At 52.5% G+C, this 245,293-nt stretch overlaps 10 protein-coding genes, 2 long non-coding RNA genes and 2 pseudogenes across 44 annotated transcripts; 9 read left to right on the forward strand and 5 right to left on the reverse strand.

The window, feature by feature from the left end:
- Positions 1–2,480: 2,480 nt before the first annotated feature.
- EME1 (essential meiotic structure-specific endonuclease 1) lies at positions 2,481–19,242 on the forward strand. 4 transcript variants are annotated; one of them, XM_064367521.1, is made up of 14 exons: positions 2,481–2,793; positions 3,380–3,492; positions 4,231–4,317; positions 5,059–7,422; positions 8,025–9,010; positions 11,180–11,602; positions 13,492–14,290; positions 14,373–14,503; positions 16,316–16,402; positions 16,495–16,616; positions 16,811–16,928; positions 17,158–17,273; positions 18,003–18,192; positions 18,453–19,242. In XM_064367521.1, exons 7-14 carry the CDS (start codon positions 13,516–13,518, stop codon positions 18,627–18,629), a joined length of 1,716 nt encoding a protein of 571 aa, XP_064223591.1. In that variant the 5' UTR covers positions 2,481–2,793; positions 3,380–3,492; positions 4,231–4,317; positions 5,059–7,422; positions 8,025–9,010; positions 11,180–11,602; positions 13,492–13,515; the 3' UTR covers positions 18,630–19,242. The 4 variants fall into 4 exon arrangements, with proteins under 4 accessions (XP_064223591.1, XP_012318931.2, XP_064223593.1 ...); XM_012463508.3 differs by having other exon boundaries at positions 14,373–14,500; XM_064367523.1 differs by having other exon boundaries at positions 13,492–13,816.
- MRPL27 (mitochondrial ribosomal protein L27) lies at positions 6,239–11,547 on the reverse strand. The gene is made up of 4 exons (XM_012463511.3): positions 11,456–11,547; positions 8,803–8,934; positions 8,379–8,446; positions 6,239–6,650 (listed from the first exon to the last, which is right to left on the reverse strand). The coding sequence occupies exons 1-4, from the start codon at positions 11,493–11,495 to the stop codon at positions 6,444–6,446; spliced, it is 447 nt and encodes a 148-aa protein (XP_012318934.1). The 5' UTR covers positions 11,496–11,547; the 3' UTR covers positions 6,239–6,443.
- LRRC59 (leucine rich repeat containing 59) lies at positions 18,895–34,831 on the reverse strand. The gene is made up of 7 exons (XM_012463510.2): positions 34,495–34,831; positions 32,531–32,590; positions 30,386–30,544; positions 30,044–30,148; positions 25,500–25,572; positions 22,456–22,629; positions 18,895–20,893 (listed from the first exon to the last, which is right to left on the reverse strand). The coding sequence occupies exons 1-7, from the start codon at positions 34,597–34,599 to the stop codon at positions 20,646–20,648; spliced, it is 924 nt and encodes a 307-aa protein (XP_012318933.1). The 5' UTR covers positions 34,600–34,831; the 3' UTR covers positions 18,895–20,645.
- A 14,075-nt stretch (positions 34,832–48,906) lies between these two features.
- On the forward strand, positions 48,907–87,258 carry ACSF2 (acyl-CoA synthetase family member 2). Of its 2 annotated transcripts, XM_012463513.2 has the most exons (16): positions 48,907–49,059; positions 73,893–74,088; positions 74,457–74,585; positions 74,849–74,902; positions 75,252–75,370; positions 75,487–75,652; positions 76,235–76,330; positions 76,472–76,629; positions 76,887–76,978; positions 77,288–77,364; positions 83,693–83,800; positions 85,065–85,216; positions 86,269–86,410; positions 86,498–86,608; positions 86,803–86,871; positions 87,105–87,258. In XM_012463513.2, the coding sequence occupies exons 1-16, from the start codon at positions 48,932–48,934 to the stop codon at positions 87,153–87,155; spliced, it is 1,848 nt and encodes a 615-aa protein (XP_012318936.1). In that variant the 5' UTR covers positions 48,907–48,931; the 3' UTR covers positions 87,156–87,258. The 2 variants fall into 2 exon arrangements, with proteins under 2 accessions (XP_012318936.1, XP_021522477.1); XM_021666802.2 differs by lacking the exon at positions 76,235–76,330.
- Positions 49,074–50,876, forward strand: LOC135270965 (uncharacterized). Its single transcript, XR_010339120.1, has 2 exons — positions 49,074–49,641; positions 50,664–50,876. It is a non-coding gene; the product is annotated as an uncharacterized LOC135270965 (long non-coding RNA).
- LOC135270964 (glycine cleavage system H protein, mitochondrial-like) lies at positions 58,204–64,673 on the forward strand (annotated as a pseudogene).
- On the reverse strand, positions 77,561–81,558 carry CHAD (chondroadherin). The gene is made up of 4 exons (XM_012463514.2): positions 80,718–81,558; positions 78,756–78,919; positions 78,348–78,493; positions 77,561–78,101 (listed from the first exon to the last, which is right to left on the reverse strand). Exons 1-3 carry the CDS (start codon positions 81,489–81,491, stop codon positions 78,352–78,354), a joined length of 1,080 nt encoding a protein of 359 aa, XP_012318937.1. The 5' UTR covers positions 81,492–81,558; the 3' UTR covers positions 77,561–78,101; positions 78,348–78,351.
- A 3,971-nt stretch (positions 87,259–91,229) lies between the features above and the next one.
- Positions 91,230–98,633, forward strand: RSAD1 (radical S-adenosyl methionine domain containing 1). Of its 2 annotated transcripts, XM_012463523.3 has the most exons (10): positions 91,230–91,387; positions 92,092–92,225; positions 92,334–92,538; positions 94,784–95,149; positions 95,346–95,409; positions 96,004–96,151; positions 96,368–96,422; positions 97,115–97,218; positions 97,411–97,560; positions 97,842–97,923. In XM_012463523.3, exons 1-9 carry the CDS (start codon positions 91,253–91,255, stop codon positions 97,526–97,528), a joined length of 1,329 nt encoding a protein of 442 aa, XP_012318946.1. In that variant the 5' UTR covers positions 91,230–91,252; the 3' UTR covers positions 97,529–97,560; positions 97,842–97,923. The 2 variants fall into 2 exon arrangements, with proteins under 2 accessions (XP_012318946.1, XP_012318948.1); XM_012463525.3 differs by lacking the exon at positions 97,411–97,560 and having other exon boundaries at positions 91,253–91,387; positions 97,842–98,633.
- A 16,594-nt stretch (positions 98,634–115,227) lies between these two features.
- Positions 115,228–142,073, forward strand: MYCBPAP (MYCBP associated protein). 6 transcript variants are annotated; one of them, XM_012463519.2, is made up of 20 exons: positions 119,365–119,421; positions 119,990–120,021; positions 126,699–126,826; positions 127,439–127,598; positions 127,728–127,831; positions 128,694–128,877; positions 129,127–129,242; positions 129,732–129,879; positions 131,184–131,299; positions 131,390–131,508; positions 132,035–132,143; positions 132,961–133,150; positions 133,609–133,796; positions 134,893–135,039; positions 136,144–136,530; positions 137,522–137,643; positions 138,388–138,503; positions 138,904–139,043; positions 139,379–139,552; positions 141,916–142,073. In XM_012463519.2, exons 2-20 carry the CDS (start codon positions 119,994–119,996, stop codon positions 142,015–142,017), a joined length of 2,778 nt encoding a protein of 925 aa, XP_012318942.2. In that variant the 5' UTR covers positions 119,365–119,421; positions 119,990–119,993; the 3' UTR covers positions 142,018–142,073. The 6 variants fall into 6 exon arrangements, with proteins under 6 accessions (XP_021522469.2, XP_021522468.2, XP_012318939.2 ...); XM_021666794.2 differs by lacking the exons at positions 119,365–119,421; positions 119,990–120,021 and adding an exon at positions 115,228–115,288 and having other exon boundaries at positions 126,699–127,406; positions 127,521–127,598; XM_012463516.2 differs by lacking the exon at positions 119,990–120,021 and having other exon boundaries at positions 119,090–119,421; positions 139,382–139,552.
- Positions 142,074–143,408: 1,335 nt separating this feature from the next.
- EPN3 (epsin 3) lies at positions 143,409–152,567 on the forward strand. 2 transcript variants are annotated; one of them, XM_012463526.2, is made up of 10 exons: positions 143,409–143,525; positions 146,872–147,572; positions 148,519–148,637; positions 149,292–149,372; positions 149,593–149,721; positions 150,638–150,725; positions 151,174–151,443; positions 151,619–151,729; positions 151,860–152,090; positions 152,236–152,567. In XM_012463526.2, exons 2-10 carry the CDS (start codon positions 147,011–147,013, stop codon positions 152,565–152,567), a joined length of 1,923 nt encoding a protein of 640 aa, XP_012318949.1. In that variant the 5' UTR covers positions 143,409–143,525; positions 146,872–147,010. The 2 variants fall into 2 exon arrangements, with proteins under 2 accessions (XP_012318949.1, XP_012318954.1); XM_012463531.2 differs by lacking the exon at positions 149,292–149,372.
- Positions 147,836–152,241, reverse strand: LOC105724737 (uncharacterized). Its single transcript, XR_001109099.3, has 3 exons — positions 150,844–152,241; positions 150,434–150,529; positions 147,836–149,673 (listed from the first exon to the last, which is right to left on the reverse strand). It is a non-coding gene; the product is annotated as an uncharacterized LOC105724737 (long non-coding RNA).
- A 5,358-nt stretch (positions 152,568–157,925) lies between the features above and the next one.
- SPATA20 (spermatogenesis associated 20) lies at positions 157,926–167,541 on the forward strand. 4 transcript variants are annotated; one of them, XM_064367527.1, is made up of 17 exons: positions 157,961–158,037; positions 158,480–158,527; positions 159,043–159,213; positions 159,314–159,378; positions 159,593–159,747; positions 159,826–159,969; positions 160,071–160,272; positions 160,758–160,888; positions 160,987–161,091; positions 161,312–161,386; positions 161,484–161,693; positions 161,774–161,966; positions 162,301–162,469; positions 162,731–162,942; positions 165,219–165,418; positions 166,193–166,273; positions 166,453–167,541. In XM_064367527.1, exons 1-17 carry the CDS (start codon positions 157,961–157,963, stop codon positions 166,621–166,623), a joined length of 2,409 nt encoding a protein of 802 aa, XP_064223597.1. In that variant the 3' UTR covers positions 166,624–167,541. The 4 variants fall into 4 exon arrangements, with proteins under 4 accessions (XP_064223595.1, XP_064223597.1, XP_012318956.1 ...); XM_012463533.2 differs by lacking the exon at positions 157,961–158,037 and adding an exon at positions 158,803–158,921 and having other exon boundaries at positions 158,208–158,527; XM_064367525.1 differs by lacking the exon at positions 158,480–158,527 and having other exon boundaries at positions 157,926–158,037.
- LOC110567422 (nudC domain-containing protein 2-like) lies at positions 163,232–164,278 on the reverse strand (annotated as a pseudogene).
- A 4,870-nt stretch (positions 167,542–172,411) lies between the features above and the next one.
- CACNA1G (calcium voltage-gated channel subunit alpha1 G) lies at positions 172,412–238,916 on the forward strand. 19 transcript variants are annotated; one of them, XM_012463538.2, is made up of 38 exons: positions 172,412–172,653; positions 179,771–179,882; positions 180,065–180,198; positions 180,578–180,675; positions 182,786–182,945; positions 183,769–184,069; positions 184,237–184,329; positions 186,675–187,458; positions 189,364–189,740; positions 201,935–202,086; positions 202,904–203,089; positions 203,207–203,321; positions 203,404–203,559; positions 206,471–206,539; positions 208,032–208,116; positions 208,199–208,392; positions 211,344–211,775; positions 212,593–212,693; positions 212,934–213,057; positions 214,711–214,779; positions 214,924–215,108; positions 216,061–216,187; positions 217,762–217,887; positions 219,073–219,162; positions 219,996–220,188; positions 221,984–222,037; positions 227,145–227,296; positions 228,044–228,153; positions 229,169–229,302; positions 229,599–229,669; positions 229,788–229,866; positions 229,954–230,075; positions 230,401–230,754; positions 231,416–231,559; positions 233,402–233,536; positions 235,602–235,770; positions 236,042–236,211; positions 237,467–238,916. In XM_012463538.2, the coding sequence occupies exons 1-38, from the start codon at positions 172,412–172,414 to the stop codon at positions 238,199–238,201; spliced, it is 7,134 nt and encodes a 2,377-aa protein (XP_012318961.2). In that variant the 3' UTR covers positions 238,202–238,916. The 19 variants fall into 19 exon arrangements, with proteins under 19 accessions (XP_012318961.2, XP_012318962.2, XP_012318964.2 ...); XM_012463539.2 differs by lacking the exon at positions 221,984–222,037 and having other exon boundaries at positions 219,996–220,209; XM_012463541.2 differs by lacking the exon at positions 233,402–233,536.
- The last annotated feature ends 6,377 nt before the right edge of the window (positions 238,917–245,293 follow it).

Genomic DNA, 245,293 nt, shown 5'->3' on the forward strand with positions numbered 1-245,293 from the left:
AGCGCACACCTGTAGTCCCGGCTACTCAGGAGGTTGAAGCTGCAGTGAGCCAAGATTGCACCACTGCACTGGGTGACACAGTGAGACCCTATGTTAAAAAAAAAAAAGAATCCAGTTCTTTCTTTTTCTGAGGGATAAACAGGCCCAGAGGCTTGAAGACTTCCTCATTGCCACCCAGCAGGCTAGGGGACTAGCAGAACTTGAGCTTAGTTTGAGAGCCCTGACCCAGCACTCCCACCCCCACCACTGGGCCAGGCTGCAGCAGATGCTGGCTTTTCTCTCCCTGGCATTACCAGGGCCCATCCTAGAAGCCCGGCCCTGCCACATGGGGCACCTTCAACAGAGGCGATCCAGCCATGGCCTGGTGGTTATGATTGGAGCGTTTTACTTTAGGGGCAGGAGCAGCAGCAGCCTAGGTCCCTGGTCACTGTCCTAGGACCCATGTTGAAAAGGGTCGTCTGTCCTCCCTCCCTTTTCCAAGCCTCCTCTCCCCCTCCCACTCTCCTACCATTGTCAGCCAGGGCTCGGTATCAGTCCTTCACACCTTAATGTAGGAGTAATAGTGAAGGTTTCTAGACCTTTAAAGTCACCCTATCAGTCAGCCACCCTGACCTCAGCTCAACTTGGGGAACAAATTCCTGCCCAGGCTGCCACGTCAAGTTCTCCTAGTTGCCAGGAGGGGGCACTCCTGACAACCGATAACAGCATTGGGGTTTTTGTCAGCTGCCATGGTGCGGGCCACACCTGCAGTATCTCAACCTTACAACTCGTGGAGGGAGGCATTTTTATTATTGTCATTTAGCAGATCAAAAAACTGAGGCTTAGAGCTGAAATGACGAGCCCAAAGTCACAGCTATTAGATGGTGGCAGCAGGTCAGAAAGAGGCAGGAAGCCTCCAGAGCCACTCAGTCCCTACACTCTCCTGCTCGCAAAACAGCCTGGCTGGGCAGGTAAGCAGGAAGGAGCTAACGGCAAGAATCCGAAGGAAAGGGTGCTTAGGTTCAGAGGCTAAGATGATTCGTTTTTTCTGGCTCCTATGTTAGTGAACATCTGAAGCTATACCCTGGTTCTCTAGAATTGGGGTTTTTGTTTCCCAATATCAACTCTCGGGTCAATAAAGAGAAAAATTAACAACTAGATTTAGCATATTAGGCACAGGCAGTAAATACTAGAACATTTAGACTCTGCTGCCCAAGAGCTCACAAACTAGCCTGTGGGTTTAACCTGGGCTATGGCTGTGCTGTGTTAGACCAGAACAAAAGTTTTCGAAGTATTATGATCACTTTTTGTTTTAGAGACAGGGTCTGACTCTGTTGTCCAGGCACAATCAAGATCATAGCTCACTGCAGCCTTGACCTCCTGGCTCAAGCGATCCTCCTAAGTAGCTAAAACCACAGGCGTGCGCCACCATGCCTGGCCTTTTTTTTTTTTTGGTAGAACCAGGGGTTTCTCCACGTTGCCCAGGCTGGTCTCAAACTCCTGGCCTCAAGCAATCCTCTTGCTCCAACCTCCAAAGCATTGGGATTACAGGCATCAGCCACTACGCCTAGCCTCAAAATACCATAAAAAAAAAAAAAAAACTTATGTAGATCACTTCTCAGCCTTTTATCTAAGATCAAGTGTAAAAAACCTTAGGTAAGACACGCACTTGCTGCATCCTCGTCCTTCTCCATCATATTAGATCAGGTCTTAGTTACCATTATTGTCACCTGCTGTAAACATTTTGAGTTTACATTCAACTCAGTGAGTCACAATCCTGAAAGAGGATTCTGATTTAATGGGTCTCAGGTGGTAACCCACTATGGTATGCTTTTAAAGCTCCTAGGCCTTTCTAAGGAGCAGGCAGGCAGAACTAGGGAAGCGTAGCCCCACCCTCGCTGTTCTGGCAGGCCTGTCTTGGCTCCACTGAGTTTGAAGCACTGCAGGACCCAGGACCAGGCTCCAGGACTCCTCCTGACAGGTTCAGAGGGCAGGTTTGCGGGTGGAGGTGCTCATCTCCCATTCTCTCCCGTTCAGGTCACTGAGGCGAGCTTCACTGCCTGAGTTCCTGCCAGAGTGTTCTCTACACACCACCTTTCTGTAGGGTGAGCTCACCCTGGAGGTTTGGGTTTTTTGAGGTTTCTTTGAAATCCTCTCCTGGCTGGGCCCCTGGGGTCAAGATCAGGATTTGGGCCAGGCAGGACACGGAGTGGGGGTGGGGAACAGGCAGGCTGGGCCCTCAGAGCTGCACAATAACTGCTTTGGAGGGAGGAGGAGAGCCTGGGCAGAGAGGCTTTTGTATTTCGTGGCCTGGCGTACCCGGTTTCCAGGGCAACCATGGACACCAAGGTTCTGTTAGAGGTGGAAGCCAAGACCAGAGGACAGCCAATTGACATCCAGAGCCCAGCTACCTGGGCCAATGGGAAGTGGAGGTGGGCAGTGGGGCTGGGAGGGATCTGAGACAGAAGTGCAGAGATCTGGGCGAGTTGGAGTCCCACTGGCTGTCAGGTTCAGCAGAAGCAGGGCCTGTTCCCTGCAACTCCTGCTCAGAAGGTTGTAGCAGGACCCTCATAGCTGCCAGGTCTGCAGAGGCAGGAGAGCCTGGAAAGCTGATCACAGATGCCCCTGCTCTGAATGGAGTTCCTCCGGACCAGGGTTCCCAGGGAGGGGTGTGGCACCTTGGAGAGGGTCAGCCCTGTGGCCCTGCTGGCTGCCCTCCAGGCCAATGCCCTTTCTTGGCATCCCCTGTCACTGCTTCTCCGTGTGCAGAAATCACCATGGACAACAGCCTCCTAGCCATAGTCGTGGCCACCGGTGAGTACCTGCTGCCATTCCAAGTCCTAAGGGTGGGGCAGAGGCACCCTTGACCCCTCACCATAGGCAAAGCCCAGCTTCTTCATCTATAGGGTCACCTCAAGCAACAGCCCTCCCCAGCCAAGACTTGAAATATGCTGTGCATGGCTGGTCCGGTCCCTTCCCTGTGCCAGGTCCTATGATGCCACAGTCTTTGATATGAGAGGGGCTGGGCACCAGGGGCTGTTGAGTTGGGCTCTTGGGTCCTCTCCTGCCTCCTCAGATCCACTGTTTCTCAGGGTATTTGCTCCATCCCCTCCCTTTATCTCTCTGTAAATGTTCCCTTACACACATCACCCCCTGGGCTGAAGACAGGGAAGGGACAGGGCTACTCTGCTCCCCCTCACAAATCTGCCCCAAGGACTTGATGCTATAGCAAACAGGGAGCTGCCTGCACCACAGTTTGCCTTACTTGTCAAGCTGGTATCAGTCCCAGACAGGTCATTCCTACACCAGCTCCTGGAGCAAATTCCAATCTGGTGAGGAGATGGGCCCATGTGTGCTGGGTCCAGGCTGCCCGCTGACGGTGCCTCTTGCGGGAGGGCAGCCTCATCCACAGTGTTCATCATGGCCATCCTGCTGCTGCTACTGCACCGGCATGAGCCCCAGTGCTGCCAGGTCCTCTGCACCTGCCACTTCTTCCGGAGTCCCAGCCAACACGTAAGCACCCTGACCCACCAACCCCTTGCCTTCGTGCCCCCCACCCCCGACCCAAATCCTGACAAAAGAGCACCTGTGCTCTGGCCAAGGAGAAACAATTATTCAGTATGGAAAGGGCCTTTGGAATCCCTTCTCTGCAGCATCCAGTCTGAGTTCCCTTTGAGTCAGGGGAGCAGTGTGGAAAGGGTTAATAAGATCCAGGCCCCTCCCTGACCATTGTTAACCGTGACTCAGTGCAAGGAGCTGTTCCCTGAGACAAGGTCTTTTCTCAGCTCCCAAGGGAAAGTGCAGAGCCACGGCTTCTGTGGGAGGGGGTAAGTGGCAACCACAGCACTGTCAGTCCTCTCCCCAGGGACAGGGTGCCATATGGCATCCTGTATAGAAAGCAAACAAAATCTTCTGAGCTGTAGCCCCCCCAGGCTCTGACACCATCCCCCCACTCTGGGCACCAGGCAGGAGGGGTAGGGACAGGAAGAGGTTTTTCTCTGACTCTCCTGCCAAAGGTCATCAGAGCTGGCTACAAGACAGTAACAGAATGAGCTAGTGCCCAGAACGGAGTGTAACCTCTACACCCCAGTGCATTTCAGAAATGCACAGGGTCTGAGCTTTGTGCCTTGGCCCAGGTGGACAGGATGAAGGGGATGGAGAAAGGGGCATGGAGGAAAAGAAAGGGTTTGGAATCTGCTGTCTTGCACACTGACCATGAGCTTCACCCTGAGTTGTGCTTCATGATCCCAGGACTGCCCACCTCCCTACTTCAGCACCATGGGACACCACACTGAGGTCCAGCCAGTGGAAAGGAGCCAAGAGTTCCAGGGGATACAGGTGAGGGAGGAGCCCCGGGCCTGTCACCCAGGACGGGGGAAGTGCGTGCTGGGGTTCTGAAGCCAGGCGAGGGACGTAGTGTGGTTGAGGGGACTAAGAACAATGCAGGGGAGGGAGGGATGGGATGAAGACTGGAGAGGCTTTTTGGAGAAGACGGAGGAATATAGTGCGCCTGAACTTGAGCTTGCTCTGGGGAAGAGGATCCAGACCGAAGCTGGGTAATACTAGCACATGCCTCCCTGGCTCCCTTGACTTTTCTTGGTCACAGGGCCACACCCACGGGGGTGAGGTATTCTGTGTGGGGCTGCTCAGGAGCCACCAGCTGCCCCTGTGGCAGCCAGCTCGTCTGCCCAGCTATGAGAGTGTTCGAAAGGACTGGCAGCAGCATATTCACCAGTTGATTGCACAGCGCTTCGGGCTCTGGGCCTGCAGAGAGGTGAATGTCCAGCCTTCTCAGCCCTGGAGTGCGCATTTTAACACACAATACCCAATTAGAGGCCCTGGGGTCAAGAAGAGGGCCACTAGTGGAGAACCCAAGGATATGGCTGGAGGCCCCAGTTCACCTTTGTGTAGATGGTACAGGCCCCAGCCCTGGGAGGCCTAACTAGAGGGGTTTCCATGGAGCCAACATCTCCAGCACCCACCGGGAGATGCAGAAAGCAACAGTCCAAAGAAAGGGTGTTGCTTATATGCGGGGAGGGCAAGCAAGTGGCTAATGCCTTTGCTCTCCCATCTCTCCAGCTGCCACCAAGCTATGAGGAAGCCATAAGGTCATGGCCTGCACCAGCGCCCAGCTGTGGCTCTACTTGGCCATCCCAGGAAGCATCCACCTGCTCTGCTCAGGGAAGCACCACAGTGTAGGAGGGAGCAACCACCTCTGTCCTGCCCTTGCCCTTTCTCCAGGGGACTGGAAGGGAGAGCACTGGGCCTGTGGACAGCCTCATCAACCTCCCTTACCTAAAGACTACCCCAGCTGGGCCTTGGTACATGATGTCCCCACACAGGGTGCCAAAGTAAACCCCACAAATCCCAGGTCTCCTCTGCCAAGGATCTACAGGAGGTGGGCAATCCAGGGTCATGTCCTGGGAAAACAAGATGACATGTTCAAGACAGAACTCCAGAACTGGGAGGCTTCTCTGACCTCCAGCCCTGGAGTGCCTGCCTTCAGGGCAGAGTCGAGTCCCTGAAAGGAAGCCACTGGATCCACAAGCCCCACTCTGGGGCTGTAGCCAATACCAACTACCTCCAACAGCCAGGAATGACCATCTAAAAATGAGATTTTATTCCTGGCCCCAGCCCACTCTAAGTCCTCACCAAGTATTCCTGAAGCCAGATTCTTTATCGTTTGAGATAAACCAAGAACTAGAAAAGAACGTGGGCTTGGTACACCTAGCTCTTCAAGTGAGCAGGAAGAAGCCATTTGTTACCTACTCTGTCCTGCCACTGGAAGGATGTTGGTAGTCCAGGGCAGATGGGGCCTGACGGGGCCTCTCAGAAGCATCTCCTGCCATCCCACAAGCTCTCTCTCTGCCCTGGACCTGGAGGGGCAGAGTCTTCCCTGTGGCCATCTCTGGGGTTGCAGCCCCAACTCCCTTTGCATGTGACTACAGGAGAAGAGCCCGACTGTGCAGCTTCCTTTACTGGCTGCCCCCACTCCTCTTCCCAGGGCCAGCCCCTGGTCTTTCCTGGGATCTAGGAGGGGACGCAGCAATGACACCCTCAAGCACAAGCTCCCCTCCTTCCCCTCTGGAGGACAGTGCCAAAGCAAGCCCCCTCCTGCAAAGTGCCCCCTTCTCATTTCCTCACTCAGATATGCGCTTTCCTGCTTTGAGGCTCCCCACTGGTGTGCACTAGAGAACCCGGGTAAAGACCAACAAATCACCAGGCAGTTCCATCCAGGTGTGTCCCTGAATAGCATACGTTCATGACTCTGGTTCACTTTATTTTTGGCCCCAGGTCAGGTCTCCCAAAGGGTTTCCCAGCAGTCACTTCAGAGTCTCCTGCAGTCACCATCAAGCAGACATCTTCCTCAGGAGGCCGTGTCATCGCCCCAATCCTTGACTTCTGGTATCACCATCTCCTGTCAGCTGGGCTCCAGTCTCTGTCCAATGACCTCAAACAGGACTTCAAAGCATAGCTACCAGTTTGAAGGTGCCTTCAGGCTTGGTAGGAACCACGTGGACAAAAGTCTTGTAGAGCACAGCACCCTTGGGCAGCCTGGTGATGAGATCCACAGCCTCCGTGTTTCTGGGATGAGGCACGTAGACATCCTTAGTGTAGTGGACTATCCCCTCTTCCAGGGCATATAGACATTTATTCTTCCCAAGACCCACCTGCAACACACAGAGCTGGTCAGCTGGTCAGCAAGGTGGTCTGTCCCAGGGTTTTGGGACATAGTTCTCACACAGAGTCAAGCCCTGGGGCCAAAGAGAGGGATCAGAGAGCTCCATCTCAGGTTCCCTTTCCCACTGGCTGGCACTTTCATACCTTCTGCTTCTTTACTGACTCATAACAAAGGAGGGAAAAGAAAGCTCCAACAGCCAACATGGGTCACTGCTCAGTCCCAGGAGGGCTGTTACCTGGAGCCATGTCTATGCAGCTGGTCAGAAGCCACACTGGACAGATCCTAAAACCCAGGAAGATACCCTAAATCTTCATTTAGACTTAAAAAACACTAGAACTGTCATATTAAAACACTAGTTTGATGTAAATTTTCATCTAGATAGTAATTTATCAAGTTTAGGCTCTATGGAAAATACAGACCAAAGCTATATATGGTTAATGCATATGCTAATAATCACACTATTGCATCAGCTAATAACCCATGCAATGAAGTCATTTAATTCTCACCTTGTGAAAGAGGTATTATTTCCAACATCATTTTGCAGATGAGAAATATGAAGCAGAGAGGTTAAACTGTGTTGTATATACAGTTTTTAACTATATCTTTTAGCTTTTTCTTTAGAACTTCAGGCTGGATGTGTAGCAAATTTTACCCAGGTAGTCCAGCACTATTGTCTGTCTCTCTGATTAAAAGAATGGGCTCTGGAGCCAGGATGGCTGGTTCAAATCCCAGCACTGCTACTTACTCCTGTGTGGTCTTAGGTAAGTTACTTCACTGTGCCTTTATTTTTTCATATGTCAAATGGGGATAATATTAATTACTTTACAGGGTCATTTTGAGGATTAATGGTCAACAATCATAAAGGGCTTAAAATAGTGTCTAGCTCAAAATATGTTAGCTTTGATTGTTGTTGACATAGCTACAAATCTAGTATCTTAAGTTTTAAAAGGCAAAGCTACTACATATATAATCAATTCACATATATAAATTAGCATCTCTGAAATAAATACAGGTTACTATCAGACTTTTTGTACCTACTAATATTATCCAAAAAGGAGCAGGAGAGGGGAAACTGTTTACAAAAGAAACTAATATTTAAAACAATGTGACAAGTTCAGTATTGTTCTGTCTCTGTAACAAAGAACTGTCCTGCCCCATAAAAATCATGCCAACTTGCTGAAACTGAAACCCCTACCTGGTATGGACCTAATTTCTGGCACACCAAATTCTATTTCATTAAATTTAAGCTATCTTTCAAACTTCTACAAGTAAGTTTATGCAAAGGAAGAATTCTTAGACATAATGAAAAAATAACAAATTGAAATTAGTTTCCCAAGACTAAAAAAATGTTTTAAATCACCAGGTATCTTGTCCTCCAAGAACTGAGGGTTAGAAAGGAGAACCAAGAATACCAGGCCAATGCGATACCAAGGCAAAACACAGAGATCTGGGAGTTAAGCAGACCTGGTGCAAATCCCAGCAGCCACTTGCTCCTCCCACCCCTGCTAAGTCTCTGGCATTTCACCTGTAAAATGGGGACAATACCTACCTCACAGGGATGTGGTAAGGAAGAAATGAGATCATGCAGGCATGGGAATCTGCACAATGCTTGCCATTTGGTAAGCATCCAGTATATTCAACTGTTATTACCATGCTTAGGGGCAAGAAGAGGTCATCCTCAAAAAAGAAAAAGGGGGGCAGCAACAGAGCAACTCACATGGGCACCTGGGTGCCAGCGGAAATGGCGCTGTGTTCCAAGGATGTTCCCAGCATGAACATAGTGTCCTAGAAGAGAAGCCCACAGTGATTGGGGCAGCGTAGCAAACTACCAAGAAAACATAATGGCCCAAAGGCTGCACACCAACCTCCAAGCCTGCCCCTGGACAAAAACAACTCCCAGACAGTCCAACACAGGCAGTGCAGGATCTGCCACCCAGCAGCTCTTATCTCTAATCACATGGCTGTGACTCACATCCACCCACCCAATGACCTTTCCTCAGATCTTATCTGTTCCTTTAATCTGCTGCCAATTATGATGGTGAAGAAGAACAGGGCCAGGCATGTTCAGGGTTTTTTCTGCTCTCCCAAGGAACACCAGGACAAGGTGCAGCTGGGAAGGGGAAGCCAAGGCACGTCCTCACCTTCCATTTTCTTAATGCCTAGGCGTCTGCCTGATGACTTTCCACCGAGGTTTTTGGAGCTACCACCCGTCTTCTTGGAAGCATATCTGACAGCAAGAGCTGTAGCCGGAGGAGGGCTCAGCAAGGATGTAACTGCAGAGAAAACAGAAACATTATTCAGACAGACAGGCTCAAACTCTTTCTGCCTCAATGGGCCACTTGCTGAGAGGTGAGAGGCAGTGGGGAGATGAGAAAGATGTGTCAGGGGAGCAGAAGTGTCACTGAGTGTGTTAAGGAATATAAGTCCTTGGCCTTCTCCTTTTGGGGGAGGTGGGGGGAGCAGTGAAACATAAATGGAAAAAAATAAACATCACGTGTTCTGGGTCCTGACACATTCAGTCTGAATGTGCTAAGGAGAAATGGACACCACAGAGCTGCCTGCTTCAGAAGCTCACTCACCCTCATGCACCCTGGGGGGGCCAGAACAGACCTGGGGAGCTCAGCACATCCAGAGAGACTTCTGCTTCAGCCTTACCGACGACTTTTTTTTTTTTAAGAGTTTCGCTCTTGTTGCCCAAGCTGGAGTGCAATGGCGCGATCTCAGCTCACTACAACCTCCGCCTCGTGGGTTCAAGCGAGTCTCCTGTCTCAGCCTCCCAAGCAGCTGTGATTATAGGCGCGTGCCAACACATCTGGCTAATTTTTTGTACTTTTAGTAGAAATGGGGTTTCACCATGTTAGTCAGGCTGGTTTCGAACTCCTGACCTCAGGTGATCCCAAAGTGCTGGGATTATAGGCATGAGCCACTATGCCCAGCCTCACACACGACTTTCTTAGCTACCCACTCATCCACTGCACATCAAATACTAGAAAACCAAAAGGGCAGCTGGTCTAAGGGTGGCTCCCACAGGGTCCTGGCCATTTCAGAAGGCTGGGCCCTTTCTTTCCAAAGTCCATCAAGTAGAGGTCCAACCATGACCCACACACTGCCCTTGTTAATCTGACCTCTTCATACTCATTCCAAAATGCTCAATGCCATTCATTTGAAAAAGTAAAATGAACTAAAATTCATATTAAGATTGTAGTCCCTTGCTGTATGACAAGCCTAGGGGTGGAAGTCCTAGCCTGCAGAGGTCTCCAGACACAGCCATGATTTAAGGTCCATGTCAGTGTCTTTAGAGAAGCCTTGTGGGTCTCTGGAGCCTGTAAGTTCAGAGGTTCCTGAAGCCTGGGTTTGTGACATTTCCATGACAAAGAGATTAGCTGGGGCAAAGGACCAGAGATAAGGATTTAGAAAGACAACAAGTTAAATGCCCAGGACCAGGATATACCTACCTCTAAACATCTATTCATTCATTCATGTACTTACTAAGCTCAGGAACTAGGTAGGCTTTTACTTTACTTATGTTATCTCATTCACAAATCTTTCATTCTACTCCCCATTCTCCTCCTCAAAGCAAATGGTGCCACCATCCAACCAGTTGCTTAGGCAGAAACCATAGTCACTGCAGATCCCTTCTCTTTGCTGACCTCACATATCCAGTTCACCAGCAAGCTCTGTGGATGCTAACTCCAAAACAGATCTCAAATTCATCCATTTTCCTCCCAGTTCACTACCACCACAAACACCTTGGCTAAATCATCTCTCCTCATAACTACTATTATAGCTTTCCATCTGATTTCCTCATTTCTACTCCTATCCCCTTTAAATTTACGTAAGAGCAATAGTTTGCTTCTCAAAACATAAAACTGGCTCAAGTCACTCTCCTGTCCCTCACTCTACACAGAGCTAACTGTCCTGTAATTCTTTTTTTTTTTTTTTTTTGAGACAAGGCTCCATTTTGTCACTCAGGCTGGAGTGCAGTGCTATGAACACAGCTCACTGCAGCCTTGACCTCCTGCCTCAGCCTCCTAAGTGTCTGAGACCACAGGCACGTGTCACCACACCCAGCTAATTTTTGTATTTTTTGTAGAGATGGGGTTTTGCCATGTTGCTCAGGCTGGTCTTGAACTCCTGGGCTCAAGCGATCCGCCCGCCTCGGCCTCCCAAAGTGCTGGAATTACAGGCATGAGCCACTGCGCGCCTTCTGTCATTCTTTAGGTCTTAAATGCTATCTCCTCAGAGGACCTTAGAGGACTTCCTTCACTTCTAAAAAAAGACACACACACACACACTTTCTTCACAGCACTTGCCAGTTTACAACTATTTTATGTGTTCATTTATTGGCTTATGCACCAGAGGGAACCGTTCGGGAGTTAAAAGGCCTACTGTCTTCACGTTTTGTGCATATTATCCGAACACCTACCTCTATATCTAGCACAAAGTAAGACCTCAATCTGTGGAATGATCAGACTTTTTCAGCCCCAGTGTGCCAATGTTACTAATGCTTCTACACAGAAAGGAACGATCCACCCAAACCCCCAACCGACAAGGAAGCCGTCCGTGCTCCTGAAGGAGGGGAAGGACAAGTGCTCCTCAAACTCCCCCACTCACGGCTTCACTCAGGATGTGTCACGTGACCAGCGACAGCCGGCCCTCAAACCTGGAGTGCCCCACAGACTTCCCCTTGCATTCGGGGTCCTCCGCAGAAATTAATGTCACCTCCTTCCCTCCCTGCTGGATCTCCACTCTGCCTCCCCTGCTCTCCCCGCTCTGACTACCACGTCCCATTACCTGCTGTCCGGATCCTCAGCGCCAGCACCGCCGACGCCATCTTTGTGTTCACCAACTTCCGGTCCCCAAAAGGTTTTACTTCCGCTATCAGCAGCTCTACTTCCGGGTCCTGCGTGGCAGTTGAAAGAGTGGCGGGAGAAGTTGCAGGTGAGTATCCCCGGTCGCGGGCCTGCAGGTTGGGCAAGGCTTTCCTCCTGAGTACCACTCTGCAGCGTCTTGGTGGCCAGGGCATCCAGGAGTCTCTGCAGCGGACCGCCAGCCTGAGAGGCGCAGAGCTTATCGGGCAGGGGCCCGCTTGTCCCACTCCCCTCATTTGCAGATGTCAGCGGAGCCCAAGCGAAGGGTCAGAGATGAGGCCCCCTCCTTAGTCATTCAACTTACTCAGCCAGCTGTGTGCCAGATACTGTACTAAGCGCGGTGGATGCATTATTTCACTTAATTCTCACCACCTTATAAAGTGGGTGCTGTTATCGTCCCTGTTTTACTAAGGAAGAAACTGAGACCTAGGCAGGTTACATGTCTCCTCCTGGGTCATACCTACAGTGTTAGTAAATGTTCAAGGAATGATTAGCTTTGCACATGACCCAGCAATTCTACTCCTAGGTATATACACGCAAGGGATTTGAAAACATACCCCCACTAAAACTTGTACATCAATGTTCATAGCAGCGTTATTCATAATAGCCAAAAAAAAAAAAAAAAATGGAAACAAATGTCTAAGTGATTAATGGATAAACAAAATAATGTAGCATATCCATACAATGGAATATTAGTCAGTGATAAAAAGCAATAAGTACTGATACAGGCTACATCATAAATAAACCTTGAAAACATTATGCTAAGTGAAAAAAGCCAGTCATGAAAGGCCACATATTGTGTGATTCTATTTATATGAAATATCCAGAATAGGCAAATGCATAGAGAGATTTATGGTTGCCAGGAGCTGGGGAGAGGGAGGAAATGGACAGTGACTGCTTAATGGGTGCAGGAATTCTTTTTGAGGTGATGAAAATAAATGATGATGGTTGCACAACATTATGAATATACTAAAAAACTTCTGAATGTACACTTTTCAAAGGACATTATGATGTGCGAATTATATGTCTTTTTATTTTATTTTTCTTTTGAAGCAGGGTCTCACTCTGTCACCCAAGCTGGAGTACAGTGGTACAATCACAGCTCACTGCAGGCTCCCACCTCATCCTGCTGAGTGTCTGAGACTGTAGATTTGAGCCACTACATCCAGCTAAGTTTTGTATTTTTTTTTTGTAGAGACGAGTTCTCACTATGTTGCCTAGGCTGATCTCCAACTCCTGGGCTCAAGTGATCCTTCTGCCTTGGCCTCCTAAAGTGCTGAGATTATAGGCATGAGCTACCATGCCCAGCCTTTATCTCAGTTTAAAAACAAAAAAACAGCTTATGACCAGGTGCGGTGGTTCACACCTGTAATCTCAGCACTTTGGGAGGTCAAGGCACGCAGATCACCTGAGGTCAGGAGTTCAAGACCAGCCTGGCCAACATGGTGAAACCCCGTCCCCACTAAAAATACAAAAATTATCCAGGCGTGGTGGCATATGCCTGTAATCCTAGCTACTCAGGAGACCGAGGCAGGAGAATCACTTGAACCTGGGAGGCAGAGGTTGCAGTGAGCTGAGATTATTCTACTGCACTCCAACCTGGGCAGCAGAGTGAGACTCCATTTCAAAAAAAAAAAAAGGTAACTTTTGACATCTCCATTTCAAATGTGGAGATCAACAAGGGGGTGGAGGTGTTAAATCTTGTTACTAGCCCCCATTAAAATTTTGTAATGGTAACTCTACTTTGTTTATACATCACCTGGAAAGAATTTGAGGAGGATTCCTGTTAGACTATCAGGAGTTAGAGTTCCAGATTGAATGTGTTGGGGCCATGTGGTATTTCTCTGTTGCTGTATTATCTATATCTTATATTTTTCTTCACAAAGCTTAGCTATGGAACACAGCTAGTGGACTGAATTGAATACTCCAGTCTGTGTTGTATGTCTCTTTTCCTTTTAGGGAATGATTTGATAGCACATACTGATGGCTCTGAAGAAGTCGTCACCCTCACTGGATTCTGGTGATAGTGACTCTGAGGAATTGCCAACATTTGCCTTTCTGAAGAAGGAACCTTCAACAAAGAGGAGACAGCCTGAAAGGGAAGAGAAGATTGTAGTGGTTGACATCTCAGATTCTGAGGCCTCCTGTCCTCCATCACCAGGCTTGAAAGATTCGCCACCTGTCCCAGACACAGCTGAAACTGTCACACAAACACAGCCAGTCAGTTTGCTAAGCAGTGGAAGTGAGGATGAAGAATCTGTTCCTCTAGCTCAGAGGCTTATATGTAAGTTTCTGACCCACAGGCAACTGAGCCCTGAGGACTCTAGCTCCCTAATTAAAAGTGTTTTGGATCATAAAAATAATGAAGGTGCGTCATGTGACTGGAAAAAGCAGCCCTTTTCAAAGATCCCCGAAGTTCCCCTCCATGATACTCCAGAGAGGAGTGCATTAGATAACAAAGACCCAATCTTAGATCCATGCCGTCAGCTTCCAGCCTCCCAGTCTACCTGCCCTGGCCAGAGCAGCAGCTTGGCAGTAACCAAAACAAATTCTGAAATCCTCCCACCCCAAAAGAAAACCAAGCAGAGTCAGAAGGTCCAGGGAAGAGGCTCACAGGGATGCCAGCAGCAGAGACAAGCAAGGCAGAAAGAAAGCACCCTGAGACGACAGGAAAGACAGAAGGCAGCACCGGTAACCAGGATGAAAGCCCAGAGGCCAGAGGAATGCTTAAAACACATCATTGTGGTGCTGGATCCAGGTCCTCGCATGTGTCTTTGTCCTTTGCTGAGTTTTCTGCTTTCTGGACCACCCACTGACAGTCCCTTTTCCATCTGTTGCAGTGCTTTTACAGATGGAAGGTGGGGGCCAGCTCCTGGGAGCACTGCAGTCCATGGAGTGCCGCTGTGTGATTGAGGCGCAGGCCGTGCCTTGCAGTGTCACTTGGAGGAGAAGGGCGGAGCCGTCTGAGGTAGCGGTTTTCCGGCTGACATTTCCTCCCCCTCCTCCCCTTACAGTTACAGGATAAATATGCTTTTATTTTAAATGATACTTATCAGTCAGGGCCCCAGCAGGAAAACAGATGGCACATTCAACTCAGGGTAATTGAAGAAAGATTGAATAAAGGGACTTTTTGCCCAAGGCATGGGCAGGGTACAAGGAAGCTACCAGGGACAGCATGGTACCTCAGGGTAACAGCACAACTCAGGGCTTTTCAACCTCAGTATTGTTGGCATTTTAGATTGGAGAACTCTTTGTTTTGGGGGCTGTCCTGTGATGTGCAAAATGTTGAGCAGCATCCCTGGCCACTGGCCACCAATATACGCCTCTCATTCATGACAATAACAAATTCTGCAGACATTGTGAGGGGTCGTTTGTGGGGAAAGATCACTCCTGGTTGAGAACCACTAGCACAGCTGTTAATATTCCTATGCCTGAAGGGATGAGGGGTGGGAGTGGTTAACAGAATCCAGGAGAGAGAAATGGAGAGAGGGCCACCTTGAGAGAAGCCATGAGCTGCCATAGAGGGGGACAGCAAACCTTAGGTGACCCCATTGGGAGGGAGCCAGGGAAAAATACCCTGACTTCACTTTCTTCCTTCCTACTAGTCCTCTTCTAGGGTTCCCCGCTGGTGACACCCAGCTGGGAGCCAGAAGACATGTGGGACCTGTGATTTTTGTAGAGATCACAGAGCAGAGTGGAGCTCGTATTTTTGGTAAAGATGGAGTTTTGCCATGTTGCCCAGGCTGTTCTTGAACTCCTGAGCTCAAGCGATCTGCCTGCCTCGGCCTCCCAAAGTGTTGGGATTACAGGTGTGAGCCACTGTGCCTGGTGCTAAGATTCTCTTTTATCTCACCAGAAGCATCTTGTATAAAAAAAGAAAATATTTTTTTTTCCTCTCTTTGATTTCTTTTTTGGATCTGATAACTTTTTCAGTAACATAGGACAGTTACCCACACTTTTTACTCTAGGGGTATTAGCAAGCCTTTATATTCATAGAGCAGCTTACCCTCTCAAGGCACTCCCACATTCTCTCTTGTGTTTCCGTCAGTCATCCTATAAGGTAGGACTTCTCCCCACATCACAGGTGGAGAAACTGGAGCTCAGAAAAGTTAAATGCCTTGTTGAGGACCACAATGGGAACGAGAACCCAGAGCTCCTCCCACCTACACTTTGCTGTAGTATGGGTCCTGCTTTTGCTTATAGGGACCCAATCAGGAAACTTTCTATAAAAGTCCTGCTCCCCAATTACCCTATAATACTATACTGCTAGAGGATTGTTGGCCTTAAGGCAGTCTTGACTTTGATTATGCCCTACCTGTGATAAAGAGGAATTGCTCTCATAGACTGATGTTTCCCTTATGATTCTTGTCTTTGTCACCAAAAAAAAAAAAAAAAAGCTATGTGATTATAAGGGCCACTCAGCTCATAGCATCGACCTTCAAAGCCAGAGTCATTTACTTGTGCTAAATCCTTTGGAAGAGTTTCCCTTCCCTCCATCCCCCTATTCAAAATGTACAGAACAAATTGGCAATTACTTCCCAGCCCCTTTCAACTTGCTATGTCCCTTTTTTACTCGCTGTCTCTGAGATGCAGGGCACCAGGACTGAACAATTGAGGGCTGGGAGGGACTGCATCATTGTTTCTTGCCACGGTGACTTCATTCCAGAAGAAAGGGATAATGCACAGGGGTGGGAGTTAGTTCATTCACCTGGAAGCCCTGGGCCACTCTCACAGGTGCTCAATACCTGCTGACCTCCCTCCCTGTGCTGTGCTTCTGGGGCAGGACGGAGAGGACTGGCTGGAGGAGCAAATAGTCCTGGTGTTGCTCCGGGCAGAGGCATTTGTGTCCATGATCTACAACGGAAAGCAGGTGGGCAGAGCCAGAGGGTGGGAGGACATGGAACAGAGGGCCGACTCCTATTAGGAAGCAAGAATTAATGCAGTTTCTGCCCCTTCATGCAGGGAAGCCTGGACAGCACTAGAAAAGAGAAGGAAACATTTCAGGGCTTTGTAACTGATATCACAGCAAGGACAGCAGGGAAAACTCTGTCACTGGTGATTGTGGATCAAGAGAAATGCTTCAGGTTTGAATTTGCCCTGATGATTTCATGTTCAAAGGGGCAGCTCTTGGGCCAAGAGGGGTGAGTTTATTCATCACAGATTCTGCAAGGTAGCCCATAGCTAACAAGCCCAGCAGGATGCTCTGGGCTAGTCTTCTTGCACATCTGCCCGAGCTCAGCCTGGAGCCGCTGTCCTTTGATTTCCTCCCCTGCACCAGTGCTCAGAATCCTCCGAGAAGAGGGAAACAGGGAACAAATAAACAGACGAAGGAGAAGCAGCAGAGACAACCAGAGGCCAGCACAGGGTCCATGGTATCCAGGGTAGAAGTGGAAGAGGTAAGAACATCCTGTTGCCTGAATCGGGCTGGGTACTCACTGGTCACCTAAGGAGATTTGCTACCGATAGAGAACAAAATGCCTGCTGCATACTGCTTTCTGCCCTGGCACTGAGTAGGAGAGAAGGTGCCAAACAGGGAGCCAAGGGGCTAGGGTATAGCTTCAGTGGATAATGACTTACAGCTAGTCCCTCCACCCTTCCAGTCCATCGTTGCTTTTGGGTTTCTAGGCATTGGTGGATCTGCAGCTACACATGGAAGTCCAGGCTCAAATTGTGCAGAGCTGGAAAGAGCTGGCTGACTTCGCATGTGCATTCACAAAGGCTGTGGCTGAGACACCCTTCAAGTGAGCACCCCCAGCAAGTCCAACCTCCATGCCGGGCCTTGTCTTTTACCATGGCTCTTGCAGTCAAAGCAAATGTCCCTTTCTCCTCATCTCTGCAGTCAGTCCATTTTCTCTCAAGCTTGAGGCAGAAGGAGCTGACCTCATGCTGGGGATTCTTGGGAAGAATCCTCAAGCCCAGCCCCTTTTCAGATATTCTCCTTTCACTTATGTGTAAGCGTTCTCTTCTGCAGTTTGATATCATAGGCCAGGTTACCATAGGCCAAGTAACCAGGATTAATTACAGGTCAGATCACAATGTTATAAGCACTAGGAAAGCAAATTTTTAGCCTACTTAGTTCAAGGAGTGTTCATTGTCTGAATTTAAAATGAGTAAATGACCTCAGAGACAATCCCATCCAAGTCCCTTATTTTATACTTGAGGGAACTGAGGCCTGAAAAGATTGACTTGTCTAAGCTCCTAGCAGTTAGAACCAGAAATAGTCTCCAGATTGCCAAATATTAAAAGAATCTGGTACCTCTTCTACTAAAATGGACTAGATATAGTTTTTTAAGGAAATCAGCAACTGGCACTATACCTGGGAACAAAGTGAGCAAATTGTCAAAGGCACAAATAGGCCAGCTGTAACATGGCGCCCACCTCTTCCAAGGTCAGTTTTTCAGTTCCTACTTGAGGGAACAGGTGTAGGAGAGTAATGAGCAACTTACAGCTCTCCAACTGTGCTGTTGCAGGAAGCTCCGAGATGAAACTACCTTCTCCTTCTGTGTGGAGAGTGACTGGGCTGGAGGGGTGAAGGTAGACCGTGCTGGCAGGGGACTCTCACTGGTCTGGAGGAGACAGATTCAGCAGCTGAACCGAGTCAGCCTGGAAATGGCCAGTGCAGTTGTGGATGCCTATCCCTCCCCGCAGCTTCTGGTACAGGTATGCCGCTCCAGGGCTCTGGGGTCACTGCCCATTGCTGGTGGGCTCCGTGGGCCCCCAGATTTCCTTGGACAACTGTTGAGGGCCCATGAAGGCCTCACAGGTCAGCAGCGCAGGTCTGCTAAGATCAGAGTTGTTAACACTGACTCAGGGAGGGAGGACAGGTTTCATGCCCCAAGCCAAGTGTAGCACCCTCCATGCTCGTGGAGAAGGGATCACCATGGACAGTATCATATTAAGAGGCCATCTACCACTTCCAGGCTTATCGGCAGTGTTTTTCGGAGCAAGAACGTCAGAATCTGCTTGCAGACATACAGGTGCGCCGTGGAGAAGGTGTGACATCCACCTCTCGCCGTGTTGGACCAGAGCTATCCAGGCGTATCTACCTTCAGATGACTGCTTTACAGCCAGATCTCTCTTTAGATAGTGCTGACTGATTCTAGCCTTCAGGGATGAGGATGAAAAGCTGGAGACTTCCACCTCCCCAACCTCAGAGCCTGACTGCAGTGAGGAGACTGGCAGCACCTGGAGCACAAGCCTAGGTGAGGCCCAGTCTCTCCGCCCATCAGCTGGGGCAGAGACTGAAATACTGCCACCTACCTTCGGCATTTAATGTTCCTCTCCTGGCAAAAATTAACTGCCACAGACAAACCACCCCCACTCCTACCCAGCCAGCCCTCAAAATACAAAGGAACAAAGACAGGCCACTCAGACACGTATTTAATAACTGTAGAAATCCAAAAGAATTAGCATCAAATCTCGAAGTCGTGAGTGAAGCTGCGGATTGGCTTGACTGGGCTCAGCCACTGAGCTGCCTCAACCGGCCAAGGAACAGGATATAACTATGCGGACTTCTATGTTGTCTTAATCTCATTGTATGTATTACATATTTAGTTTCAATAAAGCATTTGTACCAATGGCTCTGGAGCTCGAAGGAAGACTAAAGGAATGTGTAGTGATTCTGAGTATGGTGTAGACCTATGCAGCAGAGCTATGGGGGAGAAGATTAACAAAGTCCTTTCTTCCAGTACCAAGACGGTCATGAGTGGCAGTCCCATCCAAACAGGTCACTAGGGCTAGAAGGCTGGACCCTGCCCTCTCTGTCTCTGAACTATGACGGCTTCTTGCTCCCTCCAGGGAGTCGAGGAGCTCGCAACTGGGAGTTTTCAGTGAATGAGCACCATGACACAGTCATTGCTGATCCCTCCATCTAGCTGTTGTGAAAAGATGAAGCAAAGGAGGCAAGAAAATGCTTAATCTAGCAGACGAGAATGGACAGTGCGATCCTTGTTTGTGCTAGTCACTGGGTGATGCACCACGTTTCAGCTCCATGATGCTACTTGTTTCCCTTCATTTCCTCTGTTTCCATTTATTCCCTTCATTTATGGTCTAGAATCAAACAATCCTAAACCTCAGTGTCTTATGAAGCTGACACTTCAAAACCTGCAAAAGCAGGATGCCTTTGAGGTATTTAGTCACACCAAGTACAACTAGAGCTGTCATAGACAGTGTAGGTGTGCAGAGATCCACCTCCTTGCTTACTGGCAATTAGGGAGTTAATGCTCTAAAATTGAAGCAAGGAGCCTGGACTGTTGCCATTTTATGGAAACCACATATGTTAGGCAGGACTCCACAGGAGCTGCCCAAGACCTGATGATGGCAAGAGATTTCTATGTCTGAGTCATGAAATCTGTCTACTATGAAAGATGCTATGCTCCGCCTGAGAAATAATTCTGGTGTGAGTTCTAGTCTCTCAGGACATTACAAGGGAGGGAAAATTATGTAAAGGAAAGAAAGAATGTCAGAATGGGAATCCAGTTTTGCCTCAAACTAGCTGGGAGACTAGGCAAGTCATGGAAGGCCTCAGGTTTCTCTGCCTGCAAGTATGTTACATTGAACTGGATGCCCATGAAGTACCTTTCACAGCCAGAGATTTTGTATGGCTGCTAAAATGCTTACATCTCTGAGGTCCTAAAGAAAACAGGAATACCCCTCCCTACCATTTAGACTGGATTTACTGGGTGTGGTGTTCTAGTCCCCAAAAACTTCTGATCTGCCCTGATTGCCCAGGGAGGAATGAAAGAAAGGGTTTGTGACATACAAAAGTATAAATGTAGTGACAGCTGACCATTTAGTAGAAACGAGCCTTGCCTTTACACAGCTTTGTAAAACAACTAGAAAAGGCTATGTTTTCTCTCTCCCCACCCCCAAGCCTACTCCTTTAGGCATGCAGGTAACTGCCCCCCCCACACCTCCCATTTCTCCTCATTCCACCAGGGAACCCTGACTAAGGAATGAAGAAGTCCTACAAAGAGGAGGTCTCATGTACCAATCTGCAGCCATTTGATGATGGCAGGTAGGTCTGATGCTAAAAAGAGGTTGTGTCCAGCAGAACCCAATTCCATAGGAATCCAAGCTCCAAGGTTGGGAGGCAGCAGGTGCTGGGGACAAGCTCACTGCTGAGAGTCGGTCTGGAGGACCCACTGGAGGATCTCATGGCGGCGTAGACCCTGGACCGCATTGTCATAGATGGTGTTCACACTGGTGCAGAGGGGCTGCTGCTGCAGCTCTGTCACCCGACAAGCAACCAGCCCTCCCGCCACACAAAATAGCAACAGCAGCAGCAGCAGCTTCAGCACAGCCCAGGAACGAGTGTGCTTCCGGGGTGGTGGCTTGCGGGGACGGGAGCCGGACTTAGATTCTGGAGGAACAGTCACAGTAGACAAAACAAGTTCAGTCAGTTAGACCTGCTCTATGCCAATCTCTTAGTCTCCTCCATGCAGATCTACCTACACCTCTTTCGCAAGCAAAAACTCCCCAGGCCCTGAAGAGAAAAAATGTCTCCAGAGACCGAAACAGAAACACCTTTTCCCCTGGCTCTCGAGGGGGTACATTTGAAACTGGGACTCATTCGGCATGTCTCATGTCGCTCACAGCCCCCAGGGTCCTAAGTTCTTGGTAACACGGTGATCCATGCCCCTTGGGATCACAGAGGGAGGGGCTTATCAGGAGGCATCCAGCACTGACAGAGTGCTGTCCACTTGAGGAAACAGGGTCAGGATTTATCATTATTATGATATACTGTGTATATAAAAAGAAAGCCCAAAAGGTAATACACCATATTGTAAGCAGTGACGACTGCTAGGAATGGGGGAGTACAGGTGATTGCCATTTCTGATATACGTATCTATATAGATAACTTTTCTAAATTCTTTGCAATGAACATATATTACATTTTTAATTAGAAAAAAATTGGTTTTGAGATTTTTAGACGAAATTTTAAAAAACTCAACTGAACATCCACAATGCCAGGAACTGCATGATCCTGTTTCCTCATTTAATCCTTATTACTACCCTGTAAGTAGGTATGATCTTCATTTTCAACAAGGAAATTAAAAACCAGTTAGATCAGGAGGATGGAGGCCTGTGGCCCTGTCCTGCTCCAGACAAGGGTGAGCAGGGGCAGGGCCACAGGCCTCCACTCTCTGTGCAGAGCTCCTTCCCTCACCTGCCTCTCCCTTAGGGGTCCCTTTTCACCCAGAGGTCATCCGATCCTCCGCAGCACATGGAGCCATGTTACTAATGAAATTCAACTACACATATTCAGGTAAAACACAAAAATGTGTTTTCTGTACAATGTGGCTCCTTGAATGCAGGCCAAATGATTCCTTCAGTGTTCAAGCAGAGAGGGGTCTCACTCTTGCCCAGGCTGGTCTTGAATGGTCCTCCTGCTTTAACCTCCCAAGTAGCTGGAACCACAGCTGTGTGCCACTACACTTGGCTAATTTTTAAAAAATGTATGTAGAGACAGGGTCTCTCTATGTTGCCCAGGCTGGTCTTGAACTCTTGGGTGCAAGTGAGTTCACCTTAGCCTCCCAAAACACTGGGATTAAAGGCCTGAGCCATGGAACCTGGCTGTGAGGGACTTTTAAGAGTAAACTTAACCATTTGTGATCTTTGCATATCTCAATGATTTTAGAACCTCACCTCTACAAAAAGTAAGACTCTATTCCAGGAATGCTCCAAGACACATCTGACCAAAACAGAAGTATGTGGGCACTAGGGAAACAAACCAGCTGGACACTAGCTCCCTATAGGAGAGTCCCCCATTCCCTGTAACCAAACCCTCCCATCCACTCCCAGGCTTTAGTGTAATTTATCTGACTAAGGTGTGCAGGGCTGCTCACTCAGTCGTCTATGCCCGGAAACATGAGTGTCTCCACCGCACCCCTGCTGGAACCTTATGACAGGCAGCAAACTTACTTGGGGCCTGATTTGCTTCCTTCTTAGGTTTCTTCTCCTGCTCCCGCTTGGCTGCTTTGAGGGCGTCGTACTCCTTTCTCCGGCGCTCCTTCTCTTCCGCCTTCTCCCGCTTCCGCAGTTCCCGCTCCTGGGCTTCCTTAGCTCGCTGCTTGGCCTCGCGCTTCTTCTCTGCCTCTACAACAAAACACACCAACACTTGACTTCTCTACCACAAACACTCCAGCAGTTTGCTTTCCCAAGTGATTAAAAGTATAGATTCTGCCACCTTTACCCTGGTGCCATGGATCACATAAGAAATATTCAAAGGAAACAGCCATCTTTTTGCTCCTGGAAGTAGCCCTCCCTAAAAGAAGCTGCTCTCAGGGTTTGCTGAATGGATTCTGATTACGAGGTTCCTATCCTCAAGCAGCAGAGAAATTAGGGTAAAATAACAAGGAGGACCTAAGCAAGGCATGGAGGATAAGTGGTGCTCCTCTAGAATTAGGTACTAACTCAGAACTCAGATAGCAACTGATAGCCTTCTAGAACTCAGCTATGAAGAGGAAAAAACATGGCAGTTTTCTATGGGACTCCTATCTTCCCAAGCTTCAGAAATAAATGTGGCATGGGGGGACAGTGAGAAGAGAAAATGAACACTCAAGTTTAGGGTTAGAAACAATGAGGCCGGGAGCAGTAGCTCATGCCTATAACCCTAGCACTTTGGGAGGTGAAGTTGGGAGTATCACTTGAGGCCAGGAGTTCCAGACTAGCCTGGGCAACATAGCAAGACTGTCTCTACAGAAAATGAAAAAATTAGCCAGGTATGCTGGAACATGCCTGTAGTCCCAGCTACCTGGGAGGCTGAGGTGGGAGGACTGATTGAACTCAGGAGGTGGAAGTTGCAATGAATGGTAATTGTGCCATTGCACTCCAGCCTGGGTGACAGAGTGAGACTGCCTCAAAAAATAGAAAAGAAAAGAAACGAGCAACAATGGCAACGTTGTTCTAAAAAAGTGAGTCTACTTTCCTACTACTGCACAGACTGGTTTGTTTTGCTGTGTTTTTTTAAGGCTGGTCAACTGAAGGAGTCGGAGTGGAGAAGGAAGAAGGAAATCTAACTGGTTGTGATCAATTAGTTGTAAACATCACTGCACTCGGACCAGCCTGCACTTGACTATTCTTAAAAAACAAATAAGCCTAACAGTCTGTCAGAGTAGCCTCTAGACTTGAACTCATGAATCTGAGAACTGAACACAGGTACACATTTAGATTTACTCAGCAGTTCAAGCGTGTTTACAAACTTCCAAATTACAACCTCCAAATTATTGGGTTCTAAAAATGCATTTCCAAATTAGTTATTTGGAAGTCTGAAGTACATTTTTCTAAAGCCAGAATGCCACAAATGATGGTTAAATGTCCTTTTAGGGCTTAATAGCCTATCTGAGCCATAATGTTGCTGAATAGCAGTACTGTAAGACTGTAGCTTTCCACTGCTTCTCCACGTAGAAACAAGCTCCGAGATCCAGCTGGGCACCAGGAATGCCAAGAACACACACCACCCAGCCTCTAGGGAACATGGGCCACTGGGAGGTGAAGGCAGCAGGGGTCAGAGGAAACACAGCCATGTCTTGCCACAGTGGCCATGCCACATAAGGGATCTGGGCATTGTGACCTCAGGGACTGCCTGTAATCAGTACTGTACACATCTCTTCTTGAACCACAGTAGTCCTCCAGTGAGGGGCTCAGAAATCAGCCAGCCAGTCAATCGAGCACCTACTATGTGCCAGGGGTTATTCTAAGTGCTTGAGATGCAGCAGTGGAGAAAACAGGCCACATTCCAGTGTCTGTCTCTAGAGGAGACACACAATAAACAAGTGTCTGTTTCTAGAGACACACAATAAACAAGTGTCTGTTTCTAGAGGAGACACACAATAAACAAGTGAACGTAAAGATGACAGTGATCTGTGCCATAAAGAAATTAGCAGAGGGGCACCTGCAGTCCCAGCTACTCAGAAGGCTGAGGCAGGACAATGGCTTAAACGCAGGAGGTAGAGGTTGCAGTGACCTTAGACTGCACCACCGCACTCCAGCTTGGGCAATAGAGTGAGACTCCATCTCAAACAATAATAATAATTCAAAAAAAGAAAGAAAGAAACTAGCAAAGGGTATGAGAGTGACAGGTAGGATGGTTACTCTAGTCCGGTGGTCTAAAAGCGTCACAGTTAACCTAAGGCAACGCTTGAGCAGACATATAGGGTTATGAGGCCAGCAGGTAGGGACTGAGGGAAAAGGAAACCCAGCAAAGCCCCTAAGTGAGACTGCAGCTGGTGTATTCAAACTGAAGTTAACAGCACAGACTCACTTGTGTGTGCAACAAGGCTGGCGGAGAGCAGGCAAACAAGCTGGGGCCAAGGTGGGTTTTATTGGCCTTGTCAATGAGTATGATTTTATTCTAAGTTCAGTGGGATGCCACTTGTTTTAAGAAAGTAGCAGCATAATTATTTATGTTTTAAAAAGGTCTCCCAGACTATTGTGAAAACAATGAGTTTAAGGAGACAGCACTGTCATGGAGACATGTTGGAAGGCACTGTGGTGGTCCCAGAATGGTGGCTGGTTAGAGACGGCACTGGAGGTGGAGAAACAGTCCCATATGGGACTTGCTGATAGACTGGATATGGGAATTACAGAAAAAGAAGGAGTCTTAACATCTTTTCCTACTCAGGCTTGAATAACTACAGGAAAAGTGATCTCCTACTACAGGCAACACTGGGAAGGACTGAAGTGCAATCAGCAATCTGCTTTAGCAACATTTCACATGAATGCCTATCCGCCCTCCAAGCAGAGATGAAATATAAGCAGCTGACTGCCCTAGAGCTCAGCAGAGAAGCCAGGACTGGAGAGAGATTCATCATATAAAGACGATACCATCTACCACAATACTGTCCCCCCACCACCCACCAACTGTTCTTCATGACTCTTCTACTGGATTCCAGCTCTGGAAGCATGAGAATCCACTGGCTGGGATGAGGACCTGGAAGGTAACTACAAGAGGGACAGCCACCTACCACGTTCTACTTCTAGCCGCCGCTGCCTCTCCCGCTCCTGATCCGCCTGCACGGCCTTCATGTGCTGTAACACCTGCAAAGGGAAAGGAGGAAAGTAGTACTTTTCAGTCACATTTGCACAGGGAAGTCTCAAAAAATAGACTATTTTCAAGCTCCCAGATTATCATGGCAGCAATGTAGTTAGGCTGGACGTGGTGGCTCATGCCTGTTACTCCAGCACTTTGGGAGGCTAAGGTGGGAGGCCTGCTTGAGCCCAGGAATTCAAGACCAGCCTGGGCAATATAATGAAACCCCATCTCTACAGAAAAATATAAAAATTTTGCCAGGTGCAGTGGCACATGCCTGTAGCCTCAGCTACTTAGGAGGCTGAGGAGGGAGAACCCAGAAGATCAAGGCTGCAGTGAGCTGTGGTCATGTCATGGCACTCCAGCCTGGGTGAAGAATGAGACCCTGTCTCAAAACCACCACCACCACCAAACTACTGGAGTTAATTCTATCTTTGTATCCTAAAATTGCTGTGCCCACCTTAGTCGGAGAAGAGTGATATGAGCCCAGGTCATTAACTGTCAGAAAAAAGGGAAACAATGCCAGCTCGAATCTGTAAGAAGTTCTGCCATTTACACTCAGTCTCACATGCATGATTCCACATGATCCTCAGCAACAACGCAGGGTCAGCATTTCCTCCAACACACTTTCCTGACTGCCCGCCCCCACCAAATCCCCCTCCACCTACTCCTTTGGAATTCAACACAGGACACTGTAACCACTTGCTACCTATCTGTCTTGGTCATAAGATGGCAGATTCCTTAATGGCAGGAACCGCTGTCTGGTCTGTAGGTATCCCACAGGAGCGTGGCTAGCACAGAGTTTAGCTAATCGCAGGCATTCAACACATATATGATGAATGGCTGACTGGATTCCCATTTCAAAAGGAAGAAAACTAAGACTCATATGGTGATTTGTCCACTGCACATGGCCAGAAAGCAGCACAACTAAGACCTGAGCACAGTCCCCTGGATTCCTAGGGCAGAGCTTGTTCCAGGCACTCTCACCGCATGCAGAGGAAAGGTCCAAGAGAGAGAGGCCTACACACAGCACACTTGTGCTCAGCACTCTGAGCTCCCCAGATCCGCATCAACTTTTTCATGGATGACCTCTGACCATACAACCACAAAGATTCTCGCTATGGTGGGTGGAGGAGGTTAAGGACCTTTTTTATCTTTTTTTGAAGCTGGGATTCTTTGGCTGTAGGGGACAGAGTATAAGCTTGGGGTCCAATGCAATCCTGACTACCCTTTATTGTATAACCTTGGCAAGTGACTTAACCTTTCTGAGCCGATTTTCTGCTCTGGAAAACAGAGATAAGATATACTTCTAGCGAGTGCTGTGGAGAATAAATCACATAACTTGTACTGGCTTCCTTGTATAATCCCTGACACTGTATGTGCTCAATAAGTACTGCTGCTTATTTTACCACACAGTAAGAAAAAAGAAGAAAACCTAAACTATTAGCAAAAGGGCCTTGTTTCACTACTGCACTTAATAATTACATCTGAATATGCATGCCTGTGAGACAGACATGTATATTCAAATGTAATTCTTAATTCTAGGAAACTCCAGACACGCATACCCCCAGACAAGCACACACCCATCATAAGACGTGTTTAGGAGCAAACCAGCTAAAGGATCTTTCAAGAGCCTGGTTTGGGCCAGGCACAGTAGTTCATGCTGTAATCCCAGCACTTTGGGAGGCCAAGGAGGGCGGATCACTAGTTCGAGACTAGCCTGGCCAATATGGTGAAACCCCATCTTTACTAAAAAAATACAAAAATTAGCTGGGCATGGTGGTGTGCGCCTATAATCCCAGCTACTCAGGAGGCTGAGGCAGGAGAATCTCTTGAACCTGGGAGGTAGAGGTTGCAGTGAGCCAAGATTATGCCAATGCACTCCAGCCTGGACGATAGAGCGAGACTCTGTCTCGAAGAAAAAAAGAAAGAAAGAAATCAGGTCTGGAACGAGTATTAGGGCTCAGGGCACTCAGGAAGTGGGGAAGTCAAGGGTCCTGTTGCCATGATGCAAGGAGAGTGTGAAAAGTGAGAATCTAGCGTGTTGGCTGAGGAAGAGGAGTAAGGTGAGTGGATCACCTGAGGTCAGGAGTTTGAGACCAGCCTGACCAACATGGTGAAACCCTGTCTCTACTCAAAGTGCAAAAATTAGCCAAGCCTGATGGCACGCCCCTGCAATCCCAGCTACTTGGAAAGCTGAGGTGGGAGAATTGCTTGAACCCAGGAGGTGGAGGTTGCAGTGAGCTGAGATGGCACCATGCTCTCCAGCTTGGGCGACAGAGCGAGACCCCATCTCAAAAAAAAAGAAAAGAAAAGTTAATTATCTGAAAATACACGCAATGCAGAAATGGGACAGAGTCTCCTAGTCTAAAGTCTGTGAGCTCCTGGTGGGTAATTTTTGTCTAGCTAACCTGAGCTCACAGCATACAGTAGGCACTTGACGAATACATTGAACAAATCATTTTTAAAAGGTGCTTTAATATGTACCAAGCTGATTAAGACTAACCCATATACCCACCAGGGTTTAAGTCGTACCTGGTCAGTGCTGATAAGACCTAAACTAATTCCTGCAGACAAGTGACCCGATTCTGACTGACCCAGGCCATTTCCCTACAAAGCCTAAAGGTGTGCTGCAGCTCTAGGACAGCAGTGCCAGGGACCATGGCTTTAGTTACCACATCCACTACGTTGCCTGGAGCTTTGTGTGAACGACATATGCAAATATAGGAGGGCTTTGTACTCGATAAAAATGATTTTTGTATGTCAAACACTGTAGAATATCATCAATTTCCTATGGTTCCACATATTATCTACTGAATGCATGGATGGATGAAAGGTGTGTATATGCTGAGGGTTTCTTGTGTCACAGAAATGAAAGTAATGCCAACTCCTTGGGGCTCTGAGGATTGTGAGATGGTACATGGAAAGCATCCAGGACAAGGGAAGAGTCATCAATGGTAGCTGCTGTTGGCCTTCAGGGCGGACATCACTCCTACAACATCCAGCTTTTTTTCTTTCTTTTTTTTTTTTTTTTTTGAGATGGAGTCTTGCTCTGTCACTTAGGCTGAAGTATAACAGCACAGTCTCGGACAACTACAACCTGCACCTCCTGGGTTCAAGCGATTCTCCTGCCTCAGCCTCCCAAGTAGCTAGGATTACAGGTGCCCGCCAGCACGCCCAGCTAATTTTTGTATTTGTAGTAGAGACGGGGTTTCACCATGGTGGCCAGGCTAGTCTCAAACTCCTGACCTCGTGATCAGCCCTCCTTGGCCTCCCAGTGTTGGGATTACAGGCCTGAGCCACTGTGCCCAGCAAGCACCCAGCTTTCAAAAGGGGATTTCATCGCTCACTTACACTGTTCTCATCTAAGGGAAAACTCTTGCCTTAGCTACTTGGTTGTGTTAACTTTGTGATTTATTTCTTGTAGCAAGAGATGATACAGATGATGAGATTATATAAGAAGCCCTGAGCTAATGATAAGAAGTATCTTACTCTCTACTTGAAACAGTAGAGACTCATCATTCACACATGTAACTTACATTAATTCTAGTACTTAAAGTTAAGTCTTTTTTGTTCAATATGCACCTTAAATATAGCCAAGTCATTCATCTGGTGCTCAGCTGAAGCAGCAGCAATCTGTTCCAAAGCTGGAGGGAAAAAATGTCTATAGCTAGAGTTATTAAGAAATGGGTATAATGGTGTTTTTAATAGGCAGGGTCTGGCACCTTCACGGTTAGTGGCCACAGACAATGGCTGCCTTGCATGCTGCCTTCAGCTCCTCACTCCTATGTCAGATGACTCAACTGGAACCCAATACCAGGTCTGCCCAGGATGTGTCTGCTTACAGATATAAACTTCCAGCTGTAACACCTTTATTATCACTTTTATGATCAACATTCCTATGACTGTGCCTCAGAAAGGCCACAGCCCCTAACCCTCTGGTACTGTTAAAACAACTGTCCTGAGTACAATGATGTGGTTAAAAAAAAAAAACTAAACAAACAAACAAAACAACTGTCCACACAGTGTCATGTTGCATCATGCAAGGTCCTGGCTTCTTGAGAGAGCAAGTACTACAATAGAGCAGAAGGCAATCTTGTTCTGCTACTTGTAAAGTAAATGCAGGCTGGGCGTGGCTCACGCCTGTAATCCCAGCACTTTGGAAGGCCAAGGCAGACGGATCATTTGAGGTTGGGAGTTCGAGACCAGCCTAGCCAACATGGCGATATCTGTTGGATTGTGCCACTGCACTCCAACCGAGCAACAGAACAACTCTGTCTCAAAACAAATAAAAAACAAAAAAAATTAAAGTAAATGCAGAAACAAAAGTCTCTGCTTGACAGAATCATAGTGGACATATTTCACTGGGACCTGAGTGCTTAACTCCACACAAAGCTCCAGGTGCCCTAGGAGGGAAAAACAGGCAGAGGAGAAGTCCCAGGGGAGAGTGTGAGGAGCCCCCAGGAGCTTTGTGCTCACCTTGTTTGCACACTGCTTACACTGCTTCTCATCCAAGCAGTCACCTGCCACCTTGGCCAGGACAGGATCCAGGGGGTTATCCTTCAGGTCCAGCCACTTCAGGTTCTAGAGAGATGGGCAATGGGCAAAGAGGCTCATTAAGTCCAAGTTCACACACACAGTCCCTCAGGGTGGAACAAAATGAGCAGGAAGAATGCCCCTCTGTGTTCCACCTAAAGGAAGAGCCATCTGAGGCAGGACCAGCAAGCAGGTATTTCTGTCAGCCTTTCTCAGGGCCGTGCACCAGAGTCCCTGAGTTCTCTGCCACACCTGGCCATGAAACACTGGTTCATGAACTGTTACCTTGAGCCGAGCAAAGCTGACAGGCAAGGTGACCAGCCTGTTGTTGAGGAGATCCAGGTGCTGGAGGTTGACTAGGCGGCCGAAGTCTGCTGGCAGCTGCTGCAGCTTGTTCTTACTCAGGTCTAGCTTCACCAGGTGTGTGAGGCCACAGAAATCCGACTAGGATCCAAAGAGAGAACATCTAAGCTAAGCTTGTCCAACACGTGGGCCATGACAGCTTTGAATGTGGCCCAACACAAATTTATAACCTTTCTTAAAACATTATGTTTTTTTTCTTTTTTCAGCTCATCAGTGTATTTTATGTGTGGCCCAAGACAATGCTTCTTCTTCCCATGTAGCCCAGGGAAGCCACAACATTGGACACCCTCATCTAAGCTCTGGGCTCACACACTTTGGTCTAACAGTCTGGAAGCCTTCAAGTCGGAGGTATCCCTGAAAAAATCCTGATTCTACTGTTAGTAGCTGTTCTTCCTCAAATGAAAATAGGAGAGAACACCCGCCACTCCTGGTGATAATTGCCAAGAAGAGTATGGAAAAGGTTTAGCACAAAGTAGGCACAAAACACTATTCCTTCATCCTCAGTTCCTGCTCCAGCCCACCCTCCACACTGCTCCTGGAGTTGTGTGGGACCCCTTCTGTCCTTCCACAGCACCCTATGCTCACCTTTCAAAGGATCTGTCCAAACAGCGTGCCTGTCCATTTTCTTAAAAAGATTAGGCACTCCTGGAGTACTCAGTCTGATTCTTGTTATTTGCAGCGCCTAGCACAGTACTCAACATAGGTGCTCAATGGACATTCTGTGACTAACTGAACTGGCTGGGGCCCATCCTACCTATGTCCTGGCTCTTTCTCAGCACAGGTCAAAACATCCCCCTGATGTTAAACCTTTGCTAAGCACCCATTTGAAACTGATGGTACAACCTCAGCTAATGAGGCACTATTCATGCTCTCTAGGGACTTGGAAATGCCAGTGGATCTGCAATGCAGGGTGAAATGCAAGTGGTCAGTACAGACAACAGAACAAACTCAGACTGCAAAGTGCACTTGGCTGAATGACCATCTGGCAAAGTGTACAGAAGGAGTGGGGCTGCAAGGAATTGCCGCCCTGCTGGTCTCGAACTCCTGAGCTAAGTGATTCTCCACCTCAGCCTCCAGAGTTGCCGAGGTTGTAGACATGAACCACAGCTCCCAACATATTCTTTCATTCAACACAAAATACTTCCTGGAAGTATGGGGATCTTCCACTGGAAGAAGTGGGATCTCAGATGTTTTTTGATTGTTAGAAACAGTTTTTGATGAGCTGTGGGAAGATACTATAGACAATGAGCAAGGCCTAGCACAATACTAAGAGGTGAATGGACTAATGATCCAATGAAGGCATTACCAACTTCTGAACTTAATCCCTGAGCCAGAGCCAGGGCCAAACAGAAAGTTACCCTGGAGTACAGCAAGGAGTGGCACGGCCAGCGTGATGGGTGGAAGAGGTAACAATGGCACACTGAGGCCTGACCGTGCAGGAGCAATGCTAAGAGGAGAGGCTGAGGGACTGAATGAATCCACTGTCTACAGGTGAAGCAGAAGGAGAACTAGCAGACACTGTGCAAGAAGAATCAAAAGGATTTGCCCATCGATTGAATGTGCTGGCCAGACTGAGCAAATCTCGAGTAATTCAAGTCCTCTGGGAGAATAATGATAAGGTAGTCCCGTAAGATCACATTCTTTCTTGCTCCCCATCAAAAGACGCACAAGGAAGCTGTTCACAGCCTTCTCCCTGGAATGCAGAGCAAGTTACCAAACGGTCTCTAGCATCCTCTATGCAGTAGGGAGGTAAACTATTTTTTGGAGGAATAAAATAATGTAGAAAAAAGATGAGCCCAGTAAGTTACTCAGCATCCTGTTGACTTTAGTTTTCTGTGGTCTGACTTTACCACTGTTTGGAAGAGTGAGGCCTCCACCTCAATTCCGTTCCCACTGAGACTAACCACTCCACCTCACTGTGCCTCCCCTACACACTCAGATTTAGCTATAGCCTGCCTATCCTGAAATTATGCCTGATGACACCCTCACACCCCCCATCCACCCCCGAAACAGGAAGGAGATGCATCCAAGATACCAGAAGAAGTCATGGCTGCTTGCCAATCTTACCGGTAGAGTAGTCAGTTTATTACAAGACAGATCCAGGATGGTGGCCTTTGGAAGGGCAGCCTAGGAAAAAGAGAATGAGAAAAACCTGTCAGACCAACACCTGGAACGATTCAGTGACATCTGTTAATGAAGCATTTTCCAGACAAAGTTCCCACAATTAGGAAACGCCTTTTTAAAACGGCAGTAAAGAATAACGTTCCTGGGCATAAGAGGAAAAATGAGCCAGTCAACTCTGATCTAAGGAAGAATACAAAGAGAAGGGATGTGGCTGTAGAACATCCAAGAAAGGAAACCTCAGGCGAGGCAGAGGGACTCACACCTGTAGTTTCATAGTCTCAGCTACTCAGAAAGCTGAGACAGAAGGATCGTTTGAGCCCAGGAGTTTGAGGCCAGCCTGGGCAACACACTGAGACCCTGTCTCAAAAATAAAAAAAATAAAGAGAAGAAAGACAAAGAAAAACAAAAAGAAAGAAAAAGAAAGAAAGAAAGAAAAGCAAAATTTAGATTCTTAGACATTATTCCTAGCATTTTAAAAATAAATATTACCCAGTGTCCCTCTTATTAGGTTTCAGGGCAGGGAATGTGTCTAATAAAGCTTCTCAACTTCCATATTCCCCAGTTCAGGGCCTTCCCCAGAGCAGGTACTCAATACCCATAATGTTCCCTGAATCATGATTGATCGAGTAAGTAGTGAATAATGAAGTTAAAAAAACAAGGCCCTCACAGCCCATCTTTATTTTCCCATGGTGTCCAGGCTGGACAGGCTGAGCAAAACTTTCTCCCTGAGGTTAATGCTGCGCTGTTCAGACGCCTGGAGTAAATGGTTTCAGAGAGCAGGCCAAGGGCAGGGTGAAATAAGGATGGGTATCTTCCTGGGGTAGAAAAGGAGGCAAATATTCACTTAAGGGTCCTCTGGCAACCTGCACTTTCTGTCACAAAGTCCCAAGAGTCAAGTGTGACCACCTACAAAAGTTCTGAATACTACAGTGGGAAAAACAACACAGTAACAGCTACAAGTATCAGTATTTGCTACGTTCCAAGCATTTTTTATTACAGTGGTATTTAACCTCGCAATAAGCATGAGATAGAAACTATTATCACCATTGTATAAATAAGGAGATCTAGGTATAAAGGCTAACTCGCTTGCCAAGGGCACTTAGCTATTAAGCAATGGAGCTGGGAGGGGCTGGGAACCCGGTTCTAACCACCATAATACCAGTCCACAGTGGAAGAAAGACTGGGCCCAGCGCCCAAGGCAAATGTAATATATCAACGGCAGAAAGCAAAGTGTGGGTCACCCAAAGAGAGGCTAGCAGGGCGTTGGCGGGAGTAGGAAAAGCAGGGATGTGGGAACCAGCTCCACGTTGACAAAACTAGATGCCTAATCTCCCTGGGGCCTTAAGCCTCAGTTTACAGGGGAAAGATGTAGGAGGGGAGCGATGCGGACTCCCGCCAGTTTCAGCGGAATTGGGATGAGACTTTACCAGCCAAGCAGGGAGAGTTCACTTTCTTCGAGGTAGGCAGCCTCAGGGCTCGGGCAGCCAGCTTTCTAGAAAAGCCAGGTTCTGGGCCACACCCAGGTCTACCAGAAGGCCTACTCTCTCGGAACGAGTCACTCATTCATTCTCGAATCTAACCAGTAACTGCTCTGTGGGGTCCTACTCTGGGTCGGGCATGAGTTGGGCTCTGTGAAAGCCCCCACAAGGTGACAGATTAGCTTCTTGGCCTGTAAAAAGCCTAGGGCCAGAGAAGCAGATCTTCCCTATCTTCTGGAACTGCGCCAAAGTGACACGTGTACATCCCGGGAAGAACCTTGGGTTGGACGCGGCCTCCCAGGGGACTTAGTCCCACCACCCCGCTTCTTTTTAAAGAAGAGGAAACTGATGCTTGGGAAAGCAGGCGGCCCACGTAGGGGCCAGCGCCCGGCGAAGGTGGGCGCTTAGGCCTCGCGGGACGATACTAACCAGCTCCTTCACCGGGACTTCATTCAGGTCGCTGAGGCTCAGGTCCAGTTCGTTACCGTCTAGCTTGTCGCGGAGGTTCCCGCCCTTGCTACCGGCCTTGGTCATGGTGATGCCGGCTGAGCGGGCCCCGGCTCCGGGGTTCCGACTGGCGGGGGAAAGGAGCTGAAATGCCGCTTGTCAGTTCAGCGGGCCCCCACCCAAACGACAACGCCTGAGCCCTCCGTCGCCGCCGGTGCGAGACAGCCTCTGCGAGACCGCCTCCGCCTGTCCGCCCAACGACCGCACTCCGAGCCCCGCGCCTGGCTCCCACCGGTGCCGCGACGACGACCACTTCCGTGTCCACGTCACCTTCCGCGACCACTGAGATGGGCTGGGCCAGAGCGCCCCGAGCCTGTGCGGGAACGTCCCCTGGTGTCCAGGGTGGTGCACTGCACGTCGCCGCCGCCGGAGGGGTGGGGTTGGAGGCTGTGTGCTCAGTTCCCCGGTGACCCGCGGGCGTCATGGCTGCAGCGCCAGAGGCAAAAGGGCACGGACTAGGTGCCAGAAGACTGAGTTGGCATCCAAAACTGACCTCATCAGATCACCCCAGCCCCCCTGATTAGGAGCAGAAGCTAGGTGTCCTCTAAAATTGCTCCCTGTCCTCTACTTAACCCTCGAATAACCATCATCGGGAAAACTCGACTTCCTGAATTTCCCCTCTCTCTTCCCCACTCACTGCCTCAGCGCTTGTCTCTGTCCTTCCATCCACTTTCACCCAGCTCCCCGGCGGTCTTTCTAAAAATCTGGCCAAGTCTCTCCTCTGCGTAAAACCCTTCAAACTTCCAGCTACCTCTAGAATCCGAACCACTTTCCTTTTGAGGCTGCGTCCTGCCTGCTTCCGCAGCTTCCTCACAAGCTCCAGGCCCTGTCTGGCCTGGATGCTGTGTAGATTTCCGGGAGGTGGCTCCCACGTCTGGCCCTCCCCTGCGATGGCCCTGCCTTCCCTCACTCACCTTCCCTGCCTAGCTAATTCTTTAGTTCTTCAGGCAACACTGTGAATGCCAGACTGAGTTAGGGCCCTCCCTCTTAGGGCCCCATGTGGTACCTTGTCATCCCAGACGGTAGATCCTGATGGCCAAGTGGGACCTCTGGCACTAATACCCATCAACTGGGTATTCATCCTGGATCTGCCACTTGCCACTTATAAAACCATAGACATTCACCAGGCTTCAGTCTTATCTATGAATCAACCTATGAGAAATGTAGCTAACAGAGGTTGGGGAGGACTGTTAAACACACCAGGAGCTTACAGCACTCACTGGCACTTTGTAAGTACCCAATAAATATTATCTACAATTCATAATCCACCTTGTAGTATACTTATCTTTATGTGTCTGTCCTTCATTCTGGACTGTGAAGACAGGGATTATTGTCTCAATCATATTTGTATGCCCAGAGTCTACCTATCGATGCAGGGTAGCTGCTTATTCAGATACCTGTTGAATAAATGAATAAATGAAGCACTTTACCCATTCCAAACCTCAGTTTGCCCATTTTGAAATGGGGACATTAAAGCTTATCTCAGAGGGGCAGGGCAGGGTAGCACACACCTGTAATCTCAATACTTGGGAGGCCAAACACATGAAGATTATTTGAGACCAGGAGTTCAAAACCAGTCTGGGCAACATAGCAAGACCCCTACTCTAAAAAAAAAATTAAACTAAAAAAGCTTGTCTCAGAGGGAAACTATGAAGACCAAATGAAATAAATGCAATGGCCCACTAATCAGTTAACAAATCCTTGCTGCGCAAGCCCCAACCCATCCCCAGCAAGGTACTGTGCTGGGCTTCTGGGAAACAGACAAGGGCAATTGGATAAGACACACATTAGCATTTGGCAGTCTCTAAATCCTTGAGCATCCATTATCTTATTTTGATAATGCACATGAGGACACAGTGAGGCACATTTTATTGTACTCCCTCTCTTAGGAAGGAAGAGACCAAAGCTCAGAGAGGAGAAGTCACTTGTTCACACCATTGGTTGAGGGGCAGACTTTTTAATTCCAAATCCTGTTTCTTTTCACTACACCCTATTTTTCCTACCACAAAGGAGCCTATAGTCCATGCAAATAATTATTATACAAGGTAAAAGGACAAGTGCCTGAACACAGAGAGAGGAAATCTGTGCATGAATGTGTAGGGCTATGTGTGTGATGTGATAACATCAGGCTGACAGGTGCAAGAACATTCTTTGTGCCTCAGACTGTGCTTTAGCTCAGCCTTCACAACAGACTTGTACGGCAGACATTATATCAGTTTTACAGGTGACGAGGTTCAAAAAGGTTAGCTATCAGCTGGGCACAGTGGCTTACGCCTGTAATCCCAGCACTTTGGGAGGCCGAGGCAGGTGGATTACCTGAGGTCGGGAGTTCGGGACCAGCCTGACCAACATGGAGAAACCCCATCTCTACTAAAAATAAAAATTAAAAAAATTAGCCGGGCATGGTGGCACATGCCTGTTATCCCAGCTACTTGGGAGGCTGAGGCAGGAGAATTGCTTGAACCCAGGAGGCGGGGCTGGCGGTGAGTGGAGATCGTGCCATTCTCCAGCCTGGGCAACAAGAGCAAAACTCCATCTCAAAAAAAAAAAAAAATCAAAAAGGTCAACTATTTAATGACAATCACAGCAGGAAAGTGAATATATTCCAAGAAAAGTGGGTGCAAACCCAGCATGGTCGGGAGGAGGATCCTATACAGAAGAGGGAAATCAGAAAAGGCTTCATGGAGAAGGTGGCATTTAGGTTGGGCTTTGAAGGATTGGTCAGATCCAGACAGGCAGAGATGCAGCCCAGGGAAGCAGAGAGGCAGAGCAAGGAACTAGGTATTGACTTTGGGGAAGATTTTGTTAACTCTCTAAGGCTAGAGCCCCACAGCCTTGTGAGAAAGTGAAGCCTGTCATCTGTTGGCAGCCTTTTTCTTGGAAACAACAGGCTGGCCCTATGGGGGGTTTTGGGGCTGAACCCCCCCAAACCAAATGCCACCTTGTGCTTGGATGTCTGAGGTTCGGGTAGCTGCCAAAAAGAACACAAGTACCAGCAGCAATTGAGAAGCCCAAGATCAAGCTCAGGACAGGAGTCATCAGCTGCCTGAAAACCCTTGGGCATCAGGCCAGTGCAGCCACTGCTAACTCTGGGGCAATCTTGGCAAGCATGTCACACTCCCAGCTTCTGTTTCTCCTTCTGTAAAATGGGCATAATAGCCGGGTGCAGCGGCCCCTGCCTGTAATCCCAGCTACTTGGGAGGCTGAGGTGGGAGGATCCCCTGAATCTAGGAGTTTGAGGCCAACCTGGGCAACATAGTGAGTGCACTGCACTCCCTCACTCTAAATAAATAAATGTTTAAACATTGAAAAAAATGGGCATAATTATATGAAGTAGTATGTCAAAGATCCACAGAGAGACAGGTGAGAGCCAACAGCACCATGAGGCAGGAATCAACCTGAGGGCAGCTGAGTCCCTTCACGGTTTGCCCTCATAGTGGGAGGTGAGTTGAAAAGAAAAGAAAAAGGCGACCGGGCACGGTGGCTCTCGCTTGTAATCCCAGCACTTTGGGAGGCTGAGGTGGGTGGACCACCTGAGGTCAAGAGTTCAAGACCAGCCTGGCCATCATGATGAAACTCCATCTCTACTAAAAATACAAAAAATTAGCAGGACATGGTGGTGGGTGCCTGTAATCCCAGCTACTCCAGAGGCTGAGGCAGGAGAATCGCTTGAACCTGGGAGGCAGACATTGCAGTGAGCCGAGAGCACACCATTACACTCTAGCCTGGGCAACAAGAGCGAAACTCTGTCTCAAAAAAAAAGGCAGGCCGGGCATGGTGGCTTATGTCTGTAATCCCAGCACTTTGGGAGGTCAAGGCGGGCAGATCACCTGAGGTCAGGAGTTCAAGATCAGCCCGGCCAACATGGCAAAACCCCATCGCTATTAAAAAACAAAACAAAAATTAGCTGGGTGTAGTGGCACGCACCTGTAGTACCAGCTACTTTATACAGGAGGCTGAGGCAGAAGAATTGCTTGAACCCAGGAGGTGGAGGCCGCAGTGAGCCGAGATGACACCACCCGCACTCCATACAGCTTGGGCAAAGGAACATGACTCCATCTCAAAAAGAAAAGGCAGTCTCAGGCCTTGAGGATGTGAACCTCCAAAGTATATTTTAATATTGATCTCTATACAATTTACTTACTAACATAAATTTGCTTTTTTCGAGACAGAGCCTCTGTCTCCCAGGCTGGAGTGCAGTGGCATGATCTCAGCTCACTGAGGCCTCCACCTCCCGAGTTCAAGTGATTCTCCCACCTCCGCCTCCCGAGTAGTTGGGATCACAGGTGTGTGCCACCACGCCCAACTAATTTTTGTATTTTTAGTAGAGATGGAGTTTTGCCATGTTGACCAGGCTGGTCTTGAACTCCTGGCCATAGGTGATCTGCCCACCTCAGCCTTCCAAAGTGCTGGGATTACAGACATGAGCCACCACACCTGGCCATAAATTCGCCTTAAATACTTCCACATGTAGAGAGATACACCATATTCCTGTAAGTCAGTTCTTCCCAAGGTAACCCTCAAATTGAAGCCAATTGCAGTTAGAAATCCCAAGATTTTTGTTTTGTTTTTGTTTTTAGAACTAAGTAAATATTATCTTTTTGTCTGCTTGTTTGAGATAGGGTCTTGTTCTGTTTCCCAGCTGGAATGCAGTGGTGTGATCACAACTCAATGGAGTCTCGACCTCCCAGTGCTCAAGTGATCCTTTCCACCTTAGCCTCCCTATAGCTGGGACCACAGGCATGGGCCACTGTACTCGGCCCTATTTTTTAATTTTATGTGGAGACAGGGTCTCCCTATGTTGCCCAGGCTGGTCTTGAACTCCTGGGCTCAAGAGATCCTTTCACTGCCACCTAGCAAAAGTGGTGGGATTATAGGCAGGCCACTGCACCTGGCCTAATATTATCTTAAAATGCATATAGAGGGATATGACAATAATAGTACTTTTTAAATAAATATTTTTAACAAAAGAAGGCACATAGAGGGAAAAGTCAAGTTCATATGGCAAAATAAATGTGCAAGAATTGCCATGAAGCTGGGGACAGTGGCTCATGCTTATAGTTCCAGCACTATGGGAGGCCAAGGCAGGAGAATTACTTGAGGCCAGGAGCTCGAGATCAACCTGGGCAACATGGCAAGACCCATCTCTATTATAAAAATAAAATAAAATAAAAAGAATGTCTGTGCAGTCTTTACCCAGATCTCCCATTTTACCATTTTACTACAGTTGCTTTATCCTTCTCTCTCTCTCTCTCTGTCTACACACACACACACACACAAACACACACACACACACACACACTTTCTAAACTGTTTAAGTATGCTGCAGATATGATGCCCTTTTATCTCTAAATATATCAATGGATTTTTCCTAAGTACAAGGAAATACATAACCACAGGACAATTGTAAAAATCAACAAATTCACACTGATCGATACTACTGTCTAATCTATAGAGTTTTTTCTGATTCTAATAATTGTCCAGCATGATTTTTTTTTTTCTAATAAAAATAGCTAGATTTAAGGCTGAGCGAGGTGGCTCACGCCTGTAATCCCAGCACTTTGGGGGGCCGAGGCAGGTGGATCACCTGAGGTCAGGAGTTAAAAACCAGCCTGACCAACATGGTGAAACCCTATCTCTACTAAAAAATAGAAAAAAATAGGCAGGCTTGGTGGTACATGCCTGTAATCCCAGCTACTCGGGGGGCTGAGGCAGGAGAATCACTTGAACCTGGGAGGCAAAGGTTGCAGTGAGCCCGAGCCCGATCGTGCCATTGCACTCCAGCCTGGGCAATAAGAGTGAAACTCTTGTTTCAAAAAAAAAAAAAGAGAGAGAATAGCCAGACTTAATGGCTTACACCTGTAGTCCCAGCTACTTGAGAGGCTGAGGAGGAGAATGGTTTGAGCCCAGGAGTTCAAGTTCAGCCTGGGCAGCATAGTAAGACTTCCTCTCTTAAAAGACAAAATAAAGATTATATATATATGATATTAACAGTATGATATATTAATATATAATACATAAAAGAGATAAACATGTTTATATGGGCCTAGGAAAATGTGTAGATGAATATCTATATTTTTAACCTTGTTCACCTTGAAGATTTGCTAAAATGAGCTTATTACTTTTCTAATAAATTACAATTTAGAAAAGTTAATTACAAATAAATAAGCAATGAATGAATGAATAAATAAAATCATCATATGTTGAGATGGAACTGAGATCAAATCTGGTTCTACCAACTTTGGACACATTATCTAATCTCTGCAATCCTGGATTCCTCAGTCATAAATCTCCACCTATAGAAGAAGCTATTTTGTTTCTTTGCTTATTTTAAATTTTTTTTTTAGAAACAGAGTCTCACTCTGTCACCCAGGCTCAGCTCACTGCAACTTCTGCCACCCAAGTTCAAGCGATTCTCCTGCCTCAGCTTACTGAGTAGCTGGGATTACAGATGCATGCCACCATGCCCAGCAAATTTTTATATTTTTGGTTTTACCATGTGGCCTGGCTGGTCTCAAACTCCTGACCTCAAATGATCTGCTGCTCACCTCAACCTTCCAAAGTGCTGAGATTACAGATGTGAGCTACTGAGCACAGCCTGTTATTTTTGTTTCTTTGTCTGTTTTGAGACACGGATTTGCTCTGTTGCCCAGGCTAAAGTGCAGTGGTGGTGTGATCAGGTCACGTAACTTTTTTTATTTTTTAAACAGAGATGGAATTTCACCATAGCAACCATGCTGGTCTTGAACTCTTGGACTCAAGTGATCTGCTCACCTCAGTCTCCCAAAATGCTGGGATTATAGGCCTGAGCCATGGCATCCAGCCAGCTTACTGTAACTTCAAACTCCTGTGCTCAAGGGATTCTCCCACTTCAGCCTCCTGAGTAGCCGGGACTACAGGCATGCACTGCCATGCCTGGCTAGAAGCTATTTTTTCATAAGGATTAAATGAATTCTTAGTCCATAGAAGGCACTCGAAAAGTCATTCCTGTAAGACTGTTCAACTCATCTCTTCTTTATTCCCACCTTCTCCCCTCTGTTCATTCCATTTGGCTTGGCATGCCCTCTCCTCCCTTTCCATGATCACCCTCCTTTTCATCCTTCAAGGTGCAGTCCAAATGCCACCTCCTCTAAGAAGTCTTATCTGATCACCCTGACCAAAAGTGAGCTGTGCTGCTGATGCCCTGTGGTGTTTTTGGCCACGCCATGGCCCACAGCACTATGTCCCACTTTGCATTAGTTGTTGGCATGGGTAGTAGTGATAGCAGTGGAGCCTGAGGGGAATCTGCTGGGGGTTTCCAGAGAAAGGCTTTCCTAGCTCATCAAAGGCTGACAAGCTTCTTTGCTAGTTGTGCCTGGATGTGGTGCCTGGAACTGCCATCTTAAGACCATGAGGGAAGGCACTACCTATTCCAAAAATCACAAAACAAGGAAGGCAGAGGGAGATCCAATAAAGGAGGAGTCAATGCGAGCACAGAGGCAGAGATTAGCGTGATGTGGCCAAAAGCTAAAGAACAGCTGCAGCCACCAGCCTGGAAGAGACAAGGAGTGGATTCTTCTTTGGGGCCTCTCGAAGGAACCAGCCCTGCCAACGCCTTTATTTTATTTGTTTAATTTTTTTTGAGACAGAGTCTCACTTTGTCGCCCAGGCTGGAGTACAGTGGTGTGATCGCCACTGACTGCAACCTCTGCCTCCCGGCTTCAAGCGATTCTTGTGCCTTAGCTTCCCGAGTAGCTGAGATTACAGGTGTGCACCAACACGCCTGACTAATTTTTGTATTTTTAATAGAGATGGGGCATCGCCATATTGATCAGGCTGGTCTCGAACTGCTGACCTCTGGTCATCCACCTGCCTCAGCTTCCCAAAGTGCTGGGACTACAGGTGTGAGCCACAGCACCCAGCCAACACTTTAATTTTAATCCTGTAAGACTCACTTCAGGCTTCTGGCCTCCTAGGAAACTGACACATTGCTTCTTTCTCAGGTCTAGGCGCAAACCTCCAAGAGACCTTCTGTAACACACCTCGGGTGGGTGCCTCTCCCCGAGCCTCCCTCACACAGCACTGGCCGCACTGCAGGCCACTGTCAGTCTCAGGGTTGGTGTTTTCTCTGAGATAGTGAGCTCATTGAGGGCAGACGCCATGTCTCATTCGTATCATGCTTGTCAACAGGTAGTCACTCATGAATGAATGTTGAAACATTGAATAAATAAAGGAAGTTAAATTAGATTTGGTTTAACACTGGGTCTTTATCCAAGACTTCACAGTTGACTTTAGTTCTTGACTTTGACCCAAGAAAAATAAAATATTAAACCATCAAAGAAATTTTTTTTTTTTTTTGAGACGGAGTTTTGCTCTTGTTACCCAGGCTGGAGTGCAATGGCGCGATCTCGGCTCACCGCAACCTCCGCCTCCTGGGTTCAGACAATTCTCCTGCCTCAGCCTCCTAAGTAGCTGGGATTAGAGGCATGCGCCACTACGCCCAGCTAATTTTTTTTTTGCATTTTTAGTAGAGACGGGGTTTCACTATGTTGACCAGGATGGTCTCGATCAACGAAATATTTTTATCTTATCCTCTTACAAAAGCAAGACTTTACAAGTTTTTGGCAGTTGCTGGGATTATGGCTTATTTAGGTTTTCAATTTGGGGATATCAGCAAAAAAATACTGATCATTTGAAAACACATCTGCCTGTGCGATCAAGATAAGTTTACTCAGCTGGTGTGGTGGCTCCTGCTTGTGAATCCTAGCTCTTTGAAAGTCTGAAGCAGGAGGATCACTTGAGCCCAGGAGTTGAAAATCAACCTGGGCAACACAGTGAGATCCCCATCTCTACAAAAAAAAAAAAGAAAAATTAGCACAGCATGGTGGCATGCACCTGTAATCCCAGCTACTCAGGAGGCTGAGGTGGGAGGATCACTTGAGCCCAGGAATTCAAGGCTGCAGTGAACTATGGTTGCCCTACTGCACCACTCCAGCTCCATCCCAGGTGAGAGCGAGACTCTATCTCTAAGAAAACAACAAAAAAAAGATAACTTGACTCTACACAGTAGTTCAGAGAAAGTTCCTTATTTTTACTTTGAGAATGAGAAACATCCATTTTTAGAACAATTTTTTTTTGTTTGAGACTGAGTCTCGCCCTGTCACCCAGGCCGGAGTGCAATGGCGCGATCTCTACTCACTGCAACCTCCACCTCCCGGGTTCAAGCAATTCTCCTGCCTCAGCCTCCCGAGTAACTGGGATAACAGGCACGTGCAACCATGTCCAGCTAATTTTTGTATTTTTAGTAGAGATGAGGTTTCACCATGTTGGTCAGACTGGTCTTGAACCCCTGACCTCATGATCTGCCCACCTCGGCCTCCAAGAGTGCTAGGATTACAGGTGTAAGCCATCACCCTTGGCCCGGCATTTTTTTTTTTTTTTTTTTTAATTGGCTACAGGATCTAATTGGCTTGACTAGCAGAATATACGCATTCTGTTCCAAGTCATTTCAAACTCTTTGAAAATTGAAACTTCCTTCCTGATCTTCCTCTCCCCTCTTTTTTCTGTGGCTGTCGGTGGTCTCTCTTTTTTTTCCATCTCTCCTTCATGATGACTGTATTTCTTATTAGACAGCTCAGTTCTCAAACACACGGTGAAGGAAATTCTTTAAAAGGGCCATTTTTCACTTGTTACTTGGAGACACTCAATTACAACAGAGAGCTATAAAAAATTACACCAGAGAAAAGAGATTTGCTCAAGGTCATTGACAGAAAAATCACTAGGGTTGGATTCTTTCCAGATCTGACACTGAAGCTGACTCCAAGCCCAAGTAACCCCTTTGCACTCATTTGTTTACAGTGAAAACCTCATCAAACACATTTGTTCCTGTAATGACTGATAGTGCTAATCAGGAAGCCTCCTTCAGGCATGCTAATAAAACATTTTATTAAGAGAAATCACATACACCATCTTAGAAAATAAAATAAGAAAACAGCTTTTTTTTTTTTTTTTTAACAAAAGCCTGTTCTGTGTCCTCACTCTTCCTCCCAATGCCATGCCCCGAAGAGAAGCTTTTTTAAAAGCTGTGGGGAAATAGACATAAATAAAATATATCATTTTAGCCATTTTTAGGGGTACAGTTCAGTGGTATTAAGTACATTTATATTGGTATATAGCCATCACCACCATCCATCTCCAAAACCCTTTCATTTTCCTAAACTGAAACTATACCCATTAAACAAACAGTAACTCCCCGGTCCCCCACCACATCCCAACCCCTGGCAACCACCCATCCGCTTTGTCTCTACGAATTTGACTACTCTAAGTGTCTCATATGAATGGAATCCTACAGTATTTATTCTTTTGTGTTTGGCTTATTTCACTTAGCACAATGTGTTCAAGGTTCATGTGGATTGTAGCATGTATCAGAATTTCCTTCCTTTTTTGAAGGCTGAATAGTATTCTATTGTATGAATATACCACAGTTGTTTATCCATTCACTCATTGATGAATATTTGGGTTGTGTCTGCCTTTTGGCTATTGGGAATAATTTTGTTGTGAACACTGGTACACAAATGTTTGTTGGAGTCCCTACTTTGAATTATTTTGGGTATATACCCAGAAGTAGAATTGCTGGATCATATAACTCATTTTTAATTTTTTGAGGAACCACCATACTGTCTTCCATTGTGGTGGCCTCATTTTACATTCCCACCACCAATGCACACATGTTCAATCTCGCCACATCCTCACTAATACTTGTTATTTTCTGGGTTTTTTGTGTGTATTTTTTTTTTTTTTTTTTTGAGACAGGGTCTTGCTGAGTCACCCAGGCAGGATTGCAGTGGTGTGATCTCAGCTCACAGCAGCCTTGGCCTCTCAGGGTCAAGCAATCCTTCCACTTCAACCACACACCACCACACACTTGGGTAATTTTTGTTTTTTGTACAGACAGTTTCTCACTTCATTGCCCAGGCCTGTCTGAAAATCCTGGACTCAAATGATCTGTCCACCTTGGCCTCCAAAAGTGCTGGGATTACAAGCATGAGCACCTGCACCCGGCCTGTTGTTGTTGTTGTTGTTTTGAGATGGAGTTTTGCTCTTGTTGCCCAGGCTGGAGTGCAACAGCATGATCTCAGTACACTGCAATCTCCATCTCCTAGGTTCAAGTGATTCTCCTGAGTAGCTGGGATTACAGGTATGGGCCACTATGCCCGGCTAATTTTGTATTTTTAGTAAAGACGAGGTCTCTCCTTGTTGGTCAGGCTGGTCTTGAACTCCCAACCTCAGGTGATCTGCCCGCTTCGGCCTCCCAAAATGCTGGGATTATAGCTGTGAGGCACCGTGCCTGGCCTGTTGCTGTTTTTAATTAATAGCCATCCTAATGGGTGTGAGGATGGTTTTGATCTGCATTTCCCTAATTTCTGGTGATGTTGAGCAATTGCTCATCTGTGTATCTTCTTTGGAGATATATTTCTTTGGGGAATATATATATATTTATATAGGTATTGCATATATATGGTGAAATATCCATTTAAGTCGAAAGAGAATCATTTGAACTATTGTAACTATTTTGTTTTATCTTCTGCTACTTGCCTCTAAATAACATATTTATTTTGCCATTTCTAGATTTTCTGTTTGATAAGTGGGGATTATCGCCCATCTCTCCTCCCCAAGTCCTGCTGGTATAGTTTTATTATTATTTTTATACATAATGACATACTCCTTTATTTTTATTTTATACTCCCCCGGAGCCCCTTCCCTCTCAACTACTGTCAGATGTAACTTCCAAGGCTAGTGATATTACATTTACATTCTGTTCTGTAACTGTGACTAGGTCTTCTGGACTTTATTCATAGGTTGATGTTAAGAATGAAAAAAAATCAATAAATGGTGTTTACATTTTGAGCCTGCTTTTGGAGCTCAGAAGCAGGATATTGGCAAAGGTGAGGGAATAAGGGCTTTCTCATGGTAGCCAGTGGCATGAGGCAAATTACAAGGACCATAAATCATGCAAGTCATGTGCAGTACAAAGGAGATGTGATGGCTCAGGTAGAAACTCCCTCAGGGAGCCGTGGGGAATTGAATTGGTTAAAGGGAAGGAAAGGGAAGGAAAGCTGGAAGGCCTGAATGGGCCATGTGCCCTGCTCCCCACTTCCCTATACTGGCCCAAGAATGCTGAGTCGACAGGATTCCCCCAGCATGATTCATGGACTCCCCCACCAGCCATCTTGACTTTCTCCCAGCCCTCCCCCCATCCACAGAACCAGTGCCTACCAGGGTTTTGCAGAAAGAAAATAATTCCCCCTCCTAAAAAAGGTTTGCAATTCCTAACAAAGGAAAGTCTTAGCGTGAAGACAAGAGAGGAAGGAGAGGATGGAGAAAAAACAACCACTGTAAACTGGCCAACGATCAGTGCTGTGCCACCTACTCAATTCTTACCCTAACCCTCTGTGTGAAGTTGGTATTATTATCCCCATTTGACAGACAATGAGGCTGGAGAGGCCCCATGACTTGCCCAAAGCCACAAAGAGACTACGGGCTGAGCCTTGGCCTATGTTTAAGAGGCTGAACCTCTTTGGGACTCAGTTGCTTCATTCAAAAAAACAAAGACACATTCCAAGCATGCCTGTTCCTTGCAGGGTGTTTTTGAGGGTCAGAGAAAATGTCCCTGAAGAGCCTGGCATGTACAAAACATCCTGAAATTGGTGGCTAAGATTCCACGGCCTGTGCGTCAGGAAAGCCCAGTGTCTTGAAAAGCCGAGGCTGGAGCTAAGTTCAAGGAGGAACTCACTTGTCTCCTGCTCTAGGACTGACTCTCAAACTAGCCAGAAGAGTGGACAAACCTACAAGATCAGAACCTACCCCTCACTTCATAGGCCCAGAGAGGGGCAACAGTTTACCCAGGGTCACCCAGCAAGCTAGAGGCTGAGCCTGCCAGCCAGGGCTGGGACTCCAGACTTGTGAATTCCCCAGCACTCCCTATTACCTGGTCCGCTATCAGAGACAGTCTAACTGGGAAGGCATGTCCTTGTAGGCCCAGCCTCACATGATCTCTTTGTTCCTCCGTCTCTTCCTGCCCCAACCCCACAGAAACTGAAATGTGGGGACCCTCCCTAGGAGCTGGGGCTCCAGGGGGGATTTGAGGTCACGCTCAAGATTATAAAGAGGCTCAGAGTGAACTCCTTCTCATGACCAAAATGGAGCCAGAGTTCCCAGACAAGGGCAAAGGTCCTGTCAAGGCAGGCTCCACCCCCAACCACCGCTTCTGCCCTGTAGTTTACTTCATCTCCTCCCATCAGAAGAGGGGAGGTCACCCTGCCAGGGCCCTTCCCTTGTTCTTCTCCAGCTCCTTCTCTAGAGGAAGGACCATGGCTAGGTGAGGCAATGCGGACCTGGAACACATATACACTGTGCTGCTCTTTGGTGCCCAGTACCACCTTTCCTAGCCAGGATTAGAGCGGGACTATCACCTTCTCTGTCCTGCATATCTGCCCGGGTCTTAGTACCCCACCCACCCCTGGGCCTCAGGAACCCTAAGGAGGGGCATAGGGTTGCTTTCTATTCACACCTGCGGTAGCACAGGGAACTGTGCCACAGGCCCCAAGACAGGCAGATGGAGGATGAAATACACAGGTCCCAGTCCCTGAGGCCACTTTAGAGTGCACTGCCCCCAACCCTGTGCAGAAGGGTCAAAGCAGAGGCGCCCGGGAGGGAGGGGAGGATGCCTCGTGTGAGATGGGGTACGAACTGGTGTCTCTTCTGAAGCTGAAATCTGGCCTTGGCTGGAACTCCGGCACCAGCAGGCCCGGTGGCGGCTCACCATCGACACCCTTTGTCACGGCTGCCTCCCCACACCAGCGGGCCCTGTGCTCCAGTTGGCATGCCTCAAGGGTGCTTCGCGCCTGCTCCTTTGGCCTCTGGCTCGCAAGTAGCGGGGCCAGCACGTGACCCGAGAGCTAAAGTGGTAGGGGATGGAAGGATCTTGACCTTGCCATCTGGCCCCGCACGGATGTGCGGCTGGCTCTCCCTCTAGGAAATCAACAAACTTTTGCGCCCCTAAAGTCCAGGCCCCTGAGGATGGTCGCGAGGAAGATCTGTCTCAGGCTGCAGCTGGGGCCTTCAGATCCAGAGGAAACGAGGGCCATTCTTCGAGGGTGGGAGGGGGAGGGCCGCAAGGTTCGAGGGGAAGGTGGCCCCGCGCTAAGTCTCCACCGCCGCGCCTCGCCACGCCCCACCCTCTGGGACCGAGTCCGCCGCACCCCATAGGCAGAGGCCACCCTCCCCGCCTCCCCGCCTGCTCCGCGCCCGCCTCCGCGCTCGCCCCGCCTCGGCTTACTTTAAAAGTTTACTCCGGCCGGGACGCAGGGCGAAGCGAATCATGGCTGTCTACGTCGGGATGCTGCGCCTGGGGAGACTGTGCGCCGGGAGCCCGGGGGTGTTGGGGGCCCGGGCCGCCCTCTCTCGGAGTTGGCAGGAAGCGAGGTTGCAGGGTGTCCGCTCCCTCAGGTACGGGGCCCCGGGAAGAGAGGGGGCGGGGCAGTTCTCCGGTAGAGGAATTTGGGGGTACCGCCGAGCTTAGGAAGCCCCATCTCTGGACCTCTGCAATGGGGGGTAGGTACCCGCCCCTCCCCCGCCCCCCACCAGCACCTAGGCAATAGGAAAAGCTGGCTTGGCCTGATGGACTGGGGCTTCAGCTGGGGGCTGCAGGGACTTCGAGTTCTGGTCCAAGACTCTCGATTCTCTCCTTTATGGGCACAGAGGGCAAGGAGTGTGGGCTTTCAGGAGACTATTCCGATGGGGAGGAGCAAGGGCCAAGGCCTGGGCTGTACCCCCAGGACGCTGCCTCTGAGTTCTGGGCAAACTTGTCCCTTCATGGGCAAACTTGGGGATCAGCCCCAGTCTCCCCGACCCAGGCCGCTAAACTTAGCAGTCTCCTCTCTCCTTATCAGCTGCGGACTAACATAGCTTTCATTCTTTGCTACCTACTCCTGGGCCTATTTTCGTCTGTCCTCAGTGCGAGGGGTGGGATGGAAGCTGCAGATAGAGGATGTGAGTTCCCAGTAGCTTCGCTGCCTCTGCAGCAGCACAGTAAGTAAAGCTGCCTCCCCGGTGCGTGGCCAGTCCCTGGGAGGACCCCGTGAAATTGCAAATGTGAAAGTGCATGAGTCACAGAGAGCAGGCCGCCACCGATGCTATCAGCGCTGTTAGCTTCAGCACCACCATCGGGGAGCCCTGTGCACCTCTGAGCCTGTCCTACCACTCAGCTCGGCCAGATACTAAGTCTGTGGTCAGGACACCACTTTCAACATCAGATGGGGTGTGGACCCGGACATGGAAAAGGGAGAGGAAGCCGGAACAAAGCTGTGTCTCAGAGAACTAGATTTGTTTTTGTTTGGGAAAAGGCTAAGTGGGAAGAGTTGGAGGGACATGCAGACTCTTTTTTGGCTGGAATCCAAGATCACACGTTTTGAACTTGCTGGTTCCTGAATGCTAGAAAGCATGCAATCACTCTGCCTAATTTGCTCGGAAAACTAAGTGGACGAAGGCTGGTCAGTAGACGGGATTGAGGTGAAGACAGTGCGGTCCTCTTCCCAGTGAGCCTGGGAAGTCACTCACTACTTCCTAGGGTCTCCCTAGGCAAGTTCAGCCCTCCCCTGACCCCCTAGTCGCTAATCCTCTCCCCTGGACTCATGGGTGCCCTCTCAGGCTGGGAGGACTGTAAGGAAAGTTACTCCTCAAAGTGTACATATTTTATCATACCAAATCAGGCCACAGGGGAGTCTCTCAGCCTACTCTAGCTCAGTAGTCTGCCCAATACAAAACAAACAAATAAATAAATAATAAGTCCCGCCACCTGGCAACATTTCTGACCTTTGACTTTTTTGTCTATAAACAAAATAGGTCACTTACCTGCTGCAGGCCTGTGACCTCTGAGAGCACCAAGCTTCAAAGAAATTCTTTTTGCTGTGTCAAGAGAAGACCCATTTGTCCAGAGAGATGATTTTCTGAGTGTTTGGCCTAACTGCTTGCCATTCCTTCCACTCCCTTGTGCTTGCACCCTTTTTGGCTGTGGTGGTTTTACCTGATTTCTCTCCTACTTTCCCCTTCAGAAGCCATAGGCCTCAGGCCAAACATGCTGGTTCAAGCCTGTAATCTCAGCACTTTGGAAGGAAGAAGCAGTAGGATCACCTGAGCCCAGGAGTTCAAGGCTGCATTGGGCCATGATCATGCCACTGCACTCTAGCCTGTGTGGCAGAGCAAAACCTAGATTCAAAAAATAAAAATAAAGGCTGAGTGGGTGGCTCATGCCTGTAATCCCAGCACTTTGGGAGGCCCAGTTGGGTAAATCACTTGAAGTCAGGAGACCGGTTTGGCCAACATGGTGAAACCCCATCTCTACTAAAAATACAAAAATCAGCAAGGCATGGTGGCATGTGCCTGTAATCCCAGCTACTAGGGTGGCTGAGGCAGGAGAATTGCTCAAACCTGGGAGGTGGAGGTTGCAGTGAGCCAAGACTGCACCACTGCACTCCAGCCTGGGTGACAGAGCGAGACTCCGTCTCAAATATAAATAAATAATAAGAAGAAATAAAGGCTGAGCCAGGCACGGTAGCTCACACCTGTAATCCCAGCACTTTGGGAGGCCGAGGCAGGTGGATCACGAGGTCAAGAGATCGAGACCATCCTGGTCAACATGGTGAAACCCCGTCTCTACTAAAAAAATACAAAAAGTTAGTTGGGCATGGTGGCACGTGCCTGTAATCCCAGCTACTCAGGAGGCTGAGGCAGGAGAATTGCCTGAACCCAGGAGGCGGAGGTTGTGGTGAGCAGAGATCGCGCCATTGCACTCCAGCCTGGGTAACAAGAGCGAAACTCCATCTCAAAAAAAAAAGAGAAATAAAGGCTGAGTGTGGTGGCTCATGCCTGGAATCCTAGCACTTTGGGAGGCTGAGGCAGGTGAATCACTTGAAGTCAGGAGTTCAAGACCAGCCTGGCCAACATGGTGAAATCCCATCTCTATTAAAAATGCAAAATTAGCTGGGCATGGTGGCACATGCCTGTAATCCCAGTTACTTTGGAGGCTGAGACAGGATAATTGCTTGAACCTGGGTGGCAGAGGTTGCAGTGAGCCAAGATTGCACCATTGCACTCCAGCCTGGGCAACAAGAGGAAAACTCCATCTTAAAATAAATAAATAAAAATAAAAAATAAAATAAAAAAAGAAGTGTCAGGGCTGAAACCTTCAGCAAACATTCCTGAGAACACATTCTGTGTCGTGCACCTAGACTGCTGTGGATATAGAGGCTACAGAACTCAGTCCTCAGCCTGCCAGGAACTTGCAGTCTCATGGGAGGGGAAATAAATCAAGGTGAGCACTCTTGGGCATTGTAAGTGCCATGGTGAGGAATGCACTTGGACTTCTATCCTGTTTTCTCCAATCTGCTCACACACAGCCTGCTTTCCTGCTGCCCAACTCCCAGGCCTATTACTTATCAGATCCTGGTTTTGCCTGATAGAAAAGGGCAAGGACTTTGAGGTTAGACTGTCCCAGATGACACAGCTCTGGCTCCTCTATCTGTTGGCTGCATGACCTCAACATGTTGCCTAACCTCTGACCTGGTTAGCTCATCACTCATGCAAAGCTTTCTCTTCTTCTCAGCCTTTCCTTTGAGGCAGGACTGGTCCCTGGAAACCCTTGACTGGTGTCTGAGTGAGAATTCTGACTGCTTTGAAGGTAGGAGAGGATCCCCTCCTTGGTAGCCTCTTCCTGGAACCCAATTCTTTCTCCTAGCTGGTCACCAAGGTGGTGACTTCCGTCCAGCTACATGTCCAGTCCTTGGCTCTGATGGGCAGATCATGAGGTTAAGAGATCAAGACCATCCTGGCCAACATGGTGAAACCCTGTCTCTACTAAAAATACAAAAATTAGGGTGTGGTGGCAGGCACTTGTAGTCCCAGCTACTCAGGAGGCTGAGGCAGGAGAATTGCTTAAACCCGGATGGTAGAGGTTGCAGTGAGCAGAACCCAGGAGGTGGAGGTTGCAGTGAGCAGAGATCATGCTACTGTACTCCAGCCTGGGTACAGAGCAAGACTCCATCTAAAAAAAAAAAAAAAAAAAAAGAAATCTCACTTGTGCTTGAATCATTATGAACCTCGGTGTGATCATAGCTGACTATAACCTCAAATTTCTGGGCTCAAGCCATCCTCCCATCTCAGCCTCTGTAATAGGACTATAGGCAAATGCCACCATACTCAGATAATTTTTTTGACATCTGTTATTGAGGATATTTTTAAATTTTTTGTAGAGATGAGGGTTATGCAGTGTTGCCCAAGTTGGTCTCAAACTCCTGCCTCAAGCACTCAAGTGATCCTCCTGCCTTGGCCTCCTAAAGTGCTAGGATTATAGGTGTGAGCTGCTGAGCACAGCCTCTGTTTTACTTCAATCTACAAATGGAAACTTTGGAGGCAGGCAGGTCTGGATTCAAATGAACCACTTTTTTTTTTTTTTTTTTTGAGGTGGAGTCTTGCTCTGTTGCCCAGGCTGGAGTGCAGTGGCGTGATCTCGGCTCACTGCAACCTCTGCCTCCCGAATTCAAGCAATTCTCTGCCTCAGCCTCCCGAGTAGCTGGATTACAGGCACCTGCCATCACGCCCAGCTAATTTTTGTATTTTTAGTAGAGACAGGGTTTCACTGTCTTGGCCAGGCTGGTCCTGAACTCCTGACCTTGTGATCCACCCACCTCAGCCTCTCAAAGTGCTGGGATTACAGGATGAACCACCACGCCCAGCCCAGACAATACTTTTTACAAATTAGTTGGGTGTGGTGGCATGCACCTGTGGTTCCAGCTACTTGGGAGGCTGAGGTAGAAGGATCTCTTGAGCCCAAGAGATTGAGGCTGCAATGAGCCTTGATCATACCACCGCACTCTAGCTTGGGTGACAGAGAGCCTGTCTCAAATAATAATAATAACAAAACAACATGCTGAGAATGGAAGCTCCCACCAATATAGAGTATCTTGTTCAAAATCTTTGCTGAGCCAGGCACGGTGTCTCACGCCTGTAATCCCAGCACTTTGGGAGGCTGAGGTGGGCGGATCACCTGAGGTCAGGAGTTCAAGACCAGCCTGGCCAACATGGCAAAACCCCATCTCTACTAAAAATACCAAAATGAGTTGGGCGTGGTGGCATGTGCCTGTAATCCCAGCTACTCAGGAGGCTGAGGCAAGAGAATCTCTTGAACCTGGGGGGTGGAGATTGCAGTGAGCTGAGATAGCACCACTTCACTCCAGCCTCGGCAAAAGAGCAAAACTCCATCTCAAAAAAAAAAAAAAAAATCTTTACTGTAGCCCTTACTACTCTTTGTAGTCGTTTGTAGTTTGTTCTTTGTAGTCAGTGTTTTTCATAGATCTCGTACTTCCTCAGGGAGGTTATGTGAATGGTAGAAAGGGCTTTATGGTATAATTACATACAGTAAACTGCAGCAATCTTAAGCGTACAGTTCAATGAATCTCAACAAATATGTCTGTCTATTACTCAACATCCCAAGATATAGAATTCATTTATTACTCCCAAACAGGGCCGTTCAGTAGAAATATAATGTGAGCCACATATATAATTTTACAGTTTTCCTTCTTTAAAAAGTAAAGAGAAATAGGAAATATTAATTTTACTTATTTATTTTTAAAATTTTTTATAGAGATGGGATCTCACTATGTTGTCCAGGCTGGTCTTGAGCTCCTAGGCTCAAGTGATCTTCTTCCCACCTCAGCCTCCTAAAGTGTTAGAATTACAGGAATGAGCCACCATGCCTGGCTGGAGACATTAATTTTAATGATATATATTTTTTAGCCTAGTGCAGCCAAAATTATTTCAACGTATGATCAACCTTGAAAAATTACTAGTGAGATATGTTACATTTTTTTCATAAAGTCTTCCAACTCAAATTATATTTAATGCATACAGCACATCTTAATTCAGATTAACCACATTTTGAGTGCCCCATAGCCACACGTGACTAGAGCTACCATATAGACCATGCTGTTCTAGAAATTTCTCTGGTACCCTTTTCCAGCCAATTCGCTTCCCCAGCCAGAGACAACTGCTGCTCTGATTTCTGTCTCCATGGATTAATTTTGTCTGTTCTTGAATCCTAGCGTGTGTATTCTGTACACTTTTGTGTTCGGCTTTTTTTGCTCAAAAGCCAAGGAGGGCTCTTGGGAGGAGCAGCTCATTCACCTTGACAAAAATTCACAAAAGCGAGTGTTACATATTAAACAGCTCAATGTTTCAGAGTTCTGTATGTATTCTAGTACTATTCCTTTGTCAGACATGTGGCTTTCAAACATTTTTTCCTACTTTGTAGCTTTTTTTTCATCCTCTTAATAGGGTCTTTTGCTGACCAAAAATTCTTCTAATCCTTTTTTTTTTTGAAACAGAGTCTCACTCTGTGACCCCACAGCTGGAGTGCAGTGGTACAACCATGGCTCAGTGCGGCCTCAACCTCCCAGGCTCAAGTGATCCTCCTGCCTCAGCCCCCCAAGTAGCTGGGACTATGGGTACATGCTGCAAAACCCAGCTAATTTTTAAATTTTTTCATAGAGATGGGGTTCCGCTGTGTTGCCCAGGTTGGTCTTCAACTCCCAGGCTCAAGTGTTTTTCCCATGTCAGCCTCACAAAGTGCTGGGATTACTTTACAGATGTGACATAGAGCAATTTTTTTTTTAATTATGATAAAGTCTAGTTTATAAAGTCGAGTTTAGTGGGGTTTTTTTTCAGATGGGGTCTCATTATGTTGCCCAGGCTGGTCTCCAACTCCCAAGTTCAGGCAGTCCTCCTGCCTCAGCCTCCCAAGTAGCTGGGACTACAGGTGCATGCCACTGCACCCAGCTCTCAGTGGGTTTCTTTGTTGTTTGTTTTTAATGGATCATGCATTTGATGTCAAGTCTTAGAACTTTTTGCCTAGCTCTAGAACCAGAAGATTTTATAATTTTTTTTAAGTTTTTCATTTTACACTTAAGTCTGTGATTCATTTTATTTTTGCTTCTATAAAATGTGAAACTTACTCAAAGTTAGTTGTTTTTTTGTTTTTTTGTTTTTTTTCCGAGACGGGCTTTCACTCTTGCCTAGGCTGGAGTGCAATGGGGTGATCTCAGCTCACTGCAACCTCCGCCTCTCGGGTTCAAGTGATTCTCCTGCCTCAGCCTCCCAAGCAGCCGGGATTACAGGCGCATGCGACCACACCCAGCTAATTTTTGTGTCTTCAGTAGAGACGGGGTTTTGCCATATTGCCCAGCCTGATCTCAAACTCCTGACCTCAGGTGATCCACCCACCTCAGCCTCCCAAAGTGCTGAGACTACAGGTGTGAGCCACCACGCCCGGCCGTTCAATTTCATTTTGAAAGCCTCACTGGCGGCTAGCTAGTATGGCACCCTCCCCAGGAAGCAGGGGGTGGCCTAAGCTTGGGGCTGTTCTGCAGTTCTCTGGGCCTTTTACAAGTCAAGATTCTGAGTCCTTGATCCTCCCTCCCCAGTGGCTTCTGAAGAGGCCTTTCCCAGGGCCTGAGGCAATTCCAGTCCCTAGAAGGGGCAGCGTCCACCTGTAAACCTCTGGTCCAGATTCCAAGAACCTCCACCTAGCAGGTAATATGTAACGGGAGGCAAACAAACAGCTTCTTCTCGTAGATTCTCCATTGAAGATCTGTTTGCACAGGCATTTGCAAGCCTCCCTGCCAGCCAGGGCTCCCTCCCTGCTAACCAGGGCTCCCACAACCACAGGTGTGCACCACGACATGTGCCCATGGTCTCTACCAGGCTGTGTCAGAACTATGCAATCCACAGTGACCTTTAGCCCCTGACTTTAGTTGCCAGTCCTGAGTGTCACAGAATGCCACTGCTATTTCACCTGCATTACCCTGAACCAGCCGGCTCGTGTTTATTACTCAGTTCCTGCTGGTAGGCAAGGCTGGGCTGGGCAGGGCTAAAGCTGGGGCAGGAGGCTTTCCATGTGTGTCCGACCAGGTGGCTGCACTGGTAGGGCGCAGAGCCACTATGGGTTGGTGCCAGGAGAGGTGAGCTGGCTCACAAGAGCAGAACAATGAGAGAACAGGCAGGAAAGGAAAACAGACACCATAAGGAGATTGTGGAAGAGTAGGTGTGTGCTCAAGGGCTGCCAAGCGGAAGGCCTAGTGGGGGCAGCTGTTGAAGGGGCTGTCCCAGGAGGGATTCCCCAGGGGCCGGAGGCACTCAGAGGGCTCCCCGTCAGCAGGTTCATGCCAGCGGTGCTTGAAACAAAACTAAACTAAAGGCCAGGCGTGGTGGCTCATGTCTGTAAGGGCCCACAGGGCAGGCTGAGGAGGGGCTGCAGAGTAAAGAGCAGTGCACCCGGAAAAGCGTCCAGATTTGCCACCTATCAGGGTCAGAACCTTAGGAAAATGAACCTCTTGTTTCTTTACCCTTAAAAAGAAATGGTTCAAGAGTAACGTGAGAATCATATGAGACACCCAGGCTGGAGTGCAGTGGCACCATCTCTGCCCATTGCAGTCTCGAGCTCGCCAGGCTCAGGTGATCCTCCCAACTTAGCCTTCCCAGTAGCTGGGACCACAGGTATGCATCAGCACATCCAGTTAAGTATTTTTTGTGTTGTTTGTAGGGATGGGGTTTCACCATGTTGCCCAGGCTGGTCTCGAATTTCTGGTCTCAAGCAATCCACCGGCCTTGGCTTCCCAAAGTGCTGAGCTTACAGGCATGAGCCACCATGCCTGCCTGGAGGTCCTTTTAAGTCACAGTCTTAAAAGACTTGTATTGCATTGGGGTCTTGGGAGCCAGACAGTCCTGGGTTTTAATTCCAGGTTGGCTGTTTACACGCTCTGTGGCTTTGAGGGAGGCGCTGCATTTCTTGGAGCCTCATTGCCTCATCTGTAAAATGGGTCTGTATCTTGGTCAGGGAGTGGTTTTGAAGATCACAGTAGATTAGGCATGCAGGGTCTTTAGAAGAGAGCTGGCATGAGGACACAGCAATAAACATCAGCTCCCATTTTTCTGAAATCTGCTTTTTCACCCACAGTACATTAGACATTTTCCATGTCTCTAAATATATGTCTCCTTTTTATTTTATTTTATTTTATTTTATTTTATTTTATTTTATTTTATTATTCTTTTTGAGATAGGACCTTACTCTGTCTCCCAAGCTGGAGTGCAGTGGCATAATCATGGCTTACTGCAGCCTTGACTTTGTGGGTTCAAGCAATTGTCCTGCCTTAGCCTCTCAACTAGCTGGGACATAAGCAGCCACCCCCATGCCTGGCTAATTAAAAACATTTTTTGACTGGGCCAGGTGGCTCACACCTGTAATCCCAGCACTTTGGGAGGCCGAGGCGGGTGGATCACCTGAGGTCAGGAGTTCAAGACCAGCCTGGCCAACATGGCAAAACCCTGTTTCTACTAAAAATACAAAAATTAGCCTGGTGTGCTGGTGCACACCTGTAGTCCCAGCTATTCAGGAGGGTGAGGCAGGAGAATCATTTGAACCCCAGAGGCAGAGGTCGCAGTGAGCTGAGATCATACCACTGCATTCCAGCCTGAATGACAAGAGTGAAACTCTGTCCACAAAAACAAAACAAGATGAAACTTTTTTTTTTTTTTTTTTTTTTGTAGAGACAGGATCTACCATATTGCCCAGGCTGATCTCAAACTACTGGAATCAAGTGATCCTCCTGCCTCAGCCTCCCAAAGTGCTGGGATTACAGGCATGAGCCACCACTCCGGCCTTTTAGTTGAGTTTTGTTTTAGAGAGAGGGTCTTTCTCTGTCACCCAGGCTGGCATGCAGTAGCACATTCATGGCTTACTGCAGCCTTGACCTATTAGGCTCAAGCGAACCTCCTGCCTCAGTCTCTCGAACAGCTGGGACCACATGTAGCTATTTGTTTTTTTGTAGAGATGCGGTCTCAATATGTTGTTCAGGCTGACCTGAGCTCCTGAATTCAAGCGATTTGCCTGCCTTGGCATCCCAAAGTGGTGGAATTATAGGCTGTGAGCCATTTGCCTGGCCACATCTTCATTTTTTAATGACATAGTGTTGTATTGTATATGCTCTCTAATTTAGTTATCTAATCTCTTACTCATAGGAATAGTTTTTTCCCAGTTCTTTGCTAAGCAGCAATTAATGTCTCTATTCATACCTTTAGGCATTTTTTAGGTCTGTTGGTTTGTTTTTTCAGAATAGATCCCTAGAAGCAGAATTGCCAGGTTTTCAAAAGGTATGCATATTAAAAATGTTAATAGATATTATCAAATCAGAAGGGATCCAGATTTACAGGTTCTGAAGCTAGCACAGTTTGGGATGCCCTCTTTCTAAACAAGAATAAAAAACCCTTAAGTAGCAGATTCTGTGCAAACTGAAGATTGATTTGGAATAAGAAAAGAATTTGCTACAAATTGCTTGGAGCTTGAAGATTCTCTTTTGAGCTCTCTTTAAGCAATTTGTCAGAAATGCTGACAGATAAATGCTTCTTGATTTGCAGCCAGCATTCCCTCTCCAGTTTCCAGGAACTCCCAGCACCAGGGTGGTAGGCAGGGGCCAGGTTGGGAGGCATGCTGAAGTGTAAGTTTCTTAGGCTTCCTGCTTCTGTACTTACTGTCTTCTAAAAATCTCATACCAATTTACACTCCAGTATATTTCTTCACATCCTTGCCAACATTCCGTATAATCAGTAACTCTTGTTTTTATGTTGAAATTCATAGCTCTTTTATTAATCTTCTCTACTTGGGGAGCTTTATTTAGGCCCTATTGAATGCAGCATGATAATCTAATGCTGTAGCGTATCCTAAAATAACCTCTCCCACTGACTGCATAAAGCCAGCACAAACACGAACTTATGGGGGTTATAAGAATGAACTCTTATAGATGCAACTGCTTTCTAGTACTGCCTATTCTTTGACAAAAATGCCTATCATGGAAATTTGAAATTAAACTTAGACTCCTCTAGAAAGACAGCAATCTTTGGTTTGGGTAGAGGATTACTGATTTATTCTATTTTCTCTTCTCATAATGTGTCGTTTATTACAGTATCAGACAGGTTGAATTATTTTATATGTGTGTGTGTGTGTGTGTGTGTGTATGATTTTTGCGATAGCAGCTTTTTGGCCCTGGTAGTATAATAATTTAGATAAATGATCAAAAGGAAATGACTTTGAAATATCAGCCACTGGTTGGGCACGGTGGCTCACACCTGTAATCAGCACTTTGGGTGGGCGGATCACTTGAGGACAGGAGTTTGAGACTAGCCTGGCCAACATGGCAAAACCCCATCTTTACTAAAAACACAAAAAAATTAGCTAGGTGTGATGGTGCATGCCTGTAGTCCCAGCTACTCGGGAGGCTGAGGCAGGAGAATGGTTTGAACTGGGGAGGCAGACGTTGCGGTGAGCCGAGATGGTGCCACTGTACTCCATCCTGGGCGACTCAGTGAGATTCTGTGTCAAAAAAAAAAAAAAAAAAAGAAAAGAAATATAAGCCGTTAAAAAATCAGATATCTTCCTCAGCCCCCACACTTTCTCTCTGTAAACACACACACACACACACACACACACAGCTCCCACACTTTCTCTCTCTCTCTCTCACACACACACACACACACACTTTTGCCACCATTTGAAAATAAGTTGCAGGCATCATAATATCCATATTTTACTGGTCATTTGTCTTCCATCTTCTGTGACTTTGTGGCAGTTTGGTCATTATTGTCTTCTGTGTATAAGTGTCACTTGGTCTGTTTTAGTGAAAAAGTGTTTGCAATGATAATGTGGCTTTTTTGTTTTTAAGAGACTGGGGCTCACTCTTGCCCAGGCTGGAGTGCTGTGGCATGATCATAGCTTACTGCAACCTTTAAGTCCTGGGCTCAAGTTATCCTCCTGCCTCAGCCTCCTGAGTAGTTGAGACCACAGGTGCATGCCACTACCCCTGGCTAATTTTTTAATTTTTGTTAGAGACAGGATCTTACTGCATTGCTCAGGCTGGTCGTGAACTCCTGGACTCAGGCAATCCTCCCACCTTGGCCTCCCAAAGTACTGGGATTACAGGCATGAGCCACCATGCCTGACTTATGTGAGGCTGTTGATCAAGCTTTTTAGCAGTGGCTTGGACCAGTTGCTTAACGTTTCCATCTCAATGTGCTCCATCTTTAAAACCAAAATAAAAGTCCGTATCTCCTGCAAATTGCTGGGACAATGTGCCTCGAAAACCTGTATGATTGCATTGCAGAGGAGATACTCAGTGTTTTTTTTCTCTTCTTTTTAGATACCCTGCAATTTACCCATCTCTGCCTTCCCCTCTGAGAGTGCTTATCTTTTCCATAAAGCAGAATCATTACATTTTTGACTTGTCATTAAAAGTGTCTACAGGCTGGGCATGGTGGCTCACACCTGTAATCCCAACACTTTGGGAGGCCAAGGCAGGAAGATTGCTTGAGCTCAGGAGGTCAAGACTAGCTTGGGCAATATAGGGAAACACTCTGACTCTTACCAAAAAAAATTTTTTTTTAATTATTCAGGTCTGCTGGTGCATGCCTGTGGTCCCAGCTACTCAGGAGGCTGGGATAGGAGGATCGCTTGAAATTGGGAGGTCGAGGGTACAGTGAGCTGTGATCATGCCACTGCACTCCAGCCTAGGCTTTCAGGGCAAGACCCCATCTTTTAAAATATATATATATATATTTTACATACAAATATAAATAAATATATATATTTATATATACACACACACATATTATGCTGTGAACATGGCAATGCGAGTAGTCTGAGCATGCGGGCTGTGCTCTGTAGCCTGTGTGCAGTCCCGGCACCTGCCGCGCCCTGCCTGCTGAGGGCCTGGCAGCTGGGGGCTGGCGTCATCCGGACACTGTGCACGGGACTGGCTCTGCTCTCAGTGTGTAAATTCATAGAGAAACATGAATGAATAACAACAGAAAATGGTATTGGAACAGTGGGAATCAGCAATTTTGCACAGGAAGCATTGGGAGATGTTGTTTACTGTAGTCTGCTTGAAGTTGGGACAAAATTGAACAAACAAGATGAGTTTGGTGCTTTGGAAAGTGTGAAAGCTGCTAGTGAACTCTATTCTCCTTTATCAGGAGAAGTACCTGAAATTAATGAAGCTCTTGCAGAAAATCCAGGACTTGTAAACAAATTTTATTATGAAGATGGTTGGCTGATCAAGATGACACTGAGTAACCCTTCAGCACTAGATGAAATTATGAGTTAAGAAGCCTATGAGAAATACCTAAAATCTATCAAGGAGTGAAAATTGAACCCCTAAATAAACTAGTATGAAATAACACAACACAGCAGAGTTATCTTAAATTAGTGGTGGATAGAAGACTTAGAATAGCAACTTCTAGCATTACTGATGGGGGAAAAAAAAAACCTGCTAAAAAAACTCTACTAGCCAGGTGCAGTGGCTCACACCTGTAATCCCAGCACTTTGGGAAGCCAAGGCAGGTGGATCACCTGAGGTCAGGAGTTCGAGACCAGCCTGACCAACATGGAGAAACCCCGTCTCTACTAAAAATACAAAAATTAGCCGGATGTGGTGGCACATGCCTGTAGTCCCAGCTACTCGGGAGTCTGAGGCAGGAGAATCGCTTGAACCCAGGAGAAGGAGGTTGTGGTGAGCTGAGATCGTGCCATTGCACTTCAGCTTGGGCAACAAGAGCAAAACTCCATCTTAAAAAAAAAAAAAAACTCTACTAAGAATACAAAAATTAGCTGGGCGTGGTGGCAGGTACCTGTAATCCCAGCTACATGGGAGGCTGAGGCACGAGAATCACCTGAACCTAGGAGGCGGAGGTTGCAGTGAGCCGAGATCACGCCACTGCACTCCAGCCTAGGCGACAGAGTAAGACTTTGTCTCCAAAAAAAAAAAAAAGAAAGAAAAAAAATACATTGCAAAAAATTACATTGTAAAGCTTCCCTCTGGATCTTGCTAGAGCCTTGCGTTCAGTAAGCCATACTCTAAATGAGCAACTCTGTGTCATCAGCTGCTCTATGCTCCTGAACCCGTAGAGCATTCATCCATGTCTGAAACAGGTTGGCAGCGCTAACAGTCAGATTGTACTGTGACTGTCCAGAGAACACATCCTCAGGAAGGAAAAGCCTGGGACATTCAATAGGACTGTTTATTTTCTTGAGTAATTTCTAAGACAGATATCATGAACAGAAGTGTTTTCTTGGCTTGCCCAGCTTTATTTATTAATGTATGTATTTTGCACAGACATGCTATGTGCTGCTTTTATCTTTCTGACAGAATGTTAAATAGATGCTACAATCTTGTAAATTTAGTTTATTAATTATGACTATATTGGCAGTAGCTTAAGCCCTAAAAAGTTTTTAAACCACGTATTGAAGTATATGACAGATTCAGAAAAGTATAGTGTTTTTGTTTTTTTTTTTTTGAGACAATCTTAGCTCACTGCGATCTCTGCCTCCCGAGTTCAAGCAATTCTCCTGCCTCAGCCTCCCGAGTACCTGGGATTACAGGCACATACCACCATGCCTGGCTAAATTTTGTATTTTTAGTAGAGACGGGGTTTCACCATGTTGGTCAGATTGGTCTTGAACTCCTGACCTCAAGTGACCCACCCGCCTCGGCCTCCCAAAGTACTGGGATCACAGGTGTGAGCCACCATACCTAGCCAGAAAAGTACACATATTTTAAGGCCCACTTGATGCACTTTTGATAAACTGAATACACCCACATAACCAGCACTCAAATCAAGACACAGAACATGACCAGAAACCAGGAGTTCCCTCATGACCTCTTTAAGTCACTGACCCTCACCACCTGACCACTCTCCTGACTTCTAATAGCATAAATTAGTTTTGCCTATTTTGTACATATAAATGGAATTAGACAATATACCTTTTAAAATCTGCCTTCTTTCATTGAACATTATTTTTATGAGATTCATTCACATTTCTGGGTGTAATCATAGTTCCTTTGCTGTCATTACTGTATAATTACAAATAAGTCACCATTCCGTTGTTGATGGACATTTGGGTAGTTTCCACATTGGAAATGATACAAATATCCTAATACCTGTCTTTTGGTGAGCACATGTTTGATTTCTGTTGGCTATATGCCTAGGAGTAGATTATGTGCATTATTTTTTAAGTGTACATTCAATGGCTTATAGTATATTCACAGATATGTATAAACATCACTATAGTCAACTGTAGAACATTTTCATCACTGCACAGAGTTACCCTATGCCCTTGTAGCTATTATCTCTCTGCCCTAAGCAACCACTTAATCTGCTTTCTGTCTTTATAGAATTGACTATTCTGGACATTTCATACATATGGAATCATACTGTCTTGTATGATTAAAATAAGGATGGCCAGGAGTGGTGGCTCACTCTTGTAATCCCAGCACTTTGGGACGTTGAGACAGGTAGATCACTTGAGCCCAGGAGTTCAAGAACAGCCTGGGCAACATGGCTATATGCCATCCATCATAAGCCCTGTCTCTACCAAAAATACAAAAATTATCCGGCTATGGTGGTGCCCGCTTATAGTCCCAGATACTCGAGGGAGCTGAAACAGGAGGATCTCTTGAGCCCGAGAGACAGAGGTTATAGTAAGGTGAGATCATGCCACTGCACTCCAGACTGAGCCACAGAGTGAGACTCTATCTCAAAATAATAACAATAATAATAATAATGAGATGATCAAAGTATGATTTCATGAATCACTTGGTTTATTGCCATACAAAGAGATTTTGTTGTTGTTGTTGTTCACGTTCTTAAAGCGGGGAGAATAAAAAAACAAATACACTCCGGTGGCTCACGCCTGTAATCCCAGCACTTTGGGAGGCCGAGGCGGGTGGATCACGAGGTCAAGAGATCGAGACCATCCTGGTCAACATGGTGAAACCCCATCTCTACTAAAAATACAAAAAAAACTTAGCTGGGCATGGTGGCGCGTGCCTGTAATCCCAGCTACTCAGGAGGCTGAGGGAGGAGAATTGCCTGAACCAGGAGGCTGAGGTTGCGGTGAGCCGAGATCGCGCCATTGCACTCCAGCCTGGGTAACAAGAGCGAAACTTCGTCTCAAAAAAAAAAAAAAAAAAAAACAGATACACTCAATAGAGGAGGTCCCTTAGCCACATAGTGAGGGAGTTCCAATCTGTTAGAGTCCAATTATTAAAGTCTAATTGCTCACTTAGGATGAAAGCAAGCCTCTGTGGGAAGTAAAGTCTAGCTGAAGCTTGAGGCTACCTTTAGAGAAGAGATTCTCCACTAGATCCTCCGCTAGATGGCTTGACCATGCTAGAGGGTGTACCAGAGTTGGGTGAAGCTGTGGAAATTAGCTCAAAGGTTAATTGGGTGTGGACTTAGCTCAGCCTGAGCTCTCAATCTTCAGAGAAGCACTCAGACAGAGTGTAGCCCTGCCACAGCCCAAGGTCTCAAAGTGTCTGTCAAATTCTTGGGTTTATCTGTACAGTCATGCGATGCTTAACCACGGGAACACATTCTGAGAAATACTTCGGGCGATTTTGTCATTGTGCAGACATCATCAAGAGCATTTACACAAGGCTAGATGGTAGCGTCTACTACACACCTAAGCTAGTGGTAGAGCCGGTTGCTCCTAGGCTGCAAACCTGTACAGCACGTCACTGTCCCGAATCCTGTAGGCCATTGTAAGTATTCGTGTATCTGAACATATCTAAACGTAGAAAAGCTATAGTAAAAATACAGTAGTACAGTATAATTTTTTTTTTTTTGAGATGGAGTCTCACTCGATCACCCAGGCTGGAGTGCAGTGGCATGATCTCAGCTCACTGCAATCTCTGCCTCCTGAGTTCAAGCGATTCTCCTGCCTCAGCCTCCTGAGTAGCTGGGATTACAGGCACACACCACCACACCCAGCTAATTTTTCTATTTTTAGTAGAAACAGGGTTTCACCATGTTGGTCAGGCTGGTCTCGAACTCCTGACCTTGTGGTCCACCTGCCTCAGCCTCCCAAAGTGCTGGAATTATTGGCGTGAGCCACCACGCCCAGCTGGCTGAGGGTTTCCATACTGGGCGTCCTGTCCACAGGCCACAGCAACCCTGCTGCAGATCCGTCCAATTCTTTGACATCAAGAAGTTGATCCAGGCCAGGAGTGGTGGCTCATACCACCAACACATTGGGAGGCCGAAGCAGGTGGATCACTTGAGGTCAAGAGTTTGAGACCAGCCTGGCCAACACGGTGAAACCCCATCTCTACCAAAAAACACAAAAATTTAATTAGGCATGGTGGCACATGCCTGTAATCTCAGCTACTCAGGAGGCTGAAGTGGGAGAGTCGCTTGAACCCAGGAAGTGGAGGCTGCAGTGAGCAGAGATCACACCACTGCACTCTAGTCTGGGAGATAGAGTGACACTCTGTCTCAAAAAAAAGTTGATCCTGTGAGCCATTTCCATGTTGTGGATTTGCTGGCAGGTTTCATAGCTCTCCTGCTGTCACTGTCAGCATGGCTTCTCATAGTACCACCTACGCTTAATGTCCTCAGTGAGTCCCTCCATGGTGAGGACTCTTTTTAGGGTCCCGAATGTGCCTTTCACATTCCCTTCCTGTGCCATCATAAGTCCTGGCAATGAACTTCAGGTTTTAAACCCACGAGCTTAGATCTAAGTCTCCACTCTGGCAGGCCTGATGTTCCATACCCAGATGACCCCTGTAATCCCAATAATCGATTCCATTGTTTAGATGGATATACCACAGTTTGTTTATCCATTCATCTTTGCTGGACATTTGGTTCGTTTCCACCTTTTGGGTATTGTGTATAGTGTTGCTGTAAACATTCATGTACAGGTTTTTGTTCATTTTTTTTTTGAGACGGAGTCTCACTCTATCACCCAGGTCAAAGTGTAGTAGCTTGCTGTAGCCGCAACCTCTCAGACTCAAGTGATCCTTCTACCTAGGCCTCCAGAGTAGCTGGGACAACAGATGCGCACCACCATGCCCAGCTGATTTTTAAAATTTTTTGTAGAGGTGGAATCCCACTATGTTTCTCAGGCTAGTCTCAAATTCCTGGGCTCAAGCAATCCTCCCACCTCGGCCTCCGAGAGTACTGGGCTTACAGGCATGAACTACTGTGCCTGGCCTGAGTTTTTGTTTGAACACATGTTTTCAGTTCTTTTGGGCATATATTATAACTAGGAGTGGAATTGCTGGGTTGTATGCTAATTCTACATTTAATTTTTTGAAGAACCACCACACTATTTTCCAGGCAGCTGAATCATTTTACGTTCCCACTGGCAATATACTCCCATGCTTGCCAACATTTTTTTTTTTTTTGAGTCAGAGTCTTGCTCTGTCACCAGGCTGGAGTGCAGTGGCGCAGTCTTGGCTCATAGCAACCTCCGACTCCGTGGTTCAGGAGATTCTCCTGCCTCAGCCTCCTGAGTAGCTGGGATTACAGGCATGCGCAACCACACCCAGCTAATTTTTGTATTTTTAGTAGAAATGGGGTTTCACTCTGTTGGCCAGGATGGTCACCATCTCCTGACCTCACGATCCGCCCACCTCTGCCTCCCAAAGTGCTGGGATTACAGGCATGAGCCACCGCGCCTGGTCAACATTTGTTATTTTGTTTTTTGATGTTTGTTTTTTGAGACAGAGTTTTGCTCTTGTCACCCAGGCTAGAGTGCAATGGCACAGCTCTCTTAAGCCAAAGTGCTTGGATTACAGGCGTGAGCCACTGTGCCAGTGAGCAGTAATTGTGCCACTGCACTACAGCCTGGGTGACAGAGTAAGTCTCAAAACAAAATGAAAGAATAGAAAAAGAAGTGGTGGCTCAGAGGGTGGGGCAGGGGGAGGGAGAGCAACAGGATAAATTGCTAATGCATGCAGGGCTTAATACCTAGGTGACAGGTTGATAGGTGCAGCAAACCACCATGGCAAACGTTTACCTATGTAACAAACCCACATGTTCTACATATGTATCCCAGAACTTAAAATAAAATTTAAAAAAAAGAAAGAAAGAAAGAAATGGGCCAGGCACGGTGGCTCACGCCGGTAATCCCAGAACTTTGGGAGGCCAAGGCAGGCAGATCATGAGGTCAGGAGTTCAAGACCAGCCTGACCAACATGGTGAAACCCTGTCTCTACTAAAAAAAAATACAAAAATTAGCCAGTGTTGTGTTGTGTGCCTGTAACCCCAGCTACTCGGAAGGCTGAGGCAGGAGAATTGCTTAAACCTGGGAGACGGAGGTTGCAGTGAGCTGAGATCATGCTGCCACTGCCCCTGGGCAATAGGGCAAGACTCTGTCTCAAGAGAAAGAAAGAGAGAAAGTGAGAGAGAAAGAAAGAAAGAAAGAGGAAGGAAGGAAGGAAAAGAAAGAAAGGAAGAAAGAGAGAGAGAGAAGTGGCCACCTGTATGCCCGGACATTTGGGATGCGGTAAGGAAGGAGAATTGGTTTGTTGTGCTCCCTCTTTCGAAGTGATGGGTGGTTCCTACATTGCATTGATGAGTTTGTAGAACTCTTAATTCCTTGGAAGAGCCGCCTGTTTCCAACTCAGCCCTGCCCTACCCTAGTCTCAGTTTCTTGGAATCAGTTAGCAGAAATTGCGGAAAAATAAAATTGAGGCTGTATTATCTCTGATGATCAGACAGGAGATAAATTCCAAACCAGAAGGAACAGGAATCACCTACGCCCACTCCTTTCTCCCAGATCTGAGGGCGGGGAGTGCGCAGGCATGGCTGTAAGCTGAGGCAGTTGCACCGGGTCCTCTGCTCCTGGCTCAGGTGTTCATCAGCCATGTGAGCCATTTGACCACTTGGCACTTCAGCTTCTTTACCTGTGGGATGGGAGTTCGTGATTCTCACCTGCATTTTTAAAAAATATATATATTTTTAATTTTGAGATGGAGTCTCACTCTGTTACCCAGGCTAGAGTGCAGTGGCACAATCTCTGCTGACTGTAACCTCCACCTCCTGGGTTCAAGTGATTCTCCTGCCTCAGCGTCCTGAGTAGCTCTGATTACAGTCGCCCACCACCACGCCTGGCTTTTGTATTTTAGTAGAGACAGAGTTTCACCATGTTGGCCAGGCTGGTCTTGAATTCCTGACCTCAGGTGATTTACCCACCTCGGCCTCCCAAAGTGCTGGGATTACAGGAGTGAGCCACTGCGCCCTCCTGCATTTTTTCGTAGGATTAGATTATTGTGTCTCAAAGAAACCCAAACTGAGAGTCACTGAAATAAGATGGGGGCAAGGCAATGGTTGTGTGTCTTAACTATTATCAGTATCAACATCCCGGCTATAATATTGTATTATAGCTCTGCAAGATGTTAACACTGGGAGAAATTGAATACTGATGGTGAAGAGTGCAGGAGATATTTCTGTATTGGTTCTTTTTTGTTGCTTTTTGTGGTTGTTGTTGTTTTGGGGATTTTTTTTTTTTAAGAGACAGGGTCTTGCTCTGTTGCCCAGGCTGGAGTGCAGTGTGCATGATCAACCTTGAACTCCTAGGCTGAAGAGATCCTCCTGCTTCAGCATCCTGAGTAGCTAGGAGTACAGGTGCATGCTACTATGCCCAGCTAATTAAAAAAAATATTTTACCACCCTTGGGAACATGGCAAAACCACATCTCTACAGAACATACAAAACAATTGCCAGCCATGGGGTCATACACTTATAGTCCCAGCTATGCAGGAGGCTGAGGTGGGAGAATCATGTGAACCCTGGAGGTCAAGTCCGAGAGGTCGAGCCCGGGAGGTCGAACCATGACTGCACCACTGCTCTTCAGAAAAAAAAAAAAAAAGTTCTATTTTTTTTTCTGTTCTGCATTTTTCTCAGTTGTGGCATATACCTTTACAGATTAAAAAAAGTGTTTGGTTTTTTTTTTGAGACAGGGTCTCGCTCTGTTCCCCAAGCTGGTCTTGAACTCCTGGGCTTGAGCAATTCCCCTGCCTTGGCTTTCCAAAGTGCTGGGATTACAGGCATCAGCTACCGTATCTGGCCTCGATATTATTTCTTACATCTGCATATGAATCTACAAATATCTCAAAATAAATAAATAAATTTTCAAAAGAAAAAAGGAAAGGACGGGAGTTTCTTTGTCTGGGAGACAGCCAGTCTGGGACTGGTGTGGTAGCTCCTGCCATCCAGTGCCAGGCTCCTCTTTGGTTGCTCTGTGGTGCCTCAAATCACTATGTGGTCCAAAAATGCCATCAGTCTTTTCCCATCACAGGCAGCATTCCAGCCTAAGGAAGAAGAAAAAAAAAAGAAATGTCCCTTCCTTTAAAAGTTTCTTTGAAGTTTCATACACGACCTCTCTTTAAACCCCTCTGGCCAGAACCTCACCATCTGGCCAGACTGGCAGCCCGGGACGCTTGGAAACCTGGTCTTAATTCCACACAGCGTGGCCAGCTAGATGTCCGAGGGTGTGTCATGAGAGAAGAAGGAGCTACTGGGGTCTCTGTCATACCACCTGTCAGAGTACTGTGAAGGCATAGGAGAAGACACATGTGCCAGTTGAACTGGATGTTTGTTTGTTTTCCCAGAAATCAGCCTGTTGACTTCCCGACTAGAGTTTGCAGGAGGCCACTGTTTGGTCTGCAAATCATGGCAAATAATGGAAAACCAAATTCCAAACTAAATGGGACGCCTGGTCATTGTGAGAATAGGAGACTTGTTGTGAGGCTGAACAGCTGTCATCCCCGCTGGAGTGCAGTGGCACCATCTCGGCTCACTGCAACCTCCACCTCCCGGATTCAAGAGATGTTCCTGCCTCAGCCTCCCAAGTAGCTGGGATTACAGGCATGTGCCACCATGCGTGGCTTATTTCTATATTTTTAATAGAGATGAGGTTTCACTATGTTGGCCTGGCTGGTCTCAAATTCCTGACCTCAGGTGATCTGCCTGCCTCAGCCTCCCAAAGTTCTGGGATTACAGGTGTGAGTCACCATGCCCGGCCAGTTACCAGACTTTATAGGTGGGGAAGGTGAGGTCTAGAAAGGAGAAATCCTGTGTCTTAATTTGAATTCCCCTGAGAACAAGGATTAGGGCGCAGGTAGTTTATTGCAGAGAGTCCCTAGGAAGTAGGGACAGGAAGTAGAGAAAGACAGGGATGGGGAGAAGCCGATGAGGGGCATGTTATTAACATCATCACCCTAGGCAACAAGAGCTTCATTCACCTGGACCTCTGAGAAGGTACTGATACCTCCCAGAAAAGGGGGGACTTGGAGCTCTAGCCCCACAGGGTTGAGGGCTGTCCCTAGAGGAATGAGCCTCTCCTCTTCCAGGCTGGCCTCCAGGCTGGGCTGGCCTGCAGAACCAGGGACTCCTACATTGAGGAAGTTCCTGAAATGATTTGTTTACAAACCTTTGTCTTCCTACCACACTGTGACTCCTTAGAGGGCTGGGAGCAGTGTCTTATCCATCCCTGTATCCCTAGCACCTGGCACAGGGCTGGCACATAGTAGGTGCTCATTAAAGCTTGCTTGAATAGATGAGTCAAAGGCAGTTGGGTGGCTTAGACTGCCAGGAGAGTGGTCGTCATTCATAGAATCCTTCTCACCCACTCCCACATCAGAATCACACAAGAGTCTGTTAAAAATTCAGATTTTCCCAGTCCACTCCCCAGAGGCTCTGCAATGAGTAGGCGCTGGAGAGGCCCAGGAACTTGGATTCTTTGTGAGCTCCTGAGTGATTCTGAAGCTATCCTTGGACCACATCTTGAAAAACTGTCACTTGGAGGAGGGAGTGACACTGGTTGAGAAGGTTCCATCTGGTGTCCCTGGAGGGACAAGGGAGGGATCAGCCCATAAACATAGATCCTGGTTCCAACATCCATCCATCCCTCTTCACTTCATAAATGGTGTGGGAACACTTGGGCCCATGGGTGGAGAAAACCCCAACCCCAGGACCTGGAGTTTTGGGGCCCTCCTCATTCTTCCAGGCCCAGTGTCCTCTGGTCTGGACCCTTTGGTTTCAGCTGGGTTCACGTTCCAGTCCCTGCTCCTGTTCTCACAGCACTCCCTCTCATTTTCTGTGCTCCAACCACAGAGACAAGCTCTCCTCTGCTGGAAATGCCCTCCTCTCCCTTCTCTGCGGGTTAATACTTCCTCACCCTTCAGCTCTCAACTTCAGCATAACTGTCTTAAGGGAGTTTTCCTCGGACCCCTAGGTGATCGCAGATTCCCTCCTACAGCCGCTCATAGGACCACGGCCCCTTCCTTATCTCCGCTTTCTAAACATACATTCCTCATTACTAAGGTTGATGGCACCCCGCTCTTTCCCACCAGACTCAGCTCTGCAGGGACAGGGACTGTATTTGGTTTTGTTCATTTTTTAGCATTGAGCCTTCTGTGTGGTGGGTGTTTCCTGAATATTTGTTGGAGGAATAAATGTTGGCTGATTACTCTGTAGGGCTGAGGAGGCCATTGTGTAGGTGGCCCCAGGGCCCAGGTCTAAGAGAGGCTTCCCTAACCCAGCTTTGAAGGGACAGAGAATGGGCCTCAGATGGGGTGGGATTCCCCCTACAGTCTGCCTCATGGCTCCTATTTCCTGATTTACCAGGCTGTTCCCACCCATGAAGAGCTAATATGTTTAATTCCCCCAGAGACAGGGAGTATCTTGGAGGAAGGTCGGTGGCTTGTTCTGTCTCTAGTCCTAGCATAGTACGCGGCACATGTAGGTGCTCACTGAATATGTGTTGAATGCATGGTCAACAAATGCCACGAACAGACGGTAAAATGCCTGTCGATTACAGAGCACTTCACCGTTTCCAAAGCACCTTTGCAGGCCTGTTCACACTTGAACCTTGTGCCCCCGCTATGGAATAGGCAAGGCCGTCTATTCATCCCCTTCTGGCCGAGGAGTAAGCAGGTAACTTGCCAGGTCCCACTGGGTTTTGTTTGTTGTGTGAGACAGGGTCTCTCTCTGTGACCCAGGCTGGAGTGCAGTGACTCACTCCATGACTCACTGTGACATCTGCCTCCCAGGCTCAAGTGATCCTCCCACCTCAGCCTCCGTAGTAGCTGGGACTACAGGCATGCACTACCATACCTGGTTAATTTAAAAAAAATTTTTCATAGAGACAGGGTTTCCCTATATTGCCCAGGCTGGTCTCAAACTCCTGGGCTCAGGTGATCCTCCTGCCTCAGACTCCCAAAGTGCTGGCATTACTTTACAGGTGTGAGCCACCACGCCCGGCTCAGATGCCACAGTTAATAAAAGGTGGGGAAGTTGGATGGAGCAGTAATGGAAGTGCAGGTTCTCCTCCAGCTTGATGTGCCCTCACTTGGGGATCGCCTCTTACCTGGTAGGGCTGGGAGGAGATGGGGAGTTTCTGGAAGGAACTTCCCTCCGATGGAGAAAAGTGAAAAGTAGGTTACTACTCCTGGGGCTGCCTAGACCTCTGCCCAGACCTGCTTCCACCTGTGCCCTGAGACGGATAGGCAGCCGCAGGTGAGAGGTGGGGAGTCCCTGCACCAGACTAGAACCCGAGCTAGGTCCCGAGCCGGCTGCTTCCTCCACTTGACGTCCCCAGCTCAGTACTCTCAGGCTCTCGGTCCCCTTTGCTTGTCTGACATCTGGCCCCTTTGCCTTCATTGGCTGCTTTTGACCAGCTTCTTAATTCCCTGGAGACAGAAACTGCCTGCTTTGTGATATTATCTGAGAGTGGGAACTGGAGCCCAGGTGCCATTTGGCATCTAGGGGCTTTCTTCTTCATCTGCAGGTGCCCAGGATCTTGCAGTACTGGGCACTGGGCACCTACAGGCCTGAGGAATAACCGGGGCCTCCCAGCTGCCTCTCTTAGGGCCTCCATCCACCCTCTTCTTAATTCCTTTTCTATTCTATCTTTGCCTTTCAGGCCCAGAGGAGAAAAAAATGGCCCACCAGGGAGCCTAAAATCCTAAGGCCGTGGATTCCAGCACTGGGTCCAGCCACGGCTTCACTGGTTCCTCAGGAAGGACCCCAGTGACCTGTTTATTTTCTAAGAGGTGGGGGCTGGGGGCGAAGGCGTGGTTGCGCTTTCTAAGACCTGTCTGCCTGTGCAGGCAGGCTCTCCCAGCCTTCCCTGGGGGCATCTCATCTTTCTCTGGAAGGTGAAGGAGGGCCCTTTGCCCCAGCTTGGTGTAACCTTGTCCCTGTCGTTCTGCCTTGGGATTAGGCTTGAGGTTGGGAAACAGGTCTGGGGGATTTTAGGCTTACAAGAAGATCTGGAGAAAACCTAGTGGTCTCTGACACATTGTCAGCAGCCTACTCCCTGACTTGGCTGGGGGTGCCATGGCCTTGGTTCCAGGGAGGCTGATCTGGGACAGTCAAACCCATAGCTCCTCTCCCCACAGTTCCAGAGAGGTGGATCGCATGGTCCCCCTGCCCATTGGAGGCCTCAGCTACATTCAGGGGTACAGCAAAAACCATCTTATCAGCAAGACTGTGGGCCAGTGCCTGGAGGCCACAGCACAGAGAGTCCCAGAACGAGAGGCCTTGGTCGTCCTCCATGAAAACGTCAGGTTGACCTTTGCCCAGCTCAAGGAGGAGGTGGGTCCTGACCTGGAAACCACAAAGTGGGCAGGTGCTAGCTCCCAAGCTGCCCTGGCTGGGCAGAACCAGGAGCGTGGGCATCTGGCTATGGGGCAATGTGCTAGGGCTGCTGGAGAACCCAAAGGGATGGCAGGAGAAGGGGACGGGACTAAGGCACAGGGGCCCGACGCCTCCCGCATCAGCAGCTCCTGGGGCATTTGTTAACTATGCAGGCTCCAGGGCAGACCACTGAGGCTGGGAATCTGCCATCCCTTTATTCCCAGTGATTGTGATGAGAACCCCTGCGCAAAGGGCTGAGGGTGGGAGCTGAGGGCCCCTTCCTGCTTGCCCCCATCTCACCCCTTGTACCCCATCTTTTACACGAGGTGGACAAAGCTGCTTCTGGCCTCCTGAGCATTGGCCTCCGCAAGGGTGACCGGCTGGGCATGTGGGGACCCAACTCCTATGCATGGGTGCTCATGCAGTTGGCCACTGCCCATGCGGGCATCATTCTGGTGAGGAGGGGCTTGCCTGGCACAGCTGGGTGTGTGGGGGGGAACATCATTCAAGGGGAGCCCCTCAGGCCCTCAGCCCCAGAACCTAACCAATGCCTGGTTGGTTTCTAACCAGGTGATGCTTTCTCCTGGCTTGGTGGACACCCACCCAGGAGGCCTCCAGGGGCTAGGGAGGTGTAGAGTCTATGCCTCCTGGGGGTGGAGGGCCACAGGAGGGACAGGGTCTGCCCAGAATACTGACATGCCCTCGCCGCTTCCTCCAGGTGTCTGTGAACCCAGGCTACCAGGCTATGGAACTGGAGTATGTCCTCAAGAAGGTACAGCTCATTTGTTGTGGAGGGCCTGGCTAGGGCCTGGCACAGAGGGCTGCACAGACTCTGCTTGTCAGAGAGGGTGGTTGGTCAGACACAAGCCTGGCGTGAGTGTGCAGGGGCACGTGTGTGTGTGTCCTCGTGTGATACATATGTGTCTCAGGACATGGTGTGTGTGTCTTGGGGCTGGTACATGTACGCATTGGTCTTGGGGTGTGGTACCTGTGAGTATGCTGGACGTGTGTGTGTCAGATGCGGGTGCATCTGTATGAGAGCAGCTGATTAGGGAGGACTCCCCCAGAGCTCTAGTCTGGGGCTCCCTGCTGACTGCAGGTGGGGGACTCCCTTTCCACAGGTGGGCTGCAAGGCCCTTGTGTTCCCCAAGCAATTCAAGACCCAGCAATATTACAACATCCTGAAGCAGATCTGTCCAGAGGTGGAGAACGCCCAGCCAGGGGCCTTGAAGAGTCAGAGGTGGGTGTGTCCTGGGTTAGTGGGGGTGCATCATTCAGCATCGCTGATTCCTTCACTTTCTGGCCACCCTCCCCTGTCCCTCAGCCCCTGCCTCTCAGCCTCCTGCCCACCCTCAGGCTCCCAGATCTGACCATAGCCATCTCGGTGGATGCCCCTTTGCCGGGGACCCTGCTCCTGGACGAAGTGGTGGCGGCTGGCAGTACACAGCAGCATCTGGACCAGCTCCAGTACACCCAGCAGTTCCTGTCCTGCCATGACCCCATCAACATCCAGTTCACCTCGGTAGGGCAGAGTTCTCCAGGCCTCAAGCCCAGGCTGACACATGCCCCCTACCCCTGTGACACTTCCCTGGGGATGGGGAGACAGCAGAGGAGCTCAGAAGAGCAGGCATTCTTTCCTGGGACTGGCCTTCAGCTGTCCCCTCTGCTCTGGAAAATATCAGCCCCTGGTGTCCTTGTCACATTCACTCCCCCGGCCCCCTGCGCTCTCCACTCCAGCCCTCTTGTTCCCAGTGCAGTGGCAGATTCAATGAACCAACACAAGTTAGAGCTGGGTAGAGGCTGCCCCTCATTTAGCTGATGGGGAATCAGAGGCCCAGAGAGGGAATTTGCCCAAGCCAGCTAGTGGGTGGCAGAGTTCTCTGGGCCATATAAGTGGCATGAGAACAGAGACCTTATCTTCTGCATTGCTGGACCCTGACGGCTGGCATCACGTTAGACCTTTTGCAAATATACTTAATGAACAGATGGATCTGGGGCAACAGTCCCTGTCTCCTGATTCCCGGTCCAGTGCTCTTCAAGGCAGTGGCCCAGGGTGGGAAGGAGATGGGAAGGAGGCTGAGCTGTCCCCCACTTGCCTTGTCAGGGGACAACAGGCAGCCCCAAGGGGGCCACCCTCTCCCACTACAACATTGTCAACAACTCCAGCATGATAGGGGAACGCCTGAAACTGCATGAGAAGGTGAGGTGGCACTAGGCCTGGGGCAAGGCAGCAGGAGGGGTGGCTCAGGCAGGGGTGGAGGGCTGGCTGGGCCCCCCTCGCCAGCTAGAGGAACTGGCTTCTGGCTCCAAGACAGACCCAGCCTCCTGTCTCCATCATCAGATGCCAGAGAACTTGCGGATGATCCTGCCCAACCCCCTGTACCATTGCCTGGGATCCGTGGGAGGCACAATGGTGTGTCTGATGTACGGTGCCACCCTCATCCTGTCCTCTCCCATCTTCAATGGCAAGAAGGCACTGGAGGCCATCAGCAGAGAGAGGTGGGCATTGGTGGCCTGTGGGCTGAGAAAACGCTCTCGTTCCTCACTCCTGGGCCCTGATACCTTTCTAAGCTGCCTGCTCCCTCCAGCCAGGAGACTGGGGATGGGGACAGTGGAGGACCCCCAGGAGAGGACCAGTTCCTGCCTCAGGAGCTTCTCCTGCCTGTACTCTTGCTGCAGGTTCATGGCGGGGGTGGGTGAGAAGAGGGAGTTCCTTTCCACTTCCAAGCCTAATTTCGAGAACTCCTCCTATACAGAGGCGGCTTCTTGTATGGTACCCCCACGATGTACGTGGACATTCTGAACCAGCCAGACTTCTCCAGTTATGACATCTCGACCATGTATGGAGGTGGGGTGGGGCCAAGGGCAGCCAGGTATGGGGAGGGGGCTGCTTCCCCCACAGTAATGGCCTGGGTGACTTAGATATGCTCCCGGCCTTTTATTTAGGGGGCAGGAAGTACACTGTAAAAATATGGGTGGGAGGGAGGGAGATCTCCAGTGTCCCTGGACACCAGCCCAAGGCCAACTTGCCAGGTGTAGGAAAGGCTCGGGGTCAGGGGAGAAGAGGGAATGTTCCTCCCTTGAGTGAGCTGTAGGTGAGAGGACTCTACAGGGCTTGGAGAAGTGGGGAGCTGGGTCAGCCCTCTCTCTGATTCAGGTGTGATCGGTGGGTCCCCTGCACCTCCAGAACTCATCCGAGCCATCATCGACAAGTTAAATATGAAGGAGCTGGTGGTGAGTGGTGACCGGGGCCCAGGCTGTGGGCAGGCCAGGCCTGGGGTGACAACAGATTGGCAGACATGGGGATGAGCCCAGACCAGATGTTCCAAGGAGACCCTGTCAGCAAGCCCTCCTTCCAGAAAGCAGATGTGAGAAAAGATAGTCTGACCTCATCAGCACCTGGTGGGTGAAGGAGCAAGGTGGCAGGGGAGTAAATATCATACATACATACATTTATATTTATAGAAATCTGAGGGAGAAATTGCGGCATGGGCAGATGGGCAGCAAAGCACCGATGTCCTGCTAGAGTGTCCTGGCAGGTGGGGGCTGGCAGAGTTGGGGCATGGGCTTAAAACCCTTTCTGGAAGCAAGAGGTGGGGCAAGGGTCTGATGATTGTTCCACGTGGCAGGGAAAGAGGAACAGAGGAAGGATGATTCTGGAAGGGTAGCCATCCTGATGACCAACCCGTTCTGGTTCTAAATTGACTTGAGGGGTCTCAGCAACAGCTTCTCTGAGAGGAGCTGGAGGGTGGGGAAGGCATGAAGTTGGGGAGGGGCTCAGCCTTCCTCCTTCCCAGGACACCGCTGAGTGGAGCTGGGTTGGTAGTGGAGTGCCCAAGGCCCCCTGCCAGGACGTGTCTAGGTGTGGGCAGCTCTGTGCATCAGCAGAGAAGGTAGGAGTGGAGGTGGGTGGTCAGTAGTCTCTCCGGTGGAAGGCAGAGGCCAGTCACCAGGACTGGCTGGGTCAGGACCTGCAAGGAGGCAAGGATTGACTCAGTACTCCATCCAACAACCCAGATGATTCGTGAGGAGATGGTGGGGGTCCTGGGCAGGACCTTTTCCTCCCTTCAAAAGGGGCCCCAGTCTTCCCCTCCTCTCTCTCTAAAAATGGAGGGTCTGCCTGCTCCTCCAGGGGGAAGGAGTGTCCTGGAAGATACCAGCTCACTTGCTGGAATTGCCGAAGAGGGACGTCGGGGACCTGTTTACCCAGCCCCCACCTGTTTAATGGCGGCCAGCTTTCTTGGACCTCTTGGTGGGGAACTTGCAGTTGCGGAAGGCGTCCGTGTCACGGATGTGCTGGCCCTTGAACTTGGCAGGAGAGGCACAGGTGGCATCTGGGCGGGAGGCCTTGGCTTCCAGCCACCTGGAGAGACAGAAACTTGTTGCGCTGGGGCTGGGGGAGAGGATGAGAGTGCTGGGGGGAAGGGCAGTGAGCTATGGGGCCAGGACTGACTTGGCCACAGGATAGTCTGAAGCTGTAATCTTCATTTTACAAATGGGGAAACTGAGGCTCCCAGGGTCCCATGCCTATTAGGTAGCAGACCTAGGATGCATGTCCCACATGCCTTAGCGCAGGGCTAAGTGCTTAGTGGTGGGCTCTGGGAGTGACATGGGGGTGTTCTCACCGCCGAAGGCCCCGGAGCTGGCAGGTACACTTCCAGGGGTTGTTGGTGAGGGTGAGGGTCTCCAGGCTGTCGAAGGGGAAGTTGGAGGGCAGCTGGTTCAGGCGGTTGTTCTCCAGATGGACGTGTTTCAGCGTGGTCACACCCAGAAAGGCACCATCCGAGAACTGGGGAGCAAGATGGTTATGAGTGAGCACCCCAGTGCTGGAGGGGCAGTGTCCTTCCCTGGACTGAGCCACAGCACCTTGAAGAGTTGCCCAGTTTTCAAAGCAGTGTGACCAAGTGGTCTCAGATGATCCAATCTACACAGCCCCCCTTTGAGACACGTGGTGTTATTTCCAATATGCAAATCGAGAAATGGAAAAAGTGCTGTCCTTTGCCCAGGGTCACAGCAGTGGGTAAACAGTAGCCACAGGACCACACCCAGCTCCTCTCCCACTGGCACCACAATCCCTGCACAAACACTGGGACTGTGCAGCAGCCAGTTTGGCCCCAGCAACCCAAACTGGTACACGGTGAACTCGATCTGTGCTTGGTGGAGTGGGCAGTGGGCCCAGGCTCCCCACAGCCCCAGGGTCCCGGGACTTCCCCCAGCGCTGTCCTCACTGCGCCCCCACTTCCAGCCAGACACTATTTGTGAAGCCACCTTGGTAGAGCCTTTGGCGAGGCTGGACGGCTCCAGAGGAAATGTTCCATTGGTGCCCACATCTTTGCCCTGGCGCCACAATTCCTGTCTGACCCAAACCAGCCCCTGATTCGCTGCTCTGCTGCCCACTGAAAGACCACTCTGGCACTGGTGGGCCACAGGGGACTCCAACTTGAGCTGGAGAGAGGCAGGGCTGAAGAAGGGCAGGCTTGAGCAGGCTCCATCCACCTAGACAGAGGTTGGCTGCTGCCCAGGTGGGACTCTGCCCGCATCTCCATGCCCCTGTCCTCCTCTCCTGTGGTCCACATTGAGGTATGAAAGTCTCCAGTAACCAGACTGTCCTCTGCCTTGTTGGTCCCCACCCAAACCTCCTGGCTGAAGCCTCTGTAACCAGGGTGACTTTTCCAGTCCCAGAGAAGGGATTCTGCTCTGGTTCCAGGTAGCCCCACCTGGCCAGACCCTGGGCACCCCAGGGGAGAAAGGAACCAGTGAGGATACAGACAGGAGATGGATCTGGTGACAGGGGAGGGCAAAGGGCAGTCGGCAGTCTGGAGACAGTGAGGCATGCCAGCCATCCCTGTGGGGAGACACCTGGGGTCTTGTGCCAATGGTTGACTATGTGGTCTTGCTTTACTCCTTCATGGACCCCATGGGCACCATGCTTGCAGCCTGGGGGAGCGCTTGGTCCCATGCCTGCTCAATTGAAGTGGACCTGAGAGGGCAGTGGATTGTGTGGATGTGGACTGGGCAGGGCCATCCATCCGGGCCTCTGTGGGGCATGGAGGATGTCTTCCTCAAGCATTTGCTTCCCCTCACTCCCCAGCCCCACACTCCACCTTAGCACACATGCACAGCCCCCACCAGGAACAGGGTCTCTTTGTGGGCCTGACCTGCCCAGCGCCTCTGGAAGGCTCCTCAATAAACAAACCTTCCTTTGTGGGATGGTAGGTTTACTGGAGACAGGAAATACAGCAGAGGAGGGGTGGAAGGCCCGACAGGAAGAGGTGGCTGCTGCTCACAGTGGGCAGTTTGGGAGCACTGGTGATGGCCCTGGGGGGGCATTTGTGGGGCCAGGGCAGCCCCACTCCTTTCATATGTAGGAATCCTAGGAGGGTGGTGGTGAGACTGGCAGCGGGACAGGGATTAGGGTAAGGATGTGACAAGGTGAGGAAGAGAGGTGGCGGAGCTGCTTGCCTTGGAGATAGCCAGAGGGACAGGGAACCTGGGGACAAGGGACGGTGCCAGCTGTGGCCCTGGCTCCTGGGGCCTCCAGGAAGGGAAGAAGGAACCAGGGCAGAGCCCTGCAGCCAGAAGCTCACCTTCTCCAGGTTGGTGTTGTCCAGCCAGAGGGTCTCCAGGTATCTGCCGAAGGACTGGAAGGCATTGTCAGGGATGCTTTTCAGGGGGTTGTGGGACAGCTTCAGCTCCTCCACCACCCGTAGCTTGCTTAGGGCAGCGGATGGGTAGCTGGACAGCTGGTTCCTGTCCACGTGGAATTTGGCGAGGTTCTCCACATCGTCTAGGGCCCCAGGCTGCAGGGAGCTAAGCGCGTTTTCGGACAGGTAGAGCCAGCGCAGGTCCTTGGCGCCCTGGAAGGCGCCTGCGCGCAGCTCTCGGATCTTGTTGTTGTTGAGCTGCAAGATGAAGAGGTTGACCAGCGGGGAGAGCAGCCCCCGGGGCAGCTCGGTGACCTTGTTGTGGTCCAGATAGAGGTAGGTCAGCTCGCTCAGGTCGTCGAAGGCACCCGCGCGCAGCACGCGGATGTCGTTATGGGACAGGTACAGGTAGATGAGCTGCTTGAGGCCGCGGAAGGCACCGGCGGCCACCTCGCGGATCTGGCAGTGCTGCAGGTGCAGCGACACGAGGTTCGGCATGGCCCGAAACGAATTGGCAGCCAACACCGGGAAGTTGTTGCGCTGTAGGTTGAGCAGCTTGGTCTTTTCTGACACCTTAGGGATTTTCTGCAGCCCCACCTTGTCGCAGATGACGTGCTGCAGGTCGCCGTGGCAGTGGCAGTTCTGGGGGCAGGCGGCCAGCGCCGGCAGCAGACCGGCCAGGAGGCCGAGGATGAGCAAGAGCGTTGGGCGGACCATGGCCGGGGCACCTGGGGCCGGGGCTGGGGGCAGCAGCAGCGGCAGGGCGCGGGTAGCGGCGAGTCCTGGGCGCTCGGGTCTGCTGCCCTCTTTATACGGTGGCCCTGACCGCAGCCGGCAGCCGAGCCAGCTCCTACGTGGAGCATCGAGGCCACTGGGCTTAACTCCCTCGCGCCCAGAGATGTGCCCCCGCCCTCTACGGGGAAGGGGGCGGGGCCCGTCCCCCAGCCGGCGACCGTGCCTGCGGGACTGGGACCGTGTCCCCCGAACCCTGGCTCCAGCCCCCTACTCTCCTATGCTGCTCCTCTCCCTACTGCCTTTCCGGGGCTTTTCTGGGAAGGGGGAATGGGTGTGACTGGAGCCCTGAGTTTACATCGGAGAGAAGGAGGCGTTCCCTGAACTTATTTGTTTGCTCAAGTTTGAGCCTCCACGCCGCGCCATCCACACGCGCTCGGCCGGGTGCCCTGGACGCCTCCTGCGGGAGGAAGCGGGGCCGGACAGCCGGACGCGTCTCCCCGCGGTGGGCCAGCTGGCGGCGCTTTAATGGGGCGCTTGTGCGGCGCCGGCCGAGCGTGACAGCCGCCCCAGCGTCGGGCTCCCACTTCGGGCTGGACGCGCCAAAGCTGGCCCTGGGGAGACCCGAACTCCTTCTACACCCTCGGGTGCGCCCCGGCCCCTCTCTCCCAACCCCGTTTGCGTTTCTGTCCCCTGCGCCCCCCATCCCCTTTTTCCACCGCTGAAGGCTAAGCAGAAAAGTGGGATGTGGAGGAGCGTGGCACCCACGGGAATGGCAAACACACCTGGAGACCACAGGCCTCAAGCACAGTCGCGCCATCCCCCTCCTTCATCGCCCCGAAATATCCCCATCCCTCATCCCCAACCCCAGTGGTCAGAACCCGCCCCTGAGGGGTCTCAGGGTGGCGGCTGAGTGGCGCCAAGGTGTACTTGGCAGAGGCCACATTCGGGCAGTGGCCCCAGGACTGCAAGGACGGTTTCGAGGGGAGGAAGGGGGAGGCAGGTCGAGGGACCAGCCCTGGACAGCTCAGGCTGCCAGACCCTAAGTTCTGTGGGCAGTCCCGCCCAAGCCCGCCAGATTTCTCTGTGCCCACTTGCCAGCCACGATGTCCGGATTCCTGTGGAAAGGGGAGGGTGAGCAGGCAGGGTCACAGCTCTGGCCTCAGGGTGAGCTCCAGGCTGCCTGGCACAGGATATTGTCTGCGATGAGGGGCGGAGGGAGAAACCAGACCCCACATTGAACCAAACCCCAGCTGTGCCAGAGCCAGACCAGCTGATATGGGGGAAGCGTGGTGCGGGGAGGAGGATGGCTGAGATCTGGTGACCGTAGATTGAAGGGGACCTAGGATATGGGGTAGCTGGCCTCTCTCCCCTTACCCCATACCCTTGTGTTGGGGCCTGGTTTCCAAGGCCTGCCCTTTTCCCAAACCTCTCTGCCCCTTACCTCTAGGATAGGGGAGTCATACTTGGCTTAGAACATTCCTTGATGGTACTTAGGCTTCTCCAAGGCTGGCTTCCAGCTTTTCTGTCGCTCAGGGTTTCCAACCACTGGAAATGGGGAGGGGGGTGCCACTGGCTTTTAAAATCATTGCTTCAGTTGTTTTTTATTTTGATGGAAATGAATTCATGGGAAACTCTCCAGAGCCTGGGAGACGCCTGCCCCAGGGCCAGGCACTTGTTCAGGGTTTGCGGGATGCAGGGGTGAGGTTGCGTCTGTGCCACTCCTAGCTGGGCCAAGGCAGGCTGGCTTTCTCATCAAGCTTTTGGGGCCTTCGGCTTTGAGGGGAGGGGCAGAGGATGTGGCCTGAAATCAGGAAAGTGGGGTTGAGGCAGCCAGGGGATGGGGAGAGAAGTGTGGGGTCCTGGTAATGCTGGAGCCGCAGGCACAGACAGGTGGCTGCTCCAGGGAAATGGGGCACTGAGGGAGCCCCAGCTGGAACAGAATGGTGTGTCCCTGCACTCAGTTTTCTTTCAAATCTGGGGCCCTGCAGAGACCTAGCCTGCTCACTCCCAGCACCTCTACCTCCTGACCCCAGACCCCTACCAACGATGTCTCTGTTTCCACCATTTGGCTGCCCTCCACTTCCCCTTTTCCTTTAGGAATTCCTCCTCATTTCCCCAGGTAGCTCACCCAATCCCTCTGCAGGCACTGAGTCCTCTCCAAACACCCTTTCTGCACCCTCTAGATTGCTTATGGAACCACAGAGAACAGTCCTGTGACATTCTTGAGCTTCCCCGAGGACACTGTGGAGCAGAAGGCAGAAAGTGTGGGCAGAGTTATGCCTCACACGGAGGTGAGCCCCTCACCAAGACTCCCAAGCCCCACCTCCCAACACCCACCTGGGGTGCACCCAGCAGGGACATCTGTTGCTTTCAGTGAGAGAGCCAAATGGCTCACTTAGGATGCCGAGAGCCCCCAGCCGCAGGGGCTTGCGAGGCCTGGCACGGAGCACTCTCTGTGGGCTAAGCATGAAAGGGGAAGAGCTGGAACAGTGGCCATGAGCAGCTGCCAGCTGAACCTCTCCGCAGCCTCCCTTCCTGTCTGAGGTGTGTTTTTGCCAAGCCCACTGTCTGTTTCAGGGCAGCCAGGGTAGCCTCAAAGAGAAGCCAGAGCACAGAGATTTTTCCTACACAGCTTCTTTTCCTCCAGTGGTCCCCGCCTCTCGCTTTAGCAGAGTTCCTCTTCTTGCTTGGCGGAAACACTCCATTTCTCAAGCAGCCTATCCCTTTAGGGGTCCCTTTGCCCTTCAAAGACTGCCCCAGAGTGCATCTCAATCTCAACACCCAGCCATGCCTCCTCTCCTGCTCCAGCACCGGGGCTTGCCAGCCAGCTCCTGATTTCCCTTGTGCTTCTGCTCCCGCCCCTGGGGAATCGCTGCCCCTGTGCACAAGCAGCTGCTTCCCCGGGCCTGGCCACTGTCCTGGTGTGAATCTGCCCTTCCCTCCCGCCAGAGCAGTCCTGCACCCAGGGAGTGAATGCAGATGTGAACCCCCTCTCATGTGTTCTACAGCTGCACTGCCACTCTCACTAGATGCCCACCTGGAAGGGAAACGGGCAGGCATCATTCGCCCCATTTCACAGATGCAGACACAGAGGCTCAGCTTTCCTTGGCACAGCAGCCATGGCTCTTTTCTTTACCAGGCTTTCAGACTCTGCCTCTCCTATTCACATGGTGTTGCCAACGACACTTTCTTTGGCTTATTTGTTACTTAATGGGGAATAAGAGGAGACTCCCTTCTCCTTTGCACTGTTTATCATTCTTCAGCTGGCCCGGCCGTCCACGGACCTCTTTCTCTGCGGCAGCTGCCTGCTCGCTGTTTCCTCAGCGCTTCCAGCCTGGGCCTCAGCTGTTCTTTCATGCCCAGCTCAGGTCTCTGACTAGCACTGGGTTGACTCTAGTCTTTGTCTCCCTTCTCTGGGTGGGGATAGGCAGAGCCAGAGGGTCTCATTCCTGGGCGGGGAGGGTTAGGGGGAGGCAAATCACTCTCCATTTCCAAGGACCACCTATCCTGAAACAAGAGGGTAGGAAGCCCCAACTTGAGGCTCTCCTGTCCCAGGCCCGGATCATGAACATGGAGGCGGGGACGCTGGCAGAGCTGAACACGCCTGGGGAGCTGTTCATCCGAGGGTACTGCATCATGCTGGGCTACTGGGGCGAGCCTCAGAAGACGGAGGAAGTAGTGGATCAGGAGAAGTGGTATCGGACAGGGTGAGAAGGCAGGGTGGGGTGGAGGCTCTGGCTGCTGAGGGGAGGCTGGAGGTCTTGAGGCTGAGCTGGGAACATTAACCTGGCACGGGGGGATGCGGATATCAAGATGACTCCTCATATGCTGGAGACTTAATTTCCAAAATGTACACGGTAGGGATGATCATACATAGCATGGAAGAAAGCGACTGGGTCATTGCCCTATACCAGCAGCTGCAAAATCTGAGTCCAGATTCAGTCACTCATTGGTTACCCCAGCAAATTCCTATTAAGATTCCCTATGTGCTAGCACTGGTCTCACCGCTGGAGGTCCAGAGGAAAGCAAGGTGAGAAGGATCCTGGTTTTTGGAGGAAAAGAGATGATTTCTGACATCGATAAACACCAAGTAAATAGGCCGGGCGCGGTGGCTCACGCCTGTTATCCCAGCTCTTTGGGAGGCCAAGGCTGGTGGATCACCTGAGGTCAGAAGTTTGAGACCAGCCTGGCCAACACGGCAAAACCCTGTCTCTACTAAAAATACAAAAATTAGCCAGGCGTGGTGGCACATGTCTGTAGTCCCAGATACTTGGGATGCTGAGGCAGGAGAATTGCTTGAACCCAGGAGGCAGAGGTTGCAGCAAACCGAGATTGCACCACTGCACTCCAGCCTGGGTGACAGAGCAATCTCAAAAACAAACAAGCAAACAAAAAAACACCAAGAAAATAAAATAGGGTTATAGGAGAGAAAGTGGCTGTGGTGGGGAGGGGAGCTTCCCTTAGAATGGGTGGACAAAGATGTCTGGAAACATTTGAGCTGAGACCCAGAAAGAAGCCAGCTGTGAAAAGCATATGTACAGATCTGTTGAGAGAGAGAATATGTTGTAGGTATTGGCTGGTTTTTTTCTGCTTTCCTTCCCTTTACTACACTATTATTCCAGAGGCTGTGTCTCGTTCCTGCTATGTCTCCCAGAGTCTAGAGCAGTAGAAGACACATAGTAGGTGCTCAATAAATGTTTCACGAGCCAGGGAGTGAATGAGGCAGAGGTGACAGGTCGCCCCTGGGCTTTCTTGACAGAGATATTGCCATGATGGACGAACAGGGCTTCTGCAAGATTGTGGGCCGCTCTAAGGATATGATCATCCGGGGCGGCGAGAACATCTACCCCGTGGAGCTTGAGGACTTCTTTCAAACACACCCGAAGGTGCAGGAAGTGCAGGTGAGGCACCCGGCCCAGGGGAGTCCCCAGAAACAGGGAACACACATGAACACGGTGATGTCTGATATTTTTCCCTGGCCCTGGAAGGTGGTGGGAGTGAAGGATGATCGGATGGGGGAAGAGATTTGTGCCTGCATTCGGCTGAAGAAAGGGGAGAAGACCACGCCGGAGGAGATCAAAGCTTTCTGCAAAGGGAAGGTGGGAGCCTCCTCCCAACCAAGCTGATGCTGCTGGGTTCTTTGCCCATCCCCTCCTCTACCAACCAGCCCAGGGCGGGGGTTGCTCCTCCCTTAACGAAGCTGACTCCCAGCCAGGCGAGCTCCTGGTCCCCTTCCCGCAGCCCTGTGAGCTTGCCCAGCCTCACGCCCGCCCTCACTGCCTCTGGTCCGCAGATCTCTCACTTCAAGATTCCACGCTACATCGTGTTTGTCACAGACTACCCCCTCACCGTTTCAGGAAAGGTGTGTAAGGTGGAGGAGACTGGGAAGGGCAGCCTGGGCTCCGGAGGCCCATGGGGCCCCACCTCTGTTTCCTTCAGCAGTGGGCGTGGAGAGGCTGGCAGTAGGGTGACCAAGTCACCTAATTCTGGTTTGCCTCGGGACTTGTCCTGTTTTGGTACTAAGACCGGAGAAGCCCCTCAGTCTTGGGCAACCCAAGATAGCTGGTCACCCTAACTCCTTTTCCTTTCTTCTAGGTCCAGAAATTCAAACTTCGAGAGCAGATGGAGCGACAACTAAATCTGTGAAGAAAGAGGGAGGAAGGATCCACCCAGGCCCTCCTCCTCTCCATCCCCCACACTCCCCTTGTCTGTCCTTGTGATTTGACATAAAGAGCTTCTGTTTTCTTTGGCCTCTTGCTGGTGGGCTCTCTTGGCAGCTACTATGGGATGGAGAAGAGAAGACACTGAAGGGAAACTTGTACTTTCAGACCTCCTATTCCTTGTCATCGAGAGTGCAGAGCACCTTGATGTGGTTTAGCTACTTACTTTAACCCTCACCTTTGGTATTCCTTTGAGATACCCATCCATTTTTTTAAAAAAATTTGAGACGGAGTCTTGCTCTGTCTCCCAGGCTGGAGTGTAGTAGTGTGATCTCAGCTCACTGCAACCTCTGCCTCCCAGATTCAAGTGATTCTCCTGCCACAGCCTCCCAAGTAGCTAGAATTACAGGTACCCACCACCAACAACTAATTTTTGTATTTTTAGTAGAGGTGAGGTTTCACCATGTTGGCCAGGCTGGTTTCAAACTCCTGACCTCAAGCGATCCACCTGCCTCAGCCTCCCAAAGTGCTGGGATTACAGGCGTGAGCCACTGCATCCGGGCCTCAATTTTTTATTTTTAAGCTACTCTAATTTTTCTTCACATTGTTGCCAGATTAACAACAAGTATTCTTGTTTTATGTAACAGCTTGACTGAGATATACTCACATCCTATCCAATTCATACCCCCACCCTCGTTTTTTAGAGACAGGATCTCATTCTGTCACCTGTGCTGGAGTGCAGTGACATGATCATAGCTTAATGCAGCCTCGAACTCCTGGGCTCAAGCAATCCTCCCACCTCAGCCCTCTGAGTAGCTGGGACTGTAGGAATGTGCCACAGTGTCCAACTAGTTTTTAAACATTTTTTTCATAGAGACAGTATCTTGCTATGTGACCCAAGCTGGTCCAGAACTCCTGGGCTCAAGCAATCCTCCTGCCTCAGTCTCTCAAAGTGCTGGGACAATCCACCATTTAAAGTGTAGAATTCAGTGGGCTTTAGTATATTCACAAATAAATATGTGTAACTATTACCACAGTCAATTTTAAATATTGTCATCACCTAAGAAAGAAACCCCATACCCTTTTACTACTATCTCCCATCCCCCAAGAAATAAAAACACCTGAGTTCCAAAAGGCGCATAGGTTCCCAGTTCACAGGAATGGAAACTTTGGCCTACCTGCAGCCTTATCTCCCAGCCGTACCTGCCCGCAGCAGCAGCCTCCTCTTCACTTTTTAAGATACGAACATAGGTTTAAGGCACTTTCAGTGCCAGGTGTTGTGGTCCGTGAGATCAGCACGTCTGCCGGGGGTCTCTTGACCAGCAAGAGGGTCCCAATACCTGGAAGAGAGAGTGCGCGGAAGAAAAGAGAGATAGAGCAGAATGGGGTCTGGAGGACTGACGAGGACCGCCCAAGTCAGCAATTTATTTTGTGCACAGGGTCTCATTATATACCCTTTAGCCTGCAGTGGCTGACGTCAGGTTACTTAGTGAGGTTACTACAACAAAGGAGAAGAGAAAGTTACAACATTGCAAGCCTGGGGTTCAAGACAAAACTAGTAAAAGGAGAAGCGTACAATCAACTGTCATAAAGATTGATCAAGAAGTTATAAAACAAACAGGTGACCTTTTCTACTTATCTGACAATCGAAAACACAGAAACAAGATCACATTTTACAACAGTCAAACCAAGGTATAAACCTTAAAGGTAACAATTTCAAATGTCATATGAATAGTCACAAACTTCAGTGAGTACCTGGTAACAGAGTCATAAAAACTAGCCCAGAACATAAACTTCAAGAAATACAACGCACAGAGAAACCACACAGCCTTCACCCAGCCAAACTGTTAGATCCGTGAACCAGAAATAAACTTCTGCAAAATTAAACTTCTTGCACTTCCTTCTTTCCCTTAGCTCGACTGCGTCCAGGAGGGGAGAAATGTGTCTGGGCTCAAACTCCATTATGGCGGAGACACTTACGGGGCTCTACGCTAGGTACTTTAACATAATTTTCTCTCCAAATCTTCCCAACAATCCTATCAAGTAGCCATTGGTCCCACTTCATGAATGACTCAACAGAAACTCAGGGAGATTCAGTATCTTGCTCAAGGTCGCACAGCTGAATCAGAACCCAGTTGTCTGTCTAAGCAGGTTCACCGCGCACTGGTTACCAACTTTTCTGAGTCCAGTGAAGCAAACACCCACAAGTTCCAGCGAGGCAAACACAAGTGACGTGGAGCATGTTTATTACCTACAGGTAGGCAGTTAGGAACAACAGAAGGCTGGGATTCATTTGGAGCTGGACCCCCAAGGCTCAGGAACGCCACTGAAGCAGATGGAGGATGGACTCTCATCTGTGCATGCCTGACTTCTTTTTTGTTGTTGTTTGTTTTGAGATGAAGTCTCGCTCTGCTGCCCAGGCTTGAATGCAGTGGTGTGAACCTTGGGGTTCAAGCAACTTTCCTGCCTCAGCCTCCCTAGTAGCTGGGATTACAGGCATGCACTACCAAGTTCAGCTAATTTTTTTTTTTTTTTTTTTTTTTTTTTGTATTTTTAGTAGAGACAAGGTTTTGCCATGTTGGCCAGGCTGGTCTCAAACTTCTGACCTCAGGTGGTCCACCTGCCTTAGCCTCCCAGAATGCTGGGATAACAGGCGTGAGCCGCCGCGCTTGGCCAGCCCGACTTGTACTGAAGCTGAGGGACCCCAGAAACCAGCTGCCCTGGGTTTTATACCCTGGGGCCATGTGACATGTTGGGCTGAAGTGCTGAAGGACATCCTTTTTCTAGGAGGACTGGAACAGAGCCTGGCTGTGCCGGCCAGTCCCTCCTTCCCTCAGGATGTTGCATTTTCTGCACACTCCAGTTATTATTATTATTATTTTTTGAGACGGAGTCTTGCTCTGTCGCCCAGGCTGGAGTGCAGTGGCACAATCTCTGCTGACTGCAACCTCCATCTCCAGGTTCAAATGATTCTCCTGCCTCAGCCTCCCGTGTAGCTGGGATTACAGGTGTCCTGTAACCACACCTGGCTAACTTTTTAATTTTTAGTAGAGACAGGGTTTCACCATGTTGCCCAGGGTGGTCTAGAACTTCTGATCTCAAGTAATCTGCCTGCCTCAGCCTCCCAAAGTGCTGGGATTACAGGCATCTACAGTTATTCTTGAGAATTATAAGCAAAAAAGGAGGGGAGAACCAGGTCAATTCAGGGCCACTGGGAGAACTGTCCTGCACCACCTGACTCTGAAGCCCATGATGTTTCCGCTTTGTGGGGCAGTTCTTCCGATGCCTGCTTCCCCAGGCCTTCCCCGGCGCTCTGTCTCTCCTGCACACACCATCTGACTCTCCTCCCAGCATGTACACCTCCCAATGCTTGGGTTGGCCTGACCCACAGCAGTCTACTCTCCCGGCCAAGCCAATTGCCCCTGGGATTTTCTGCTCCTCCAAGACCCAGCGCATTGCCCTGGTGGTGGCTCATGCCTGTAATCCTAGCTACTCTGGATCCTCAGGCAGGAGGATCGCTTGAGGCCAGGAGTTCAAGACCTCCCTCCCCTCCCCCAAATATTTTTAAATGAAATTAAAGATAGATCCAGCCCAAATGCCTCTTTTCCCCCACTGACTCCCACACTCTTGTAACAGATGACCTCACAACAGCACTGAGCGCACGGCTCTGGTGTCCAGCAGGCACGGTATTAATACGCCTTGCCTCTCTCCTGTCAGATTGCAATCTGGCTTTATGCACCTGGATGTCCTCAGCACGCAGTTCTGAGGCAGGTACATAAAATGTCAAGGAATTGACTGAACGAACTAAGAGCTCCTGGATGGGTCCGGGAACTCGCCCGGGTACAGGGTGCCAAAAGGCAGGCAAGCTCGTCCCACCGCCTGGGGAAGAACCGACAGGCGGCCGCTGTGAGCGCCCGGGAGCCCGGCAGGTGGCGCCGCAGCCCCGGGCCGGGCCCTCTCGGCGCGCGGTCACGCAGCTCCTCTTCCTTCCGCCACGGCGTCCCCAGGGTCCGGCTCCGCGCTCACCGTGGGCCCTGCACGCGTCTCCGGCTCGGGTCCCTGCCCCGCGCCGCGCTGGGCGCCATGGCGCTTCCCGGAGCCCGGGCCCAGGGCTGGGCGGCAGCAGCCAGAGCGGCCCAGAGGCGCCGCCGCATGGAGGGAGCGGGAGGGTCCCCGAGTCCTGACCCTGCGGGCCCGCGCGCGGCGCTTTACGTACACGTGAGTAGGGGGCGTGGAACGGGGCGGAGCCCGCGGTGTGTGGCCGCAGCCTTGGCCGTGACTGTGGCGTCGCTTTACGTACACGTGAGTGGGGGGCGGGGGACGGGACGGAGCCCGCGGTGTTTGGCCGCAGCCTTGGCCGTGACCATGGCGGTCCAAAACCCAGTTGGCGGCTTGTCACTCTATGAACCCGCCTGCCGTGTTTCCGTGCCCCCGTATGAGGTCTGGGATGGGACCCAGTGACCTGGCAGGGAAAAGCCTTGGTCCAGAAACCTGAAGCCTCTGCTACTCACCAGCTCGGTGACTTGGACCAAGTGGTTAAAATTTCCTAACAGTTTTCCTCTTAGCAAGACAAACTTTTTGTACAGAGCAATGGTCTGATTCGGTAGTTGGGAAAATAACTCAGGAAAATTGTATGAAAATTCTATGATCCCAGAAAGAGCTTGGGTTGAGTTCCTTCCTGATGTCTGCTGGTTGGAAGAGGCAGCGTAACAAAGGAGTGAGCCTCGGTTTTCTCACATTGAAGTGCTTATAATAACCCCAGTGCGACCTGTCTTGAGGAGTTGTGTGGCTTAGATGTCCTAGCTTCTGTGGAAGGACCTTAGAATGGGGGTGGGGATGGGGATGTGTGCGACTGAACCCTGGAAGTGACCAGGACAGCTCGGAGTCTCCTCTCACCTCGCACGTGCACTCACTGCCCCCAGTGGCCGTACTGCGAGAAGCGCTGCAGTTACTGCAACTTCAACAAGTACATCCCTCGCGGCGTGGAGGAGGCTGCCATGCAGAAGTGTCTGGTGACCGAAGCACAGACACTGCTGCGGCTCAGCGGGGTGCAACGGTGGGTAGTAGGGGCTGTTTTGGGAATTATTTGGAGGAGTGATGGGGGATAGGTGCAGGCATCCTAGAGGGCTCCCCCAGCTTTCATTTCTCCATCCTCTTTTTCCAGCGTGGAGTCTGTGTTCTTTGGTGGGGGGACCCCCAGTCTAGCCAGTCCGCACACAGTGGCTGCTGTCCTGGAGGCTGTGGCACAGACAGCCCACCTACCTGCAGACTCGGAAGTCACATTGGAGGCTAATCCCACTTCGGCTCCAGTCTCTAGGCTGGCGGAGTTCGGGGCAGCAGGGGTCAACAGGTTGTCCATAGGCCTCCAGGTAACCCATGGCACCTACCCCATCCCAGTACACCCCACCCTTTAGTGCTCTCTCCCCTTTGGTCACATTCATTCATTCAGCATTGATAGAGCTCCTTCTGGATGCCAGGGACACTGTAGGGCCTGGTGTGACACTTTTGTAACTCCTTATCTGCTGCTGTCATAGACCACAAACTTCATGAGAAAGGGATCAGACGTGGCTTTTTCTATTTCAAGCACACACCATAGTGCCTGGCATGTAGTAGGTGCTCAAAAAGGATTTGCCACATGACTGGAGACACGGGGGAGGCAGACATGTAACCAGATCATTGCAGCATGGTGAACGCCGCCTGTAAAGGGGGTCTCTGTAAAAGGCTTTCAGAGTACAGCCTGAAGGGAGCTCAGTCTGATGAAATCACTGAAACTTCCTGGAGGAGATAATGTTTGAATGAAGAGGAAGAGTCCCCCAGGTGGGGGCATGTGGTGGGGAATGACACAGGACATGGAAGAGCTTGGCATGTTTTAGGGGAGCTGTGAGTCATTCCTTGTGACTGGAGAGGCTGGAGACAAGGCTTCAAGGTAGAATCCAAAACCTTTGGTGCCTACTAAGAAGTTTGGGTTTTTTCCTAGTAGTGATAGGGAGCCATTGAAGGTTTTTAAGTAGGGAGAAACCTATTCCTCTCAGGTTGACCTCTGATATTTCCATAGGACTTCCGGGTTGTGGGTTTTGTTCTGATGGGATATACTGACGGAAACACATCATTTCTAAGATATACTTACCTCAAAATGCATATCTTGAATCTGATTGTGAGGAAACATCAGGTAATCCTAAATTAAGACACGTTTAAAAAATTATTGTGGTAAGAACAGATAGCATGAGATCTACCCACTTAACAGATTTTTAAATGTACAGCAGTGTTAACTTTAAGCAGTGTTGTGCAGCCGATCTCTAGAAATTCTTCATTTTAACAAACAACTGGCTTGTATTCTTAAAAAACGTCAATGTTATGAGAGACAAAGAAAGGCTGAGAATCTAAAGGAGAAAAGAGACTGCTGACTGCAAAATGTGGGCCCTGACTGGGGAGGAAGGGGGAAATTACTACAGTAGATGTTATTGGGACTATTAGCCAAATTTGAATATGACTATGGATTACGTAATGGTATTGTGTCAATGTTGCATTTCCTGAACTCTGTAATTGGATTGTGGTTATGTAAGAGAGTGTCCTTGTTCTTAGGAAATACACACTTAAGTATTTAGAGGTTAGGGAGTATAACATCTATAACTGCTATTCAATATAGTGGCCACTACCCACAGACTAGTAACATTTGCAATGTGATAAATTAAGTTTAATTCAGTTAAATTTAAATAACCACATGTGGGTACTACCTATCATATTGGACAGTACAGCTATAGAACATTTCCACCATTGCAGAAAGTTCTTTTGGACAGTGCTGGTTTATACCTTACTACTAAATGACTCAGCATAATAACATGTATGTTTAAAGAGACACAAATCTGGACAAATGTTGGTGAATCTAGATGAAGGTGTTTTTTATGATTTTCTTTCAAGTTTTCTGTAGGTTACAATTATTTAAAAATGAAAAGTAGGCCAGGCGCGGTGGCTCATGCCTGTAATCCCAGCACTTTGGAAGGTCGAGGTGGATGGAGCACCTGAAGTCTGGAGTTTGAGACCAGCCTGGCCAACATAGTGAAACCCTATCTCTACTAAAAATACAAAAAATTAGCCAGGCATGGTGGCAGGCGTCTGTAATCCCTGCCTCACCCAGCTACTTGGGAGGCTGAGGCAGGAGCATCGCTTGAACCCAGGGGGGCGGAGGTTGCAGCGTGCCAAGATCGTGCCATTGCACTCCAGCCTGGGCAACAAGAGCAAAACTCCATGTAAAAAAAAAAAAAAAGTTAAGTAAAGACTGTTGGATTTGGAGTCAGACAGCCCTAAATTCCAGGTCAAACTTTGCAACTATATGGCCTTGGGCAAGTTACTTAACACCTCTGAACCTCAGTTTTCTCATCCGTAAAATGGAACTGATATTGGAGGGTTACAAAGATTAAACACTGCATAAACGTGCTTGGCACATAGCGACCCTTCCGTGAACAGCAGCTCTTGGGCCAGCTTGACCTTCCCCCTCCCGTCTTCCAGCTGCCTGCCACATGCTGTGTTCTCCCTGTATCTGTGTCTACAGTGGGGTGGAGCGTTCTTGGCTGTTTCTGAGCTGCGGGTATGCTTATACCCACCCTCTTTTCCCAGTCCCTAGACGACACTGAGCTCCGGCTGCTGGGACGGACGCACTCGGCCAGCGATGCTCTGCGAACGCTGGCAGAGGCCAGGTGCCTCTTTCCCGGGCGCGTGTCCGTGGACTTGATGCTGGGGCTGCCGGCCCAGCAGGTGGGACCGTGGCTTGGGCAGCTGCAGGAACTGCTGCACCACTGTGACGACCACCTCTCCCTCTACCAGCTGTCCCTGGAGCGGGGCACCGCCCTCTTTGCCCAGGTACAGCAGGGTGCGCTTCCAGCCCCTGACCCGGAGCTCGCGGCTGAGATGTACCAGAGGGGCCGGGCCGTCCTTCGGGAGGCTGGCTTCCGCCAGTATGAGGTCTCCAACTTTGCCCGGAATGTGAGTCCTGGGGCTGATGGCTGGAGGTGGAGAATGGGCAGACTGCGGTGTTACCGGGGCGTTGTGACCTTCTGAAGAGAAGGATCCCGACTGGGCACTCTCAGACCTGAGATGGTGGGACATTCTAACCTGGGGCCCCTTCTGAGCAGAAACGGGCCCGCCCTCTTCACTCTGCACTATTTCCTCCTCCCCGCAGGGGGCGCTCAGTACCCACAATTGGACTTACTGGCAGTGTGGTCAGTACCTTGGCATTGGGCCTGGTGAGTCCCGTCAACTACAGAAAGGATGACTCAGGAGAGGAATGTCGTGGCTGTGTGAACTTGGACCACATTAACCTCTCCAGGCCCCTATTTTCTCATATGTAAAATGTGGCAAAAAGTAATACCTCCCTGTAGAACTGTGGAGCATAAATTATAAGGGGCTTGATGTCACGCCTAGCACTGCAGTTCTCAGCCTTTGGTGTGTGTGAGAACCTCCTAGAGGGCTTGTTAAAACCCAGGCTGCTGGGCCCCACCTCCAGAATTTGCAATTGGACAGGGCTGGAGATGAGCCTAAGAATTTACGTGTCGGCATTTTGGGATAGATGATAAAAAGAAAAAAAAGGGAGGGGGTGGTGTCACGTGCCTCTAATCCACACTACTTGGGAAGCTGAGGTGGGAAGAGCGCTTGAGCCCAGGGGTCCAAGACCAGCCTAGGCAGCATAGTGAGACCCGATCTCAAAGGAAAAACAAAAGGAAAAGAATTTACATTTCTAGCATGTTAGAGGCATTTGCTCCAGGGACCACATGATTTAAATCTAGTGAGCACATAGTATTAGCAGCTGTTAATGTGGGGGTGGGTGTTGATGTTGTCAGGGGCCCATGGGCGATTTATGCCCCAGGGGGCTGGAGGCCACACCCGGGAGGCTCGGATCCAGACACTGGAGCCTGACAACTGGATGAAGGAGGTGATGCAGTTTGGCCATGGCACCCGGAAGCGTGTGCCCCTGGGCGGGCTGGAGCTGTGAGCATCCAAGGGCACAGGTCTCCCCCAGGGCTCCCACTGCCCAGAACCACTTCCACCTGTACTTCTTTTATTTCCTGGCTTGCCCTGGCCCCTGCCCTGCCACATACTGCATGATCCCTGTTAGCCTCCTCTAAACGCATCCCAGAATAGAATGTGAAGAACGGAAGGAGCACAGGCCTCCTCTCCAAGACTCCTTGATGATTTTTCTTTGAGGCTGGAGGAAGTTTTGGCCCTGGGGCTACGCACTGATGTGGGGATCACTCACCAGGTAAGGAGTTGGGATTCTTGCACACCACTCCCTCCTAAGTCTTGCAGAATCAATTCCCCCTCCCTACCACCCCCCCTACACACACACACACATATACACCTCTAGTTCCTGTGGGATTGACAGCTAAAAGTGGGGCCTGGGTCTAGCTGAGGCCCGATGGGCAGAAGCAGTGGGCAGTGTGGTGCATAGCTAAGAATCCTAGACCAGGGCTGCAGAGACCCAAGTTCCAGGCCCCATTCTACTGCAGCCTTGGACACAAATCCTTCCACCTCTGTGAACCTCAGTTTTCTGAGCTGTGTGAAGCAATTGATAGATAAAGGGTTTCCAAATGTTCTAAAGAGGACTAAGACCTCTCATAGGAAGCACAGTAGATAATGATCAAGCAAACCCAGAGCTGCTCTGTATAAAGTCAGAGCCATAAAGCCCTGGCTGGGGGTGGCTGAGAGGGGAGGGAAGAGAGGGGGAATAGAGGAAAGCCTGACTTGGCTGGAAGATGGGTTCCAGCCTCAGTGGAATAGGCGTGAAGGTGCTCACCTCCCTGCTGTCCCAGTGGCCTGGTTCTGGTTTCATGCATGTCAGCTGCTGAAATCTCCATACTGGACTGGCCCCTCCCGCATCTCTCACCACCCCCCAGCCACATGGCCTGGAATAGCCAGACCAGTTCCCCACCTCTGACCCTCTGGCTTCCCCAGCACTGGGAGCAGTTTGAGCCCCAGCTGACCCTGTGGGACGTGTTTGGAGCGAACAAGGAGGTGCAGGAGCTGCTGGAGCGGGGCCTACTGCAGCTGGATCACAGGTGTGTTGGGGGTGCCGGGCAGAGGGGGCTGAGATATCCCAGGGAGCCCTGACTACAGCTTCACAGACCCAGAAGTAAGAAAGACTGACGGTTAAGGAGGGGCCTGTGGGTGCTGGGCACTTGGCCCTGGTGGGGGATGGACTTGAAATTGGTAAGATGAAGTAGTCACCTTTGGGCCTCTTGGTTTTCCAGGGGTCTTCGGTGTTCCTGGGAGGGTCTGGCTGTGCTGGACTCTCTCTTGCTGACCCTTCTGCCTCAGCTCCAAGAGGCCTGGCAGCAGAGAACCCCCTCCCCCATGCCAGTAGGATGACCAGATGTTCCTGTGTTCCAGGGTAACACCAGGTGGGCTTTAAGGGCTGGATTGGCCCTGCAGACATCTCTTCTCCGTTGTTGGGGGCTGTCTCTGCTCCATGTGGTCATTGCCCAGCCCTGGCATCCCCAGGGGAATAGCAGCAGTGAGGTAGATGGGAGGACATTTCTGGTCCGGGAGCTTGCATCCCATTCAGCATCTCCGGACTCTCAGGTCGGCATGTGTTCCATGACTGGGAGTTGCTTACCACCCACGTCAGCTTCTGTTTACCTTTTGGCATCAACGAATGAAGTGTTTGGAAATCTTTCTGCAGGCAGTTACCTCCCGAGGAGAAGCCTTCCTTACTTTGGAGTAAGGTCCTAAGACAGCTGGATGAATCGGGAAAACCATGTCCCTTCTAGGTATTATTAATATAAGCAGGAAGGATCTACTGTAGGAATGAAGTATTTATAAAACCATTGAAAGGGACAGAGAAGTGAAAATTGGAGAAAGCCAGCAGCAACTGTCAGAAATCAGCAACGCGCAGGAGGCACAGAAAACTCCTGCTGATGGTCTCAGCTTCCAGCAGCACAAAAGCAGATGATGTACAGGAAAACGCTCAGAAGATGCTACAGAACCTCATGCCTACTGCCTGCCGTGGCTGGAAAAGGAATCGTGGTTTCTAGAAGTGCCTCTCATTAGTGGACTTCAAAGCAAATCCTGGCTGGCAGGAAATGCTGAGGAATATAGTTCTTAGGCTTTAAGCCTCCACCATAAGGTTGAACACAGAAGGACTGTGTATGCTGGTGGATCCATGTGTGTCCAGCACAGCGACCTGCTGGACTCTGAGGACTGGGAAAGATCAGAGCAAGCCTTGCCTCTTATCTTTGGGCAACCGGAATATGTTTGGGGTGACAAGAGCCACACAGACTCTCCTGAGTCCCCTCTCCCACTCCCTTCCCCCTGTGTCTTTCACTTGCGAATGAAGGCGGGTGGAGTTGACCAGAGAAAGGGGAGAGAATTCGGGAAAGACCCAAAGTGTTTGTAATTCTTCTTTGTCCTTTTACCTACAGAAATGGTCACATGGTTCTACTTAAATAGCCTAATAAACACATCTGGAGCCTGCCTTGACTGTGGTCCTCTCATTTGTCTGAGCTCCTTCTTAGAGCCCGGAATCCTGATTTCAGGACTAGAAGCTTAGTCTAGGGTCCTTCCTCCACTCCCTACATTTTATTTTGAAAGATTTCAGACCTACAGAAAAGATGAAAGGATAGTTCAATGGAGACCTTATATTCTTTGTCTACTATGTATCTGGAAAGTCTGGAAATAGGCAAATTTTCATAATGCCATCAGGGACATCTTCAATCTATTGAAAAATATGATAGGCCAGACAGGGTGGCTCATGCCTGTAATCCCAGCACTTTGGGAGGCTGAGATGGGAGAATCACTTGAGCTGAAGAGTTTGAGACCAGCCTGGCAACATAGAAAAACTCTGTCTTTAAAAAAATTAAAAAGTAAAATGTTTCCAGACTCTGTGGGCACCCTATAGATTCATCAATTGTTAATTTTTGGCCACATTTACATCATCTTTAGATAGATATATGTGTATAATTTTTTTTTTTTTTTACTGAATAATTTAGAAGTTGTAGACATCAGGCTGGGCACGGTGGCTCATGCCTGTAATCCCAGCACTTAGGGAAACTGAGGTGGGCGGATCACTTGAGGTCAGGAGTTCAAGACCTGCCTAGCCAACATGGTGAAACCCCATCTCTACCAAAAAAATACAGAAGTCAGCTGGGCGTGATGGCATGCACCTGTACTCCCAGGTACCTGGGAGGCTTAGCAGGAGAATCACCTGAACCTGGGAGGCAGAGATTGACAGCGAGCTGAGATCATGCCACTGCACTCCAGTCGGGGCGACAGAGCAAGACTCCATCTCAAAATAAATGAATAAATTCATTAACCACATACAATCATTATAGATTATTTTAGTCTTTCTTAGAAAAGAGCTTTTCTTTTTTGGGGGGCTGATACTTTTTGGGAGGCGGGGACAGGGCCTTGCTGTGTCGCCGAAGTTGGAATGCCATGGCATGACCACAGCTCGCTGTAGTTGTGACCTCTCGGGTTCAAGTGAGCCTCCCACCTCAGCCTTCCAAGTAGCTGAGACTATAGGTGTACACCACCATGCCTGGATAATATTTTAATTTTTTGTAGAGATAGGGTCTCCCTATATTTCCCAGGCTGGTCTCAAACTCCTGGGCTCAAGTGGTCCTTCTGCCTCAGCTCCCAAAGTGCTGGGATACAGATGTGAGCCACTCTGCCCAGTGAAGGGCTGATACTCCTAACCTGGACTTGGTGCGTTGTCTGTGTGAGACAGAGGGAGTGGGAGGGGCATTTTCCTGGGAAGAGGCTCCGTAAGTTTCATACCGTATGTCACAGGGTACCATGATGCCAGAAGTAATCTAGTACCACTGCCACATGAGGCATGCTAAGCTCAGCCTCTAGCTGGGTGACTAAGGATGGGGCCTCCCCACCTCTCAGGTAGGCACGTGCACTTCCCATGTGCCCAGTGGGTGTGAATATCAGTCCTTCTTTGACCCTGTGATAACATGGTAAGTGTTACTACCTCTCCTTTATTCATGAAATATTGAGCAAGCACGAATGACGTGCCAGGGGCTGCACTGGGCATGCAGGGAGGAACAGGACCTGTCCTGGCCCTCGAGGAACTTGCTGCCAGGTTGATAGGTGTGTAAAGAGATAATTCCAGACTTGTCAGTCACAGTGTGCAGGCAGGTCATGGGAGCCAGGGGCACATTTGGTTCTGAGGGGCTAGGAGCAGGACAGGGGATACCATTTTCTTACCACCTCCATTGCCCCTGCTGCCCTGGAAAGCCTGGCCCTGGGGCAGCCTGTGGGGTGACCCGTGCTGCTTGGGGAGCTGCTTCCTGAGACTTCCCCTGATCTTGACATTCAAGAAGCAAGCACGGGGCCAAGGCAGATGCACCATCAGATAGCCTGGGACCACTCAGGTTTCTCCCCGCTGCCAGGGCTTGCGCCACCTGAGATATCCGGGCCTCCCTGCTGGGACACCTCATGAGACCTGTGCAGAGGAGCTGGGTGGGAGCCAGGGCCAAGTGGGGGTGGCACAGATCACCTTCTGTGACTCAGTCTGGTCTTACCCTCACCAGATGAATCAGAAGCTCCTGGAGGTGGAGCCCGGGAATCTAGTTTTTCAATGTTCGTACACGGCCCTAATGATCATTCCCTTTTGGGAACCCCTGTTTACAATCATTTCTTGCCTTCCATCCCAGGAGGCTGGAGCAGGAAGAAAGGGAGACATGGCTATTTCCAGTGTCCCATGACAAAGTGGGAAGAGGGTCCTTCATTTCACGCCCCAGCCCTTCCATGGCTCATCGTCAGGGGGCTTCTCCTCCCCCATTGTGGGACCTGGGTCATCTTTTCACCTGGCCTACATGGACACAAGTAAAGGGGGTGAACAACGCCCCTTGGTGATGAAGCTGGGGACGTACGTGTGGGTATGTGGTTGCAGCTTGAAGCACCAAACCTTCTGCCTGCAGGTAGAGCACTGATCATTTGAAAGCCCGTGAGCCACCCCTCCCCATTGCTGAGTAGTGTGAAGTAGACAGGACAGCTGTTTTTGTTTCCATTTTACAGACAGGCACACTCATAGAGGTTCCCTAACTTGACTCAAGTCCTATAGGCAGTAAGTAGAAGACCTGGCATAACACTTCTGGGCATCCAGAAGTTTCTGTCCCATCACTGTTTTATCCTTGTGGTAGGTCAAGGTCAAGTGGCTTGCCTCTTAAATTAGGCAAAGTCCAGACCTCTCAAATTTGGGGGTGGGGAGGGTGAGAGTCTCACTGTCCCCCAGGCTGGAGTGCAACGTTATGATCACAACTCACTGCAGCCTCAAACTCCTAGGCTCAAGTGATCCTCCCACATCAGCTCTCCAGCTCCTTGTAGCTGGCATCATGCCTGTGAGACCACTCACGTCTCCTCTTACCCCCTTCTGCGAAGAAAAGAACTTTAAATAATAGAATGAAATAACTTGTGTGGTAGATTGTATTACGTCCAAAGCGTTTGCTACCCTTCCTTGGCACGCACCTCACCTGAGGGCCTCGGGAGGATTATATGCCCCGGCCTTGTTGAGTCTGGAAGGGCCGTGAAACTTGCCTGGCACTGGTTGAAAGAGCCAGTGGCTGGTCCCTCAGCTGTCTGTTGCAGTGACCTGCAATGTCCACACGGAGACTGTTTTGTCAGCCCAGATCCCAGGGTGAAGAAGCTGGTCAGAGCAGCCAGCCACAGGAGATACGAACAGCAGAGAGAAAGGAACCTCTGCCGTTGTAGACCAGTAGGCTTTCCGGTTGTTGCTGCGCCATAATTGAGACTAAACTACCTGATTCAGTTTGTAATCCCACCATTCAAAGATTAGACATTGTTAAGATTCTGGCATATATCTTAGCAGAAATTCTGATATACAAATGAATGTATTTAGATACACAATCTTACAAAAATGGGATAGTATACGTCTTACTTTGGAGCTTTCTTGTCTTATCTAACATGCAGTGAGTGTCTTTCCATGGTAAATTTATATCTATATCCAGTTTTTCAGTGTTGGGATCACAGCATGTCTCCATTGTTACTAACACATGGTTATGCCAAAAAATGTAGTTTTCCCAGTTACTTTTCTTTTCTTTCTTTCTTTCTTTCTTTCTTTTTTTTTTAGACATCTCTGTCACCCAGGCTAGAGTGGAGTGCAGTGCACAGTCACAGCCCACTGCAGCCTCAACCTCCTGGGCTCAAGCAGTCTTCCCACCTTAGCCTCATGAGTAGCTGGAACCATCACGCCAAGCTAATTTTTGAAGTTTTTGTAGAGACAGGTTTCTGCCATGTGACCCAGGTTGCTTTTGAACTCCTGAGCTCAAGCAATCCTCCTGCCTTTGCCTCCCAAAGTGCTGGGATCACTGGGGTTACAGGTCTGAGCCACCACACTCAGCCTCCAGTTCCTTTTTTTTTCTTTCTTTTTTTAAGACAGAGTAGTGCAATGGTGCGATCTTGGCTCACTGCAACCTCTGCCCCCCAGGTTCAAACAATTCAACATCAACCTCCCAGGCTCAAGTGATCTCCCACCTCAGTTCTCCACCCCTTTGTAGCTCATACTACAGATGCACACCACCACGCCCAGCTAATTTTTAATTTTTTTTTTCTTTGAGACGGAGTATGACTCTGTCACCCAGGCTGTAGTGCAGTGGCACAATCTCGGCTCACTGCAACCTCTGCCTCCCAGGTTCAAGTGATTCTCCTGCCTCAGCCTCCTCAGTAGCTGGGACTACAGGCATGCACCACCACTCCCAGCTACTTTTTGTATTTTTAGTAGAGACAGGGTTTCACCATGTTGGTCAGGCTTGTACTGACCTCGTGATCCACCTGCCTCAGGCTCCCAAAGTGCTGGGATTACAGGCATGAGCCACCATACCTGGCTAATTTTTAAATTTTTTACAGAGATGCAGTCTCACTATGTTGCCCAGGCTGGTCTTGAACTCCTGGCTTCAAGTGATCCACCCACCTCAGTATCCCAAAATGTTGGGATCACAGGCATGAGCCACTGTGCCCAGCTTAATTTTTGATAAATATAAACTCTTTAAGTTATTGCTTTTATATATATACACTCTGTGATGAACATGTTATGTAAATATTTTTATACACTGGTTTGATCATTTTCTTAAGTTTAGGATAAATCCCAAAAAGTGGATTTGCTGACTCTGAGGATTTGCACATCCTTTGTTTGGATACACAATGCCAAACTATCCTCCAGGAAGCCTGCCCAGTTCACACTCTTGCCAGCCTGCTAGTGCTCTTTTCTCTACAGCTTCATCAATAGCAAGCGTGATCAATTTTTCTAGATGATTCCAACTTGAAAAGATTTTTTTTTTTTTTTTTTTTGAGATGGAGTCTCGCTCTGTCCCCCTGGCTGGAATGCAGTGGCTCAATCTCAGCTCACTGCAACCTCTGCCTCTTGGATTCAAGTGATTCTCTTGCCTCACACTTCTGAGTAGCTGGGACTACAGGTGCACGCCACCATGCCTGGCTAATTTTTTTTTTTTTTTTTTAGTAGTAGAGATGGGGTTTCGACATGTTGGCCAGGCTGGTCCGGAACTCCTGACCTCAGGTGATCTGCCCATCTCAGCCTCCCAAAGTGCTGGGATTACAGGCGTGAGCCACCACGCCCAGCCTGAAGAGCATTCTTGATTCTAGCTTTATCATCAGTACTGCCTTGGCAACTGTTTGGTTCATCTGATTATCACTGCCAAGTCAGAAAGCAAAGGGAATACAACCTCTGGGACCATCTAGGTAGAAGACTGAGCTGGAACTCAGTCTAATTTCCATGTCTTGTACATTACCTCTGAGTTCCTCTGACTCAGACGTCCCCCTCCTGGGAGAATTCCAGATCTCCCTTTTATCTTTCTCTCCCTGCTGGCCCTTCTCCCTGAGGGGACTTTTGAAGCCAATTTTAAAATTATTATTATGAAACAACAAAATAGAAATATTGGACAGAATTCTAAACGAAAAAGAAAAAAGGATCAGCTGAAATCAGTGGTCCCAACAAATTACATCGTTTTCATTTGCCTGTGTTCCCTTCCAGTCCTAGTCTAAATGCATGCCATATTTTTACCCAGATGTGACCCTGGCCCAGATCTAATTTTGCATTCTGCCCCTTTAAGTTCTCATTGCCGTAAGCAGTTTTCCACATTGCTACATGGTCATCATCTTATTCTAATTGTTGCGCAATGTTCCAATGAGTGAATAATTTAATCACCATTACCCTAATGTAAGTCACTTACATGGTTGCTCAGTTTCCCTACAATAAATACTGCTGTAGTGCATGTTTTTTGTGGATATGGCTTCTTCCTTCATTTGAATTATTTCCTCAGGTCAATTCTCAAGAGTGAGATAGGTCAAAAGGTATGAAGGCTTTAATGATTCAGGGCATGAGAACTGGAACAGTGTTTTCCAAAGGGTTTTTCTTTTGTTTATTTTCCTGCTCAAAAGTTAATACATGCTATCTTTCAACCATCCAGAAGAAAGCAAAAATTCTACTACCCAGAAATTACCACTACTAACATTTGGCCAACCATCCCTTCAGGCATCTCTGGGTATACATATCCATCTATATGTATAATCTGCATAGATATACATAAAGATGTAGACATAAAAATAATTTTCACAAAAGTGATCACATCCCCATGCCAGTTTTGCAACCTGTTTTTTTACTCAACAACATGTCCTGGGTTTTTCTCATTGGTTCTGCCACCACCAGTGCCTAGGTGGTAGCAAAATGTAGTACAGCAATAGCTGTAAGCCACGCGCCGCACCAAGAATTCTATGTACAGTAGCTCATTTCAGCTCTGCAAGAACCCAGTGAGATAAGTTCTATTATCGTCATGCCCATTTTACAAATGCGGAAACAGGCTCAGAGAAATTGACGGCACAGGGTCACAGAGCTAGGGAGTGGTGGGGCTGGCACTCAAAACAGACACTTACACAAGTAATACTCGAACACATTTCTATTGTAAAAGATAAAAATAATAAATGCAAGCAAGACCATAGCATAGAAACTAAGGCGTGAAATTTGCATTTACACTTCCACAGAGGTTTGGTGTGTGTATCAGTTAAGTTTAGGTTCAATTGCATATAACAGAAAACCAAAATAGCATAGGCTTAAACGAGATAGGATTTATTTTTCTTCCCATAAAAGAAGTCTGGACCTCGAATTTCAGGGCTAGCATGGTGGGCTCATGCTCATTAGTCATGAAGAGCCCATTTTCAGTTTATGGCTTCATCCCTAAGCTCTCCACGTGGACTAATATTGTCCCTGGAGCTCCAGCCATCATGCCTGCATTCCAGGCAGCAAGGAGCAGGCTGGAGGGGCAATGCCATGGTTTTTCCCAGTTGAATCAGCCCCTTTCTAAAGAGCTTTCCCTAAAGCCCCCCCTACCGTATGATATCTCTTTGTTTCTTTAAAAAAATATGTTTTTTTGAGATGGAGTCTCACTCTGTTACCCAGGCTGGAGTGCAGTGGCATGATCTTGGTTCACTGCAACCTCCGCCTCCTGGTTCAAGCGATTCTTCTGCCTCAGCCTCCCAAATAGCTGGGACTACAGACGTGAGCCACCATGCTCAGCTAATTTCTGTATTTTTAGTAGAGACAAGGTTTCACCATGTTGGTTGGCCAGACTGGTCTCGAACTCTTGATCTCAGGTGATCTGCTCACCTCAGCCTCCAAATTGCTGGGGGTATAGGCGTGAGCCACTGTGCCTGGCCTGGTATCACTTTATTTCTAACTGGCCACCCTTATCCATAGGGAGGCTGTGCAGTGTAGTTTTTAAACTGAGCATTTTGCAGCTTCTCCACCCCCTGTTCCCCCATAATACAAGTGCTTGGTTAATTTTTTTTAAGGGGGAAAGAACAGATATTCAGAGAAAATTAGACAATTCTGCCACCATGTATATCCTTCCCAATCCTTTCCTATAAATTTAAATATGTATACATTGTGAAAGCTGATTGTACAAATTGGGTCATTCTTGCCATACTCAACTAAATCAGAGTCAAATGTGTTGGGGAAAAAGCACCTGGGGCACATAACATCGCTCCAAGGAGTAAATTTCCCACAAGCCTGGCTGCTGAAACTGCCTATTGTAACCTGAAACTAGTTTTATCTAGTGGCTATTGAAACAACCTGCTGAGACTCTAAGAATAGCTTTACCTACCACCTTCACTCACCAATCAGCACTTGCCAGCTACCCCAAACCTTCCTAGCACCAATGAACTGTCTTTAAAAACAAGTCTCCTTTTCGTAAAACCCCCAAACATCTCTTTGTTCTTTGGCTGTACCAGAGACCACCCAGTCTGTGTGTATGCCCCAAATTGCAATTGTTGCTTCCAAAATAAAATGTTAGAGATTCATCGCTCCATTTTTATTTTGACTTTGACAATGTGTACATATATAATAATATAGTTTTCATTTACATTTTAAAGCCTTACTGACCAAATTAAACATTCTCCATTAAGTATTTGTTTACTAATTGTGTTGTATGCACATGTAAGTTCTTTGCTTATTTAGCCAGCCTTGAAGATTTCCTGATGGAGTTGAATGGACTGTCAAGGTAAAGAGATGAAAGATAGATGGATAGATGATAGAGAGGTGTTACAAGTACATTAAGTGTTTTATTTGCTGCAAATATTGCTTCTAATATGCTATCCTTTTTATCTTTAATGGATTTTTATCTTTTTGGAAGTGAGTTTTCCAGAAATTTCAACTATGTTAATATATTTCAGTCCATCTTTTGCCTTTGGATTTTTTCTGTTAGTCCCAGGCCCAGACATTAGTTCCGCCTCCAGAGATGTGGTTGGTGTTGAAGCTGGCCTTCTCCTCCCAAGAGAGGCAGTCTCATGTTGGTGGCTAGGCCTGCCTGCATTTGAATTTGAATCTTGACTGTCACTTCCCACTATACGACTAGGAAGGACACGTCTGTCATCTGAGTCCTAGTTTTCCTGACTGTTGGTGAGGGGGTTGGACCAACTCCAGGTTCTTAAGCTTGTCTATGCATCAGAACAGTCAGAGGCTCCAAAATGCTCATTCTGGCCCCAACCCCCCCTCCACCCCTGTGCCTCGGCTCAGATCTACAGAATCGCTGGATCCAGGAGTCTGTATTTTTTAAAATGCTCCCCTGAGCCTGACATTCAAACATGTTCAGAATCGCTGCACCAGCCAGGGTCTGAGAGTGGCTCGTAGGCTGGGCTCTCTGTGCAGGCAGTGAGAGGAGGGTGGTGGTCCTTGGCCACTGTGTCTCCCGGAGCCAGTTGGCCCTGCCTTGTCCTTTTGGGTAAGAGTTCCCATTTTACATCCAGCCTGAGCAACAGTCCATTCTCCCTGCTTTCTCAGGGCTGGGGCTGGGGTGAAATGGTGATGAGGATCCTGCAGTGTGAGTGGGGTTGTGGGGCTGCCACAGCAATGCCCCTAGGAGGGGGCCAGTGTTCCTTACTGGCTGGCTACCCTAGTTAAGTCTCCCACCCTATGAATCTCCACCTATTTACCTTTGAGAGCAGGACCAGGACCATGCCTTCCTTGTAAGGCAGTCATAAGGTCTGCAATGATGAATGGATGAAAAGAGCCTCAAACAGTTCCTGCCACAAAATGTGGTAGAGGTTACTATTAGTGCTTTTTTTCTTTTTCTTTTTCTTTTTTTTTTTGAGGTTGAGTTTCGCTCTTGTTGCCTAGGCTGGAGTGCAATGGCGTGATCTCAGCTCACCCCAACCTCCACCTCCTGGGTTCAAGTGATTCTCCTGCCTCAGCCTCCCAAGTAGCTGAGATTACAGGCATGTGCCACCACACCCAGTTAATTTTTGTATTTTTAGTAGAGATGGGGTTTCACCATGTTAGGCTGGTCTCAAACTCCTGACCTCAGGTAATCCACCCACTTCGGCCTTCTGAAGTCCTGCGATTACAGGCATGAGCCACCACGGCTGGCCATCTACTGTAGCACATGACCACCTACAGCTTTTAAGAAATGGAAGAGGCTAGGTGTGGTGGCTCAAGCCTGTAATCCCAGCACTTCAGGAGGCTGAGGCAGGAGGATTGCTTCAGCTTAGAGGTTTGAGACCAGCCCCTGGGCAATATAGTGAGACATTCATCACTATAAAAAAAATTTAAAAATAGCTGAGTGTGGCAGTGCACCTGTGGTCCCAGCTACTTAGAAGCTGAAGTGGGAGAATCAGTTGAGCCTGGGAAGGTCAAGACTGCAATGAGCTATAATCGTGCCACTGCACTCCAGCCTGGGTGACAGAGTGAGACCCTGTCTAAAAAAAAAAAAATAAGAAAAAAGAAAAGCAGAAGGAAGGTTCACATGATCTTCTTGCACCTGCTATTTTTCAAATGCTTTTAACTCAAAATAGTCAATAAGCCAGAGCAGCAGATTTTGGGGTAGCATGTTCTTAACTCCTTCAGTGCCCTGGGCATGCTGGCTCCAGAGAACATAGGTCTTGAACAGGAATTCCTGCTGCCTGACAAGACAGAGAGAGACCTGTCATTTCCCCGTGTTGCTGAAACTTCAGTAGGCAACCTTGTCTCCTAGAAAATTTTCCCTCTGGCTCAGCATAGAACTTGTCACCTTCTGGGTGGCTGGGAGGCTGTGCACCATGAGGCCAACTGGCAGCCTCCAGGCGGTGGGCACTCACACTATGTGACTCCTCATACCAGTGCTCCTTGCCTTCTCCCAGCAGGTCGGGCAGGAGTGGCTCCATTCCTCAAGTGGCTGACTAATCCAGGCAGGGACCGCCCCACCTGCCTCCCAGATACCTGACACCTGGGACACCCCGGAAGGTGCCTTTCCTCTGCCCTCACTCTAGATTAGGTCTCTCTTGGAGCCCTCCCTAAAGACAGGGCCTCAGCTCAGGGAGGCTGCTTTAGGTCCTTGGGGAAGTTGCTGAGGAAATGTGCCCCTTCTCCCAGTCCCCACCCACCATGGACCCTTTAGATTAATCCACGAATGATAATAAAATGAACTGTGGGCCAGGTGTGGTGGCTCACGCCTGTAATCCCAGCACTTTGGGAGGCCGAGGCAGGAGAATCATAAGGTCAAGAAATCAAGACTATCCTGGCCAACATGGTGAAACCCTGTCTCTACTAAAAATGCAAAAAAATAGCTGGGTGTGGTGGTGTGTGCCTGTAGTCCCAGCTAGTTGGGAAGCTGAGGTAGGAGAATCGCTTGGAACCGAAAGGTGGAGGTTGCAGTGAGCTGAGATCGCGCCACTGCACTCCAGCCTGGAGACAAAGCAAGACTGTCTCAAAAATAAATAAATAAATAAATAAATAAATAAATAAAAATAAAATGAGCTGTGAAAACCATCAGGCTGGCAATCCTCAGCTTGAGCAAAGTTCAAAGGTCGCAGGACAATTTAAGGATCTTGCCCACACACCCTATTTTGAGCACAGGAGCCCTGGATGATCCCACCTGGGTCCCGGAGTGTGCATGCTGTATTCAGATCCCAGCTCTGCTGCCCACTCACTGCTTAATCAGGGCGGGGTACTTAGCCCTTCTCTACCTCAGTTTCCTCATCGTAATATGAGAATGCTAATGATATTCTCTACCTCATGTGGTTGTAAATGTTCAGGAAGTTAGCACCCATAACTAAAACAACCAAAGAAAAATAAATACACTGGATTTCACCAAAACTTGTAAAATTTTATACATCAAAGGGCACTATTGAGAAAGTAAAAAGAAAACCCACAGAAAGGGGGAAAATATTTACAAATTATATATCTGATAAGAGTTTTTTTCCACCAGACATCCTCTGAAACTGATAAGAGTTTAATGTCCTAAATTTATAAAGAACTCCTACAACTCAGCAATGAAAACACAAACAACTCAATTTAAAAATGGGCAAAGGGTCGGATGCAGTGGCTGACTCCTGTAATCCCAACACTTTGGGAGGCCGAGGTGGGCAGATCACTTGAGGCCAGGAGTTCGAGATCAGCCTGGCCAACATGGTGAAACACTGTCTCTACTAAAAAGACAAAAATTGGCTGGATGTGATGGTGCACACCTGTAATCCCAGCTACTCGAGACGCTAAGGCATAAGTATTGCTTGAACCTGGGAGGCGGAGGTTGCAGTGAGCCAAGATCATGCCCTGCACTCTAGCCTGGGCAACAGAGCAAAACTCCATCTCAAAAAATAAAATAAATAAAAATAGGCAAATAATTTTAACAGATGTTTCTCTAAATAAAATATACAAGTGACTAAGAAGCACATGAAAGATGCTCAACACCATTAGCCATTAAGAAAATGGAAATCAAAACTATGAGATTACTGCCCCCAAACCCACTAGGATGGTTATAATAAAAATAATAATAATAACAAGTGTTGGTGAATATGTGGAGACATCAAAACCCTTATACACTGCTGGTAGGGATGCAAAATGGTGCAGCTGCTGTGGCAAACAGTCATGCAGTTCCTAAAAACGTTAAACCTAGTGTCACTGGATGACCCAGCAACTCTACTCCTAGGTATATGCCCAAGAGAATTAAAGACGTGTAATCATATAAAAACTTGTGCACAAATGTTCATAGCAGCATTATTCATAATAGCCACAAAGTGGAAACAGCTCAATGCCCATCAGTTGATGAATGGATGTAGAAAGTAAAAAGTTCCTCTTCAAAGTTTCCCTTCTTGTTAAAGAATAATAATAATAAATTTAAAAAATAATAGTCTCTTTCAAAGACTAACTTTCTTCAAAGCCGTCTTGCTTTTTGTTCGTAACTCTTTGTTAATCCCTGTCCTACGTAGCTATTAGGTATAAAGGAGTAAGTATATTCTATGTCCTTGTACTTTAACCAAGATATCTATGTTATTGCTTTTCTAAGTCCTTTTGCAAGCATCTTCCTCTCCCTTCCTTATTTTGACTTCCTCTTTTCCTTTGTTCTCCATTGCCTTTACCAATTTAGAAAGTTTTAAGTTGTTAGCCAATCAGGTTTTAGTTTAGATTGTAAGGTTCAACCAACAGAGATCAGACACAGCAGTAAGGACCCAATGCGTAAGGAATAAATATGCCTATCTTTCCTTTGTTCATTGTACTCTCATGGCAAGACTGTCAACAAGGAGTACCCTTTCTTCAGAAAGTGAAGTTGCCTTGCTGAGAGATCCTTTGACTCAGTGCTGATTTTTCTTTGCAGCACCTAGCATCTGTTTCCAACAATTGATAAATAAAATATCACATCTTCATACAATAAAATATTATTTTGCAATGAAATGAATACATGAAAACATTATGCTAAGTGAAAAAAACAGACACAAAGGACCACGTACTGTATGACTTCATGTATAGGAAATGTCCAGAATAGGCAAATTCATAGAGACAGAAAGTAGATGAGTGGTTTTCAGGGATTAGAAGATAGGGAAGAATGGGGAGTGACTAGTGGGTACAGGGTTTCTTTCAGGATGATGGAAGTGTTCTGGAATTGAACAGTGGTAATGGTTGCATGATCTTGTGAAAATACTAAAAAAAAACCCACTAAATTGTATCCTTAAAATGGTGAATTTTATGTTACAAAAAAATTTTTATGTGAATTATCTCAATTTTATTAAAAAAGTAATTACTACACATAAAATGCTTAGAAGGCTATGCAGGTCATGATAAGCCTTCAGTACAGTGAGTTATCATTTAGTTTGTAAATGCCACTGAATTTATGGGTTGGTTTAGATCCCCAGAAGGGAAACATAAAAGGAACATCATCTTTAGAAATTGAATTTGCAGAGTTAATATACATTATTTATTTGCATGTAGTTTCTCTCATTTATTTCATACTCAGTCTTGATTTTATGTGCATTGTTTTTACATTTTATTTTCAGGATCACTTTTGATATTTTTGAGGTGTGTCCAAGGCTTAGTGGCATTTGTTTTTGAAGCCTCAACTGGATTGAGTATGACTGCCATGTAGCTCAGAGAATATACTTATGGTCGGGCCTCTGAAACAGCAGGATGCTCATTGACCTTGGGCTGAATGCCTGAAATGGAGGCTTAGCTCTGTTGCTTACAAGCTATGTGACCTGGGACAAGACTAAGGTTGTCAGATTTAGCAAATAAAAATACAGACACCCAGTTACATTTGAATTTCAGATAAACGATGAATATATTTTTTGTGTAAGCACATCCCAAATATTATATGGGACATACTTAAATTAAAAAATATTTGTTTTATCTGAAATTAAAATTTAATTTATCTCTAAGAGTTTTCGAGGGAATCATATGTAATTGTCACAATGAGAATTACATATGATTCCCTCAAAAACTCTGCTGCCCTTCCCCATTTTTGTCATGGAAGAAACTGACTCGGAGAGGTTAAGTAACTTAGCCCAAGGTCATCCAGCTAGAAAATTATTGAGCTGGGATTTGAAGTTGGGTGTCTCAACTGTAGCATGCTCTGCCGCTGGGACTGGAGACAGATAGGCAGTGACCTACTTAATGATAGCCTGGGAGCCATGAGCTAACCTGGTAAAAACAGAAGCTTTCATGGACTGAGACAGACTTCTGAATAGGAGTTAGAGAATTAGATCTGAAAGTGTTTCTATGACCCTGTCTGTGTTAGTTTCCTGTTTCTGCCCTAACGAATGACCACATATTTAGTGGCTTAACACAAATTTATCTTGCAGCCTCTGGAGGTCAGAAGTCTGAAATGGTCCAGGTGCCAGCAGAGCCGTGTTCCTTGTCGAGGCTCTAGGGGAGAATCTGCCTCTTGCCTTTTCCAGCTTCTCAAGGCTGCGGCATGTCTTGGCTCAGGGCCGCACACTCTGACCTCTGCTTCCATTAGCACATCTCCCTCTCTGACTCTGACCCTTCTGCGGCCCTCTTGTAACGACCCTTGTGATTACATGGGGCCCACCGGATAATCTCGGATCATCTGTGAGTCTCAGGATCCTTAATCACATCTGCAAAATCCTTTTTGCCTTGTAAGGTAACATATTTACAGCTTCCGGCGATTAGGAGGTGGACATCTGTGGTGGAGCCGTTATTCTGCCTGTTACACTGACAGAGAAATGATCTGGTTGACTTGAGTGTCCCAGGCCTTAACTATAATCCCTTTCATCTGTATCGTTTTCACACACATTCTTTTTCCACCTTGCATCCATCCTGGAAAGTAGATGAAGGCTGTGCTGAACCCATTCTGTAAGGGAGGAAGATGAAACTCAGAGAGGAGGCATCGTGCCGGGTGACACAGCTAAAAAGAGACTCGGGCCCAGGGCTTTTGATTCAGCATCTGCCCCCGCAGTTCCCAGCCATGCATCACTAGAGCAGTATTCTCACTGGCAGAGCAGGACCATTCCTCAGCTACCCCACAATTTAGGAAGAAGTCCTCAAAGTGAGCCAGCTCCCTCAGCCCTGAATCTGCCCTCAGAAAGCAGCCTTCTGCCCAGAACGAGGAACGAGGGGTGCAGGCAGAGAACCGTGTTTTTGGTGGAGGTCTACGGGACAGAGCCCAGAACTCATTGTCCATCCATCTTGGGCGTGACCTCCCCAGCAGCCCAGGCCGACTGGACCTGCGCAGGAACTCCTGCATGCCCGGAGGGAGCCCTGGTTCTTAGAGCTGTCTTCCTATAGCAGTCCTCTTAGGAGCATGTCACCATGGTTTGTGGTTCCGCCCCTGGGTGCTGCTGCATGGGAGGAGCCAGCTCTCTCCCTGCCCTACAGATCATGGAAGGCAGTGACCATGAGCCCACTGACGCTCCTGCAGGCTCCCCCCACCCATCTGTTAGGATGGCCCACATGTGCCAGCCAGGAATGGGGACAGAGCCATGAATCTGACAGGCAAGGCTCCTGCACCCCTGGCACTTGTGCTTTAGTGGGGCAGACAGATCCCACAGAAGTGTATGTGTAAGGGTTCTGAGGATGACAAAGAGGAGGCAATAGAAGGCGCTGGGGACCACGTGAGACAGGCACTGTCCCCACTCTACCACTCTATTTTTGTTTCTTTGGGTTTTGTTGAAACAGGGTCTCGCCCTGTCACTCAGGCTGGAGTGTAGCAGTGTGATCATAGCTTATTGCAGCCTTCATCTCCTGGGCTCCAAGCAATCCCCCTGCCTCAGTCTCCTGAGTAACTAGGACTCCAGGCATGCATCACCACCACACCCAGCTAATTATTTTTATTTTTAGTAGAGACAGGATCTCACTATGTGGCCCAGGCTGGTCTCAAACTCCTGGGCTCAAGCGAACCTTCTGCTTTGCCCTTCCAAAGTGCTGGGATTACAGGTATGAGTCATCACGCCTAGTCCACTCTCCCCACTCTAAAGCCCCAGTGTGGGCAAAGTTGTGAAACAAACACATATTTTACTCCAAAGCCTCTGAAAATCCCCCCTTGTGTCCTTCCTAAGAAGGGTCCCAAAGTCTGTGTCAATCCTGAAGCTGAAGTCAGTCCATTCTGGGAGCAGAGTCCAGCTGCGTCCTGTGTTTGAGGCTAAGAAGAATGCGAGATTTCTGCTGAGTGTGAGCTAAGCGAGATTGTAGTAAGGAGGGGAGTGATATGATGCGTCGTTTAAGGGGTGTGGCTGCCAGATGTGAGGAGGTGAGGGCAGATGTAGAGGACAGGAGCCAGCTATGTGTGGGGTAGCCAGACCTGGTGGGGGTGCACAATGGAAACAATAGGGGAGCAGGCCAGGTGGGTGTGCGGAAAGTGAGGCACAGTGGCAGGATGAACCGGGAGGGGTCCAGATGTGAGGGCTGGAGAACAGATGACCCCAGCCTCAGTCTTGAGGAGGGTGGCTGTCCCTGGGGAATGGATGATGCAGGCAGTGGAGGAAATGCGATTTCTATTTAGGGAGGCTGTTGAGGAGAAGCTGACGACATGCCCAGCACCTGGATGGGTGGAAATAAACAGACATGAAGCAATCATTTATGCCGTGTCCTCTGTCAACCTAGCCACCACCTCCTCCTCCCTGGGCTCCAGGAAGTTGCTCAGAGTTGTGGCACTGGGAGGAGACTGAGGGAGCTATGCTGGGGAGGCGATGCTGTCATCTGAGCTTGCGCTTTACACGCTCTGGGCTTTTTTTTTTTTTTTTTTTTTTTTTGAGACAGAGTCTTGCCCTTCACCCTAGGCTGGAGTGCAGTGGCACAATCACAGCTCACCACAGCTTCAACCTCCCAGGCTCAAGCAATCCATCTACCTCACTCTCTTGAGTAGCTAGGACACAAATGCGTGACATCACACCTGGGTAAGTTTTAGAATTTTTTATTGTAGGGACAGGGTCTTACTATGTTGCCCATGCTGGTCTTAGACTCCTGGGCTCACGTGATCCTCCTGCCTCAGCCTCCCAAAGTGTTGGGATTACAGGTACAAGCTACCACGCCCAACTCCCTCCAGGCCTTTGTACCTTCTCATCTGGAGTACCTGCCCCCTGAACTACCCATTGAACTCTTAATTTAGTGGCCCACCTCATGCCACCTCCTCTAAGAAGGCCCCCCTCCTACCCAGTCTGTGGTTCCTAAATTGCAGCTAATCACGACCTCCTGAGCTCACACATCAGAGTTGGAAATCTACTTTCAAATGATCTGACCTCATCCTACCCCCACCCAGGAGCACATGAATGAGCTTCAGGGAATCCCTGGAATTGAATGTGAAGTCATGTGCAAAATCAAATGTGCAGATGACTGGATAAACAAAATACGGCATACCCATAAAATGAAATATTATTCAGCCATGAAAAGGAATGGAGTCACTGACAGGTGTTAAGTGAAAAAAAACCAGACAGAAAAGGCCAAGTACTGTATGATTCCACTTATGTGAAGTATGAAGAATAGGCAAATCAATAAAGAGAAAGGAGCTTAGCAACTGCCAGGGGATGGGGGTCGGGGGCTGGGGAATGACTGCCTCTGGACATAGGGTTTCCTTTGGGGCTGATGAAAACATTATGGATATAGATAGTGATGATGGTGGCACAACATTGTGTATGTATTAATGTCACTAAATTGAATATGTTAAAATGGTGACTTTTAATGTTATGTGTATTTTACTACAGTTAAAAAAAAAGTCAAGCTGAGTGCAATGGCTCATTCGTGCCTGTAATCCCAGCACTTTGGGAGGCTGAGGCGGGTGGATTACAAGATCAGGAGTTTGAGACCAGCCTGGCCAATATGGTGAAACCCTGTCTCTACTAAAAAATTAGCCAGGCGTGGTGACACATGCCTGTAATCCCAGCCACTCAGGAGGCTGAGGCAGAGTTGCTTGAACCCAGGAGGCAGAGGTTGCAGTGAGCTGAGATTGCGCCACTGCACTCTAGCCTGAGCGACAGAGAGAGACTCTGTCTTGGAAAAAAAAAAAAAAAAGAAAAGGAAAAAAGAAAGTCAAATGCACATTTCCCAGGAGAAAACTCCCAGGTTTGACTGGATTCTCAAAAGGCAAAGCAGCTCTGATCTGGTCCGGACTCCTTCATGATGCAGATGGTGATACTGGAACACAGAGAAGGGGTGAGACCTGTCCAAGGTCACTCAGGGGCTGGCAGCAGAGCCCAGCCAGGTTGCATGACTGCCTGACCACATACTCTCCCACCTGCTTCTTCCCTTGTCTTCTGATCTCCACTGAACCTTCCCTGCACAATCCCCAAGCCTCCGTCCTGCTCCCAGCCATGCTACCCACAAGCTGTGTAACTTCCCAAAGTTAAAAGACCTTCCTCCTAAAACCGGGTGCATGGATTAGAGCTTCATGAGCATTTATCTTTTGCTCTAGAGTAGACTCTGAGCTCCTAGAGGGCAGGAGGAAATGTTTATTTTCCTCCATATCTTACAGAGCTTCTCGGACAGCCACGGAGGTGAGCCATTCCTGTCTCCCTTCAAGAAAGAACTTGCTCTTCACGGGCGAGGAGGGCAGTTAGCTGACAGCTTCTAACAAACATTCCTTGCCCAGAGGACACGCTGGGTTGGCCAAGACTTTGTTAGATCTGCAGCACGGTCTGAGGCTCTCCCAGCCCTGTCCTGCTTCCTCCCCTTCACTGGCCTTGCCACTACCCTCTCTCCCCACAATAAACCTCTTGCACTCCTATGTTCATCTCAGTGCTTGCTTCCTGGAGGACCCACATGGTACAGCACCTAGCCTGCTGGATCATAAGTGCTCAGTCATGAAGTAAATGGAACTGGGGAACCTCTAGAGGAGAGAGGGAAGCCAGTGCCTGGGCCTCAGAGAGCAGAAGAGCCCAGCATGATTTTGAGAATTGACTGAGAAGATACTACAGTTTATGGAGGGCACCCTATTGGGTAATTTAAATGCACAGTCAGGCCAGGTGAGGTGGCTCATGCCTATAATCCCAACACTTTGAGAGGCCAAGGCGGGAGGATCACTTGAGCCCAGGAGTTCAAGACCAGCCTGGGCAACAGAGCAAGACCCTGTCTCTGCAAAAAATTTAAAAATTAGCTGGGTGCAGTGGCACATGCCTGTAGTCCCAACTACTTGGAAGGCTGAGGCAGGAGGATCATTTGAGCTCAGGAGTTTGAAGCTGCAGTGAGCTATGATTGTGCCACTGCACATAGAGTGAGACATTCTCTAAGAAAAATAAATACATACATACTCATTTAACCCTTGCAGTGGCCTTGTGAGGGCAGCATTATAACCTCCATTTTATGTATGTATATGTATAAATGGATGGATGGATGAGATGGGGGTCTCACTTTGTTGCCCAGGCTGGAATGCAGTGCAGTGGTGCAATCAGAGCTCACTGCAGCCTGGACCTCCTGGGCTCAAGCAATCTTCCTGCCTCAGCCTCCCAAGTAGCTAAGACTACAGGTGTGGGCCACCAAAGCCAGCTAATCAAAAAAAAAATTTTTTTAGGCCAGGCATGGTGGCTCACGCCTGTAATCCTAGCACTTTGGGAAGCCAAGGTGGGTGTCAGGAGTTCGAAACCAGCCTGACCAACATGGTGAAACCCCATATCTACTAAAAATACAAAAATTAGCAGAGTGTGGTAGCACAGGCCTGTAATCCCAGCTACTGGGGAGGCTGAGGCAGGTGAATCGCCTGAACCGGAGAGGTGGAGGTTGCGGTGAGCTGAGACTGCGCCGCTGCAATCCAGCCTGGGCAACAGATGGAGACTCCATCTCAGATTTTTTTTTGGTTTTTTTAGAATGGGGTCTCCCTACGTTGCTCAGGCCAATTTTGAACTCCTGGCCTCAACCAATCCTCCCTCCTCAGCCTTCCAAAGCACTAGGAGCCACTGCGCCCGGCAGAGAAAACTGTGGCTCTCTAGGTCAAGGCATTAGCTCAAGAACACACAGATAGCAACCCGGCATAGCTGGGATTAGAACCCAATTCTGTCTGGCTCTAGAACCCCTTCACTATTTGAGATACAATTTACTACGTGACTACTGGTACTAAACTTTGGGTTGGGGGCGGGGCCTGAGGCAGCCCCTGATCTCCTACATTGAGAGCGAGTATAACAATAGGCAACTACATTAAAAAAAAAAAAACAAAATTCCAGAATGCGTCAGAGCTCCAGGGGGAGGGGAAAATAGAGGGTTCGTATATAAACTTAAAATAATCAGAGGCAGCATCTCCAAGGACTGTGAGGATGCCCCAAGTCGGGGCAAAAGTTTTGGCTGGTTCGGGAAGTGATGAAAGGCCAAAGTGGCTGCAGCGAGCGTCGACCCGGGAGGCCACTGGACGCGTTGGGGCGGGTGGGGAGGGCAGGCAGGAGCACCTAGACCACACGGGAGGCCACGTAGGGGGTTTCAGCACGTCCTGAAAGGCCCGATCCCCCTGGACCGCTGTGAGGGGGCAGAGGGAGGTCCCTCCACAGGACGTGGCCTTAGACGACGAAGGCGGGGGCAGGGGCTGGCCTCGTGACGCCCCCCCCCCGCCCCCCCGTGGCTTAGCAGCACGGCGGGGCGAGGCGGTACACGCACCCCTACCCGCCAGACGCTCCCACCCAGCCCTCGGCTCCCGCAGCTCGCGGGGGTCCTTGCCCCGGCCCCCGCCCCGCCCGGCTGGTGACGTCACGGGTCTGTGGCGTCACGGGCCGGGCCCACCTGGCATTCTAGGGGTCCTTGGCAGGAGGCGTCGCCGGCGGCGGGCGCGTGCGCGCGGCGGGATGAAGAAAGTGGTTTCCAAGCAGTCTCCGCCCAGATTGATTGGTGGGTGCGCGCCCTTGCGCGGGGCGCTGGTTGTTATGGACACAGCGGCGGCCGCTGGCTGGCGGACGCGCGCGTGGTCGCCGCGGGTGCGGCGCAGCCTCGGTGTCTCCGGGCCCGGCGGTTCAGGGTCACGCTCACCGCCCGGGAGGCACCATGAAGTCTCTAAAGAAGGAATCCCGCCTCAGAATAACTCCAGCCAGATTATTAGAAGCCGCAGAGAGCTTCAAAGGTTGGCGCTGGCTGCCTTGGGCGCTCAGGAGAAGCGACAGGAGAAGCGGTCCCTGGGATGAGTTCAGGACACGGGGCCTAGAGGATGGGGATGGTATCAGGGATGGAGGAAAGATCACGGGGAAGTGGGGTACTGGATACAGGACTCTAAGAGATGGGGAGCAAGGCGGAAAGAGCCTACAGCGCACTGGGCCTTGGGGATGGACCATAGGAAGTGGGAAACTGACAGAGGGACCTCAGGGACCACTGGCTGGGAAAATGGCCTTGCGCAGGCAGGGATACCTCTACCTCTAACTACATCTTAGGGTGGCATGCGGGAGGCAGGATCCCTGGACTGGATGAGGTGCAGAAGAGCCAGGAAAGAGTTTAAGGGTAGATGGGCCAGGAATTGGGGTTCTTGGGAAGAGGAAAGAATGCAGTGGTGAAACCAGCCACATTGGTGGGGTTCTTTAGTGGAGGAGGGTGGAGTCAGGTGTCACTTAGGATCCCTGCTGGAAAAACCCAGAAGAAAGGCCTTGCTTGGCTAGTTCTGTTTTTGACTGCCTTTTCCTGCCACGTGCACTTTCCAGCTGGATGACACTTACCCAGCTCCTTTTGCCTGGTAAGAGTTGCTAGATGTGACTGCATCCTGGAGCTGCATCTGCAGCTTCCTTCTGGTTGCAGGTGGGAGAGCCACAGGGCATCTGATAGCGGACTCACTGCCATGGATATGTTCCCATTTGCAATCCACCCCACTTTGATCCTTTTTTGCTGTTTCCATTTATTTTTTTTAAATTTGATTTTTAGCAATTTTGTGGAAACAGGGCTCTCGCTGTGTTCCCCCAGCTAGTCTAATTCTTGGCATCAAGCGATCCTCCTGCCTCAGCCTCACAGATTGCTGGGATTCCAGGCATGGGCCACTGCACCCAGCCTATTTTTGTTTACTGAGAGCTTGTTATGTGTGGTACTGTGGCTCACAACAAGGGTATCAGTATTAACTGTGTGACCCTGGCCCTCAAGAAACTCAGTCTCGTGAACAACCGGAGGAGTAACCAGTCAAAGGTGGAAATACAAATGCTGTAATGTAGGCGCCCATCGGGCTTAAGGGGCCCCAGAGCACCTGAGCCAGACCTGGGATGGTTGTGGGGGGATGTTTTCTAAAGAAGGTGACATCTATGGCAGACAAGAAAAAAGAGGAGGGTTTGCTCCTCCAGGTCTAGGAAGCAGCATGAGTTTATGGAACTGTAAATGTGGGAGCCAGAAGAGACTGCACAGGTGGGTAGGGCAGGGGCCAGACCGTTAAAGGGCTGTGTGTGCTAAGTCAGAAAGCCTGGATGCGCTCTTGCAGGCCCTGGGGAGACCCAGCCTCAGAATTGTGAAAACTCAGTGTGAGGAGAGGGGACGCTCAGAAAACGAACAGGAGCTTAGTTGCTTTTCAGTATGGCTTTATGTTTCGTCATGTATAAAAGTCCAGCGTTGAGTCGGGCATGGTGGTGCACATCTGCAGTCCCAGCTGCTCGGGAGCCTGTGGCAGAGGGTTGCTCCAGGCCAGGAGCTCATGGCCACACCTGTGAATAGCCACTGCATTCCAGACTGGGCAACACAGTGAGACCCCCATTATTAAAAAAATACAAGTCCAATGCTGTTTTATGACATACTTTAAATATATGTATATTTATTTATTTTTTGAGACAGGGCCTCCATCTGTCACCCAGGATAGAGTGCAGTGGTACAATCAAATCATAGCTCACTATAGCCTTGAACTTCTGGGCTCAAGTGATCCTCCTGCCTCAGCCTCCCAAGTAGCTAATTATGGGTACACACCACCATGCCCAACTAATTTATATATGTGTGTATATATATATATATAGTAGAGACAAGTTGCCCAGGCTGGTCTTGAACTCCTAGGCTCAAGCGATCCTCTCACCTTAGCCTCCCAAAGTGCTGGGATTATAGACCTAAGCCACTGTGCCTAGCCCATGACATACTTTTTAATAGTTGAGAGAGAGGGAATATCGGTCCCCTTTCCCAAGGACAGTCAAGGGCTTTCCTAGCTACTGCCTCCTGCTCACATAGTTATTGGGAGATCTTATCAGATTTGAACTGCTGTAAACAAATCAAGGAAAGATTTTTCACTGCATATTTATTTTTAATAAGAAGAAAATTTAGTTTGTTAATTAACCCTTGAGTTAAGCACATGCACCAGAGTGAGGAGGGAAAAAACGAAGTGTTTAGCATGCAAGATATCTTTTTAAAAATATCTCAGGGACGCCTCTAATGTCGTAGGGCAGCACTCTCCCCCGGCCTGCTTGTAACCTTGTGTGATATTTCTCCAAAGTCTCTGACTCCTAAGCAAAAAGGAAAGCAAAAACAGTGACTTAAACCTGCTTCGGGACCTGAGAGCCCTTTAAGTCGCAGTTCCCCTCACCCCTGTCTTGGTTGCTAAGAAACCAAGAACCCTCCCAGCAGCATTAGATTCTCCTCCCCAACCAATCAAAGCCCTGCCCTGGTAGGGACAGCCCCTCCATGGTTGATTAAAGACTTTAATCAACACTAAAACTGAATAATACTTAGATAAAACAAGAAGCAGAAAAATAGAGTCCAGGTTTCTTCTCCCTCCATAGTTCACCCCTCCCTATTTCCCCTCCTACCCCCACCTGAGCACCTTGCTTCCAGCCCTCTGGTCCGGCTCCAACAGAGACTGACTGATTACCCCATGCAAGGGGGGGTGGTCTCTTTTACCTCTTCACTGTCAGCATCAAGGGAGAAATGTCAGCTGGGTGGCTCGCTAGGAGCCTTATCAGTTAGGGATTCCAGACCAATGAACCAGAAGGAGTGGGGCCTCTACAGGCTCAGTAGTCTGATGTTCCTCAGCCCTGTGGTGTCTTCCTGCAGGTCCTAAAATGATCCCTGGGGCTCGTCCTTCCCTGGTCTTTCCCCAGCTTGTCTGCCCCTCTGGTCCATCTGGCTCTCCTCATCTGATGAATCATTCTGAAATGCACCTCTCATCAACTCACTCCCCTGGACCAAAGATCAGATGCCTGAGCCATGCTTTACAGAGCTGGCATGCCCTGGTTTCCCTCTCATCCCCAACATCAGCACCTCTCCACCTCCCCAGCAAGTTTTCTGTCATCGTGCCACACACATGCTGCGCTCAGCCCTGCCCCTAGCTTTGCTTGGACTTCAGCTCACCTGGAGCATCTCGGTTTACTGCTGTACCTATGCAAAGTCTCCCTCTCCTTCCCCAGCCTGTGGAGCCACCTCTGCAGCTGTTCCTCTGAACCCTTCTTCAGAGCCCTGGACTGTGTAATCCACATGGATCTGTTCCTTTTTTGATGTGTGACCAAACCTATTGCCTGTATCAAGAATGTAGAAACTCCTAGTTATGATTGGTGTGTGTTCGCATCTGTTATATTTTTCAGTCCCTCAAGAGAAGAAGCCATATCTTAACCTTTTATACCATCTTTGTAGTTTATAACACATAGAAGCTGCTTGGTAAACACTCTCTAGGAGCAATTTAACTTTAAGATGTATATATTGCTGGCACAGTGGCTCACACCTGTAATCCCACTTTGGGAGACCGGGGCAGGTGGATCACCTGAGGTCAGGAGTTTGAGACCAGCCTGGCCAACATGGTGAAACTCCGTCTCTACTAAACATGCAAAAAATAGCTGGGTGGCTGGTGGGTGCAGTGGTTCGTGCCTGTAATGCCAGCACTTTGGGAGGCCTAGGTGGGTGGATCATCTGAGTTCAGGAGTTCAAGACCAGCCTGGCCAACATGGTGAACCCAGCCTCTACTAAAAATACAAAAAATTAGCTGAGTATGGTGGCATATGCCTGTAATCGCAGCTACTTGGGAGGATGAGGCAGGAGAATCGCTTGAACCCAGGAGGTGGAGATTGCAGTGAGCCAAGATTATGCCATTGCACTCTAGTCTGGGCAACACGAGTGAAACTCCCTCTCAAAAAAAAAAAAAGTAGCTGGGCATAGTGGCACGTGCCACCTGTATTCCCAGCTACTTGGGAGGCTGAGGCAGGAGAATTGCTTGAACCCGGGGGTGGAGGTTGCAGTGGGCCGAAATCGTGCCATTGCACTCCAGTCTGTGGGACAGAGTGACTCCGTCTCAAGAAAAACAAAGATATATATATCATTTTAATGAATATTTTATTAACTAGAACATACCACTCCCTGAATCTAGGCAGTAACAGAGCATTTGTTGGACTACATTAAAGATAAGTTTCTCAGAATAACCTCGGACAAGAGTTTTACTATTTCAATCTAAACCAAACATGGAAGATGAGCTTCTCTATCACTGAAGGAATGGGAGCTTTGGCCCCCGGAAATCTTCAGCAGTGTTGAAAGTTTGTATTGACATATGGTAATTATGTACCCACCAGTAAAAAACACACATCTGGAGATGTTCAATCACTTGGGAAGATGTCAACCCAGCCAAGGTTATGGATAGAGGAAGCAAATGTCCTGGAAAATGCAAATAATACCAAAATATTTACAAAAGCAGACCTTCAACTGATCTCATTTCTCATAGGCTGTCATCCACTTTGGTGAGTCTGTGTAGAAGGGAGAGGGGAGGTAGAAATCAAAACCCCAAGGCTGCATCTGCACACATGGTGGGAGATGAGACTGGAACTCGGGGTTCAGCTGTCAGCCCTGCATGTGTGCTTGTGTGCACAGAGCCATGCATTTAACAGACGGATACTCCCGAACCTCTGCTGACCCCATTGCAGAAACAGATTGTGGATGATAGGCCAAATTTATTATTTTTTCTAATAGAAAAAAAAAATCTTTTTAAGGATGGCGTCTCCTGTGTTACCCAGGCTGGTTTTGAACTCCTGGCCTCAAGCAGTCCTCCCATCTTGGCCTCCCAAAGTGTTGGGATTACAAGCATGAGCCACCGCACCCAACAATAGGCTGAATTTAGAACTATGTTTGGAATGATTTTGGTGTGGGGTTTTTTTGGCCACCAACTCTATGGAAATTTCCTTAGGAAAAAAAGTTTGATTTTGTTAACCAGAACACCTGCCTTGATGTTTTAGTGATGCTGCCTCTCAAAGATTAGGGTGCTGTGAGAAGCAGTGGATAAAACCAAATTTTGTTTTAAACTCCCTAAAGGCAGGACTTAGGTTTTCTTTTGATTGTTTTGTGTAGGGCCTTACATCAAACCATTCTGAACCAGAGGGAAAAAGACAGGGTTGACCAGCCAGAGAAATGAGATGTGTTTGAAACTGTTAAGCCACCTCTGTGGAAGGAAGGCAGGGAATGTGTCCTCATTGGAGAGTGACCCATGACCCCCTCCTTCTGCTCCGTGTGTTGTCAATGTCATGCTCTGGCTGCCACAACAGACTCCTAAATACATTTATATTCTCATCTTTGGTCTTGCAGGCCTTTTTTTTTTTTTTTTTTTTTTTAAGACAGGGTCTTGTTCTGTCACCCAGGCTGAAGTGCAGTGGCACAATCATGACTCACTGCAGCCTTGACCTCCTGGGCTCGGGCTATCCTTCCACCTCAGCCTCCCAAGTGGTTGGGACTATAGGCATGTACTACCATGCCTGGTTAATTTTTGTATTTTTTATAGAGCCCGGACTAGTGAACTTCTGGGCTCAAGCGATCGGCCTCCCTTGGCCTCCCAAGATCTTGCAACTCTTAATCCATTCCTTGGCATGCCATTGCCCATGGGGTAAGCCTTCACACAGCTCACTGAGCTCTTCACGATATGGCTTCTGCTTCTCTCTCTGGGCTATGCCTCTTCCCTCCCACCTCACCACACTCCAGCTATTTAAAAACACATGCTTTGAGTTCCAGGGATGTGCCCCTTTCTCTTGCCTCTGTGCCTCTTAATGTTATTTTATTTGGAAAGCCTCTTCCCCAGACCCCTTTCCTTTCTCCAACTTCTTTCTTCAGCTCTGTTTAAACATCCCCTTCTTAGGAAGCCCTCCCTGACCACCACCGGCCCTGCACCAACTCTGGGCTGGGTGTTCCTCCCCACCATGTTCCTGGTTCAGTCTGTTTCACAGTCTTGTTTCCCACTGGGCGTGTGCTCTTTAAAGACAAGCTCTGACATATATCCCCAGAACCTAGCACAGTGCCTGGCACGTCGAAGCTGCTTTAACAATCTTTATTAAATGAAATAGTATGCAATAAATGGCCAGTGGTGAATGTTCTGCTTCCCCCACAGAGATTCTGCATTTTAACCAGTGTCTTATGAAACCTGATGCCTTCACCCAGAAACCTGGGTCAGTGCCGGCACTGGAGGAGGCTGGCAAAACATCCAGTTCAGTTGTCCCAAACCACTGTGTATCAGAAACACCTAGGGAGTTGAAAAAATTACAGCTCCCTAGGCGCTGGCTCCATGCAGCAGCCAGGAAGCTGTATCCGTAAAACTCCCCCAAAGATGCCAAGGCCAACATTGGACTAATATTTGGGAACCACTGACTTAGTCCAACTGACTCTTTCTACACGTGGGAAGACTGAGGCCTAGAGAGGTTAAGTGATGTGTGCCCAAGACTGTCTAGCTTAGAAATAGCATAGCCTGAATGGAAGATCTTTTTTGTATATTAAAAAAAAAATCTTGTTTGTGCAGATGGAGTCTCAACTATGTTGCCCAGGCTAGTCTTGAACTCCTGGGTCCAAGCAATCCTCCTGCCTTGGCTTCTCAAAGTGTTGGGATTATAAGCATGCACCATTGCACCCAAAATTAAACATCTTTTTGTTTTGTTTTTTTTTTGAGACAGTCTTACCCTGTTGCCCAGGCTGGAGTGCAATGGTGCAATCTCGGCTCACTGCAACCTCCACCTTCCGGGCTCAAGTGATTCTCCTGCCTCAGCCTCCCGAGTAGCTGGGACTACAGGCATGGGCCACCACACCAGGCTAAATTTTATACTTTTAGTAGGGACAGGGTTTCACCATGTTGGCCAGGCTGGTCTCGAACTCCTGACCTCGTGATCCACCTGCCTCAGCCTCCCAAAGTGCTGGATTACAGGCGTGAGGCACTTCACCCGGCCTGAAATGAAACATCTTCTGACCTCAATTCTGGCTACAGAAGACTTCATCCCTGTGGTGAGCCAGGGGCTGTGGGTAGGGGGACCCTCCAGAGAGAACTCCCATTGCCCCAGCAAAGTGCTGCTCAGGCCACCTTGGCAGCCTCTGCTGTTTATCCAGCTGGTCAGCTCTGCCCCCCACCATGGAGTCTAGTATATACTTACATTTTTATTTTTGTATTTATATATTGATATGTACAGAAGGAGCTCTTTAAGGACTTAATCACTTTGTGCTTCTCTTCAGAAAAGAAGCGGGCAAAGGGACCTGAACAACCCACACCCCCAATTCAGGAAGAGCCTGAACCTGTTAGCAGTGTCCTCCAAGGAGATGACATTCTTGCCTTGGCCATTAAGAGGGAAGACTTGAAGGAGGTGAAGATGAAGCCCAAGCTGCCCTTACTGTGGAAACTTCCCTGCCAGCAGCCTCAGTGATCTAGAACGCCAGCCGTGTCCACTCTCCTCCCACCATCTCCCTACTCATGGGGAGTGGCTAACCCCATGGAAAAATCCACTGAACGCAGATTCATTTCACTTTACCACCTAAAGAAAGTCACTGTGTTGTCTGTTTTAACATTGCTGAGATTTGTGTAGAACCACGGGGGGAAATGAGATGATGAGGTATCTTGCTTCCCATAGAGGTAGGTGCCATCATTCCCATTTCACAGAAGGGAGGATGAGTTTAAACAGCAAAGGTACAGCTATGGGTAAAGCTGCTAAACCCCAACCCCTACTTTACCTGGGAGAGTCAAGCCACCTCTCACCTGAACTGTCTGGAGGCATAGATGTAATTTTTTTCCCTCCAGGATATTACTAAGTCACATGTCTGTTACACAGGCGTTTCCTCGACAGAACATTCGGACAGAGCTGAAGAAACAGATCTGTCAGCCTTCAGGAATTCCACGCAGAACTAGAACGGAGGAGATGGGTGGTGCTCCTCCTCCTTCCACCACAGGTGGAATTCTCCTTTGTTTCGTTTCTTTTCAGCAACACATTCCTCGCCTTACTGAAAAGGAAGGTAAACCTGTCATTACCCAGAAATTTATCATCCGTAAACTCAAACCCACAGACCCTAGGCGGAAGGTCTGCCACCTCATAGCACGCCCTGTGAATCCCGATGTGGCCACAAAGCCTCTGGAATACTCTGGTATGCCCAGTCTCAGCCCTGGCTTCCCTGTCGTTGAACTCATGGGTCAGCCTCGAGAGAAAGCCGGTCTCCATCAGAAAGTTGCCCACCCGCAGCTTGTCTTTCCCCTTTCTTCGTTTATCCTCCCAGGTCCCGGTGACACCTTCAATGGCAGTGACCAGATCCTGCCTCACCACATCCTGGGGAATCTCCAGGACTTTAAGAGAATTGCACTTGCTCGAGGGAACACCCAGGTTTGTTTGCATTTGACTACCTGGCTAAGGGAAGTCACTGCAGTCATGTTGGTCTCCCACCTGGCAGAGTCAAGCAGGACTGGGATTAAAGAGACCGTCTAGTCTCTAGGTTTCGAGTCTGAGCCGATGAGTGACCCTCTCCCAGAATACTTAGACACTTCAGTTGCAGGGCACAGAAGGTAGTTTAAGCTGACTTCAGTAAAGTCAGAGATTTACTCTAAGGATTCCAGAGATTGCCTCATGGAACCCAAAGGCAAGAATACCTGGGTCTGGGTAGACTGCACCCAGAAAGGCATCAGGACTCAGGGCCCAAATGCCTCATTTTCCTCTGCTCTTTGCACTGTCTGGATTTTCCCTTCTCTGGAGATCAGCCTGTTCTCCTCAGTCCACATGGTGGAGGAAGGTGGCTTCCCACTGCTCCTTGGGCCACGGGAAGATTTTGTGTCTTTCCAACCCTCCCATCAAGCCGTGCTTCTCCTGTCTCTTCCCCTTGCTTCCCTGGTTCCAGGCTGACTGATTGGTCAGGCACTAAGTGTCCTAGGGCCATGTAAGAATGCTTCCATTTGCGCATGGGTGAAGGTGTCAATCAACGGCAGTGGTGAGGAGGACAAATACACTAAAAGGTGTTGACCGCAGTCTTGACACAGAAGTTCCCTTTCTGGGGGAGAGTGGACTGACAGCTGCGTTCAGGGCCCCCTGGTTCTGGAGTTTCTTTTCTGTCACTGGCTACTCTGGAGTCCTGCAGAGGAGGGATTCTCAGCACAGTGGGATGATAGCAAGGGTTTAGGTCTCAGGAAATGTGTGCTCAGCCCCTTCCAGAGCCATCTCACTGCCCTCCACATGCCCATGCTTTACTTTTCAGCTGGCTGAGCTGATACCTACCTCACCCTGTCTGATGACCCTCATCTCAGCTAAAGAAGAGTCAAAGCAAAAAGCCCCAAAGGAAGAGAAGAGACCTCCCTGGGCCCCACCTCCTCAGCACAACTTTCTGAAAAACTGGCAGCGTAACATAGCCTTGCGGAAGAAGCAGCAGGAAGCCCTCAGCGGTGAGCAGAGCAGACAGGGCTCCTGCCCGGCCTCCATCTGGCAGCGAGGCTTTGCTGGTTTTTTTCTCTCCTTCAGAGCCTGGCCTCGGGCTGACCACATTTGTGCTGTTCACTCCCGAGAGCGTCTCACTCTGAAGCTTTAGTGGGTACTGGAATCAGCCCCGTGAGGGGGGCTGCCCAATGCAGAGTGCCAAGGCCCCTGTTTGTTCTGGTTTGGCAGAGTGGCTGCAGTCTTGCCTCTCTCTCTAGAACACCTGAAGAAGCCGGTCAGTGAACTGCTCATGCACACTGGGGAGACCTACAGACGGATCCAGGAGGAGCGGGAGCTCATTGACTGCACACTTCCAACCCGGCGTGATAGGAAAGTGAGGACACCTGTCCTAAATGCTGGGGGGGCGGGGGGTGCACAGAGGAGGGGGGCCAGGGTAGGGGTCTGGACACAGGGAGGCTGGTCTCAGGTGGCACAGCTGGGGAGAAAAAAATCCTATCCATTGCAAAGCATCATTAAGCCCTCAAGGCTTTTACTAAATTACATTGTTAGTAAACTCATTTAGCCACACAGGTACCGAGTTATTAGAGTAGTCTTAGTGTTTGTCTCCTAGAAGCTTAGACTGAGTGGAGCCCACACGCTAAGAAGAGAGGCTGAAGAGGCCCCCACCTTTGTTCTGGTATACCAGTGCAGTCTGTACCAGCCCTCACCCTCTGGCTGGGGGCAGGTAAAGATGACAACGGGGCCTCCGGAAAACATGACAGTGGGTGCTTCTCTTCTGCGACCATGGCAGCATTGAATTCCCCAGAGGGAGCATCTGGCCGAGGTGTCCTGGTGATCTGACTCCCCTGTCCTTCCTTGCCAGAGCTGGGAGAACAGTGGATTCTGGAGTCGACTGGAGTACTTGGGAGATGAGTTGACAGGTCTGGTCATGACCAAGACAAAAACTCAACGTGGCCTCATGGAGCCCATCACTCACATCAGGAAGCCGCACTCCATCCGGGTGGAGACAGGTGAGGTGCAGGGCCGTAAGCCAGCTGGCATCTTGTGCCTGGCCCGGCGGCGGGGTAGTGTGGCAGCGGCTAGCATGGCTCTACAGTGAAACAGTCCCACGGCCAAATCGTGGTTCTCTGTGGCCTTAGGCAAGTCCTGGAGTCTTCCTGAAGTCTGGTTCCCTCTTTAGTAAAATGGGGAGAGAGATAGGAAACTGGAGTGCAGCCACAGGACCACGCTGTCCGGCGTGGAGTCTTGAGCCGCATGCTGCTGGTGAGTGCCTGGACTGTGGCTGCCCTGCACTGAGAAGTGCCGTCAGTCAACTGCACCCTGGCTTTCGAAGAGTAGTGTGAAAACAATGTATTTTATCAATCATTTTTATATTGATTACATGTTGAAATGACAAGACTTTTGATATATTGGGTTAAATAAACTATATTACTAAAATGAGGCCGGGCATGGTGGCTCACCCCTGTAATCCCAGCACTTTGGGGGGCCAAGGTGGGTAGATCACTTGAGGTCAGAAGTTCAAGATCAGCCTGGGCCAACATGGTGAAACCCCCATCTCTACTAAAAATACAAAAATTAGCCGGACGTGGTGGTGCGCGCCTATAATTCCAGCTACTCGGGAGGCTGAGTTAGGAGAATTGCTTGAACCTGGTAGGTGGAGGTTGCAGTGAGCCCAGATCGCACCATTGAACTACAGCCTGGGCAACAAGAGCAAGGCTGTCTCAAAAAATAATAATAAATAAATAAACTATATTACTAAAATGAATCCCACCTCTAGAATTTTTCCTTTTTCAGTGTGGCATCTAGAAAACTTTCAGTGACACATGTGGCTTGTGTTTGTGGTTTGCATTATATTTCTCTTGGGCAGCACTGATTTAGAGCCTACCAGGCTGCCTGGGTTCAGGTCCCAACTGTTGTTGTGTTAGTGAACCCCAGAGTGGTTGAACCTCTCTGGCCCGCAGTCTCCTCATCTGTAAAATACGCACAGGGTTATGATATGGCTAAATGAGACGTGAAATGTATTGAGAGGTTCTGGCTTCTTGTTAAGCACTCAGTAAAATGTAGCTGCTGTTGTTATTTTTATTATAATCCAAAGATTTGGCTATTTGGAAGCTAATTTTGCAGGAGTCCTGGGTAGGGCTGCTGAGAAGGTATGGGACAGGAGGACTGGAGTCTAGCTGCCGCAGGGAAGCTGTGTTTTTCATCCTTCCTAGAAATGGTGTTGGGATAGGCACTCTCAGAGCCCTTGAGAAGTGGGTGAGCAAGGGGGCATAGCAGCAGTCTGTGCTGAGGGTCCTTGGACTTCGTGCCCTAGGATTACCAGCCCAGAGGGACGCTTCGTACCGCTACACCTGGGATCGGAGTCTGTTTCTGATCTACCGACGCAAGGAGCTGCAGAGAATCATGGCAGAGCTGGATTTCACCCAGCAGGTTGGTATGGCCTCCATGCCCCGGTCTGAAGCCCCTTGGGGCAATGCCTGTCTTCAGTCAGCTCATCTTTCCTTTCTCGGTCTCTCGGAGGATATTGATGGCCTGGAGGTGGTGGGCAAAGGGCAGCCCTTCTCGGCTGTCACCGTGGAAGACTACACAGTGTTTGAAAGGAGCCAGGAAAGCTCCTCTGAAGAAGATACGACATACTTGTGAGTGCAGCCCAAACCCTAGGGAGAGAGGCTGAAGAGTTCTCTAGCACCTACCAGCACTAAGGAGCAGGCTTCCCTCCCTGAGATCAGGGTCCCTCCAGCCCAGCTGCTCTCCAGCGGTTGCCACCCAGTCCTTGAACCCATTCCAGCAGCTGCGCTGGCTTTCCTACTGCCATCTGCTCCTTTCCAACAACCAACTCCTAATGGGGGTTTCCCAGACATTCCCTTGCTGATCTCCAGACCCTCCCACTGCTGTGCATCTTGAATGCCTCTGGCATGAAGAGTCTGTGTATTTCTGTGCACTGTGAATGGCTCTGGCAAGACAGCTTAGAGTCTGTGTGTTTCCAAGAACCTCCCTAGAGGAAGGGGTCAGGAGGAAGCTGAGCAGGAGGGGCGTTGATCACACTCCATTGCAGGGTGGAGCTGCTTGTGTTTCTAGACTTCCTGGTGACCATTTCTGTGGGGTTCCACATGGCATGAGTGTGGCAGCCTGAGGGAAAGTAAGTCATTGGTTTTTTTATTACAGAAGCTCATTGGCCAGTTCCTCTGATGTCCCCATGCCTATTCTCGGCCCTTCTCTGCTGTTTTGTGGGCAGCCAGCTTGCTGGATCAGAGGCAGTAACCCACAGGACAAGGTAAAAGTGCCTCCACCTACACCTGCTGGGAGAGCCTCCCTCGGGGGTGCAGCCCCGAGGTGACTGTGGCAGTTACAAGCAACCTGCACAGTCTTCTGTTTGGGTTTTTATCTGGTCGTGCATTCAGCATGTCTGAAAATGGTGACAGCTACACCAACCTGAACAAGAATAAAATCACAAGGCTGCAGTGTCATAAGCCACTTGGCTTATACCCTGCACCCAAGCATGTAAACAAGCAGACTCAAGTAGGTATGGCTCTAAGAAGGTTCTAAAATATTCCTCAGATGCTAAGGAATAGAAATGTTCATTGGATATAAAATTTTTTTATCTGGCCAGGCAGGACGGCTCATGCCTGCAATCCCAGCACTTTGGGAGGCTGAGGTGGGTGGATCACCTGACATCAGGAGTTCAAGACCAGCCTGGCCAACATGGTGAAACCCCTCTCTACTAAAAATACAAAAAATTAGCAGGGCATGGTGGCTGGCACCTGTAGTCCCAGCTACACGGGAGGCTTAAGCAGGAGAATCACTTGAACCTGGGAGGCAGAGCTGAGATCGTGCCACTGCACTCCAGCTTTGGTGACAGAGTGAGACTCTTGTCTTAAAAAAAAAAAAAAGTTTTCTTACTATTGAGGGTGACCTCAGAGACAGCCACATTGGAGTAGGATACCACTCTGTGTGACAGTGGCCAAGCCCTGGAGGCCTGGGACACAAGACTTGCAGTGCTAAACCCAGAAAAGTCCTGGGCAGCCCAGATGAGTTGTTTCCTCTAGACCAGGGTCTCCAGCAAAGACATTTCTTGTCCCTCCTCCTTCCAGAGGCAGGTCGGGATTGCTGTTCAGTTGACCTTTGAAACCCTAGAAGGGGAGAAAACCTCCTCAGAACTGACTGTGGTCAATAATGGCACTGTGGCCATTTGGTATCACTGGCGACGGCGGCACCAGCAGGACGCTTTCCAAGACCTGAAGAAAAACAGGACGCAGAAGTTTTACTTTAACAACCGGGAAGGTACTTGGGAGAAGCCACCCTATGCACTGGCTCTTGTCTGGGGCTGGTTTTGTCCTCAGTGAGACGTCAAAGTGTAAGCCATGGCCCAGCTCCTGCAAGCTTGAGCCCCTCTCCCCTGCCTTGTCTCTCTCATTCCTTCCTTGAAATATGTGGCCTGACTATTCATGTCTGTTGAGAGACTGAGGGAATTTGAGAACCCAGGGAGGTAAGCCACCAGGGAGCAGAAACCTTCTAGGGGCCCAGTTATCCAGATGCACAGGCCTGGGGCTAGGATGGCCAGCTGTCTCTGTTTGCCTGGGACTTCAGCACTCGAATCTCACATTCCAGGAAACCTCTTAGTCCTGGGTAAACTGGGATGGTTGGCCGCCTGACCTGGGGCTCAGTTAACTGTGTAGGAGCGCTCAGGCCTGGGGCTCAGCCAGCTCCTGCATGTAAACCTCGGTCTCTATCCCTCTCAGGTGTGATTCTGCCTGGAAAAACTAAAAGCTTTACCTTCTTCTTCAAATCTTTGACTGCTGGGATCTTCAGGGAATTTTGGGAGTTTGGAACCCATCCTACTCTATTAGGAGGTGCTATGCTGCAGGTCAATCTCCATGCGGTCTCCCTGACCCAGGACATTTTTGAGGATGAGAGGAAGGTACTGGAGGTAAGGGACCCATGACTGTGGCCCCTGTGGACATCAGGTAGGGTATCCTGGCATTCTTCCTGGCAGTGCCTGCGGGGATCGTGTCTCTCCCAGCCTAAGAGGTGAATTGAATTTTTCACAAACAGGTAACTGCTTTTTCTCCAGAATATTTCTCAGGGCTTGTGATGTAGAAGATGGGTGCACTGGCTAGGCAGGCGAGGAGCAGCTTGCAGCAACGCTATGCATGGCCTCGCTGAGTTAGAAAGAAACGAGACTGAACCTTAAGAGGCAGATTGTGTAAAGTACAAACAATGCATGGCCCCGTGCACCGGTCTGTTTTGTTCCCTGCTATCTAACACTACGCAGTGGAGTTGCATTTAACCGACAAGACTTCAAACCCAGGGAGAATAACATATTAATAAACAGCGGGGTGAGTCTGCCCACCGTCCTCCTCAATCAGCTGACAACTCTGGAGGGAGTGTGAGGTGGGAGCCAGGAGTTTTTTTCAGTGCGGCCATTTGAGCCGTGCATCCTGGGATTTGGCAGAAAGCTGTGCTTTTTTTATTCATGTGGCCCCAAGCACAAGGCCGGCTCCTTCAGCTGGGGCTCAGCCAGTGGTGGTCAAAGGTAAATTTGACAATGTCATGCTTGCTTTACTCACTGACTGTGGGACCGATGTCTCACACAAGGTGCCCCTCCCCTGCGTTTCTGTGACAGTGACTGAAGCCTGATGAAGGTTCACCACTATCCTCAGGAGCACCCCCCACCACTGTGTGCCCCGCCCCATCTTGCTAATCTGGTGCCATGCTAACTGTGTGACCACCAGACCCCATGCAGCAGCAGCCTTCCCTGGAACTGGCCTCCTCTGGATCCTTTTCATCCTTCAGGGAACAAGGATCTGGAGAGACTCAGAGGTTTTGGGATCTTAGAACAGGGGTGTGTGTGTGTGTGTGTGTGTGTGTGTGTGTGTGTGAGAGAGAGAGAGAGAGAGAGAGAGAGACAATGGCAAGAGCTCATACCCTAGGAAGGCACAAAGTCCTGAAGGCTCCAACTTCCTGAAGGATGCATGGGTTTTGAGAGCCTGGGCTGCCATCCTCTGCCACCTTCCCTTTTGCAGAGCAAGCTGACTGCCCATGAGGCAGTCACCATCGTTCACGGAGTACTGCAGGAGCTGCTGATGGGGATATTGACCCCGGAGCGCACACCATCACCTGTGGATGCCTATCTCACCGAGGAAGACTTGTTCCGGCACAGGAATCCTGAGGTGAGGCCCAGCACCAGCCCCTGCCCCCTCGTGTGTGCCCTACGTCAGGGGTCCCCAACCCCCAGGCCACACAGCAGGAGGTGAGCAGTGGGTGAGCCAGCATTACTGCCTGAGCTCCGTTTCCTGTTAGATCAGCGGTGGCATTAGATTCTCATAGGAGCTCGAATCCTATTGTGAACTGCACATGCGCAGGATCTGGGTTGCACACTCCTTATGAGAATCTAATGCCTGATGATCTGGGGTGGAACAGTTTTATCCTGAAACCATTCCCCAACTCCCTGTCATCTGTGGAAAAATTGTCTTCCAAGAAACCAGTCCCTGGTGCCAAAAAGGTTGGGGACCGCTGCCCTAGGTGACAGTAATAGCAAACTCTTTAATGTGCCAAGATCTGTTCTGTGCATCTTCCATGAGTAACTCACTTCTTCTCACAGCAGTCCTATGAGATGGGTACTACTTATTTTTGTTCATTTTTTTTTAGAAATAGTGTGTCACTTGTCACACTCCAGGCCCAAGTACAGTGTCCCAATCATAGTTCAAACTCCCCGGCTCAGGTGAGTCTTCCACCTCAGCCTCCTGAGTAGCTAGGACTACAGGCACACACCACCATGCCCAGGTTATTTCTCTATTTTTTTTTTTTTTGGTAGAGATAGGATCTCTCTCTTTTACACAGGCTGGTCCTGAACTCCTGAGTTCAAGTGATCCCCCCGCCCTGGCCTCCCAGGATTTCAGGCTTGAGCCACTGCGCCTGGCCCTGGTACTATTTATATGTTCATTTACATGGAGGAAACTGGGGCCCAGAAAGATGAAGTAATTTGCACAGGGTAACTTTGCTTATAAGTGGATTCCTGGTAAGAATAGAGCTTCACAACTCCTTCATTCAAACCCAAGCTTCCTTGGAAGCCCAAATGCAAAAAAGCTTCAACTTGGAGGTTCCCGGGTTGAAGAGGAAGTGGGGAGCCCCTCTGGCCGCAGCCCTCCTGCTGGCTTCCTCCCTGTCTCTCCATCAGTGCTCTCGGAATGAGAAGAAGCCAGGGCCAGCTGCCATGGGCTCTGGTGCCTGCGCCCCAGCCTCCCCCTCACACGCCTTCCCTTCCTCTGTTGCAGCTGCATTACGACCACCAAGTGGTGCAAAGCCTGCACGGGCTGTGGCACCAGTACATGACTCTGCCCCCAAAGGCTGAAGAGGCCAGGCCAGGGGACAAGGAGCACCTCAACCCCACAGCCACAGAGAAAACCTCCAGAAATGCCGAGCTCTTACTACACCTTAGGAGCCCCATCTCAGAACCTCAAGTGTCCTGGCCCAAGAACGAGGCCCTCAGGGAATCTGGGTCCCAGAAGACCAGAGTGGGGACCAAGAGTCCTCAGCAGAAGAGCATCATGGAGGAGATCCTGGTGGAGGAAAGCCCAGAAGTGGACAGTGCCAAGAGCCCCTGGGAGCCAGACGGACTTCCCCTGCTGGAGTGGAACCTCTGCCTGGAGGACTTCAGAGAGGTGCTTCCAAGACCCTGGAAGGTGTTGGTAGAGAATGCTCCTGCCTTGAACCAACAAGGGAGGCCCCAGCAGCCCCTCTTGCTCCATGGGCAAAGAAACAAAACCTGAGAGCTCAGAGAAAGTGATCTCTTGGGTTATCTTTTTTTTTTTTTTTTTTTTGAGACAAAGTCTTGCTCTTGTTGCCCAGGCTGGAGTGCAATGGCATGACCTCGGCTCACTGCAACCTCTGCCTCCCGAGTTCAAGGATTCTCCTGCCTCAGCCTCCCAAGTAGCTGGGATTACAGGCATGTGCTACCCCGGCTAATTTTTTTTTTTTTTTTTTAGACAGAGTCTCGCTCTATCACCCAGTCTGGAGTGCAGTGGCGTGATCTCAGCTCACTGTACCCTCTGCCTCCTGGGTTCAAGCGATTCTCCTGCCTCAGCCTCCCCGAGCAGCTGGGACTACAGGTGCATGCCACCACACCCAGCTAATTTTTGTATTTTCAGTAGAGATGGGGTTTCACTATGTTGGCCAAGCTGGTCTCGAACTCCTGACCTCGTGATCCACCCACCTCGGCCTCCCAAAGTGCTGAGATTACAGGCGTGAGCCACCACACCAGGCCAATTTTGTATTTTTAGTGGAGATGGGGTTTCACCATGTTGGTCATCCTGGTCTTGAACGCCTGACCTCAGGTGATCCACCCACCTCAACCTCCCAAAGTGCTGGGATTACAGGTGTGAGCCACCATGCCCGACTGGGTTACCTATTTTTGTCTGGGGTGCCCAGGAAGGGGGCCCTGGCAAATCTTGGAGAAGGGGTTCATGGCTACAGATTTCTGAGGTCAGCCCTGGCTCCCATCAAGGGCACAAGACACCCTAGACAGCTCTCCGTGGCTGCATCCCCTGCTGGTTCCTGGTCCCCTGCCACTCATCCCCATGTCACCATACCCTTCACTAGAGGACACAGAGAGCCTTGGTGTCCTGGTGCAGAATGGTGCCATGACCTTTCCAGGCAGTGATGGTGCTCCCTGATGAGAACCAGAGAGAGGATGCGCTGATGAGGCTCAACAGAGCAGCCCTGGAGCTGTGCCAGAAGCCAAGGCCACTGCAGTCCCACCTCCTGCACCAGATGTGGTAGGTGCCCTGCCGGGAGAGCCACCCCATTGCCTTCCCTCTGTGGCATCCACAGGGGTCCTGGGCAGGCAGTCCTGGGACTCCAGGGGCTCAAGCTTCCCTTGAGCTCGGGTTGCTAGAGCATGCTGCAAACATTCCATGTTCTGGAACCCTGCAGTGCCTGCTGCTCACTGGAGAGCAGTCACAGTAGAGAAACACCTTATCTTTTTTTTCTTCCTCTTTTTTCCTTGTTCCTTCTCAATGAGCAGAGGAATGAAAAAAGAAAACTCCAGAGGGCAGAGAGAAGAGGGGGGCAGATTCCATTAAAAGCTTCACTTCTCTGCTGTCACCCTCCCCAGAGCCTGTTTGGAACTTGCTTGTATAGGCATGGTGTCCTTTTCAAGGCCCTCAGGACAAGCCCCAGGAGCCTTATGCTGGAAGTCTCACGCAAGGTTCAGCCCCTCCAGTGGGACTGGGCCCAAGTCTGGCCATGGCCTCAAGCCCTCTGAAGTAGGACTGAGTTCACGCAGGTCTCCTAACCCTAGTCCTGGGCCATTTTTTTCTTGGCTGCCACCCAAGGCAAGCCAGAACCCCATCCAAGCACTTGCCCTGGCGGGGAACAGCGAGGATGCTGGCTGCTCAGGGCTGTGGCATGTCCATGGCAGCTCCTGGCACCAGGGTCTTTGAAAGGAGGGACCCAAGCCTCTGCAGGTTCAAGGACAAATGAGGAGTGACGGCATTTCTCCACTATGTCTTGCCCTCTAGTTTGCAGCTGTGGCGAGAGGTGATTGACAGCCTGGTGAGCCATTCCCTGTGGCTGAGGGCTCTGCTGGGCCTGCCTGATAAGGAGACCATCTATTTGAGTGTGCCCGAAGAGCAAGGTCAGATGTTGTGCAACCAACCACACCTCTGCGTAGCCCTCCCCATCTCTCTGCATGGACGGCAGCAGTGCCTGGGCCAGTCATACTCATGGTGGAAGCTCTGCTAGGTTGAGACCATGGAGTGTGTCCTTTCCCCCCTTCTATCAGCTGCCAGGATGTGGTACCCAGAAGCTACCCTTAGTGACCACATTGGTTTAGTAATCCCAGCAAAGTTAAATGACTTATCCATGGCCATTCATGGCAGAGCTGAGACCAGAACCCAGGCACCACAGTCCTGTTTCATAAAGCCACGCGCCTGCCAGGGCTCAAGGCTATTACCCTTTCTTTGCTTTCCACCTCCCCTCAAGCCTCCTCACTAGGCTGGGGGCCTGCCACATTTTCTTCCACCCACCTCCCTTAGATCAAAAGTCACTTCCCATCATGGAAGTGAAGGTGCCTTCTGGGAAAGTTGGGAAGGAGGAGCGGAAAGGAGCAGCCCAGGAAAAGAAGCAACTGGGGATCAAAGAGGACAAAAAAGGAGCCAAGCTGCCTGGGAAAGAGGCATGTGGGGCGTGGGCTGGGCCCGGTGTGGCTGGGGAGGGGACTGGAGGGGCTGCGGAGTGGGGGCTGCGGAGGGGACTGGAGGGGCTGCGGAGTGGGGGCTGCGGAGGGGACTGGAGGGGCTGCGGAGGGTGGGGCTGGGCAGGGGCTGCGGAGGTGGGGGCTGTGGAGGGGGGGCTGCGGAGGGGGGCTGCAGGGGGGGGCTGCGCGGGGGGACTGCGGAGGGGGGTGCTGCGGAGGGGGGCATGTGCTCAGGTTCTCCCAGTGAGCTGCTGTCGAGGACGTCCTGGGCCTACCTCTAGAGCTCCTGAAAGCTGTGTGTCTCCCTCTCCCAGCAGGACCGTCCCAACAGCAAGAAGCACAAGGCAAAGGATGACAAGAGAGTCATAAAATCTACAAGTCGGGACAAGTTGTCATTGGAAGACCCTACCCCTGACATCATCCTCCCTTCTCAGGATCCCATAGACCCCCTGGTCATGGAGAAATACACCCAGAGGCTGCACACTGAGGTGAAGGGAAGCACCCAGCAGCCACTCCTCTGCCTCCCACCTGCCTCATTCATTCCTTTAGTCTGCACACGATAAGTGCTCACTTCATCATGGTGGAGGCAGAGCTGCCTCAGGAAGGGCATCCTCATGTGTGAGACAGACCTTATGAATAAGAAATGCGCCTAGCATGTTAGGTGATGGGCATGATGGGAAAGAGAAGATAGACCAGGTTGGGAAGGAAGGCACAGAGGCCTCAGTGAGGAGGGGACAACCCACAAAGACTTGAAGGGAGGGGTACGTGGCCAAGTGGACATCCAGTGAAGAGTGCTCTAGGCAGGGGGAGCAGCTGAGGCAGAAGAATTGCTTGAACCCAGAAGGCAGAGGTTTCAGTGAGCTGAGGTCCTGCCACTGCACTCCAGCCTGGGTGACAGAGTAAGACTCCATCTCAAAAAAAAAAAAAAGAAAAGAAAAGAAAAGAAAATCGACATGTTCTGATAGGCTTTAGAAGGTGGCCCTGGCTGCCCTTTGGAGAACAGACTCTAGGGGAACAGAGAGGAAGGAAGCCCTTCTCTTTCTGCTGCTTCCATTTCCTCCCCATTAGGTACATCCTGGCAGATGCGTTCCTTGGGGGAACACCACGTAGGGTGCATTTCCATCAATTGTAAGGGTTTTGAAGGACTAGAGAGACTTCATCCTAATCTGTTCTTAAGTAGCAGGTCCTTAGAGATTCACCCAGGTTTTCCTTTTTGTTTCTTGTTACTGTTGTTTGTTTTGGAGGGGAGGCCCACAAAGCCATGTTCAATACGTCAGTGTGTCTAATGGCGACACCTGTCTTCTAATGTGGACAGCTGGGGATGTGGGATTACATCAGGCGTTGTGGTTAACTCCAGATCTCATTTGATTAGAAGTTTATTTGCCACTGGTGACATCACTAAGATACCTGATGGTTGATGGGGTCTAGAAAGTAATTAAAGGGCTCTGAGGACCCCTGGAGGTCGACTCTTCCATAGCTCTTTGATATTAAGAATCAAATTGCTGGCCAGGTGAGGTGGCTCATACCTGTAATCCCAGCATGTTGGGAGGCCAGGTTGGGGCAGATTGCCTGAGCTCAGGAGTTTGAGACCAGCCTGGGCAATGTGGTGAGATCCTGTTTCTACTAAAAGTACAAAAAATTAGCCAGGTGTGGTGGCGCATATCTGTAGTCCCAGCTACTTGGGGGGGCTGAGGCACAAGAATCGCTTGAACCCAGGAAGTAGAGGTTGCAGTGAGCCAAGATCACACCACTTCACTCCAGCCTGGGTGACAGAATGAGACTCTTATCTCCAAGAAAAAAAGAGAGAGAATCAACTTGCTGGCCAGACAGCGGTGGCTCATGCCTGTAATGCCAGCACTTTGGGAGGCCGAGGCAGGTGGATTGCTTGAGCCCAGGAGTTCAACACCAGCCTAAACAACACAGGGAGATCCCATCCCTACAAAAAAGTACAAAAGAAAAATAGTTGGGTGTGGTGGTGCACACTTGTAGTCCCAGCTACTCAGGAGGCTGATGTGGGAGGCTCATCTGAGCCCAGGGAGGTTGAGGCTGCAGTGAGCTGTGATTGCACACTCCAGCCTGAGCAGCAAAGTGAGGCCCTGTCTCAAAAACAAAAAAGAATCAACTTGTCTGGGCTTGTATGGTCCAATCCCATTGGAGGGCTCAGTCCCAGAGACTTTTCAGTATGTGAATCTGTTATCTTACAGGAAGGAAAATTGGTCTTCAGGAGGCCAGAGTAGAACTGGAGCTGAGCCCAGGCCTACCCTAAAGAGCTAAGTGGGCCCCGCTCCATAGGCTCCCTGGAGTTGCCCCTTTAACAGCTCAGCTCTAGTGCCTCCATCTATCAAAGGTACCAGTACAGGGCCACCTCCTCAGACTGGTTTGAATAAAAAACTGCAAAAACAGGCTGGCTCACACCTGTAATCCCAGCACTTTGGGAAGCCAATGCAGGTGGATTGCTTGAACCCAGGAGTTCAGGACTAGCCTGGGCAATGTGGTGAAACCCCATTTCTGCAAAAAATACAGAAAATTAGCCAGGTGTGGTGGTGCACGCCTGTAGTCCCAGCTACTTGGGAGGCTGAGGTGGGAGAATCCCCTGAGCCAGGGAAGTCAAGGCTGCAGTGAGCCATGATCACACCACTGGACTCCAGCCTTTGTGACAGTGAGATCCTGTCTCAAAAAAAAAAAAAGTCTGCAAAACCAAAAATTCTTTCACAAGAACTTTGGTTGAACCTGTGAAATTCTCTCACAAACAACTTGGGCTTCTCCTCCTCTCCAGCTGTTCTCTCACAGCACGGTTGGTATATACGTGTATATACAGGCAGACCCTGCCTGTGATGTCCTGTTCTTCCAGGTCCATGGGCTGCTGGACACCCTGGTGACCGACCTGATGGTCCTAGCTGACGAGCTCAGCCCCGTAAAGAATGTCGAAGAGCATTTGCGTCTCTGCAGGTGACTCCGGCCCAAGCAATCTTCTGGAAAATGGGTTAATAAATAAATCTGTTGTGCCTCTGTGTCTTGCATGTTGGATCCTGGCTAGGTCAGCTCCTGGCCCAGGTCCTCCCGTGTCCCACCTGCCCTCAGATCCCCTCCTGCCAGCAGCTGCCAGAGCCCTCCAGCAGGAGGAGAGACAGACATAGCTGGGGAGGTGATGTGTGGGTTGCCGAGCAGAAGAGCAGGTGGTAGCAAGACGAGGAGTGAGTCGGGTGACGGGACACAGTGCATCACCCCTGGTAGTGTCTGCCTCTGGCTTCCTTGGCCCACACTTTTAGAGTGATGCTTCCTGGAGCCAGGTCTTCCCGACGTGTCATCACCAAGTATGACAAAGTGTGAGACGAGGAGTAGAACTAGACCCACAGGACCTGGCTCCCTGCCATCTCAGCTGGGTCCCAGGGCCCCAAGCCAGTCCCTGAAGATCATGCTGACCGCACCTCTCCAGCTCTAGAGGCCACATCACCTTGTTACTTTGGGGTCTAGGCTGCCTTATCCCCCTCCTCATCTCAGACCATCTGGCTTTGGGCCATCTTTCTGCCTTAAAAACAGCTGCTGATCTTCATGCCACCTCCCTTGCTCAGGGGAACAGGAAACAGGCTGGAAATGGCTCTCAGAACGGTATTGTCAGCTCAAACTCAGACCCGTCATTGTCTCCTGTCAGTCATAACCATTTGGGGCTGGGCTCCCCATGTGAACGGCACTCCAGCCCAGAGTTTGAAGAGCAACTTTGGTTTTTGGGTGGGTAGGCGTCCTTAAGTGAGCCTCAGGCATCCTCCAGTTGAGACGCAGGAGGAGGAGGAGGATGGAGAGAGCAGGACTCTGACTCTGTGTGGGAGAGGCAGGGAGGGGGCTGTGCTGGAGTCCTGATGCCCTCCTCCCCCAGAAGGCAGGGGCTCCACCAAAGGGCCAGCCCCAGGAAATAGCCCTGCCCTCTCCTTTAACGTCCTCCTGGCCCAGAGGAGGAAGGGGAGGGGTGTGGTGGGGGTGTTGGAGCCCCCCTTCTTTCCTGCTGAAGAGGCAGGGGAAGGGTTAACCCAAAGCAGTGGGTTCCCAGCACTGGCTCCAAATCTGCACTTCCTGGGGGCAGCCAGGAGGCAGGCCTCCCACCTCTCAGTGCACCACCTGCCCAGCCAGCAGGAAGGGGTTAACCTGCCCTGCGCTTCCTCCTGTGTCCTGTTACTGCTGAGGCAGACCTGCCGGGCCAGCTGAGCAACTTTCCTCCGAGTGCTGCCAGGCGCTGGCTAGGAGGCAAACGCACGCGGGAAGAGCTGCTACCCATTCCAGGGACCTTGCTGCTGCCCCTCTGAGGGGTCCACGCCTTCTGGGAGCAGGTGGGTCTCTGGGACAAGGGTCCATGGTGAATGGCTCTGGAGACGCTCCCGAGGCTGTGCCGTTCCCCTGCTGCACACATCGGAGGGTCACCGCAAAGGCTACTCAGGCCGGCTGGGGCCGAGGGAGCCCGCACTGGAGGTAAGCTTCCTCCCTGGCCCCCTCCCTAGCAGTGGCGGCCTGAAGGTGGGGGTTGGTGGGGAGCAAAGAGTGGGCTTGGGGCTTAGTTTCTTTCCCAGGTGTGAGGGAGGAGGCTGAGCTGTAGAGGACCTAAGGGCTTCTTTCCTGCCACCCCTCCCTCCCTGCAGCGCCCAGAAAGGGACTGGGGGCCCCCTCCCCATCCCATCCTGGGACTCGGGATCTTTGGTGGCGTTCCCCATAGATTCCTTCTGCACATCTCTGCGTTTCCTCTTCCTCAGCCCCTCATGCTCACCTCTAGCCTCAGGGCCGCCTTCTCCCCAGCCCCGCACCTCCCATGCCCCCAGGATGCAGCTATTCCAGGGCTGATAAGAGTGGCCAGAAGCTTAGAGCTCAAGCTCAATTCCTGTCCCTACAGCATTAATAAGGGCACTGTCATTCCCTACTGCTCAAGCTGGACTTGATTTGGGGGCAGGGCCTGGAGCCCGCCTTAGCAGAGGACGGGAAGGGGGTGCGACCGGCGGGTGGGTGCACAGACTTTGCACAAACTCAGGCACGTGTGACTGGACAGATCTAGGTTCTTTCCATCTCTCTGAACCCTCCGATGGGGATGAGCGATCTGCATTTTTTGGTCCTGACTTTTGGGAAACACTCCAGGTCCCCCCATCCTGCAGGTCCTGAGAGGAACAGCCCCTCCCCACTACACAGTTCTCCTTGGGACCCTGTATGTAGAGAGAGCTGATACTCCGTGCCCATCCCACCCCTGCTGGCCCTGCTCCCATCCCCCCAGCCTCCTCCCTCCTCTGCCCTCTCCCTCATCTCTGAATTGGCCTCTCAGGCCCTGCCTTCTCCGTGCCCTTCCCTCCACCTGACAGGGTCTGGCTCAAGGTCACTGCAGTAATTCCATACCCAGCTGCCCAGGGCTGCCGCTGCTACCGCCACCACCGCTGCCTTATCAGCCGCTGGGTTTCTGTTTCACTCCCTTTTATTTCTGGGCATATTGTGTTCGATAAAACCCTTTGCTTGTAACACTGCTGGCAGCGCTCCCAGCTGCTCCCTCTCGACTTCCTTTCCTCCTCCCCTCTCTGTGCTCTGGCAACCTCACCTTGGCCCCTCTTCCTCCTACCTTGTCCCCTCAAACTCTGGAGAAGGAAAAGTCAAGGTGCCTCCCTTTGTCTCTGACCCCGCCCTTCCCCCAGCTCCTGCAGGGGTGTGCAGAGAATGCCCACCTTCTGGGAGAAAGGTCCAGACAGGGCTGCTGGGCCCACACCAAGAGTCCCCTCCCACTGAGGCTGGTGCTCCCACACGGGCCAGGCAGGAGGGCCAGGGCAGCCAGGTCCAGGTAGGGCTCTGGTGGAGTCACAGTGCCCAACTGGTTCTGCTAGTTCCAGCGGCCAGCAGATAGGGGCGGCCAGCAGGGAGGGGCGTGCGCTGGGCGGGCTTTGGTTCGCACTATTTCCCATCTTCACTCTGCCACCCCCAGCCACGGGTTGGGGAGGTGAAGGCAGGTCTGAGTCACTAGCAAGGGGGAGAGCAGGAGTTAAACAAGTTGTGGCCGTGGCATCCCCACAGAAGGCCCGCCACTGGCTGGAAGGAAAGACAGACAGCAGACAAAAGGTAGGCCGCGCTGTGGGCCAGGCCCTCCACCTCGCTGGCTCCCATGGGCTCCTATTCTCTGGGCTCCCAACAAAACCTGCCAAGGCCTGTGGGGCCGCTTTGAACTGAGCCCATCACTGGCCGGGCTGGGGTGGAAGGAGCGTGGAATTGGGTGGGGGAGGAGAGTCTCCTTTAGATTCCTGCTTCTGGCAGCCTGGGGACCAGCTGGGGCATGGCCTGGGATGGACAGTGGAGCCGAGAGGTGTTTGGTGGGTGGGGCAGTTCACGGGTGAAGTGAGGCCCGGCTAGTGTGTGTGTGCAGACACCAGTGCAAGCAAAGGAGGAAGGGCAGTGGCCAGGGCATTCCTCTTTGGGTTTCTAACAGGGCCTTGGGAGGACCTTGGCCTGGGGTTGCATTCAGCAGCCAGCCTGGACCTGCGGCTGTGGGAAGGGAATTGGGCTGGCCCAGCTCCTCTCCCTGCTGGGGTACCAGAGGTTCACCATGTGTTCAGGGCTTTGGGGCTTTGGGGCTTTGGAGAACCCAACCGTTCCTACTCTCAGGGAGCTTCCATTTCAGCTCAGAAGGTGGGACTGAGACAGTAAAGCAATCTGATGAATTAATGACCAAACTGGGTAACACTGACAGTAAGCACTGGATTAGTCTTCTGGAGACCTAGATGTTAGTCAAGGCTCTGCCACCCAAGTGACATAGGACACAGGCAGGTCCCATCCCCTCTCCGGCCTCAGCACTTTCGTGTGTACATGGGGGTGGCACTGGTGGTGGCAGTGGCCAGATCTCTGAGAGACAGCTTTCCTCAAATGATCCTTGCTCTCCTGCCTTCTGGCCCAGCTCATAGCATTTCTTCTGAGCTCTCTTCCCCAACTTGCTGGTTCCCTCCTCCTCACTCTTTTCTTGCATCTCAGCTCTGCCACCACCTCCTCCAGGAAGTCTCCCCTGATTTTTCTGGCTTGGGTCTTCCTGTGCTGCTCTGCACTCCCACACTGGACTGTGATTTTCTGTACCCTCTCAACTGAACGTGGGTGGACCAAGGCATGTGTTCTGTGCCTGGCATGGTGCCTGGCTCAGAAAAGGCCTCCAGGAAATAGGTGTTGAATGCATCAAACTACAAAAATTAACAATATGAGAAAAGTGAGCTGAGGAGCTGGGAAGGATAGGTCTTAAGCTAGATCTCATAGAAATAGAGGAGGTGGCCAAGCAGAAGCAAGGTAAGTGGGCATTCCTGGAATCCTGTTAGTGTGCCCCCATGAGGCCGTGCCCTCTTAGGTGGGGCTTCCTGGGGTCATCCCAGTCCCCCACTTAGCAGCTCTGTGATCTCGGACAAGTCACTTAATATTACAGGGTCTTGATCTGTTGCCCAGGCTGGAGTGCAGTGGCACGATCATGGCTCACTGCAGCCTCCAACTCCTGGCCTCAAGCAGTCCTCTTGCCTTGGCCTCCTGAAGTCCATGAGCCACCATGCTGGGCCCATTTAATACTCTTTGAGCCCCACCTTTCCCATCTGTGGATGGAGATAACGATAAGAGCATCTTTGTGGTGTGACTGTGCAGATAGACAGATGAGCATGCAAGGCTGCAAGTGCCTGCTGAATTATAAGTGAAACAAGAACGCGTGCTGCTGAAGGCTTTTCCCGGATGCAGGGACACTCTGGCCAGGCCTCATTTAGTTGGTCAATGGCTGAGTGACCCGTGAGGTAGGCCTGTGCCCTTGAGTTCCAGGCTCTCTCTTCCTCAGCCCCATGTGGAACTCAAGGACACAGCTGCTCTGCTAAGAAAACGGCAACCCATCCTTCGAGACCGTGACCTCTCCACGGTGGCCCTCAGCCCTCCACCTCCAGCGGGGGCGAGGGCTGCCGACCTCCAAGTCTCCAGTCATGACGACCTCCGCACTCCGGCGCCAGGTGAAGAACATCGTGCACAACTACTCTGAGGCGGAAATCAAGGTGCGCGAGGCCACCAGCAATGACCCCTGGGGCCCCCCGAGTTCGCTCATGTCTGAGATTGCTGACCTGACCTTCAACACGGTGGCCTTCACTGAGGTCATGGGCATGCTGTGGCGGCGGCTCAATGACAGCGGCAAGAACTGGCGGCACGTGTACAAGGCCCTGACATTGCTGGACTACCTGCTCAAGACGGGCTCCGAGCGGGTGGCCCACCAGTGCCGCGAGAACCTCTACACCATCCAGACGCTCAAGGACTTCCAGTACATCGACCGCGACGGCAAGGACCAGGGCGTCAACGTGCGCGAGAAGGTCAAGCAGGTGATGGCCCTGCTCAAGGACGAAGAGCGGCTGCGGCAGGAGCGGACCCACGCCCTCAAGACCAAGGAGCGCATGGCACTGGAGGGCATTGGCATTGGCAGTGGGCAGCTGGGCTTCAGCCGCCGCTACGGCGAGGACTACGGCCGCTCCCGGGGCTCTCCATCCTCCTACAACTGTGAGTGAGTCCCCCCGGCGTCTGGCTGGGATGGGGAGGTGGCCTGACTTCCAATTCTGGCTCTGCGAGCCGAGCCATGGTTCATAATACCTACCTCTGAGGGGTGTTACGAGGATTCAGACATAAGGAATGTAACATGCAAGGCACAACATCCGGCACACAGGAGGTGCTCAACATGTCAGCTCGATAATAATGTTGTTGATTCACTATCATTTGTTAGCTGCCTGATGGGATGGGGGATGGTGGAAGCATGGGCTTTGGAGTCAGATAGCATTCTTTATTCTGCTTCCTCCAAGCTGTGTGACCTGGGCAACCAGTTCTCTGAACCTCAGTTTCCTCATATGTACAATGGGGATAAGTTCACCTACCTCCATCATTTGATCTGAGAATGAAATGAGACCAGGCAAAGGAATTCCCTCTACCCCGCGCCCAGACACATGGCCTCCCCTTCATCCCCTACCTGAGGGCAGCTGCCGGACAGTCTCTGACTCTCCTGTCCCCAGTGGTGGGGGCTTCCTGGATCTGAGTATTCAGAATGGCCCTCCTTCCATAAAGCCTTTGACAATTTGCTGAGGGCTTTGAGGCTGTGACCTCGTTGGACTACAAGCTCCTATCCTTGCACTCCCCTTTCCCCTCAAGCAGGATGGGGTCTGTCTGGAAGTCCAAGAGTTGGAGTCAGGAAACCTGGGTTCAAGTCCTGCTTCAGGACCCTGGTCAGGTGCCCTGTGGCTGCCTGTGCATCTGCCAAGGAGGGACTGGAGCCATCCCACCGGGGAGCGATGGGGAACTTACAGTGGCCGGCACACTGCCTGGCCCACAGGGGCCTCCATGGCCTGTTGCTCCCCTCCTCTCATTTCTCTTCCTTGAGCCTCAGCTTCCTGGCAGGCAGGGGGTGTGGGAGCCGCTGGGTAATGGCGTGGTCACAGAGCCATGATGGTCGTTGCAGCCTCCTCTTCGTCACCCCGCTGTACCTCCGACCTGGAGCAGGCCCGGCCTCAGACATCAGGGGAAGAGGAGCTGCAGCTGCAGCTGGCCCTGGCCATGAGCCGTGAGGAGGCGGAGAAGGTGAGGCTACATGGTTCCCGGCTGGGGAGGGGATGGGCTAGGAGGGAGAGTGCCTGGGTGCCCCTCAGCCTTGACTCAGGCTCTGTCACCTGAAGCCTGACTCCTGCTCCCAAGGACAGCAGAGGGCCCATTAGTCCCTTTGGTTTGTCGCAGGCAGGGACTGCCTCCCTGCCTCTAGTCCTTTCCACTGGACCTGGGAAGGGTGGCGAGTGTGTAATTAGGGGCACATGGCATGTCTTGGGGGACCTGCTACCACCTCATGGTGGGGGGTGGGTGCTCAGACACTGACATATACTGCCCCCCCACCAGCTGTCCTTTTGGGAAGACAAGAATGGGCCCCCGACATCATTAACTTTGCCGTTACCTCTGTGGATACAGGAAGACCAGGCAGGAAGCAGCTGGGCCTCACATAGGAGGGCGGTGGGGAACTCTCAGAGGATTCAGAAGCTGAAGATCAGTCTTCCTGATCTTTAAACTGCATTTCAGATGCAGGCAGGGAGAAGGCCAAACTCACCCTGCTGAGGGGCAAACCGCCCATGCACACTCAGGGTAGGCATCTGTCTCTCCATCCCCACCACGCAGGCAGGGCTATACTGCCCTTCTGGTCCCAGGGTGGGGGTACAGGGCCAAGCTCACCCCTCTCTTCCTCCACAGCCTGTCCCCCCAGCCTCCCACAGGGACGAGGACCTGCAGCTGCAGCTGGCTCTGCGCCTGAGCCGGCAGGAGCACGAGAAGGTAGTGGGCCGAGCCCGTAGGGCCTCTGGTGCTGCTGCCGCTGCTGGTGGAGGTGCTTCAGGGCACTAACAGGCTCCTCTCACTGCACACGGTGGCCCTGCTGCTCCTAACCTCTCAGCTGCCTCCCACCCTGCACTCCCTCCTCGACTCCAGCCTCAGGTGCACAGGTCCCAGGAGTCCTGGCTGCTCATGCTCCTGACTCCTTCTGTGCCTTCTGCAGGAGGTGAGGTCCTGGCGGGGTGATGGCTCCCCCGTGGCCAACGGTGCAGGGGCTGCTGTCCACCATCGGCAGGACAGAGAGCTCGAGAGAGAAGAGAGAAAGGAGAAGGAGAAGCTAAAAACCAGCCAGGTAGGGAGTGGGCTGGGGCACATGGGCAGGACAGGGCCTAGGAGGTGCGCTGAGTATTTGTAAAGAGAGGTCAGAGCAGTGCTTGGCATACTAAGCACTGAAGTGTTTGTGAGATGAAATGGGGGTGGGGTGTAGCGGACCTAGTCCCACACTGCAGGGGCTGGGGACTGAGCTGACAGCAAAGTGGGATGCAAAAGGATCCTGATCAGAGACCTCTGGATTGGGTTCTGGATTTGCTGCCACTTACTCTATGACTTGGGGCATGTCATTGTCATGGCCTCAGTTTCCCCTTCTGCACAGCGTGCTTGCTGGATAGTTCCAGCTCTGACATGCGAGGATTATGTGATACTGTCGATCAAGACTAGGGTGGCCCAAGCACATGGTGTGAACACACCTTGGGCTCATGGATGGATTTTCCCCGCGTTGGGAGCGGGCAACTGCTGAGTGCCCAGCTGCCCTCCAGAGCCGCCCCTGCCACGCCCACGTGCTGTGGTCTTCTTTCCGCCCATGTTCACTGTGGCCAGTTTCTCTGACTCAGGGAAGTAGGCTGGTTGAAAAACATCTGCCTTTGCCCTTCCTGCCCCTTACTGCTGGCCTGAATTCTATCCCAGCTCTGCCTCTCCCTGGCCGTAAGACTTCAGGCAAACCCATTCCACCCTCTGGGCCTGGGCTGGCTCATATATAAAATGGGTACATCACCTGTCCTACCTACCTCACAGGGTTGTTATGAAAATCAGGTACTCTGTGGATGAAGAAACATTATAAACTGTAAAGCACCGTGCAGAAGAGAGGGATCGTGACTAGGTATCTGTGGAATGAATAAAGAGAATGAGCTGGCATTAGGCTGACGGGTCAGGGCCTGCCCTCCCTCTGAGCCCCGCCCACTTCTGAGCCGGGCTGCCTCTCCCCTCCACAGTCCTCCATCCTGGACTTGGCCGACATCTTCGTACCTGCCCCGGCCCCGCCCTCCACACACTGCTCTGCTGACCCATGGGACATCCCAGGTGGGCATGCAGGGCTGTAAGAGACTTCCAGGCTGGCCTCAAAGCCCTCTCCTTCCCAGACACTTGCTGGCAAAGCACCTCCCCCCAACACCTGATTGTCACTGGGCAAGTCACTCACCACCATGCGCCTCCGAGGCTTTTGTAGTGCGGGCTGGGGAGCATGTCTGAAGAGCTCAGCTCCTAGGAAACGCAGCAAATCTTCTCTCGCTGCACTCACTTGCTCAGCCTGTCCCTGCCTGGGAAGGTGGCCTGAGTCGCCCATGCCTGCAGTTCCCAGCTTCTGGGGTCACTCGCCAAATATGGGCTCCAGCCTGCTGGGTGGTTCTGAGGCCGCAGTCCCTCTGTGACATGGATCCCCTGACTCCCAGCTCGGGCTGGGTAACTGGGAAGGGCCCTGGGCGAGGGCTAAGGGTGGGCCTGGGGTCATGTCTGTGCTCTTCCATTTCAGGTCTTAGGCTGAACACAGAGACCAGTGGCTCTTCCTGGGGGCCTTCTGCAGACCCCTGGTCACCGATCCCCTCAGGAGCCATCCTATCCCGAAGCCAGCCGTGGGACCTGACTCCCATGCTGTCCTCCTCTGAGCCCTGGGGCAGGACCCCAGTGCTGCCTCCTGAGCCTCCCACCACAGACCCCTGGGCACTCAACTCTCCCCATCACAAACTCCCCAGCACTGGGGCTGACCCTTGGGGGGCCTCCATGGAGACCTCCGACACGCCGGGTAAGAAGAGGGCCAGAGGGTGTGAGTGAGGGGCTGGGACACTTCCAGGTCCCCTTCCCTCCAGGGCCAAGGGGGCAGCAGATGCTGTTATGAGGGCAGCTTCCCTGTAAAGGGGTCAGACCAGTAACTGCCCTTTTTGCCATCCCATCTCCTCTCCCTCTCTCTCTTCGGCTAGCTGTAGGTGATGCCTCAGCCTTTGACCCATTTGCCAAACCTCTAGAATCCACAGAGACCGAGGAGGGTCTGGAGCAGGCCCTGCCATCTGGGAAGCCCAGCAGCCCTGCAGGTGAGCAGGGCAAGGGGATGGGGCGGCTCTGGAGAACCAGGGGCCCACCTAGGGCGGCCTCTATCCTCTTCCTCCCACTTCGGACGCCAATCCCTCTCCCCACCAATGAGCTCTAGCATTTCTATTCCAGAGCCGGACCTGTTTGGAGACCCCAGCCCCAGTTCCAAGCAAAATGGCACGAAGGAGCCAGATGCCCTGGACCTGGGCGTACTGGGGGAAGCACTAACTCAGCCAGGCAAAGAGGCCAGAGCTTGCTGGACTCCCGAGTCCTTCCTGGGCCCGTCGGCCTCTTCCTTGGTCAACCTTGACTCGTTGGTCAAGGCGCCCCAGGCTGTGAAGACCCGGAACCCCTTCTTGACAGGTAGGACATCCCCCTGACCCTGGGCCCCTGCTTTCAGAGCCCAGCCTCAGCTGGAGAGCTCCCTCTCCTTTCCCACTTCCAAGACCTCCTGGTATAGGATAGTGATCGGTAGCCCGGGCCGCTCCAAGCCACTCTTGTTCTGCAGGTCTCAGCGCTCCGTCCCCCACCAACCCGTTCGGCGCAGGCGAGCCGGGCAGGCCGACGCTGAACCAGATGCGCACCGGGTCGCCGGCGCTGGGGCTGGCGGGCGGGCCCGTGGGGGCGCCCCTGGGCTCCATGACCTACAGCGCCTCTCTGCCCCTCCCGCTCAGCAGCGTGCCAGCCGGCGTAGCCCTCCCCGCCTCGGTCAGCGTCTTCCCGCAGGCCGGAGCCTTCGTGCCGCCCCCCGCGGGTCTGGGGCAGCCGCTGCTGCCCACGCCCAGCTCAGCCGGGCCGAGGCCCCCGCCCCCGCAGAGCGGCACCAACCCCTTCCTCTGAGCGCCGCCCCGCGCCGGGTCGATCTGCGCCTGCGCCGGGCGCACCGCGGCCCCGCCTCCGGACCCGGACTGGGCGGGGCGGCGGGGCTCGAGGATCGCAGAGCCAGTGGCTGCTGGATTCCCGCGGCGGCTCCGGAAGCTGGACGTGGACCACGGCCCGGGAGCTAGAGACTGATCGCCCCCATAATAAAGACTGGAACGCTCGTTCTCAGCTCTCACCAAGTGGACTTTTTGCGGGATGTGGCTGCCGGGTCCGGACCACAGCGTGGATCACCGGCTGCCGAGGATACTGCAGCTGCACAACGTGGGGTGCAAAACTGCCCCCACTTCCTTTCCAGCTCCTTTCAACCCTCACCTCCATCCCCCGTCACCCTGGCACCTTCGCTTCCAGGCGCTTCCAGGCTGTCACTCATTCGGTCATTTCATTCATTTATCACACATGGGCACTGGGGCTGAGCTAACAGCAAGAGACAATAGGCCTTTGTTCCTATTTATTGGGTACTTACTACATATGTGCTAAGCAGATCAGTTTATTTAATCCTTGCAACGACTCTCTGAGGCAGATAATATTGTTAATTCCGCTCAGAACCCCAGCTACATCATTTGTGGGGCTCAATACAAAATGAAAATGTGAGGGTTCCTTGTTTAAAATCGGGTGAAGAATTTCAAAACAGGGACAGCAGGGCATGAAACCAAGCGCAAAGCCCACTGAAGGGCGATTGCACAGGTCTCCCACCCCTGCAGCTGGCACTACTCCCATTTTTCAGGCGAGGAAACCGAGGCTCAGAGAGGTTAAATGGCATGCTCAAAGTCACAAAGCTGGCACGGGGCGGGGCTGGAATTCAAAGTCAGACAGTCTGGCTCCAAGGCCGGGAGCTCCCAGGCTGGGCCCCAGATTTAATTCAGCAAATATTGACTGACGGCTGTGGACAAAGTGCTGGGCTTACCTGGGAGGGATCCAAGAATTGCTAAGCTAAGCTCGAGCGCAGCAGGGTAGACAAGCCAGGGGCTTGTGATGCAGCTGTGGCAAGAGCCAGGTGCAGGAGCTCCTGGGTGCCTTTGCTTTACTGAGTCACCTTAAATCTAACTGCCCTCTCCCTTGCTTCACCAAGGCTGGCGAGAAACTCAGTCTCAGCCATGCAGAGGGAGTCGGACCCCTTCTGGGGATCTATGTGGAGTCTGGGAAACCAAGGGTGGGGTGGGGCTTGGTATTCAATCCAGGAGGGGCCCCTATGGTTACCCTCACCTCTTTTTCTTCTCAATGCTCCCTGATCACTGGACCACTGGACACTGATGTGTCCTCAGTGCTCAGGGTCTGACTCTGCAGGCAGCCTGCAGCTAACCCCCATCCTCCTTTCAGGGACAAATGGTCTTCCACCAAAGTCGATGAGTGGAGGGACACAATGGCTCTCCCCTTCCTGAGGTGGGGGTAGGAGAAGGGAGCCCCACAGTGGCAATTACAGACAGGACGGACAAGAACACCTGCTCAGGAGTCAGACTGACAGGGTTCAAAGCTCTGTTCCAAGGTTTGACCCTGACAAGAATCACTTAGTAATAAGTGGTTATGCTCTGTGACCTTGAGTAAATTCCTTACCCTCTCCATGTCTCTGTGCCTGTGTTTCCTTACTTGTCAAATGGGATCAGAAGTTTCTTCCTCATGAGATTGCTATGTGGACGCCCCCAGGCCACCGTCCACTCAGCTCAGGGCCCACCCTCTTCAGAAACTGACCATGAGGCATGGACCCATCATGCCTTTCACTCCTGGTTTTGCCAGGCAATACCTGAGTGCAGCATCCATCTATTAATACCTCTGCCACACCCAAACCTGGGATGATTCCATCCTTCTTGGGCCCTGACCCACCCTTTTTGGCCCTGCCACCCAGGCTCTCTTCTTCTAAAATGGATCCCCTGAGGACTTCCAAGGGGAGAGCTGTTTTGTCTCCCACAAAGAAGAGGTTGGGGCCAGACGAGGTGGCTCATGCCTGTAATCCCAGCACTTTGGGAGGCTGAGATGGGTGGATCACGAAGTCAAGAGATTGAGATCATCCTGGCTAACACAGTGAAACCCCATCTCTACAAAAAATACAAAAGAATTAGGTGTGGTGGCGCACACCTGTAGTCCCAGCTACTCAGGAGACTGAGGCTGGAGAATTGCTTGAACCCGGGAGGCGGAGGTTCCAGTGAGCCAAGATCACACCACTGCACTCCAGCCTGGACAACAGTTCGAGACTCCATCTCAAAAAAAAAAAAACGAGGTTGGTAGCCTTACTTCCTGTCTCCCTCCTTACAAGACCCCTTCTGCTGGGAGGTTGGTGCCATAGGTCATTCTGTCTCCTCCCTGCCTGGGGCTGCCACTCCACCTCATTTCTGGGATACTTCAGTCTTCTCTCTCCAGCTCTTACTTCAATTTCATGTCACTCCATTATCCAAGGACTTTCCTGCCCCTTGACCTCTCAGTGACCCTCAGCATGGTCACACTTGGAGGCTTCTCATCACCCCAAATTCCTCTACCTCCAAAGCAAGCTTCCAGTTCTCTGAACTTAACCTCATTCCTTCTACTAGGAAAATGTTCCCTGGAGCACCCGCTGGACCCTCTGGCTAGCCAACCCATCCAACGACACACCATACCCCACATTCTCAGAGCCACCCAGAACCACCATCTTTTCTATCTTGATGGCTTCCAACACTTTCTCTCAAATGAATCCTTCCCATCGAACTGTGTCTTAATTAGCTCCATCCATCTTGACAGTGTCTTCCCATCTTTCCCCTCGTCTCAAGCCCCCATCATCCCTCCATCTCCCCTCCCTTTCCTCTTCCTCCTCAGCCCACCAGTCGACTTCTGCTCTCAGCCTGACTTCACTGGAACGACGCCCACTAAAGCACACCAATGGCCTCCATGTTGCTGAAGCCAATGGACGTTCTTCAGTCCCAGCCAGGCTGGCCTCTCAGGAATCTGACATGTAGACGACACTCTGTCCTTCGTCTCTGGGGTGCGGCCCTGTCTGGGTTTCCTTTGCACCCTGGCTGCTCCCTGTCTGTGTCTTTCACGGGCTTGCTCAAGCCTGGACCTGAGCCCTCTTCTCTGCTCTGGCTGCACAGTCTCCCTGGATCAGCTCCACACCCAGATGGTCTCCAGAGTCAAGACCCCCAATTGTCTCTCCTGACAGCCCCTCCTCTGTGCTCCAGGCAGTGTCATCTCTGTCTCTATGTGCACATCTCAAACCCACAGGTCCAACAGTGAACCCATGTGTGGTCCCCCCACCCCCACACCATGCCCTCTCTTCAGGGAATGGCCCCACCTTGCAAGTCACCCTGGACACCGCCCTCTGCATCACTGCCAATCCTGCTGATGCTTCCTCCTCCGCTGACCTCCAGCCCATGCCCTTTTCTGCATCTCCACTCCCCCATCTCCCCTGGGTGCTGCTAGAGCCTTCTATCTGTCCCTGCTTTCACTCTTGCCCCCTTCCATTTCATTCTCCACTGGGCGGCTGGTGGGATCTTTCCAAAATGCAGATCCAACTGGGCCACCCTCCTGACTAAAGCCTCTCAACAGCTTGCTTCTACTCACATAAAAAATCCCCTTCTCTGGCTGGGCTTGGTGGCTCACACTTGTAATCCCAGCACCTTGGGAGGCTGAGGCAGGCAGATCACTTGAGGTCAGGAGTTCTCGACCAGCCCGGGCAACATGGTGAAACCCCATCTCTACAAAAATACAAAAATTAGCCGGGCACAGTGGTGCGTGCCTGTAGTCCCAGCTACTTAGGAGGTTGAGGCACAAGAATCACTTGAACCCAGGAGGCGGAGGTTGTAGTGAGCTGAGATTGAGCTACTGAACTCCAGCCTGGGCAACAGAGCAAGACTATGTCTCAAAAAGAAACAAATGGGTTTGGCAGAGTGGCTCAGGCCTGTAATTCCAGCACTTTGGGAGGCTGAGGTGGGTGGATCACCTGAGGTAGGAGTTTGAGCCTGGCCAACATAGTGAAACCCTGTCTCTACTAAAAATACAAAATCTGAGCTTAACTTCGTTCCTTCTAGCCGGAATATGTTCTCTGGCTAGGTACATACCACCATGATAATTTTTTTTTTTTTTTTTTTGTATTTTTAGTAGAGATGGTTTTTCACTGTGTTAGCCAGGATGATCTCAATCTCCTGACATCGTGATCCCCCCACCTCGGCCTCCTAAAGTGCTAGGATTACAGGCCTGAGCCACCGCCCCCGGCCCCAACCTCTGGCCAACATGGTGAAACCCTGTCTCTTCTAAAAATACGAAAATCTGCTGGGTGTGGTGGAATGCACCTGTAATCCCAGCTACTCAGGAGGCTGAGGCAGGAGAATTGCTTGAACCCAGGATGTGGAGGTTGCAGTGAGCTGAGATTGCACCACTGCACTCCAGCCTGGGTGACAGAGTGAGACTCCATCTCAAAAAAAAAAAAAAATCCCCTTCTCACAGTTCGCAAGTCCCTCCAAGACCTTGTCCCTGCCCTCATCTACTCCCTATCTTCGCTCCTTCTGCAGTTGCTAAGCCCAGACTCACGACAAGCCACAGGGCCTTTGCACAAACTGTTCCTCTGCCTCCTTCCCCAGCACTCCCACTGAGCGCCCTCCAAGTTCCCTCCCCTCATTCTCTGTGTCTACACAAATGTGATTTCCTCAGGGAAGCCTTCATCGCTTGCCCTTTCCATCAGATCAGGTCACTTGTTACGTTATACCCTCCCAGACTTTTCACGTGGGTGTTTGTATGTTCATCGCTATGGGTGTTGAATTAGCTTCTGGCGCTCTCAACAGACTGTAAGCCATGTGAGGGCAGCAGCCTTATCTCTCTCTGCCCACCATTGTATACCCAGTGCCTTGCACAGTGGCAGGCAGCGGGCGGACACTTAATAAATATTGGCTGAATGTAGCCAATGAGGTCATGTGTAACCTACGAGACGTAAGATGGGTACATCAGTAACATTCGAGGAAGGCTTCCTGGAGTGGGTAGGATTTGAGTAGGACCTAGCGCTGAGGAGGCTGTAAAAAGCAAAGCTTAGCTGATGGACCTGGCCAAGACATGCCTTCGTCTTGAATTTCATTTCTCGTTTGTAAAATGGGCAGGGTTTGGATAAAATGAGCTGAAGCTCTGGCATCCCACGGCCCTCCCTATTCCCACGGAAGGGCTATCCTCCCCAGACAGGGGCAGAGCCCAATTTTATGCACAGAATGGGTCCCCCCAAGCCCGAGCTGCCTGATCTGCAATTCTGCGCTCGGCCGCAGGGCGACGCTCGGAGACCAGCCACGCTGTCCCGAGTTCCGGCGAAGACCCGCCCGCGGCTCCATGGGTGCCCGGCCCGCCCCTCGCAGCCTCCTGCCCGCCCTTCCTGTCCGTGGCGGCCGGGCCTACTGCCCCAAGCAGCCATGCTGAGCGCGCGAGCCTGGCTGGGCCGCGTCCTTCTGCTGCCCCGCGCCGGCGCAGGCCTCGCCACGAGCCGCAGGTACGGGCGGGCCAGTGGGCCCCTAGGGCAGTCCCTGCGCCTCCCTGTGGCCCCAGTGGAGGGTCTTCCTGGCACCGGTCCTCAGTGTCTGCTTGGACCACCCCTGCATGCCTGGTCTTCCCCCACTCCCCTTGCGATCTGCTCCTGAAACCTGGCCCTGGCAGTAAGCCCCTCTTCTCCTCCCTTTCCCTCCTCTCCACTCCCCTTCCCTCCTCTCCACTCCCCTTCCCTCCAGTGCCGTGCCAGCTCCCCAAAGACTGTTGACACCACCTCCAGGAAGCCTTTCTTGCACCTCAGTGCTGGATGCTGGGTCAAGGGCTTTTCTCCAGTAGCACCCTGCACCCTGTCACAGCCCTTTATTGCGGCATGGAGCTTTCGTCATTTAGGTCTCCCCACAGTGCCCACTTCCAGGCTGAATTCCCCGAGGCCTCTGACTGCCTAGGTGTCCTGGGGTCTGGCCCCAGACCTGGCCCCACAGGAGTCCCAGCAGGTGGGCATTGAGTGAGGAAGTCCCCGTGTCTGGTTTCCTTTGTTTGTCCCTCACCTGGTCCAGTCCCAGACCCTGAAGATATTGGCCCGTCCGGCCACCAACACTGGGTTGCCTTCCGGTGGGACCACACCCAGGCCTGCCAGAGAGATGCCTCCCTGCAACTGCTCCAGGAAGGGCCCTGGGAGGGGCCCAGGGAGGGGAAGGAATGGAACCCCAAGAACCATTCTGCCCATTGTGACACGCCCTGACCTCACAGCCACCCTTCCCATCGCCAGGCCCAGGAGGTTGGGGGAGACTAACCTGGCAAGGAGCCCCCAATGAGCCACCTCTCCTCACCCCCCAAAAAACATAAGGGGGAGCACAAAGGCCACAGTCTCCTCCGTGGTTCAGAAAGGTGGGTTGGGCTGGGCGTAGGGGTTCTACAGGGGTGCTGAGTGGAATGGGGCAGGTGCTGGGGGGCCTGGGCGAAGGTGGGTGGAGGCCCCTGGCCTGCCTGACCCAGTGGTCCTCGCCAGGGGTAGCTCCTCCCGGGACAAGGACCGAAGTGCGACCGTCAGTAGTTCAGTGACCATGCCTGCTGGAGGCAAGGGAAGCCGTCCTTCATCTACACCCCAGAGGGTCCCCAACCGCCTGATCCATGAGAAGTCACCATACCTTCTGCAACATGCCTACAACCCTGTGGACTGGTGAGCACCAATCCTGGGGCCCTGCCTAGAGTTGCTGGGGTCCTAGGCCCCTCCCAGACCCCTTGGGCTACTGAGTGATGCCCTACCCTGCTGGGCCTAGGTACCCCTGGGGACAGGAAGCCTTCAACAAGGCCAGGAAAGAAAACAAGCCAATTTTTCTCTCAGGTAATGCTCCCATCTTCCCTGATTGGCGGGGAGAGTGGGGAAGGTTTGGTGCGGTGTGCACAGGGAGTGGCAGTGGATGGGGAGGGTCCTCTTGGCCTGGTGGGTCTCCCAGGAGACTAGAGGCCAGGACCTCTTCCATCCAGCCAGGGTCACTTGGCCAGCCTCCCTCTGACCCATCGCTGGCCCCCTGACCTCTCTTCTTGGTCCTGTTCAGTCGGGTACTCCACCTGCCACTGGTGCCACATGATGGAAGAGGAGTCCTTCCAGAACGAGGAGATCGGCCGCCTGCTCAGCGAGGACTTTGTGAGCGTGAAGGTAGACCGAGAGGAACGGCCCGACGTGGACAAGGTGTACATGACGTTCGTGCAGGTGCGCAGCCCTTCTTGGGAGTGTACGCGCCAAGAGGGCTCAGGGCGGCTCCCCTCACCCTCGCCCTCTCTCCGCCAGGCCACCAGCAGCGGCGGGGGCTGGCCCATGAATGTGTGGCTGACTCCCAACCTCCAGCCCTTTGTGGGGGGCACCTATTTCCCGCCTGAGGATGGCTTGACCCAAGTCGGCTTCCGCACAGTGTTGCTGAGAATACGGGAACAGGTGGGTGTGCCTCAGGGAGTCGGATGGGACCAGGGTGGGGGGCTAGGAAACAAGAGCCCCTCCCCCTAGCTGACCTCCAGGTGTGCCCCCACCGCCCACAGTGGAAACAGAACAAGAACGCCCTGCTAGAAAACAGCCAGCGTGTCACCACCGCCCTGCTGGCCCGATCAGAAATCAGCGTGGGCAACCGCCAACTGCCACCCTCTGCAGCCACCATGAACAGTCGCTGCTTCCAGCAGCTGGACGAGGGCTACGATGAGGAGTACGGTGGCTTCGCTGAGGCCCCCAAGTTTCCCACGCCGGGTCAGTGCCCCATGCCTGGCTTTGGACTTCTGATTCCTGCACTGGTCAGGGACTTTTCTGGCTCCTGGCTTCACCTGTAGCTTCCTGTTCTCCTGACTGGCAGTGACCTCCTTGCCCCTAGCCTGCCGGTAGCTATCGGTGAAGACCTGACTGCTGGTCTCAGCAGTGACCCTCTCACCTTGACCTAGATAATGACCTTCTGTCCTCTGACTTGGTCACTGACCCAGTGACCCTGGCTTGACTAATGACATTCTGGGCTCTGGGGTGACAAGTAACTTTCTGGTCCTCTGTGAGCCAATGATATTCTGACCTCTGGCTTGGGCCATGACCTTCTGTCCTCTGGGTTGACTGCTGACCTCTCAGCCTGTCCAGAGACTACCTGTTGAGTAAACTCCCGGCCTCTGCCTGGCCCAAGGTCTGCTGCCCACCCTGATCTCCGCTCCCGCTTCTATTCTCTCACCCCCATGTTCTTGGTGCGCCCACAGTGATCCTGAGCTTCCTGTTCTCCTACTGGCTCAGCCATCGACTAACTCAGGATGGCTCTCGAGCCCAGCAGATGGCCTTGCACACCCTGAAAATGATGGCCAATGGGGGCATCCGGGACCATGTGGGGCAGGTGATGGGCACTGGGTATTCCCTGGAGGGGCAGCAGGAGGCCGTGGGGTGGGACAGAGGCTGGGACCGGCCTCCAGCTTTGCATCCTACTTGGCACAGGGCTTTCACCGCTACTCCACAGACCGCCAGTGGCACGTCCCTCACTTCGAGAAGACGCTCTATGACCAGGCACAGCTCGCTGTGGCCTATTCGCAGGCCTTCCAGGTGATCCCTGATCCCGGCCCACAGAACAGCCATCTAACCCTGGCTGTCCCTCCCAAAGGCTTCCTGGTGACGGTGACTCTTCTTAATCTGCACCCCCAGTTCCCTCCCATGCACTCATTACCCAGGCTCCCCTCCCTGACCTGCCTCGGAGAATGTTGCCCCTTCCACCTGGGCCTCCCCAGTGACAGCTCTGCACAGCCTCCTTTCTTCCCTTTCTTAGATCTCTGGTGATGAATTCTACTCTGACGTGGCCAAAGACATCCTGCAGTACGTGACTCGGAGCCTGAGCCACCGGGTGTGTGTCCATGGAGGCAGGCGAGCCTGGCTGCGGGAGGGGTTGGGACCTCCACTGCCCTGCGGGCCGGGGCCAGCCAACTCTCCCCTCCCCACAGTCTGGAGGCTTCTACAGCGCGGAGGATGCAGACTCGCCCCCAGAGCGGGGCATGCGGCCCAGAGAGGGCGCCTACTACATGTGGACGGTCAAAGAGGTCCAGCAGCTCCTCCCAGAGCCTGTGCTGGGTGCCACCGAGCCGCTGACCTCAGGCCAGCTCTTCATGAAGCACTACGGCCTCACGGAGGCTGGTAACATCAGCCCCAGTCAGGTGAGGACTTCTGGGGTCACCGGCTGGGCCCTGGTGCCTGCCAGGCTTGTGAGCTCGCAGACAAAGGCCGTTCTCCTCAGGACCCCAAGGGGGAGCTGCAGGGCCAGAATGTGCTGACCGTCCGGTACTCGCTGGAGCTGACCACTGCGCGCTTCGGCTTGGATGTGGAGGCTGTGCGGACCTTGCTCAAAATGGGGCTGGAGAAGCTCTTCCAGGCCCGGAAGCATAGGCCCAAGCCGCACCTGGACAGCAAGATGCTGGCCGCCTGGAACGGTGGGGCTGCGCGTCTGACCCAGCCTGTCGGTTGGATCCCCTTTCACAAAGCCCCTATCTGTCAGGCACCTGCTAAACGCTCACTCTCCCTTTATTAGGGTTATTACTCTCAGTTGACAGAGGCTTAGAGAGCTTGCATAACCTGCCTAAGGTCATGCACAAGGGCTGAGAACCCCGCAGTGCCTGGGAACACCCACCGTGCCTGACTCTGGAGGCCAAGGTCTTAGGGCTCAGCCGTGGCTCCAGGGAGGTGTTGGGGCCTGCGGTGTCAGGGTGGACGTGCCGGGAGGGTCCTGGCCAGCTTCTCACCACTACTTGTCTCTCCTGCCTCCAGGCTTGATGGTGTCAGGCTATGCTGTGACCGGGGCGGTCCTGGGCCAAGACAGGCTGATCAACTATGCCACCAATGGTGCCAAGTTCCTGAAGCGGCACATGTTTGACGTGGCCAGTGGCCGCCTGATGCGGACCTGCTACACCGGCTCTGCGGGGACTGTGGAGCACAGGTGGGGGGCTGGGTAGAACGGGAGGGTCATCTCCCCACGCGTCCCCAGCCTACCTCTGCCCAACTTCTCCCCTCCATGTGGACTCCAGTCCTGGCTCTGCCAGGTGCTTGCTGTGAGTTCGTAGCCTCCCTGGGCCCATTCCCTCATCCGGGAAGTGGGCTGATGGTACCTGCCTGGGAGGGTTCAGTGAACACATGCATGAAAGGGCCTCCTCTGGGAAAGGGCCTCTCCCCAGCCCCTCCCCTAATGCCTGTCCCCCAGCAACCCACCCTGCTGGGGCTTCCTGGAGGATTATGCCTTTGTGGTGCGGGGCCTGCTGGACCTGTACGAGGCCTCACAGGAGAGTGCATGGCTCGAGTGGGCTCTGCGGCTGCAGGACACGCAGGACAGGCTCTTCTGGGACTCCCAGGGTGGCGGCTACTTCTACAGTGAGGCTGAGCTGGGGGCTGGCCTGCCCCTGCGTCTGAAGGACGGTCAGTAGGAGTGCAGGGCTAGTCTCGGGTCCTGGGAGGTGTGAGTGCAGCGTGGGTGATGAGCTGGTGTGGGCAGGAGCCCTCCTGGCTTCCTGTCTCTGCTACTTATTAATGGTGTGATTTTTGGCTGCTGTGATATTTCTGAATCTCAATTTCTTTTTTTTAAATAGTGACAGAGTCTTGCTATGTTGCCCAGGCTGATCTTGAACTGGGCTCAAGCGATCCTCCCACCTTGGCCTCCCAAAGTGCTAGAATTACAGGCATGAACCACCACTCGGCCTCAGTTTCATTTCCCTTTTCTTTTCCCTCCCTCCCTCCCTTTCTTTCTCTTTCTTTCTTTTTTTTTTTTTTTCCTATTTAGAAAACTTTATTGAATATTGTATTTATCAAAAGAACTTTTCCCTGAAGGCACCCTTCATTTCACATGATCTATACTCCAATGTTCTTTTGTATTAAAAATATGGTTAAATATGGAATTAGTAAAATGCAGCATATAAAACTTCATGCTGGGCAAAAACAAGTCCAAAAAAACTTTAACATATATCCATAGAATAGTTCCCACAGTATGTTTCCTACATAAATCATGTTTCTATGCAATTTTTAGAACCATTTTAAAATATATTTTGTAATTTGTTAACTGTAGGCATCCCCATTTTTCTTCCATCACATAATCTGTTCCTCTGATTAAGTTGGCAATATCTGCTAGGATCCACAGAAAGCAGGAGAAAAAGTAGTTATTTCTCAAGGTTTGAGAAATCTGGTCCACCTTTAGTGTAGTTTCCTGAGATTTCTGCTCCACTGAAGTCAAAACCAGGATTTTCTTTTTGGAATCTCTAATGTAAGCTTTCTCTGCATTTGGTCTTGTACCCAAGGATCAGCTGCATATTCAGATTCTAGTAGAGAAGTCCAACAATTTGCTGCATCTCTCTTTGTCTTGGTAAGAACAATACGAACCATTTTTCTATCCTCCAAAGTCCATGTTCCCTCATCAGCTATTGTAGAATCAAAGAGTTTGCCCTTGAGGATCTCGCGGCCGCCCACCGCCAGCGCCACATGCCGGCTTTGCAGGCCGCACTGGATATCCTGGGCGCGCGTGCCTGGCGGCACCTGAACTTCAATAAACACCTCCTCCAGAGTCTGGTACCACTGGCCCCACGGGGTCCCGCACGGAACCACCCCACTCCGCTCCTCAAACGGGGCCGACATACTCCAGTCGCCTCCCGACCGCAGCCGCCTCTCTTTCTTTCTTTCTTTCTCTTTCTTTTCTTTCTTTCTTTTTCTTTTTCTTTCTTTTTCTTTTCTTTCTTCTCTCTCCTTCCTTCCTTTTTTTTTTTTTTTTTTGAGACAGGGTCTCACTGTCACCCAGGCTGGAATGCAGTGGCACAATCTTGGCTCACAGCAACCTCTGCCTCTGGGGCTGAATCAATTCTCCCACCTCAGCCCCCTGAGTAGCTAGAACTGCAGAATTTTTTGTAGAGGTGGGATTTCTCTATGTTACCCAGGTTGATCTCAAACTACTGGGCTCAAATGATCTGCCCACCTCAGCCTCCCAAAGTGCTGGGATTACAGGCATGGTCCACCGTGCCTGGCCATTTTTTTTTTTTTTTTTAAGAAAAGAGATGTGGTCTTACTGTGTTCCCCAGGCTAGTCTCAAACTACTAGGCTCAGGCGATCCTCCCGCCTTGGCTTCCCAAGTGCTGGGACTACAGGCGTGAGACACCATGCCTGGCTGGCAAGGAGGTTTGAAGTGGATTGTGGCCTGCTCTGGTGTGGGTTTAAGGTCACTCTGACCACTGGTGGAGAGAAGGTGGGTAGGGGAAACAGGTGGCCGGTTAGGAGGCCGTTAGTCACGCTCAGCCCAGGCAGGCACTGGTGAAGGCTCAGGCCAAGTGGAAGTATGAGATGGGGACATGTGGTGGGACTTGTATCTCTTCTGGCTGCAGCCCTGGCAAGACTCATAGGTGGATTAGAAGTGGAGGGAGAGGGAGAGGAAGGGAACAGGATGATGCCACTTGAGCTTGAGCAGCTGGGTGGCTGGAAAGAGGTATCAGCAGTGAGGAGGGAGCCTGGAGACTGTCAATTGAGGCGAGGACAGGTGATGCGGAGGGTGTCATAAAAAGAGAGCGGCATCCACACCCAGAACGGGGAAGGGCAGGATGGCCAGGGCCTTTTCTCTGTCCCATCCCCGACGTGGCCCTGGATAGGGTCCTGGGACAGGGTCCTGGCACTCAGTGACCCGCCCTTACCCATACTCCCTGCTTCCCTATGTGCCGCAGACCAGGATGGCGCAGAGCCCAGCGCCAATTCTGTGTCAGCGCACAACCTGCTCCGGCTGCACGGCTTCACGGGTCACAAGGACTGGATGGACAAGTGCGTGTGCCTATTGACCGCCTTCTCCGAGCGCATGCATCGTGTCCCGGTGGCATTGCCCGAGATGGTCCGCACCCTCTCAGCCCAGCAGCAGACCCTCAAGCAGGTGGGGGGTGAGGGCACCTGGGTTGAAACCTCGGGTAGGAGGGAAGCTGAGGCTGTGATGGCAGATGGGAACAGGGGGTGGGGTTCCTGGACTGTCCCCAGGGCTCAGGTCTGTGTGTGTGCAGGTGTGTGGAGGTGACTGTCGGGGAGGCAGAAGTTCATGTGAGTCTCCGGTGGCTGGTGAAGTGTTTCTCTGTATGTCTTGGTATCAGTGTTATTGCTTCTGTTTGTACTCTGTTATTGGTGTGTGTGTGCATCCAGGCGTGTGTGACCCTGGAGGTGTATGTCTGTGCACTTGCCTTTGAGGGGGGTGCTGGTGTGAGTGCTCGTCATGTGTGTTTGTCTGCATGTGGATCCCCCATCTGCAGGTTTGCCTCTGTGTCTGCCTGCATGCGTGTGTGTCTGGTATTTGTGTGTGTGGTATCTGTCTCTGTGTGGGCATCTGCTGTGTGTGTGTGTGACTACTGTGTGTCTCTCTGGATGGATCTCTGTGTGCTCCGGGTCTTCTGGGTGTGTGTCTCCCCGTGTTTGTATCTGTACCACTGTACATGTATGACATTGCCACTTTGGTATTCTCATGTGTGTGTGTGTGTGTTTGTGTGTGTGTGTGTTTTCCCACTTGCCAAGCATTAACTCATCCTGGCAGCTGAGATGAGTCCCTGTTCTTTCTTAGGGATATAGGGTGGGGTGGAGGGAGGATGGGGAAGCCCTGGTGGTCTAGGGCTCAGCCGCTCCCTCCCCTGACACAACGGAGTGACCTTTCTATTGCGGTCAGATCGTGATCTGTGGAGACCGCCAGGCCAAGGACACCAAGGCTCTAGTGCAGTGCGTCCACTCTATCTACATTCCTAACAAGGTACCCGTCTGTGAGCCCCACTTGCCACCTCCCTGGAGCTGCCTCCTCCCATCCTCAGCTCCTCAACATCTCCTTCCCCTCAGAAGGTTGGGAAGAGGAAACTTCCCAGTGGGCCTTGCCAATGGACAAGAGGGAGAGTCATCTCACAGGTGACTCTCCCTGCTCTGCTGCTGCCCTAGGTGCTGATTCTGGCCGATGGGGACCCCTCGAGCTTCCTGTCCCGCCAGCTGCCTTTCCTGAGTACCCTCCGACGGCTGGAAGACCAGGCCACTGCATATGTGTGTGAGAATCAAGCTTGTTCCATGCCCATCACTGATCCCTGTGAATTACGAAAACTGCTACATCCGTGACTGCCCCAACCCTCTTGGGCTGGGGCAGAAGGTGGAGCTTCCCAGCTCACTAGAGACTCAGGTCCTGCAGGGCCCTGTAGAACCTGTGGCCATCCCCGAGACCTTGCCACCAAGTGACCTCGGCCATACTCACTGCCCCCCTTGGGCACCCACTCACCCTAGAATAAACTTAACAGTGTCCCGCGGTAACCTCAGGGTCTCAGCTTTCTGGGAACCAGTAGCTCAGGGTCCCTTCTTCCAGGAGCCCACCTGACCCCTCTGCCTTCTCCCATTTCTCCATCTTCCAGGGGTCAGCAGACTGACCCTGCGCCATCCATGGTCATTGCAGCCTGAATGAATTTCGTCCCCTGAACTGAGGTCAGGGGACTAAAACCAAATAAAGATGCCCAGTGGTGGGCATGGGGGTGTGGACTGGCCCAGGAGGGAGAAAGCCCAATCCTTGCCCTCAGAAGAGGTTAAGAAGGGAACCTGCCCTCCCCTCCCCATTGTCTTCTTGTGTTGAGCTGGAAAAGGGACAGAGATGCTTTATGTGAACTCTTATATTTCACAGAATGGTGACTTTGCATATGCCCTGGTGCACTATGGGAACTGATATTGTCAGGACTAAGACATTTCTTTTGGGGTATCCATCTAGCCCCAGCCTCGAAAGGATGGAAGCAAGGCCTCCTTGCAGGAGGTCACACTGTCCATTCGTCTGCTTTCACACAAGCTGGTCCAAGGAAAGAGTTCTCTTTCATTTGGAGCATCTGTTGGGTTGGAAGTCCTTCCCCAAATCTATCTGAGTCCTTCTTGCTGCAGAGAAAGCCTTCCTGTGACCTCATCCTTTTCCCTAAATGTTGGGAGACGCTCCTGAGCCCTGTCCTTGGCACATACAACTTCTCAGCCTCCAGAAACCCCATGTAGCTTCCGTGGGTTGAGGGGTGGGGACTGGGACACATGGTTTGGGAAGGGCAGGTGCAGAGTGATGGGGCTGACGGAGGTGGGGGAAGCAGGGAGAGGAACTGTCCCTCTGAGCCCTTTGGGACTCTGCTGAGCCAGGCATAAGCTAAGGCATAAGCCAGGCATAAGCTTAGCCCCCCAGCTAAGCAACACAGAGAGCTGAAAGAGGCTACTAGAGACAAGAAGGCCTTCATGGGGCCACCGCTTGTGGAGGATGTCAGCAGTGGGGAGGATTGAAGCCAGAAGGAACCGGGAGACTGGATGGAGTTGCTCCCTGCACATGGTCACACACAGCCACACATGGTCACTGGGACCAGAGTCAGCTCTGTCTGGGCAGCCAGGCCCTCAGTGCAAGCCACCGGCCCATCTGGAGGGGATTAGTGCTCCAGCCAACAAGGTCAGCTGGCCCCTTTCTAGCTGGAGCCCACTCAACCTTGCCAGGAAGTGAGAGCTGGACAAATGGAGCCTGGCCTGGGGAGGTGGCAGGGACGGAGGATAGAGCATGGTGAAGCACAGGTGGACTTTTTGGCAGCCCCAGCCCTGGCTTTAGAACAGTCTGGGCAGCATGCCAAGCCCTCTTGCCACCATCGTCCCATTGACCCTCATGAATGAGTTGGCGAGGCAGGTACCTTCAGGCTCGTATGGATAGATACTCAAGGCCCAGAGAGGGTAAGAGACTGGCCTTCGACCCCTCAGCACTTCTGGTTCTCTCTGGGGTCTTCAGGGTACGATAAAGACCCCTAAGGCTTCCTTTTCTGACAAGAGGTCCAGGCACCACTGTGGAGGAGGTTGCCCTTGGTGTCATCTGTCCCTGCAGCAAGTCTGCTCGGCAGCTCCGCTCTCCCTCCTGGGATGAGATGTGCACATGATGATGGGATTCTGTAAATGGGTTCGGAAGAAGGAGTTACCTCGATAAAAGGGTTTGTTCTCCCAGGAGCGCTCGAATTTCTGAAGAGGGCAGGGTCCCACATAAATCTTGCTCAGATGCAGGATTAAGAGTTCCTGCAGCATCCCTTCCCCTTTGCTGGTCCCTTGTGGGTGTGCACTGGTTCTACCAGCAGAACAGCTGTGGGCCAGGGTCACTGGAGACAGGGCCACACTGTTTGGGCAGTCACTTAGGTAACTTCATCTTTCTGAGCACCCTCCTTCCTTATCTGAAAAGTGGGGTCCACCCACCCAGTTCTCAGGGCTGTTAAGGTAACTAAATGGGAATAATGGTTGTATCATCCCTGAGCAAAGGGTATCACAGATGGGAAGATTATCTCAGCTCCGCAGGGAGCCAGATGGGCTGTGAAGGAGGGGTAAAAGCAGGGCTGCAGGGGCTGGCTGAGCAGGGTGTATATGGGGGGGTTCTTCCTCAAACCCAGAAAAGCTCTTAGACAGTTAGGCTAAGCGTCTTTGTTGGGAAACTGAGGCCCAAATAAAATAATTTCTTGTCCCTTTGTTTCCCTTTCCCTGCCTGAAGTCATTCATTCACCTAACAACTTTGTGCCCGACACTACACAAGGCCCTAGTGAGCAAAATGAACATAGCCCCTCTGGGAACACAGGGCCTAGATGGGGAGACAATCATTTCATTACTGCAAACACAAACATATAATCCCAGCCTGGGCTAAGTGCTGTGAAGTTCCAGACTTATGTCTGGCTCGGTGCTGTATCCTGAGCACCTTGGCACTTAAGAGGCATTGAAATACTTGCTGGAAAGAAGGCCACTCTGAGGAGGTGATGTCAGAGCTGAGGCTTGGAGGGCTGGAGTTAAATAAAGATGGTTTCAGGTCTGCCTTTGCCTTCCCTGTGGGTCCTGCCTCTGCCTGCTCTCCGGCACTCAGGCTAAGGGTAAGCATCTCCGACTGGCCATCAGCCCCAACATGCCCAGTATAGGGATCAGATCCTTTCTTGTGGGGCCAGTCTTCCCTAGGTCCTGAACCCAGGGAGGTACACGTGGATCTCTATTTATCCAGATGGTGCTTTTATGCCTGCCCTCTTTTCGGTCATATTCTAGAACAGAGTTCAGCCCACAGTCCAGGGGTGGTGGGGACGATGGATGGGGTGTGGAGCCTGCTGACCACCAGGGGACCTGATCATTGGGCTGGGTCAGCCTCTCTGGCCTCATTTTCCCCTCTGCAAAGAAGGAGTGATGAGTGTCCCTAGTCTCGCGCCAGTCCCTGGACCTCTATCCTGGCGGGAAGGGCAGGCCGACCCCGCAAACTGCCGACTCACGGGAGGGAAGAAGGTGTCAGACGCGCGGAGCAACCATAAATAGCCCCCTTCTCCCAGAAGACAGCACGGAGTTCAAGACTCTGGCGCCGCATACTCAGAATGAGAGCAGAGACTCCCGCCAGGAAAAAAAAGGCACTTAGGGGATCTGCTCATTAGCATGAAATGCAAATGAGCCCGCCCGGCCTCATTTGCACAACTCGGTGCGTGGATTCGGCGAAAGGGCAACCAGGGAAACGACGGCGCAGCAGTCACTCTGCCACTTCCCCCATCCCCTCCCCCCATCGGCCGGGGCGGGAGCTGAGACTACCCAAACCCCCTGCGGTGGCGGGAGGTGCGCAGGGCTGCGTGGGTGGCGTAGCCTTAGGAGAGCGAACAACGCCCAGGAGTGGGGGATGAGGGGTGGTGATGCAGGTCATCCCGCCCATCTCTCCGCTTCTCCGCAGTGGCGTGAGCGCCCCAAAATCTCCGGAGAGGGAGCTGACTGACCCACCAGGTTTCGCCGTGTCTACCTCTCGAAGATGTTGGGGAAGCGCTTCCCGGCGTCGAATCCTCGATGTTCCCCACTCCACCGGCGCCCAGCATACCCGCGGCGCTCCGCTCTCGGGTACCCACAGCTTTCTGGAGTGGCGCAGGCAGCAGAAGAGAGCTAGAGCCAACTGAGCCCCAGAACTCGGGGAGGTAGGCGGGGCAAGGGCCGGGGTCTGCGCGTGCGTGTGCGCGAGTGGAAAGCACAAACCCACGAGGATCCGCTGCCGGTAGGGTGGAGGTGAGCGAAGGCAGCAGACTCGCTAAGTTCCAGTTCCGTGGACACTCTTTCCCTAAGACACATTGGGACTTAAGAGAAACTGAGGCACGAAGTTGGGAGATGGCGCTGGTGGGGACTTTAAAGGTCGAGTCGATAAAGCCCAGCTCTGTGCTTCCGCCCCTCCCACACACTCGAGACCCCCACAGGTTTCTTCTTAGGGGTCCTCGCTCTGCTCCCTAGCCGCTTCTGGGGATCCGGGCTCTGCAGTCCAGCGCGACATGCCTTAGGCCACGTGTTTCAGCACGAAGCCCCTGCGTGGAGTCCACGCCCTTCAAAACGCCCCTAGGGGCAAGGAGATGAAGCTCAGGAGCGTCAACCTGAGGTCAGGTCCAGCGGGTTAGGGTTAAGAGGTCAGGGTCAAAGTCTCAGAATTGGACTTAGGAGCACGACCAATAAGCCCAAGAGATTGGTGGAGGCCACGCCCAGACCATGCCTACCCCAGCCTTTCCCGAGCTCCGCCCGTTTCTCCAAGACCGGCCCCCTCCAGCCTGAAGCCCCACCCCCGGGACATCCAGCTCCGCTCCTTCCCTTCCCTAGTCCCGCAGCCAGGCTCAGCTCCAGGGTAGGAGATTAACCAGGTGGAGACCTGGGAAGATCTGAGACCCTGGTCACAACCCTCACCCCCGTGACGCCGGCCTCCTTTCTTCCTCGGGCCCGCCCAGAGCTGAGCTCCGCCCTCAGGCTGCGGCGCAGATCAGGGGTCGTGGACAAAAGATGCCTGGGGCCTGCGGCGCCAAGCCAGGACCCCGCGCCGAACACTCTGATTCTTCAGGCTCCCTCCAAGGGAGTCCCAAAGACCCCAACGGCCAATAGGAAAATGGGTTCGGTCTGGGCAGCAGTCTGATTGGCTCCAGCCTTCGGGAGCGGACCCAGGGGCAAGGGGAGGGGAGAGGGGCGGTTCTGGGTTTTAGGGTGGAAATCATTCCAGCTGTGGTTCCCTCCCGGCGCTCCCGCCCGCACTGCCACGGCGGCCGGCCAATGGGCGCGCGGCTCGGGACCGGCGGCGTGCGGCAATTGGCTGCGGGGCTGGCTGGGGGCGGGGCCGAGGCTTGAAGTTGGAGTGAGGGATCCAGCTGTGGTGTGCGCTGGGCTTCTCGCCGCCGCTTTCGCTTGCTCGCTCCGCGTCTCGGCCGGAGGAGGAGGCAGTGGCGCCGGCGACAGCTACGGCAGCGGCAGCCACCGCGGCGGCTGCGGCGGCGGGATCTCCGCCTCCACTCTCGCCCGGGACGGCCCCCAACCGTCTCCCCGCCCCTCCTGGACCGTGAGCCCGCCGCGGGGCGGGGGAAGAAGCCGCCCCCACCCCCTCCAAGCCCACCCCTTAAGAGATCCCTCCTCCCCTCCCCCGCCGCCTGGCGCGGAGCCGGGACGATGCTGACCCCTTAGATCCGGCTCCAGCTGCGGCGCGGGAAGAGGGGGCGCCCCTCCCCGGACCCCCGCCCTCCGCCGCTACTCCCCTTCTCTCTCGCCCTCTCGGGGCCGCTTCGCCGAAGGTAGCGCCGAATCGGGCAACCGGAGCCTGGGCGCGAAGCGAAGAAGCCGGAACAAAGTGAGGGGGAGCCGGCCGGCTGGCCCGGGGAGCCCCAGGGGCGCAGGGGAAGCGGGACTCGCGCCGGGCGGGGTTTCCCTGCGCCCCGGCGCTCCGCGGGCAGCATGCCCCTGCGGGCAGGGGGAGCTGGGCTGAACTGGCCCTCCCGGGGGCTCAGCTTGCGCCCTAGAGCCCCCCAGATGCGCCCCCGCCGGGGCCCCCGGGTTGCGTGAGGACACCTCCTCGGAGGGGCACCGCTTGCCCCTCTCCGGACCGCCCGGGGCCCCGGCTGGCCAGAGGATGGACGAGGAGGAGGATGGAGCGGGCGCCGAGGAGTCGGGACAGCCCCGGAGCTTCATGCGGCTCAACGACCTGTCGGGGGCCGGGGGCCGGCCGGGGCCGGGGTCAGCAGAAAAGGACCCGGGCAGCGCGGACTCCGAGGCGGAGGGGCTGCCGTACCCGGCGCTGGCCCCGGTGGTTTTCTTCTACTTGAGCCAGGACAGCCGCCCGCGGAGCTGGTGTCTCCGCACGGTCTGTAACCCATATCCTTCGGGGCACGACGGCCAGGCGCGGGGTCTGAAGGGGGACGGGCCGCACTGCCGGGGGTCGGGGGGTGGGAGAGAGGACCCACCGCCAGGTGAGTCGGGGAAGTGAGCTCGGAGGGTGAGCGGACGAGAGGGGGGCTGCCAGGGAGGGGAGGGGGCATCAGAGTGGGAGCAGAGACGCGAGCAGGTCTTGTCGGTAACCCGGGCTTACCCCACCTCCATACACACACCTCAGTCCTCCTGGGTGGGGGGTGGGATCCAGGCCAAGAGAAGAGAGCTGTGCCCCGCTGGTTCGCAGCTGGACGCCCTCCAGATGTGAGCAGGGGAGGGTCGTCATCCTCCAGATGTGGGAAGCTTCGGGAGCCTGGGAGCTGTACTCTGCCCTCTCCTGTTAGGGAGCTGGGTTTGGTTTCCGAGTTTGGGGGGGGGGGAGCGGTGGGGAGGAAGCTGCGGGGACGGAGGAGGGGGAACCGCAATCTCCTGGGTTTCCCTCCTTCCCCCGCCCCAAAGTTTGCGGTGGATTCTAGGGTCTGATCCCCCCACCTGGTCCTTGAGGCTGAGGTTTTCACTGACCCAGAGGGAGATGTTGGTGGGGCGGGGACCAGGTCCTGGCCCACCTCACCCCCCACCTCGCGGGTTGGAGGCACAACAAGGAGATTCCGGCGGCGGCTGATGTCAGGGGCACAGAATGAGAACAAGATGTGGTGGAGGGGAGCTGTCTGCCCCCGGAGCTGGAGTGAAGCCCCTTTCCGCTAGAGCTCAGTGCCGCGAGTGCCTCCTTCCACCCGATCTCCATGCGATGCAGGGTGCTTAAGGTTGGGTTGGGGAGTTTTGTGCTGGATTTTTCTTGTGAAGAGAAAGACTATGGCAAGAGCTTTTTTAGCAAGTGGGGGATGGGATTTTGCTGGTCCAGGTTACTCCTCCCCTTTCACAAATAAAGAGTGCTCCTGTAGACCAGGTATGGGGGGCTGCAGGCCTGTGAAAGTACTGGGGGGACCATGAGACTGTAAGTGCATTCGCTAAGGAAGACTCGGGTCCACCACCCCAGGGTAGAGAGAGGTTTGGGGAATGCAAGTCCCAAATTCCAGGGAGATGGATTTAGCACTGCTCCCTGTCTGCCCAGGCTGGAGTGGTAGGGGAGACCCCCAGTCAGCCCCAAGCACAAAGTGCCCCTTGACACATGCCTGGCCCTAGGCTCCCTGGTGGGTCCTGCCACCGAGGGAAGGAAAGGTGGGATGAGGTTTTGCTGCCGTCCCAGGTCTGGGCAGCTTCTCCTGGTTCATTCTTTCCAGCTTAGAGGTTCTTATAGACTGGGGTGGGAGGCCCCAGGTCTGCCTTGCAGCCCCTGTGAGCCTAGCCGGGACTCTGCTTTGGGGAAGGGGGGTTGGAAGGTTGGTGCCGCCCTCACTCTCTGCAGCTCTGCTGCCTCTAGTGCGCAAAGCAGGGATGAGCTTGTGGCCCCCCCTGCCCCCCATCCTCTACACGCTGTGGGTCTCTGGGAAGCTCCCCTCATCACGCCCTCTCCTCATCCCCTGCCCCTTCTTCCTTTCTCTCTGAGATGCAGAAAGAGGGGTGCAGGTCTCAGAGGTCTGTGGTCCTGCTGAATAGGCACAATCTTGAGGTCTGAGCCCCCACCCCCAGACCCCTTTCTCCAAGGCAGGGATGGAGATGGAGAACTGATATGGCTGGAAAGGATGGGCTCTGAGCAACTCTCCCCTCTGCCCCTAACCATTTACCCTTTCCATGAATGGGAAAAAGCATCAACCTCTATGTCCTCCTTCCCAAGGGTCCCAGGGGAGATAGAGATTCTCTGTCCCCTCCCCCTGAAAACAGACCTCTAGGCTAGCATCTCTTCTCACCTGCCTTCTCTCCAGGTGCTAGTGGAGGCTCTGGAGGCAGACTCCTTCGATCTGGGGTCTGGATGGGGGCAAGTGTTGAGGAATGGCTGAGAGAAGAGAGGTGGGAGGCCAGCACTCACCTTGGGAGTTGTGAGCAGCTTCTGATGGGGGAGTGGTAGTCTGGGGTGTGGGGCATCAGCATTACTAGGTCTGGAGGAGCAGCTAAGCCTGGGTTGCCTGAGGATGGGTTGAGAACAATTTTTTAGCAGGGGGCTGCCTAAACTGTGGCCCTCACCACTTCCATCCTACCCAAGTCCCAAGAGACACCTGCCAGAGGGGCTCTGAACTGCCTCCTGGGCCTCCCTCTTTCTCTTTGTGGTATCTGTGACTCCCCTCAGGCTTCGGGAGGTCCTTCTACACCTCTGAGCCTGAGGGACATAAGGACACTCCCACCCACCCCCCAACTAACTGAAGCTAGTTAGGCTTTTCTTGGCACATTCTACTTCTTGGTCCCTCCTTTTTAAGAGATCAGGTTTCCTAGAGAGGAGATCTAGACCCAGGTAGGAAGAGAGAGAGAGAGAGAGTGTGTGTGTGTGTGTGTGTGTGTGTCAGGAAGGGAGCAACAACAGGCACAGAAGTGCAAGTTTTGGTGTGGAGAGCAGGGTACTGGCAGACAGTCACCCCTGCCTCGGATGAACGTGCTGGCCTTTCCAGTGAGTGTTCCTGCGAGTGTAGGGAGCGCACTCCCCTCCAGGGGAGGAGTTCCTCCGCATTCCCTCTCTGGCTGTTGTGTCACATCTGGAAGTTTGTGTAGGAGTTTCTCCAAGCTCAGAGCCCAGCACAGCTTTTTCTCATTTGGAAATCACAGGCTGGCATTTGGGATGCCGAGGGAGGGGGAGTGGGACGGGGGCCAGAGGGGGAGAGGGGAGCCTGCCAGGAGTGGGGGGAGGAGAAGGGGGAGGCCTGAACGGCAGGAGCCCTAATGGCTTCCAGAAGTGAGTGTGAGTGAGTGACTGTGCGTCACTCTGTGTGTCTGAGTGTGTCCCTCTAGAGGGGTGGGGGCATCGCAGTTTCTGGAGCCTTCCTTGCCACACTGTCCCAGTGCCCCAAGTCGGCCTATTTCTCTTACCTAGGGAGAAGTCTCCATTTCTGTCCTCAGAGGAAATGGTGGTGGTGGGGGGGTGTTCTTCCTGTGTCTTCATCAATTCCCTCCTCCAATTTCCAAAGCCTAAGCTTGCCAGAGGAGATTCTGGGGAGAAGGGCTGGGGCTGGAGAATTGAATGGAATTGAGGGGGGCCAGATCACCCCTTGGCATGGTTCCTGCCCCAGGCCCACTTTCCTTCTGGGACACACACACACACACACACACACACACACACACACACACACGCCTTCCCACCCGCTCTGCTCCACCGCTCTGCTGGGGGACTCCCCATCACCCGTAGTGCCAATTGGAGCCATTCCTGGGATTACCCCCACCACATAGCCCCCCCTCACCCTCGCCTGCTCCCACCCAGCACTCACCCCGCCCTGCCTGCCTCAGCCAGGATGGCGACAGACACAACTGCTCACACGCAGACATGCGCATGAGCGCGCACGCACACATACACACACACGCACACACACACACACAGAGTCACAGACGTTTGAATCAGATTTCTGGCCTATTTCCTCTCCCAAAGATTCCAGCGGACCGTCTCTCTTGTGTCTCTACATCTCATGTCTCTGTCTCTGGGTGGGGCCGGCTGCCTTTCTGTGAGCTTCAGTTTTCAATTCAGCTGGAAGCCTCTCTCCCCCTACACCCACACACTGGAGCATGGTGAAGGGGGAACCACAGGGAACTAGGCTTGTAAGAATCGGGGCTCTGCTGGGGGAATCCCCCTTTGTGCTTCAGAGCACGGTGGAGCTCCTACATCCCCTGTAACCCTAGGGGTTGCCAATAGACACCAGCCTCTCTGTGGGATGGGCGAGGCAAGGACCTGCTCCCCTACCGCCTCACTTACTAGAAGGCCAGGATTCCTGGGTCCAGGCCCATTTTCTCCTCAACATTCCTTAGTCTCACATTTCCAGGCTCCTGGAGGGAATGGGGCAGCTGGAGGGCTTGCTTCCCTTCTCAGCTCATGCCCAGAGCCCGTGTGCCCCGAGAGGCGTCCTGGCCACCCCACTCCTCTCCCCACTTCCCTCACCCTTGCGGCTGCCAGGCTAAGCAAGGGTTCTATCTAGATAAAGCCCCACAGAGAGGACTCATTTGTGGAGATAACATGCTCTAGTTCTCTCTCCCAGGAGGGAGGAAAGGAGGAGGGATGGAAGTGGGGTTCCTCTCTCTGCCGTTTCCTTTTTCTCTGCTTTTGATGGTGGGTTGTGGGGAGAAGAAAGAGCCTCCCCTCTCCTACCCCCTCTTTGGGATCCACTCCAGCCTGGACGGTCACCATAGCAACAGTAGACATGTGACTGCACAGGTCTCTCATAGTCACTATGGCAACCAGTGTCCCCCGTTCCCTTGGTTACCATGGGGATCTGTCACATGGTTTCCCCCCCAACCTGATAACCTGTGTGTCTCCCTGATTCTCCTCCCCTGCCTGAGGACAAGACAACAGCCTCAGTAAGGGGAGATCATGTGAGAAGGGTCTCTTTAATTACCATGACAACAAATCCACACCACCTGGTGACACATCCTCCTGTTGTTATGGCAACAGAAGAACATCACACAGTGACATACTGCCATGTTCCCAAGGCAACGAGCCCTACTCTGAGAAGGGTGAAAGACCCCCCCCCCATTAATTATTCCTCTATTCAGATTGTCCCAAATTGTCCTGTGCCTTGGTCTCTTCCCTGTCCATTTATGCTTACTTGTCATGGAGGGAGAGGTACAAGGCGGGCCGGGTGTTACCTGGAAATAGGCTGAATTGCCAAGGGGACCATTAAGTAGGGGCTGCCATGGTTAAGAGCTGCGCATGAGGTTATTTAGGGGCAGCCTCTGCCTATAAGAGGCCTCCAGTCTGAGCCTGTGTAAGGTGGGGACAGAAAGAGGGGCAGCTCCTCTGTGGGGTCACTTCTGTACCTTCTTCCACAGTTATAATCAGTTCACCTCTATCAAGGGAAACAAGGTAGGAAAACCTGAATGGGGAGACACATCTGGCTTCTAGGCAGGGAGATTGATTGATTGATTCATTCATTCATGCGTTCAGTCTTCCCAGGTATTGATCATCTGCTCCATGCCAGGCACTGCAGCAAGCTCCACAGGGGATCTAAAGACATATCAGAATGCCCGTGCCTGTCAGGAGCCCCAGCCCAGCAAGTGCACAGATGACTAATATGGTGGAACTGTGCCATTAGAGGGGTCCAAGCAGATGTCCTAGGAGCCCCTCTTCCTCGCTCCACATAGCGACATTCACTCACATGGGCTCCTTCCAGACCCCCTTTCCCCTGCAGAGGTGGGAAGGGACCTGCGTGGGGCAAGCAGACCAGTTCTTAAGGGTAACTGTGTCTTTCCCTTTCCAAATGATGGCTCCCTTCCTGTCCCCCTTTTTCCGGGGTGACCCCTGGCTGACCCCCATTCTGGGGAGAGATCCACTGCACTACAGCTCTACTCAGAAAAACAGTTCCATGGAAACAGAGCACTCTTTTTATTTCCTCCCTCCCATCTACTTACCCCCCAAAACCTAGAACTTAAAAAAAAAACAAAAAACTCTTACTCTTGTAAGGGAGTGGCGGTTCGGGAAACTGCAGTGTCTTGGGACTCTCGGGGTGTCACAGACAGTGGCGAGCAGGGATGTGAGTCTAGGGGAAAGGGCCTGGTGGTGGGGAGGAGAAGGGGGCTGCCAGGGGCTTGAGGGAGTCATGGGCTGCGGGGTAGGGCATGTGGCCCTGGGAGTCAGAACAGAGATGGGCTATGGCTGGGACCAGCTGGGAGGAAGGTCCACAGGTTCCTGAATATTCCTTATGGCCTCTTTGTGCCTGGCCAAAGCCTTCTCATTCCAGAAGCAATATTTCACCCACTCGGGGCCTACAGAGTCTGGCTTGGTGGGTCATGCCAGGAGCTGCCCCAAATCTCTCCCATTCCCATCCCCCAGGTGGTCTCTGGTCTCCTTTCCCCAACCCCCTGCTCTCTGTGAGTTTCTAGCCTCTACTCTACCCCACCCTTCTCATATTTTCTTTAAGGAAAATAATATACTTGGTCATTTAACTATGATTCTAGTGCCTGGAACCTTCTAAGGTCCAGAGGCCGTTTTGTACATTCTCCCGCTGACAAGCTGGAAAAGAGTCACTCCATAGGATCCACTGTGTGGAAAGACCCAGGGTTTGGAAAGAACCCTCTCTCCTGCTTGCTGTTTTGGCTGGTCTGGGCTGGAAGCCACAAGCAGGTGTGATGGCAGCGCGGCCTGTTGGGGGAGGGGGTGGACATTGTCCACTCTGCACCGCTTGGGAGCTGTGCCTAGCATGGCGCCTGACACTTAATGAGTCCTCAATATTTAAATGTGTGAATGTGTCTAGTTGTCAGGTGAGGGTGTTGAAAGGTCGGGAGGCTGGTGATGGAGGAGGGAGCCTTGGGCTCTAGTGCTGTGGCAGGGGGCACTGCAGCTTCAGACCTCTGCCTTCCACCTAGTGCCAGGGTGGTCATCATGGCCCCTTTCTGCCCGCCTGAGCAGCTAGGGTGTGCAGAGGAAAGTATTGTAGATCAAGAGCTTGGAAACCACTGTCTCATTCTGGCTTCTCAGGTGACCTTGAGCACATGACTTTGGCACTCCTCAGCCTCAACTTCCTTGAGTTCCGGGGAAGAAAATGATCTACTGTGGATACTTCATAGGGCTGTTGTGAGCATCAACTGTGGCATTGTGTGAAAGTGCTTGGTAAACTGTAAGGCAGGCATAATCCGACTTTAGGTTTGTATAACACATTCACATACAGTATCTCATTTGCTTCTCACATCTACCCTGTGAGGTAGGGAGAATAGGATTCAGATTCTGCAGCAAACTCTTAGTGTCTGGCATTTCCACAGGCATGATCAATTCTATTCCCCAAATGGCTTGTGCAAATAGTCAGGGTATTTGTGGCTTGTCTTCCTTTACAGATGAGGAAGCTGGGTCCAGAGAGGTGAGATGACCAAGGTGGGACTCCCCTTCTCGGATGGGGAGTTTGGGGCAGGGGGCGGGTCAGGCCCCTGGCGCCACACCTGCTTAGCCTCAGATGGAGTAAACAAGGAGGAGGTGTCAGGGCGGGCCTGGGGGCCAGCCTCAGCTCCAGCCTTGGCCAGCTGTTTCCTTGACTGCCAGTACCTGGTTTGAGCGCATCAGCATGTTGGTCATCCTTCTCAACTGTGTGACCCTGGGCATGTTCCGGCCGTGTGAGGACATCGCCTGTGACTCCCAGCGCTGCCGGATCCTGCAGGTGAGTGTGTGTGTGTGTGTGTATGTGTGTGTGTGTGTTGGGAGGTTGGCCCTTCCTAATCTTAATACCCCCTACACCTTCTCTGCAAGAGGCCCTGACACAACTGGTGGGGGCTAGGGTGGGACCAGAGGGTATTCCCTCACTTGCTTCTTAGTTTCAGCAGCCTCTTGTTCCCACATCAGGCCTTTGATGACTTCATCTTTGCCTTCTTTGCCGTGGAGATGGTGGTGAAGATGGTGGCCTTGGGCATCTTTGGGAAAAAGTGTTACCTGGGAGACACTTGGAACAGACTTGACTTTTTCATCGTCATCGCAGGGTGAGGGCCTGGGCTGGGGTGGGAGAGCAATGGACCAGATCGGTCCCTTCCCCAGGGACTTCCCGGCTCCAGCACAGTTATAGCTCCGATTTCTCCCTGGCTATCTCCTGAGGGTCTAAGGCTGCCCTGCCTCTAGCACTGTGGCCTATATTCTAAATTCCAAGGCCCTCTTCCTAATTCTGCCCCCTTCTCTGATGGGCAATCTGTCCTTGTCTCAGGGGTAGCCTTGCCCCCCAGACAGAGAGGCAGATCTTCAGGGTCCCTTGGTGAAGGAGAAGAGGTCATCCCACTGTCCGTAAAGCAGGGTTCCTCACTGACCTCTTTTGACCCCACGGTGGCCTCCGACTCAAAGGGCCTCCCTTTGGGTCCCTCCCTGCAGGATGCTGGAGTACTCGTTGGACCTGCAGAACGTCAGCTTCTCAGCTGTCAGGACAGTCCGCGTGCTGCGACCGCTCAGGGCCATTAACCGGGTGCCCAGTGAGTGACCCCTCAGCCCTCAGCCCCTGAAGAGACTCCCAGGAGCAAATGTAGAGATGTCAGACCCGACCTCTACCACTGTGTCCTCACCTGACCCCTCACAGGCCCCACCACAGAAGGGCTTAGCAGGGAGCTGGGGTTGCTGGAACAAAGTGAAACTCCTGACTGCGGGACTGTGGGAGTTACCGGGGAAGACCCCTCCTCATTTTAACCTGGCTTTAGGCCAGAGTCTCAGAAACATCTCAGCTGACCCTCTCCCTTCAGCTAGATGATCACTCGCCCCGGGAGATGGGGAGTGGGGACTGGAGAAGCTGACAGGCAGGGAGAAGACGCAAGGTGCGAATGGCCTTTTCTAGCCAGAACAGCCTCTCATGCAATCTGGTTCTCACTGGTGAGCCACGCTGGCCACACTGAACATGACTTCTCTCAAGACACGGCCACTCCATGTCTCACCCTCCGCCTCTGTCCCCTTCCTCCTTCCTGCCCCCTTCCAACAACCCATTGCAGTGACTGCCGGGCCCATTATCCAAATTAAACTGCATTGGTTTCTGGAGCCAGCGAGGCTTTGGCAGCTCTTGTTCCCCTACATCCTGCCCCCTCCTTCTGCTCAGGCCCCCTTTGCAACTCCCCAACCTACACAAGCTGCACATGGTCCCTGCTGCGGTCCCAGGAGTGGGGTGATGGAGGGTGAACGCATGTTTCTGGGGCTCAGTACCAGGCTGTGTACCTGATGTAGCAGCAGACCCCTGTGCTGTGCATGTGCGTGTGTGCGCGTGAGTGCGTGAGTGTGTGTGTGCGTGTGTGTGTGTGTGTGTGTGTGTGTGTGATGTTGCTGCTGCCCCTGGGAGGGCAGAGCTGTTGAATGTGTCCTCTGGGGCTCGAGGCATGTTGGTGTTAACAGGAGCTCCAGAAGAGAGGCGTGCCTTGCCTCCTCTCCCGCCCCAGGTGATGGCTGGCAGATTTATAGGCCTCTGTCTAACCACCGGTGTAATTCCCTTAATGCAAACCCTGAGGAATTGATCTCAGTTGGAGCACAGAGAAGCTGAAGGGGGATGGGGTAGGAGGAGGGGGAGGGAGATGGAGTGAGAAGACTGGGCTGGCAGGGGCGGGGCTGGGCGCTGCAGTCACCAAGAGGGTTAATTAGCTGCTGCTTGGCAGCTTTTGCCCTGGAGAGGGCAGGGGGTCATAGATGGCACTTTGGGGGTGAAACCAGCCATTAGAGATCTGTCTGCTTGACGAGGGCTTGGTGGACTGGGGGATGGTTCAGACCATCCTGGCTGGTTGGGTTCTAGACCTGGAGTGGGGAGAGAGGGAAGTAACCCTAACGGGGCTTTTTTTTGTTGAGGGAGGGGCTGTGTTTCAGTGGCTTTCCCTATGGAGGGGGTTGTAAACTGATGGACTTCTGAGAAGACAGTATTGTATTTCTTCAGATCCTGATTTGGGGATCTGGACCAAGCAGGGAACAGATTCAGGACAGCAGGGCTCAGAGCTATAGGGAAGCACTGGGCATCTTGGCCCCTGCTGAGGAGCTGGCTCTCAAAATGAGATTCCTGCCTGCTGACATTCCTTCTAGAGTTCCCTGCCTCATTTTCCCTAATGACTCCTATGGTGATAACAGAAAGGTCAAGGGACCACGGCTGGTTAGAGAAGGAAATAGGTAGGGAGTGTGCGTGTGGGTGTGTGTGGCTCTGGGTGTGTGTTGGAGAGAGGGATTCAGAAGCCCAGAGCCTGGGTTCAAGGTCTGGTGCCTACACTTAGCAGCTGTGTGTCACTGGGTGAGTCAAGTCATTTGTCCGAGCCTTAGACTTCTCATCTGTCAATTGGGGTGATATTATCCACGTGACGATGTGGGGCCACAGTTTTCCTGGCTCACTGTTGGTGGTACTGTGCAGATTACTATGGGCAAGCCACAAGGGGCAGTGGGTCGGGGTAAGGGGCTGCAGGGCCTGTCTGGGGAGTTAGAGGTGTCTGTTGGTTTCCCCTCCAGCTTGAGCCGGGCCGTCTCAGCCTCAGAGTCCCCGGTGGGGCCCCTCCGGGAGTACTGCCGGGCCATGGCAGTCAGCCTAGCCCGGCCAGCCTGGTGTCCCCAGCGTGGCTTCTGCCCCCACAGGCATGCGCATCCTTGTCACGCTGCTGCTGGACACGCTGCCCATGCTGGGCAACGTCCTGCTGCTCTGCTTCTTCGTCTTCTTCATCTTCGGCATCGTTGGCGTCCAGCTGTGGGCAGGGCTGCTTCGGAACCGATGCTTCCTACCTGAGAATTTCAGCCTGTGAGTGGTGGACAGGGGCCGGGGAGGACCTGGGAATGGTTATGGGGCTGCGACCTCCCCCAGTTCCTCACTTTTGGTTGCTACTGACATAAATGTTCTAACATCTGGGACATATCTGCTTCTCAAACTTGGCTGCTCATTGGAACCACCTAAGGAGTTTTAAAAAAAAGTACTGATGCCTGGGTGACACCTCCAGACATTCTGATTTCATTGGTCTGGGGCACAGCTTGGATGTAGGGATGTTTTTTTTTTGAGATGGAGTTTTGTTCTTGTTGCCCAGGCTGGAGTGTAGTGGCACGATATTGGCTCACTACAACCTCCGCCTCCCAGGTTCAAGCGATTCTCCTGCCTCAGCTTCCCGAGTAGCTAGGATTACAGGCATGCACCACCATGCCCGGCTAATTTTGTATTTTAAGTAGAGACAGGGTTTTGCCGTGTTGGACAGGCTGGTTTTTAACTCCTGACCTCAAGTGATCCACCCGCCTCGGTCTCCCAAAGTGCTGGGATTATAGGCATGAGCCACCACGCCCAGCCAGATGTAGAGATTTTTTAAACCCCTCCAGCGATCCTAATGTGCAGCGAAATTTGAAAACCACTATTCTAGGATGTGACCTTCCAACATCCTGAGTTTGGAGTTTTCCCACTCTGGCCTCATGATCCTGATGCCCACAAATCCCTGCCCAGCCCACTCCCTCCCCGACTCTCAGTTCTGCCCTGCTCACCCTGTGTGCCTCGAGCACTGGTGCCATCTCTCCCTTCCTGGGCCCTCTCCCTGGAGAGCCCACTCCCCAGCCTCACCCCTGTTCCCCTTCCCATCCTGCAGCCCTCTGAGCGTGGACCTGGAGCGCTACTACCAGACAGAGAACGAGGATGAGAGCCCCTTCATCTGCTCCCAGCCACGCGAGAATGGCATGCGTTCCTGCAGGAGCGTGCCCACGCTGCGCGGGGAGGGGGGCGGTGGCCCACCCTGCGGTCTGGACTATGAGGCCTACAATAGCTCCAGCAACACCACCTGCGTTAACTGGAACCAGTACTACACCAACTGCTCTGCAGGGGAGCACAACCCCTTCAAGGGCGCCATCAACTTTGACAACATTGGATATGCCTGGATCGCCATCTTCCAGGTGGGGCAGCCTGGGCCCCAGGAGAGTCCCCAGAACAGCAGCCCCAGCACACAGCCCAAGGGCTGAGTGGTCGCTCTCAGGGTTGGGGTGGGGGTCAAGGCCTCTCGAGGAGACTGGAGGAGGATTTGGTGGGCCCAGAGTCAGCCTGCCCCTCTGCACCCCTCTAGGTCATCACGCTGGAGGGCTGGGTCGACATCATGTACTTTGTGATGGATGCTCATTCCTTCTACAATTTCATCTACTTCATCCTCCTCATCATCGTGAGTGACTCCTCAGATCCCTGTGGGGATGGGCAATCCTGGGGACACCCGTGGTTGCAGTCCAGAGAGGGGATAGTTTGTTCCGTCTGAAGTTTCTAGCTCTCAGGACAAGTCCTGTAGAGAGGGCATCTGTCATATAGTAGGAGGGACCCCAGACTCGGAGTCAGGAGGAAATTCGAGGTCAAGGGGGTGCTCACTGCTATTGCCACCTTGGGGGAGTCATTCCCCACGAGGCCCCCAGCCCCGCTTTGGGCCTCTGTTTCTTCATGGGTAAAATGGATGGTTCTCAACCTGGGATGATACCACCTCCCCCAGAGAGCATTTGGAACTGGGAAGGGTGGTTCCGGTTTTGATGTTTTTTAAAAATAGCTTTGTTGAGACATAACTCACATATCATTCAATTCATCCCTTTGAATGAATCCAGTGGTTTTTTTAGTATGTTCACAGAGTTCTGTTTTTTTGCAAGGACAAGGGGAGTGCTATTGGCATTTTTTGTTGGTGGAGGGGAGAGACGCTAAACATCCTGAAATGCTTGTGAATAAAGAATTATTCCACCCAAAGTTCTGATCAGTGATCAATTGGTGTTAAACACTGCCTGATCTTTTATTCCTGCCAGTTCAGAAATTGCAAGACTTTATGAAGGCGGAAGACAGAGGCAAAAGCAGCAATATTTAATAGTTTTAATCACTGCCATTCATAGTTAATAGCTTCATTGCTACCACTTTGAGCTAATATTTATTGAGCACTTACTATGCGCCAGCCCCAGATCTAAGCACTTTTAATGTGCTGGTGCATTTAATTCTCACCATGATCCTCTCCATTTTACAGACAAGGAAACTGACGTTTCCTCATTTATCTGACCCTACCAGGCTCTTTGCCTATGCTGTAGATTAATCTCCAAGGGTGGGGCATCGCTGCTGACGTGTGCTGTAACATCTGCTGCCTGTTTAATCCTTGCCATACCCTGTGAGGTGCCAGGGCAGGGATTGTGGTCCCCATCTCTTAAATGAGAACTCGGTGCCCCGGAGGGTTGGTCACTACACAGAAAGTAAATGGCTGGGGCTGAGAGATTAGTCCCAGGCTGACGACTCCACATTCAGCCTTTCTTCTGTGCCACCAATGGGCCAATGACAGAGCCGGACAGAGGGACAGATATTGAGAGAAAGAGATTAAGAAAGATTAAGATCTACTCAGGAGCTAGGACTAGCTCCAGAGAGATATGAAGACAAAATGAGGCAGCTCCTGGTGAGTGAGAGACAGAGGGTAGGCCCTGAGAAAGAGCAAGTCCCCAAGGCCACCCCCTCCTGCCTGCGTAACTTCCCCTGGTGCGGAAGAGTGGGCAGGCTCAGGCGAAGCCTGGCTGGAGGCCCATTCCCAACCCCGGCCACCACCTCAAGGGACGAGGCCAGTGCTTCAGGGAAGTGGGGTCTTCTCACCATGTTGCCCCCACCCCCACTCCCCTTCCCTCCTGGGCTTGAAAGAGGGGGAAGGAAGCAGACAGGGAGCTAAGGGGCCTAGTTTCCACCCTCCCACACACCCCCTGAAAAATCTTTCCTAACAGCTCTCTGGAATCACACTAGTGAAGCTAATTATCATAATTACTAGGACACGATCTAGAAAAAAAAAATCTGCTTTGTCACCATAAATATTCATTTCCCTCATTCGGGATTGTTGTCCAAGCAATGGCTGTTCCAGAATTCTGGGGAAACTGAGGCATGGAGATGGGGACTGGGGGAGTGTGAGCAAGTCAGGTGGCAGCTTGGCTAGTCTTATAGGGTCTAGGGTTCAGCCCCTCCCCCATGTGGGGGAGGCCCCATGACTAAGGGTCTCTTGCCCAAAGTCACACAGCTAGAATTGGGATTAGAAGGAGGAGTCTTGTGAATGATGTTTTTGCCAAGACCTCCAGGTTCAATACAATTTGAAAACCCCATGACCTTGATATTGCATTCATTTCCACAGCATTCTCTACTCCTAATGGAAATTGTGGAAGGGGCACTGCATCTCTGCAGGTGTGCATGTTTAGGGACAGGGGATTTGAGAGATTGCAGGATAACACCATGCACAATTGCAACATCTAGCTTGGTTCCAGTCTTAGCCTTGCTCTGAATTAGCTGACTGATCTTGGGCAAATGCTTTGACCTCTCTGGGCCTCAGTTTCCTCACCTGTCTGTTGGGAGACTACAATAGCATCACCTCCTGAGACTGTCTTATGAATAAAACGAGATAATGCTCAGAAAATAATTGAGCGTGGCGCCTGACACTTGGAAAGTCCTTTGTACCTGACGGCTGGCATTGTGATTCGCTTTTCTTCAGGACATCTCCTCTTCCTGTCCCCACCCCTACAGGTGGGCTCCTTCTTCATGATCAACCTGTGCCTGGTGGTGATTGCCACGCAGTTCTCAGAGACCAAGCAACGGGAAAGCCAGCTAATGCGGGAGCAGCGCGTGCGGTTCCTGTCCAACGCCAGCACCCTGGCTAGCTTCTCTGAGCCCGGCAGCTGCTATGAGGAGCTGCTCAAGTACCTGGTATACATCCTTCGGAAGGCAGCCCGCAGGCTGGCTCAGGTCTCTCGGGCAGCAGGAGTGCGGGCCGGGCTGCTCAGCAGCCCAGCACCCCTTGGGGGCCAGGAGCCCCAGCCCAGCAGCAGCTGCTCTCGCTCCCACCGCCGCCTGTCCGTCCACCACCTGGTCCACCACCACCACCACCATCACCACCACTACCACCTGGGCAATGGGACGCTCAGGGCCCCCCGGGCCAGCCCGGAGATCCAGGACAGGGATGCCAATGGGTCCCGCCGTCTCATGCTGCCACCACCCTCGACACCTGCCCTCTCTGGGGGCCCCCCAGGTGGCGCAGAGTCTGTGCACAGCTTCTACCATGCCGACTGCCACTTAGAGCCAGTCCGCTGCCAGGCACCGCCTCCCAGGTCCCCATCCGAGGCATCTGGCAGGACTGTGGGCAGCGGGAAAGTGTATCCCACCGTGCACACCAGCCCTCCACCGGAGACACTGAAGGAGAAGGCACTAGTGGAGGTGGCTGCCAGCTCTGGGCCCCCCACCCTCACCAGCCTCAACATCCCACCCGGGCCCTACAGCTCCATGCACAAGCTGCTGGAGACGCAAAGTACAGGTGAGAACTCTGGGTGGAGGCATGTGGGTGCCCTCGTCTGAGGACTGGGTGGCATCCCAGAGGGAACTAAGGGGTCTGGAGTCAGAGGGACCAGGGCTCATATTCTCATGCTGCCTCTCATGGCCTGGGCACCTTCAGCCAGTCACTTCCCCTCTTTGAGTTTGAATTTTCTCATCTGCTGAAGTGGAAATCACAATTCCTACATTGCAATATCAGTAACTATCATGTCATAAGCACCTGCTTCATGCTGTTTGCCATCATATCTAGCAGTTGCTGCAAACAGCAATGGCTGTGTGCCTGTCACATGCTTTGCAGGCAAAATCCCATTGGATCCTTTCTACTCATTAGGTTTTCTTATTATCCCCATTGTGTGGATGAGACCTAGGAGGCTTGGAAGGGTTGCTTGACTTGCCAAGGCTGTGCTGTTGGTGAGGGGCAGACTCAGGGCCCACACTTGGGACTCCTCATTGTGAGGCTCAGAGAGGAAATGGTGTGTGACTGTCCCCAGCTTCATGCCCTGCTGGCTAAACCTGGGTCTCATTCCGTCCACACAGGGAGACCCAGTTCAGGGAGCTGCTTGTCTGATGGGTGGAACTCCCAGTGTCATGGGGCCAGTGAGACACATAGGGATGTCGGGCTCTCCCTAGCAGACAGGTTCACTGTAGCTGCAGCCCACGGCCTGTGTTTCAGGAAGGATGTGGCACGTGGGGAGCAGCGGGATATTCGTGGGAATGTTACGTGGGAATGTGGGCTGGGACCAGAAGGTGCTATCACAGAACCCAGAGCGAAAGGTTTCTATGCCAGCTCCTCCACTACCCTGCCACGGGACGTGGGCCAGTCACATGCACCCACGTTTTTATTTCCTCCTGTGTAAAAGGCAAGGCTAGGCCCATGATTACTGTCAGTGGGTGCTTACTGACTCCCTCCTGTGTGCAGGTGCAGTCAAGGGGGAAATGTCACTGAGAGCCCACCCGGGCCCAGGGCCAGAGCTAGGGGCATCTACATCCGGGCTTTACCTGGTGGTCTCTGAGGTTCTCATAATCTGTGATCAAAGCTGGATTTAAAGGGACAATGACGTCTTGGGCTAGGTCCCTGAGTGTGTGCACACGAGTGCATCTAGTATGCTTATATGTGTCTATGTCCATGAAGGGGTCGACTGTGTGTGTGTGTGTGTGTGTGTGCACGTGAGTGCATGCATGTGTCTGGTGTTCATGTGCTTATGTGTGCACACGCGGTTGATGTGTGTAGGCACGTGTGCGGTATGGAGCTCTCCTTGGTTTGTGTGCATGCACATGTGCGCACGTGTCTGGCATATGTGTCGTGTGTGTTGTGCACACATGTGTTAGGTATGTGCGTGTATATGTGCCCAGATGGTGGCGTGCAAATAGTATGTGTGTGTACACAGCATGTGCATCTGGAGTACGTGGGCATCTGGAGCACATGTGCATGTGCACGTGTCTGGTGTGGGTGTGTGTGCGAGTGCATGTGTGTGGACGTGTCTTAAGGATCCCTCGGAAAGTGCTGCTCAGAGCAGTGTTGATGCAGACCTGGCCTCTGGGAAGGGGAAGGGAAGTGAGGCTCCTTGTGAAGGCGCCTAGGATATAGGAACTGTCCAGGACCTCAGAGGACATCCAGGACCTCAGAGGGCATCCAGGCCACCTCTCTGAGCCCTAGGACAGTCAGCGGTGACTGTCAATGAAGTGCTGTTGACATTAGGGCATCTTGTGGATCAGGACTGCCCACCTTGCAGGACATTCAGCCCCCTTGGCCCACTAAGTGCCTGGCACTCCATCACTGCAACAACCCCAGACTCCCTGACTCATTTTATACATACTCTGAGGGTGGGGTAGCCCCAGGTACAAGACTCTGGAGCCTCTTACCTCTCCCTCTACTCTCCTGTTCCAGGTGCCTGCCAAAGCTCTTGCAAGATCTCCAGCCCTTGCTTGAAGGCAGACAGTGGAGCCTGTGGTCCAGACAGTTGCCCCTACTGTGCCCGGGCGGGGGCAGGGGAGCTGGAACTCGTTGACCATGAAATGCCTGACTCAGACAGCGAGGCAGTTTATGAGTTCACACAGGATGCCCAGCACAGCGACCTCCGGGACCCCCACAGCCGGCGGCAACGGAGCCTGGGCCCAGATGCAGCACCCGGCTCTGTGCTGGCCTTCTGGAGGCTAATCTGTGACACCTTCCGAAAGATTGTAGACAGCAAGTACTTTGGCCGAGGAATCATGATCGCCATCCTGGTCAATACACTCAGCATGGGCATCGAATACCATGAGCAGGTAGGGGTGTGGGCAGAGGCAGGGCTCCTGCCAGCTGCTCTTCCCCTGGGGCTGGGGCCTTCTACCTCCTACCGCACCCCGCCTGCTGTGCTCAGCTTCCTCTCCAAGCTGCTAGCCTGCCGGGCAGGAAGGAGGGGAGGTGGGTGATGGAGCAATGCATGGAGATTCTCTAGAGGGAATGCGCAAAGTCTCTGAGTATGGAAGTCGCTCTGGGCAGGCCAAAGGGTATGTTCTACTCAGGAAGGCTTCTCAGAGAAGACTGGCTTTGAAGGATGTGAACGGTGGTGAGCATCAGCGTGTGAGGAGATGCATCACTGGGAGAGGTTTGGGTCTTTGGAGAAGGTGTAGTGGGGAGGGGGGTGTTGGAGGTCCCCTAGCATCCATCTGACCCACTAAGTCAGGGTGTGACTGATTGGAGGCAGGAGGGGCAGCGTAAACAGGGGTGCAGAGGGCAGGGTTGGTGCCTGCACCGGGTGGAATGAAGGCCTGTTGGGGTCAGGGAGGGAGGAAGTCTTGTCCTGGCCTCATGTCTGGGAGCTGTGCTGTGAACCAGGGCAGCTTAGGGTGGATGAGAGTGCCCAGCATGGCAAGGGGACTTGAAGCCATCGTGTTTGAGGAATCATTCTAAGAACCGGGATGTTTAGTGAGGAGGAGAGAGGGCTCAGCAGGGACAGGCGAGCTGTCTTCAAATATTTGAAGGGCTGTCATGTGGAAGAAGGAGCAGGCTTGTTCTGTGGGGCTGATGGCTGCACGCAGTAGGCTCTGGGCTGAGGGAGGAGGCTGTTCTAACCCTCGGAGCTATGCAGAGACAGAAGGGTGGCCTGGGGGACCCCACTGATCCCCCACCGTGAGCTGGGGCTGCACGCTTGTTGGAGGTCCAAGCAGGCACCATGGGTCCTCGCAGCTGGGTTTGGCTCCCTCTTCCACAGGGTTCTTTCTGGAAGTCACTCCCCCTCCCTCGAGTCTGGCCTTCCAGGTCACCCCCCTGGCTGATTCTTGGAAAAGAAGGGAGGCTAGCAAGCAGGTGCTGCGGCTCACGGTCCTCCCAGGCTCTTCTCGCCTGGGTGTTCTGGCCTCCCTGAGGCAGCAGGGAGGGCACTGGGCCATCGGAACCCAACCTTCCCTGGTTTGGAACGAAGGCGACGCATCTCCCCACCTCTGCACCCTCCCAATCAGGAGCGGAGGCTGAGTGGGCCAGAGGTGTGGAGGGGCCCCTATGCCAGCACAGCACTCTGTGGGAGGGGCATCTCAACCAGGTGGTACAGGCAGGGTGGCATAGGCATGCTGGGAGGTCTGGGTTGAGGCTGAGGGCCACATGTCAAGCTGGGTCTGGAGCAGACAGTGAGGTGTTCACTTTTCTGGGGGATTCAAAGCCCCCCCACCTGCAATATTTCCAGCACCTGCAATATTTCCAGCACCCAGCTCTTATCCAAGACTGCCCAACCTGGCCAGGTGCCCCCCTCCCCATCACCATCACTGCACAATGATGCCCCTTCCTCTACCTCCACAGCATCCCCTTCAGGCAGCCATGCAGTGGAGAGGGAGCAGGACCCCGGCTGCAGTGCCAGTGGGTGGGCACGCATGACACCACAGTGGGCGTGTTTTGTCTGGGCTGCGTGGGTGTGGGTGCGTGTGCACATGCCCACTCTGCCAGCCTCCCAGGGAGAGATGCTCCACTCTGCCAGACTTGTGGCAATTGGGGGTGGGCAGCATTTTCTGCTTCCGGGACCCAGGTGGTGACAACCCCTCACCTTCCATTACTCAGGGTCCCCAATCCTGAACCTCAGCCTCCTTTCCCTCACCCCTGTCCTGGCCATGGTCAGGTGCCCCTCCCCCAGGGGGCACCTCCTCAGTGCCCTCTCCCTACCCCTTGGGGGGTGCACCCAGCAGTCCCTGTCCAGCCAGATGCTGCTAGTGGAGGCTTTGATGGCACTGGGAAGAAGCTGAGTCACACAGACCCAAGGCAGATGAAGCCTCGGCAAGAGGACTTTCAGTTAGATGTCAAGAAGGACGCTCCTTTGGAGAGGAGGTGGCAGCCATCAGCCAGGGGTGCCTGCAGCATCTCCTTGCTCAGGTTCCTGAGGAAGGGCGGGGACAGCCCAGGGCTCCCCCTAAGTCCTCAGCAGCAGGGAGGCCTCACTCAGTGGCAGCAGTTTCTGCTCCAGGGAGGGTTATGTCCCCATAACTGGTTGCTGAGGGCCCCAGGGGGTGAGTGGGAGTCCCGAGCAGTCTGGGAAGATGACTGACAGCTGCCCAGAGGGCTCAGGGGCATGGAGTGTGAGAAGTCCCAGAAGCTGCCATGGCCCTGTGCTCGCAGGCACTGCGGCGTGAACGTCCCGCCATCTGGACCCTGGAGCCTGAGCAGGCTGGGGGCGGGGGTTGCCAGGGACGGCAGCAAGGAGATGTGGGGGGCTGAGGCAGAGACATAGAGTGGGCACAGAGGGGGAGACAGATACATGGGGGGATGGTGACGCAGAGGGAGACAGAGAGGAGACTGATGGGGGCGAGACAGAGGCACGGAGGGCAAGATGGAGACGGGGGAGGAGGGCAGGGAAGAGAGACATGCAGGCAGGGGAGAAAGGATATGAAGGCAGAGATGAGCCACAGCGGAGTCAGACAGAGACAAATGGAGTGACAGAGACACATGGGAGACAGAGACACAGAGAGAGAGCTGAAGACAGAGACAGTCCCAGATGCAAATGAGGACAGAGATGAGGCGGGATGGGGAGACAGAGACTCCCCTGGTACTGGCTGCGTGAGGTGGTGCTGCATGGAGGGAGAGCAGCTGCTGGCAGAGGAGGCTCATGGCTTCCCTGCGGTGCCCTTAATGAGGCAATTGTGTCCATTGATTCTGGAATCGATCAGATTGGAGGGGCACTGGAGAGGGTGTTGCTGGTGCTTCTCCAGAGGAGGAGCCCCTGCCCACCTTCCCAGCCGACAGGCTTCCCTTCCCAGGCCCTGTCCTCCCCCAACACCACCCTGTGCCCTGGCTGACTCGTTATCTGGTTATCCTGTCCCCCGCCCTGTGCTACCCCACCATCCTCCTGACTGAGGAAGCACCTATATGTCATAGCCCACCGCACCTGTTTTGGAGATGTCTGCTAAGGTGTTCTCTTGTTCTTTGAGGCATCCCCTGGCTCCCCCAATTCCACAAACAAGGGGAGCATCTCTTGTGCACAGCACACTAGAATCGAATACTAGAATATCAGGGGGCTCAGAGCTGAGCCAGAAACACCCAAGAAATGTAGGTTCTGGTGGAAAAGTCGTTCTGTTTCATGGATGATTATTACCACCAGCTGGAGGAGAACTGGTAGGATTGGCTTGTCCAGAGGGCTGGTGAGGAGGACAAGACCCCAGGAGACTGAGGAGGGAGCAAGAAAATAACTTGATGTCAAAGTGTGATATGTGGGGCCAGCCTGCATGTGTGCTCCATCCACTAGGGGCGGTACATGGAGCCCAAAACCTTTTTCCAATTATCCATCCGTTTGTGTCGGAGTTGGGCCTAAGCAGTGGTGTGCTGATAAATGTTTAACAACCGGCCCTTCTAAAACAATAAAGTCCTGATCTGTAGCATTTGCCAATTTCCATGGTGTAAATACTCCCGCCATAGCTGGTTTGTAGCTACCAACACGATTCCACCAAATGTGGGGTTGGGAAGAGATGTGGACAGTTGGTTCCCCCGAGCCAGTGAGAAGCCGCTTCAGCACACCACTGGGCCCAAGGCACTGTCCTTTTTAAAGACGTCACCAACAAATAAGCAGTCATATTTGCTTGATGTGGCACATGCTCAGAGAGGGATGTGTGGAGGAGGAGCCCTTAACCCAGACTGGAGAAGGAATTCAGGGAGGGCTCCGTGTAGGAGGTGACCTCTAGGCTGAGTTTGAAGGAAGGGTGGGACATAGCCAGTGAAAGTGGAGGGTAGGGCACAGTATGAGTGCTTCTGCAGTGGTCCAGGCAGTTCGTAATACATCTTGATCCCTGGAAATGGAGAGCAGAGGGCTAGGGAGAGCTGGCTGGAAGCTGGATCTGCAGGCCTCAATATCAGTTGAATATGTGGATTGAGAGGAGGCAGCAAGGATGACTTCCAGGTTCTACCTGGGGTGGGAGCAATGTGGCTTAAGCAGACGTGGGCTGGGGGACGTGTTGCAGGCGAGGTGCCTGTGGGTCATCCTGGCCGTGTCCAGCAGACTGTCAGAGCTCAGAAAAGAGGTGACCATCTCTTCTGCGTCCCACCTGGGTCTGCGCTGGGGCCAGACTTCTCCAGGAAGAGGGGACAGTGCAGGATTGGGACCTCAGGGACACAGGAGCTTCCTAACATCCCTTTCCTGGCTCTGGGTCATGGTGGGGCGGGGGGCAGGTGCTAGTCTCATATTCTAGAAGAAGGACAACAGCATGTGGGGAGAGGGGACAGCATGGAGCCCAGTGGTCTCCTGGGCTGTCGATGGGGAGAGGAGGGGAGGGACCAGGGTAGATGGCCTTGCAGGCCAAGAGAGGACAAGGCAGGTGATGACTCTGCTCATTGCTCACACTCTGGGCCCAACCTGTCACTCCAGATACATGTCCAGAGAGGGTTTCTATTTATAAGTGAATGAGGTTGGCTGTACAAGGCGAGAGAAGCTGGGGGTGGGGCAGGGGGAGGTGGTCCAGATATGGTAAGTCTTAACTTTTGAAGGAGGTCATAGACTCCTTTTCAGTTCTGCTGAAGGCTGGGAACCCTGTCCCCAGAAAATACACACAAGCATGGACACCCTAAATGCGGCCTTTGAGGGCAAAGGTTTATGGATACCTCCCACCCCGGCCAGTCCCTTGGTCTCCAGATAGAGGAGCCCTGGCTGAAGAGCTGGGGCTGAGGGCCAAGCAGACCTTTGGGGGATGGGCCTTCATAGCTGACTGGCCCCAGACATTCAAAGGCTCTCTGGTGTGGGAGGGAGAGGGCCATTTTTGGAGATGTCTGCTAAGGTGTTCTCTTGTTCTTTGAGGCATCCCCTGGCTCCAGGCTCCCCCAGTCCCACAAACAAGGGGAGAATCTCCTGTGCACAGCACACTAGAATCGAATACTAGAATATCAGGGGGCTCAGGGCTGAGCCAGAAACACCCAAGAAATGTAGGTTCTGTGGAAAAGTCGTTCTGTTTCATGGATGATTGTTGCTAAATGCTGAAAGAGAGGCTTCAGGGGACAAAAGAGAGCTGCTCACCCCCAGCTCGCCTTTGGAAGGGCTTCATGAAGGTGGTGACTTTTGAGAGGAGCCTGAAAGATGAATGGAATTGACAGTGGCTTGGATGGTGGGGTCGGGGGAGGTGGGCGATGGGGTAGGGTGGGTAGGAGCAGAGAGATCTAGGTGGAGGGATTAGGGCAGGGGCTCGGGGTGGCACAGGGTGCTCTGAAGGACAGTCAGGTTTTCCTCCCTGCCCTGGCCTCAAGGTGTCTGAGCAGGGCGTGATGTGAGCCCAGCGGGGCTGAAGGAGGCCTGTTCTTCCCGTAGGTGCAGGCTGGGTGGGGGAGGGCCTGGAGGCTATTTCTGTTGTTTAGATCAGAGGCAAAGAGGGCCCCAAGTAAGGCCACAGCTATGGGAACGAGGGGGTGGGTAGGACGCAATTTCATTGGCAGGTTCTCTGGGCCAGGGCACCTTAGTGTCCAGAGGGATGAAGGGCGGGCAAGAATCCTAGATAACCCGAAGTTTCTAAGGCAGAATCCCGAGAATGATGGCGCCGATGGGAAGGAGCAGGTTTGGGAGAGGAGGTGAGAGAGTTTGTTTTGGATGCGCTGAGTTTGAGATGGCTGTGGGCCATCCCGGGAGGGAGATCAGGCAGACTCTGGATCTCTGGATGAGAAGCCAGGGGCTTAGAGAGATTGCTTAGTGTCGTCTACACCCCAGTGACAGCCAGAGAGGTGGGAGCGGGGGTGCTGGTGGAGGAAGCGGGCTTAGACTGAACTCTGAGGAATGCTGGCCTGAGGGAAGAGAGGCGGTGAAAGGAGCGCTGGGAGGGGGAGGAGGTGGTTGCACAGGGTCGGGGAAGCCAAGGGAGGCTGGGCTCGCAACGGGGAGGGGCCGGCCCAGGTTCAGCTGCTGCCCAGGCGTCCACTAAGAGGAGGGCTGGGAAGAGGGTCCCTGCACAGAGCTGCAGCTCTGGGGCCCAGGGTTCAGGACTGAGTGGGTCTGGAGTCCCACAGAAGCTTTCTGCTTTTAGGCAGAGGGGACGGAGACTGAAGTGATGGATGTAGGCATAATTGATAGGCCAGGGCCCAGGGGAGCCTGGGGGGTGGGGGGTGCATCAAAGTACAGGTGGAGGAAGAGAGACAGTGGGATGCACGGCACAGTGCTCTTTGGAGGAGGCACGCGGATCCCCCTACCCCACCTGTGTGAGCCTGTAGCAAGGGGCCCGGTGGGGAGTAGGGCTGGGGGCTGCAGAATCCCAAAGGTTTGAGGCAGCTCCTGGAGAAGATAGGAGACCCAAGAAAGGAGGAGCCAGGGACTGTGAATAAAGGCATTCAGCAGCCATGGGGCTGCCACCTGCAGGGAATCACTTGTCCATTCAGCACAGGTTTGTGCTTCCGTCTAGCAATACTCAGCACTTCCAGAGCCGCAGAGGAGAGGAGAAAGGCAAGGGCACTTACCTGGGCTGGGGCTGGGCAAGGCCAGAGCCCTCGAAAGTCTTCATCAGGAGGGCAGCCTTAATGTGGCCCGCTGTGGCCCACCGTGGGCTCGAGGCTGTCCAGGTGGGAAAGGGGCTGCAGCCCCAGCACTTTATTAATTTATTTTAAGAGATGGAACTTGATCTGTTCCCTGGGCTGGATTGCAGTGGCTTGATTATGGCTTACTGCAGCCTGGAACTCCTGGGTTCAAGTGATCCTCCCACCCCAGCCTCCCCAGTAGCTGGGACTATGGGCACCTGCCACCAAGCCTGGCTCCAGCTTTGGAATGTTAAGTAGCAGGGCCCTTGTGTCGGCCACCTGGAAGCTGAGCGGGCACCACGAATGTGCTGTGCCTAGTTAGCTTGTGTTGACTTTCGAGGGCTTTGGGGAGCTGGAGAAGATCATGTCACCTCTACCCCAATGGCAGCTGGAGAGGTAGGAGTGGAGGCATTGGTGAGGGGAATGAGCTTAGAATGAACTCTGAGGAATGTTGCCCTGAGGGAGAGAGGCAGTGATCTCGGCTAAAGCCTCTCCTTGGCATTGCCTCTGATTAGGAGGCCCTGGGGCACCATGACACCTGGCAGTGTGCCCAGTAGGCAGGATGGCACAGGAGGGAGGATCCAAGCTGGAAAGCTTCCAGGGGGCTGCAGAAGACCTGGGCCCCGATCTACATGATGGGGCCTGAGATTTCCAGGAAGCCTCCTGCCACCTACCGCCGAGGTATCCCTGACTTCCCACGCCTCCTTGAAGACTTGCCTCCCACTGACCCAGTGAGCCTCCTGCCTCACTGCAGCATGTCTGGGCCCCTGTCCTGAGTGGGTGGGAGCAGCAGGCAGGCCCATCAAAAGCAGAGATGAGGTGAGCCGAGGAGTCTGAACGGAAGAGTAGAGATTGGAGGGTCAGTAGAGGAGGTAGAAGCTGGGGTGAGGGGGGCTGGCTGGATGGGGCTTGGGCAGGGCAGGAGTGACTGGTCCAAGCCTCCACTCAGCTCTGGCGAGGCCTGTGCAGCCCCTCACGGCCTCCCTGCAAGAGGCATGTCCCTGTCTGCCAGAGCCGGCTCCCAGGCCTCCTGCCTGGACCACTGCAGTATCCGAATTGGTCTTTGTCTCTACCCTCCAAGCCGTCCACACGCTGCCACCACTGCAGCCAGATTAATCTTCTTAATACACCGCTTTGCATATCTTCTCCCTCCCTCCCCACCCGCAGAGCCTCAGTGGCAGTGTGGTAGGCAGAGGCATGTCCAGCCGGAGTCAGGGAGCAGAGGAAGGCCGTTCCACCTGGCCCTGCCGGCCTAGCAGCCTTCTCTCCCTACAGCCCCTCTCACCCTCTGATCTGGGCAGACCACTTGACTCTTGGTTCTGCAGTGTGCCCTGCACACCCCTTCCCCTGCTGCCTGTAGCTGGGGACACCCTCCGTGGACATCCTCCCCGGCCGTCCTCCCGACTGTCCCAGTGACCTCAGCCGGGATGGAGCTCCCATAGCTCTTGGGTTTTGTCCCCAGTGTGGTGTTTAGCCGCAGGCTTGCAGATATCGGTCCTGCCATGTGTGAGCTCAGCCCTGGGCTGGGGTTTCTCACAGGGTCTCCCTTCTTTGTTCTGCAGAGCAGCCTCCCAGGAGGTAGTGTTACCCTGAAGAGGCTGCTGGGGATCTGACTTGCCCAAGGTCATATAGGAAGAAAGTCTCAGAGTTGGCGGCACCTTTTAACACCCATGTTCTGCACACAGAGGGCACTTTTAGGGTTAGTTGGGGGAGCTGCTGTGGGGCTTGGGGAGCCCTGGTGCTGGGAAGTACCGAGCTTGCAGCAAACTTACCTTGCTGCAAGGAGACAGCCTGAGGGGAGGGGAGGTGTTGGGACATGGGAGATGGAGATGTACAGTCAGCGTCAACACAGACAAGAGGCTTGGGCCCTCTGGGTGGGAGAAGCTCAGGTTGTCTGGCCACATTTCACAGAAACCTCCACTGGGCCTTGACATCTGTGAACAGTAGGAAGGGTGGAGACTAGACCTGAGAAAGGACGTCCATGACTGGGGGACAGCCAGTGAGGGGAGGCTGGCTCCCACCTGATGGGTTTTGTGCTCTCTGCTTGGGCTCTGGGTGTATGGTGAGGGCGACATTGTGGAAAGGGTCTTGAGGGCAGAGATGTAGAGGGAGGCACAATGGACCCGGCTCTGCATCTGTCCAGGAGGGCGGTGTGACTTCCATCAAGGCACCACACCCCTCAGAGCCTCAGTTTCCCAGACTTGTCTAGGAGGCTCACAGCCCTCCCTCATTTTGTTGTGAACAGGGAGGAAACGACCTCCTCCACCAGGAGGAGGTCCTCAGCCTAGTGGGCCCATGGTGGGCACTGGCAGATGTTGGCTCCACCCCTGCCCCTTTTCAGCCGTAATTACAGCTCCGGTCCCTGGGGCAACCTTGTTGCTAAGATTGTGTCTCTGTGTCCTCGTCCTGCATTCGCAGACCGTTCCCAGCCTCTGATTTAGTAACTTGGACAGACCTGGCTGTCTGGGGGAGGAGGGCTCTTTTTCCATGGCTCACTGGAGGGAACACCCGGGCCCCGGAGAGGAAGAGGCATTGCCCCTAAGTGTTGCCAGAAGACTAGAGACAGAGAGGCAGGGCCGAGGGAGTGTGCCAGGCCCCTTTCCACCAGCATCAGGCTGCCCTGCTTCTCCAGTCCCGGAGCCACTTGGCTGGGTAAGATAGGGGTTCCAGCCTTTGTTGGAACCGCTCTTGACAAGCGCCAATGAGGCAGGCCTTATGGGGCAGCCGGTGCCTTGCAGGGAGCCCGGCACCGTCCTTCTCCAGGAGCCTCTCAGTGGTACGCAAGAGAGTGAGTTGCGCACGTGTCCACCAGCCGTTGGTACAGACTCCTGAGAGCCCTGAGAAGAACATCAGGGAGTGAAGAGGACAGCCTCCTTCTCCACGCACAGTAGTAGTTGGACTTTTAGAATTCACTGATTGAGTAAATACATGATATCAAAAGCTACTGTATTTGTAGCGACTTTTAAAAGAATGTTTCATTAATTTTTATTTTTAGCAGCTTTTGGGGGTATAGTTTATATGCCATCGAATTTGCCCATTGTAAGCGTACCTCGCTGTGCCGTCACGTCAAGTTGGTCTTTATTCCTAGAACTCTGTTGATTTGAATATGGTTTTATCTACATTAGAAGACACATCATGTATCCAGTCCACTGTGTATTTGGATTCACGTGCCCCTCACCGTCAGCATGACTTGATTCTGAATCCTGACTGCCTAATATTCTCGGAGTTAGAGGGATGTGGGATTAGGCCCCATCCCAGCTCTTCCAGCCCTGTGACTTTGAACTGGTCACTCTCCATCTCTTGGCGTCTTTTGCTCCTCTGAGACTAGCATGGCAGGGCTACTGTGTTAATGGCAAGGGGGAGGTGCATGGTGGGCCAGAGAACCCGCAAAACATCATACCTGCAGGGTCTGTGCTCATTTTAATCTAATCCAAGGCCCGAAACACAGTGAATGGCAGAGTGACAGGGAGGCCGGTTCTCTGACCCCCACTCCCTGGCAGACTGGACCGGACTTGGGAGCACAGAGTGGGGATCCACTTGGCCAGGTGGGGTCTGGGCCCTGGGCTTTATGTGCATGAATCACGGCCCCGCCCCACCGTCTGTCCTGTGCTCACGCTGGAGGGACTAATGGCTCTGTGTGACCTGGCTAACCAGGTCAGGTGGCAGTGCCCCCACTCATAGTCCATGGAGCAGCGACTTGCTTGAGATCCGCTGGTGCAGCGGGCTCCATGCCATCCTGGCCCCCATGACAGCCATTCTCCCTCTGCGCAGCTGGCTCTCTGCCTGCCTGCTGGCTCTGGCTCTGCCCACTCCCCCAGGCCTGCCTTTGTACAGTCTCAAAGCTTATCTCCCTCTGAGTAGCTGTTGACCCTGAGGCCCCCAAATACTCCTCACCTGCTAGTCAGAAGCCCCTTGTTCCGGGTCTCTCCACCTCCCACCCAAGCTGGCCGCACAAACTAGGGCCATTAAGATACATTTGGTTGTGCCTAGGCCTGGCTGCAGGTTTGGTTGGGCGGCTGGCCAGATGAGGCAGCAAGAAGCAAGGAGAGGTGTCTGATTGATAGAATGCGGGCCTCATTTGATTGTTTCACTAACCCAAACTTTTTGAGCAGCTACTATGGGCTTAGGCTCTGCCCTCCAGGCCAGACACCTAGCTTTTCCAGATACCCATCAGGTGGACATCGGGGTCCGTTGAGCCAACTGTATCTCTTCTTGCTTCCCCAGCCTTCTGCCTGCCACATCCCTCCCTTCTTCTCCAACTAGAACCAGGCTCAGGTTGCCCATGGTCCCCCACCCTGTGCCACCTCACCCATACCTTTGCCTGGGGAGACTCCACAAGCCCTTAGGCATTCAGGTGCTGCCTCTCTCCCGACAAAGTCTTTCTCTGTGTGTTCACCCCTCACCTTCTCTGCCCTGAACTCCCAGCCTCACTGCCTGGATAATTTATTTTGGCACTGAAGCATTGAAGGCCTCTTGTGGTTATTCAGCTGTTTTGTGTGTGTACAACTTGTTTCTAGCAGACACCAAGCTCCTGGGAGGTAGGGCATGTAGCTGGCGTGTTTTTGCAGCTCCTTGAATGGTGCCTTGCTAGGCACTTCATATTGAAAGTGAGGTCACTAGTGAGCTGGAATGGCAGATGAGACAGGGTTCATCATGAGTCCTTCTGAGGACTCTCTAGGGTGCATCCTTGGTCCCAATCCCAGACTTGGGTAGGGAGCATGAAAGGAATTACCTCCAGTGTTTCACATTTGGCCAGAGAGGTTGAGAATCTTGCTGAATGTCATGCAGTGAGTGGTAGGACAGGCTGAGAATTAACCTGGGTGTCCCAGGCTCAGGTTGAGGCTCCAGGTGTCTCCTCAACTGTGACAATGCTTCCTGGGTGTCTGGGTATCTCCCTTCTGCCCATCACCATGTGTGTGACTGGGAATGCATGCATGTCTCTGTGTGTATGTGTGTGTGTGTGTGTGTGTGTGTGTGTCTGGAAGGAAGCAAGAGTAGCCAACAGTTGTCCAAGAGAAGGCTGCCAAGTCCACAGAGTAATTGTGGAATATGTGTGACGTTCTGTGGGGCTCTGTGACCGGGTGTGTTGTGAGGCCTTGGCGCTCACCCTCTGACATCCGCCAGCATTGTCATGCTGCTGGCCTGGGCCTGCCGGGCTGGCATCGTAGCCTAGGTCAAGATGAGCCACTCAGCTCCCAGCAGGAGATAGGGCAGAACCCACAGCACAGAGATTCAGGGGTCCCCCCATTGAGCCTGCAGCCCCTGAATCTGAGACCCCAGAGCTGGGGAATGGCTGGGGCTGTGGGTTTCATGTGGCCCTTTCCTGGGGCCCCGGTCCCTCGGTGCATTTCCTCCTGGAGCCTTTGGGGTAGGGTCCTCCCCATGGATTTGAGCATCCAGCACCCACTCCCCAAAAGCTTGCTGTTCCTGCTCCTCCTCTCCCTGGTGTCCCATGTTTAGAGGATTCAGACGAGGGGCTCAGGGATAAGCCAGCTGCCTCATGTCCTCCCCTGCCCTGCAGCCCGAGGAGCTTACCAACGCCCTAGAAATCAGCAACATCGTCTTCACCAGCCTCTTTGCCCTGGAGATGCTGCTGAAGTTGCTGGTATACGGCCCTTTTGGCTACATCAAGAATCCCTACAACATCTTCGATGGCGTCATTGTGGTCATCAGGTATGACTACCCCCTGCCACTGCCTCTCACTTGAGGCATGCCAGCAGGGGTAGCATGGGGCCAGGAGCCATGCCACTTATTCCTCTGGGTGGAGGGGTCTGGAGTCAGGCCCCACTGACCCCATAGGACCTGCCACTCCCTCTAGGTGGGGGCGCTCTCTATGTCCTCATGCCCCCTCCATCTGTCTCTTGGACCCACCTTGCTCATGTGGACCTTGGGCTCACATCTTCATTGCCCAGGCCCCTCTTTAGTCTCCTGTCCCCACTCCTACCTCTTGTCCTTGACCCCACCCAGCCTGGGATGGGTGAGGATTGAGGATTGGCTTTAGAGAGGAATTGGAGGAAGTATGAGGCCCAGCCAGCTGCCCTGCTCGAAAAGTTCTTGGAAATCATCTCAGACACCAGCAACTTGCTTTAGGGTTTCCAAGACCTTGGGAAAGTGCTCCGTTCCCCCTAGGCCTGGGACCAGGAGAACCACTTTATTGCTTTTGGAGTTGGCTTTAGATTTCATTAGAAGAGAACAGAGCAAATATTCCATAAGTTGATGAAGTTGCATTGGCCAGATTTAGGGAGGGGGCTGTCTGCTGCCAGGATGTGATCTCTGGCAGGGAGGAGAGGGCGGAGGGGGCTGGGGCTGTCACTCAAATCCTCATTATCTTGGAGGCTCCTGTTTGGAGGTCCGGGGGCCCACCTGTGCCCCATTTTCTCTCGATGGGCCCGCCCAGCCAGGCCCTCAGGTGCTATGGAGTCCTGTCCAATGGAGGGTTGGGGGAGAGGGCCATGGTGCCAGGGGCTCAGGCTGCCTGATCCACTTGCAGCGTGTGGGAGATCGTGGGCCAGCAGGGGGGCGGCCTGTCGGTGCTGCGGACGTTCCGCCTGATGCGCGTGCTGAAGCTGGTGCGCTTCCTGCCGGCGCTGCAGCGGCAGCTCGTGGTACTCATGAAGACCATGGACAACGTGGCCACCTTCTGCATGCTGCTCATGCTCTTCATCTTCATCTTCAGGTGAGGGTGGCACTGCACCGAGCCGATGGAGGGACCAGCCAGGCTGAGGGCAGAAGGGCCTGAGGGGCTGGGAGCACTGGGCCCTTAACCCTGGCTGTGGCCCCCTTGTGCCTGCAGCATCCTGGGCATGCATCTCTTCGGCTGCAAGTTTGCCTCCGAGCGGGATGGGGACACCCTGCCAGACCGGAAGAATTTTGACTCCCTGCTCTGGGCCATCGTCACTGTCTTTCAGGTGCGAGAGGAACGGGCAGGGCATGGGCAGGGGCCGTCAGATGCCCCTGGCATAGGCCCTGATTCCTGTCCTCTGCCCACAGATCCTGACCCAGGAGGACTGGAACAAAGTCCTCTACAATGGTATGGCCTCCACGTCGTCCTGGGCAGCCCTTTACTTTATCGCCCTCATGACTTTCGGCAACTACGTGCTCTTCAATCTGCTGGTCGCCATTCTGGTGGAGGGCTTCCAGGCAGAGGTAACCCCCTGCCCTGCCCACCTCACCCTGCCCACAGCAGTCCCACTTCCAGGAGGAATTGGCCGCCTGTCTTGAGCCTCCTCCCTCTGCTGCCAATTTGGGGGCCTGGGAGGTCCCACAGCAAGCGCCTCTTAGACTAAGCCAGGGTAGACTAGGGGTGGACTAGGGGTGGGAGGCTCTGGGTCTTATGCAACCCCTCATCTCATGGGACACAGGATGGTTGTGTGGGGTCCCTGCGCCAAAGCTTAGCTACCGAGTGGATGTCCCCTTCAGAGTAGGCTAGACCCCTTCCCCAGAGAGGCAGACCCGATAAGGGTCTGCCCGTGGTGCAGCTGGACTCCTGGGCACAGTGCTCTGTGGAATACCGGGGAGGACCCTTCTGAGCTGAGGGGTGCGGGAGGCTTGTATGCAAGTCAGCTGAGCTCTGACTGAGCAGATGAAGATGGCACTAAGACCAGGGCAGGGCTGAGCTGCCCAGGGTGAGAAATGAGCCCAATTAGCTACGGGCATGGCAGAGATGAGCGTCCTATTTCCAGCCCAGGCTCCATCATCTTCGTCACAGGCAGCGTCATCAATTAATATTGATTTACATTGATCCTGCCCTTGCCATGTCAGCGAGCAGCCTCTGCCCTAAGGACTGCACCCCCTTCTCTCCCTCAGCTCTGCCTTTTCCCACCCGAGCCCCTAGACCCACCCCAGCTTGCTGGGGCCTCAAACAGCGCAGTTTGACCCAACCTAGAAATGTTCCAGGTTGGGTCTGGAGAAGCTCTTGGTCCAGTTCTCTCTGGGTGACCCGGATGGAAACTCCCGCTGCGGCCTGGTCTATAAATACCCGGCACACGGTGGAAAAACAAAAATCTATTTTCCGACTCTTTCCCAGTCTTGCAAGGGAGGACTGTCCCTGTGGGCCGGCTGGGTTGGTGGGGTGCAGCGTGTCTGTCCCACACCGGCCTGTCTCCCGGCCCTTTTCAGTCTGTAGTTATCTATTAACGCATTTCCTCCCTGCTGTGGGGCAGTCAGGACAGCTGGGCGGGGAGGCTTTGGTGATGGCTGGGCCTCTTGCAGGGAGGGAGGGATGCCGGCACGCTTCCTGGAATGGGGCACTAATTTGGGGGTTCCCTGAGGCCTGAAGAATTAAGGGGTGCCACGGTGCTCCCACAAGAGCTGGTAGACTCATTCTGCTACTGCTCAGGGCCCATAAGGGGAGGAGCTGAGTGAGGACCGGGCCCCCTGGCCCCTTCCAAAGGCAGCTCCTGCCAGCCACGATTCCCTCAGAAAAATTCCCGTGCAACTCTGGGGAGGGAAATGGAAAGCACCGAGAGCCTCTTCCCCTCCCATCCTGTGCCACTCAGCCACCAAGGCAGTCTGGAGGTGCCCAGCACAGACGGCCCCCTCCCTAGCACCCCGCCCTTTCAGCAAACACCTTGTTAACTTGAGTGCAGCCAAGCGGCCTGGTTGCTAGGCAACAGCAAAGCCGGAATGTGAGAACGAGAGCAGCCTGGCCCTGGGGCTGCCCGGTCACTCTGGCCCTGCCGGGGCCCGGAGCTGCCCCAGTGTTAGGGCTCAACAAGCCCCGGGCAGCCACACCCTCCTCAACCTTCGCAGTATCAGGACCTTTGCCAGGAAAGGTTCACTCAGGATGCGGTGTCTTGTGCTATGATGCTTCAGGCCTGGGGTGGGATGGAGAAAGGATTTTAAGAGCATCCCCGTCTCCATGGGAGCATGCAGGGACTGTGGCCCTGGAGTGCCCATGGGAGGGGCGGGGCCAGTTGCTCCACTGTCCTGCATGTGGTGGGCATGGATGGGGAGTGTCCTTCGATGCTCATGGCCTGAACACCTCCAAGGCACCTGTCCTCTCCTGGGTAAGGTTTCAGGGGGCCCCACGGTCTGGCCGGGGAGGCTGGTTTTGCTGTTGTGATGGCTGGAATTTTTGCTTTTATTTTGACAAATAAGACAACCTGCCTTGGCAGAGGAAGTGGCTGCCCCCACTTTGGTGGGCTTCTCCAGCAGGAAGCCACAAGGGTAGCCCCTCTGCTGGCCTTGCTACCCTGCCAAGAGCTAGGAGGGGGTGGTCCAGGGACAGAGCCTGCTTGGCTGGTGATTTCCTGACTCGCAGGGGGCAGCGCCCTGAATCCCTGTGTATTTATCATTCACACACTTAATTAAATGAACAGGCAGCAGACCCTGTGTGAGGCCACTAATTGATACTAAACAACATCAGAGCCATCATCTCAGCGTTACTTGTCACATCCCATCCCAAACAGAGCAGCCGGATCTATTCTGATCTGAAGGGACTTAGGCTGAGAGCATGAGACGTGATGAGGCCTGACCTGGCTTCGTGTCGACTCTGACTTTGGCCCACCCCTTTCCCTGCTTCCCACCATTCCCCAAGCCCACTGCCTCCGAGCCAGTGAGAGGAGAGGGGTGTTCTGAGCCGAAGACTCAGGTTCCAGGCCCAGATCCACCTCTTACTCTATGATTTGGGGCAGTTTTCTCAACTTCTCCAAATCTCGAGTGTCTCCTGTGTAAGACGGCGATCCTGGAACCTACTTCCTACCTTGCAAGGAAGCCAGCTGGTGTTAAGGAGGCAGCTTCCCATACCAGGCACACCTTCCATGAATGGTGGCTGTTATTATTAGAATTATGGGGGACTTGATTCTTTCCTGCCCTTGTCCCCGTCTTTATGGCCTCTGCCCTCACCCTTCAGATTCATTCTGGCCTGAGGGCCTGTAGTTGAATCCTGGAAGGCTGTTTTGTCCCCTCTCTGCCCCCCATGCCCCATGTCTCTTGTTTCCCCTGTTGTGGGGTTTGCACCCCTCCTTTTCTTCATCCTCTCTCGACACTGCCGATATCTGAAGGGCCCGAGCGCCTGTGACCAGCGGCCCTCCCCTGCCTCCCCCTTTCCCTGTAGGAAATCAGCAAACGGGAAGATGCGAGTGGACAGTTAAGCTGTATTCAGCTGCCTGTCGACTCCCAGGGGGTAGGTACGCGATCATGAGCTGGCATGCCTCCCGTGCCCCGTGCCCTCCACTCCGCCTCCGTGTCTCTGTGCTCGTGTTCACGCTCCGCTGCTGTGCAACCTGTCATAGCCGTGATGGTCGTTGGTGTTGTGAGGTTTGCTTCGATTTTAAGTCCCTTCCCCCTTGAGGACACGGAAGGGAGGCACCTCCTTGCCTCTGCCCCCATCAACCTGCCAAGGGCACCATCTCCATCCCTGCCAGACCGGTGGATGGGCCGGAGAAGGAAGGGACTTAGAATCCTCTGTGTGCACGTGTGTGGGGCACCCCGCGTGTGCCTGCCTGCGCTGAGTTCCCGGAGGAGTCCCAGACGTCCGGTTTCAGTGGAGTCAAGATCCGTGGCCGTAGACCATACTCCCCCATCTCCCACCCCTTCACCCTTTGCCCCAGACCCCTGTTGGAGACTCCACAAGCTGCCTCAGCTCAGGACAAGTCCTTGGAGGATGTGGGGATGGGATGTGGCTCTTGCCAAAATGCACCAATATTTTAAATCACCTCTGAGCCTCCGGCCCCTTCATCACCCAGTTAGGTCCAGCTGGTGTTCTCAGGGCTGCTCCCTCTCTGGCGCCACGATGAGCCTGTGCTCTGCTGCTCCCCGGCCCGGCACTAGAATTCGGGCGAAGCCAGCATTCCTGTGGGACCCCATGGTGTTGCGTATCCCGAGCAGCCCCCTGGAGATCCCACTTGATAATTAAAGGCCTCGTTAGGGCTGTAAACTGAGTTAATGAAAATGATCCCCTGAGATGCCAATTACCCAATATTTATGTCCTTATCAAAAGTAGCAATCAAGTATTTTTTAATAACTTCTTAAGGAGAAGTGTGTAATTACTGGGAAACCTACTGACCTGCTAAGAAGAAAGAAAGAACTGTCCCAGAGACAGGGAGAGAGGTAAAAATGGGGCCAGGGAGGGGGCCGGGACTTGGGGAAGATGAAGGGAAGACACAGGGACTGAAGTGGCGTCCTCAGGCTGAGCTGCTCTGTCTGGGGTCTTTCAATTTCCTTCCAGGGTCCTCGGGTCTGAGGCTCAGGGGAGGGGAGCCATGGAGAGAAAGCAAAGGGCCTCGAGGGGACTTTTGCAAGAGAGGCTCGAGTGACCACTTCACTCAGGTCCCCAGGTCCCCAGCCCCCTCTGGCCTGTGCCACCCACCCAACTAGCTACCCCTTCCCTCCCCAGCCAGCCTTGGTGACCGTCCAGCCAGGCTGGTTGTGCTGTGGGAGCACGTAAACCGTGGCCTTTTCTTCGGTGTGGTTGGCGAGGCAGAGGTGGTGGGGCCCTGGGAAGCCTTGGGCCCCAAGCCTGGGGTGTCTGGCCTGTGCCGGTGCATGCCTCGTGCCGTGGTTGCTGGTTCCTGTGGCCTATATGTGGTGTGTGTGTGTGAAGAGAGGGAAACCCAGTCCATCTGGGGTTGCCCCAGCCTGGCCTGGTCCCTAACTCCGCTGCTCCCCTGCCCTAGGGAGATGCCAACAAGTCCGAGTCTGAGCCCGATTTCTTCTCACCCAGCCTGGATGGCGATGGAGACAGGAAGAAGTGCTTGGCCCGTGAGTACCTGTCCTGGGGTGCAGCCTTTGGCCCTGGGCCAGCCCTGAGTGGACTCGGGATCTGTCCCTCTCTCCCCTTCAGTGGTGTCCCTGGGAGAGCACCCAGAGCTGCGGAAGAGCCTGCTGCCACCTCTCATCATCCACACGGCCGCCACACCCATGTCGCTGCCCAAGAGCACCAGCACGGGCCTGGGCGAGGCGCTGGGCCCCGCGTCTCGACGCACCAGCAGCAGCGGGTCAGCCGAGCCCGGAGTGGCCCATGAGATGAAGTCACCGGTAAGAGGTGCATGTGGGCACCCCGATGGGGGAAGATGTTCCAAGGAGGACAGGAGGAAGAGAGGATGGAGGCAGGCGGGTCCAAGGGCACGGCCCCAGGGCCATGGGCTGGACAGGGCCTGGGTGTGCCTGGACGAGCCTCTGGGAAGTCCTCGATGGTGATGAAAGCCAGGGAAGGAGCCCTACCTAGCCTGGGAGGGTGAAAGAGCAGGATCTAAGCTGACCACTTCTGTTCCACTGCTGAGTGACCTCGGGCAAGACGCCACCACCCTGAGCTGCTTCTGTAAAATGGGGGTGGAAGGGTCCCTACCTCCTTAAGACCGAATCATAGTAATAGGAGACCCTCATCTAGGTACTGATTCTGTGCCAGACACTGTTCTAAACACTGCTCCAAAACATTCTAAACGCATGTAATCCTCACAGCAACCCTGGGAGGCAAGTACCACAATGATCCCTGATTTACAGAGCGGGCCTGAGCCTCAGACTGCAGAAGGGAATAGCAGAGCCAGCATTTTAATCCAGGAGGCTCGTGTGGTACTCATGCTCTCATGATTTTATTTATTTTTAATTTTTAAAAATTTGTTTTTAATTGACAGATACTAATTGTGTATATTTATGGGGCATGATGTGGTGTTTTGATATATGCATACATTATGGGATGATTATATCAAGCTAATTAGCATATGCATCACTTCACATGCTTTTTTTTGCGGTGTGAACATTTAAAAATCTACTCTCTTAGCAATTTTGAAATATACATTATATTATTATTGACTATAGCCATCATGCTGTGCAATAAATCTCAAAAATGTATTCCTCCTGTCCAACTGAAACTCTGTACCCTTTGGCTAAGGCCTCCCCGTTGGCCCCACCCTTATCCCCTGAAAACCCAGCCTCTGCTAATCACCATTCTACTCTCTATTTCTATGAGTTCAACTTTTTTGGATTTCACATAGAAGTGAGATCATTTGGCATTTATTTGTCGTTCTGTGCCTTGTATATTTCACTTAGCATAATGTCCTCCAGTTCATCCATGTTGTCACAAATGACAGTCTTCTTCTCTTCTTTTTTTTTTTTTTTTTTTTTTTGAGACGGAGTTTCGCTCTTGTTGCCCAGGCTAGAGTGCGATGGCGCGATCTCAGCTCACTGCAACCTCCGCCTCCTGGGTTCAGGCAATTCTCCTGCCTCAGCCTCCTGAGTAGCTGGGATTACAGGCACGCACCACCGTGCCCAGCTAATTTTTTGTATTATTTAGTAAAGACGGGGTTTCACCATGTTGACCGGGATGGTCTCGATCTCTTGACCTCGTGATCCACCCGCCGCAGCCTCCCAAAGTGCTGGGATGACAGGTGTGAGCCACTGCGCCCGGCTCTTCTTTTTTTTTAAAGACGGGTTTCTCCATGTTGGTCAGGCTGGTTTCAAACTCCCGACCTCAGGTGATCCACCCGCCTCGGCCTCTCAGAGTGCTGGGATTACAGGCGTGAGCCACCACACCCAGCCAACTGTCTTCTTTTTTAAAGCTGACTAGTATTCCACCATGCATATATGCCATACTTTCTTTCTTTTTTCCAGCTCTGTCGCCCAGGCTGGAGTGCAGTGGCATGATCTCAGCTCACTGCATCCTCCACCTCCTGGGTTCAAGTGATTCTCTTGCCTCAGCCTCCTGAGTAGCTGGGACTACAGGCATGCGCCGCCATGCCTGGCTAATTTTTTGTATTTTTGGTAGAGATGGGGTTTCACCATATTGGCCAGGCTGGTCTCAAACACCTGGCCTCAAGTGATCCACCTGCCTCAGCCTCCCAAAGTGCTGGGATTACAGGCGTGAGCCACCATGCCCTGCCCATATTTTCTTTATCTAGTCATCCACTGATAGACACTTAGGTTGATTCCATATTTTGGCTATTGTGAATAATGCTGAAATGAAGATGGGAGTGCCCATATCTTGTCCACATACTGATTTCAAATCCTTTGGATAAATACCCGGTGGTGGAATTGCTGGGTCATATGGCAACTCTATTTTTGGTTTTTTTTTTTTTTGAGGAACCTATATACCGTTTTCCATAATGGCTATACTAATTTACAGTTCCACCAGCAGGCACAAGGGTTCCATCTTCTCCACATTCTCACCAGCACTGGTTATCTTTCATCATTTTTGTAGTAGCCAGTCTAACAAATGTGAGATAGCTCATTATGACTTTAATTTGCATTTCCCTGGTGATTACTGAGGTTGAGGATTTCTTCATATTTGATATACCTGTTGGCCATCTGTGTCTCCTCTTTTTTTGAGACAGAGTCTTGCTTTGTTGCCCAGGTTGGTTTCGTCATCCCGGCTCACTGCAACCTCCACCTTCCAAGTTCAAGCGATTCTCCTGCCTCAGCCTCCCAAATAGCTGGGATTACAGGCACGTGCCACCATGCCTGGCTAATTTTTTTTGTATTTTTAGTAGAGACAGGGTTTTACCATGTTGGCCAGGCTGGTCTCAAACTCCTGACTTTAGGCGATCTGCCCACCTCGGCCTCCCAAAGTGCTGGGATTACAGGTGTAAGCTACCACGCCCGGCCCTGTGTCTCCTTTTGAGGAATGTCTATTCAGGCCCGTTGCCCATTTTTTAGATTGGGTTGATTTTTTTTGCTGTTGAGTTTCTTTGCCCCATTATATGTACTGCCACTTAATACTTCTCTCACCAATTAAATGAGGAATGAGCTCTATTGACATACCTATTTTATAGATGAGAAAACAGAGGCACAGAGAGGCTTAATAACTTGCCCCAGGTCACACAGCTGGTTGGGGGGAGCCAGGATCTGAACCCAGGCATCAGAGACCAGAACTCCTGCTCACACCCCTACACTTGATGTGATGCCAGTGAGGCTCCTGGGAGGCCAAGTGCGCACATGAGAGGATGGGGCTGCTTGTCCCTGCCTGAGACCACTCCTCCCCTGCTCATCCACAGCCCAGCGCCCGCAGCTCCCCGCATAGCCCCTGGAGTGCTGCAAGCAGCTGGACCAGCAGGCGATCCAGCCGGAACAGCCTAGGCCGCGCCTCCAGCCTGAAACGGAGGAGCCCCAGTGGGGAGCGGCGGTCCCTGCTGTCCGGAGAAGGCCAGGAGAGCCAGGATGAGGAGGAGAGCTCGGAAGAGGAGAGGGCCAGCCCCGTGGGCAGTGACCGTCACCACAGGGGCTCTTTGGAGCGGGAGGCCAAGAGCTCCTTCGACCTGCCCGGCACACTGCAGGTGCCCGGGCTGCACCGAACTGCCAGTGGCCGAGGCTCTGCCTCTGAGCACCAGGACTGCAATGGCAAGTCGGCTTCGGGGCGTCTGGCCCGGGCCCTGCGGCCCGATGACCCCCCACTGGATGGGGATGACGCCGATGACGAGGGCAACCTGGTGAGGCCCCTGTGGGCACAGTGACCCCTCACCCCTGGCCTTGAAATAGGGGAGCTGTGCCCGGCCCGGCAGGGTTCAAGGGAGTTACCATTCCAAGCCCGGGGATATCAGAGGACAGCTGGAAACTGAGCTCCAAACAGTCCCTTTTCTCCCTCGGCCCGCCTTGCCAAGCCCCAGATCCTTGTCATGGCTGGGGCTGCGGCTCTGCCACCCTTGGTGGATATGAATGATTTCGGGCAGATGTGTATGAATCTTTCATGTGACTCAGAAAGACCCATCGCTCATCTCTCCAAACGGATGCCGCCATCCCCCCTTCTCATCTAAACCTCATCACAAGCCTTGACTTCCCACTCCACGCACACCCATGTGTCCCTCCCCCAGCCCCCTCACCACCACCATTACCTCTGGGGATGGGATGCAGTGACCTCAGGGTTAGCACGTGAAGCGCAGGGCCAGTGTCTCCTCAGCTCAGGTGTGTCTCTGAACAGACAGTTGTGCCGGCCAGTGTCTGATAACTGGTGCTGCTTCCCAGCTGGGCTGAAGGCAGGGGTGGGGAGAGGGGAGAGCCAGGGCTGGGGCTGCAGGGGAGGAGAGGGAGGAGATGGAGAGGCAAGGAGTCCTCAGGAGTGGGGAGGCGGCCTGGCAAGGTTGACAGGGAGATGGGGAGGTGGCTTCAGGAATATAGGAAGAGAGGCAGGGTGGAGCTTGGCCCCCAGGTTGGGGGGTAGACAAGGAGTGAGGGTGACGCCGCTGAGGAACCAGGAGCCGGGAAACCTGGAGGCCTGGTCCTGCTCATACTCCAGTGTTTGTTTTGCAGAGCAAAGGGGAACGGCTCCGCGCATGGATCCGAGCCCGGCTCCCTGCCTGCTGCCTCGAGCGAGACTCCTGGTCAGCCTACATCTTCCCTCCTCAGTCCAGGTAAGTGACGGGGCAGGGGTCTGACCTGTGTGCCAATCTCTTCTCCTTCTCATGGGTAATCTCCCCTGGTGATGCCATCAGGGATTGGGGAAGTAGCACCCTACCTGGAGGTGTGAGTGAGGGCCTAGAGGCGAGGGGGCCTCGGCTGGGTGGGCTCTAGAGGGGTACGGGCTTCGGGCGGTGCCTCTTGTCGCCCCCTGCCCTGCCCCCGCCTCAGCCGTTGCCTCCGTACCCGGGCAGGTTCCGCCTCCTGTGTCACCGGATCATCACCCACAAGATGTTCGACCACGTGGTCCTTGTCATCATCTTCCTCAACTGCATCACCATTGCCATGGAACGCCCCAAAATTGACCCCCACAGCGCTGTGAGTCACCAGCCCTGCCCAGGGCTAGGCCCTTCACAGGGTTTGCACTCAGGACCAGGGAGGGAGACGAGGAGGCCACAGTTGCTGACCTGCAGGTCACACAGCAGCAAGCGAGGGAGCCAGGACTCTCCCTTAGGTCTCTCACCAGATCCTGGTCCCCAGGACGCCTCCTGTGTCCTCTCCTGCCTCAGTTTCCTTTCTATGATACACCAGCCCAGCTGGGTGCCTCGTCTCACTCCAGGCTATTTCTCATGAGCCAGAGTCTTGTGGGGCACACGTGTGAGTTGGGGAGTGCTGGGGCAGTGTAGACCCTGTGTGCAGGTGGGGAGGCATCTTGCCCAGTCTGCTGTGGGGCCCTCCGGGGCATGCAGAGTGGCCAGGGAAGCCACTCTATGCTCCTGGTGGTCCTGCCCGGTCAAAAATAAGTAGATTTTCAGGGGCCTTAGTGGGGACATGGGTCACTTCTGCTTGGCCGTGAACCTGTCAGTCCTTCTCAGGAGAGCCAGAGGCCCGAGTACTGGACATACCCAGGGTCAAACCCCTTCAGGGTGGGCCCAGCTGGTCCTGGGAGCTGTCTCTTTCCAGCCTGGCATCATAGCCCTTCGCTGTCGGCAGCGATTCTGGTTCTAGAAGGATGGGTAGGGGGTGGCTGTGTTTCCCCTCACGGTATCTGGCACCACTTGCTTAGAGGTGGCCAAAGTTCGCCTCTCATCCCTCCTTGCCACCTCCCACACTATTGTTTAGATTTCAGTGCTGCTGAGGCTTCTTTTTTCCATTAGGGTGGGGGAGGAGGGAACCTGAAGAACGGAGGGACCAGCCCAGGACTAGGCGGGTGAGGGAACACCAGCACTGGGGACCTCACACTCGGAGCCACAGGGTATGGCAGGGGCGCCGGCCGCACTCCGGCCTCGGCTGCCTCCCACCTGAGGCCCTGCTGTGGAGCTCTCTGTCACCATGTCACTCCCCATCTTCACTCTCTCCCTGTCTTTCCACTCAGCTCTTCCATCTCCAGCTCTGTCACTGTACCTGCTCCTCTCCTTCCCTCCTCTGTGCTCACACTCCACCCGCCACCTCTCTAGAGATCTGAGCATGTCTCCTGGCCACCCAGGGAGGGACTCAGTCCACAGATCCCGGGGAACTAGCTGGCCTCCCTCCCTGCCCTGCCCCAGCCCGTGCCTGGGGGTGCACAATCTGTGCCAGGCCCCCAGCTTCCACTGCTGCTCCATTTCTGGGGCGCACAGCAGGAAAGCAAGTGAGGAGGGTGGGATGGTGGGCAGGGGTCAGGGGTCAAGTGAGATCCTGCCCCAGTTTTTAGAAAGGAAGAACCAGGGAATACGGCTTAGGACGTGGGACGAAGATCACAGCACTGCGGTGCAGACACTCTCCCCTTCCCAGCTACGTGGCCATGGGGGTTGGGAGCTCTGGTCACAGACAGGGGCGTGACTGTCCACAGAGCTGCAGGGGAGTCGGGGGCCTGGCACTGGCTCTGTGCCTGCATGAGAAAGGCGTGGTCTGCATTGTTGTGGAGGGTGGGGGTCATTTTTCTGAGTCAGATGTTAGAAGCAGGTTTTGACTTGTGTATAGAAGGAGAGCAGACCTGGGCCAAGGGCAGGGGCTTCCTGGCAGGCAACCCCTGCCTCCTCTCTCTTGCAGGAACGCATCTTCCTGACCCTGTCCAATTACATCTTCACCGCAGTCTTTCTGGCTGAAATGACAGTGAAGGTGATGGGGCTGGGGTTGGCTTGGGTGCTCTGGTTCCTGGTGGGGGTGGAGAGGCACGGGCTGAGGGTGGGAGGGTTGGCCGCAGCACAGGGCAGGGCTGAGGGTGGCAGGGAGGGTGGCCAGTGACGCAGCGGCGGTCCCCAGGTGGTGGCGCTGGGCTGGTGCTTCGGGGACCAGGCATACCTGCGCAGCAGCTGGAACGTGCTGGACGGGCTGCTGGTGCTCATCTCCGTCATCGACATTCTGGTGTCCATGGTCTCCGACAGCGGCACCAAGATCCTGGGCATGCTGAGGGTGCTGCGGCTGCTGCGGACCCTGCGCCCGCTCAGGTGACCCCCTCCCCAGCTCCGGAACACCTCCAACAGGTGTCCCCCTCTGCAGGGACACCTCCGACCACCAGCACCCCCTGCCATGGAACAAAAACCCGCACAGGCCGGCCTCTTGTCTGTGACCCCCACAGGCGATCCTGTCCCCTGCCCCAGAAAACACTCAGATTACAGCCCCAGTAATTTCCCTCCAGGTTCGAACCTGCTCTCCTCCTCTTCAACGTGACATATTCCTTAGGGCCGCTGCCCCGTGTGATGTCAGGTGACAACCACCCTGAGCGATACACAACACAAGGGGCCATGGGCAGGACCCTCACAGGCTCCAGCTGCAGCTCTCCCTCGGGTGGCCCCTAGGGGTGACACTTGGCCCCTCCCTGTGAGGTGACAGACTCCTCTTGCTGGCTTTCCCCATCTTCAGGCCCCTGCCAGGGACCACCCCCAGGTGACTTTTCTCCTGGCCAGGGGTCCACCCTCTCAGGAATCCCTCTCCAATCAGCCAATCACAACCCCCAACTCAGAATTTTTCTTGCACAGGGATGATTCGGACTAATGGTGATGCTTCCCTGACTGTGACGGTCCATATCCCTCTGCCCGTCCCCTCTCTGTCTGCTCCCGTACAAGTTTATCTCCCGGTGCCCCCAACCCACAATGCACTGCATCCCTGGGGAGCGCCTCACTTGAGTTGAATGCCCGCCACTCCCAGCCCAGACAGCTCCTACGTTTGGCATCCTGGGGTGGAGGTGGAGACATGAGGCATGGGGATCTCTGCAGCCTGTTTTGAGAGATTACAGTGGGGGTCCCGATGGCGTGGGGTCCTGTGAAAAGAGGAGTGCGTTCTGCCACCAAAGCCCAGGAAGGGACCAGAGGCCAAGGTTGGGGGTGTGGAGCAGGGTCAAGGGACAAGGGAGTGTCTGGGCTGGGGGAAGCCCTGTCACCCCACTCCTTCCCTCCCCAGGGTGATCAGCCGGGCGCAGGGGTTGAAGCTGGTGGTGGAGACGCTGATGTCCTCACTGAAACCTATCGGCAACATTGTGGTCATCTGTTGTGCCTTCTTCATCATTTTTGGCATCCTGGGGGTGCAGGTGTGTAGGGTTCTGGGGGACAGCTATAGGTAAAAGCCTGAGGAGAGCTCCTCCCCTTGGCCCCTGGGTCCTGAGGCTCAAGCCGCTGCTGCTGCCTTCACTCCAAAAAGGAATCAGCAGGAATACTTAGGCCCTAGGCCCCTTTACCTCCTGGGCATTTCAGAGAAAACTGGGAGCCTAGAGGAGGGCCCCAAGAAGGACCGGGGCTGCAGAGAGGTTTCAGGCCATGGGAGCCGCAGGCTGCTGTTCCTGCCCTCTGCACGCACTCCCTGAGCACAGACGCTGGCCCGAGGTCTACTCTGGGATCCCCTCCCTTCCTCCCCGGCTCCAGCGGGCTGCAGGCCAGGTCTGGGGATCCAGGGCCCAGACAGCTGGGCCAGGTTAGCCGCGTGCTGGCAGGCAGGCGGGTGCAGACCCCAGACAAGGCAGGAAGTGGGGGCTGCTGGGGAAACTTGGCTGTGGGCCCAGGGAGGAGACTTGGCTTTAGAAGAGAAAGTCAGAGCTGCCTGCAGGATTCAGCAGACGCCTCAGGGGGCCAGGGAGCCCCTCCATCGAAGTCTTCCAGGGCCCTTGGCTCCAGCTGTTTTGGCTGCAGGATAGACAGCTGGCTGTTCAAGCAGCATGGGAGCTCCTGGGTGGCTATGCCCTCCCCTCCCCGCCTTCCTGGGATGTCCGCTCGGCCCTGGGTCCGGGGCTGTTCCCTGGTTTCCTAGAAATTCTCTAGCCCTAGGGACCAGGCTGGGGTGCATTTACCAAAGCTGTGTGGTGCCTCTGTGTATACCCTCCCCACTCCCACCCAGTGCCCTTCCCCTTCCCTACTTCCCAGCCTCCTTGGGTCAGTAGAGTGAACCATTGTTGAGCCCACCTTCCGGTGGATTTGGGTCTGTTTCGAGCAGTTTGCTCAGGCCCCCTCGTCCCACCTTCCTTTCTCCACCACTAGTGATAACATGGTTTATACTGGAATGAGGGTGAGCCTTCCAGTCAGAGAGACCTTGGTTCGAGTCCCCTTTCTGCTACCTGCTGGCTAAGGGGCCTTAGTAAGTGGATTAACTTCTCTGAGCCTCAGTCGTTCTTATCTGTAAAGTGGGGTTGATGATACCTTCTCCCCCACCTAGAGCTGCTGTGAGAAATTAAGTGCCTAGCTCAGTGGATCTCAAACTTGAGTTTGCATCAGAATCACCAGAACAGCTTGTTAAAAGATCGCTTCGCCCCCACCTCCAAGTGTGTGATTCAGTAGATCTGGGCTGGGCATGAGAATGTGTGTTTCTAGCATGTTCCAAGATGATGCTGGGACCCCCACTTGGCACAGGCCTGGCCTAGCCATTGGTGGAGAAGATGCATGACTGTTATCGCCCTCCCACCCTTTCCCACTGCTCGCCCCCATTACTTTTCCTCCCCCTCTTGGAAAGGCAGGGGAGGCTCCGGTCAGTGTTTCCCTGACTTGACTAAGCCCCAAGCAGAGCACCCCACACTCACCCAGAACATACCCAGGCTGGTGCGGGAGTGGGGCTCAGGAGTCGTGGCTTCCTGCGGTCACAGCTCACTTTTCTCTGTCTCCGGGATTGTGTGTCCAGCTCTTCAAAGGGAAGTTTTTCGTGTGCCAGGGTGAGGATACCAGAAACATCACCAATAAGTCGGACTGCGCCGAGGCTAGTTACCGGTGGGTCCGGCACAAGTACAACTTCGACAACCTCGGCCAGGTGAGCCCCAGGCTCAGAGGTGGGGCCGTGGCGAAGGAGCTGGAGGGGGCACAGGGCCATGCTCAATGATACATGCTGACTCCAGTGGAGGTGGGCTCCCACGGAGAGATGCGCCCTTCACATCCTCTGCTGTCTGACCACCAGTGTGTCTCGAAACCCAAACCATCCTGCAGCGCCCCAACAAGGGGGCCTATGTGGTCCCTAGCCCTTCTTAAAGATGAAGAAACAGGCTCAGAGAGGGTAAGGGGCTTGCCCAGGGCCACAGAGCTACATGGCAGAGCAGGAAGCACATGTGACACGGGGGGCAGGCAGCCCTGTGGATGTGAATCTTGTGTAAATCCTGACCCCACCATTGTCAGCTCGATGACCTGGGGCAGCTGAAGTACCAGGGCCTCAGTTTCATTAACTGGTGAATGGAGTCATAACAGAATCTCCTCGAGGTTGCAGTAAGGATGCAATGAGAGGATGTGTATATTTGTTTAACATGGTGGAGGGGACAGGCATATTGTCAAGACAATTCCTTTCCTCACTCCATATTGGCAGAAACAAATGTAGGAAGTGAAGTTGCGGCCAGGCGCGGTGACTCTCACCTGTAATCCCAGCACTTTGGGAAGCTGAGGCCAGTGGATCACCTGAGGTCAGGAATTCAGAACCAGCCTGCCCGACATGGTGAAACCCCGTCTCTACTAAAAATACAAAAATTAGCCTGGTGTGGTGGCGCACGCCTGTAATCCCAGCTACTCGGGAGGCTGAGGCAGGAGAATCGCTTGAACCTGGAAGGTGGAGGTTGCAGTAAGCCAAGATCAGGCCATTGCCCTCCAGCCTGGGCAACAGAGTGAGACTCTGTCTCCAAAAAAAAAAAAAAAAAAAGGGAAGTTACTCACTCAGTTTGTTTCCCAGACTCATGCTGGTTTTGGTTTCTGGTATTTCCAGCGGTTTGTGGGTCCCTTGTCCTACCTGATGGAGGGCAGAGGGTGTGACCATCTCCCAGGGCCCCTCTAGCTGCAGCTCAGCTATGGAGCCCTGAGTTGGAGGGCTCTCCTGGAGCCTGGGGTGTGACTCCAGCTTGACCTCTCAAGGGCTGGGGTACTCTGAGCTGATGCAGGAGGCACTTCGGGGCAGGTGGTAGGTGATTCAGCCACACATCCTACACTTCAAATGCCTCCTTTTCTTCCTCCCCATCAGGCCCTGATGTCCCTGTTCGTCTTGGCCTCCAAGGATGGTTGGGTGGACATCATGTATGATGGGCTGGACGCTGTGGGCGTGGACCAGCAGGTAGGGCTGAGGCGGGCAGGCTCCATCTGTGGGCTCAGGTCACTCAGCAGGGCTGATTCCAGGACAGAGTGAGCAAGGCAGGTTGGCCAAATGCCAGAAAAGAAGCATCACATTTTACAGCAGAGGCTGTTGCTGGTGGCCTGGGGGCCAAATCTGGGCATGTTTTATTGTTCTACAACATGTTTAACATTTTTTGAATTAGTGGTGAACACTTTTAAACTGAATTTTGGCTGTGCACAGTGGCTCACACCTGTAATGCCAGTGCATTGCGAGGTCCAGGCAAGAGGATCTCTTGAGGCCAGAGTTGGAGACCAGCCTGGGCATCATAGCAAGACCCCCGTCTATACAAAAAGTAAAAACAATTAGCCGGGTATGGTGGTATGCATCTGGAGTCCCAGCTGAGGTGGAAGATCCCTTGAGCCCAGGAACTTGAGGCTGCAATAAGCTATGATCGTGCCACTGCACTCCAGCCTGAGCAGTAGAATGAGACCATGTCTCTAAAAAAAGAAAAAACATGGTGCGTTTTACACAAAAGTCCAGATTTGTGCCTACTCAGGAAAAAGTCTGAAGGTCTGGGAACACTGGGCTTGCATTCCCTCAGGGCAGGAGTCAGACAGAACAAAGGGGCAGTTTTTGGATGGAGAATCTACTCTCCCCTTTGCCACAGTCCCCACCCCTCCATACTGCCTCACGTCAAACCCACACCATTCATTTCCATCACCTGTCAGGTTGCAGTACCTATTTGGGTTTGCAGGAACCCAGGCTGTGGGCAGCTTCTAAGACAGCTTGACCTCGGGCTGATGCTTTCGCCTGTCCTTCCTCCTCCCCGCCAGCCCATCATGAACCACAACCCCTGGATGCTGCTGTACTTCATCTCATTCCTGCTCATCGTGGCCTTCTTTGTCCTGAACATGTTTGTGGGTGTGGTGGTGGAGAACTTCCACAAGTGTCGGCAGCACCAGGAGGAAGAGGAGGCCCGGCGGCGAGAGGAGAAGCGTCTGCGAAGACTGGAGAAAAAGAGAAGGAGTAAGGAGAAGCAGATGGCTGGTCGGTAGTCTTTACACCTCTCTCTGGGTCGTGCTTGACCTTGGCCTTGCGACTGCAGGGGGCTGGGTGCTGGGGCCGGGGGCAGGGAGAAGAGGCTCCCACCCCCTTCCTCACCTCCTTCCCCCCAAGAGCATGTCTGCCTTTAGAGCCAGCATGAAGCAGACCACTTCAGCCCCATGGGTAGGGGGAGCTGCCCCCACCTCGGGGACTCCTGGGATCTCAGCATCATCCTCCCCAGATGATGCCAGGTGGGGGTTGACACCCGGTCTCCCCGAGCTTGACTCTCAGAGGAGCCTCACTGGCTGCTCCACTGCCCCATGCCAGCATCCAGAGGCCCAGGTGCCAGTCTTGCCCACCCTAGGATGGGCAGTGAGCATCTCAACCCTGTGCCCGCCTAGTGTCTGCAGCTGCCGAGCAAGGCAGAACTTGTAATGTACAACAGTGTGAGAGAGAACCCAGACACCCCTCCCTCCCCATCTCCAACAAAACTTTCCACCACCATGCATTTTCTTACTCAAACTGAACAAAAACCCAAAACTAAAACAAAAAAAGAAAACTTCCCTTGGCTTGGAGAAGTTCTGGAATAACTTGGGGCCCTGCAGCCCCTTACCGCCTCACTTGTGCTCCCCAGCATCTCTTGGCGTTGGGTGGGTGAAGCCCCATCCATCCCTCCTCATGCCCTTAGGCCACGGGTGGGCTAAACTAAGTGAGACGAGAGACCTGGAAGGATGTGAGAGACGCAGCAGGCGCTCTTTGTTTCTGGGGCATCCCCAGGTGTGTTTGCACCTGCCTCCTTGTCTCCCTGTCTCCCTCTCTCCCGGGCTCCTGTCTGCCTCCGTACCTCTCTCTCTCAGTCACGGCCCACGTCTCTCTAAGTGTCTTTGTGTGTGGGTTTCTCTAAGCCTTTGTGTGTCTGTCTGTGTCTCTCTCTGTTTGGGGTGAGGGTTTCCCATGCTCTCTTCACCTTTTCACAAACCATCTTCCTTCCGCCGATAAGATGCGTGCGGTGGCCTGAGTGTTCCCTTTGGTGTGTTCAAATGTGAGTACCACCAGATGAGTGAGGGGCTGCAGTGCCCCTGCCTCCCCTCTGCCCTCCACTCTATCTACTGCGGCCTGGGAGAGGCACCGAGGGTGGAGGTGGGAGGGGGCCTGTGTTCCCTGTGAACAGTGGGAGCTGCTCCAGGATGTGGGAAGGCGCTGGCCTCTGGGTGGCAATAGGGGGTGCAGTTCTCCATGTCCCCCACCCTCACTATCAGCCCCCCAAGGCCTGCTCGGCTCCGGGTAGGGGTCAGGGCTTGGCTTCCCTGTGGATGTCTGAAGCTGAGCAGGTGCTCTGTCCCTCGAGGCCACGCTCCCACTCCTGCTCCATCCTCCCCACCCCCTCCTCACAGTCAGGCACATGGAATTCTTTTGGCAGGCGGCCCCTGTGGCCCCTGTCTGCCCAGCTGGCTCCCTTTCTGGGGTCTATGGCTGTATCAAGTGCAGCTGAGGCCACAGCGCAGGAGAAGCGGACATCTGTTCTGATGACTGGCCGCCTGCCCCTCCCGGTACCTCCCTGCCCCGTGACCCTGACCCTGTCTAGCCACATTGTTTGTCTTCCTCAAGTGCCCTGTGCCCCCAGCTTCGGGCTGGACATTCAGAGCCAGCCACCCATGCTCAGCACACCCTGGCCATAGGCAGAGCGAGGTCGGAGCTGAGGGGAAGCAGCCCCTGTGGGGCCCTGCCCAGCGCACCTGGTCCAGCCAGTGACCAATGTCGTGTTTCGTTCTTTTAGATCTAATGCTGGACGATGTAATTGCTTCCGGCAGCTCGGCCAGCGCTGCGTCAGGTACTGCGTCTGGGGTGTGGGCTCATTCGCGTGGGGACACGCTCTTCACTCCCTCCCCATGGCTCATTGATTTTCTCCTCTTGGGGTGAAGGGGTGAGGGTCCCTGGGGCCCTCACGAGGGCAGGGGCTGAAGCACTGGGCTCTATGGTACCCCGCAGGCCTGTGCCAACTGGACGGGAGGCGAGGGCCTGATGCCTCTCTGCCAACGCCCCTCGGAGGGCCCACCTTCCTAGCAATGGCTTCCTTGGCCGAGCGCCCCACCTCCCGCCACTCTTCCCTCCTGTGCCTCCTCCCTGGAGCTCACCGGTCGATTATTAGAGCTGCAAATCTCTCCTGTCTCCTTTTGTCTGAGGGGAGACTTTGATCCAAGGGAGCAGGATGAGAGGAGCAGAGAGGGGAAGGATTTGTTTTAAAAATGTAACGATGAATAATTGAACAGACTCATTAATAGTCAAGTGATCTCGGTGGCTGCGTCATCGCTACAAACAGCAGGAATTGGGAATCAAAGGCCTGAGTTGGCCACGAGCTTCTTCCAAAAAACCAAAGATGTGGGAGTGAGCTGGGTCCTTATCTTCAAGAGCTATGTCTCTGGGAAGACCCTCCTGGTCCAGCCCACCCTCCATGGTCCCTCAGTCCCCTGCTCTCCTCTCCCCCACTGGCCCCCAGATGGAGGGACAGAGGCTTCTGGAGTCCGTGACAGGGCTGTGGGGCCTCATCACACCATGTCTCCAGCCAGTGGTTCCCAAGCTGTTCAGCCCCAAGGCCCCCAGTTACCATCTCCTCCAGCAGACCCCACATTTTAGAAGGCTGCCTGTGAAGTTTAGAGCATTTCAATAATGACTTTCTTTCATCACTTTTACTAATCAGAGGCGCATCTAATTGCTAATCACAGCTTCTGAGCTGCAGAAGGTTACACACGAAATGATGGCAAAGAAGGACCATTTAGTCATTAAATTAGTCTGTGGGATCGTAACACAGGCAACTATTGGACTTCTTTCAAGCCTTCTGAAGTATTAGAAAGAACATAAGGACCCCCATGCTGCTGCAGGCTTGGAACTTCAGTCTGGGAACCACACGCTGTGCTTTCTCCACTTCTCCCCTACCTGCCAATCAGGCAGATACTGCCATGGGGATGTTGGGTTGCATGATCTGTGGGGCCTCAGGGACCCGTACAAGGGAGAACCCCTGAGCCTCCATTCAGTAGGTCATCCCTGAGGCCCTCTGCGCTGCGGCCCCACGGTGCTAAGCAGTGGTGTTTGGCATTGAGAGACTATCTCTCTGAGGCTCAGGAGTCTCTGGCTGGTTTGTGACTGGGTTGCCAGGGTCCCCACATCTCTGCATCAGGCTGTCTTGCAAATTCCTGAAGTACTAGGGATTGAGGGGTCGGGGGAGAGGTGGCCTTCAGCTTTTCTCTTATCGGCTCACCTGTTCTGTAGACTGAAATGTGCACACTTCCACATGCACCCCAAAACATCCTAGCACAGGGCTGGCCCACAGAGGCTTTTCCACATGGGGGTTATCCCAGAAATCAACACTTGCAGACTCTCATAGCCCCTAAGACATGACGCGCCCACTCAGTGTAAACACTCTCGTGACCCTTGCACCATACACCCATTCGGGGGATATTCTGCTGGGGTGGACATTCTGCTCCTGGAGTGGACAGACCCTACTCTACCCTGGGGTGGCACATGCAGGCGTGTATACCAGTTACCTTCCCTGGCTGTTGATGAGGACTCAGAGACCCCGAACCATGGCTCAGATCATCCCATATCCCACTTCCCAGGTCCTGGAGTTCTGCATGGCTGTGCCAGAGCTTTTCAGACTTCCATGTACAGCAGAATTACCTGGAAAGCATAAACACAGATTCCTGGGTCCTATCCCAGAGGTTCTTCTACAGTGGTGCAGATGTACTGGTCTACCCACCAGGGAGATGGGGACAGAGTCAAACCCAGTCCAGGGCTGCTGGGAATCAAACACGTGCACCACACTTCCCTGGCCAGTACACCCCTGTGCTGGTGCTGCTCCCAGCAGGAGGGCGAGAGCCAGACCCCAGGTAAAGGCAGAAGAGCAGAGCCTGTGATTACAGGGGAATGGGCCTGGCCAGACACCTGGTTCCAGCCCGGCTTCCCAGATGGAAGGAGGGACCGGGGCTGCTAGGTGATCAGGCTGCCCCACGGGACTGCTAAGCCTCCAACACCAGCTCCACTCTCCTTGGCCACCTGCGGCATTGACCTCCACTCACTCACTCACCCTTTTTCCTTCCACCAGGCCGGGACCCAGTGATCAGGCCTGGCCACGGCAGCTGAAGGTGTGGCCTCTGCCGTGGGGGGCCTGTGTCCTTGGGAGTGACCCCTGTCTTCCCCCTATGCATCGCCACTCCCCTTTGCAAACCCTCCGCCCTGGCTGTGTCTCGGGCTCCCCATAACCCCTACTAACTCACTGTGCCTGTTGCCTTGCAGCCCTCCTGCACCCCTCCTCTCTCCCTGCCCCTAACTGGGGGCCTGGGCCGCCCTAGATGTGCCCTTCCCCCCACTGTCTGACTCTGGTATTTTCTCCACCTAAGGCAACTTATCCTGGTGGGAGGCAGGGAGGTGGGGCCACAGCTACTGACGTGTCAGTGACCACAGGTCCAGGCCCCTCCTGGGCTATGGTTGGAGCTCTTAAAGCAGCAGTCTTGCCCAAGAAATTGCCCAAGACTCCTCCCAGGGGGTTTCTAATTCTTCTCCACACTCGGGTGCTTGCCTGCAGAGCCGAGGTCCAGAGAGCAGCAAAGGGAGGTGGCATCGCCCAGGCCCCAACAGTGGAGGTCTTTGGGCAGACCATCTAGGGGCATCCTCTGGGCTAAAGCCTGAAAGCCTGGTGTCTGCATCCACCTGGCAGCTGGAGAGGGACTTGGGCTGGAAGTTCGGGTCCAGCTCAGTCGTGCCTCGTAGCTAGCTGAATGACTCACTTCTTGCCTGGCTTCATTCTCTCCCTCTGAAAAACAAAGGGGTTTCCTGAGAAGATGCTGATCAGATTGGCCTGTTGCTCTTTGGACCTGTGCTCTAATGGGGGATTTCTGGCCGCCTCAGCACCTGCTGTCTGGGATAGGGGCCAGGGTGGAAGGGCCTTTGTACAGACCCCAGGGGACTGGGACCTGTCTAGAAGCAGATGCCCTGCCTCAATCCTCCTGGTCTGGGCCTCTTGGCGGAGGGTCCTGGCTGAATTTAAGCCCAACCGCCCCTCAGACTCCTAGGGCAAGGCTGGAAGCCAGAGTTGATGGGAGCAGCTGCTCCCTTTGGCCTAGAGCTGCCTACAGAGTCAGGCTGGGGTGACTGGGAGAGGGGGCAACTCTCCCAGGCTCTCCTCCACGTTGTCTCAGCTAATAATGGGGCTAATAAGGAGCCACTTTTTCTAACCTAATTGTATTCAAACATTTTAGTTAATTCTCCATTCATATTTTAGCATAATGGGATCGGGTGCTCTCGGCATTTATGGAGATTAATGCAGAGAAAGCGTTCCAGCTGCTCAGGCAACGCAGGGCGACTAGCGCCCTCTGGTCCTTGTGGTACTGAAGGAAGGACGGAAGAGGCCCGGCCCTCCTGGCCCACCCTCCGCCATCGCAGTGTGGATGACCCCTGGCCTCCCGTCCTCCCCTGCCCCAGGCTCTCCAGCCCCACACTCTTGGGGCTCTGTTCTTGAACAAACAGAGCCACAGTTGGCTGGCCGATCTCTGAACACGGGAAGATGGCCTCATGCACACCTCAGGCACAGCAGAGTGCCAGGGACTGTCTGCCCTGTGGTCATCCACACCTCAAGGCCGATGCTGGAGAGTGGCCGGGTGGGCCCCAAGCATGGCAGCCCACGGGGCTGGACGTGCAGTTCTTGGGTGCTCTTCTTCCTTCAGCCTCGGGTGGGGGCCTACCCCAGGCCGTTCCTTGCCTCAGTTTACCTTTCTGTTCAATGGTCCTATGCATGGGAAAGGACAGTTACATCTGAGCTGGCCTGGGCCCAAAGCTTCCTGCTGCCCCTGGGCCAGTGACCCCCTGGCTCAGGCCTCAGAGGCCGCAGCCCTTGCTGACTGGCTTTCCCCTAGACCTCCTGAGAGGGGGAAGGGCTGTCTGGGACCTGCGGCTGCCACACACCTCCCTGTGAGGAGCCTCTTCCTTCTTTGTGGCTTCATGGGAGACCACTCTGTCAACCTCCTCCCGAGAACACGTGCCCCAACTTGGCCCGGGCCTTCCTCAGCACCTGGAAGAGGGCCCCGAAATCTCCTGCCCCAGATTTATTCTGCCTCCTTGGCAGCCCAACCTGGCTCTATGATTTTCATAACTAAGTGGTTCACTAATTACAAGAGAAATATTATGCCTCTGACAGATCTCAGACAGTGCCTCCAACCCAGCCTGCAGTCTAGGGCTGCCCAAACACCCAGGAGCAGGCTGGGTAGTGCCTCATTAGAAACTGGGTGAGTCCGACAGGTGGGGCCCTCCCAGCTTGAGTCTGGGACGGAGCAGAGTCCCAAGGCCTCCCCTCTGCCCTTGCTGACATGAGGGTGCAGGAGGCCCTGGCCCTGCCCTCTGGAGGCCCTCTGGGTGGGTCAGCGCAGCCAGCCAAGAAGATATCCAATTTTCATTCTCCGGTTTTATCTCCCAATCCCAGCTCTGTGTAATCTCCTTTGCTCCCCTGAGGAGCTGAGCTTGGTGAAGGAGCAAAAGCCTTTGCCTCCCCATTGATGGAGCGTCCTCTGAGCCCGAGGAGACCAGTTGTTTTTCATCGTATTGATCTGGCCTCACTGCAGAACACCGAGTCAAGGGTGTTCTGAGGGGCTGGTGGATTTTGGAGGCTGCCTAGGGGAGGGGGCTCACCTGGTGTCTAATGAAGGTGGGGAGCTCTGCATGTCCTGATCCATCCCGCCCTCAACTGCAGCCAGTACAGCCGATGCTTGGAGGGGGGCACGCCCAGGCGGCCGCCCCCACCAAGGGGCAGTGTGGGGAGGGCGAGGATGGTGATGACTCTGGAATGTTTCAGCTCTGGCGTTAGAGGCTGGTGGCTGTGAGGGACTGGGGGTGGAGGGGTGCAGGGGGCAGGGGCCTGATGCTTGCTCTGCTCTTCCGCCCCGCCCCCTCAGAAGCCCAGTGCAAACCTTACTACTCGGATTACTCCCGCTTCCGGCTCCTCGTCCACCACTTGTGCACCAGCCACTACCTGGATCTCTTCATCACAGGTGTCATCGGGCTGAACGTGGTCACCATGGCCATGGAGCACTACCAGCAGCCCCAGGTAGGAGCGAGTGGGCCAGCCATCTGCCCCCTTCCACCCCCACCCCGCCTCCAGCTGCAGAACCTCTGGGCAAGGTTAACCCAGCCTGACCCAGGGTACCTCTGTGCCAGGCAAGTGCTGGGCATGTTACATGGGTTCCTCCTGTACCTCTTGGAGGTGGGTATCATCTTTGTTTTATAGATGAGGACGCTGAGGCTCAGAGATGTTAGTTGATATGGCCAAGGTCACACAGAAAGGGAGTGGAGGACCTGGTTTCTTCACTCAGTAAATATTGAGTGTCTACTAACAGCCACGCCCTGGATCTGATGCCTGCCTTTCTGGAGTTGAGAGTCTAGTGAATGTCCAGCTCCCAATTTCACCTGTGACCTTGCCGCTTCTCCAATCAGCCTCCCTTGGCTGCCCTCCAGCCCTCAGTTTCTCCATCTGTCCAATGAGGGGGTTGAATCTGTAATGCACAAGGCCCCTTCCAGTCCTGGCATCCTGTGCCATCTAGTACATTCTCATGTGATCTCCTCACCATCTCCCAAGGAGAAAGATACTTTAGCATAAGGTTGATTCATTCATGTGAAGTACCCTATTCCCCTCTGGGGTGGTGGCTAATGGCCAGCCATCATGGTGGGAACAGGGAAGACAGGGCTCCTTAGAGTCCCCTGCTTCTCAGACCTGGGCAGTGTGATGGGGGGGTGGTGAAGCAGGCCCTAGCCCTGGGCCTTAAGGGACCCTGCATCTTGCCCCCATCCCTGCCAGATTCTGGATGAGGCTCTGAAGATCTGCAACTACATCTTCACTGTCATCTTTGTCTTGGAATCAGTTTTCAAACTTGTGGCCTTTGGTTTCCGTCGGTTCTTCCAGGACAGGTAATGGAGAAGGGGGGCGGGGGCTTGGGTGGAGGTAGAAAGGGATGAGTCTCTTGGGGAAATACCCAGGAAGACCTAGTGTCTAAAGACCTTTCTTAACTCCTGAGGTCCAGCCCCCACCCTATGGCTGATGTAGGGGACTAGGGACCATCCAGGACCAGGAGATGGGAAGGAATGGAGAGAATTTGACAAGACAGGGCCTGGGGGATGCTGGCAGCTAGAAATCAGTGTGACCTAGCCTGGGGCTTAAGAGCACAGAGCCTGGAGCCAGACTGCCTGAACTGGATTTGAATTCCGGTTTCACTACTTAGTAGCTGGTGGCCTTGGGTAAGTTACTTAACTGCTCTGTGCCTCAGTTTCCTCATTTGTAAAATGTATCTACATCACAGAGTTGTGAGATTATGAATTTCTCTTTGGTTTTGAGGGTTTATTTGTTTGTTTTTGGAGACAGAGTCTTGCTCTGATGTGCAGGCTGGAGTGTAGCAGCTCAGTCTTGGCTCACTGCAGCCTTGACCTCCTGGGCTCAGGCTGTCCTTTCACCTCAGTCTCCCTAGCAGCTGGGACTACAGGCACCCACTGCACACCCAGCTAATTCTTTTTTTTTTTTTTTCAGTAGAGACAGGGTCTCACTATTTTGCCCAGGCTGTTCTCAAACTCCTGAGCTCAAGTGAAGGTCCCGCCTCAGCCTCCCAAAGTGCTGAGATTACAGGTGTGAGTTCCTATTTGTAAAGCCCTTAAAAATGCCTGGTGCATAGTAAATACCATATAAGTGCTAAATAAAAAAAACAAATGAATACAAATGAAAAGCAGAAGCCTTGGAGCTAAAGTCCTAGTCCCACTCATGCCACCAGTTGGCTGTGTGGCCTTAGATAAGCCACGCCTCTTTTCTGTAGGATGGGAGGCTGGACCCACTGACGTCTGCCCTCCTTTCCAGCCTGTCTTTCTGTGCCACAACTGCCCCCTCCTGCAGGACCCCCCTCCCCCCACTCAGGGAGCTGTGTCCTGGGCTTTCCAGGTGGAACCAGCTGGATCTGGCCATTGTGCTGCTGTCCATCATGGGCATCACATTGGAGGAGATCGAGGTCAACGCCTCGCTGCCCATCAACCCCACCATCATCCGCATCATGAGGGTGCTGCGCATTGCCCGAGGTTGGTGCCCAGCTGCCTGCCCACGCACCTGCCCCCGCAGGGTGACCAGCCCAGAGAGAGAGAGAGCAAGGGTCAGCTTTGTGGCTGGTCAAGGCCTGGGTGTCTGTGGGTTCCCATGGGTCTTTCTCCTAGCCTGTGCCAAGGGAGGCTGGGGACAGGGCTGAGGGTGGGGATGCAGCCTGGCTGGCCCAGGGATGGCCATCCCGGCAGTCCCAGCCCAGGCCTGGCACTGGATCTGCCAGCTGTCTGGCCAGGAACCCAAAGGGGCCAGCTCGTGACATTGTCCTGTTCTGCAGTGCTGAAGCTGCTGAAGATGGCTGTGGGCATGCGGGCGCTGCTGGACACGGTGATGCAGGCCCTGCCCCAGGTAGCCGGAAGGTGGGGGGCCTCTAGGGAGGGGAGGTGCTCTCCAGAGGGGCAGGGGCTCGGGGAAGCTGACTGGGAGACCCAGTGGCATCGTTTCTATTTCTTCTCCTCTTTTCCAGGTGGGGAACCTGGGACTTCTCTTCATGTTGTTGTTTTTCATCTTTGCAGCTCTGGGCGTGGAGCTCTTTGGAGACCTGGGTGAGTTGGAGTAGGAAAGGGTGGAGGAGCCAGGGCTGGAGACCAAGAGGCTCCTGGACTAACATGAGCCCCTCCCCCCCTCCCCAGAGTGTGACGAGACACACCCCTGTGAGGGCCTGGGCCGGCATGCCACCTTTCGGAACTTTGGCATGGCCTTCCTAACCCTCTTCCGAGTCTCCACAGGTGACAACTGGAATGGCATTATGAAGGTAAGCGCCCAGGGCTGGCCCAGGCTCCAGGGAGGCAGCCCCACTTCCTGAGCTAGGATTCCTTGGGAAGATGAACTGGCCGCAAATGAAAGCATGTGAACTTCTCTCCCCCATGCCAGAACACTCTGGAGCTCCCTCTCCCAGGAACATGCCCTGCCTCACACTTCCCCAGGCAGCATCTAATGCTCCTCCGCCCCCGAACACTCCTCCTCCTCCTCCCCTTCCTTCCCCTCCTCCAATGCTCTGTGATACCGGTAACTGCTTCTCCACAACAGCTCCACCCACTGCCCTCCCCAGCCTTACCCTTCTATCCCGCCTGCACCAGGACACCCTCCGGGACTGTGACCAGGAGTCCACCTGCTACAACACGGTCATCTCGCCCATCTACTTTGTGTCCTTCGTGCTGACGGCCCAGTTCGTGCTGGTCAATGTGGTGATCGCCGTGCTGATGAAGCATCTGGAGGAGAGCAACAAGGAGGCCAAGGAGGAGGCCGAGCTGGAGGCCGAGCTGGAGCTGGAGATGAAGACCCTCAGTCCCCAGCCCCACTCACCGATGGGGAGTCCCTTCCTCTGGCCTGGGGTTGAGGGCCCCGACAGCCCCGACAGCCCCAAGCCCGGGGCCCTGCACCCGGCGGCCCATGCGAGATCAGCCTCCCACTTCTCCCTGGAGCACCCCACGGTGAGCTGACACCCACCCCTGCCATGAGAGGAGCTGGGGCAGGAGAAGGGTGTGGAGGGTGGTGGTCAGGAGCCGAGCAGGCAGCGCACACACCCTAGGGCTCCTCCTGGAGCCTCCTGCCCTCCTTCCTGGATGCTGAGCGAGAAGGTCCCACTTCCCCAGGGACCGTGGCCTACACTCACCCCACAGGGCCACCCCGGCAGGCGGGCCAGCTTAGCCATGCCCTGCTCCTCCAGCCTGGTCTGGCCTCTCCTTCCTGACTCATAGGTTCAAGGCTAAGCTTTCTGTTTCCTTCCTGTTTCTTTCTTACCCTTGCCCAACTGCCAAATCTCTTTCCTACCCACCCTTTAACCTGCCTGGTTCTCTTCCATCTCTCCATCCTTTTATCTTCTCTTTCCTCGTCTCTCTCTTTCTCTCCCTGTGTGGGCTCTGCTCATCTTCCATCTCCCTCTCTCCTTCCTCCCTGCACCTTCCCTCTTCCCCACACCTCCTCTTTGTCTCTGTTGCTGTGTGTGTGTGCGTGTGTGCATGTGTGTTGTGTGGGTCTCACCTCTTTCTTCTCCTGTGTCTCTGTCAATCCCCTTCCATGACACTTCCCATCACTGCCCTCTGACCCCCGCTCCCCTGCCTCTCCGGCTCCCCTTACGGGCTGGCTCCCCAGGACAGGCAGCTGTTTGACACCATATCCCTGCTGATCCAGGGCTCCCTGGAGTGGGAGCTGAAGCTGATGGACGAGCTGGCAGGCCCAGGGGGCCAGCCCTCTGCCTTCCCTTCTGCCCCCAGCCTGGGCGGCTCCAATCCACAGGTTACTGTGCCCCTGTGCTGTGCCCTCTCCCTTGACCATGCTGGGCTGTGCCACGCTGTGCCATGCTTCTGGGGAAGCTGGGGGTGTTGCCTGCCCACTGGGTATCTGTAGAAAGTGCAGCCTCAGGGCCTCAGTTGAGTGCGGGAGCCAGTCAGGGGGTCTTCTATGCTGAAATCACCTCCAGAAAAGAGCTGGAAGGCAGGGCTGTTGAGATTGCCCCTCTGATGAGAAGGGTGGGTGGAGGAGGGGCTTGGTAGGGGAGAGGGGATTTGTAAAAATCTGGAAGATAAAAGGGGGATGGGGCAGAAGATAAGTAGCAGTGAGACCTTAGCGGGTGGAGGGGAGGAGTTGTCAGTCCAGGGAGAAGGGCCTCTGGGGACAGTGTAGGTGGCCAGGCAGTCCACTGCCAGGCTGCAGCCTGTCTCTGCTCTGGAGTTTAGCACCTACTTGCCAGTCCTCAGTTTGGTGGCTTTTTAAGTCGTAGAGCCCACCGGGCATGATGAGTGCTGTCAGGAGCCACTGATGTCTGTCCTGAGAGAGAGAGAAGGCTCCAACTGGGAGTGGGTATTGAGGCCTTGGTGTGAAATAGGACTTGGCTTCCTGCCCAAGCCCAGCCCCTTCCCGCAGTGCCACAGGGCCCTTTCCCCCAGTCCCATCCAATGCCAGGTCTTTTGCTTTCTGGACTGCTCCTGCCCTCCTCCCCTCCCCTTGACCCCTACTACCACCCAATACCACGTGACAGAGGGCCCCACCCTCCCTCCACCTAGGTCAGAGGCTGCAGAGACAGGTGTCAGTGGGAGATAGAAAAACCAAGTCCTCCAGAGGCCCTTCTGAGTGGTGGGGCAGGGAGGTTCTTAGGAAGCCTTTAGCCTGATCCAAAAAAAATGGACAGTGATCCTCACGTGGGAAGGGACCTTGCCTCTTGTTGGGATTCAGTCTCAGATCTGGCACTGACCTAGAATGATCAGTGGGCAAGTGAGTCCCTTTCTAAGGCCTCCCCTTCCTGAAAGAGGCTCACAGGGGAAGGTTGAGGGAGAAGAGAACACAATGGGAAGGTGATCAGGGCAGTCCAGTCCTCCGACGAGGAGGGAGGGAGGGAGGACCGACGGTCCCCTAGCATCCTGTGGGCACCAAGGCACCACCCGGGTCCCAGGTGAGCCAGCCAGATGGTGTGGCAACCCACCCGAGTGTGCCCACTTCAGGCTGACGGGGGCAGATCACCTCCCAGAGCCCAAGTTGGAGGGGAGGGTGGGCGGGTTGCAGGCAGGCAGAGGAGAGCCCGTGAGGGGAGAAGCCAGAATCTGAGGGCAGGCCAAGTCCTGCCAGGCTTTTGGAAGCTGAGAGAATAGGCAGAAAACAGCCGTCAGATTGGTGGCATTGTCCCTGGCGCCCCCCATGCCGCTCTGTCTGTGCCGAGAGGAGAGACAGTGCTTTGCTGGCCTTTCTTCATTTTTTTTTTTTTTTTTTTGGTATCATCTTTTTGTGAGTCTAAAGCCCTCGGCCCTCCCGCTCCCTCCCTGGGTGGTGGTAGTGTGGGAGGGGCTGGGAAGGCTTCTGGGGTATCTTTAGAATGCGTTTCTGTGTCTCCTCGCTTTGTCAGTGTTTGCTCTGGCTCTTCGGTGCCTGCCGCAGCCTCTCTGATCAGAGCAGGGGGTTGAAGTGGGTGCGGGGAGGCACTGTCAGCGTGTCTGGGGAAAGGGTGGGGAGAGAGAAGGGATGCCTTTTCTCCCCGTCGTGCTTCGTGAAAAGGGGGAAGTGGGGACTGAGAGCGAGCGAGCGCGTGCGCGCGCGCGCGTGCGCTGTCCTGGTTTCTCATGCCTGATCATCTCTCTCCCTGTCTAGATCCCTCTAGCTGAGATGGAGGCTCTGTCTCTGACGTCAGAGATTGTGTCTGAACCGTCCTGCTCTCTAGCTCTGACGGATGACTCTTTGCCTGATGACACGCACACACTCTTACTTAGTGCCCCGGAGAGCAATGTACATACATGCTGCCCTCACTGCTCCCGGCCACCCCCGGGGCTGGGCTGGCTGCAGGGCTCCAGATCGGCCAGGGAAAGGTCCTAGCCGCCTGCTCTCGGTTTGCCCCAGGCTCCGCCCAGAGACATCCACCCAGGTGCCCCAGGCTTTGCTGGCATGAGGTCTTCAGGTCTCCCACTGGGGACAAAGAGATTAGATGAGATTAAATTGGTGCCTTGCCCTGAAGGGTATAGGGGCAGCCATTATGAAAAGGTGAATCCAGACACCCAGGAATGCCACAGCCCAAAACAGAGGTGGCATCAGAGTCAGTCTATGAATTTGGAGCCCTGTGCAAGCCAGCCCTCCCTGTCCCTGCCCCTTCTCCCCACCCCTCAAAACATGAGACCTCCACACCTCGCAGTGGGTGAGAGCCACATCTCTGCCACCCCCCCACCATGCCCTTCTTCACCCGGGGCACTGTCCCTGTCTTCTCCGTCTCCTCCGTCGCTGTCCCTGCGTGTCCCTGCGTCTTCACCAAACTCAGTGGGGTGGGAGGGGCTTCTCTGTGCTCTGACAACTTCCCTCCCTTTCCCTCCTCCAGCTCCCGTGAGCAGCCCCCTCCTCTTGACTGTTCCCCTCCTGTTGTCAGAGGAGGGTCCAGATGGGGCAGGGCCTGGACCACCGGCTGGGGGGGGTCTCTAGGGGTCTTGGGTGGTTGGCAGAAGTGGAACCTGGGGTTGAGAGGGGAAGTAAAGTAAGATTGTCCTCCAACTTAGCCATCCTCAAGCCTGCTGGGGCTACTTAACTGGCTGGGCCTGCATGGGGACAGGACCCCTACAGCCCCCCGGAGAACAAGGAGTGAGGGGTTCAGGGGGAAGGGGGTCACAGGGTGATGGAGAAACCTCTTGAGAGCAAACCTAGGCTCCCTCCTGCTGGGGCCCAAGGCTGAGTACCTCCCTTCTCTGAACCAGAGCAAAACCCTACTCCCACCCCAAGTCTGTCCACTAAGGCAGCAGCTGAATTTGGCCTCCACCTCCACCTGCCAGAGTAATCATATGGTTAAAGTGGAGGTCAGGGAACCGGCTGTGACATACCCCTGGTGGTCATCTGCATTCAACCCACGTGAACCCAACCAAGGGCCTGTGCTGGGACCTGGGGCTGCTGTAAGAAGTGGATTAACAGTCTGCAACCTGCAAGCACTCCCGAGCTGTCTGGTCCCCAGCTCCCTGGGAGGGTCCTTTCCCCCTCACCTCCTCTGACAGCACAGGGGCTGCTGTTTGCTTTTTTTTTTTCTGAGACAGGGTCTCACTCTGTTGCCTAGACTGGCGTGCAGTGATGCAATCCCAGCTCACTGCAGCTCTGACCTCCTGGGCTTAAGCAATCCGCCCACCTCAGCCTCCCAAGTAGCTGGGTTTACAGGTGCCACGCGACCAATCGAGCTAAATTTTTTGTCTGTTGGTGTTTTTTGTTTTTTTTTTTTGCAGAAATGAGGTTTTGCCATGTTACCCAGGCTGGTCTCAAACTCCTGAGCTCAAGCCGTCCGCCTACCTTGGCCTCCCAAAGTGCTGGGATTACAGGCATGAGCCAGCAGCCACTGCACCCAGCCTGCTGTTAGCTTTTAATCCTCCCCTGGGCTGCTCTGAGTCAGGGCCCTGACCCATCCCTGTGGACACCAAGGCTCCCATCAGACCCTCTAAATGGGGCTTTTAGAATGAGCTAGTGAACCACCTTTTAGGCTGGGGGCTGGGGGCTGCTCTCCCCTCTCTGGATACCTCCTCACCCCTCTGCCACCACAGTGGGAGCTTACAGGTGTGCAGTTTTGCAGGGGGTGGGGGGCAGGGCCTGCAGGCTCTCCCAGTGCCCAGTCCCCCTCCTACCTGCTTCCTCCCTGCTTGTGGAGGGCTCATCCATGTGTCTGCCCCTCTCCCCAGCCACGCTCATACCCATCTCTACCTTGTCCTGGGAGGGCACAGGGGTGAAGGCTGGGGGGTGGGGGGCTGCTGCTTTCTATTGTCAGCTCTGCCTCAGTTGCCAAACCCAGACATGCCCTCTTCCTCCACCTCCCACCTCCCTGTTCCTTTTACAGATGCAGCCCCACCGCACGGAGCTGCCAGGACCAGACTTATTGACTGTGCGGAAGTCTGGGGTCAGCCGAACTCACTCGCTGCCCAATGACAGCTACATGTGTCGGCACGGGAGCACTGCGGAGGGGTCCCTGGGACACAGGGGCTGGGGGCTCCCTAAAGCTCAGTCAGGTATCAGGGCTGGTGCAGGCCAATTTGACTTACACAGGGAGACTCCATCCTGGGGATCTGAGGGGATTGGGGACTGGGGTAGCCAAAGAGGTCTCTCTGACCGTAGGGGAGCTTCCAGCCCGGGGGTTGTGGCTTTCAGTCCAGGGGGTAAGGGTAGAGGCCCTGATGAGGGGGAGAAAGTGTAAGGGAGGGCTCAGCTGGGAGCCTGCTCCCCTGAACCCTCCAGCTCCATCTTCTCCCCTCACTCTTCCCTTCTTCCCTCTCTCCACAGGCTCCGTCTTGTCCGTTCACTCCCAGCCAGCAGACACCAGCTACATCCTGCAGCTTCCCAAAGATGCACCTCATCTGCTGCAGCCCCACAGTACCACCACCTGGGGCACCATCCCCAAACTGCCCCCACCAGGACGTTCCCCTTTGGCCCAGAGGCCACTCAGGCGCCAGGTGAGCGGATGTGGAGAGGCAGGCACAGGCCTGGGGGCTGGAGCCTCTGCTGGGAATCCCAGGCTGCTGGTGATGACCCAGGCTGACACTTTCATTCTCCCAGAAAACATGTATTTAGTGCCAGTGATGTACCAGGCTCAGTTGCAGATACTGGGCAAAGCAGAAGTGGTGTGTGCCTTCTTGAAATTTGCACCCCGTTCCTTGTTCCATTGAGGAGGCCTGGAGACCAGAGTGGGTAATGCTTGCCCAGGGTCACACCTATCTGGTCGAAGGTAGAACCCAGGGTCATGTCTATCTAGTGGAGGTAGAACCCAGGTCTCTGGACTTTGCTTCCTCACCAACCACAGCTGCCTCCCAATTCTTCTCCACACTTTGAACTGATCTGAGGGGCACAAGGCAAGTTTTAAATGTCTTCATTTTTGGCCAAGCCTGGGGCCCACCTTCCAGAGCCCACGTTCTAAGGCACAGAGCTCGGCCACACGTAGCCAGGTGAGGCTCGTCTGCTCCACCGGTGACAAGGCCACAGCCCATGTCCTGTGTGCATCCTGAGGCATGAGTATGGACACATGAGAATCTCAATCCCACATGCTTGGGGGAGCAGGTACAGTCCTTATCCATTTTACAAATAGTCACTGAGCAGCCTCTGTGTGCCAAGCACCGGAGACACAGCGCCTGCCCCCTGGAGCTCACAGTCTAATAGCGGAGATGTACTTGCCATCAGATCACAGTTCAGGTCACAGCTGCCAGATGCCCACGTGTGGGGGGCAGCAGGGACACAGAAGAGGAAGGGGTCAGTTTCACTTGGGGACGGAGACTGTCACACACTGTGTCACAGGGCACCTGAGTCCGTAAAGTCGAGGGATTCTTGCCAATCAGGAAGGGCATTCAGAGCCAAAGGGGAAGCATACACAGAGGAGGGGGGCGTGAAGGAGCCAGCTCAGCGAGCAGAGAGGGCCTGGCTTCTCTCATATCCCCGGAGTCAGGAGCTGCAGAGGGAGCTGTCCGCGCAGGCTTGGGGGATACCAGGGCTTGGGGGAGGGAAGATGGGTTTTAGCGGGGAGAGGAGGCATGGTGGGCTGCAGAGGTCAGGCTGCAATGACCCGTATCTCCTAGTCAGAGCAGCTACCAGGACTTCTGCTTAGGGTGGTTCTACTGTACATGGTGGTGGTGGGCAGGGGGCACAGCCAGCTTGACAGGAGGGACAGTCCATGTTGGAGAGGAAGCACTGGACTGAGCCCTACCCCACCCCATACAGGCAGCAATCAGGACGGACTCCTTGGACATTCAGGGCCTGGGCAGCCGGGAAGACCTGCTGGCAGAGGTGAGTGGGCCCTCCCCGCCCCTGGCTCGGGCCTACTCTTTCTGGGGCCAGTCAAGCACCCAGGCACGGCAGCACTCCCACAGCCGCAGCAAGATCTCGAAGCACATGCCCCTGCCAGCCCTTCGCCCAAGCCCAGAACCCAGCTGGGACCAGGGCCCTCCGGAGACCAGAAGCAGCTTAGAGTTGGACACGGAGCTGAGTTGGATTTCAGGAGACCTCCTGCCCCCCGGTGGCCAGGAGGAGCCCCCATCCCCACGGGACCTGAAGAAGTGCTACAGCGTGGAGGCCCAGAGCTGCCAGCGCCGGCCTGTGTCCTGGCTGGATGAGCAGAGGAGACACTCCATCGCCGTCAGCTGCCTGGACAGCGGCTCCCAACCCCGCCTGGGCACAGACCCCTCTAACCTTGGGGGCCAGCCTCTTGGGGGGCCTGGGAGCCGACCCAAGAAAAAACTCAGCCCGCCCAGTATCTCCATAGACCCCCCTGAGAGCCAGGGCCCTCGGCCCCCACCCAGCCCTGGCGTCTGCCTCCGGAGGAGGGCTCCATCCAGCGACTCCAAGGATCCCTTGGCCTCCGGTCCCCCCGACAGCATGGCTGCCTCACCCTCCCCAAAGAAAGATGTGCTGAGTCTCTCCGGTTTATCCTCTGACCCAGCAGACCTGGACCCCTGATCCTGCCCCACTTTCCCACTCACCTTTCTCCACTGGGTGCCAAGTCCTAGCTCCTCCTCCTGGGCTATATTCCTGACAAAAGTTCCATATAGACACCAAGGAGGCAGAGGCGCTCCTCCCTGCCTCAGTGGCTCTGGGTACCTGCAAGCAGAACTTCCAAAGAGAGTTAAAAGCAGCAGCCCTGGCAACCCTGGCTCCAGGCAGAAGGAGAGGCCCGGAGCAGCTGAGGTTCCCGACACCAGGAGCTGTTGGGAGAAAGCAATACGTTTGTGCAGAATCTCTATGTATATTCTATTTTATTAAATTAATTGAATCTAGTATATGCGGGATGTACGACATTTTGTGACTGAAGAGATTTGTTTCCTTCTACTTTTATGTGTCTCAGAATATTTTTGAGGCGAAGGCGTCTGTCTCTTGGCTATTTTAACCTAAAATAACAGTCTAGTTATATTCCCTCTTCTTGCAAAGCACAAGCTGGGCCCGAGAGCGCGTGGCAGCCCCGACGGCGGCCCATCTTCAGCGGAGAGCGAGAACCATTTTGGAAACTGTAATGTAACTTATTTTCTCCTTCAACCTCGTCATCATTTTCTGTAGGGAAAAAAAAAGAAAAAGAAAAAATGAGATTTTACAAATGAAATGGAACCTTTTTATATATACATACATACATACATATATATATATATATATAAAATAAAGTAATTTTCCTAAATAAAAAGCTAATCACGGTCCAGAGTAAAAGCAAAAGGGATGAGAGCTAGGCATGTCCAGATGGCATTGAAGAGAGAGATCCTGGAGATGGGGAGTGGGCGGCGGGGAGGGAAGGTTCAGGGCTGCCTCTTTGTGTGCGTATGAGTGTGTGTGTGTGACAGAGAGAGAACCTGAACACCTTGCTCTGGAGGGCTGCAACCTCTAGCCTGCCCTCCCCAGCCTCGAAGGAGAGGAGAAGCCCCCAGCCTCTGGGGAGGCAGGGTCTCCTCTGCTGTTCTCAAAGCTTTACTGCTTCCTCTAGCTAGGCAGCTCAGTGAATGGGAGTAATTCCAGATTAACTCTTATTTCTGCTGACAGCTATCAGCCGCACAGTGAAAGCTGGAAATTGGCATAATGAAGCTGTTTGGTTAATGGGGCCGACTGAGGCTGGGGGAGGCTGCCTCAGAGCTGCAGATCTGGAGCTGCGGGGTGGTGGGGGAGGGGGAAGTGTTTCTGGGCTTTCCTTCCTGAAGCTTCAGCACGGATTTGCCACACTTCTGGCTGGATGCTTCACCTGAGCTGTCTGGACTTCAGCCTCCTGCCTTGGGGGTGGACTCAGCTGACCGGCATTACAGGCACTGTCTGATGGGGGCCTCGGCCACCTGCCCCCAGTGGAATTAAGCTGTATAAACAGAGTGGGCTGCCCCTCCAGAGGATGTGGGTCCAGGGCTGGGCGTCCAGAGGCAACCTCCTGGTGGAAGTGGTAGGGTCAGAGGCCAGGCTGCTGAGTGGGGAGCTGGCCCCCTGGGCAGTGCTAACACATGCTGCTGCCTGCCCAGGGAGAGCTGGTGGAGGAGGGAGGTGTGAAGGTGGCCAGGGGCAGGGAGGCAGGAAGAGGGGGAGTGGCATGGCCCAGGCCACCTGTCTGGTGCTACTGCAGACAATATTCTCTTGTCTGAAATCTTGGTGCCAAGAGGTGGTGAGCATGGGTCCAGCCAGCCTGTTACCTAGCCACTCCCAGACATCTGTCCCAACCCCACTCCCTTGAACAGCACTATCCCCTTGTCCCCAAGGTCTTCAAACCCCCGGATTGAATTGGGTTCTTGGAACCTCAATGGCAGAACTCACTCATGCCCTGTCTGACCCTTCAGCTAGGAGCTGGGGGCACCAGGCTGCCGGGTGAGTGGAACTGGAGGCTTGTCCAGCCTTGTGTTTTCTAAGCTGGGTGAGAGCTTCTCTTATTGCTCTTTTGGGCAGAATGGATACCACTCCTTGAAGCCAATGCCTGGTTTTATCCTTTTAGGGTGTGCAATAATGTCAAACTTCTTCCTCTGGCCTCCTTGGGTAGGGGGGAGACGGAGTGCTTATAGGAGCTGCCATTTAAGAAAAAAAGGGAAAAAAAGCAAAGCTGTACAAAATTCCTAGAGTTCTGTCACCTGGATCTGCAGACTAAGCTTTTATATTTTTGTAGAATTCTATAGCTGCCTATTCCCTAATGACGTTGGAGGACATGGGGAGAGGGTTCTGGGATCTTTTATTCTTTAGTGGTTAGAGGATTCTGGGTCAAGGTGAAGCCAGAGAGCTGGAATCCTACCCCCTACCCGCCACCCTTTCAGCACCCCCCACCAACCCCCACCACTCAGCCCAGCAGCACTGTAGTGCTGGAGAGTTGCTTAGGATGAGTTTTAGCATGCCTGGTTCTTTCTGGGTTCCCCTTCCCCTGGCCTCCTCTTCCCAAAAGGACCAAGGAGTTTGGGGTGCACTTTCTATGCTTTTGAGTTACTCTCTAGAGATCTGCAGGGACCAGCCTGGTGAAAACAAAAAGGCTCCCCTACTCCCTCCCCAGCAACCCGCTCTGTGGCCTGGAGGAGGGGGGCCTCTGTGGTGATGTGGAAATATTAATAGCAGAGAACTGTGACCTCTCCCCCCAGCAATGTAAAATCTTTATCAATGATGGAAACTGTTGTGTCTCATTAAAAGGGATTTGAGGTGGAAAAGCAGCTGCCGCTGGATCTTAATAATAATATCAAGACTGCTAACCTCATGCTGCTTGTCTGGGTGGTTATTTGATGCTGCTCCAGGATATGTAGGGGGTGGGGGTAGGGGGTGGAGAAACTGAAGGAGGCTGGAGGCGGAGTGGCTGATGGGGGCAGCAGGCCTTGGATGAGGGCTCCGGGGGAGGAATGGGACTGGCTAGGGGCTTCAGGGATGGGGGGCTTTTTGAAGGAAGAACATCCACCCTGGCGCCTTTGTCCTCAGCCTTCCCCTTCGGGGTTCAGAAGAAATTGTGTCACCGGCTGCAGGCCCCCACCTCAAGCTTGGCTGCTTCTGCTTCCTCCACCCCCAAGACTCCAGGAAAAGGTCTGTCTGGGGGTGGGGGACTGGGAAGAGGAGTGAGCTGAGCTGGGGCTAAAAACAAATCTGAGGCTCATACGCAGTCTATCACTCCTCAAAACACTCAACAAGGGAAGTCTGATTGCTGTCATTTCTCCACGAGGCAGTGGGGTTCAGAGAGCTTAAGTGAATTGCCCATGGTCACACAGCCAGGGAATGGCAGAGTTGGGATTTGACCCTAGGTCTGGCCGACCTCCAGCCCACACTACTCCTGTCTTCTCGATGTTGAGGAAATGGGGCATGATGGGAAGACTCCTGCTCAAAAAATGACTTGCTGGGGGGCCCTTTTCTAAAGTAGTCACATTCATGTTCATACAAACGTGCACACGTGTTCCCCAAAGGGCAAACTCAGAGGCTTAGAGAGGCCCCCAGCCTCCCACCTGGCCAGCCACCAGCCTTTGGCCGCAGGGAATGGTGGTGAGAGGGGTTCAGTCCCAGGAGAAGGCATCCCTCAGCTCCAGGCGTTTGTCCAAGAGCGGGCCAAGCGTAGCTCTGCAATCACTCCGGGTTCCCAGGCACCACCCTTTCCGTGCATAATGCTGCCCTCGAACCCCATGGGACCTGTTCTCCCCGCCCTCCCGCCCTCTTCTCTCTTCCTCTCCTCTAACCCTGCCCTACCCAAACCTCACCCACTTTCCAAACAGCCGTCACTTCCACCTTCACCCCTAGTCCCCACCTGCCACAGCCTGGTGCCCCATGGCCTAGTTTCTCCTCCTTTCTCCTCCCTCCGGCCAGTTGAGCTGGAGGTGGGGGTACTGGCGGCAGCAGTGCAATGAGGGCATCAGACACCAGGTGGCAGAACAAGGCACCCTCACCCACCTGGTGCCACCTGGTGCCCCTCCTGCAGAGGGACCAAGCCAGGGAGAGGGCACCAACAACAATGGCCACCTTCTAGGGAGCAGGTGCTTTGCATAACCCCGGAAGGAGGAAGCAGGCTCCCAGGGCCCAGTGAAGGACTTTGTTCATGGAGAAGCCCAGACAGGAATCCCTGCTGTCTGAGTGCTGAGCCCACAGTGTTCAATGGCCCCTGCCTAAAGGTAGGAAAGACTCAGGGCTAATCCAGGACAGTGGTGCCAGGAGGGAAATGAACTCTCAAAGAAGGTTGAGTTGTGTCCTGGAGCCCTACTCCAGGGCACAGCAAGTCAGGTCAAGGAGGAGCTGCTCCAGCTAAGCCTCAAGAGGGAATTCTGCTAAAAACTTTGAAACTGCATGTCTTAGCCCTGGTTCCAGGTGTGGGAGCTGCTGACTGTGGCCCACAGAGCTAATTAATTCTTCTTGCTTTGAAAACTCCAGAATCGGGCACAGCAGCCAGCACTCTCCCCTGCATGCCAAATCAGATCAAGTGCAGGTTGGTGGCAGAGGGGCAGCCTCACTGAGGGCCATGAATGGGGACAGTGGGGCCACCACCATGCTGGGGTCTGGAGGAAGCAGGCCCCACTGCAGGGGAGAGGACAAGGGGGAGGCTGGGGCATGGGAGCTGCAGCCCAGTTTGGGGGTGCTGCAGGCCTCCAAGGAGCCACAAGGGGCCAAAAGGAATCAGGCAGTGGAGGGGAAGCTTTGCTGTTCCACACCCTGCCCCTCTGCCTTGTCAGTTCCAACCTGCCTCCCCGCCACCACCTTCGAAGCATTTCCTGTGCCTGGGTCTCCCTGTCCCCTCCCCTCCACCGGTTCTGCTTTCTTCTCTCTGCTGTCATGCCTGCTCTGAGCTGTACCTTGCAATTATTTTATCTTTCCATCTCCTTGCCAGGAAATCCCTGATGCCGGATTCCCCTGGGACACTCACTGTGGGGGAGGCACCGCACATGCTCCATCCGTCCTGCCTGGAGCAGCCTTCAGCTGGGGAGGGAGGATGGTGCTTGGGCCACAAAGGCTGGGGGAGGTTTGGTCCATTTCTCTGCTGCAGCCCAACCCACAAGGTCATTACTGCTTCTCTCGGGAGCCCTCCAGCAGTAACCATCTTGGTTCTGAACACTCAAAAGCAGAGTGGGCACTGCCCACTCTTGGGGCTGTACCTAATGCCACAGTGGCCTTGGTACTATGACTTCTTAGGAAACGGGTGTTTGGTTAATCAGTCAACAGCACATCCTGAGGACCAGCTTCTCCAGGCCCTGTCCTGGGTGCTGAGGATACAGTGATAAACAAACCTCAGTCCCTATCCTCAAGGTGTCCACAGTCCTCTTGGGGTAGGTAAGGTCAGTGATTACAAGAAGGGGAAGCCTCCTAGCCCAGGGCTGGGTTGGGGAGGTCCAAGGAAGCCTTTGAGTGGGAGAGGGGCTTGAGCAGACTCTTGAAGAAGTTTGCCACGTGCAGAAAGGGAGGTAGGGTGTAGGTCGGAGAGTGCTCCAAGCAGCCTTAAAGACAGATACAGGAAATGTATCCCGCTCAAGGAGACTTTGCAGAAACCACCTCCTTGGCAGGTGTGGGGTGCCTCCTGCCTGTGCCGGGATAAGCTCTGAGGCCCTGGGCAGGCTGTGGGGTGTCTCAGGGTCTCAGACTTCTTGCTCTGGTGAGAACCCAAACAATAACATCTTAGGAATATTGTGGTTATTATTCAAGGGCTCTGTGAAAGGGGACAGACTTCCTAAGTGGCCAGGAGGGGTGAAGCCTCAATGCTTCAAGAGAGATAAGGGAAGGTGAGGCTTACCAAGGGCCCCCACCATGCCATCAGAATCGCCAGCCCAGTGCTGCTGCCTTGGGAAGGCCATGGCAATCGAAAAGCCTGGGGCTACAAGGGATGGTGCTTCAGCTCTGATGCTGAAGCCAGAACCCAAGGGTCCTGGCCTAAAACTAGAGCTCCAGCCAGTGGACTGCCTAGCCAACCCTGGGGGTGGAGAGTCCCAGGTGGGGCACTCTAGTCTAGTTCTGGGCTCTCCATCTCAGGAAGGGGGTCTGATTGGGGAGCTCACCCCCCCAAAGGGCCCTAAAGGAAAGTCCCCAGGTCTCCCCAAGCCCAGGTCTGGTGCCTATGACCCCAAAGCCCTAAAGAAGGAATGGGGGAGGAAGGAGAGTTGGAGGAAGCCGGTGAGTAGACCAAGGTCAAAACACAGGGGTGGTAGGTGCTGATGAAGCCATGACCAGGGTCAGGGAAGGGGTGGAGGAAGATTCCCAGCTGCCCAGGCCGTAGAAGCCTGGTCCACCAGGGCTGGAGGAGAGCTTAGATATCACCTTGTCCATATTTCTGAAGAAATGAAGTCCCAGAGACATCAAGGAGCTTGTTAGGGTCACACAATATACAAAAGGTATGGAGGGGATTAGAGGTGTCTGCCCTTGGGAACCTCTCAGACTAGCAAGGAAGATAGACTCTTCATAACTAAACATAATCCAAGGCATACTGTAACCAGGTGTACAGCTCTGTAAAGCCTTTTGCCCAGAGATGGAGGTGGAGGGGCAGGAGAGGGAGGATGTGTGTGAATGAGTGGAAGGGAAGGGGGCAGATAAAGAAGAGAATATTTGCCCAGTGGAGGGGTAGAAGTCCCGAGTCTGACTGCCTGGGAAGGGGGAGTCTTATCCACCCCACTCCCACCCCCATCCCATGCCCAGCCAGATCTCGGTTCTGATAGTTCATAGCAGAGACTTCCCTTCTCTTGACCTCCTGCCTGCCCAGAGAGACAGGAGGTGGCTTGCCACTTCTGCGTGCGTTCTCTTAACTGACTCTCGCCCACACTTGCCGCTGAGCAGCCAAGTAAGGAAACACCTCTTGAGAACAAGAGCCAGAAAAGGAGTCACCAGGGTGAAACTGAACAGACCTGTGGACAAAGGCAGGGAAGAGAAGAGCCAGGAAAAGATCTGCCTTGGAGATTTCCTTCTGAGCCACAGCAAGGAGTGCTGAGTTGGCTTCTGGGATTGTGTTAAGGAAGACAGGGCAACCGGGGACTGAGAGATGGGGGGATCCCAACGTGGCCCAGCTGGGGCAAGCAGGAGAAGGAGACCACTGACAAGCCCATTTTACAGATCAGGAATGTAGAGTTTCAGCCACAGGAGGAGGACCAGGACACTCACATGGGGCTCCTT

Source organism: Aotus nancymaae, unplaced genomic scaffold, assembly GCF_030222135.1.
Source record: "Aotus nancymaae isolate 86718 unplaced genomic scaffold, 86718_ANA_hifiasm-v0.15.2.pri h1tg000072l, whole genome shotgun sequence".
NCBI lineage: Eukaryota > Metazoa > Chordata > Mammalia > Primates > Aotidae > Aotus > Aotus nancymaae.

Bases quoted from the DNA above. Each gene is read 5' to 3' on its own strand.
- EME1 (XM_064367521.1), top strand. From the start codon at position 13,516: ATGGCTCTGAAGAAGTCGTCACCCTCACTGGATTCTGGTGATAGTGAC. The intron at 14,504-16,315 runs GCGGTTTTCCGG...CTTCTGGGGCAG, and splicing joins GGGCGGAGCCGTCTGAGGTA to GACGGAGAGGACTGGCTGGA. The intron at 16,617-16,810 runs GTTTGAATTTGC...CCCCTGCACCAG, and splicing joins GATCAAGAGAAATGCTTCAG to TGCTCAGAATCCTCCGAGAA.
- ACSF2 (XM_012463513.2), top strand. From the start codon at position 48,932: ATGGCTGTCTACGTCGGGATGCTGCGCCTGGGGAGACTGTGCGCCGGG. The intron at 49,060-73,892 runs GTACGGGGCCCC...CTCTCCCCACAG, and splicing joins CAGGGTGTCCGCTCCCTCAG to TTCCAGAGAGGTGGATCGCA. The intron at 83,801-85,064 runs GTGAGCCCCTCA...CTCCTGTCCCAG, and splicing joins GAGTTATGCCTCACACGGAG to GCCCGGATCATGAACATGGA.
- CACNA1G (XM_012463538.2), top strand. From the start codon at position 172,412: ATGGACGAGGAGGAGGATGGAGCGGGCGCCGAGGAGTCGGGACAGCCC. The intron at 179,883-180,064 runs GTGAGTGTGTGT...TTCCCACATCAG, and splicing joins AGCGCTGCCGGATCCTGCAG to GCCTTTGATGACTTCATCTT. The intron at 227,297-228,043 runs GTAGGAGCGAGT...CATCCCTGCCAG, and splicing joins AGCACTACCAGCAGCCCCAG to ATTCTGGATGAGGCTCTGAA.
- LRRC59 (XM_012463510.2), bottom strand. From the start codon at position 34,599: ATGACCAAGGCCGGTAGCAAGGGCGGGAACCTCCGCGACAAGCTAGAC. The intron at 32,591-34,494 runs GTTAGTATCGTC...TCTTTTTCCTAG, and splicing joins AAGTCCCGGTGAAGGAGCTG to GCTGCCCTTCCAAAGGCCAC. The intron at 22,630-25,499 runs GTAGGTGGCTGT...GTTTTGTTGTAG, and splicing joins GCGGCTAGAAGTAGAACGTG to AGGCAGAGAAGAAGCGCGAG.
- MYCBPAP (XM_021666792.2), top strand. From the start codon at position 119,346: ATGAAGTCTCTAAAGAAGGAATCCCGCCTCAGAATAACTCCAGCCAGA. The intron at 129,243-129,731 runs GTGAGGACACCT...CTTCCTTGCCAG, and splicing joins CAACCCGGCGTGATAGGAAA to AGCTGGGAGAACAGTGGATT. The intron at 129,880-131,183 runs GTGAGGTGCAGG...TTCGTGCCCTAG, and splicing joins CTCCATCCGGGTGGAGACAG to GATTACCAGCCCAGAGGGAC.
- RSAD1 (XM_012463523.3), top strand. From the start codon at position 91,253: ATGGCGCTTCCCGGAGCCCGGGCCCAGGGCTGGGCGGCAGCAGCCAGA. The intron at 92,539-94,783 runs GTAACCCATGGC...CTCTTTTCCCAG, and splicing joins GGTTGTCCATAGGCCTCCAG to TCCCTAGACGACACTGAGCT. The intron at 96,152-96,367 runs GTGAGCATCCAA...TTTTTCTTTGAG, and splicing joins CCCCTGGGCGGGCTGGAGCT to GCTGGAGGAAGTTTTGGCCC.
- SPATA20 (XM_064367527.1), top strand. From the start codon at position 157,961: ATGCTGAGCGCGCGAGCCTGGCTGGGCCGCGTCCTTCTGCTGCCCCGC. The intron at 158,038-158,479 runs GTACGGGCGGGC...CTGACTGCCTAG, and splicing joins GGCCTCGCCACGAGCCGCAG to GTGTCCTGGGGTCTGGCCCC. The intron at 166,274-166,452 runs GTACCCGTCTGT...CTGCTGCCCTAG, and splicing joins CTATCTACATTCCTAACAAG to GTGCTGATTCTGGCCGATGG.
- CHAD (XM_012463514.2), bottom strand. From the start codon at position 81,491: ATGGTCCGCCCAACGCTCTTGCTCATCCTCGGCCTCCTGGCCGGTCTG. The intron at 78,920-80,717 runs GTGAGCTTCTGG...CTTGCTCCCCAG, and splicing joins ACAACACCAACCTGGAGAAG to TTCTCGGATGGTGCCTTTCT. The intron at 78,494-78,755 runs GTGAGAACACCC...CTGTCTCTCCAG, and splicing joins CAGCTCCGGGGCCTTCGGCG to GTGGCTGGAAGCCAAGGCCT.
- EPN3 (XM_012463526.2), top strand. From the start codon at position 147,011: ATGACGACCTCCGCACTCCGGCGCCAGGTGAAGAACATCGTGCACAAC. The intron at 149,373-149,592 runs GTAGTGGGCCGA...TGCCTTCTGCAG, and splicing joins GCCGGCAGGAGCACGAGAAG to GAGGTGAGGTCCTGGCGGGG. The intron at 152,091-152,235 runs GTAGGACATCCC...CTTGTTCTGCAG, and splicing joins CCGGAACCCCTTCTTGACAG to GTCTCAGCGCTCCGTCCCCC.
- MRPL27 (XM_012463511.3), bottom strand. From the start codon at position 11,495: ATGGCGTCGGCGGTGCTGGCGCTGAGGATCCGGACAGCAG. The intron at 8,447-8,802 runs GTGAGGACGTGC...CTTCTCTTCTAG, and splicing joins AGGCATTAAGAAAATGGAAG to GACACTATGTTCATGCTGGG. The intron at 6,651-8,378 runs GTGAGTTGCTCT...TGTGTGTTGCAG, and splicing joins GCTGGCACCCAGGTGCCCAT to GTGGGTCTTGGGAAGAATAA.